Source organism: Macaca nemestrina, chromosome 3 (assembly GCF_043159975.1).
Source record: "Macaca nemestrina isolate mMacNem1 chromosome 3, mMacNem.hap1, whole genome shotgun sequence".
Taxonomy (NCBI): Eukaryota; Metazoa; Chordata; class Mammalia; order Primates; family Cercopithecidae; genus Macaca; species Macaca nemestrina.
The window spans coordinates 69,336,125-69,624,482 of NC_092127.1; the positions used below are offsets into that span (position 1 = coordinate 69,336,125).

A 288,358-nucleotide genomic window follows, 5' to 3' on the forward strand; every position below is an offset into this window, starting at 1 on the left:
TTTTTAAGCAATGTACCCATGTAACAAACCTGCACAGGTACCCTGAATCTATAATAAAAAATTAAAATAAAAAACTATGCTTACCAGGTTCAAAAAAATAAATAGCAAATGAAAGAATCTGTAGAGGAGAAGAAAGTGCAAAAAAGATTTGAAAAATAACTAAATGTTGGAATTAATAATACAATAACTAAAATTAAAAACTTGTTAGCCACATTTGAACATGTATCCACAACAAGAATTGCCAAGCTGGAAGACATATCAGAAGAAATTACCACATATGCAACAAAGGTCAGTCTCACGAAACTTAAGTGGTAAGTGCTCAAGACATTCAAAATTTAAAAATAAAAAGCATAATATTGATCTTATATAATCTCTTCCCAAGAACAGAAGAAGCAAAAACACTGCACAACTCAATATCTGAGGACAAAACAGGAAAGGAACAACTTTAGGATAATCTCATTTATGAACACAGATATAAAAATTCTAGGCCAGGCACAGTGGCTCACTCCTGTAATCCCAGCACTTTGGGAGGCCGAGGCGGGCGGATCACGAGGTCAGGAGATCGAGACCATCCTGACTAACACGGTGAAACCCCGTCTCTCCTAAAATTACAACAACAACAACAACAAAAAAATTAGCCAGGTGTGGTGGTGGGCGCCTGTAGTCCCAGCTACTCGGGAGGCTGAGGCAGGAGAATGGCGTGAACCCGGGAGGCGGAGCTTGCAGTGAGCTGAGATCGCGCCACTGCATTCCAGCCTGGCAGCCTGGGTGACAGAGTGAGACTCTGTCTCAGAAAAAAAAAAAAAAAAAAAAAAAAAAAAAAAAATTCTAAACCAATTACTAATAAACTGAATTTTGCTATATATATAAAATGAATAAAACCATCAATAACTTTATCTCAGGACTACAGAATAAGTTGAACATTGTAAAATCGATGAATATATATAAAATAAACAGAAAAAGAGGTTGGTTAAACAAAACTTTTGCCAAACTGAAAATAAAAGGGAACTTTCTGAATATATGAGTTTTCTAAAATAAGCTATAGCAAATATACATGATGAATAAATGAAAGCTCCTTTTTGATATCATGAACATGATAATGATGTTGCTATCAACCCTTTTATTAAACTTTGCATGTGTTACCTTATCCAACAGGGTAAAATGAGAAATTAGGCATACAATGGGACTGGCAAAGCAGAATTATTCAATAAATTCATACTCGGACAACTGATTCTGCATTGGGAGATTGGATACCTACAAAGCAACTCACACAAAGCTCTTTTCAGATAGGCTAAGGATTTAAAACTTTTAAAACAGAATATAGCAGAAGATTGTTTTAACTATGGGGTAAAGAAAATTTCTTAAACATGGTACAACATAAAAATCATGCGTAAAAATATCTGTAAATTAGACTAGATTAATTTTAAGTACTTTTGATTATCAAAAACTTATAGAAATATATTTCAATAAAGATGGTGGAAAGTCAAGTGATAGCTGAGAGAAAATATTTAGAAAACACATATTACTTATAAAAGATAAGTATTTAGAAAATGTATATTACAGAATGTGTATGAATCAAAAAGAAAAATAAAAACATTAAAAATAGGACAAATGACACGTCTTAAAACACAAACGACCAATAAGCTTGTTAAAATGTTAACTTCATTCGTAACTATGGGAATGCTAATTAAAACCATAAATGATCTATCTTTATAATTCACAATTTTGTCAAAGAATTATGTCTAATACTTTCAAGAGTTGGTGAAGACATGGAACACTTGGAATTCACAAATAGCCACTAGCAACAGAATTGATTTATAAATTAATGTATATTCATATTATGCAGCAGTGAAAATAGACAACTATAGCTATGTAAAGCAATATGGAAAAATATTTAAAAATAATTATGAATGAAAAAAATACCAAGCCACCAATGAAAACTTGTAGTAGGATTTCCTTTACATAAAGGCAAAAAGAGTCAATGCTGAAAAGTGTATTGTTTAGAAATACAATTGCATGACATAAATTATAACATAAAGTTCAGAGAGTAGTTACTTTGGGGTGGGAGGTTAGTAAGAGACTTTAGAGCTATTCATTTCACAGGAAAGTGAGAGGATTTTATGAGCCCAGACTGAAAGTTTCATGAGAGCAGAGACCAACATTTTCTCTTCTCCATTTTATTTCCTGAGCCTAGAAAAATACATGACACATTGTATTTGGTCAACAAACATTAGGTTAAATGGAAGAATAAATGCCCTTTGTAAACTGTAAAGCTATGGAAATCATGACATTTTTATTATTATTTACTGTAGTTTATTTGATATAATCAAATAGAAGGTAATTAGTTTTAACATTCAGGGAACATTATTGAAAGTTTTATGTTAACCCAGAACACTTTGGCAAAATAAATTAAGTTTTTAGTTTCTAAATTTGTGACAATTCTAATTATGTTTAAATTGCCACATGAGGATGAAATAAATATGAAATTTGACTTCAGGTGAGCATAATTTGAGAAGCAAAGAAAAAAAAAAGATAAAAATTTCATTTAGTCAGATCTGCAAGTTCTACTATATAAGGTTTTTTTTAAGAAAATATTTCACAAGTTGAAAGTTTGTGAAATGTGGTTAACATGGAAGTAACTGAACGTGTTTGTGAACTCAAATGCCCCTCTACCAATGTGTCTCCAATTAGAAAAAGGCATCAGATGAATTAAACGTTAATTATATTTGAAGTGTGGAATGAAGCCATAGTAATCCATTGTACATTTGCCAGTTTTCTGATTTTTTGGCTCCATTATCCAATTGTCCTGCTGAAATGTCTGTATATTGTATGTGAAAAATATGTATTTGCATGTCCATTAGGCAAAGTCATATAATCCACACGATATATTGCTCCCGGCTGTGTTTAATGGAATCTATCCAATGAGTGAGCAAAGTCTTCAAGTTACAAACAATATTCAAAGAAGACTTTTATCTCAACCAGACACTATGTTTTGGTCATGTTATTCACCCAGGATATTTTTATATACATATAATTTGAGACAGATCACCAATAACAGAGATTTGTTTAGAGGAAGAATTGCATGTTTTGAAGGTCAAGCTTATTATTTTATTTAGTTTTTTTCCACCTATTGGCTTGTCACATCTCTGGAATTATGTCCAACTAAACTTGAAAATATTGTAAAATGTCATGAAAGAAATATGTTGAAGAAACGTGGTTTATTCATGAAAGAAATATGTTGAAGAAACGTGGGCAGCCTACACATATTAATAGGATTTCTTTGCACCCACCTCGGCAACTAATTCTGAATATATCTCCTTAATATATTTAAGAGACAAGGTGATAAAAGATTAGAGAACTGTTTTCTTTCAGAAGCTGGCTCATCTAAGAAAGCACCAGTATTTGAAGAAAGTTCTCTTTTCAAAGTTTGGGTTTCCATCTGTATACACACAGAATAGTGTATTATGCAAAAACTTTTGGTTTTTAAAATGGCAGCCAAAGTTGCTATCTGTCTGGATCTATTTTGGACCATTGTATATTCAATATAACATAAAAAATAGACCTTTTAATGTTGTAAGTAATCTAAAATTGGTGTGTCCAAACAAATTTTACAAATTACTGTAGGGTTCAGCAAACTGTGTATATAATGACACTAATATCTCTACTTTTTGATATCCAAATTCTTTCTTGGAAGAGACTGGTTTCTTGAAAAATGCCTGCACAAATTCAGGCTTATTTTATCATATGGCAAAATAAAATAAAGAAATGGGTACTCTGCCATACAACATGAATGCTGGCACTGAATACAATGTAAAATATTTTGATCAAAATTATTTAGACAGTAGATTTAAATAACTTCTTGATTTTTAACTATAATGATAGACACACTTTCACAAAGATTTCATAAATGAAACCTATTAATATCATGTTTTAGTTTTCAGTAATATGTATGATATCAAATATCCGTATTGAATGGATATTCATCAATAATTTGGTGTTTTTAAATATCTAGATGTCTGGTTTTAATCAGAGGAAGTCTGGGGATAGTTTACTAAATTTGTTTCCTTTTTTCTATGCCCTGTTCAAAATCTTCCAGCCTATCTCAACATTGATTGAGGATGGGTAAAGAAATCAACTTTTTTTCAAATCTCATAGGCCTATTAAATTGTTTAATAAAAAGATTTTCTGTCTTTCATTTTATTTACAGAGATTTAGGTCTAGTCTAATCTGTTCAACCTGTTAATCATTGTCAGGTGCCAGATTCTAATTTGTTCTCAACATGCCTGTTTGACTTTTCATTCCATATTCTTTCAGTTAAATTTCGATTACTTATTTGAATGTTATTTAATACAGCTCCTACATTTAAAATAAAACCAGCAGGTAAAATGAATTCTGGCTTAGTATAAAGAAGTTGTTACCAAATTAGTGTTACATATACAGATGGATGTGGCTTAACAACAATGATTTAGACAAAAGAAACAATGACTTGAACTGACATGTATGGCTGTGACTCAGCCTCTAACGAGCTTGTGAATAAATCCAGATTTCAGCACATTGATCCAGTTGCTTTCAGTACCTCTAGAAGGCGGTATATCAAGAATCCCCATGCTACTGTTTGAGAAAACAGATTCTGCTGCTACCTAAGAAATCAACTGCAAGGCATTTTTGTAACCTTACACCACATAAGGAAAAGCTGAAAAGCAGTACTAATACATGCAAACTATATCACTTGGAGAAAGATGACCTAGAATATCACTTTTAATATTTGAGTATTTAAATTTTTAGTAAAATACTATTGGCCTAAAGAAGAGGAAAAACATCTTTAAAAACAACAGCAAAAATCTCACACAAAAAAATCTAACATCCACTAATACATACATATTCATCTTTGTGTTGGGAAAATCTAAAGTAGAACATTTTGGTGGACTTCCCACATCCTATTTTAACAATATAGGCATGCTGATTACACTATCTAGATTTAATTTGAGTTAAACATATCCACATGATAAAAATATTGCTTTGTACTATTAGAGTGGTAAATCTAAGTGGCATCCCTAGTCCTTAAACAAACATAGATGGCAATCCAATCTCCTAGTTCCCCTAAACTGTGCCCTCATTAAGGCTCAAAGATGGATTGAAAGGGAGCAATCCTGGAGCAAGGGAAACAAGAGGGAGAGATAGGATGGTTAGTTCCAAGGCTCGGGGATTGCCTGGAGGCCCCCAGTATGAGGATGTCAACAATGACACTTACTGGGTAATTACACACAAAAAAAAGTGAAAAACACCATGGCTTGAATTTGGGGATAAGGAATCTCTGGGATCAAAAACAGTTGTGTCAAAAGGAATGAGTCAGAATGACATGTATCAAGTCAGTGGTTCCCAACTTTTCGGCACCAAGAACTGATTTCCTGGAAGACTATTTTTCCATGGATGGTGAGTAAGGGGCTGGGGATAGTTTCTGGATGAAACTGTTCCACCTCAAATCATCAGGCATTAGACTCTCATAAAAAACTTGCATCCTGGATCCCTCGCATGCACAGTTCACAATAGGGTGCATGCTCCTATGAGAATTTATGGCCCCACTGATTGACAGGAGACGGAGCTCAGGCGGTAATGCTGCTTGCCTGCCACTAACCTCCTGCTATGCAGCCCAGGTCCTAATAGGCCACAGGTACCAGTCTGCTGCCCGGGGTTGAGAACCCCTGGTGGAAGGATTATTAAAAGGAATGTTTAGAAGCACATTAGTGTTAGTTTCAAATGTTATTATAGTAGCAACATCCTTTTCGGTAATGTCAGCTTCCCTAAACTGTCCATGCCCTGAGAATCTGAGATAGTGCCTAACACATAGTAGGCAATGAATTCTTAATTTTAAAAAATTTGCTGTGATTTTGTGCATTTTGTTGAAATCTGTTTCATGTGTAAATCTCATCTAAAGGCAGTACCCAGTACGTCTTTCCCTTACTCTCTTCTGGGGTTCCCTATTTCCTGACACCAAACTTAATTTGAATTCCAGCCATTTTGAAAACCCCCAGATGTAATAATAAAAAGAGAGCAGAAATGAAGCCAAGTTACTCCAAAGGTCCGAATCTAATATATAGAACAAAGAAACCCAAAACTCCACAAGCTAAACAACAGTGAGTTTTAAATTCAACCTAAATTAAAAGGTAGTAGGCAAAACTATTTGCAAAAATTAATCAAGAAACAATGAAAACCCGTACATCTGTTACTCCAGGAGAAATAGTGAAATTCTCATTGTGACTTTTTTTTTCCATTAAACCAAATGGAAATATTTAATTCAGTTTAATATCTGTACAGATACCCCATTTCATTACTCTTCACTTTACTTCATGCTGCAGATACTACATTTTTCACAAATTGAAGGTTTGTAGCAGCCCTTTGTCAAGCAAGTCCATTGGTGCCATTTTTTTCCAACAGCATTTGTTCACTTTGTATCTCTTCCACATTTTGATACTTCTCAGGATATTTCAAACTTTTTCATTATTATATATGTTATGGCGATCTGTGAAGAGTTATCTTTGATGTTACTATTGTATTGGTTTGGTGTGCAATGAACTATACCCATATACTACATCAAAGTTAATTGATAAATGTGTGTGTTCTGACTGCTTGACATATTTAAGAAAGGATAAGTACATCAAATATGACAAAATATACCAACCTAATCATAATAAAATACCTTTGAAATATGAATGATTTTATTCTTATTCTCAAGTGTTTAATATATTTAGACAAAGATTTAAGGGAAAACTACTCATAGCTACCATGCAGAAGTCAAGACAGCCCTGGGTGGGGGTGGAAATAGTATTTATTAATAATGAAAATTGAAGCTCCAAGGTTGTAAAATAATTTCTCCTGGTCACACAGCTACTGACCCAAATAAAGCTCAAATGTGTTTGTCAAACTCTAAAATTATGCTTTTCCCAAGGTGGACAATGTTGAAGTGACAGTTAAATTTGGCTCTCAGAGCTAGTGGTTGGGAATACATCAAGAGAAGTACTGTCATCCTTCCCTTTGTATTCTCTAACATAAACATTTACTTCTCTGATATGTCAATAGTCACATTTTTAACATAGCCATCTTATAATTAAGTCTACTTAAAACACTGTTAAATTGGAAATTTAAATGGTCACAAAATTACTTGTCATGAAAGCATGCATCTTTCTCAAGTTTCAGCTCCACATTATACTTCCTATCCATTCAAAAATTTTTTGAGAAATTGACATAGTCAAATAAATTTATCATATTGAATGTTTTATTTATATTTAAAACTATTTCTATTTCAGTTTTCTGTTATATTTACTTATGATCAAATCTGAATTCCCAAACAGAGTAAAAACTAAAGTATTTTTTCAGAGGTCCAAGGGACTTAAGCTTACTAGTATCGAATACTCTCTGGTAAAACCAACAGACAAATAAAAACTCATCTATTATCAATAATATTTTAATAGTTTTATGCCTAAGCACCTAAGCATCAGGGACAGGACTCTGAATGATATTCAATGCATATTTAAATCGACATGGTAGAAAATGATCATCAGAGTCAAACAATTGATGGGTAGGGCAACATAATACTCAATAAAACCATTCAAGGTTTTTTTTGCCAAACAAGAAGGTCTTGTAAGACCATGTGCTGCTAATGTAAAGTGTTTCCTTTCTCTAACTTTAGTTTTTATTCTCAACCTTGCAACTGCCACACACTCACATACGGATAATCAACTCCTCCTTCTGGAAGGAAACGTTTCTTCTTTTATTTTATGACGTCTGTTCCTTATTCCTGTGATGGTGCTGTTGAAGCACACCCCTTCTTCACTAGATTACATGGGTGAATTTGAATAGACGGACACTGGAGGGGACCAGCCCAGCACACTCACTTGAATTGTCCCTTAGCTTTTCAGGCAGTTCGAGTGCCTTTGAAAAGAGTGGGAATAAAGTGACTGCTGATTAAGCAAAGGGTTTGACATGGGAATAGGTTTGTCAATTGTTTGAAAGTCACACTGCCTAGACTACAACTTTTAAAATGTAAATGCATGACACAAATACTGCCCAACAAAATAGGATGGAATTGATTGAGAGGGCCACAAAGGAGAGCCAAAGCTGTATTCCAGCAATAAAGAAAAATATAATCTGGTGTCAGAGAAAGATAATGAAGTACTTGATAGATGTTATCTTCAAATTAATAATCCAAAATTATGTTTAGTTTTAGTTTCTATAAAAGTTATTTCTTAAACATTTTCAATTTCCAGAAAAATTTTCCAGATGCCTGATTTGTCAGATTGGATTCCCTGAATAATTTTAAATAGGCTAGAGTAAAATACTACTTACCAAAAAATCAACTTTTCTGGTAATACATCAGTTTAATTTCCAGGCCAAAAAATAGTTAAATTTTACAAAATTCCATGCTGATCAATTTTATCGGAAGCTTCTTCCATCCAACTTAGAGAGCTGACACAAAGATATAGCTTTCATGTTGTGTAGGATAGGGAAGGATTGGGTGCTACATAATTGTTTCACTGATCAAGGTTGATTTTGGTCACTATTTTGTCACTAATAATGTTAATGGAGAAACAAATAAGAGCCTCGATGTTAGATACATTAAAAAAGAACACTCATTTCTTCAATCCCCAAGAATAATAACCAAAAAAGGCATCAAAATGAAGTTAACACAATCATAATTTACATATTAATATTAAAATACTTCTAGGAATAAAAAAGGGAAAGGAAAAGAAAGACAAATATAAAAATAAATGAAAGAAAAGGGCATGTATTATTCATAATCACTAATTCATGGAATCACCTAAGTGCCACCAACAGATGAGTAGACAAAGAAAATGTAGCATATGTATGCAGTGGAACACTATTACAGCCCCTGAACCATTCTGTCCCTGTGTCCATACATGTTATATCTGTTTTTTTTTTATTTTTAATTTTTGCAGGTACATGGTAGGTGTATATATTTATGAGGTACATGAGACACTTTGACACAGGCATGCAAGCAATGCATAGTAATCATATCATGGTAAATGAAACATCCATCCCATCAAACATTTGTCCTTTGTATTACAAACAATCCTATTATACTCTTTTAGTTATTTTTAAACGTACACTTTAATTATTGACTATAGTTCCCCTACTGTGCTATTAAATACTAGGTCTTATTCTTTCTAACCATATTTTTAATTCCAGCAACCATCCCAAATTCTTCCCCACCCCCACTACCCTTCCTCCCCACCCCCACTACCCTTCCCAGCCTCTAGTACATGTTATGTCTGTTTTAGAAGCAAATTAAATCAGAAATATAATTTGTTTATTTAAAACACTTAAGCATGAACAAGCACACTTTTTTCCACAATGCATGCCTCACTAACAAAACCTTCAAACTTTTGCATTAGACATTTCTGTTTTTCAAAGTTCCATCATGGCAGAAAAAATAGTTTTTTTTTTGTTGTTGTTTTTTTTTACTCTTCCCACGCTATATCTGTATAGCAGCACTTCCTCCCTCTCTCATATTTCTTGCAGGAAGTTCAGATCCCTTGTTGTCTAGGTGCCCTGCACAGACTACTCGCCCACCTAAAGCCATAACTGGTCTCAATGAAAGAAGATGCCTTCTAGATCAATGAACCCAAACTCTGAGAAGGCATTTAAATAATCTTCTGTTACTTGCCTATGCCCTTTAGTCTTATCTCTCTCTTCAGCCAACTTCTAGATAAAACTATTCAAATACAAAGTTCTCAACAAAAGGAATGGCTTTTCCACATCCACCTTCCCACCGTGTTACAAAAGTTTGCAAGCAGACTTTACCACTTCCAAATCGGTTGTAAAATATAACTGTAAAGATTATGGCCAGAGACTGGGCGTGGTTGCTCACACCTGTAATCCCAGCATTTTAAGATGCCAAGGCGGGTGGATCACTTAAGGTCAGGAGTTCAAGACCAGACTGGCCAACATAGTGAAAATCCACCTCTACTAAAACCATGAAAATTATCCAGGTGTGGTGGCAGGCACCTGTAATTCCAGCTACTCGGGAGGCTGAGGCACAGGAATCGCTTGTTCCTGGGAGGTGGAGGTTGGAGTGAGCCGAGATCGCACAGCTGCACTCCAGCCTGGGCAACAGAGCAAGATTCCATGTTTAAAAGAAAAAAAAAAAAAAAAAAGATTATGGCCAAAAACTCATCATTTAAATAAGTATTTTATTTGCTTGAAAAACTCAGATCAATAAAGACATCTAAAGCAAAATGGACTCAAATGTGTCTTCCCTACATCTCTTACCTTAATAAATACATTATTCTCTTCTCAGTTTTGATTCATCAGGATACTGAATCATATCGTGAAGAATGTTGCTGCTATACTGAAAAACCCTGAAGTCACAGAGGCTTAACAAAGTAGTATAATTCCGGCTCACATCAACATCTTTTTTTTTTTCTTTTTTTTTCTGGTTCAGAGGACTTCACGGTGATCTGTCAGGAAACAGATCTCTCTTTATCTTCTGGCTGCCTACTCTTTCTTCAGCCAGTGAATAAAACAGAGATTGAGAGAAGACACATTTGCTTCTTATCCACACATCACTTCCACTCATCACTCTACATTGGAGAATTATTCACATGCCCTCCCAACCCCCATATTCAAGGTGGGGAGAGCTGAGAAAAGTAGGTCCCTGGCTGGACAGCCACTTCTCAGCAATAAAACTATACAATAGAATAAATGTATTAATCTTTGGTGGAAAGCTAGCATTTTTCCTGCAAAATAATCATATGCAGTAACAGTAAAATGCTTGTGGAAAAAAAGAAAAAAAGGTTCATTTTGGCCGGGCGCCGTGGCTCATGCCTGTAATTTCAACACTTTGGGAGGCTGAGGCAGGTGGATCACCTGAGGTCGGGAGTTCAAGACCAGCCTGACCAACACGGAGAAACCCCATCTCTACTAAAAATACAAAATTAGCCAGTTGTGGTGGTGCATACCTGTAATCCCAGCTACTGGGGAGGCTGAGGCAGGAGAATGGCTTGAACCTGGGAGGTGGAGGTTGTGGTGAGCCAAGATTGCTCCATTGCATTCTAGCCTGGGCAACAAGAGCAAAAACTCTGTCTCAAAATAAATACATAAACAAAATAAAAATTTAAAAATGGTTCATTTTGTTGATATCCATTGAGCTCAGGTAATATTTGACTAAAAGCTGACAAACAATAGAATAAAAAGAACATTGCTTGAAATAAGAATGTTAATAAAGCTACTCTGATGATAGAAGTAAAAATATTGTGACCTTATAGTCTTATCTATAGTTGTACAACACTGAATGCTACTTTTCACTAAAAATTGTATGTCATATAAGTATTCAATTTTCATCACCCCCTTTAACTGTTTCAATGCCTTTTCTACCTCTTATTAGTGGAAAACAGGCCAGCTATTGCCAAGAAAACACGTGATGATACTGCTACTTTAATGATGATGAAGAAGAACACTTATTTGGGTGACTCCTTTTTTTTTGATAGAGTCTCACTCTGCCACCCAGTTTGGAGTGGAGTGCAGTGGCACGATCTCGGCTCACTGCAATTTCCGCCTCTGGGGTTCAAGCAATTCTCCTGCCTCAGCCTCTTGAGTAGCTGGGATTACATGCATGTGCCACCACCCCTGGCTAATTTTTGTATTTTTAGTAGAGACAGGGTTTCACCATGTTGGCCAGGCTTGTCTCAAACTCCTGACCCCAGGTGATCTGCCTGCCTCGACCTCCCAAAGTGTTGGGATTACAGATGTGAGCCATCGCGCCTGGCTGAGTGATTCTTATATCCCAAATACTGTTTTTGTTTGTTTTTGTTTTTGACTCTTACTTTAGGTACAAGGGAAACATGTGCAGGTTGGTTACATGGGTAAATTCTGCGTTGCCGAGGTTTGGTATATGAATGATCTGCCACCCAGGTGGTGAGCACAATACCTGATGGGTAGTTTTTCAAACCTTGCCCCTCTTCCTCCTTCCCCTTCTAGTAGTTCCCAGTGTGTATTGTTCCCATCTTTGCAGACACTGTTGTTTGCATATTACATACAAACTCTTTTAATCCTACTATGATCCCATAAGGTATAAATTGTTACATTCACTCTCTTAGCAAATGAGGAAACTGAAATTTAAATTACCTACATAATGTAATCCACAAGTGGCAGAGCGGACATTTTGAACTCAGGGAGTTTGGCTCCAGAGCCCAAGCTTTTAAACAATATGCCATACACTCTATTTTAAATAAACTGTTCTTTTCCCCAAAGAGCCCCAGCTCCATCAGAACACATGAGAACAGAATCTGCAAGAACTTTTATACCTATGGTATCTACACCTCCTCAAAGATCCCTAATCTTTCTCTGTGTGTCAAAAACTATTTTAATGAAACTTCACTTTCTTTCAATTCTTAATAATAAATTGATGAGTGTATGAAAACAAAAAGGTTGTCATTATAGGTTTGTATCCAAGAAAGAAATAAGTGTTGTAGAAGAGTAAGTAATGCTCTTAGGCTATAATGAAGGTCTGTTTGCTAGAACTTAGAATGGGAAGGAAAATGATTTCTAGGCACCTCCATTAGCAACCTCTAATTTTCATAAAGTACAATGGAAAGCAGTTTCAGTGGAATTTTACCATGATATCCATCATAGCAAAATTCTTCTCAACATAGGACTAGAAGGAAGGTTCCTTAAGCTGATAGAGTATCTACAAAATCATACAATAAACATTAGACTTAATGGTAAATTATTTAAATGGTGAATTATGGCCATTTCTGTTCAACATTTAGCTGAGTTCCTAGCTAGTACAAGAAAACAAGTAAACGAAATAATACTTATATGAATGAAAAAAGAGAACTAAATCTGTAATTATTAGCTAAGTTTTTAAAATGATTTTTTATGTAGAAACTTCGAAAAGTACTCAGAAAACAGCAACAAAAAGTAAGCTTAACAAGATTTTTGACTATGACAAATTAAAATAAATTATATTTACACATACCTATAAATTTAAAAATAGAAAATGGATTATTTTGCAAGATAATACTTTGAATAACATTAAAAAGCATAGAGCTAATAAAATGTATGCCAGAGTTTTACCCTGAAAATTAAAAAACATGAAAACATTAAAGATGACCTAATAAAATGAAAGGATAAATCATGTTCTTAGATTAAAAGGTCCAATAATGTGAATTTTTCAGTTATGCTCCAAATGGTATATAAATTTAACGCAATCTCAATTAAATCCCAGCAGTCTGTTTGGAAATTGACAAGTTCATGTTAAAATTTAAATCTAAATGCAAAAGGTTACCTATTTAAAGCAATCTGTGGAAGGAAGTATCTGGAGGATTTACATTATCAAATATCAAGTCCCATTATAAGCTATATTAGTTAAAAAGTGTGATTTGTGACAAGAATAGATGAACAAACCAATAGAGAAGAACAGGGAGTTCTGAAGGAGACCCACATATACAAGAAAAGGTGGATTTATATTGTATCATAACTAAACTAGAATTACGTTTCTTAACATTCCCTTTCCTGTGTATTTCCTAATCAGTGTGGAACAAAAGAGACATTTGGCATCAGATTTGGAGCCTGGAGGTGAAGCAGCAGGCACATTTTGAAAAACATATTCCCAAAGTTTGCACAGAATACAGGTGCTGTTGTGGCTCATTCATACTGTCACTTACCTGGCGCCTCGCCCATTGGTGCAGGGCAGCAGCTGGATCTGCAGCTCCAGCAGTTCCTCCTTCAGTTTTCCTGAGCCCTGGACTAGATGTGTTAGCTCCATAGGAAGCATCCACTTTTGCAGATCCATCACTGCAGGTGGGGTTTTGGAGGTAATGAGACTGACCTGATTTTCAGTTTATCTGTTCAGGTTCTAGCTCATCCTCACAGGGTCCGGTTGACAATACTTTCCCCACTGGATAACCATATTTCTTTTCTGTGTGACTACCCGGAACCAGACACAGAAGCAATAACCTCATCTAGGCTGTTCAACCAGCCTCCACAATTGCACATGGACAAATCCATTTAATAAACCTTTATGCATTTGCTTATCTTCCAGCGATGGTGCTTCTCTGATTGAATCCTGATTGATATCCTTTGATTTATGATAATAATAATACTGTAGTACAGTGAGAGGAAATTTTTTTCAAAAACCTGTACTAGGTCATGTGAATACCCTTATTGGGGGAAAAAAAAATTTTGACTATTACAAATCAACTCCAGAGGGGTTCCAGATTTAAATTTGTGTGTGCGCACACACACATGCACACACACACACACATATATATAACATAACAATTGATTAATTGGGCTACTTTAAAACTGAATACTTCATTTCATTAAAATACACCGTAAAGAGAGTCTAAAGTCAAATCATGTAGTAAGAGAAGATAAGATAACTGCAATCTATACATCAAAGGATCTGTATTCAGAATTTATAATGAAGTCCTACACAGCAATTTAAAAAGGCATCACGGTGCCTACTGAAAATATGGGCAAAAAATTGATAAGCTCTTCAAAGAAGAATGTTCAAATGTCAAATAAGTATATGAAAAGGTGCTCAACATTTTTAAAAAGACATCTGAAAAATGAGAATTCAAACCATAGAGAAACCTTTACACATTTACCAAATTGTCAAAACTGGAAAAGTCAAACAAAATCAAATGTTGGCAAAGATGTGGAGTAACTAGAACTCTCATTGATTGCTGGTGAGATTTAAAGTAGTTTAACCATTCTGGAAAACTGATAAAATCTAAATATGTGCATTCCTTATGATTCAGTAATTCCACTTCTAAGTATATATTTGACAGAAATGCATAGACAAATGAACCAAATGACATATATAAGAACGTTCATAGCAGTACCATTTGTGGTAGCTAAAAAACTGGAAACAACCATTTATCAAAGTAGAATACATAACAATTTCTGGTATATGCATACGTGAAATTATATACAGCAATGAAAATAAACAAACTACAAGTCCACATAACAAAATGAACAACCACACATGAACTGTTTAAAAGATGTTAGCTAAGGCACAGCATAGATATTCCTCGACTTATGATGGGGTTACATCCTAATAAATTCATCATAAGTTGGAAATATCACAAGTTGAAACTGCAATTAATATACCTAACCTACTGAACATCATAGCTTAGCTTAGCTTACTTTAAACATGCTCAGAACACTTACAGTAGCCTATAGATTGCCAAAAGCATCTAATACAAAGCCTATTTTATAACAGACTTTTGAATATCTCATGTAATATATTTAATATTATACTTAAAGGGAAAAACAGGATAGTAGTGTGGGTTCTCACCATTAACGAACACAGCCGAAAGCTCACTGTGCCTGAAGAATGTTTGAAACATTGAACTAAAATTAATTGCTGGATGATGAGAAAGCTGCAGAGACAGTGTCATCAATCTCCCTTCTGAGGAGACTCAAGAACAGCTGGTGGAAGGCACCGGAGCATCCTACACTTGACAGTTTAGCAGGCGTGATGTTTGGGAGGAAGTCAAGTATCTGTTTACCCTATTCATGTGGCTGACTTGAAACTGCAGCTTATTGCCACTGCCCAGTATTGCAAAGGAATATTATACCACGTATCACTAGCCTGAGAAAATATCAAAATTCAAAATGTCAAGTACAGCTTCTACTGAATGTATATCACTTTTGCACCAACATAAAGTAGAAAAGTCATAAGTCAAACCATGGTAAGTCAGGGACTGTGTGTACATATTTTATGATTCCATTTATATAAAGTTCACAACGAGAAAACTAAAGGACTTATTACTGGAAGAGGACATGAGGAAGCTTCTGGGGGGCTGATACTCTACTTCATTATCTGATTACTGGTTACATGCATGTATTCAATTTGTAAAAATGTGTCAAGGTGTTCACTTAGGATCTATGTACTTTTCTGTATGTATACTGTACCTAAATTAAAAGTTATATTTTAAAATGATATCATTTATTGAACATAATTTAGATCATTGTTTTGTCTAAGGACAGACATTCAGCACTGACAGAGCCAGGATAACCGCAGTAGTCTGAGTCCACTGTCCACATTCTCAAAACACTATGGTATTCTTGTATCTTAGTCTGCTTTCACTGCTACTACAAAATGCCATAAACTGAATAGCTTATAAACAACCGATATTTATTTCTCACAGTTCAAGAGGCTAGGAAGTCCAAGATCAAGGCACCAGCCAATTTGGAATCTGGCAAGGATCCATTTCCTGATTCATGGACAGCTGTCTTCTGACTGCATCCTCACATGGTGGAAGAGGTAAGGGTCTCTGTGGGACCTCTTCTATAAGGGCACTAATCCCATTCATAACAGGTCAGCCCCCATGACCTAATCACCACCCACAGGCTTCACCCCCTAGTCCATCACCTTGGGGTTTGTGATTTCAACATATGAATTCTGAGGAGACACAAACATTCAGACCGTAGCACCTATTAATTACCATATTATTAATAAGCAAAGAATTTTTTTTCACTGGGTAGGGATACTCAATATTCATTATAAGATACAATTTCTTTGGAAATATCTGCACCAGGTTCCAAGAAATCAATGTAAAATAGAACTTAGAGTAATATTTGATCTTAAGTTAGGAACCACCAGCTTTAATATTTAATAAAGTTAAATATTGAATTACTGTTTAGAGCAATATGATAGTAATAACAGAAAATACTATGAAGAAACAAAATACACATTTAGACCATAAAAATTTGAAGGAGCCTCCTATGACATTGTCACAAGTTTCCAATTCTTTGAGACTTATCCAAGTAAGAAATCTGTCTTATACACTCTATGACGGAAACCTCTAGGGATTTAATTCCAAATGCCTGGTAAAGCTGTAAGCTAAGTGATTGCACACCAGATCAGCATTCCAAGAGATTTTGGAAGTTAATGTAATAATTAAGAATGCCAAGAGTGTTTTAGATTAAAAGAGATCACAGTTACTAATGTGTTGAAAGGTTTATTTGAGGATTTTAGAAGGTTTTGAGCCAAGCCTATTTTTTGAGAATGTGTCTAAAGACTTCCATTCCTCTAGAATTCTGCTGAATTTTGTAAAAGCATAACCATCACTCAACTGAAAAATAAATTTGTCAGCATGAAACAACTTTTATTTCCTTCATTCATCCAATCATTTATTCAGCCATCCCTCAACCCCCTTCTCAGTGCCAGGTATTCCGTTAAAAACTGGACACAAAGGGATAAATAAAACATAACCCTTGCCTTAAAGCACCTTTCAATCTGAGAAGATTAATAATCTGATGTAGTATCAAGAGTTACAGCCGAAAATCCCAAACTGTTGAACACCGCGATCTAAGTTATAATTTCTTGAGAGTCATATTGCCACAGTAGCTAACATTTATGGAGTGCTTATTGTGTCTTCCTATAGAGTGAGCCAAATACTCATTATCACAAAGCTAGTAATTCCAGCCTCTGTGTGTGTGTGTGTGTGTGTGTGTGTGTGTGTGTGTGTGTACAGAGTCCTCATTCTAGACTGTCACACAAAATTAACCCTGAGACCCATGGAAACATGGAATAGGGTGGCTAAAGAAACGATACTGTCGATGTAACTGCTAGAGATCCTAACACAGGAGTGTATCTCAGTGTGAAAATTACACTGTAGTTTTCACTATGAAGAAATGTGCTTTCTGTGAAATAGATATGTAGCCTTCATATTCTCATTCAGTTCTCAGAGGACTATTCTACCTATGTACATACTGACACACTCTCTCTTTCTCTCTCTCTCTCTCTCTCTCTCTCTCTCTCTATATATATATATAAATACATCAGTTCTAAGGGTGAAATGACTAACTTATTTCAATGTGTTACCTTTAAAAAGAAAATGTTTCTTCCATCGTACCCTGACTTGTGCAATGAAACTGCCTCCTGTTTCCAGCACTTGGAACTGTGGGTGTGCACAATGGTTTCCTGTCAGCCCCAGGTCATGGATGTGGGGAAAGGAGATTGTTCCCCTTCTCCTGTGGCCCACCCACCCCCATTCTGGGCCCTCGAGTGCTCCCATTTACAAGTTTGAATACCCAACAACAGAACCTTGTTACCACAGATGCAGACCTTCACAAGGGGGCATGGGTCACATTAGCTCTTTTGTTCTGCCCATTTTCTAAAACATGCAGTCTCTTTCAATTTCCACATCTTCCTCCTTGGCTTGCCCTCCCTCTTCCTTCTGCAATTCCACCCTTTTCTGCCTTGATGCACTTCCCCTATTATGTTGCTTTCCTTGCAAAACAAAACTTAGCAAGGAGGCACATAGTAAAAATTCGAATGGGTATTTGAGATGGTTGTGATGTTGTGTGAGGCAGATGGAAAATTAGCAACTGCATCTTGCTAAGAAGGACACAGACATCTCTTCCAGTGTCCTGACAGACACAGCAGACCTTGCTAAGATCTCTGGGTACTGGAAAGACTGCTGCAGAGGGACACTGGCAAGATTTTTCACAAGCCTATGGGATACCTACCTTCATGAAGAATGGGGGTACACACCATTGGCACTATGTGGAGATGTTAGTACAGCAGCATCTACATCCTCCATGTTCTCCATACTGCTGCCTCCAGATGCATGGGTAGGATCAGTGAGAGTTAAGTTAATGGATGTTGGTGCTATCAGCAGCCATAGTAGAATTTAAACATGGCTTGTTTCCTACCCAGGATTTTCCCACCTCACTTGGACTCACCTATATTCAACACAGTCTTTTCTGATAGTAACAATGGTATCTATGCTTGCTGGGTATAGACATTTATGCACCCTACCCTGAACTCAATGACATTAACAGCAATCGTCACTGGCCCACCCTGTGAAATCTCCAAATCACACTTCAGGAAAGGCCTCCAGCAAATGGAAAAGTACTAAACACGCTCTAAAAATATATCAGAAAGGTGAAACTATGTTTAAATAAAACTATCATGTCATATGTGTTTATACGCACTAGCATTTCCTGCTAAAGTCAAAATTCCTGAGTAGCAGAACATTATATAAATAGGAAAATAGATCCACTTAATATAGTAGCTGAGTCTGGGCTGAGTAGTCTGGGCCCTGAGATACAGAAAATGGAGCAAATGTCTAAAACATGTGATCAGACAGCACAATTACTTCTGTTATTCATCCAGCATCTACTCTTGCATAGCTACTGAATGTTCCCCATAACTCCAATCTCCTTAGTGAAACATAAAGACAAATGAAGTGAATTATTAGATGAAAAAGAAGAGATTTTAATAAGCTATTTTATTATTGTTTCTTTGCATTATTAGTTGTTTGGTATTCAGTGATTTTCCTACTTAAGAGAAATAAATGAACAAAAATCTTCCCAATCTTGTACTAATTATTTTAAAGAAAGAAAGGAAGAATGTGAAACATTTTAAATATTCTTTTAAAAATACAGAATGCACTCCAAATAAAAGTCTGCCTTTGTTATTTTCTCCCATCCCCAAATTCATGTTCCAAATGTCATTTTACAACTTGGTGCATTTACATTTAAAATATTTGAAACTATGGTTAAAAGTCATTGTAATAGGCATCAGCAAGTGGTCTTTATAAAGACAATTTGAAAGAAACACCTCATAATGTTCTCTTGTTCATATAATACTTTCAGAGTTTGTACTAAACAAGTGAAAGCAGAATACACTGACAGGGAGAAAGCCTCTAAGTAGTTACAATATACAGAGTGATCGTGGCATTTGTAATAGAAGTTGACCTATTAAGGAGCAGAAGCTTTTTATAATGAATTAGTTTCCTTCAAATGGCAAACTTCATGTGTATACTTTTGTTTTTCACATAGAGCAAATAATAATTTCCCATATTTCTGAGCTGATCTTGAATATATATGCAAAGTTTATGTATTATAATGAGACAAATTTCCTGCTAAATCAAGTTTCTCTTCCTACTTTTTGATGTTGGGTTGCTTTGATTGGATAAAAAAAAAATCAGGAGCTGTCAATCTGTTTTCTTTTCAGGTCTTTTCTGTTCCTTTTGAAATTAGTTACAGCCTGCTTTCTGTAGCATTGTAACCAGCCTGACCTAATTTAATTACCATGACTTGTGTGGTTTAAAGATAAATACTGTTATTCAGTTTGTCTACTTTGTGTATGTTTCCCTCCCTTTCATACAATCCCCTATATTTTAGCATTCAAAACCCTTGTTATTTCTTTCTTTATTGGGCTAACACAGAGCTGGTTTTTTTGGTGGTGTCTATATTCAGAAGTTTTCTTTGATGCTACATTTGCTTTCTCCCTTTTCTGTATCTGTTTGTGTGCTGAGAATTGTGGGCCTCTGTGGGATCCAGACTAAACATTCTTTGACTTGAACCACAGAGCATCACTACTGTACGTGTCTCTGTGCAGACCCAACTACTCTAATTTAGAAATAGAAGGGGAAAAGGGAGACTGAAAGAAACATGGCAGAGCCTTGGGGCTTAGAAACACTGTATTTAAAAATTCCAGTCCACCGAATGTACCACCAGGCCCAGGAAAAGATTAGACATTCACTTCAGCTATTTAAAATGGAAAACCTATTTCTGTTATTCCAGATTCACTGTGAGTCTTGTAAAGGGAATACATACCATTTTACTGCTGCTTTCTTCCTGAGAAAAGAAGGCATGCAGAAAGATTTTACTCTCTGGCTATTGAGCTATATGCTCTAATAAAATGAACATCATCATAGCAAGGGTAGTGAATAACCAGCATTAAGGTCTCACGAGGGAGTGTTTAGATTGATTGGAGTTAATCTATTAACCTCCTTGACCTCACTTGATATGTACCATTTGAGGGAGCCCTTTATTTTTCACAGAAAAGAACATATGCTGAATACTTATGGGGAATAAAACGAAGTGTAAAATCAGATCTGAGTCCTGAACAGATTGTGTCTTGCTACAGGTGTTGTATAGCCCTTTGCCTGCCCCTATAGACCCTCCTCTTAAAAAAGGTTCTCACCGCATGGTGCCTTTGCAAATTGTCCCACAGAAAATGTGAATGGGGTCTATTCTGCCACATGCAATGCCATCTGAAATGGCACAAAAACCTGCCGTTCCACAAAACAGACCATTCTATTTTTTTAAAAGTAGGAGAAAAAGAAATTCAAGAATGCTGTTGCCTTTCACAAACTTTGGTTTGCTTGGGCACATGAAAAGAGATTTTTATCTTGCAAATGAAGTAAAAAATAAATAATTACAAAGACATAATTAAAAGTTCCATTTGAACTGTACAAATAATATCGTACCTTAAACAAACAGAAGGAGGCTTTTTATAAATGCCAAAAGCCAAATCCCTACAGATTAGGGTGAAACAGTTTCATTACCTCTATTCTTACAATGCATCAAAATTGCCAAGAAAACCGTTTTCTGCCACATTGGTCTTAAGATAGTGACAAATCCCTTTAAACTAATCATTAGCCAGAGAATACTGAGCATAAACATAATGAAACAATGTCAAGAATCCTGCCACAAGAGGTCACAGTTTATACTCAATTAATTAGTGTGCTCATGTTATATTTAATTTGGAGAAGCAGATATCTCTGCCTCTTATTCATGGTTAATACTGAATACTTTTTTCTTCAACCTTCTATATGCTATAGCTCTTTTGTTCACTAGAGCAAATTAAAAATGTAGAGAACTTGATTTCTGAGTTAATAACACTGACGTTAATCACAGAAAGTACTGCAGGAGCCTGGTCGGTACCAACCACAGGTAGCCAATGTTACCACCAAAGCAGGAGCAAGTTTTTGATTCTATAAATCCTTGAATATGTAAGGAACAGGGACTATTTTTTGAAATTCAAAAAATTACTGAAACAAGCTCGTATTTTAATAGTAGCTACATAAATTTTATAATATGAATTTTGAACTGTACACAGTTTAAGATAAAAGTATGTGATATTCAATGATGTCTACTAAGTTCTAATTTAATGATATAATTTAGCCAAAATTTAACTATTCATATGTCACTTTTAATTCATTTATTCTTCCAGTTTATGGTCAACTGCAGAAGTTCTATCTACTTGCTTATTTTAAGATAACATATGAGCAAGTTAGTATCAGTACTACAAAAAATGAAAAACAAATAGAATTCAGATTAAGATAACAATATATTGATATTGTTAGAACAATATCAAGAATAAGCTATAACTCTCTCAACAAGAGAGATGGGCATGGTGGCTTACGCCTGTAATCCCAGCACTTTGGGAGGCTGCGGTGGGCTGATCACTGGAGGTCAAGAGCTCAAGACCAGCCTGGTCAACATGGTGAAACCCTGTCTCTACTAAAAATACAAAAATTAGCCAGCCATGGTGGCTGGTGCCTCTAATCCCAGCTACTTAGGAGGCTGAGGCAGCAGAATCATTGAACCTAGGAGGCAGAGGTTGCAGTGAGCTGAGATCGCACCACCGCACACCAGTCTTGGCGACAGAGTGGGTCTCAAAAAAAAAAAAAAAAAAAAAAGAAAGAAAGAAAAATTTCTCTGGAAATTTATGTGAAATACTACATATTTAGAATTAGGAGTATTCTAAAGTAAATATGTTAAGAAAAATTTTGAACTACTGAATATTAAAACATAATTTAAAGCCAGTGCAATGAAGGTGTATTGATTTGGAAATAAGTGGACCAAAAAGTGGAACAAAATAAAGATATTCAAAATAGAATTTTATATATATACAAAATTTGGCTTATAAAAATTGGTAATATTTCAAACAGTAGAAAAAAATAGATTATTCAATAAATAGTGTTGTGATAATTGGCTAATCTTTGGGAGAAAAATAAGTTGAATCATTACCTCAATCTCTTAACATTAATTCCAGATGGATAAAGAACTTACAGGCTAAAGAAAAAAAGACAGAAAGTAGCCCTTAAAACCCAGGGAGAAAAATATGCATTTAAAAAATAATGTTGTCCTTGGGAAACCCTTTTTAAGCAAGACTAAAAACCAAAAACAATGAGTAACAATATTGATAAATTTGACCATGCAATTGTGAAGTATGCCATAAACTTAAACCACATATTTAAAAGTTTTAGAGTAAATGTTAGCAAAATAAATGGCAGGAAAGAGAGATTTTATATTTGAAACATGCAAGAAAAAAATAGATGCACTATATTATTGAATTAATGTCTAAAATGTGCATGTGCTGTTATCTTAGTTTTGCAGGTAAGAATACTGAAGCTCAGAAAGCCACATGTCTTAACAGACACAATTAAAGGGTAGCAAGAGCAGGGATGTGTTTTTTCTGACTCAAATACTTCCCATAAATAAAGAAATGTTAAAGTCTGATACTTGCTTCTCAATGTGAGTTCCAAGGAGCAGCAGCACTGGCTCACACAGGAACTTACTAGAAATGCAGACCCTGGCCAGGCACCGTGGCTCACACCTGTAATCCCTGAACTTTGGGAGGCCGAGGCGGGCAGATCATGAGCTCAGGAGTTTGAGACCAGCCTGGCCAACATAGTGAAACCCTGTCTCTACTAAAAATACAAAAATTAGCCAGGTATGGTGGTGCATGCTTGTAGTCCTAGCTACTCAGGAGGTTGAGGCAGGAGAATCTCTTAAATCCAAGAGGAGGAGATTGTGGTGAGCTGAGATTGCACCACTGCACTCTAGCCTGGGCAACAGAGTGAGACTCTGTCTCGAAAATAAAATAAAATGAAATAAAATAAAAATGTAGAAATAAAAATGTAGAACCTAAGCCCTCATTGATTCTTATGCATATTAAATTGTGATAGGCAAAAATCTAATGCAAATCTGAAAATATGTTCAACCTGTAACAATAGAGTACTTAAAGTAATTAATTAAAACAACACTGAAAAATTACTTTTCACTGGTATAGATGAAAAAGATTGTGATAGTCAACCATGTCATAGGTAAGGCTGGAAGAAGTGGAGGTTAAAAGGGAAGAGGCTACTCTGTGAAGGTATAGTTAGAAACTTTTGGAGGGGTTCTGTGGAATTTTGAGGATGTTCAACAAATTTAAAATGTGTTTGACTTTACAATCTCACTCCTGAGATTTTACCTTAATTGGACAGAGTTCAAAGAGACACACTGCATTGTTTCCTTTGCCTGCTGTGACATCACCACAAATTTAGTGGCTTAAAACAATGCAAATTTATTCTTACAGTGTGACATCACCACAAATTTAGTGGCTTAAAACAATGCAAATGTATTCTTACAGTTCTGGAGGTCAGAAGTCTCAAAATGGGTTTATGGAGCTAACATCAAGGTGTCAGCAGGGCTGCCTTATTTCTGGAGGCTCTAAACAAGAAGTTATGTCTTTGCCTTTTCCAGCATGTAGAGGATGCCCGAATTTCTTGGCTTAGGCCTCTCCCTCTGTCTCTCACTTTCTGCTTCCATAGTCAAATCTTTTTCTCTGGCACTGCCCCCTCTCTCTCCCTCTTATAAGAATCTTTGTGATTACATTGAGCGCACCCAGATAATCCAGATGATCCCTCCTTCTCAAGGTCCTTAACTCAATCACACTGGCAAAGTCCCTTCTGCCATAGAATGTGACATAATCACAGGTTCTAGGGATTAGGATGTGGAGATATTTGGGGCCATTATTCTGTCTAGCACACACACTAAAAGTGTTTTCTAATCACAGTGGTGTTTTGATAGTAAACAATTGAGATCAATAAATGTCCACTCAGGGGATTTTGGCATTTCCAGATAATGCAATATTTTGTGGCCATCAAAGCATTGAGATAAATATCTCTTTTTATTAAGGGAAATATTTTACGTTTTGATGCCGAGTAAAAACTATTTACAAAACAGTTCACATGTACCCACAAAATCAAAGAGGCAGATCTAGAGAGAGACAAAGATAGAGACAGAGAAAGAGAAAAATGAAACAGGAAGTTTCACCAATATATTAACAGTGTTTATCTCTAAATAAAGACATTTGTGGTGATTTTTACTTTATTACTTATACTTGTCTGCCTTTTTCATTTCCTTACAATGAGCATATATTATTTTGTGATCAAATAAAAATGAGAAACATGTGTATTTACCACACACATTTTACCAGAAACCTATATATTTATAAATGCCTTTTTTTCCAGACCAATTATTGGTAAGTTGCCTTCGAGGCAATGGGTAGCCTAAAAAAGTACAACGTGTGTGTCTGATTTGGTATTTCAATCTTAGTTTGTATGCTGCACAAAATGCCAGAATATCAGAAGGAAGAGAAAGGGATTTAGCAGGCCAGGTGTGGTGGCTCACGCCTATAATCCTAGCACTTTGGGAGGCCGAGGCAGGTGGATTGCCTGAGCTCAGGAGTTTGAGGCCAGCCTGGGCAACACAGTGAAACCCTCTCTCTACTAAAATACAAAAGAAATTAGCCAGGGATGGCGGCATGCACCTGTAGTCCCAGCTATTTGGGAGGCTGAGGCAGGAGAATTGCTTGAACCCAGGAGGCGGAGGTTGCAGTGAGTCAAGATTGCGCAACTGCACAAGACTCTGTCTAAAAAAAAAAAAAGGAACGATTTAGCAATTTAGCCTGAATATACGTAACTATGTAAATAAAACCTAACAATATTTTATTTAACTTTTCACAACCAAGTTATAACCTCATCAAATATGCTCACCTTCTTACCTCTTGGATCATAATCGCCCTTAGGCCTAACTCATTTTTCTGTGTAATATTCAAGATTGGCTAGACACTCTTTGACTCCTGGGGCATGGAATCATAAACAGAACAATGATTTGATTTCTCTAGTAAGAAGCCTATAACCAGTGTAATATTAAGCCAAAGGGTCCAGATATATTAGAAAACAAGATTAGTCTGGCAGAAAAGCCTTGAGCAAATCTAGTCTATGTAAAACATCTAACACATAAGACATTTTAGAATGAATTTGAAGCCCTCAAGAAAAGTTTAGAATCAACCTAGACACCTAATGGTCACCAGACACCCTAGTTTACACTAGGCCTGGACATAGTGGAAAACAGCTCATGGGATCATCGTGAATTGGGATACTATACTCTCATTCGGAAAACTGATTTAACATAAAATATCAAATAAGTTTCTTGCAGATTAATTGAGATACAGGATGTAATGCACTTGGTATGGTGCATGGTACATAACAGATATTCATTAAATATTAGTTTTATTTTCTCATCCACCATTTGAAATGTATAGAGGACCACGTTCATTGAGTTACTACTCATCGGGAAAATAATACCTTTGAATTAGAGGTCTATTAACATTGGCTATATAGAATCAAAATTTTACATAGGATTAGGAGACATAAAAATATTTACACCTGAGGTTTACTAGAAGTCAGTTGTTGAGCCAGTAAATTATATTAATATTGTTATTGTTGCAAGCCAAATGTTTGCTATTCCTTTACCTCTGGCACCTGCACTTCAATGTCTGTAGGCAGATGGTATGGGGGATTGGGGATTCTCTCACTGGCCCAACAGCTAAAAACAACTTTCCCTCTCCCTTATGAATATGAACTCTTCACCACAAGAGAATTTTGATAAAGCAAGAGAATATCAATTTTAAATGGAGACTCTTAGCACATAAAAAGAACTTGGGTATATTAATGAAATCAAGAGTCTCTATTCAACTAAATATTTAGTAATGCCAGAGCACTACTGCTCTCAAGATGTAGTGGGGGTATCACATGTGAGAAATAGGAAAGTGCCTCCCACAAGCACTTAATAATAATATTAGTCAATAACTGGTTACTTTCCATGGGCCAGGCTCGTTGCTCAGCCTTTTACTCACAATATTTCATTTGATGGGCACATGGACCCCATGAGGTACATACTATTATTAACTGAACTTTACAAATGAGAAAACTGAGAACAAGAGGGGTTATGGGACTTGCTGAAATTCACACAGCTATTAACTATCACAGGAAGGATTCAAACCTAGAAAATTAGACTCCAGAGTTTTATGGTGAACCATGATTCCATACTGCCTCCCTTGCTGTTCACATTTCTGGGCCAATACCCAAAAGAGCTCTTCATAGCAAAGCTCAATAATACATTTTGAAATAAATCCAGTCTATTGGGCCAAGGACTTTTTTTTAGCTACCAAAAAATTATATTATGGAAACTGAGATAGCTTAGTAAAAGTCAAACTGGTATTTGGGACAGTTTCATCTAGGTCTAAGTCTGCTACATACTAATATAATACTGCCAATACATTTTATGCCACCTGAAAGTATTTATACCATGCACAACAAGGTCCTAGGCAGAGTAAACAGATCTAATCCAATCCTGAAGTAAAAAGTGAAATAGGGTTTCTCCTCAGTCACCCCTTGAATCATTTAGAAGCCCATACTGCACACATTGAAAGGCATGTATTGGCAAGTCATGATTTTCTGGAAAAGCATCAGAGCTGGACCCAGCTCAGTGACCAGGTGCATCTGTACTACCACTGCTGAAGGTTTTACCTCTCTTCATTTTCCTCAGCTCTGCTGTATCTACTCTTTCCTGAAGCTTCTCCCTATTGTTTTCAACCCAGTTGTAAGTTTTTTCACTTGCCTGATTTGTGTTCCTCAGAAGCTCAACTGCCATAATAAGACTGAAAAAGAGGGTGGGTCCACACAGCAGTCCCTGACCTTGTCCTCTTCCCTTCTCTGTTACACAACTGTTTACTGACTCCAGGCTGATCTTCAGTAGCCTTTTCGGACTCTGTCTTACTCATTTATCCCAGCAAAGATATTCTGCTCCTGACGTCACAGCCACATCACACCTACTGGAAGCCAGGTTGTCCACATGGAGCCTAAGCATCCAGTAAATGTGGATGAACTTGTTTTAACATTTGTTCACTCTTGAAAAGGACAAACATTGTAAAGGGAAGGGAAAGGAATTCCAGAATATTTAGATGTATCAGCAGAGGAAACTGATATTTTAAACAGGAACCAAAAGTGACAAGGAAGTAATAGTATATGTATGTTGGAATAACCAGGATTCACAGGTCCAAATGAAACCAAGGCATAAAGTCGTGTCAGTGGCTTCATAGGCCTAAGCCATGAGTTTTATCAGAAGTTATTAAAGCAGGGAGACTGGATTTCTTCAGATTTCCAGATAGAAAGTTAAAGAAAAGTTGTTATGATTGGTTAAAAAAAAAATAGGGCTTGCACGTGGCTCATGCCTGTAATCCCAGCACTTTGTGAGGCTGAGACTGGTGGATCACTTGAGCTCAGGAGCTCAAGACCAGCCTGAGCAACATGGAGAACCATCTTTACAGGAAACAAAAACAAAAACAAACAGAAAACAACAACAACAACAACAACAACACACACACACACACACACACACACACACACACACACACACACACAAACTGCCAGGCATGGTGGTGCATGACTGTAGTCCCAGCTACTCAGTAGGCTGATTTAGGAGGATTACTTGAACCCGGGAGCAGAGGTTGCAGTGAGCTGACACAGTGCCACTGCACTCCAGCCTGGGCCACAGAAAAAAATCTGGCCTACAAAAAGGAAGATCCAGAAACAAGAGGAGTGGGGAGATGCAAATTAGTTTTTCACTGTAATTTGAAGTAAGGCTATTTTGCATCTCATTTAGCCAGCTGGATGACTTACATATCAGCATAGGCTGATGAACAAAGTATAAAGTTTTATGGCTTATAGATAACATTGTGCACAGAATTAGAGAAGTGTTTTTGAATAAATAAATAAATAATAGCCTGAATGTGGGTCACAAGTTTACCTCTTTTATTTTTTAATTTTTATTAACCTAAAATTATTCTGGTACTTAACTTTCTTTTTGTATTTTAGATTAATACTCCCTTTTATATATTTTTTATCATTGTTTATAAACGCTCTTTTTAAAAGACCAATGTCTCAAAGTTAACATTTGGTTTAGATGCCTCTTTTTTAAAATAATTGGTGTTACTGGCTTTCATATGGACAGAATTTTCCATTTCTCATGAAGTCAATATCCATAGACAAGTCTATTCTTGAAAATCCTAACTATGTTTTCTCTGGATCTCTTAAAGAATATTTTCCAGAAGTTGATATTATATACTAGATTGTCAATATTTTTCTTCATAATTGTCCTTTAGACTACTGAATTCAATCAAATAACTGACATAATATGTAGGATAAATTTTACTACAATACGCTGAGGCTGGGTCTGGCCAAGGTGTGTTGTTCTCTAATGAGTCAGTACATTGCCATGAATTTAGCAGAGTAACGCAATATCCCTTTATTATCTCACAATTATGTAGATGAGAAGTCTGGCCATAGTGAGACTGGGTTCCCTGCTCCGGGTACCCCAAAGCTAAAATCGAGATGTCGGCTGGGCTTTGTTCTCTTCAGGAGCTTGGAGTCCTCTTCCTGCCCACCTGGTTTTGTCAAAATTCCATGTCTTGAAGTCACACGATTGAGGTCGTCATTTCCTTTCTGGCTGTCAGCCAGAGAACGCTATTAATACTTTCAGGGTCCAGCAGTTCCCGGCTACGTGGCTCCCTCCATCTTCAAAGTTAGTAGTAGGACACTGAATCTTTCTGGAGCTTGAAATCTTTTTTACAAGAAAGAATCCCCACTCTTTTTAAGGGCTCACCTAATTAGGCGAGACCCAAAGATAAACTCTCTATTTAAAATCAGCTGCTTAATATAGCATAACATAACCGCTGTATCCACACATCACTTCAAACTCAAGGGCCTGAGATGTACAAGGGAGTGGGTCACTGGAGATTATCTTAGAATTCTGATGACCACGGAAGGCATTCAAGGTTTAGGGAAAATTACTAAGAACTGCCCAAGTCAAGCATATTTGAAATATTTCTGAAGCTATGCTAGGAGATAGGGAGGGATTCTCTCTCATACATTGTTAGCACCTTGAAAGAAAGAACTGAGGCTGTATGGCTCAGCGCTGCTATTGTAGTGTCTGGCACAACAGGGAGTCAATAATAGTTATTGAATAACCAGATGATGAGTGAACGAATAAATAAGAAATATTCCTGTGGTAGAACATGAACTTCAGAGAATAAACCAGGACACAATTATTGACAAATTAATATCAAGACCAACTATTTATTTAAATGATATAAACCAGGACTGGAAATCTGTAACAACTTACATGACCAGAAGTTCAGCTGAAGGAGAAACCAAGGGGCAACCTTTAGTATTCTGGACAAATTGGTGATGTAAGGGGGTGGGGGGGGGAAACGTATTACTATTTGCATCTACAATCTTTACATTACAAAATTACATTTTGAGTTGAATGACATTTGGAATGAGTTAATTCCTTTGTATTTCAATTTATTCCTCTACAAAGCCATGATTCAATTATTAAATAAATATCTACCTGGTTACGTTCTGTGTTACAGGCTAAGCAGTTTAGCCATAGCAATGTTTAAGAAAAATTTGCCTGTGAAGTCTAGTTACGGATGTTCAAACATTTAACTCCAGAAAATGTAATCATTGTTTGAGGCATTGGAGCATGTGTTATAATCTGGAAAGAAAATAAGCACGCTAAATAAATGTTAATTTTTTTTGTCTGTAAGGTTATTAAACAATTTGAACTTTGGAAAGTAAAAATCTGTAACTCTTTCATACTTACTCTATTCATAAAAGGAAAATCTAACTTTTAGACAATATAATTCCATTTTTAATCTTTTTACATGTAAAAAAATTTATGACAGGATTGATATAAGTAGTGAAAATGAGCTATGTTTTATCTTATGAGGTTTATTAAGATAATTATACATCAAGGCATATACAAACTTTAAATAGATTCCTTTTTCAATAACACCAAATGATCCAAAACAGTATTAACATTTAATGAAAGATGAGAATGAGGTTCCTCTTTAAATTATTACGTTAATTACAATTAAGAGAAAAATCTGAACTTTTCTAAAATATATACAAGATCTTTTCATCTATAAAGAACTTATAAATCTACAAGTCAAAGCATCTTCACAAGCTTAAGCTGAGACTTGTAAACTGTTTTAATTACATTAATTAAAATTTGTACCATTTAAAATTAATTGATACAATTTAGCTTGTACTGCTCTGCAAAGTGCAAACACTAATGAGACAGAGGTTCCCCATCACCATCTTTAATTGAAAAAGAACAAGATAAAACTTTTAAAGTATAAAATGGCATATTTTGAAATTGTTAACAAAGGAAATTATTCCTGTTAAATCTAATATAATACACATTTTTAGAACAGAAAAAACAACAACTGTGAAACCTAAAATAAAAAGCAGTAAAAAAGTGTTTTGTGAGTCTATGTGAAATATCTGGTTACACTGAAATAGAAAGACAATGGCTGCTGGAAGAGCTGCAGTTGGTCTTAGAGGAATAATTTCTCCAGCTGATTTGTAAAATAATATTCCTGAATTCATTCTTTCTGCTCCTTTTCTTCATCATTATCTTCTTAACAGTTATTCCTTACTGCACACCTACTCTTCTCCATTTAATAAAGCAGCCAAATGTCTCCTCTGACCCTACATATATAGCCAGCAGACAAACACAAAATATGGTTTATATTCTTATATAAAATAATATGGTCTGGCTAAAGTTGATGTTTAATTAAAACCATTTTAAGAGGTAAATTCAAATTATTACTAAAACAATACATGTTTATTACAGTAGTACTTGAACATAAATACATAAGCCTAAAAATTATCCATATTTATACCTGTCCACCACCCAGAAATAACACCAAAAACACTGTACATAACTCTCTCTCTCTCACACACACACACACACACACACACACGCATACAAATTTTTAGATAGGTGTATTTTTAATACACATACACACCATATATTCATAGAAACATTTTCTGAAATTGGGTTATAACATATATGCTGTTTTGAAATCTGCTTTTTTCCTTAAAAATGTAATATGAAAATGTTTCACCACCAATATTTTTCTTGTACTTAACAATGGATAAAGCGTTTTTTTTTTTTGTTTTGTTTTGTTTTTTTTTTTAAAAAAACAATGGCTAACCAGGGTTAATGAGGGTTAAGGTAAGCTGGCACTCTCGTTAAAATTGTAAATTGGTTCAACCTTTCTGGAGTGAAGTTTGCAATGTATTTCAAGAGCTTTAAATATAATTTAACCATTAGAAAATTTGAATGCCTTTTCACTTCACATTGAGATGTGTATAAATTTCCATTACTAGAGTACTTGTTATAATTCACTTTATAATTTCCAAAACTAGCAGAAGACCAAAATGTATAACAAGAAGTATCTGCTTTAAAAAATACAACATATTCATTGCACGTAAAAGTATTTTACCTTAAAATTATGCGAATCATGGAGAATGTGAAAATGCTTCAAAGTTTAATTCACATATGGGCCTCCACAATTTTTACACAGGTTTGTAAAATATTACAATCTAAGTACACATTCTTATCCATAGTAATACAGAATTGGCATAAATTATATTATATGCCAATATATAATATATATATTTCATTTAAGTATATATATACTTTCATTTAAGTATAATCCTTTTACTCAGAATGCTATAAGATGCAAACTATTGTGTAGTGAGAGAAAGAAAATTAGTTATCACCAGAGATGGTTGAGGTAGGGGAGCAGTGGAGTAAGGAGTCACAAAAAAGAAATTTTTGAGGTGATGAATATGTATTCTCTCTCGGTGGTTCCACAGGTCACCTATGTCAAAATATATCAAACTGTACAATTTAATATGTGCAGTTTATTACCTGTCAATGATATGGTTTGGATCTGTGTCCCCAGCCAAATCTCATGTTGAATTGTGATCCTGAGTGTTGGAGGTGGGGCCTGGTGGGAGGTGATTGAATCACAAAGGTAGACTTCCCCCTTGCTGTTCTTCTGGTAGAGTTCTCAGGAGATCTGGTTGTTTAAAAGTGTGTAGCACCTATTCCCAACTCCCTCTCTCTCTTGCTGGCCATATGAAGACATGCCTTGCTTCCCTTTCACCTTCCGCCATGAGTGTAAGTTTCCTGAGGCCTCCCCAGCCGTGCTTCCTGTATAGCCTATGGAACTGTGAGTCAATTAAACTTTTTTTCTTCATACATTACCCAGTCTCAGGTAGTTCTTTACAGCAGTGTGAGAACTGATTAAGAGAGTAAAGATTGCCTCGATAAAGCCATTAAAAAATTAGAAAGACTGATAGTACTAGGTGTTTGTGAGGAAATGGGGCACCTGGAACTCTTGTGTATTTTTGGTGGAATGGTTAATACAGCTTCAGTGGAAACTAAGCTTGCAATACCTTATAAAGTTAAACACACACTTATCATATGACCCAGCAATCCTACTTCTAAACATTTACTTGAGAGAGATAAAAGGCATATGCCAACAAAAATGTCTCTACTGATTAACAATTTTGAATTTTTTAAATTAAAATATATATATATATTTGAGATGGGAGTCTCACTGTGTCGCCCAGGCTGGAGTGCAGTTGCAAAATTTCAGCTTACTGCAACCTCTGCCTCCTGGGTTCAAGAGATTCTGGTGCCTCAGCCTCCTGAGTAGCTGGAATTTCAGGCACATGCCATCACACCTGGCTAATGTTTTGTGTTTTTAGTACAGACGGGTTTTCACCATGTTGGCTAGGCTGTTCTGGAACTCCTGACCTCCAGTGATCCACCCACCTCAGACTCCCAAAATGCTAGGATTACAGGCGTGAGCCACCATGCCTGACCCAAATTTTAAAAATATTTTAAATCCTGCTCTTACTGATTCCTCAGTCACTACATACTTCTGCACACTCACTTCTTTCAGCACTCTTTTCTTTATCCTTCCTGAACCATGTTCTCTTGGTTTTCTTCCGACATATTTGGCACTTCCTTCTCCTTTGCCGTCGGTATCTCATCCTCCTTAATCCAGTCATTAAATGTTGCCATCTTGGCTTATTCTTACTTGCCATCTCTTCCCACACTATGCTCTTTCCGTAGGCTAATTTCAGCCATTTCCATAGTTTCACTAATTTAATACTTTACAATTAACTCTTTCCTAAATTCCAGGCTATTATCTTTGGCCACATATAAAATATTCCATGTGCATTCCTCAGAGGTTCTGCAGTCAGTACATCCTACACTAAAGTATGCTCTTATCCTCACAAACCTTCTTACAGTATTCAGTATCTAAGTGAACAGCCACATCATCCATCCAATTGCTCCACTCCCAACCTGGAAATCAAAGATGAATGACACCTCCCAATCCATCACCTCTCACATCAAAGAAATTACCAAATTCAGGCAACTTACATGCTAATCATTTCTAAATTTAATTAACTTCTCTATCTACACTGCCTTTGTTCTAATCAATTTATGTTCACCTTTCACCTAGATTTCTGTAGTAACTGGCCTCCCAAAATTTATTCTAGTCCCTGACCAACCTGTTCTCTATGGTAAGCTACCTCTTTCAAAAACGTAAATCTGATCTTATCACATCTCTAATTCTTCTCCCATTTCACAGCCCAATTATAACATTTTAAAAATTATTATTATGTTGCTCTTAAAATAATGGCCCATATCTTTGGCATGGTCTGTGAGGAGCTATTACATGATCTGGTCTTTGCTAACCTCTCTAGCTTTATTCCCAATCTATTTTCACTTTCCTCTCTCCTCTCCAACCACCCTGGCCATCTTTCTGGGTTTCCTCCCTCCAAGGAATGTTGTACTTCCCTCCCCATCTAGGAATCTCTTCCTGCTCCCTTATCACTGGTTAACTCCTGCTCAATCCTCTGATCTCAGGGGAAGTATCTTTTCTTTTACTTCCATATACTACATCAGGTTTGTCTGTGATATTCTCTTCCAGAATTTACTTATTTTCTTTGAACTTATCACATTTTAATTTATACAATCATTAATTTGATTTGTTGCATAATATAAGCTTCCCCTATAAAGTGTAACTTGCAGAAAAAATGTTTTAGTTCAACTTTGTTTCTACACGGATAAATTTCACATACAGGTAGTATTTCTCATAAAGAAGCTATGTCTCTGGAAAACAGATGTCATCATGACTCTCTTTAAGTATTAATACTATAATGATTTAAAAAAATATTTAAATGTCCTGAAGGATAATTGGTTACTATCCTTTTTAATACAAAATGTGTTTGTGAATGTTTATTTTATGTGGATCACAAATTCACTAAAAGCTTTCCTTGAAGTAGGTGTCATTATCAAAGCACTTGAAGACCAGATTCCAGATTGTTATTTTCCTGTTTTACTTTTTAAAGATGGCCTGTTGTCCTTTGATCTTGCTCTGACACCTGCACCAACCTACTTCTCTCTTCTTAAGGGGTCCCTGTAGGATCCGAGATCATGTGGATAAAATTAAAATGGAGATCATGTGATTGAAACTATTCTTCACAACTTCTCCCAAAACACACAGACAAATATTCACATAAACATTTGGATTCGATTTTCAAAGGGTCCAATTTGGGTTTCAAATTTCATATCTCTACTGGACAAATTTTCTTACACCAACTACTAAATAGAAAGTGCTTAAAATTAGTAGTTTTGTGTTGAAAAATTAATAATTTTACAGTGCATGATCATTTCCCTTTCACTGACATTCTAATATTTCTCTACTTCTTTAATACATTTCAAATAAACCACTTTTTTCATTTTATTCCAAGTTGCTTTTCTGAAAGCCTGCATTGCCCACCAATATGAAGTAATCACATGCATACTACAATTGCTTAATATTTCCTCTGCAAAATGTGAACAAACAAAGGTAGGGAGTAGGGTATTCTTTGGGGATTCAGCTAAGAATTGTGGAATTACCTTTCATCTGTTTCCTTCTTAGTAATATGTCTTTTGTTTTCAGTAAAGCCAAAAGACAAAAAGAAGAAGAAGAATTACATTACATTTTGGACAGTATTTTAAAGCAATATTAATTTGTAGAATTTACATAACTATTGCAACAGATGTAAATGAACAAAAATTGAGTCATTTTATTGTAAAATATAAACTTTAATCCCTACTTCTAGGGAGAAGTCAAAAATAAACTATTTTCCTATAGTATATAGCTTAAAACAACTATATGGGTTTCAAAAAGCATAATTATTCTATTTCAAATTATTTTTCATGAAAAAAGTAACTTGAGAAAAAGGATAAAATTTTTCCAACATGTATCTCTGCTTCTGGAGTCAATGGTCTTATAGTTCTAATAGACATTCTGATGATGAGGTACTCTGACTCACCATTTAATGCTAAGTACTTCAACAATAACTCAGTAATAAATAGTCTCTGAAGGCAGGATAAGAAATTGTAAAAATTAATTCTATATCCCACCTCACTCTTCCCTCCTAGGTTCAAAATAACGTTAATATATTCTTGAACAGTTTCCAAAATGACTCAATTAAGCATGCCCCAGATATCTACCTTTTTCTTACTTTTTATCAGGGTAATATCTCTGATACAGCTCTGCCAAGTAGGAAATTTGGGGTTAATTTAGAGTATCACTTGCTTTTTTTACAGCTTGAAGAAAAGATAAAGGTCAGCAGCCGCTTAAGGAGAAGGACAGAAGTCACAAGTTAGAAATAAACAAAGGAAGTTCCTTTGCAGTACAGCTATTTAAAACATATGCCAATAAAATGTTCAAAGGATTTCTACAGAGCTCTGAAGATAAACATATTTTTTTTTGTCTTGAAAAAGTTCACTTACCTGAAGCTTTAAACTAAAATATGTAACATGACTCTGTAGAAAAAAATATTAAAGACAGTGATTTGGCATTTTATTCATTTACTAGGGCTTAAGTGCACTTGACCATGAAGGTTTACATCCCAACTCCACCTTCTATTAGCTGTGGGGCTTGGGGCAAATCCTTTAATATTCTCTTGTCCCAGTTACCTTATTTGAAAAAAGAAAATAATTATTCATACCTTATGGAAGTGTTAAATGATTTAAAACACACAAAATATTAAAATAGTGTCAGCCATGCAGTAAATCCTCATTAAATGCCTGTTATCCTTACCAATGTTATCATCATCATCATCATCATTTTAATGATGATGGGTCATTGAAAGGTGTATTAGCCAGAGTTTCCCAGAGAAACCGACCCAATAGGATGTGTGTGTATATACAGAGAGAGATTTGTTTTAATGAATTGGCTCATATGATTATGGAGACTGGCAAATTCAAAATTTGTAGTTCAAGTCTGACGGCTATCAGCCAGAGACCCAGAAAGAACAGATGTTGCAGTTCAAGTCTGGAGCCCATCTGCTGCAGAATTTCTTCTTCATCAGTCGGGTCAGTCTTTTGTTCTATTCAAACCTTTGCCTGATTAGATGAGACCCACCCACATTATGAAGGGCAATTTTGCTATTTTCCAATACTAAATTTTAAACTATTATGAAAATATTGTCTTGACTCCTATTCATCTTAATTTTGAAATTTCTTCTTTAAACCTAAATGATGTTTCTGATAGACCATTATACATCTAAGACAAATAAATCCATTTATTTATTCAGGAATCATTTATTAAAGGGCTACTATATTCCAGGCTTTGTTCTAGGCATTTGGGACCCAAAAGTGAACAACAATAACTAAAAATAAGACACCAATACATCTTTGCTTCATAGAGCTTGCATTGTGGCAGAGGAAGACAATAAACAAGAAATATGAAAGCTAATTTGGTTTTGTAATATGTTAAAAGGTGTTGTGCGCTATAGCAAGAAGTAGAAGGTGACCTAGGAGACCTGAAGTGGTAGTCCTGGCAGGACCAGGCAGTATAAAATAGGATGGTCAGATAGGCCCTGGTGGTAATGCTGTGAGGCATCCGAATCCGAATTCCAGGGTCAGAGAGTTTTCAGCACAGCAAGAGCCAGAAAGCAAAGACTTCCCTGAATGAAGTAAAATGGTAGGCATGGGAAGGTCTGGGAGAAATATTCCAGGCAGGAAAATAGTAAGCACAAACCCCTGAGGACAGAAGAAACTAGCCAGTGTGGCTAGAGAGGAAGGGATGAAGTCAGAGGAATGCAAACTCCAGATCACAGAGGCTTTGCAAGCCACACGGAAGACTCTGGACTCTAGAGGAAGTGGTCAGTAGAGATCAGTTGAGAGTTATATTTCTAAGACAGAGTGAACAGGACTTGACGGACTGAATGTTGGATTTGAATGAAGGAAACAAATCAAGGATGGCTCCTAGGTTTTCACCTAAACAACTGAGAAAGTTGTGGTAATACTTACTGGCCAGTCCTTACTTGTCTTGCAACATAATTTACATCATAATTTTTTTCGGATGCAAGCTTAACAGCTGCCTTAAAAATATGATTGAAATAACAGTTACATTTTGCCCATCATATCGAAATAAAAATCCAGCTTGAATCAATATATGCATGTTTTTATTTAATATTTCTGTTCTTCCTATATTATATGTAAGTACTAACTAAAAATTTAATGGATATTATCTATAAATGTACTGAGGAAAAGGAAAGAAAAATCTGGAGACTAGTTTCCAATCATCTACATGTTGCCATACTTTCTACTTAATGAGAGTGAAAATGAGGTAACCAACACTACACATCTGCTATTAAACTTAAGAAAGGCCATTTTATAGGCATTAAACTCCTGTGGTCTGCCAAATGTTCCTGCTCACTCACCTATTGGGAGGGTAATTACTATTCTAAGATTGCTAAAGCAATAGAATATGCCTTTATCTATTTTCCTTCAGGCTGAAAATTTTAAAATGTTTTTAAAAGTTCACATTCTGGATTCCTTGTTTGATTTATGAGAATTAAGGTGACATTACCACATCACCTCAATCAACTCTGATAATGCATTCCTTAACTAATAAAAATTTCCCCATAATAATAATAAGTTTATTTTTCTGTGAGGCATTTTTAATTGCATAGGGCATGGCTGTAATTGAAATATATTCATTTTGGGTTGACATTTTAATTATCCCATTAGCCAGAATATAGACTCTGAACAGCGAAGTTTAGCTCATGTTATGAACTTTGAAAAACATTCTTTGGTAGTTTAGAATTAATGTTTTTAGCCATTCTTATAAACATTCAATTAGTTTTCTTCTCCTGAAATCCTTTAAATGTGGGAGATGTTTCTTTAAATTCTACCTTTTCTCCCTTAATGCATTTAATGCTTTCCCCTAAATTATTAACTTTCCTCTTACATATCTCAAGGAAAATTAAATCTTATTGCACCTCTTACCCTTCAACTGTCATTTTGAAAACTTTCTTTGCCCTTATTTTTAAACAAGGGTATTTGCTCAGCATAATTTATAGAACTTTTAAACTTTTAAAGCTCATAGTATTTGATCTTGACTCTGTGGCTGTGAAAAAATGCATGAGAATTTTTATTATTATTTTGTAAAAAATAATTATAATTATTTCATCAGGTCACAAGTTCCAACCAGATTTCTGGGAAAGTAAAAGAAATGGTCAGTTAATCCTTGGACCTAAATGCAATGGTATTTCAGGAGTTTCACCTAGGAGATAAGAATAGCCCAGTAATTGTCAGGGAGTAGTAAGCCTTAAGTAAAGTTAATACAAAAATGTTTAATGCCCAGCAAGAGAGCAATCAGACAGGGAAAGACAAAACCTATCAATGTAAAAAATCTTAATTACTTCAAAGAGAACTGGCTGTATTGGGGGATGACTTGGGAATAATGTCCTCTTTGAGAAATGTTAGCATAACTCCTCTTATGCTATGCTGTAGTTATGTAAGATTGAGAACAAATGAATGTTCCTAGGTATCAAAGATAGGAGGAAAGGAATCATTATAGCTATTTCACAAATGTATGCTTTGTAATATACTTTGAACTTTTACATACAGAAAAAAAAATGGACATGAACTAGTTTATATGTGGTTTTAATCCCTGTGGACCAGCTGGTGAGTATAGAAGGCCAAAAGGACAATAAGTTAGCTCATTGAGGTGGCTGAAGCATTGATTACTATCTTACTCTCCTTCATGATTCTGTCAATCTTAAGTCTTCAACTCCTCTCAATCTTTAATCTTTCCTTCTTTCTCTATCCTCCTCGTGATCTTAATCTAATCTCATATGTAATACCAAAGACTTTCGATTGTGAGATACATCAGCAAAGAAATATAACCCAATATTAAAATGCACTCCAAATTTAAAAACACAAAAATGTGAATTACGGGTTGACTTTCAATCAGGAAACATAATTTTAACCTGTCATCAAAATTTTAACCTGTCATCAAACCTTGTCATGTGTTTTAAATATGTTCCTTCCTTTTCTACCTAAATTCTAGACCTTTTCATTTCAAGTCTGGAGGACTTAAAAACAGAGTCTCAGTTGATATCCTTGCTTCTAGGATTAAAGGAAGGAAAGTAACATCTTGGTAAGAGCTCTAAGCTCAAACTTTCTGATTTTATCTTATGGGCTCACCACTTAGTATATGTGACTTTGGGCAAACGATTCTCACCTCCTTGTGGTTCTTTCCCTCATCTATAGATCCAATATAAAAATGGTAATTTTCTCATGAAATTGTTACAAAGCTTACATAAAGGAATACCTGAAAAGGGCTACTACAACATCTGTAAATCTAACAAGCACTAAAAATATAATAGCTATGAATATGGTTTGATTATTTTTGTTCCCTCCAAAATTCATGTTAAAATTTAATCCCCAATGCAACAGTATTGGGAGGTGTGGACTTTGAAAGCTGATTAAGTCAGAGCCCTCATGAATGGGATTATGCAACTTTTATAAAGGGCTTGATGGAGAGAGTTTGTCCCTTTTGGCCCTTCTGTGCCTCTGCTATGTGAGCATGCAGTGTTCCTCCCATGCAAAGGATACCAAAGCTCCATCTTGGAAACAGAAAGCAGTCCTGTCCAGACAGTTGAGCCTGCTGGTGCCCTGATCTTGGACTTCCCAGTCTCCTGAACTGTGATAAATAAATTTCTGTTCTTTATAAATTGCGTACTCTCTGGTATTTTTTGTTATAGCAGCACAAAACAAGCTAAGACGGTTATTGTTATGGGCTGAATTATGTCTCCACAGAATTTCTGTGTTGAAGTCTTAATTCCTAGTAGCTCAAAATGTGACTATATTTGGAGATAGAGCATTTAAAGAGGTGATTAAGTCAAAATGAAGCCTTTAGGGTAGGCATAATCAAATCTGATTGTGTCCTTATATGAAGAAGAAATTGAACACACAGAGAGACGCCAGTTGTGCATATGCAATGGGAAGTAACCATGAAAGCAAGAAGGTGGCCACCATCAAGAAGGAGAGACATCTCAGAGAAATGAAACCTACTGATACATCAGTCTTAGCCTTTCAACCTCCAGGACAGTGAGAAAATACATTTCGTTTGCTCAAACCACCTTATCTATAGGATTTTGTTATGGCAGTCCTAGAAAACTAATATAGCTATTAAGACACTACATTCCAATTCATTCAGTATGAATGTATTAGTATTGGGTTTCCTAAAATATTAACTAATTCAGCCATTAAAAATATATACTTAGCTGAGTGAGGTGGCTCATGCCTGTAATCCCAGCACTTTGGGAAGCAGAAGCAGGCAGATCACTGGAGGTCAGGCGTTTGAGACCAGCCTGGCCAACACAGTGAGACTCCATTTTTACAAATATTATAAAAATTAGCCAGGCATGGTGGTGCATGCCATTAGTCGCAGCTATTCGGGAGGCTGAGGCAGGAGAACTGCTTGAGGCCAAGAGACGGAGTTTGCAGTAAGCTGAGATCGTGCCACTGCACTCCAGCCTGGGCGACAGAGTGAGACTCTATCTAAAAATAAATACAATAAATATATAATATATAAATATATATATATATGTAGAGAGAGAGATAAAGCAATTGAATGTCTATATGTATTAGCTGTTATTCTAACCACTAAGAATACAGTGACAAGTAAAATCAGCAAATTCACTGGACAAACAGATGTGGGCAGAGGAGGAGACAGACAACAAGTAAAACAAGTCTATAAACAAGATGACTTATATTGTAATAATTGCTATGACACTATGAGTCAGATAAAACCAGGTGATATGACAGGCATGAAGGTGATGGTTACATTAGATTGGGGGTAGAAGGAATCACAGAAGAGATTACAAGTGTCTTTTTAAGAATGTGATACATGGCCGGGCATGGTGGCTCACACCTGTAATCCCAGCACTTTGGGAGGCCGAGGCAGGTGGATCACCTGAGGTCAGCAGTTCAAGATCAGCCTGGCCAACATGGCAAAACCCCATCTCTACTAAAAATACCAAAATTAGCCAGGTGCAGTGGCACATGCCTGTAATCCCAGCTACTTAGAGGCTGAGACAGGAGAATCGCTTGAACCCAGGAGGCAGAGGTTGCAGTCAGCCGAGGTCACATAACTGCACTCCAGCCTGGGCAATAGACCGAGACTCTGTCTCAAAAAGAAGAAAAATAAGACAAAAAAAAAGAATGTCATACAAGATGAGGCTGGCTTCTTTCACCCTGCATGCAGCCTTTGAGATTCGCCTAAGTTGTTATATTTTTTATTTCAACCATCGGACATATTTTAAAGAACAGGACCAATCTATTATATTTACACAGATATATACCATTTCTGTTCTTCCTTTGTCTTGATGGTCTAAATTTTCTTCTGGTACAGATCCAGTTTCAACTCTTTTTATTAATAATTAGCCATCCAATTGTCCCAACATCATTTATTAAACGGTAACATTTTTCCTCTGATTGAAGATGTTACTTTCACAAAAAACTAAATTTCCATATGAAGTTGAGATGACTTCTGGAGTTTCTTTCTGCACCACTGATCAAACTGCCTATTTGTGTGACAATACCACACAGTGTGAATTTTAAAAGATCCTTAACTTTTTAATATATATCTGGTATGGCTAGATGCCCAATTTTTAAAAAGACTTTTTATGGAAACTATTTTTTGTAATTTTATTTTCATATGAACATTACAATTAAATTAGCTATGGCTACAGCTAAGGTTACCATTAATGTGAGGATTAGTTTTGGTGTAAGAGTTGCCATATTTTTTATGCTCCATCCTTCATGTCTTTTGTAGTTAGGATTTTCTTAGATTGCAAGTAATGAGAAATTAAACCAACCTGACTTTCAAATTAAGGGACTCTTTTTCTCACAAAACAAGAATGCTAAAAGTTAGCACCCATTGTTATTAATTCCACTGTTCAAAAATACAAGGATGGATTTCCCAGTTCTCTGGTTTTCTCCTTGTTGTCTCAAGATGGCTACAGCTCCAAGCATCAAGTCTTCACAGTGTATTTGAAGACAAGGCACAGGACTTTCCACAGTTCTTCTACTAATTCACCAGGTTATATCCATCATTATTTTCCTTATACTCCCAAATACCCATGCCTTTCTTTCTTTCTAAGTTAACTGTCTGGAAAACACAAGACACAGAGGAAACAAATCTCTTCCTTCCCACTACTACTATGCACTGAGACCCTAATTGTATATGAAAAGAAACAGACCGCCACATTGACTCCCAAATTAGCGGCTGTAGTTTGGACCTCTCAGGTGAACTCCATATTCATAGAGTCACAAAATACTTAACATCTATACCTGGATGTATAATAGACATCTTCATGTGTTTTCATGTCCAAAATGAAACTCTGCACATTTCCGTCTGAATGCTATACTTCCACTGACTTCTCTTTAATTTGCGTTGTTAATATTTTTACCCTTAATATTCCTGGTTGTTTTTTTTAATGCCCTAGATGAATGTTTCTTATTCTCTGTGTTTTCCTTCTTTAAACATGTTAACATAGTTGTTGCATACTCTGACTTAATCATTTCAATACTTGAAACCTTGGCAGTCTTTTCCTGATATCTGTGCTTCTGCTGAGGCTTGCTTTTTTTTTATGTGTTTGGGTATATTTGTATATCACTCATTACCCTATTCTGACATTACACATGAAGGCAAACCAGCTGGATATAATGGAGCATTGGCTGATCTTGTCTCTTTAGCGGTTTCTAATCTTTAATCTTTAGGAAATTAGAGTGAGTCCCATGCATCTATTTTCCTTTATTACAGTATTTGCAATTAGATCAATAATTTATTTATCAATGATTTGGTAGAGCACATTTATTTCTTAATGTTTTGTTCTATGTGGCTTTACCACACAGTATTTAAAGGATTATCTATAAAAGCTTACTTTGTAGTAGGATTTTGCTGAAAAACACACCGGCAGGAATAAAATATATTTAATATATTTAGTTTGAAATTTCTCCTCTCATCATTTTGTTTATGCCAAATCAAAATAAAAGACAGCATATGGTTAGCTTCATTTTTATTCAGAATATACTTAAAGACTTAAGTATGTTTTCTAAATCTTACTGATACTTTTAATAAAATGTTCAGTGTCAAGAATTATGATACTTGAATAACCAAAAAGACTAATAATGTTCCTGGTTGAGAAAATTCAACATTGTAATTGTAAACCTGTAAATTTTTTAAAGTGTACCTGCAAATTTAATGTATTACCAATTGAAATACTATGAAATAATATTTTGGAGATTGACAATTGACTCTAAAATTTATGTTAAAGAATCACTAATAAAAAGAAATGCTGAAAAAGAATAAAATTAAGGAAAGTTTTCCAACTAGAGGTTAATATATATTCCTGACTCAGGAATAAATAAATCAATGAAGAACATAAAAGATTCAGAGACAAACTTAGTATATAAGATCATATATCTATAGTGAAAATAACTATTTAACTATTGGTATTTGGACAAGCGTTTAACCACTTGAAAAAATTAAATAGCAAAATACTCACTATACATTAATATAGTTTCCAGATAGAGTAATAGTTGAAAGCAATGAATATGGTATTATGAGAATCAAGCCCTACTAAGTTTTGTAATGTAGAATCCTGAGAATAACAGATTTCAAAATTACTAAAAAAAAATGGGTAAATAGTCATATAATCTTAGGGATTACATGCCGAAAGCAAAGATCATGAAGGAAAATAAATGGTTTTCTACATAAATTTTAAACCATTAGATAATTTTTAAAAACCACAAAAAATATTTCAATATTTTAAAAACCACAAAAAATATTAACACATTGAAAGATAAATGACATACTGGAAAAAATACATTTTCAAAAAATTATTTAGTCTCATTATTACTAGATAAATGCTGAATATAATATTTTTCAATTATAAATTTGATAAGTATAAAATATTTATATTTAATACTAAAATTGGTGACCTTTTCAAGAAAATAGGTAATTTTATAAACTATTGTTGAATAAATTGTGCTAATTTTTCTGAACACTTTAAAAATGTTTTATCTTTAACCCATCAATTTTACATCTAGGAATTTTTTTTTAATATGGAGAAAACATTTTACTTATATTTCACATTTATAATAGCAAATCATTTTTTAAAGCCGGAAATACACAGTAGATAATTGCCAAATAACATTTATTGGATCCATGTATGGATATAATAAATCTTGTATATTATTTTATTATTAAGAATGTATTTAATTATTATCAAGTAAAAATACACAGATTGTAGGACAGTATTTACAGTTTATTTTTATATATACTCATGTAAAATTAGTTTTATGGGTAGGGTAGAGTTGGGTAGTAGGGGAGTCTAATAAATATGGTAGCAAATCTGAAGGGCCATTTACTAGCTATATGAACATATTCTATAACTCTAAAACTCCATTTCTTTATATTATAATGCACATGTGTGTCTGGATATATATACAAGAATGTTCATAGCAGCATTATTCATAGTGGCTCCACCTGTAATAAAATGGATTTTTTTAAATGAAGCATATTCACAAAGCAATGAAAGTAAATTGAATGTATATAGGATATAGCTACACACAGTGTGGCTCTCGTAAATATAATGTTGAGCCAAATAAACCATAATTCAGGCATACAGTATGATTCTATTTATATAGCTTACAATTGTATTAAAACAAAACCACATTATTTATGGCAAACAAGTATATGTGGCAAAATTATGAAGAAAAGCAGAGGAACCATTATCACATAAGGATAGAAGTTACTTCCAGAGGCAGGTTATTATGATCAATGATCCTATGGCTTCTGGGGTACTAGTCATATTCTAGCTCCTAATTGCTGAAGAAAAAGGAAGGAATTCCATGAGAGTTCACATTATAATTATTCACTAATTCACACATTTTTGTTTTTACTCCTTATATATGCTATGGATTACAATAAAATAAAGATTTTTAAAAGTTGGCATTATCAAGTCCTTTAATCATCTGATTAATGAGCTATCACATATTGCTATGGTTTGAATGTTTGTCTCCTCCAAATTTCTTGTTGAAATTCAATTGCCATTGTAATAGTATTAAGAGGGGCCTCTTTCAGAGGGGATTAGGGGATTAGGGCTCCACCTTGATGAGTAAATAATGCTCTTATTGCAGGAGTAGATTCCTTGTAAAAGGGTGAGTTTGACCCCGTTATCTTTCTCTCTCTCTCTCTCTTCCTCTCTGCCTCTGTTTGCCTTGTCATGTGATGTCTTCTGCCATGTACTGATGCTACAAGAAGGTCCTTGCAAGATGCCAGTACCTTGATATTGGACTTCCCAACCTCCAGAACGATACACCAATATGTTCTTTTCATTATAAATTACCTAGGCTCAGGTGTTCTGCTATAGCAGCCCAAAATTAACTAAGACATACACAATGAGTTAGGAAGGAATGGGTTGATCCTCTTCAGTGTCTATCGTTCTGAACCACTGTTCGTGTCTATATGTCTCATGCTGTAGGGAATATACATGAGTTTTTCCAGTAGTGGGGTACATTTTGCTGCACTGTTCCTACCCTTAACCCTATTGCCACTGGAATTAACATGAAATATTCACAAAGCAGGTGGCCAGGTTTGCATGCCATGACTTTTATATGCTCATATGTAGTTTGAACTTATGACCTCATTAGTACCTACTGTAAAAAACTGAAATAACTACCTCAAGCTAGTCCTAAAAGGAACAGTAAGTAGATAACAAAACATAAGAAAAAATAGGAATGTCCTTTACAGTAATTAATTAAAACAACTCTTAGTTCTATGATGAAAACTTAGAGAAACTGATTAATAATGTCAAGGCAGGTAATTTTTATATGGTGTTAGGCTGTAATATTGAGATGTATCTTTTATTTGGAGCAAAAGACACAAAAAGAAAAATGAAAACAGGTTAAGCACCATCTTGTGTGTGATGTACAGTCCATTTTTTATAATTACTCTATATGAGACACATAGCTAAATATAAAGAATGAAATTTTAATTATTTTCTAATATCTAGAGAAGGAAATAAAATTGGGATATTGATAATTATAAGTTATTCTTTAGAGAATAACTATTGATAAACAGAATCTAAATTACATATTTATATATTTTTAAGGTAATAGTTCAAAATTCAAGAAGGAAATACATGCAGAAGGAGATAAAGAATATATTAAATATTCCATATCAACTATTATTTATCCAAATAATACTGTAATTAAATTTGAGATAAGCATTATAATTGCCTCAATCACTCAAGATTTAAAATAAACTCTATCTGGAAAGCATGCTTGTTTATATAGGATATTAGAATCATTTTTACTTTTAGTTTTATTAAATAAAATTATGACTAAGCATCTTGAAGAAATTTTCTTAAAAGGAAAAATTAAAAATTTAAAACAAATGACTGCTTCTTATACTGATCTGATCATTTCTTCTCCGGTTTTCATAGACCATTGACCAAATATTTATCCATTTCTCCCAATTTAAAAATGCTTAGTTTCTTTTAGATTTGCAGATTGTTATGAAAATAGATAATTTTTTTCTGATTTTGAAATTATTTAAACATATGTTTGTTTTAGTGTTAGCCTTAGCTTACCCTTTAGTTCCCCCCTCCTGCTTTGATGTAGAAATGATGAAAGGTAAAATGAATCTTGAGGAGCCCATTTATGTAAGTCTGAAATATTCAGGAGTGGACAATGTTCCTTTTCAAGGCAATGACCCTTCCTGATTTATTAGCTTCTCCTTCTGGATTTATCCATGTGGGAAAACATTGCCAAAGCTCATTTGTCTTTTCCTGCATGTATCCTTATGCCATGACATTGAGGCACTTTGTTCTGAAAAAGTATTTTTAAAAGGTGACAAGCCTTTCCCTGTGGAACATTTAAATAATAATAAAAACCAGTTTTAATTAGGATCTGGAATGACTTCTAAGAAGGAAGTAGGAATGGAGCACAGCTCTCCACAGTTCTTACATGTGATTCATTTTATGTTTCTTGAGTTATCCTTGTCTACACTTGAATGTATCTCTGGTATATTTAAGATGTTTTTCTTCGGGAAAAATCCAGCTCTCTCTCCTCTCTCTCTCTCTCCCTCTCTCTCTCTCTCTCTCTCTCTCTTTCTTCTTGGTAGGGTAAACATTCTCTTATGCAGGGCTGTGAAGATCACATTTCATTACTCCCGAAACTACTCCCCAAGATAATTAAAAACATTTCCACTTTAGTTCTCAAAATCATAGTTGCTCTCAATATTCAATTCAGAATATCAAGAAAACTAGATAGCCTAGATATTTTTCACCATTCTAATATTTGAAGCAATGTCTTCTTACAGGTATAGTTAAACATTTACAATATTTTTGTTGGGCAACATATTAACAATATTAACAAAATAGTAACAAGATAGTATATTTTACCCATTTTATGGAATACAAAGCCAAGAACAAGAAACACAGAGTGGAAAATTTGTTATAAACAATGTTAAATCTCTTGCTTTCCATTATAGTGCACCCATTTGATGAGTATAATAATTTAAGACTTCGCTTCAGAAAAATTAAAGATAGACAAAAGAACTTGGAAATAAGAAAATTCAGGAAATTCAGAAAAAAAAAACATAATAAAATTTTGGCCTTATCTATACAACAGTTTTATGAAGAACATTACTCAGAAATTTGCTTTTTCTTTATAAATGAATTTTTTTTCACACACATAAAAATAAGGTTTCTTACTTCTTACTCTCACCACTTGCATACATCTGATATCCCAAGCACAGACAATTGTCCTCTCATACACCTACCTGATGAAGAGTTACTCATTCTTTAGGAGGGAATGCAAATGATGCCTCATCTATGAAGTCTTCCCAGACACCCCAGTTTGTTCTCCCATTACACTTTGTACTTCCATCTGCTCATATTGTACTAATATATTTCAGTCTTTTCTATCAAAACGTGAGATTCTCCCAGGGAAGGGAACATATCAGGGAAGGGAACATATCATTAATTTTTCTATCTATGGTGACAGCATTATAGTAGTCATTCAATTAATATTTGCTAAGTGAATCAATACATAAATTATTGCTTTGTGTTAATTTCCCTGAGGTATTCTTGAGTCTCTCACATATAATTTTTGTTTTATTTTTCCAAAAGTGTTCTCAGTGTTAATAGATCCACCTACCTAGGTTTCAGAACAATAAACCATCTATTTTCCATCCCCCTTCTCCCCTGCATATAACCATAATCTCAGCCTCCAAGGAGGATTATTATAAGGTATTCACATAGTAATTACATGTTAGCAAACTATGGAATTTCAAATAGAGATATATTTAGGTTTACCACTCCCTTTATTATGTTGTCAAATTATTTCCAGTATGCTTCAAAGCCTAATACAATGCATTAATTAATATTCTGATGGTTTAAAAGGATTAATATAACCCCCAAAAGTTTAATGTACTACAAGGGAATAACAAAGGTCCAAAGTAAAAACATATAGAATCATTATTAACAATAATACTAATAAGATATTTTATTTAGTTGGGGTTTCACAACTTAGAGATATGAAGAATTTAGAAAGGTTACAAAAAAAAAAAGAATTATGATACCAAAAGATAAGAAATTAAAAACTAAAGAAGAGAACTGTAAAACAAATAATAGAGAGAAGCATGCCTAGGTATTTTTCTTTTACCACTGAGTATAGAACTAAAGAATATGATACCAACAAGAATTATTTTAGCTATACAGAAGTTACCAGTAAGATTATGAGAGCAGAGGTGTTAACTCCTTCCTTGTTAATTTATGCACCTTTTAAAATATCAATAAACATTTGTTACTTTTTATAATTATATGAAAATAAAATAAATAACTAGAGAAATTGTTCAGTACTCGTGGTTCTTAAGCATTGAAACATTTTACTAAAAAATTTTCTGAAATATCCATCCCTGGAGATTATTAGAAATAGGATAGAGACAGATTAGTTTGGAACAGGTCAAGTAAAACTTATTTAAATAGTGACCTCTACATCTGCCTTCCATTTCATAATGTCTATGATTGACTCTAAGTGTTGTTTAAAACAGTAAAATTGCTATTAAAAAAATGTAATCTACCATGCAACAGAAATAGATTTTTGTTTTGGGAACAAGTAAGATCCATAAATGCATACCTTACTGCATTATCAAATAAATCTTTTTTTTCTTGTTTTTTGAGATTTTCCTAAATTTCAGATTGTCTTTTGCTTTTCTCCCTTTCAATAGATATTTCCTTTGAGAAAATTCAGGACAAATCATACATAATGATAATAGATTATTTAATGCAAATCCCTATAAGGTACAACTATTGCCATAAAATGGATAAATGGTCTCAGCCACAAGTTAACTTAAATTTACAAAATGCTGTACATGAAAAATATCATGAGCCAAAGAAGTCAAAGATTTCCCAATACTCCCAAACTACTATGCAATGGAAATACAAAAAGAAAAAATTAAGCTCTGATACACATAAAAGTTGAATATTTTGAAATTGTTGGAACTTGGTTGCTCTGACTTAAACAAAAGTCATGTAATTTTTCATGTAATTCAACATAAGGCATGGCCCTTTCAAAAATAATTATTATACAATATTATATTTACCAAAATAAATAGCATTAAGATAAATACTATTCAGATGTGAAATAGGAAATTTTTGTTTAACTCTTTTTAGCTTTTTTCATTTAGAAATTTTGTTTTATCTTTTCTCTTAGCATTTTAACCAAAAACAGCTTTCTGATAAATCCTTTAAAAATAAGTAATAAAGAGAAAATACACGATTTAATAATTTCATATGTATTAAAAATTAAATAAATTAAATAAACCAGGCAAAATTTAGTTATTATAAATAGATAACATGCACTTCCTATGGCATATTTTAGTTTTCAAATCCCAAATGAATCTCGGTTAAGTTTCACTTTTCTGGCTATTTTCAGGTCTCTGATACTACTACTGCCAATGATACATACATGCATGAGAATTTGTGTAAGGATTTTATCTAAATTTTTTTCTGCATTTCTTTATTTCACATGTATATAATCTTAAAATTTTAAAATTTACAAAAGACATTCTAAATGAAAATTCTTAAAAAACAATGTAAAAATATATTAATTCATTAAAATCTAATGTATTTTAAATATGCAATACAATACCCCCTACATGGCAAGCAATATTCATAAGTAATGTTATTTTATCTTCAATTCATAAGGAAATAAATACTATGCTTGACTTTGAAATAAATTAAAATTCTTCAGCTAGAGTAAGAGGCTAGAAGACTCAGCTCTTGTAAATTCACATATTGAGAGCATCTTGCTTTATTTATAGAGAGGATACTTCTGCCTCATCTATCAAAATGGAGTCTGATTTCGATTATACATGATCAGGCTCCTGTATCAAATGTTATTTCTGACAAAAAGAGGAAGTATCCCAGAATATCTTGGCAAAATTCATACACCATATCAGCTCCTGCCAGTACTTCTCAAACTGAAAGCATAAAGCTGTTTGTTGACATTTAAATCTCCAAAAACTCAGGACAGGATAGGACAGTCACATATTTGAACATGGAAAACTACTACCTGAGGGCAACTCTTCAACTTGTATTCATATAAAAAGGCAATGTCACACTAAAGGCATTTATTCTAACATAAACTTTTTCTAAGATTTGTGTTTTTCTTTAGTATTTCTATGTGTTATTTTTGAAGTGTACTGTTTAGTGCAGGAATATTGTTACTAATAATCCTCTCTTGATTAAAAAAACAAAAGAAAGAAGTCCCTCACTGGGTTGGTTTTATAATGGAAAAATGATGTCACTGGCATCTCTTTTAGCATCTCTGATCTCAATATGTAACGGAAATCAAATTACTGAAAACAAAAGCCATGAAAGGGATGATAAATTAATTTTCTCTGCACTTAAATAAGCAGCAAGAGAAAAATTTGTCCTGTGATTAAAAATGACATCATGCTATTTTGTACAAAATAATATCCCCCAAGGTAATTATATTTTTAAAAAATTTTATTTAGTCCTTTATTATTTAAACTACAATAGATTATTTCAAAAGATTTTTCATATTTTAAATGAAGTTAAATATTACATATTACATCATCTGGTGCCCAAAGTTGGAGAAATTAATGGGTTATTTGACTTTCTGCTATATTATTTCAAGCTTAAAGAAAATCACCTTATCTGTAATTAATTCCTTCGGTTAAAGAAAAAACTAGTAGAAAAGAGTGTTAAAAGCCTTATACAAAACAAAATGAGCAGAGTTTGAGCAAAGAATGATTTATAAATTGGGCAGCCCTCAGAACTGGGAGTTTACTGAGCTCCACTAAGCACTGTGGGCAGGTGGTATTTATAAACAGAGAATGGAAACGACATTCAGAAACAGCCAATGACATTCAGAAACACCACTGTGTGGTGTTTACCTTATTTGTGCATGGCGTGATGAGATATTTGCCTTATATGGACATGGTCTGATTAGGAGTTACCGTTACAATAATATACTCTTAAGCTAGGTTGCAGTTGGCTATGTAGGAACTAAAAGTATGGGGACAGCCTCAGACCAAATTTAGTTTAACAAGTGGCAAGCAAGTATTTAGCAAATATATACCTTCATCGGTTTACACTCAGTCTTCCACTTCTGTTGATTGAAGAAATTACACATACCATTCCTGTTACACGAATTTGAAGAAAGTTAAAAATTCCACAATGCTCTCACTATAGTCTCTAATCATTTGCAACGTATGAAGTTTGTGATTAAGACTCTGTGTGTGTGTGTGTCTGTGAGTGTGTGTGTGTGTGTGTGAGACAGAGAGAGAGAGAGAGAGAGAGAGATCATGGTGGGAACAAAGCAAGCAGGGAGGGGAGAGAGAAGTGAGTTGGAAAGGAGAAAGAAACAGATCTCTTTTCTCAAAGGAAGAAACTATTTAAAATCTGTACACTGAAAGTACTATCGTCTCCTCATTCTATATGTGTTCAAAATCAAACTCTTGAATATAATTAAGGACGGACAATAGTGATATCCTAGAGTCATCCCATATGCTTGAAGACAAGGAAGAGGATCATGTGCATAGAAACTTCTCATGTTTTATCAGGGGAGCCACTCCCTGTGCTCTGCAGTGTTTCCACAGATGGAGCATATATCACCTGCCTCCCCACAACACACACACACACACACACACACACACACACACGCATGCATGCAAACAAAGTACACAAACTGGCAAACAGTTATTCTAAGATCAATCGATAATTTTCTTCTTGGATTATTCCAGTGTTAGAGTCTGTGAAACTTTCTGCTCTGGCTAAATATTTGGGAACACCTAATTTTACCCAGAGGCAGGTGAACTTAGAAAGGAGTTCCAGAAAGGCTAAAAATTTACCACTATCTCAAACCAATAAGCTATCTTCAGAAGCAATTTAACGCTAGCCACAGACCTATATACCTCAGATATATAGTAAAGAGAAAATGCAGATGCTAACTGGACCCACATGCCTTGTGAGGCAATTAAGTTGTAAGCTGATTGTTTATTGTTATTGCTGCAAGGTTTGAAGTTGTCTCAACCTTCCTTCATCCCTTCAACAATCCCAAGCCCCTTTTTGAACTGTTCCTTCCAACACATCCCATGTTGGAAGGTAAATGTGTGATTTCTATCCCATGGTGGAAGGTAAATGTGTGATTTCCATTTTCAAATGTGCCTTCAATGCTGCATTAATCATATTGTATTTATTTCCTTAATCTATTCACTATCTCTCCCATTCATTCAAGACAGATAATTACTGTGGCCTTTATGGAGCTTATATTCTAGCATAGGAAGACAAATTAAAAATAACTAAATTATATAATATTCCAGAAAGATTTAAGTACTATAAAAACATTAAGTAAGGACGTGGAAATGAAATATATGTTTGTTTGGAGGAAACTATTTCCAAATTTAATAGTTAGATCAGGCACCTAGTTATGTCCACATCTGTGGGAAGTGCTTTTAGGCAGTGGGTCAGTGTAAAGGCCCTAAGGAAGAAACACATTATACATGTTCCAAAACATTAAGTGTCCAGTCAGCAAGGGGGACAGTAATCAGGGGTGATGTCTTACAGGGAGCAGGGGCTGAAACCATGGAGGTCCCTGTAAGCCCATTGCAAAGATTTGGTTCATGCTCTGAGTATGAAGGGAAAGCATTGGAGGCTTTGAACACAGGAATGATTTGATCTGACATATGCTTAAATGCTCTATTTGGTTTGTTTTATCAATAAGCAATAGAGGGACCAATTGTGAAAGCAAGGACACCAAGTAGGAGGCTATTGGAATAATCCAGGAGAAGAATGATGTAGCTTGAACCAGTGAGGTCGTGGTATATGTGGGTAAAAAAATGGTTGGATTTTAAGTGTATTTTGGCTCAGAATTTCATGAAGAACTGAAAATCTGAGTGAAGAGGAGTCAAAAATGCCTCCAATGTCCTTGGCCTGAGTGCTGGCTGTCTTCAAACCCAAACAACCCCAATCCACTCTCATTCTTTGTTGATGACCTTACCTTCTATTTCACTGAAAATTTAGAGCAGAACTAGCTTAAATTCTCACCAAATGTATGTCACTGCCTTTATCTGTGCTCATATTTCTCTGCCTTTCCTCCTGTTACTGTGGATAAACTATCTGTGCTCCTAAGGTCAAACTTTGCATTGGCACAGGACGTCCCATTGCTTCTTGCCTACCTAAAAACACTGCTCCAGGTAATCTCTTCTTTCTCTCTCATCATTTTTTCCCATTTTTACATGATCTATCTCTTTCACATTCTTTTACCATTTTGATCCCCTCTCTCCCACCAGAGCCTCATTGCTTCCCTCTAGAAACCTATTTATTTACTCTCTTCAGCACTCTTCTAAAATGTTGTGCACATTCATTGTTGGATTCTTCCTTTCTCTCACCATTTCATGAACCCACTTCAACTATGTTTCCTCTCTAACACTCCATTGAAATTACTTCTATCGAGGTCCCCAGTTTCTTCCATTTCACTAAGTCCAAGGTCAACTTTCAGTCCATATTCTCTGATGTTAAGTAAGCATTTCATAATTGGTAACTTCCTCCTTATTGGACCACTGCCTTCAACTGAATTATAACACCATACTCTCCTGATTTTCAAGCTGCTTGATGTCACGATGAATCCTTTCATTATCTGTTGGCACAATGACCCAAAGTTAAAACTATAGTTTTGATTTTTTTGTTGTTGTTGTTGTTGTTGTTGTTTTTTTTTTGAGACAGTCTCGCTCTGTAACCCAGGCTGGAGTGCAATAGCGTGATCTGGGCTCACTGCAAGCTCTGTCTCCCGGGTTCATGCCATTCTCCTGCCTCAGTTTCCTGAGCAGCTGGGACTACAGGTGCCTGCCACCACACCCGGCTAATTTTTGTATTTTGTTTAGTAGAGACAGGGTTTCACTGTGCCAGCCAGGATGGTCTCGATCTCCTGACCTCGTGATCCACCCATCTCGGCCTCCCAAAGTGCTGGGATTACACTCGTGAACCACTGCGCCTGGTTTATAGTTTTGATTTTTATTGGGACTTTTATTTTGCCTCCTGGTAAGAGTAGGGAACAAAAACTTCTAAACCCATGGAGCTTAAAGTTGTACAGAAGGATACATAAATTCCTCCCCAGTGAGTCACTGAGGGTGATGTGAGCAAAACGACTCCTATTTTCATGTTTTAGTTGCATCCAGGACAGCTCCTCTCCTTCCTAACGTGTTGACTCCAACTGTGCTACTCAGCAATTCCTCCAAGATGTTGATTTATAATTTATTTGGCTTCTGGGTGGTACAGGAGATCATCGGACCATTGCAAATCATGATCCTCCACTTTTTTAGTCTACTTGTTCCACTTTTGCTTTTTGGTATCTTAATATTAAGGCATCTTTGAGATTCTTCTCAGTCCTTAGATCTCTTTATCTACACCCTAGTCATTATAACCAGTCTCATGGCTTTGCATACTATATTCTCTTCCGAATTCACATCTCAAGCTTAGACCTTTGCACTTAAATGTATATATCCAGGCTTGGATATATCTAAAGGCATCTGAAATTTAATATGTAAAATACTGAGTATAGCTGTTCCCTACCACCACCAACAAAACCACAACAGAAACAACCTGCTTTAAAAAAATACTCTCAGTTGACAATCACCACATCCTTCCAAGTTCCTCACGACAAAAATCTGAGCCCTTCACTCCTCTTTCTCTCACATACTATATTTAATGTATTAGCAAATCCATGTAGATCTATCCCAAAAAATATATCTATAATCTGTCCAGTTCCTTTCAAGCTCACTACTACTCCTCCTTAGATCCAAGTCACTGTCCTCTGCCACATGGATTAGATAACTTTCCAACTAATCTTTCAACTTCCACCTTCTTCCTCTTCAGTCTATTCTCAACATAGCAGCCAGAATGGATTTGCTTTTATTTATTTATTTTTTTGAGACGGAGTCTCACTCTGTCGCCCAGGCTGGAGTGCAGTGACACGATCTTGGCTCACTTCAAGCTCTGCCTCTTGGGTTCATGCCATTCTCCTGCCTCAGCCCCCCGAGTAGCTGGGACTACAGGCACCCGCCACCACACCCAGCTAATTTTTTGTATTATTAGTAGAGATAGGGTTTCTCCATGTTAGCCAGGACGGTCTCGGTCTCCTGACCTCATGATCCTCCCACCTCAGCTTCCCAGAGTGCTGGGATTACAGGCGTGAGCCACCACGCTCGGCCGAGAACGGATTTGTAACTCAGCTCATTTTTCTCTGTTCAGAGTAAAATTCAAAGTCTTTACATTCAGTGCACAAGTCAAATTAGCCCCTTTTACTCTTCCATTAATGATGCCTGGTATGCTTCCTATCTCAGAGCCTACCTTTCTGACATTTTCTAAGCCTGATCACTCCTCTCTCAGTTATCCTCATCACTAGCTCCCTCAGATCCTCAGATGTTTACTGAAATGTTGTCTTCTCAGTGAGGCTTTCCCTGACCACCATACTTAAAATTACCTGCTTTCTCCCCACAAATTCCCAATCCTACTCTATTGGTTTATCTTTCTCTATAGCACTTATTGCCAACATTCTACATATTTTACTATATTTTTACACTCTACATATTTTTCTTTTTAAACTAGGATGTAAGTTTCCTGAGGGCAGGCTATTTGCCTATTTTGTTCCTTTCTGCATCTTTTATTCCTAGAAGAGAGACTGTGTAGTAACTGTTCAATATATGTTTCTTTAATGGATAAATATTGTTTTTTCAGTTGATAAATAAAAAAATACTCTCCCTGAGAAATTAAATGAGGGTTTAGCTTTCTTAAACCATCAACCACTATTTTCCCTGATATCTTCCTCCAACTGAGTAATATTAAGCATATCATTAACTAAATAATTATTACTAACATTATTGTGACTATCTTAAGACCATACACTACAGAGACAAGCAGTGCACTATGACTGTGTTTCCCTTTTTGTTCAATACTTGAATTTTTGCTGGAGTAAATTACTAATTGCTTTTTCAATTTTCTTACTTATAAAAATATACTTCTACCAATTTGTTAACTTCTCCAATGTATCTGTCAAGCACCTATCCACATCATCATCTGAATGCTCACATAAATCAACGATCTACCATTGCTTTTTTTCTTTTTCATTTCCCTACGATCTGCTCCCCAAAGTCTTATCTTCCTGCTCCAATGTGAACAGAGTATTTCCTGACCCTGTTGTTCAGCTGTCATTCTAGAATTGCCTACAGTCTTCATCTTAGTTTTAGTTTACCACTTTGTGGTTTGGAATCTCTTGTTATCCTGATAACCTATCTTCTTCCATCTTTGTGAACTTTATCATTTTGCTGGAGTCAATCCTTCAATAATTTCCTATGCTAACATTCAATGGGAGGTTTAATCCTTGCATGCAATTGTTCTATTCTTATACTTGATCGAGAGTTTGGCTGGGTAAAGAATTATAAGATGAAAATACTTTTCTCTCCAAATTATGACATCATAACTCACTCTCTTCTGTCTTCTCAATGATGCCATTAATGACATTATAATTCCCTATTCTTTGTATGCTTACCTGACTGTTTACTTTGGAAATGTTCAGTAGATACTTTAGTCTGTATTCTAAAATTTCACAATTATGTGCTTTGGTGTCACTTATTATTTATTTATTTACATAATGAGGCTTTCCACGGACTCTTTAATCTGAAAAGTCGAGCCCTTCATTTCTGAAAGTATTTTTCTATTTCCTGTTTGAATAATTTTTTCTCATCTGTTTTCTTTGATCTTCCTTACTAAAATTTTTATCACACCATTAGATTTCTTGGTGTTTTGTGTTGTTTTATGAGATGGTCAGTCAAGAGAAGACAGAGAAGAGGTTCAGGAAAACAAAGTTTATTATACCTAGAGGTCTTAAATACAAGAGGCGCAACATGAGAAATACACCAGTGCAGCCAGATGGAAGAAGACAGGAACAAGGGGGAGGTTTAGGCCCGAGTCTTTATTATGGTTTCATTGGGAAATGCAAGGCAGGGTGAGCAATTTAGGATTGGATAGTGAGATAATGCAGGGAACCCTACTTAAGGGAATGCAGCTCCCCTCCCCGCCACAAAGCATGGAAATAAAAGAAAATCGTGAGTTCTTTCAAGGAAAATTCTAGGCACCTAGCTAGCCCTGAGAAGCAAATAAGCAACTTGATAAACTAGAAGATAATAGTAGCCTAAAACAGTAGCCAAGGAAGCTAGAATTGTTAGCGTAGATAGTCAGACATAAGCAGGACAGGGGAGAGGCTCTGACTCTCCCCATCTTGCCCCCACCAATAGGAATAGGAATGTCAGGCAACCATCAGGTAATGATCAGGCAGTTGTTAAATTGTCTCTCTAAAATTGTCTCTCTAAAATAGTAATTGGTTGCAGCCAGCACCAGGGAAAGGCAGTCTCCCAGTATATTAAAAAAAAAAAAAAAAAAAAAAAAAAAACAAACCTGAAACTGGTGATTTTTGAGTGGAGTTGGGTGATTGGGCTCAAGCATGCACACTAAGATGTAAAATGGCAGAGTTTATCTGGTATATGGCCTTCCTCCAGGAATACTTGACTGGTAAAGGAAAAACAACTCAAGTGAGCATGCGTAAAAGTCCAGTAAACACACTGTGCATACAGCCCCTCCCAAGTGCTGGTAGGCCACTGTTCATGCGACAGCCCACCTCAAGGGAAGAATCAGGGAAGAAGTAATGCAAGACCCCAGAAGCACACCAATGCATAAAGCCAAAGGTCAAACAGCGCACTTGAATCTCTTAAGTCGCCTGCTTGACCCACTTCCAAGTATACTTCCCTTCCTTTCGTTCCACTAAAACTTTTTAATAAATGTTTACTCCTGCTCTAAAACTTGCCTCAGTCTCTCATTCTGCCTTATGCCCCTTGGTTGAATTCTTTCTTCTGAGGAGGCAAGAAATCAGGATGCTGCATACCTGTAAGGATTCGCCACTGCTAACAAATCAGCAGATGTTTGGTTTCCCTATATAAAGTAAAGATAACATCTTCAAGTATGTCTCTGAGTTGTTTTCAGAAACCCCAACCTCCGTTAAACAGATCTAATGGCACATGGTCCTAGTTAAGGGGGAATGGGGGACTGAACTCTGATCAACATTCTTTATTTTAAATTTCCTCCTGAGGTGCCTAGAGAAAGTCACACCCATGAGCCAGGCTAACATCCGTTTCTGTTGACCCTAAATTTTTAAACAAAGCTTTTCTTCCTTAACAAATTGAAAATCAGAAAATATTTGAATCTACCTACGACCTGTAAGCCCCAGCTTCAAGATATTCCACTCTTTTAGGCCAAAAACAATGTGTAACTTCCATGTTTTGATTTACAATTGTGCTTGTAACTTCTGCTTTCTGAAACTTACCCTTGCCTTTAAAAACCCTTACCTTAAGCCATCAGAGAAGCCAGGACTTAACCATTAGCTGCTAGATCCTCCTTGTTAGGCACCCTACAAAGAAGCATTTTCCTTTATCTGGCTGCAAACCTCAGTGTGACTATCTGGTCTTACTGCGCTGGGCGAATGAATCCCAGTTCAGTTCCATACCTAGAGTATGAATCATTTCTGTGATCTCTAAACTATAGAGGTGGTCCTAGTTGCCTGGTATCTGTTCCTGGGATTATTAAAGGGGAGGAATATTGACTTCTGAGGGTCTCAGGCCAAATAGAGGAGGTGTGGCTCTGGATTGGTTAGTCTGCATAACAAAGACATGTTCCTGGTTGAGCCCTTTGCTGTCTCTAATTGGCTAGCCCCAGGAAAGGCAGTATCTCCCAGGCAGAAAGGTTGGGGTTTTCTTTGGAGGGGGGCAAGGTTTTTTTAAGATGTCAAAATATAATATAGAAAAAAAATATATATATATATATATATATATATATATATATATATATATATATAATCTATCTATCTATGTACCTACCTACCTATCTATCTATCTATACATGGTCTGATCTTTTAGTGTTCTTACATTCTCTCATCTGTTTTCTGCCTCTTTTTCTTTTCCATTTCTCTTTCTGGGGGAATATCTGACATTATTTTCCAAAATTTCTGGGACTCAATTTTAATTTTCAAAGTGTTTTTATTGGTTATTTTTTATTTTCATGGCTTCAGATCTTGATTTATGGATAAAATACATTATTTTATGTGCACGGGGATAGTAATTCAAGTTTTCCTTATTTATCCCAGATTTCCTCTTCTATTCATTTGTTTTGATCTCTTTGTATCAGTGGAGGCTCTCCTAGAATATATGGTTAGCTCTGTTTGCTCGTTCATATTTAAAAGTAAAGCATTAAGAACCTAGTGGAAGTTCCGTATTTGGAGTATTTGGAGGTGGTGATTATTTTCACTTGGGGCTTCACTGTAAGATCTTAATGTGAAGGCATTTTTTTTTCTTTATTTCAGGGGTCCTTATATGTCAGCATTTAAAGGCTGTTTTTTTCTGTGATTGTTAAAAGAAGAAGCCTACTCTTTCTTTCCTTGGGGGACATAGACCTTATTGACAGCTGATATTTTGAAATTTTATTAGTAAGAAAAAAGGGCTGATGTTCCCACTTTCAGACGGGCTCTTAATTCCCATTTTTAGAGATGTCATTTGGCCCTGCAGGATCTACTGTGGTTAATGTTTCTTCACCAACCATTCTGGATGAAGCCACTCAATCACTATAAACTTTCCTCTTAATACCGCTTTTGCTGTATCCCAGAGGTTTTGGTATGTTGTATTTCCATTATCATTTGTTTCAAGAATGTTTCAATTTCCTTCTTAATTTCTTCATTCACCTACTGTTTGCTCATTCATGAGCAAACTGCTTAATTTTTGTGTGTTTGTATAGTTTCCAAAGTTCCTCTTGTCACTGATTTCTAGTTTTATTCTCTTGTGGTCAGAAAAGATATTTGATGTTATTTCCATTTTCTTTTTTTTTTTTTTTTGAATGTTTTAAGACTTGTTTTGTGACCTAACATGTGATCTGTCCTTGACAATGATCCATGTACTAAGGAGAAAATGTGTATTCTGAAGCTGTTAGATGAAGTGTACTGTACATTTCTATTAGGTTCATTTGTTTTATAGTGCAGATTAAGTCTGATGTTTCTTTGTTGATTTTCTGTCTGGGAGATCTGTCTGATACTGAAAGTCGGGTATTGAAGTCTCCAACTATTATTGTATTGGAATCTATTTCTCTCTTTAGCTCTAACAATATTTGTTTTATATGTCTGGATGCTCAATTGTTGGGTGCATATATATTTAAAATTGTTATGTCCCTTTGCTTAATTTTGACCCCTTTATCATTATATAATGACCTACTTTGTCTCTTATAGTTTTGGTCTTAAAATCTATTTTGTCTGATGTAAGTATAGCTGTACCTGCTCTTTGTTTGTATTGGCCTGGAATGTCTTTTTCCATGCCTTTATTTTTAGTTTATGTGCCTCTTTATAGGTGAAGTGTGTTTCTTGTAAGCAATAAATCATTGAATCATGTTTATGCATCTATTCAGCCACTCTATGTCTTTTGATTGGAGATTTTAGACCATTTACATTCAACATTATTATTGAAAGACAGGGACTTACTCCTGTTATTTTGTTATTCGTTTTCTGGTTGTTTTGTGGTCTTCTCTCTCTTCTTTTCTTCCTTCCTACTTCCTAGCTTCCTTTTAGTAAAGGCGATTTTCTCTGGTGGTAGGCTTTAATTTCTTGCTTTTTATTTTTTGTGTAATAAAAACTCTACATTTTGACTCCATCTCCCCCACTTTTTAACTGTTTGTTGTTTCTCCTTGTGTCTTATCGTACTGTCTATCTCTTCAAAAGTTGTTGTAGTTATTATTTTTGATTGGTTCATCATTTAGTCTTTCTACTTACATTGAGACGTTTACATACTGAAATTACAGTGTTACACTATTCTTGTTTCCTGTGTGCTTACTATTTCCAGTAAGTTTTGTACCTTCATATGATTTCTTATTGTTCAACTTTTTCTTTCAGATTGAAGAACTCCATTTAGCATTTTTTGTAGAACATGTCTGGTGTTGATGAAATCCATGTTTTGTTTGTCTGAGATCTTTATTTCTTTCATGCTTAAAGGATATTTTCACCAGATATACTATTGTAGGGAAAAGTTTCTTTTTTTCGGCAATTTAAATACATCATGCCACCCTCTCTTGACCTGTAAGATTTCTACTGAAAACTCTGTGGCCATATGTATTAGAGCTCTGTTGTATGTTGTTTCTTTTTTCCTCCTGCTTTAAAAATCCTTCTTTATCCTTGACTTTTGGGAGTTTGATTATTAAATGCCTTGAGGTAGTCTTCTTTGTCTTAAATCTGTGTGGTGTTTTGAAACCTTCTTCTATTTGAAGTTGGTATCTTTTTGTAGGTTTGGGAAGTTCTCTGACATTATCCCTTTGAATAAACTTTTTACCCTTATATCTTTCTCTTTCTTCTCTTTAAGGTCAAAAACTCTTAGAATTGCCCTTTTGAGGCTATTTTCTAGGTCTTGCAGGTGTGCTTCATTGTTTTTGGTTTTTTCTTTCTTTTTTTTTTTTTTTTTTTGGTCTCCTCTGACTGTGTATTCCCAAATATCCTGTGTTCAAGGTCACTAATTCTTTCTTCTGCTGAATCAATTCTGCTACTAAAAGACTTTGATGTATTCTTCAGCATGGCACTTGCATTTTTCAACTCTAGAATCTCTGCTTGATAGTTCTGAATTCTTTCAGTCACTTTGTTAAGTTTATCTGATAGAATTCTGAATTGTTTTCTCTGTGTTATCTTGAATTTCTTTCAGTTTCCTCAAAACGCTATTTTGAATTCTCTCTCCAAATGGTCTAAACAAATTATGTTTCTCCAAGATTGGCCTCTCAGTGCCATATTTAGTTCGTTGAGTGAGGTCATGTTTTCCTGGATGGTGTTGATGGTTGTAGATGTTCTTTGGTGTCTGGGCATTTAAGAGTTAGGTATTTACTGCAGTCTTCACAGTCTGGGCTTGTTTGTGCCTGTCCTTCTTGGGAAGGCTTTCCAGGTATTGAAGGGACTTGGGCCCCAAGCCCAAGAACACTGTGTTTTTTGCAGACTCATAGAGATACCATTTGGTGGTCTTGGATAAGATCCAAGAAAATTCTCTGGATTACCAGACAGAGATTCTTGTTCTTCTCCTTTACTTTCTCCCAAACATACAGAGTCTCTGCGTGCTGAGCCACCTGGCACTGGGGGTGTAGTGATGCAATCACCCCTGTGTGGTCCCCACCACTGGAACTTCACTGGATCAGACCTGAAGCCAGCACAGCACTGGGCCTTGTCCAAGGCCCTCCCCTTCAGGGTGGCAGGCTCCTCCAGGCACTTTAGGCATGTCCAGAAATGCTGTCTGGGAGCTGGACATTCAAGTCAAAACCCTTAGCAATTTACCTGATGTTCTGTTCTACTGAGGCTAAGATGGCATGGAAACCACAATATAAAGTACTTCCTGCTCTTCCATCTTCATTCCACAGGCAGAAGGGCATCGTCCTGTGGTCACAACCATCCCCAGTGCATGGGGGTGGGGGGTTCTGGCAGGCCATCACCAATGTTTGCTTAAAGGCCAAGAGCTCCTCTGTCAGCTTGTGGTGAATGTTGAGAGACCTTGGACTCACCCTTCAAGGTAGTGGGATGCCCTCCGACCCAGAAAAGATCCAGTAATGTATCCAAGCTCCTAGTCTGTACACAGTGCCCCCAAGAGCCTGGTTGTTCCTCTACCCTACTATGGCTGTGCTGGTACCTAGGATGAAAAACGAAGTCCCCTTTACTTTTCCTTCTGCTTTTCTCAAACAGAAGAAGTCTTTTGCCATAGCCACCAGAGCTGGGAATGTGCTGGGGCTCCCTTGAAGCCAGTATATCTCAGAACTTGAGGCTCAAGGCATGCTCCCTGGCTATTGCTGGTGGTTATCCAAGGCCTATGAGCCCTTTAGTAAGCACTTCATCTATTCTGCCAGTACCAGGTCTTTCTCTTCAAGGCAGTGGATTCCCTTTTGGCCCAGGGTGTGTCTAGAAATGCCATTCAGGAGCTATGGACTGGAATGGGGTCCTCATGACTATGCCCAGTGCCCTATTCTACTGTGGCTGAGCGGGTATCCAACAGGCAAGACAAAATTTCTCTATTCTTCACTCTTCCCTCCTTAAGCAGATAGAATAAATTCACTTTTGTTGCTACATGCTGCACTGCCTGGGGTTGGGGGAGGAATGACACAAGCCCTCCCTTAGCCATGCCAGCTGGTGTCTCTCTAGGTCATGTGCTACTCTAGTTCACTAGCTCTAAGCCCAGTCTAGCACTAGGAGTTGCCTAGGAATTACAGTCCTTTTATCCTAGACTGCCTTTCAAGTTTACCTAGGACCCCAGAGCACTTCAGCCCACAATGACAAGGCCTCCCATGAAACTCAGGTTTCGACCACTGGGATGAGCAATTTACTTCTGGCTAGGGTTGGTCCAAATGATCCCTCCATGTGCAGGTACTGGCTGAGCACAGCATAGCTTTATTCTCCACTATAACATGGCAGCACTGAGTTCAGTGTAAAATCCCCCAGCGCCTGTACTCTCTCTCCTCAAAGTGCACAGATTCTCTCTCCACGCTGCAGGCCCACTGCCAAGAGATTAGGAAGGAATATGTTGGTGCTTCAAGACTGTCTCTCATGTTTTTCTGAATGCTTCTTTCCACAATGTGAAGTTAAAACTAGGTACTGTGATTGCTCACCTGATTTTTGTTTCTTGTGACAGTGCTTTTCTGTGTATAGTCGGTTGTTAAAATTTGGTCTCCCAGTGGCAAGGATGAGTGGTGTAGGCTTCTATTCTGCCATCTTTGCTTTGCCTTTCCTTAGATTTGATTCAAAACAGGCATGGGTTTTTAAACTGTTAGATTTGTTCATTTGTGGGAACCAACAACCAAAGAAAATTAGCCCTATATTTTCTAAACAGATCAATACTATCATTTCCACTATTACGCACCATTGCACCATTAGTTCCTCAAAGAAAGTCTTATTTGAATGATTTCCAAGAGTTCAAAAATGGGCCTGAGATGGCAATGTCAAGTATTTCATAATAGTGAATTAATTCTCATCTTAAAAAATACAGAATCTAGTATTTTATTCCAAAATTGGAAGCAGAAGTCAAGGTTGCTCCAGGGTACCACAGGGATTCATATCAGTACATCAGGTTGTCAACAGTCTCACACTTTGTCTATCATATTTGGGGGAAAGTCCTCAGGTTTAAAATTCCCTTGTTGAAGAAGGTAATTTTCCTGCAGTGAAGAGTCTGGATGGTGTATTTGTCAGGGTTCTTCACGGGGGGGGTCAGAACAAATAGGATATATGTCCACATAAAAGGGAGTTTATTAGGAGGAATTGATTCACATGATTACAAGGCAAAGTCCCACAATAGGCTGTCTGCAAGCTGAGGGAGAGAGAAGTTGGTAGTGGCTTAGTCCAAGTCTGAAAGCTTCAACACCAGGGAAGTTGACAGTTCCCTGTGAAGCTGACAGTGCAGCCTTCAGTCTGTGGCCAAAGGCCCAAGAGACTCCTGGAAGCCATTGGTGCAAGTCCCAGAGTCCAAAGACAGAAGAACCTGGAGTCTGATGTCTAAGAGCAAGAGGAGTGGAAGCAAGCATCCAGTATGGGAAGAAGAAAGAGAGCCAGAAAGAGCCACACTTATCCCTCTTCTTCCCTCTGTTTTGTTGTAGCTGCACTGGCAGCCTTTGGAAGGTGATCTGAGGTTGGGTATTTCTCTCCCAGTCCACAGACTCAAATGTCAGTCTCCTCTGGCAACAGCCTCACAGACACACCCAGTTCTTTACCAGCCACCTATGCATCCCTCACCCCAATCAAGTTGACACCTCATGTTAACCATCACAGACAGTCATATGTTTACTATGTGAAATGAGTATACAAAATAGATCCAAGAAAGAAAAAATTGCCTTTGATTAGGAAAGCTTTAGATAGGGCTCTTATTTTCTTTGTCTTTGTTTATTATTTATCATTTCACAAGAAATAAATGGATGAGTAAAATTGAGATGTAAACTTATTCAAGGAAGTCTCTGTTTTTAGCTATTTGCCTGTGTTTAAATTATTAATGAATGTTTTAAACTAACAGAGACATTTTTGTGGTGATTATTTCCAGAATTTCTCCTGAATTACAGAACAACCTTGCTTAGACCTTGACTTGAAGACATCAATGTGTAACTTGCCTTCAATATGTGAGGTTCATACTTTGCCTATTTCATTAGTACATGATAATGCTATTCTTTTGTGAGACAGATATCTTGAGTTCATTACAAGATACATGCTTAATAAATTAATAATAGGATCACTTGGGAATCATACTCAATGCTGAAGCCTTATATTTTAATAATGTAAATCATGTACTTGGCATGCTTTCATATAATCAGGCCTTAATCAGGCATGAAAATAATAAATACCTAATTCGAAGGCTGATTTTTGAGCCATAGATGTATTTGTGTAATGCTCACAGCCTGATTTAAAAACCTACCTATGAAATGACAGAGAATCATTGAAGTAGATTTCTTTGTTTCGCCTTGAAGTTTTTCAGAATGTACAACTTTGACAATCATAAGAGAAAAAGAAACTGCATTTGATTTGTGATTTTTATGTTATGGTTAAATAGAAACATGGTTCTTGAGTTCACTGGGGACTTGCAGGCCACTCCATCACTTTCTCATGCTGTCTGACATCTTAAAGGAAAGACAAAGTGTAGATGAAAGAAAGTACATGAACCGAGAAATCCAAGGAGAGTACCAAACGATGCTGACTTTCAAGGAAGGTGAAATATTATTTCTATGTAGATTCTTCTGATAAAATTCTGCCTTTCTAGTCACTCAGCACTTGATCGAGTAATCTGTCATTGTGCCCCCACAGTGATATTTTACCCAAATGCAGTGTATCGTAAGAAAAACTAATTAACTTTGACTTCTCTGCATCTATCCCCAGAAGACTCAGGTCTCTTGTTGTTTGCATGGAATAATTAAAGAAAAATAAAATTTCCCCAAAGAGAAGAACTTTTGATTCTGTTACTGTGAAACACAGAAATAAAGTAATTTGTTACCTTGGAAAGAAATGAACTGCAAACTCTTTCCATCTGTTTATTTAGGAGGGAAGGCAGGTTACTTCATCCTCACTGCCATACATGATTAGCTTTTTTGCTCTGGCTTCTGCAGCATGGAGAACTATTCTTCTGTCAACAGCTTCACATACCAGGCCTGGCTATGCCTATCCTTACTACAGGACGGGCAAGTCATGTAGGATGCCCAAAGTTGTAGACAATACTGAGGTAATGTCAGCTAACCAGGCAAATTTGTTACATGTTAGCTGCAGCTCAGAGAGAGACATGAAAATTTAAACCTCCTAGGCAAGAGGCAATCACTGAATCTCCAGCCCAAAGCCTGACATGTCATCCCCAATCAATCAGTTGTGAGGGATCACAGAAAATTTTCTAAGCTTTTATTCTGGAAGAGGTTAGAGATCGAGTATTACTTGAAGAAACCAGAGCTTATCACGCATTCCATCAACATCACTTTTGCAAGTAAGATAACAAATGAGTAAACTTTGTCACGGGTGGCCAGAGTCTCATTAATTGGACAGAGGACTTAGATGTTGGGTAAAAGATAAATAATTCTTCAAATTAGAAGCAGTTTCATAAAATTAAAGTTGACTTTGTAAAAAACAAACCTTTGGAAAGCTCTAATCCATTTTCACCAAGTGTCATGAATTGCAGGACTTTCTGGAATTGTTAATATAAGATAATCGCAGCACTTTGGGAGGCCGAGGCAGGTGGATCACAAGGTCAGGAGATCGAGACCATCCTGGCTAACACAGTGAAACCCTGTCTCTACTAAAAATACAAAAAATTAGTCAGGCATGGTGGTGGGCACCCGTAATCACAGATACTCAGGAGGCTGAGGCAGGAGAATCATTTGAACCCGGGAGGTGGAGCTTGCAGTGAGCCGAGATCAAGCCACTGCACTCTAGCCTGGCAACAGAGTAAGATTCTGTCTCAAAAAAAAAAAAAACAAAAAACACACACAAAGATAATAGGAAACGTTTATGAAACTGATGTCTTTGATTTACTTTTTATGCTATAAGTAAAATGTGTACAAAACAAACTTATCACCCACATTCAGAATGACTGGCAAGAGTAAATACAGAAGGATTAAAAATAAAATTACCCTGCATATTTCGAAAGCATAAAAAGAATTTTTAAAACATATTAAGCATTCTTATTGAGACTGGCAATGACTTGGGATAATCAGTTTTGACTTGAAAACAGATAGCAGGTTAGCAATTTTTTGTCTTCACATTCTGAAACTCAAAGAGAAATGTGAGATCTCTGAATGACAAAGTTTTGTCATTTCAGTCAAATCATATTTGAGAACAAATATAGTGCTTTTGATATTGCTCTGAACAACTGAATTACAGGAAAGTTTGGTATTAAAATTCTCTTTCTGCTATATGTCACTTTTCCTTCATAGCTTAAACATGAAATAAGTTTCCAGACCTTCAAATAATTGAACAAAAACATCTTATGTCTTGCTTAGTGGACAATGTTTTCGGTTTTTCTGTTCTTAATTTTAGCAGCATTTTATCAGGTGGGGCCTCATACCTATGGAACCTCATTCTTTTGCTTTTAGTCACAGAACTGAGGACCTACTAAATGACTGTAGAAGACAAAATAGAAATTGATATTGGCATATATAAACTAAGCCCAGTTACAGGATATGTTAACTTCCAAAGACAAAAAATTGAAGAAAAGCCATGAGAATTTTTGGCTATCTGCCTCTTTGGGAGATATGACAGGGAATATAACACATTCTACATATATTCTTTTGTTTTGGGATTTAACATTAAATTCTGTACTCTTTTTTTTTTTTTTTTTTTTTTTTTCCGATAAGGAGTCTCGCTCTATCGCCCAGACTGGATGGAGAACAAGGATGCGATCTTGGCTCACTGCAACCACTGCCTCCTGGGTTCAAGCGATTCTCCTGCCTAAGCCTCTCGAGTAGCTGTAATTACAGGCACCCACCATTTTTGTATTTTTAGTAAAGATGGGGTTTCACCATATTGGCCAGGCTGGTTTCAAACCCCTGATCTCAGGTGATCTGCCTGCCTCAGCCTCCCAAAGTGCTGGGATTACAGGTGTGAGCCACTGTGCCCACCCTTAAATTCTGTACTCTTAAGTAAAATATTTCCAAGGCATTTTCTTGTGGAATTTAAAGTGGGCTTCAACTCACCATAAGCTGAGTGTACAACCATTCAACAAGGTACAGGGGCAGATACAGCTGTGCTATGTTAAGGTAATATACTTAGCTGAGGGATTATTTGTGGTCCCATTACTTTTTAATCCATTCACAAATAAGAGAAGGCCCAGTCTAGCTCCAGGATAGAATTTTTAAAACATTGTGTGGAGAGGAAGAAAAAAATAGAGCCTGTTTTGTTTCTGCCTTTCAAAATTGATATTGGAAACACACAATGGGACAATTATGTTAAAGATAAAGTTTTCAAATCTCAGAAGGCTAGATGCTGAGGAAATCAAAGCATAAAATTAATGTCAAAAGAACATATTTGGAAGAATTTACAAAATATAAGAGCAAGTTTTTACTATTCCAGTGATGAAAAAAAAAATCCTCTGAACAGAAAGTGAAGCATCAGTGAGGAAAACAGTCATGTTTTCCTCATGTGTGAGGGGGTGCTGTGGGCTCTGAGAAGAGGTTAGAGTGGGCAGCAGATCCCTTTCCAGGTTTAAGGTCCAAAAGTCGAGGACCCCTCGTGATCCCTGGAGATGGCAGCCCTGCAAGACTCCACCCACTAGTGTGCAAGCTTCAGCATAAAGATGGCTGCATGCATGACAGTGCTAGAGAGTTTCTCATAATCCCAGTGGGGTATAATAGAGCAAGTAAATATTCACAAACCCCCCAAACAGAGTGGAATTTAGATAAGAAAGAGTTGGTGAGCTTGGAGAGGCCTCATAGTACAGACAACAGGTCTGTAGAAACAAACACAACATCACCAAAGATGAAACAGGGAACTGAAGTCCACCACATCATCATGGTGAGTCAACAGTGACTGTGGACTAGAGGAGACATTTCAGCAGATGCAAGCATGGAGCAGTGCCACACAAGGCCCACAGCGCTCTATTTTGATGCTATGTTATCCTCCACAATTTATATATAACCTGGGACAAGGGGAAGAGTGAAAGTCTTGAACTACTCAAGATAAAGGAAGTGTAAAGAGTTCTATGGAAAGGATTTTAAAATATGAAGAAAGTTCAGTCATAGAGAATATATTTCTCCTGAAACTGAAGTTTTGGCACACATGTGTTTGTGTCCCAAAATTTCACACCACTTTATATATGAAAGGCTAACTTTAGTAAGATTAATTGCTGTCTAACTAGATACAGGAAGCAGTTCCTTAAGTTTCAAAATTATAGGGATACAGGAAAAGGCTGACATCTGAGGAAGAAAATTGTGCTATTTCTTTTATATAAAGTCTTGTGGTTACTTAACATATTTGCTCATCTAACCCACAGTTTAGCAATCTATGGCCCCTGGACCAAATCTGGCCCACAAGTTGCCTATTTCATTATAATTAACCAGCTAAGAATTAGTTGAGTATGTTTAAAGGATTAAAAACAAACCAAAAGAAGAATTATATTCTGTGATATTTGAAAATTATATGAAATTCAAAATTTCAATGCCCCCAAATAAAGTTTTATTGGAACATGGCCAAATCTATGTGTTTATATAAAGTAACAGTTTGCTATAATAGCAAAGTTAAGTAGTTGCGACAGACTGTATGATCCACACAATCCCAAATACTTGCTACCTATCCATTTATAGAATTAATTTGAAAACCCATGGACTAGTAGCAAACTTCCTGGTTGAACAGCATCAGAGGACCCGAAATGCACCAAACAACTCTTAAAATACATTTCTTAGAACTCCCTAGTGGTTGCATATTAAATTAATTAAACCCATGCTTCCTTGAGTGAGTTACTGTGTGGAAAGGCTTTAGGTGAAGAATCTAAGTGAAACATAGTGGTCTTCTCATTTGTGATTTTGCATAACCTGAAATTAGACCTCTAGGTGCTGCTAGTATTTACTTCTATGGGTTCAATACTAATATTTTATTTTTTATTAAAGTAAAATATTTATTCTATTTTATTCAATGTGTTTACCAAAGTTAAAAAGTCATACCACTTTATAAGTAAAACCAGTACATTGTAATTATGCCTTGTTTGCCACTGAAATAAAGACCCACATTATTTTTTAAATGCCAGTATTTCTCCATGATCAGTAGTAGATAAATGCTTTCAATTTTTTGTTTCCAATAAAATAATAGAAGTAATAATTAGCATTTATTGCATTCCTTCCATATGTTAAGCATTTTAAATGCATATTTTCACTTAATTCTTATCACCACAGGCTACTGCCATACCCACTATATAAATGAGAAAATTTGAGCTCAGGGAGAAAAGGGAACTCACTCATGATTGTCAGTCATAAGTGGTAGATCCCACACCCAAATATTAGTCGTCTCTGCTTTCTCCACTGAAGCATATCATTTTTCTTTATAATTTCCAGTGTATTTCTAATTTCTTCACGTATCATTCACTGTCTCCTATTCAGTCTTCTTTTTGACCAAAACTTCACATTTACAAGCTGGTTAAGGAGAGCCAATTGGCGACCAGCAAATTTAATTCTCCGAGCGAAGACCCTGGGTAGGACCTGAGCTCACAGCCTTGCTGCTTTCACACCATGTTTGTAAGAACTGCTTCCTTGGGCAGCAGCAGCAGTTTGTGTTGCCCGTTGATTCCTGTGATGACAGTTTGGAATATGGCAAATAAGTACTTACTGTGCTTTGTTTTGTGACAGCTACACAAAATTTTCTTGACCTTTGCTCGCAGAGATGGTGCCACCATCATTCTTTCAAAAAGGATAATTTGACTGAAAAAAATTAATGAATGTGCATGTCTTTTGACTTTAAAGATGAATTCTGGCTTCTCTTTGCTGAACATTTTGGTTTTTATAAACCCATTTCTTTGATCCCCAGTCACCATATTCCAGGCATGACAGGCGTCAATGTTCTTTTTAAAAATTCACTACTTCAAAATGAAGACAACACAATAATTATTACCTAATTTTCAAAGTTAGCCAACTTATTAGCCCATCTGGAAAAAAAAAAAAAAACTCAACTGATAATTATTTTCTTCCTCACTCATACCTCCAAAAATTGAATTTGCCAGTCTCTGTTGGTGCATTTGAGACCTTTCTCTCTGCCAAACTGAGATTTTAAAAATGTGTTAATAACTATTTCCATATTTGAGGCTTTATAACATCTCACATATTATTGACGCTTAAAACTAAATATTTCTTGGCATCCTCTGAATACTTTTATGATCATCCCAAACATGTTTAAATAAACAATTGGATTCAGTTCAGAAAAAAGTTGAACAATGAGTAAATTTTGTGTGCACAGCAGGTACAAAATGAAGAGGATATCATTTCCATCCTGCAGGAGCTTTGCTAGTCAGAGTGGTAGTAAGGTAAAGATGAAAAATGATGCAATGCTTACTCTCAAGTATGCTGGCTATTACTTGAATTTTGTCCCCTCCAAAACACACAGTGAGGTCCTAACCCCTCGGTACCTGTGAATGTGGCCTTATTTGAAAAACAGGATCTTTGCAGATGTAATCACATTAAGATGAAGGCATTGTAGTGGGTCCTAATCCAATATAACTAGTACACTTTTAAAAGGGTGAAGTTTGGACACAGACACATAAGGGGAATGCCATGTGAAGTCAGAGACATACAGAGAGAACACTAAGTAAAGACAGAGATTGGAGTCATACTGTCACAAGTCAAGGAACACCTGGGCACTTCCAAAAGCTGAAAGAGGCAAGAAGGGATTTTCCCCTGGGGACTTCAGAGGGAAAGTGGCCCATCCAGTCCCTTGACTTTGGACTTCTTGCTTCCAGAACTGTGAGAGAATGCATTTCTTTTTTATTTTTCACTTTTATTTTAGGCTCTGGAGTACATGGGCAGGTTTGTTATATGGGTAGACTTGTGCCATGGGGGCTTATTGTACAGATTATTTTATCACCCAGGTACTAAGCCTAGTACCCAGTTGTTTTTTTCTGTTCCTCACCCTCCTCTCACTCTTCGCTCTCAAATAGGTCCCCATGTCTGTTGTTCCTTTCTGTGCTCATATGTTCTCATCATTTAGCTCCCACTTATAAGTGATGACATGCAGTATTTGGTTTTCTGTTCCTGCATTACTTTGCTAAGGATGTTGGCCTCCAGCTCATCCATATTCCTGCAAACAATATGATCTCATTCTTTTTTTATGGCTATGTAGCATTCCACAGTGTATATATACCACCTTTTCTTTATCCAGTTTACCACTGATGGGCATTTAGCTTGATTCCATGTTTTTACTATCGTGAACAGTGCTGTAATGAGCAAACACGTACATGTGTTTTTATGGTAGAACAACTTATATTCCTTTGGGTATATATCCAGTAATGGGATTGCTGGGTCAAATGGTATTACTGTTTTTAGCTCTTTGAGGAATTGCCACACTGCCTTCCACAATGATTGAACTAATGTACACTCCCACCAACAGTGTATAAGCATTCCCTTTTCTCTACAACCTCGCCAGCATCTGTTATTTTTTGACTTTTTAATAATAGCCATTCTGACTGGTGTGAGATGATATCTCATGGGGCTTTTGACTTCAATTAAGAGAACAAGTTTCTGTAGTTTCAACATGCCCAGTTTATGATACTTTATTACAGCAGCCCTAAGGACCAATATTGTGGAATATACAAGTCTTCAGACATAAATGACTATGGTAAAAAGTGAGTGTTCAAGATTCTAAAGGTGGTATAAAAAATGTGAGGAAGGCTCAGAATTGAGAATCAGAAAAAGGTTTCTGGGGCAGAGACACAAGATCTAGACATACAGGAATGATAAAATTCCTGATCTAGACATCTGGAAATAGGGTGCAGGGCATTCTAGATAGAGGGAAGAGGATGTGCATTTGCTTAGATGGTTGATAGCAAAGAGGGGAAGCATAGTGTGGTAATGGAAAAGGAGAACTGAACAGGTAAGCAAGAAGGAATGTGGGACTAGATGACAGGTGTAGAGTTTCAATGTTAGGCTGAGGATTTTGGTCTTAGGGAAATAATCATTGAAGGCTTTGAAGAGATTAGTGGCAACACCAATACTCTGTTTTAATAAAAATATGTAATGACTTTTATATAGATAGGTTGAACAAGGGAGAGATTTGGAGGCAAGAACACCAGTTAATAAGCTACCACCATAGTCCAGAATACAGGCAATGAGAAAATTGACTAGGGTAGTCAATAATTCAACAATAATTGAAAGGGAATGAAGTGTGAATGAGAATAGCACAGAGATATCATAGCTATCACTGAACAACTAATTGGACTTGGGAGATGAAATATAGACAGATAGGTGTTACATCTGTTATCCCTTTCCATAATAATCCGATGTAACACAAATTACAAAACTTTGGTGACATACAACAATAAGAATTTATTTTTGCTCATGTGTCTATGGGTTGGCTGGATAAGTCAGCTCCCTGAGTTGGGCTGTGGAAACGAGGTGCTCACTCAGGAATCTGCTTATCTTGGAGGGGCTCTAGACTATGTATGGAGCCCTATCTGGGACAGCAGGACTGACTCCGCTCTTTCTAGTCTCTCATCCTCCAGCAGGCTGATGCAGACATATCCTAGTAGTGAGGGCAAAAAAGCAGGAGTGTGAGCAGAAAGGCACAGAGTGCTTCTAATTATATGTAGCATATTTGGTCTCATTAGTCAAAGCAAATTATGGGATGAAGCTCTGGGTCAGAGTGGGAAGGGACTACAAAGTGAAGGAGTCAAGGATGATTTCAAAATTTTGTGTCTTCCTTCAAAACTCAGTTCAAGAATCACTTCTGTAAAATCATGCCCACAGCTCATCTGGGGTCTCACTGTTTCTTTTGCATGTTTGCAATATATAAATGATCATATATTACACTTGTCCATTTGTGTGTCACAGAGCAGAGACCATACTGCTCTGCAGTCCAAAGGTCTAGGTTCAAATGCCAGCTCTACCCCTTACTAGGTATATGATTAGTTCTTCTTGTGTCTCTATCTGTAGAAGGGACATAAAAGCACTGCCAACCACATGGGTCATTGTGTGCATAACACAAAGTAATGTGTGAAAAGCCTAAGGAATATGGATGATTATTATGATTATATGTTTTTATTTTCATTGATACATACTTTGTGCAGTGCCTAACACATAAAAGTCATTTTTTAAAATACTTGAAGAAATGAATAGAGGAATAGGCAGATGAAATGTATGGGATGAAGCAGGTGATACTGAACATGAAACACAGCAGAGGGATATTTGATTGGATGGGCACTAAACAGGCAGAAGGAGATGGAATTAAGAGAATCAGAGAAAAGGCTGGCCTTGAGTGAGGAAGAACATTTTTGCCTGAGCTAGCATGTTTATTTTGAAAACCTCTTTGAATATCCAGCATTTTAATTAATCGCAGTTATATTTTTGGTTTTTGATTTTTTTTCACTGTTTTAATATGGTTTATGGTATAGAGTGTACATCAACTGGTACTTTCTCTGGGTCAGTTACGATCAAGGAAACCCAATCTATCCCACCAGATAACATGTTGTTTTAATTTCTAAATGTAATGAGCTGCAGGAGATATTTATCAAGTTCACTTAATGCTTCTTAATAAACATGCCTAATTTAAAATGTAAAGAAAATAATTTCTTTTTCCAAGATATTAAAATATTTCAGCCTTCTAAATCTGTACAGCAGATTTCACAAAACACAATGCAATAATTGCTTTGCTTGATTTGTTGAAACAGCCATTTTCTTGACTTGACCATTGGGGCATAAGTATATTTATTCCCCATATAATGAGGCCACAATGCTTATAACTAGGTGAGAAGTTAATTAAGAGCAATACTCCTGATAATGGTCTGCTAGGAGCAATAAAATAAAATAAATATTTTAAATAAAATATTTTAAAAATAAAATAAAAACACAGCACATAACAGTTGAGGTACATGTATTAAAACACAGTATCTAAGAGGAAAAAAACCTACTACCTATTATCCAGGAAAGGAGCACTAAGTGAATGGGAAGCCATGTTGAACTTTCACCAGCTTCCTATTTTAGAAAAGGATTCCTATTAGAGTCAAATGTGTGATATTTGACAATCACGGAATAAAAGAAGTTACAGTTGGATAGGAACGTAAAGTGTCCCATCATTTCTCTGATAGTGTTAGGGCAGCCAGGCAATTTTTCCCAAGGACATGAAGAGAAAAAGCCAAGTAGGATTGTGCTAGTTGACTGTTGTAGGGTCAGCACCCCAACACTACCTTGTGCTCAGTAAGTATTCAGAAAAAAGTAAATAATTGACAAAAACCTATGTGTTAAAATCAAATATTAATATTAAAATGTATTTCTATTGAAAAATTGAAGAGTTATAAAGAATATGTAATATGCCATCTTTTAATCAAGAAGAGATATTATTTCTCTAACTCAATATTTATCTCAATGATGCTTTAGGAAATAAGCTAAAATAGGAAAAGTGCAAAAGTGAATTTAAGGAGAATTAGTTTGCCTCCAACGAAAGATCATTTTAAGTTCACAAACAGTGGAGATGAAGAATTTTATATTACATAGTGAAAAGAAATCAACAAGCCCTTAGCCTTGAAAATTGAAACTAAGAATTATGAAAATGAGTTGATTTAGATCATATCTCTACAATCATGTTATAATAGAAATTTTGCAATAGTTTTTAGAACAAATCAGAAATGAATCATTGATTTGTGGAAGGAATATTTTTCTAAGAAAATTGTGTTATAGCACATTATTCCCTTCAAATTTGAACTTCATATCACAGATGCCAACAAGCTCATTTTTGTTTCCTAGACTCATCTCTTCATCTTATCATTCTTAAATCGTTGTCTATTTTTTATAGGATGTATCAGTCATTTAATTTTATTTTACTATTTTTTGTGGGTACATAGTAGGTATATATACTTATGGGTTACATAAGATATTTTGATACAGGCATACAATGCATACTAATCACATCAGGGTAAATGGGTATCCATCACGTCAAGCATTTATCTCTTCTTTGTGTTACAAACAATCCAATTATACTATTTTAGTTACTTTTAAATGTACAATAAATTATTATTGACTGCAGTCATCTTGTGCTATTAAATACTAGATGTTATTCATTCTACTTAACTATATTTTTGTAACCATTAACCATCCACATCACACCTCCCCAACTACCCTTCTACTCTCTATCTCTATGAATTCAATTGTTTTAATTATTAGATCCAACAAAAAAGTGAGAACATACAAAGTTTGTCTTTCTGTGCTGGGCTTATTTCACTTAACTTAATGACCTCCAGTTGCATCATGTTGTTGCAAATGACAGGATCTCATTCTTTTTTTATGGCTGAATAGTCCTTGATTTTGTATATGTACCATATTTTCTTTATCCATTTGTCTGTTGATGGACATATAAGTTGCTTTCAAATCTTGCCTATTGTGAATAGTGCTGAAATAAACATGGGAGTGCACATACCTGTTTGATATACTGATTTTCCTTCTTTTGGTTATATACCTAGCATTGGGATTGCTGGATCATATGGTAATTCTATTTTCAGTTTTTAGTGGAACCTCCAAACTGTTCTCCACGTGGTTATATTAATCTACATTCCCACCAACAGTGTACAAGGGGTCCCTTTTCTCCACATCCTTGCCAGCATTTGTTACTAACTGTCTTTGGATAAAAGTCATATTAACTCAGGTGTGATGATACCTCATTGTAGTTTTGATTTGCATTTCTCATCTAATGATCAATGATGATGAGAACCTTTTCATATATGTTTGCCACTTGTATGTCTTCTTTTGAGAAATATCTGTTCAGATCTTTTGTCCATTTTTAAATCAAATTATTAGATTTTTTTTCTGTAGAGATGTATATATTCTAGTTATGAACCCTTTGTCAAATGGATAGTTTGCAAATATTTTCTCCCATTCTGTAGGTTGTCTTTTCACTTTGTTGATTGCTTCCTTTGCTGTGCAGAAGCTTTTTAACTTGATGTAATCTCATCAGTGTTGTATAATTTTCATTGTAGAAATATTTCACTTCTTTGGTTAATTCCTAGCTATATTACTTAATTTGTAGATATTGCAAATGAGATTGCTCTCTTGATTTGATTGTCATATTGTTCACTATTGACATATAGAAATGCTACTGATTTTTGTGTGTTAATTTTGTATCTTGCAACTTTACTGAATTTATCAGTTCTAACAGTTTTTTGGTGGAGTCTTTATGTTGTTTCAAATAAATATAAAATCATATCATATGCAAACAAGGATGATTTGTCTTTCTTTCCAATTTGTATACTTTTTACTTCTTTCTCTAATTGCTGTAGCTAGGACTTCCACTACCATGTTAAATAACAGTGGTGAAAGTGGCCATCCTTGTCATGTTCTACATCTTAAAGGAAAGGCTTTCACTTGGTCCCCATTTAATATGATACTAGTTGTGGGTCTGTCATATATAGTTTTTATTATATTGGGGAATATCCTTTCTATATCTATTTTTAGGGTTTTTAACATGAAGGGATGTTAAATTTTATCAAATGCTTGTGTAGCATTAATTGAAATGATCATATGGTTTTGCCCTTCATTCTGTTATGATGTATCATATTGATTGATTTGTGTATGTTGAAACACTCTTGCATCTCTAGAATAAAAGAATGATCTTCTTAATGTTCTGTTAAATTCAGTTTGCTAGTATTTGTTAAGGATTGTTGTATCCATATACATCAGGGATGTTGGACTGTAGTTTCTCTTTGTTTATGTGTCTTTGTCTGGTTTTAGTGTCAGTGTAATACTAGCCTGATAGAATAACATTGTAAGTACTCACTCCTCTTCTATTTTTTTATTTGAATAGTTTTGAGTAAAGTTAGAATTAGTTCTTCTATAGATATTTGGTAAAATTCAGCAGTGAAGCCATCAGGTCCTGGACTTTTCTTTGCTGAGAGACATTTTATTATGGTTTTGCTCTCATTACTCGCTATTGATAGGTTCAGGTTTTGGACTTCTTCATGGTTCAGTCATGGTAGGTTATATGTGTCTAGGAATTTGTCTATTTTTTTCTGGGTTTTCCCATTTATTGGCATATAGTTGCTCATAGTATCCTTTAATGATCCTTCAAATTTCTGCCATAAAGATTATAATGTCTATCTTTTCATCTTGGATTTTATTTACTTGGGTCTTCTCTTTTCTTAGTTACTCTGGCTAAAGGTTTGTTCATTTTATCTTTTTTAAAAAAACAGCTTTTCATTTCATTCACCTGTTATATTGTTTACTTTGTTTCCATTTAATTTATTTCTGCTCTGCTCTCTATGATTTCTTTTCTTCTGCTTATTTTGGGTTTGGTTTGTTCTTGCTTTTCTAGTTCATTAAGTTGAATCCTTGGGTTTTTTATCTGAAGGTTTTCCACTTTTTGCTTGTAGGTTTTTATAGCTACTAACTTTCCTTTTAGGACTGCTTTCCCTGTATCCCATTGGTTTGGGTATGTTATGTTTCCGTTATCATTTGTTTCAAGGAATTTTTTGCTTTCCTTCTTAATTGTTTTATTGGCCCACTGGTCATGCAGGAACATATTGTTTAATTTCCATGTGTTTGTACAGTTTCAAAAAATCCTTTTGTTATTGATTTCCAGTTTTATTCCATTGAGGTCAGAGAGTATACTTGATATAATATCAAGGTTTTTGAATTTTTTAGGTTATTTAGTGGCCTAAAATATGGCATATTCTTGAAAGTGATCCACGTGCTGAGAAGAAGAAGGTGTATTCTGTAGCCACTGGATGAAATGTTCAGTAAATATCTATTAGGTCAATTTTGTGTATAGTGCAGAATAAGTCCAATTTTTTATTAATTTTCTGTCTGGATGATTTGTCTAATGTTGATAGTGTGGTGCTAAAATCTCTTGCTATTTGTATATTGGTATCTATTTCTTTCTTTAGCTGTAATAATATTTCATTTATATGTCTGGATGTCTATACATTTACCATTGTTATATCCTCTTGCTGAGCTGACCCCTTTATTATTGTATGATGATCTTCTTTGTCTCTTCTGACAGTTTTTGTCATGAAATCTTTTTTTGTCTGATATAAGTATAGGAACTCCTCTGTTCTTTCTTTGGTTTCCATTTGCACAGAATATCTTTCTCCATCCCTTTATTTTTAGTCTATGTGTGTCTTTATTGGTGAAGTGTTTTTCCTGTAGGTGACAGATCATTGGGTCTTTTATTTTTCTCTCCATTCAGCCACACTGTGTTTTGACTGTGAGTTTAGTCCATTAATGAGGGCTTACTCCTAGCATTTCATTATTTGTTTTGTGGTTGTTTTGTGACCTTCTCTTTCTTCTTTCCTTCCTTCCTATCTTCGTTTTAGTGATGGTGATTTTGTCTGATGGTGTATTTTGATTTCTTGTTATTTTGGGGCATCAATTGTATATTTTATTGATTTGCGGTTACCATGAGGCTTGCCAATGATATTTTATTTTTTTATTTTTTATTTTTTTGAGCACAGTCCTGCTCTGTCACTCCACCCAGGCTGGAATGCAGTGTCATGATCTCGGCTCACTGCAACCTCTGCCTCCCAGATTCAAGCAGTTATCCTGCCTCAGTCTCCTGGGTAGCTGCGATTACAGGCATGTGCCACCACTCCCAGCTAATTTTTGTATTTTTAGTAGAGATGGGGTTTCACTATGTTGGCCAGGCTGGTCTTGAACTCCTAACCTCAAGTGATTCGCCTGCCTCAGCCTCCCAAAGTGCTGGAATTACAGGTGTGAGCCACTGTGCCCAGTGCAAATGATATTCTATAACCAATTATTTTAAACTGATGACAGTTTAACACTGATTGCATGAGTAACAAACAAGCAAAGAGAAAACTATTAAAAACTACACTTTGTCTTCATTCTACTATTTTTAAACTTTTTGTTGTTTTTAGTTATAGTAATAAGACATATGTCTTGAAAAGTTGTTGTAGTTATTATTTTTTGACCTTTAGTCTTTCTACTCAACATATGAGTAGCTTGCAAGCCACAATTACAGTGTTACAATATTCTGTGTATTTACTATTACCAGTGAGTTTTGGACATTCAGATGATATCTTATTGCTTATTAACATCCTTTTCCTTCAGACTGAGGTACTTACTCCCTTCAGCATTTCTTGTAGGACAAGTCCGGTGTTGATGAAATCCCTCAGCTTTCATTTGTCTGGGAAGGTATTTCTCCTTCATATTTGAAGGATATTTTTACTGGATATACTATTCTAGGATAAAAGGTTTTTTCCTTCAGCACTTTTTGTCATGCAACTCTCTCTTGGCCTGTACGGTTTCTACTGAGAAATCTGCTGCTAGATGTATTGGGGCTCCATTGTGTGTTATTTATTTCTTTTCTCTTGCTGTTTTTAGGATCCTTTCTTTATCCTTCAGCTTTGGGAGTTTGATTATTAAATGTCTTGAGGTAGTCTGATTGGGTTAGATCTGCTTGGTGTTCTATAATTTTCTGGTACTTAAATATTGATATCTGTCTCTAGGTTTGGGAAGTCCTCTGTTATAATCCTTTTCAGTGAACTTTCTACCCCTTTCTGTGTCTCTACCTCTTCTTTAAGGCCAACAACTTAGATTTTCCTTTTTGAGGCTATCTTCTAGATGGCACTGCCATCTAGGCATGCTTCATTCTTTTTTATTCTTTTATCTTTTGCTTCCTCTGACTGTATTTTCAAATAGGTATCTTTAAGATTACTAATTCTTTATTCTGCTTGATCAGTTCTGCTGGTATGAGATTCTGATGCATTCTTCAATATGTCAATTACATTTTTCAACTCCAGAATTCCTGCTTGATTCTTTTCACTAAATTCAATCTCTTTGTTAAATGGATCTGATAGAATCCTGAGTTCTTTCTCTGTGTTAACTTGAATTTTGTTGAGTTTCCTCAAAAGAGATATTTGAATTCTCTCTCTGAAAGGTCACATATCTCTGTCTCTCCACAATTTGTCATTGGTGCCTTATTTAGTTGGTTTGGATAGGTCACGTTTTCCTGGATGAACTGATGCTTGTGTAAGTTCATGTCTGTGTATTGTTGAGTTAGGTATTTATTGTAGTCTCTGAAGTCTGGGCTTGTTTGTACCCATCCTTCTTAGGAAGGCTTTCCAGGAATTCAGAGACTTGGGTGTTGTGATCTAAGTTTCTGGTCACTGCAGCTGTATCTGCATTAGGGGCACACCAAGCCCAGTAATGCTGTGGTTCTTATTGACTCATAGAGGTACCAACTTGGTGGTCTCGGATAAGAGCTGGAAGAATTCTCTGGATTACCAGGTAGAGACTCCTGTTCTCTTCTCTTACTTTTTCCCAAAGAAACTGAGTCTCTTTCTCTGTGCTGAGCTGCCTGGAGCTGGGAGAGGAGTGACAGAAGCACCTCTGTGGGCACCATCATTGAGCCTGCTATAGGTCAGACATGAAGCCAGCACAGCATTGGGTCTTGCCCAAGGCTCACAGTAATCACTTCCTGATTATCACCTATTTTCACTCAAGATGCTAGGGCTCTATAATCAGCAGGTGGCAAAGACAGCCAGGCTTGTGCCCTTCCTTTTATGATAATGAGTTCCCCCTTGGTCCCTGATGGGTTCAGAGATGCCATCCAAGAGTCAGGGTCTGCAGTTGGAAACCTTAATTTTTGACTACCAGAGTCAAAATCTACCTGATGCTCCATTCTACTGCAGCTGAGCTGGGACCCAGGCCACCAGACAAATTCCTTCCTACACTTCCCCTCCCTTTCCACAAGCAGAGGAATCTCTTCCCATGGCCACCACCAGCCCAGGCCCATGGTGAGTATTGCCTGGCTACCGCTAATGTTCACTCCAGGCCCAAGAGCTCTTCAGTCAGCTTGTGGTGAATGCTGCCAGGCCTGGGACTCTCCCATCAGGGCAGTGTGTTCCCCTCTGGCTCAGGGCAGGTCCAGAAATGCCATCCAAAAGCCAAGCCCTGGAATCAGGGCCTCCAAGAGCCCACTGTGGCAGAGCTGGTACCTAAGCTGCAAAACAGAGTCCCCTTTAGTCTTCCCTCTCCTTTTCTTAAGCAGAAAGAGGCCTAAATTATTATCTATTGAAAGCCCCTCACATATAAATCTTGTTGCTTTTCTCCTCTGACCTAAGCTTCCACAGCCTCATGTTTGTTTTATTGGCTGTGGATGAGATTCAAACAGTTCTCTCAGGTCACTTTATAAATCTTGACTCTTTTGTACTTTTAGTCATTAATCAAACTGAATTACATAATTGAACAGCATAAGCAACTGATAATCTTCAAAGCACTGATTGACAAAGATGTTGCCTGACACCACTATTGGTACTACAAAAGAAGGGATGTTTGAATGGGCATGAATTTTATGGTGCTTAGTTACTAATTAATACTTTTTTATTTATATAGTTTGTGTTCCTAAACCAAACATAGCTGTCTATCTTCAGGCAATCAATATAATAGATGAATAATATTATTCATTTTGAGTACTTTATCTGAATAGCAGTTAGGGGATTCATTGGCTGTGTACAAAATATCAGTAGGCATAAGATTCAAATGGGATTTTCTGAGAAATATTACTGTTTGAATTATCTTAAAACGCCTAATTTCAGCTTACCTGCTCCTCTAAGAGCCTCCATTCAACATATATAAGTACAACTCTCTAAAGCCTGTTATCCCTACCACACCTGACTTCATCAGATTCACTCATCAAAATAGTCTTTTATGAAAAGTCATCACTGTTTCATTTAAACCAAGTGTGAAGGCCATGGGAAAAAAGAGAAGTTAAAGTATGTGATATTTCTTCCATCAGACTAAAATTAAGGCCTTTTCCACCTATCTTCAGTTCAGTTCTTATTTCATTTTCTAGAAGTTGGAAAGAACTCAGGAAGAGATATATATTCACTGAGACTACTTTTTAGGGCTAGCTAAAAGTTAAATGCATAGTTACTGCTGAATATAGAAAATTATGCAAATTAACTTCCTACCCAAAGCCATAGTTAAAAAATGACAGCTTAATTGCTTAATGGTAGAAATTATAAGCCTTCAACTATCGTAAATGACTACCTACAAATATTATGACTTAATTTATTATATCCAAAACAAGCATAGACTACAAGTTAAATGAAATAACCTTTCCCTCTTCCTTACATAACTTATGTGGTTATATATCATACAGAGAATGATAACATTAGAAGAATGTTATCAATGTATTCAAACTCTAAGAACCATAATTCTAACAGCCAGAAAGGCAAAGTCCTGTGATTCTTCTATATTCAGTAGGGCAAAAATATTTTCTGATCAGTTTATTTTATAACAATTTTGATAGTACAGTTTCATTTGTTTTCTAACATAAATCTTCTGAAAGTCTTACAAAATTAGTATCCATACTGTAAAATTGTTGACTCTACACATAACATTTTTATTTATAGCAATACTATTTATAGCCATTCTTGTCAGTATGAAAAACGAGTCTCTTAATTCAACTTAATTTGCTGCAATCCAAAAGTACTTATTGAGCAACCGACCCCAGGGTAGCAATTGTGAAGATTCAGGTTTATTTGCTCCTTTAATTAGATTATAATCTTGTGGCACAGATAACATTTACCAATATGAAAATATCTCAGACTGAAGAAATAAATTAAAGTTGTTTCAAAATTGTGTGACTTCCATAGACAGCTACTTGAGTGTTCCCAACTTTTTGGAACTCCCTTTCCTTTAATATTTAATATATAGCATTGCTTCAGTCTCATGTACTATAAAAAAACAAATAACCACTCCAATACCTGAGAATTATTGGTGAGGCATTTCTCCTAGTTTCCTCTTGCTACATTTTCTGATTCTGTTCTTTCACTGTTCACACGCGGCATCTCACCTCTGCAGCCACTGCCTGTGGTTGGCAAACCTGTGCTCCCATTGGCCACAACTGATTCCTTCACTACTCCAGAATACCAAAGACACAGGGCAGCTGTGTGTAATGGAATTTCACTGAGGATTTGAGATAGTAGAAGGTGGGGTTACAACATAGGACAGCCTTGAATTCAAAACTAAATGTTTATACTCTTCAGTTAGTCCTAAGCATGAGTAACTTCTCATTGTCCACTCTTCCCTAAAACTATTGAATTAGCTACATTTTCTCAAACTCTCTCTCACCTCTTCTTCTCCAGTTCCTACAAGTTTTCTACTCTCTCTTATCCAGGACATCAGATAATCTCAATTTCTACCCTTTAACTTTGAAGATCAATTTGGCATTCTTGTAAATTCATCTCCCAAGGAATCCTTATTTTCCTAAAAAAAACAAGAATCATCTCTCCTAATGTAATAATGCCACTTGCCTAGTATGTGAAAGTGGTTGTAGTCAGTTCGTGTTTTATATAGAATTTTTTAAATGATCATATTACATGAACAAGTGAGAATCAGTAAGAGAGAGCTCTCTGCAGGTTGGACTTGTCAATCAGGCTTCATGAACAATAATGGTAATTAGGGCAGACCAAAGGGTCCTTAGTATTTCAACAGATTGAAAAGAAACAGGAAGATATTACATAATAGCAAAACAGAAAAAAGAAGGGTTGGGATGTGGAATTGTGCCTGATTATGTAGGAGAAGGAGAGAAGAGTTGCTTGACTAGAATTGCAACATGGTGAGTAGTACAATAGGACCTCAGAGAAATGGTTTGTAACCAATTATAGGATAACTAGAGAGGACAAAAGGAGTTTAGATTTGGAACAATAGAAAACAAGAAATAGATGCTTTTCAGGATTCTTTAACAGAAGTGAGAAATGGTAAAAGAAATATTTGGAGAAGATTAATCTGGTGATATAATAGGAAATATGTTGATGAAAAAAAAGGCTGGAGGCAGAGAAATTAGTTTATATGATTTGACAGTAACTGGGAAGGGCACTGAGGAAGTGAGTGAGCCTTATGACACAGGAAGGGAGGACGGTGGTAGGAACTGAGAACAAATGCAAAGGACCCACCATGTTCAGGCTCAAGGCTGCTGATCATCAACGTGACCCCCGACATATTTAGTGATATCTGGGACTCAGAGGTGAATAGGGGAGGAGAAGAAATCTTCCTTCTGCACGGCTGAGGTCATGCCATGAGCTAGATTTAGTGGTAATTTTCCACCTCATCGGTTTTTGAGACATCATTTGTACCTATCAAGACTTATGTACTACTGTTTACTAATATAGTTATGAAAAATTTTTAAATATTTAAATATCTTTATCTTTTACAAATTATTTTTATTGCTTTTTATAACAAAGGTAACCAATGTTTAAAAGGAATAAATGGTAAAAAGGATATAGGATAAAAACATCAATCATCTACTATCCACAAATATACCCTGCTAACATTCTTCAGTTAAATGTACTGTATTTTAACAAATTAACATAAAACATATTAAAGTCAGTTTTGTCTTGTGCCTAGTCCATATCACGTTTCATATTATGTTTTCTATAAAGGTTTTAAAAATAGAACAGTTATTAAGTTTTCTGCATGTTTTCTCCCATTTAAAATAATAAAGAAAATGAACACTTGGTATTAGTATTGACAGGGTAGAATGGTTAAAATAAAGAAGCTGATAAAATAATGCACGTTTCTCAAAAAGAGCCCCATTAACAGAAATGTGTCTCAGGTTTCGATTCCATTCATTTTGGACCATGACATTAGCTGTCTCAGAAACGTCATATTTGCAAATCACTCATGTTTAATAAAGACAGGCATTGTGCAAGTACTGAAGCTGAGGAAGATATCTTGCATTCTGAGTTTACACTGGCCCCAAGATCTACAACGTATTTGCTTTTTAGGCACTAGCCATTTGAAGAGTGGTTTTCTTTCTGCCACTTATGGCAGCCAAGAATGAAAAAATATAGTAAAATACATTATTTGAAGCCAAAGACAAAGCAGAATGCTCTCAGATGCCATTTATTTTACTTAATAACTCTAGCCATAGAAAACTCAGCAAATCCTATAGAGAGCTATTTTTTTTACAATTGAGAACTATTTTCTGTCCATAAATGATGACATATGTATAAAGAAGAAAAAATGACTTGCCATTATCTCCTTAGGGCTCTAAACATAGCTAGAAGTAAATTTTAAACTCTGTTATAAGTTTGCAATGTTTTTGATACATAGCAGTTTAGCCATAGCTTTTCTGGGCTTACATCTGACAACAAAATATATTTCCTATTTAGTAGGAAAGTTTTGTAGACCTTCACTACTCCCTGGAAAATAAGATGTCTAGGAAGAAAGAATGAGCTAACCTGGTACAATTATGTGGGGTTTGGAGATGAGATCTGGTCCATATTTGTCAATGACCAGTGTGTTGACCTTGGGAAGGTTATTTAATCTCTCTATATTTGAACTTGATGCTAATATACTTTCAAGCATCCTTCACATTAGCCAAGTCATTACTTAATATGGAATACTAGAAGAAAGCAAACCAATAATGATTATTTAAGCAGAGAGTGTTGAAAAGACTGTTTACATATTAAGCAAAATTATACACCTATCACAGAGCGGGGAGCCAAGCTGCCCAATCATTCCATAGGATCACTTCATTTTGCACATTTGCAAATAGATTCCCAGTGATCAAGCAACAAAACAGAACAGTACACACCTTTGACATTTTCAGTAGCCAAAAATGCTTAGAAGCAATTTTAACTAGAAATAGTATGAATAAATTGTTTCAAGGACAATGTCATATTAGAAGAGAGGTCAAAGTAATGTACATATAGTTCTACATGACTATCTATTGATGCTTTAACATTAAAAAGAACTTTCAAGGCATTATCCTCAGCCTTCTGTTTCCTCCTTACCTTCCCTTGAAGGGTTTATGACTCTAACATGTTGGGCTATTGCAGTACTTTTATTTCTATGGGTTGAAGAAAGCAATAGTCCTAGAACATATTAAAAACGGGGAAAGCAGAGGATAGGAAGAAAGAAGCAATCATAGATTTGTCATTAAAGTTTCCTAAATAACCAGAGAAATGACCAGAGAAATAATTTCCAGAATTTGAAAATAGTCTAGTGACCCAAATAGGTAGGTCTGGCTGCCCTTTCCAAGTTCTGTGACTTCTAGTGTAGTTCTTATAAGTTCAAGTTGCTACTCTCAGACAATACCACTATCCTGAGTTGTACCAAATAAATGTAAACGTTGAAAAGAAGCCTCCTTGGTTGTTCATACCTTCTGAAAGAAAACAAAAATTAGGTCATCAGAGAGAGATATGTCTTCTACTCTTGCTTTATCTTTAGATAAGCAACACATATTTGTGGAGCACCCATTAGATACCTAGTGCTGTGCTTGGCACTGCTGGGGAAAAAAACGAAGATATGTCAGGTCTCTTTCTTTAAGAGATTTCATTTAATTCAAGATGAAAGATAAAAATACATCACAGAGCCTGCCTATCAAAGTGAAGTTCAGTGGGCCAGCAGCACTGGAATCATCTGAGGTTGTTAGAAATGTGGAATTCCAGACCTTACTCCAACCCTAATGAAGTGGAATCTGCATTTTAACAACCATCCCCAGGTGATACATATGCACATTAAAGTTTGAGAAGCAATGACAAATACAGCAATATTTTCTCCCTCTACAAATCTATGTCCCACAATTATATATGGTCACGGGCCCAACTACATGCCAAGACTATTAATGTGCATGTTTATGGAAGACAGGGAATCACTTAAATAAAATTTGCTCAAATGTATCTAATATACATTAGACAATCTTAGCAAAGAGGCTGTTGTTTATTTTTTAATGCTACTGTAGTACAAAAAAAAAAAAAAGACTATTTTATTTAGTGTGCTATTTGTAGACTTCCAAAAGGTAACAATGATTTTGTTAAAGGGGGACAATAACTACTATCTGAAATATCTTTAGTTTACAAGGCTATGAAGATAACACCAGAGGTTATCCAACTCTATTTATTAAAGATTTCGTGATTTGGTGATTAAAGATTCTTGTCTCTTTATCCTTTTTCTGGAACTAGAATATCTCTAAGATATGTCAACAAAAAGAGATACCAGCTAATGAAGGATTTTACTCAAAATTTGACGTTTAAGTTTGTGTGTAAGAATAAAAAAGTAGCGGGCTGAACTGTAGAAGGTTAAAGCATGTAGGTTAAGTATATCGTAAGTAATATAATATCAAAGCATTTTTATATTTAAAAGTTATTTGAAATCAATGACAGATCATTTCTGTACTCAATAAAGAATAAACTTGAAATCAGTTTAAAAGTGATGAGTGATATGAGTATAAAATGTACATTTGCTTTGTATCACTGAACCATGAAGCAAATACCTAAGAATTCTTAATGATGACTAAATTGCTCTTCACCGTACTGATTACACGTTGTACTATATTGTGCAATTAGGTTGATGTATAATTACACATTACATTCATATCACTATTTTTATACATTTATTCTTTATTCTTTTAGACCCCTTAAAGAATCAATGACATTCCTTGAAGTTAAAATAGATTTCATTTACATTAATGAAGATTTTGATTAGTTAATGGGAAATAATTCTATGCAAGTTCTTGTATTGAATTACCCTTTACAATTTTTTCACATGACTTTCCATTCTTTGTTTGATATTAGCAATTGTGGTGTGAAATGCAGTATGAAAGAAGAAGAAAGGTGTTCTTACTTTCTTTTTTCTAACTCCTTTTAAATCAAAGTTATAATTTCTGAACATCACACTGGGGTCAGGCTCAGTGGTTCACACCTATAATCCCAGCACTTTAGAAGGCCAAGGCAGGAGGATCACTTGAGCCATGGAGTTCAAGACCAGCCTGGGCAACATGGTGAAACTCCATCTCTACTAAAAATATTTTTAAAAAAAATAGTGGAGCATGGTGGCATACACCTCATCCTAGCTACCTGGGAGGCTGAGGTGGGAGGATCACTTGAACCCAGTAGGTGGAGGCTGCAGTGAGCCATGATCATGCCACTGCACTTCAGCCTGGGTGACAGAGCAAGATCCTGTCTCAAAAATAAAATAAAACCATGTTTTGTCATTGAAGAATGATTTTTTTTCCTACTTTACGGACATCAGTTCCCAATAGTGATGAAATCTTACCATTAACTATGAGAAATAAATATAGCTATGATCCTAAAATAAACTTAAAGTACACTTACATCCCTCTAGATCTGTAAAAATGGGAATATACATTTGTGAGAACACTGCAAAGGCATGTGCTTCCATCCAAGGTGTTTGTCTTGCTTATTCTGATGCTCTAGGATACAGGTTAAGAGATTGAAAAGGTAAGAATATAAATAGCCAATGCATTCTCAGACTAGAGGATTTGTGCTGTTGTTCTCTTTGTTTGGTTTTGTTTTTATAATAAGAAAATTGTCACTACCTCTAAAGTATTAGGTGGTTCTAAAATGCAAACACTTTGGAAAATAAATATAAATATGTAAGTATATTATAAGGAGAAGTACAAAATACATATAAAAATGTGTTTAAATTTTTATCACTTAAAATGCCAAAACATTAGGAATATTTGTTCCAGAATATGAAAGTTCTGATTTGCCATATACCTTAATTAGATACAAAACTCTTTTCCCTAAAACAAACACATTTGTTATAAAAATATTATTTCAATTTCACTTCTAGTAGGAATCTCTTATAATTTGAGACACATAAAAAATAATTTTACTCATATGCATGAAAGAATCAATATCCCATCTTTTTCAGTATGAGGTAGCCAGTTTTGTGGGACAGCCCCATAAAGACTTATGGAGATGATTTTTCAAGTTTTATACTGAAATGTATACATTGGACAATGCCAATTCTATTAGAATGAAATAAAATAAAAAATTGGAAAGGAAAGACAAAAACTATTCCAACAGCCCTCTGCAATGAGGCCAGGATCAGGATAGAAGAAAATTCTTAGAATTACAGGTTTCATATTAAAGTTTCTCTGTTCAGTTTCTTAATGTTTATTCAGCAATCATAGCCAAGATTTTCCCTTACATAATGTTTTGTGAGTGGATATCTGAATCATCATGGAATGGTTACATATTTTTTAAAACAGTGCCCTGCCATTAAAGACTTCTATAATGATGGGTAAGGAAAATGGCATTATGAAAACATAATGATTACCCATGTGCAGCCACAAGATGCTTCACCTGCTTTACAGAGCTCGGAGTAAATTTTCTGCAAAACTATCGCAATGTCACAGACAGAATTTTGCTAAAATCTGATTATGTTAGTTAAATGTCATGTTTGTGTTCCAATCCACTCAAACATGTGATAAGTGGTATGTGATACCCCCTTGTCTTATAGTGTGTTGTATGAAAGGATCTTTCCTGGAATAAAAACTAAATGGTATTGCCTTCTTCATAATTCTGTTAATTTCAGAGTATATTATTAAATATACACAAGTGCCTACTACGTGAGTGTTAGGTTCTACAAGGGAAGGGGATAGAACAAGACAAATTGGGACACAAACGGACAAGAAAATTGCAATCTAATAAAGAAGAAGAACAAGCAGCTAATATTAGTTACTCTAATAAATTCTCTCCCCCCCAAAAAAAGTGTCATGAGAAAGGTTTAAACAAGGAGCAGACATGTAAAGAAGACAATTTCTTCATAGAGAACACTGAAGGAGGAGACATGTGATCCCATGATCCATACAGCAGTTGTAATGTTTTCTTTTTTTTTTTTTTTTTTTTTGAGACAGAGTCTCGCTCTGTCCCCCAGGCTGGAGTTCAGTGGCGTGATCTCGACTCACTGCAAGCTCCGCCTCCCGGGTTCATGTCTCAGCCTCCTGAGTAGCTGGGTCTACAGGTGCCCACCACCACGCCCGGTTAATTTTTTGTATTTTTTATAGAGAGAGGTTTCACCATGTTAGCCAGGATGGTCTCGATCTCCTGACCTCGTGATCCTCCTGCCTCGGCCTCCCAAAGTGCTGGGATTACAGGCGTGAGCCACCACGCCCGGCCTGTAATGTTTTCAAGCTACACATTCAGGTTCACATTAAAAAATTATTACCATGTTAGTTCCATGATTTTCGATCATCAGATAATGCCTCCTTGGGATCATGTAGGATGTGCAAAATTCTCCCACAGTCTACATCATCGGTTTTGTGTTCAGTCTTCTCTCATCCTTACTCCCAGGACTCTTTCATAGCCCCTCCATGCTATGGAAGACTCTGGCACTGTTACAGCCCCTCTCTTCTTAGGCACACTGAGCTGCTCTGGGGATTCCTAATGAGAAGTTGGAAATTCCTCCTTTAAACTTCTCCCTCTAATTTCTGGGGTCCCATAAATATTTCTGTAGTTATTATCACCTCTCTTCTAAGGATGAAACAACTTTGAGGTGGAGAGATTTGGTGGCAGAGATCCTCACGAGTGTGCCCAAATGTATAGCTTCTTGAGAAATGGCTAAGATTTTGCCATACTGAGATGACAGAATGAAGCACACCCGGGAGATGGCAAATAGGTAACTTTAGAGGTCAGCAAGGCATCCAACTTTCCTGGGTTTGTGAGAAGTAGCAGAAGGTGACTCAGTCAATTACTCCACTCACAGTAAAATCAGAGTACAGTACAGTAAAACAGTCATTCTTTCATTCTGTTTTACATGAACCCAGTATATCTATCTTATACTTTGTCCAATCACACGTCTCTTTGCGGTCATGCCTGATTATAACCACCCTCAGCATCTATCTGAGTACCTGGCCTAATCTAGGCTTATAATTGATTAATTAATAGTACCTATAAAGGGACTTTGGGGGCTTATATTAAATGGTGGTACTAAGTATTAAATCACTGGATACTTGGAAGGAAAGGTTAAAGAAAGATTATACAGCTCTGATAATGTTGCTTATATACTATCTACTTCATTTCAACCCCCTCACCAGTTTTGCTGAGAAGCTCTCACCCTGAATAAGCACAGAAAACAGCGGACACCGCTGTCATTGACCCTGCACCTTAAAAAGTGTAAAAGCCAGATTGTGACAATATATCCATATGAATCAGCAATCAATGCAGCATACATTTAAATATATAATGCTCTTGCAGAGTTAACTGGATTATTAAAACATTCCCTTATAATAGGGTATACCTCAAGTACATCTAGAGGTACACTGAACAACTACTTTTTAAATAGAACCTAATCATTGATAAATTTATGCAATCATCTACATAGAAATGATATATAATTCCCCTCTATTTACCAGATGACATATCTGAATTACCAGTGAAGAATTTAAAGACCACTGATTTACAATATGGCCTTGACTTTTCCACTATTCCTGTACAAACACATTTTTTACCAAAACAAGGGTATTTTGCACATTGCACTATTCTACCTCTATACATTTATCCATGGCTCTCCTCTGCTCTCTTTTCTCTATTACTGAAACTGAAATACTCCATACCCTTCAATGCCCAGTGCAGAGACGATCTCCTTCAGGATGTTTTTGAGGTTTACGCCTCCTTTTAACCCCAAGCACTTGTTAGCATTAATGATTATTTGGCATTCAGTAACCACTTGCCTGTTTTCCGGCCTGTGTGTATGTACATGCATGTGTGGTTTCCGTATTTAAGTTCACATATATTTTATTTATCTAAGATCAAAAATAATAATAATTATGTTTATTGTGTCCTTTCCATATGCTATGAAGAGTCCTATGCATTTACATGATTTAATACATTGAATTATCACAAACTTTCACTTATTGCATATTGTGAATCCCATTTTATGGATGTAGAAAATGAAGCTTACAAATTTGGTAACCTACTAGAGCAAAACTGAGTTACGTGAAAATATAATTATGTTACATACCCTTAAAATTAAGCCCAATATTATTATTTAGGTTGTCAAAATAATATTTTAAAAATTAGAGACATCATAGCCTAATACTTCTCCTTCACATACATAGTACTCATTTGTACTTTTGCCAGAGAGCACCATGCAGTGACTATGACAAGGTGACCCTGGCCTCAGTTCCTCACCGTAAGCATGTAAAACCTCTGGGCATCCCAGTCTGGAATGAGAAAAACATATTACTGTGTTTCCTAATTCACTGGTTTTTTATATTTTTATTTTTATAGATTCAGTTAGTATAAGTGCATTTTTGTTACATGGAAATATTGTGTAATAGTGAGGTCAGGGCTTTTAATGGAACTGTCACCTAAATAGTGTACATTGTACCCAATAGGAAGTTTCTCTTTCCACACCTGCCTCCCACCCTCCCATCTTTTCAAGTCTCCAGTGTCCACTACTCCACTCTGTATGTCCACGTGTCCACATTGTTACACTCCTACTGAGAATGTGCAGTATTTGACTTTCTGAGTGATGTAACCTAAAAAAAAAAAAAAATGGTTCCCAGTCCCATCCATGTTACTGCAAAAGACATGATTTCATTATTTTTTATAAATGGATAGTATTATATGGTGTGTGTGTGAGTGTATGTGTATAATACCGTGTGTGTGTGTGTGTGTATATATATATTTCTCCAAGAATGTATACACATTTTCTTCATCCAATCATCTGCTAATGGACACATATTGATTCCATATCTTTGCTATTGTGAATAGTGCTGTGATAAACATACAAGCACAAGTGTCTTTTTAATATACTAATTCTTTTCCTTTGGGCAAATACCCAGTAGTGGAACTGCTGTATCAAATGGTAGTTTGACTTTTAGCTATTTAAGAAAGAGTCACAGTATTTTCCATAGAGGTTGTACTAATTTACACTCCCACCAACAGTATATAAGCATTCTCTTTTCTCCTCATCCTCACCAATATCTGTGTTTTCTTGACTTTTTAATGAAAGCCTTTCTGACTGGTGAAAGGTGCTATCTCATTGTGGTTTTAATTTGCATTTCGCTGATGATTAGCAATACTGAACATTTTTTCACGTTTGTTGCTGCCTGTGTGTATTATTTTGAAAAATGCTCATGTCCTTTGCCCACTTTTCAATGGGGTTATTTGTATTTTTCTTGTTGAGTTGTTTTAATTACTTGTAAATTCTAGGTATTAGCCTTTCATCAGATACATAGTTGGCAAATATTTTTCTTCCTTTTGATAGGTTGTCTGTTTGCTGATTATTTCTTTTGCTGTGGAAAAGCTTTTCGGTTTGAGTCTCATTTGTCTATTTTTCTTTGTTGCATTTGCTTTTGAGATCTGAGTTATAAATTCTTTGCCTAGGCCAACTACTTCGTTGCATTTGCATGCGAGAGAAAAAAACAGATGAGAAGGGTTTCATGAGCTATCAAAGATCATACAAATTTAAATGGTATTCTAATATTTTCCTCACACTACTGTGCATTAAGCATGGACTTAATTGTGAACATTGTACAAAGGAGGCAAATAGGTTCAGTGAGGCTAAGAGACTCTTCACGGGCCAAGGAAAGCACCAACAGCTGCAGTGAGGCTGGACCTCAGTGATCTGAGTTTCCTTCCAGTGCCCTTCTACAGCACCATGCCTCCGCTCCGCAGATGGAGATTTTGGTAGAGTTTCACATTACCATGATCAACCTTCACCTTCAAAATCAAGAGTAAAAGAGACTGAAACTTTGTGATCTAACTTAAAGGTCTCAATGTTGGATGAATAACTGAATAAAAATGACAGCCTGCACTGTCAACTTGTGTTATTTTTCCATTAAGCAAAAGTACCACTAACCACCACTTTGCAAGTTTTCACATGCTACCATGATGATCAGCTTCAGACCTCTCTGCCAAGTGGGAATAGATTTAAAGCTTTGTGCTAATTTAATCATTTTCTTCTCTCTTGAGAGAGGCAACAAGGCCACCAGTTGGCATCCTTTTGCTTTAGCATTTAAAATAGTTCATGATAACAGTGGAAAGATCCTGTTGTCATTTTTACAAGGTTAGTTTTATTGGTGGCTTTTTTTCTAGCTCCAGTCTTTTACACATTGTGTCCCTACCATAAAGCAGTGAACCCACTGCACAGACTGATTTGATAGATGAAGGAAAATATGTAAGTGCCTCCGACATGTCCTGGGGCCACCTGAGTCAGGTTCCCCTTTTGGAAAATAAAGATGAATACATTATGTGCAATTAGATTTACCACACAAATATGTTTACATTTTTCACTCTCTCATACAAAAACAGAACATATTTAAATTTTTCACTGACAAAGCCAATAAGAGCAAAAGAATATGCCTGCTAAGTGTGTTTGCTTTGTCACCTTCCTTGAAAAGCCTGGAGTATACTTCCTTTCTGGTACATCATGTGGTATCAATTTTGCTTACTCGAATTAGGATCTAGTTTCAACTGTTCAGTTCCTGTACAGTTTGGGCTCCATCATACAATGTTATTAAAAACAAGAAACGGTATTAGCAGTGAGGGTGATGCATCCCATTTCCATCTCCCCCAGGGAAATAATGGAAGTGCTGTTTCCCAGAGGTGGCAAGTGGGCTCTGGATTTTCATACCCTGCTCTGTACTAACTGTAGAGCCATTTTGGCCAAGTCTTTGAACATCTCTGGATCTGAATTGTTTAGCTTTAAAACAGGAGGATAAGTTAACATCTTAGACCTCCTCCACTTTTAAATCTTCTGTGAGCCTATGAAATATTGAAAAATCTACTATACACATAACATATGGTGGGGAATACAAAGATGTCATCATTGTCCTCAGAGAGTTAGTGGTAAATGTGGAAAAGATGTAAGAAACTGAGGATAGAGATATTGCAAGTGAAAAAGCTTAGCTTTTCTATTAGTTATCTGAGGCTGCCATAACAAAATACTACAGACTGGGTGAGTAAACAATAGAAATTCATTTTCTCAAAGTTTTAAAGAATGGAGGAATTCCAAGATAGAAGTCCAAGATGGAAATGACATCAGGGTTGATTTCAGGTAAAGCCTCTTTCCCTGGCTCATAGTTGGCTGCCTTCTCACTGTGTCCTCACAAGGCCTTTCCTCTGGTCACATGCAGAGAGAGAGTGGGAGAGAGAAAAAGAGAGAGGGAGATGCATACTCTGGTGTCTCTTCTTATAAGAACACAAGTGTTATCAGATTAGGGTCCCACACTTAGGACCTCATTTGACATTATTACCCTCCTGAAGACCCTATCTCTAACTCAATACAGTCATATTGGGGGTTAGGGCTTCGACATATAAATTTGTGGTGGGGAGGACACAATTCAGTTTATAACAGCTCTTTTTTCAGCACCATCACATATAGCTGAATGGCTAAGACCAATTATTTAACCAGAGATCTTATTTTCTTCCGGGACAAAAGAATAATCATACATTCTTCAGAAAGAGGTTATAAGGACTGGCTAGAATAAAAGATTGTAAGATGCTATATTAATTATAAAATGCTAAAGAAATCACATTCAATATGATTATAAAAACTATTAGTGCTGAGAATATTAAATGCACTAGGAGTTGAAAAAATTAGCAAAATTTGTGGATTGGAATTGTCAAAAAAGAAGGTATTGGGACCAAAACACAAATATAGAATCTTAGTTACAAGTATTGATTTTTAAATCACAAAGCCCAGAGTCCAAATTCTGTTCCTGATTTACTTCTTCTGTGAATTTGGGCAAGTTTTAAAAACTTTTAAGATTTAATTTTCTCTCAAAATGAAAATAACATTCTGCCATAAGAGAGACAGTATTACGACTGAACAGATTACTAACAAATAAATATTAGTTGTCATCAATAGGATCTTAACAGGATTTATGGAAAAATGGAAAAGTTGTGTCAATAGGAATGGAAAAGCATATTTAGAAAACAGAGAAGAGACAAGAAATAATGGGCTATGTTAGGCAGAAAAAAAATGATGTATTTGAAAACATAAGATGGACCTAAGGTAATAGAGGTTAACTATCAGTCAGCTGCTGCTGTATAACAAATCACTCCAAAAAATTGATGGTCTAACACAAAAATTATTTATTCTTACTGGGTTTGCTAGGCTTTGGCTGATGTATGCTGAGCGCAGATCAGTAGTTCTGCTTCAAGTTGTAGGTCCACCTGTGCCTGACTCCTCACATTGTGTTGGGCTTATGTATGCTCTATATTTCTCTCATCCTTCTCAAACCAGCAGTCTAGCTAAGCGATGTGCCTCTCACAGGAATGGCAGAGTACAGTCAAGCAAGCCCAATAAACTATATGCATTTCATGGTCCTGCTTGTGTCAAGTCTGCTAAAAGTCTATTGCCAAGGCAAGATACATAGATGAGTCCAAATTAAGGGGTTTAGAAATATACCCTGTTTATCATGAAGTCAAAGCAAGTCTCAGGACCAAGCCCAGTATCAAATGGACAGGAAGTATCCTCCCATGGAGGAGGAGGAGAGGGAGTAATAGTTTTGAATGGGAATCCAATATACCACTCTAAGAAATACAAGGTTTTATCTTGAAGGTAAATGAAAACAACTCTAGAGTTTTTTGAGCACTTGAACTATATGGCGTCCACGTATTTCAGAGAAAAATCAGCTTCTATAGGTGTACAATGGAGACTAAAAGAAAAGAATCAGTGATACTGGTTAAAAGACTAAGCAATACAGCCATGTGGGAGGCAATACTCTCTGTTAAATTTGGGGTAACATGGCAATTAAATTTCAAAGGAGCAGATACCAAAATCACTTCAAAGTAAGAAGGCATGAAACTTAATTCTTCATATATGGTCATGTGATGCAGAATGATGTTTTGGTCAATGATAGACCACCTATATGATGGGGGACCCATAAATTTATAATGAGTTGAAAAACTCCGATCGCCTGTGATGTCTTGATGATCCTGACCCTGGGAATGCCTAGGCTAATGTGTGTGTAGATGTCTTCATTTATAACAAAAAGTTTAAGAAGAAAAAATAAAAATTTTAAATATAGAAAATAGCTTATAGAATAAGGATATAAAGAAATCAAATACTATTGTACAGCTGTACAATCTGTTTGTGTTTTTATCTAAGTGTTATTACAAGAGTCCAAAAGTTTTTTTTTAAGTGTACAAAGTAGAAAACTTACAGTAAGCAGTTTATTTATTATTGAAGAAAAAATCTGTATAAATTTAGTGAAGCCTGTGTACCTTGTTTATAAAGTCTACAGTAGTGTATAGGAACCTCCTAGGCCGCCTTATTCACTCATCATTCCCTGACTCACCCACAGCAACTTCCAGTCCTGCAAACTCATCTGTGGTAAGTGTCCTATACAGGTGTACCATCTTTTAATCTTTCATACCATATTATACTCTACCTTTTCTATATCTGGATATATTTAGATACACAGACACTTAACCATTGTGTTACAACTGTCCCCAGTATTTAGTACAGTAACATGTCATGTAGGTTTGTAGCCTAGAAGCAATAGTCTATGCCATATAGCCTAGGTGTGTAGTAGGCTATAGCATCTAGGTTTGTGTAAAGGCACTCTACAATGTTCACAGAACAAAGCTGCACAATACATTTCTCAGAATATATCGCTGTTGTTAAGCAATGCATGACTGTATAATAAATGAAGTGGCTGTTGGAGGAGTGCTAGAATAGCTACCTACTGCTGCGTAAGCTACTACCCCAAAACTTTGTGGCATAAAGTAACAATATTATCTCATAGACTTTCTGTAAACTTGGAATTCAAGAAAAATTTATCTTGGTGACTCTGGCTTAGAATCTCTCATGTGGTTACTGTCAGATGTCAACCAGGATTATCACCTAAAGGAATGACTAAAACTACAAGATCCACTTGCAAGCTGGCTCACATAGCTGGCCTGCAAGTTGGGGGGCCCATGATGGAAAGGCCTTAGTTGCTGTCCGCATGGACATCTCTGTAGGGTTGCTTGACTATTCTTATGATATGGTGGCTTGTTTCTTCCAGAGTGAGAGACCTAAGAGGAAGCAAGGCAGAAGAGGCAAAGTTTTGGCAAAGTTTTTTTTTTTTTTTTTTTTTAACCATGTAGCCTCAGAAGTCACACATGGCCAGTTCTGTCACATTCTATTCATAAGAAAGGATTATTAAAGTTGGCACACCTTCAAGAAGAGGAGAGTTAGGCTCTACTTTTTCTTTTCTTTTCTTTCTTTTTTTTTTCTTTTTTCTTTTTTTTTTTTTTTTTTTTTTGAGGCAGAGTCTCACTCTGTTGCCCAATCTAGAGTGTAGTGGCACAGTCTCAGCTCACTGTAACCTCTGCCTCCCAGGTTCAAGCGATTCTCCTGCCTCAGCCTCTCGAGTAGCTAGGATTACAGGCCCATGCCAACACGCGCAGCTAATTTTTGTATGTTTACTAGAGACGGGGTTTCGCCATGTTGGCCAAACTGGTCTCGAACTCCTGACCTCAGGTGATCCGTTCACCTTGGCTTCCCAAAGTGGTGGGATTACAGGCGTGAACCACCACGCCTGGCCCGGCTCTACTTTTTCAAGAGGATCATGTCAAATAATTTTTGAACACATTTAAAAACTACCACAAGAAAATCTTTTGTAGTACCTAGTTTCAGACTTACCAAGATTTGTGATAAGTATAATAACCAATAGAAATACCAAATAAACAACTTAACTCTTGGAGTAGAATTGGGGTAAAATTATCATTTTTGGAATTACCTACATTGAGGTATTGGGTGAAGACCTAAAGGCACTGAAAAACATGAAAACGGGGAATTTAGAAAGAGAAGAATGCAATTGTATGTACTATTTGAGAGCAGTTAGAAGAGAAGAGAGATAGCAGAAAAGAAAATAAGAAAATAGAGAAGGGCCAGTAATACCAAATTTTATGTAAAAATCAAGGAGAGTGAAGCCACCAATGTTCTCTTCAGGGGCACTGACATTTCTTTGTCAATAGTACCAAATAAAGATGGGATCTAGAGATCAGAATAGCTTCTTTTGTCAGATGGACTCTTATCTTCTTTCTTAGAAGCTAAGAATTAGGAAGATAGGTAATTGGAGGAGAATCAGGAAACTATTCAGAGCTCTGATCAAAGCAATTAAAATATTACTAACCCAGCGCCACCTATATTGAAGACAATTTTATACCCTGTAAGTCATTCTTGAGGTAACCATAAAAAGATATTCAAGCAGAAATATGTTTGTATTGCATAGAAAAAGAAAATTAATGGCAAAATCTAAAAGCAAATCAGTATGTGAGTTAAAATGAAGTAGGGTTAAAATGGGCATTTAAGAACACAATACCTTGTAGTGGCATGGAAAAATATGTCACTATATTGTAAGTAAACTGTGAAGAAGAAATACCGCTAATGTTGACATTTGCAGTTATAGCATTCTCAAAAGATGTTTGCAAATGTGCAGTAGTAGAAAAGGGCAGTAATATCAAAACATGGCCTTCTTTTTATCTTGTTTCTTTGGAGGGTTGCAATTAACAAAATCAACTACATTCTAAAAAATAAGGGAAAACGTTAACTTTTAAAATTCCCCTCAGGAAGACCAAAGCATTGCTAGACAAAAAAAATAATGAAATCTTTTTTTTTCCAAATAACTCTTCAGCAAAATTATGAAAGGCTCTGTGTGACAAGAACTCCATTTCAAGGACAAGAACTGAAAGTCATCAAGGCAGCTTGGCCAGGTAGAAAATGACATCACCTTATAAAATCTCTTTGATATCCACAGCCTGGTTTTCAAATAACCATTACACGCTTAGGTTAGCTTCTCAATAGCTAAAAGAACTATTTATTGTATACTTTTTCCCCAGGAAAAAGGGTTCTAAGTATTTTGCTTAAGAATTTTGGTTTACTTTGGTTCTTTAAGGAACCATAGTGCAGATCCCAACTCCATGAAACACACTAAGACAAGCTTCACCATTCCTAAGAAGCTGCCTTGCCACAAAGTGGCCATGTGGTGTCTGTCTGTCTGGGTTCTGTGCAGGTTCAATCGCTTCATTTAAAACATAATAAAACTATGGAGAATGGAACTTGGTGACCCTGTTTCACAGTTTTCCAAAGCACAAAAAAGGAATCGAGGGCATTGAAAAGTGAGTCCAAACGTTTATGGGTTTTCTTTCCCCCAGACCTCAGACAACAGCATTGTCATGAAGCAGCAGTATTCCTAAAGGAGAGTCTGGGTATTGATATGCAAATGTAGACTACAAACATCCCATTTGGCCTCAGAATTCCTGTGTCTAGCACTGTCACACAAATAGGTTTTGAATCTGTGCAGTTTATTCAGGACCATAAATATGTGTTTCACCCTGTGAACAAATTCTGTTTGCTCACAGAGTTCACAGCAGTGAAATACAAGGTAGACTACAAAACAGCCTCTATTTGATGTGATGCGCCTCACAGTAAAGTTACTTTTAAATGGTCCAGATATATATTTACTACCCAAGATTTCAGTGCAAATGTAGCAGAACCCAGATGGTAAGGGTTTTCTTGTTTTGTTGTTTTTGTTTATTTTTGATTCTCTGTATCAAAATTATTTACTCGCTTTTTAAAAATAGAAATGTAAAAACAACTTTAGTTTACATTGTTGGTAAAATCATAAAAGTCATACTATTAATTCTGAATAGATCTGTGATAGTGGTAAGAAGAAAATTAATTTTGAGACACCTAAGGAGCAGATGGAATGAGGGGTAGATGTTTGCTAGGTCTCTCTCTCTCTCTCTCTCTTTCTTTTTGTCTGTCTGTCTCTCTCTCTCCCATCCCTCTCTCATTTTAAAAAATAATAAAAACTTATCCCTGGAAAAAATGTAAATTAATTTTCAAAGTAGTTTGGATAAGCATTCCAACCACCAGAATTCTATTTAGTCCACAAAATTTGTATAGCCTCTACCCACATTTCCTGATGCTATTTCCAGCTTTTCCTGGCCATCCCCACTTCTTTCATAACTGCTCCACCTCTAGGAAACTGCTAGCGTGGAGCAGACACACTGAATTCTCACCATACTTTCCCCCTGAACATGCATAGAAGAGTGTAAGGCAGAGGGTGGGAAAGTTCTCTTTTTCTATTATTTCATCCTGATTCTCTAAAGTACTGGACCTACCAACCATGTGTCTATTTTCATAACAAACTAAAGCTGAAACAATTAACAAAAAAGCAAATGATTTCAGAGGAAAATATAAAGCATTTGCCTATATGGATAAGCCAATGACAGCAAATACTATCAGAATAGAGACTAAACTGCCTTAAAATACCTATTGCCGATATGTCTTATCACATCTTCCGTATGTGAAAGTCCAACAAATCAATTATTCTTCAGATGACTATAAAATAATTAAAGAAATCTAGAGTCTGTAACTACATGTTCTACACTGGTGACCACATAAACTCACAGTATACTTTTTGTTGTTGTTTTGTTTTGTTTTCTCTCTCTCTTTGGTTTTATAACGTAGTATATTTTTATTTAATTTTCAATATGAGATTGTATGGTACCTTGTCCTCTCCTAAGGCACACATTCTTGATTTTTATTCCTTCTATTTTTTATTTGCTCAAGATAATGACAACAGACATGAAGTAAAACTAGATGAGTCACTGAGTTAGAGAGGTTGAGGAGAAAAAGAGATAGGGAAGTCACAATAGGCCCCTCCCACTTTTGAGACTAGATGGTTCTATTCCTTTCTTTGAACATTATTATTAAATTACAGAATTTTAAAAAATCAACAAATTAAAGCCTTATGTTTTTACATATTAATCCTTAAGAATCCTTAATAGTTATTTAATGCTTAATAATCTTTAATAATTATTTCACCAAAAGCATGATTGAATGATAAAATCTCTCTATATAAATAGCTTCTAGAGTATTTCTTAAATTTCTTAAGTAGAGGTGCTGTATTAAAGATCCAGTTAAGGGCAAATAAATGTTGTTTCCATGCTTCCACCAAATCATTACTTTGATCTTATTGAGAAAAGTGAGAATAGTTATTACATTAATACTATCAAACTACTCTGAGGAAGAAACAGGATATTATAAAACTCTGTTTCTTTTAAATGAGTTGTTAATTTCAATCAGCTAATAATATTCATTAGGTTTGAAAAAATAGATTAAATGAAAGGGTGAACATATCAAATTTAAAAGTTACAAATAGTTAACAACTAATATAGCCTAACTGCATATAATAAGAAAGGCAGTAAAGATTTTTACTAATAAAAAAATGACATTTTAAGATTTTGTGAGTAAACATTTGTTCATTTCAGATTTTAAAAGAAAAGGAAAACTGTTGATTGCTTGATTGGGAAAAGAACATAACAATATTCAAGAAGGAGGATGTTATTATGAATCAAGGCTTTCAATGCCAAAAAATCTTTCTGAAAAACAATAATTTTTTCAAGTTAAGCTTTAGAAGTATTGGCCTATTCTTGCTTTTATTCTATAATTTTCAACAGTATCTCATGCATGTCTCTTTCATAATTGTATACAATTGGTAGGGTACTAAAATACAACGAAGACAAGAGACAGCTTAGAAAAAGAAGAAATTGAATAGTTTTTATTCCTTTTTGTGATTATTTTTCATAAATTTTGCAGAGAAGATATGGCCAAAAAGCATCTTGGAGCATGTCCTGACCTTGGAGGAACTTTTTCTTCTGGAATATTTCCCCAGTTTGTGTTTGTTTTCTCCCCTTTGTAGTCTTTTATTTTTCTAGAGTAATTGCGATGAATTAAAACATAAAATTCAGAGAATTTTTTTAAAGATAAATACTTATTCAGCAATTTCATGTTTCATTTAACTATACAGATCTGAATATGTGTGTGATATTCTCTTGGATTTTTATAACATCAGCTTAGTTTTAAGGTATGCATTATCTTACATTTTCTTCAAACTGGAGTTTTAGTTGAGGCACTAGTGCCATCTGCTGGACACAATAAAATTAAAGACTCGTGAACACAGTTTCATATGTGAAAAGTCCAACCAAGTAGAGCCCTTGTTCCTTAAAATTTAACCTTTATGAAACACTTACTATTCTTTTCAATGTACTCAGAAACGTAGGTTCAGACCTGTTTCCGTTGGTCATTCCAGGAAACTTAATGAAAAGTCTTTTACTTGCCATCACAAATACAGTTTAAAAGTACATTCAACATTCAACAAAATTTGCACTGAGCATTCTGGGTACATAAAAACGAAGACGATTCAGAAACCAACTTCAAGATGCTCGCAATCCCATGGATTGATAGACTGAAAAAAGTAATTACAATTGTGAAATTAAAATGCTACAATAGAATAATACCTCACTCAAACAACATGGTAAAATTGGTGTAAAGATATACTTAGTCCTAAAATAACAAATATAATAGCTCTGGGAGAGATTTTAGATGACTGCCTACTTTTGTATTTGAGAAATCTCTGGGAGAGATTTTAGATGACTGCCTACTTTTGTATTTGAGAAAAATGAGAGTAAAGTGTTCATATCTTATTCAAATCATATTGTTAGTTAGTGTCAAAGTTGAAACCAGAAGCTAGATCAACTAATGCTCTTTTCATGGTTTCCCTTTCTGCCCAATCATTTCTTACCGATTATTTTACATATAACAAAGTGAATATAACAAAGTCAATTTTAATAAAAGCTTAAACATTTAATATGTCATAAAGATAATATTGAAAGCATAAAAAAGCAACAAGAAAGACCATTTCAAAATCTTCTCACATTATAAATCTATACACTTGTTTTGTTGCTCATTGATTTAATGTGTCTTTTGCCACAAGATTTTAAGATTCCGTAACAGAGCTTAGCAGAATGCTTGGCATTTCACAACAGGTACACGATGAATGCATGAATGAATGAATGAATGAATGAATGAATGAATGAATGAATGAATTCTAGACTTGTTTATGTTCTCTTTTTTTTTTTTTTTTTTTTTTTTGAGACGGAGTCTCGCTCTGTCGCCCAGGCTGGAGTGCTGTGGCCGGATCTCAGCTCACTGCAAGCTCCGCCTCCCGGGTTCCCGCCATTCTCCTGCCTCAGCCTCCCGAGTAGCTGGGACTACAGGCGCCCGCCACCTCGCCCGGCTAGTTTTTTGTATTTTTTAGTAGAGACAGGGTTTCACCATGTTAGCCAGGATGGTCTTGATCTCCTGACCTTGTGATCCGCCCGTCTCGGCCTCCCAAAGTGCTGGGATTACAGGCTTGAGCCACCGCGCCCGGCCTGTTTATGTTCTCTTAATGTAGTGAGAAAGGAAGGACTAAATTAAGCATGACAGATTGCTGAAAAAAAAGGAAAATTGATGCAAATGAATGCAATGAATAAGACTTTGTAGATTTATGAAAATGTTTAGAGCTTGCTCTTACTTCTTTCAGGTACATATTGAAATCCCTGTGGTAATACAGCTATATCTGAATTATTTGATAACTAAATATCAAAGGATTAACACTAAATGTTGACTTGATCAACATAAAAGGTATTCCCTACTTTTCTATCTTTAAGACAAATAAATATTAATTTGGATAAGACACTGAATACCAGGGATAGAGAGAGGAGCCCCAGATAGAAAAAAAATGTATTGACCTTGCCATAAAATTGACTATTTCTAGTGCTAAGAATGGATATAATTGCAAATCATGTATTAATTTATTTAACCCTCAAAACACAGCTCGAGATATATTATTGTTAATTCCATTTTGGAGGAGGAAACACCGTAGCATAAGAAATCTAATAACCTGTCCAATATTACAGAACTAGGAGTGGAGAAGCTGATCTACACAAACAGGCAGTGGGCATCAAAGCCTAAGCTCTTAACCTCTATGTGAGTGGTTCTTAAGGTGTGTTCCAAGGACCTGATTCTCTAATGCACAGAACCTATCAACCATGTGTCTATTTTCATAACAAACTAAAGCTGAAACAATGAACCAAAAAAACCAGATGATTTCAAAGGAAAATATAAAGCATTTGCCTATATGGATAAGCCCATGAGAGCACATACTGTCCGAGTAGACTAAACTTTCTTAAAACACTTACCGCCTATATGTCTTATCACGTTTACATTTTATCTGATTTACATTTTTTCCAGGAGGTGCCTGAGATATTTTGAGGGGGTCCACAAACTCAAAACCATATTCATTGTAATATTCAGAAGTTATTTGCTTTTTACATTCTCCTTCTTTCACAAATACATAGTGGAGTTTTTCCAAAGGCTATGTGATGAACTGGATACAGAAATAGCTATGAGGATTCAGCTATATTCTGTTAAGCAAAATACTGAAGAGATTTGAAAAAAAAAAAAAATTCACTTTCCTCACAAATATTTTAAGAAAATGTATGTATGTGTTTATTTATTATTTTTTTTGATGCAGGGTCTCAATCTGTCACCCAGGCTGGAGTGCAGTGGCATGATCTCGGCTCACTGCAACCTCTGCCTCCCAGGTTCAAGTTATTCTCCTGCCTCAGCCTCCTGAATAGCTGGGATTACAGGAGCCTGCCACCACGCCTGGCTAAATTTTTATATTTTTAGTAGAGATGGGTTTCACCATGTTGGCCAGATTAGTCTCTAACTCCTGACCTCAAGTGATCTGCCTGCCTCAGCCTCTCAAGATGCTGGGATTACAGGTGTAAGCCACTGTGCCCAGACTAAGAAAATGTTTAATTTTGATGAAATTATGCACTCATGTTAACATATAATGAGTTTATTACTTTTGATTTAAATTAATTAGTAGTTTAAATAGATAAAATACTCTAAATAAATTAATAGTTCTTGGTTTTAATTTCTAATAGAGTAAATATCTATAGATATAACCTACTTCAACGAAAGCTCCTTGGAGGCCTCAATAATTTATTTATTTCAAAATTGCCTTTCTCTTATTAAGAGTTTTTGTTTGTTTTTTGTTTGCTTTTTTTTTTTTTTTTTTTTGAGATAGGGTCTTGCTCTGTTACCCAAGCTGGAGTGCAGTGGTGCTATCTCGACTCACTGTAGCCTCCATCTCCTGGGTTCCAGGGATTCTCCTGCCTCAGGCCAAGTAGCTGGGACTACAGGCACATGCCACCATGCCCAGCTAATTTGTGTTATTTTTAGTAGAGATGGGGTTTCACCATGTTGTCCAGGCTGGTCTCGAACTCCTGGACTCAAGCAATCCTTCCGTCTCAGCCTCCCAAAGTGCTGGGATTACAGACATGAGCCACTGCACCAATAACTGCAAATGTCAGCATTAGCAGTATTTCCTCTTCACAGTTTTACTTGTGATATAACCTAATAGAGTAAATATCTATAGATATAACACACTTAAACAAAAGCTCCTTGGAGGGCTCAATAATTTTTAAGAGTGTAAAGAAGTCCTGAGACCAAAATGTTTGAAACTCCTTCCACAAGACTTGTGTATAGTGGGTACACTATAATTTGAGTGCTGTTTTCACATTCACATCAGCTTGTAATTCTTACAATACAAAGAGTGCCTCAATAATGACTGGAGTCCATGGACCTTTGGGCATACTTATTCAATATCAACATCTCAAATATTAAGGTCACAACTTCTTAAGGCCATCCTAGTTCAGGCTGAAGCTCAATTATGTATAAGACATACATATGAGTTGAAAAAATTAAGGTTGCAATTGTAGGTTGGATTGTATCACTTAAGGTTTTGGATGCCAGGCTAAGGATGTATTTTTCCATGCTGTAGAAAGTCAATTAAGATTTTGAATATGTAATAGTGGGAAACAGAATTTGAAAGAAGTGAGTAAAATCAAGTGGAGATACAAATATCGAGGGCAGAGGAGAATGGAAACACAAGTTCTAATGGAATAAAAATTACTACAAGAAAGTAATGTATGTTTTATTTTTAAAAAATTAAAGACATTTGGAAAGAGGAAATTATTTTTAAATGCTTTAAGTATATATAGAGTATTCTGTGAAAAGTATAACTTACTTTCTGTTGTAATGCATGAGTTCTTTTATGGAGAAATGAACTTAAATTTTGGTCAAGTAACTTGGTTAAATTTTAGGTTAAATTGTTGATCAATGAGGATGATTATACACTGGAATAGATTCTAAACAGAATTTCAACAACATCTCTCTCTGAAGATATTATAGAGATTAGAGGTCCATATGATTATAAGCGACAGCAGATCTCTAATCAAGAGGCAATACAATGAAAAGTACAGTGAAACACAGCTGAGAATATCTGAATTCTAGCCTGATTATGACATACATTAACTTTTTCATCAGTAACATAGACATATTCTGGGTATCTTTTTTCATATCTTATATGTTATTTATAAGGGCCATCTTGTACATGAAGGTACATGTTGAATATAAAATACTATTCACCAATCGATAACTTATGATGATGAGATCAGGGACACTAAAAAGCCTTTCTATTACTATGACTTTATGAAAATCTAGAATTCATTCTTCTTTTACACATATGTTTCATTCCAGGGACTGAAAAAATAGCAGTGAGTAAACAGGTAGGATACTTGATGCTCTCAAACTAACAACAGAAACACAAGTTTTTAATAAAAATACTTGGGTTTATACTGGAAATCAGTGTTCCCAGATCTTATAACAAACATAAGTATAAAAGTTATACGAAGTCCTGCTAAATGATATTTTCTTGATTCTTTTGGTGATTTTGTAAAAAGTTTAACAAAAGGATAATTCAAAAATGTGGAAGTTGCAGAAGTTTGCAATTTGTTGATGAGTATGTTCCAAAAGGTACAGTATGCAGCCTGAATTTTATCCAGACAAAAATCACAAAAGAATTCATTAAAAATAAACAAAATCAAACAAAGTTGGTAATTTAATCAAGTTTTGTGGTTTGCTTTTCTAAAATTGACTCAAATACGTTAAAAGATAATCCCCTTTGAGAGGATTTCCTAGATTTGCATTCTATCCTGTAATGAAAAGAGGTAAGTGTATTGTATACACAGACATAAACAAAACTTCTGCTTATACACAAATACATATGCTATATATACATGTTTTTAAAGACAGGGATTTATTTAGGTGAAATATATTATAGTCTTTTGAAAAATGCCTTTAAAATTTTTCTTTACCATAATGAAATACAGTAGAAAATAAGATCATCTTATGAGAGAGTTTCATTGTTGCCATCTTTATATTTGAATAGAAACAAAAAGTTAATCTTATGACAAGCCAGGCTTTGATAAACGACTGTTTGCATACTCACAGCACATGTAGCAATAGATAATAAGATTGCCACTATTCAGTTGAGTAAGCACATCAATTGACAGTAAGATCAATAACAGAGATATTAATAAGCATTTCCCCAAATACACACCACACACAAACACACACAAACACACAGAGCTATTCCACAAAGCTTTAAACTTAAGTCATTTGACATCAATTCCCTAATAATCAACTACTTTGCAAGAGGAAGGGAAAACCATTGGCTTAAGTTGGTAACTTTGTGACAATAGTCCAACGGCAGGTATATGTCACATTACACACACCAAGAAAGGAAACCTATTTGTTTCCTCAGGTGCCAAAGACAGAAAGATAAAGTTGCATATTGAATGTTCACGGTGATATTAGTAATATTTTAATATCATTAGACATAGACAATGTTTATATCATAACATATTAATATTATTAAACATGGACAACGTTTACAACAGCAGACATTGGAAAAGTATTCCAACCTTGTCTACATTTGGGAAAGTTTCTCCAGCTACATATTCATAACAGGTCTTCAGGGGAAAAATATAAGACTGGTTTAGAAAAGCTCTATATACTCCAGAGATTTTCTTTGAAAAATCAGCAATTATTAAAATTATTATTTTATAATATTCACCTTCTCAAGCATGTTTCTATTATATATAATAAATTTACAGATCAAATTTAAATTCTCCAAACCAAGATTTAAAAAATTTTTAAACTGACTTCATTGAAGATAGAAAGTGCACAGTTTGAAAGTGATATTCGAAATCTTCACCAAAAAACTTAAAGACATTATTGGCCTTCACTGAGAAAACAAAGTAAATAACATACATGGCAATATTCAATAAATTGAGAACTTACCTCTTAATGATAGAGAAGAAACTGTTCAAAGCCGATGAAACCATTGAACCACTGCCAATAATTGTGAAATGATGCACACCTATAGAAAACAAGCAAACATTTTAACAGAAGAATTAAAAAGCAGTTGCTCTTATTAAAGGCAAATGGTTTCCCATGGGGGAAAAGTAATTGTTCACATTAATTGATCAAAAACTCTACTGGCCAAGAGAAAACTCAATAAATTAAGAAAAGAAAATACAAATGACAGAAAAAAATTCAATGGGGTAGAGCTTACATTTAATTCCTTAAATTTCAAAGAGCTCCTTTTATCCCTGATGCTTAAAACAAGGCATATATCAAAAGTCGGAGAGGACCACCACGTTATATTCTGGATTATCAGTCCACCAAGAAAGCAGTAGCGTTAAGTTGTGATAGTTGAAGGACTGAGTGTTTGAATGCATCCAAAATGTTACCTCAATGGATCTAGAATCATAGGAAAATGGTTCCTCCATCAAGTTACTATATTTTCCAACAATTTCTCCACAGAAGCCTTATGCAATTTATCCTGCTGTCTAGCTTGGCATACTCTCTTTAGACCAGCAGAAACCAAAATTTACTGTCTTTTGTTAACCCTTAAGATTGGGCATCTTCAGACGTTGAATCCAGTAGAAATGACCCAAAGGATGATCTCAACAACTTATGTACACCTAATTCAGGTCCAATCTTTCTTCCTCGGCCTCCTCCCGCAGTCAGAAGTCACATGGGAAAGAAGAGCTCCAGGGGGCAGTTCATAGGAAGAGAACTTTTTTTTCTACCTCTCCATTCTACGCAAGATAACACGGGCATCCCAAAGAAGACTCATCATTGAGAGATACTCCTGGCCTAACATATTTTCCATTAGCAAAGAGAAATGTCTTCATACCCAAGCACTGGGTATTCCCCCATTCCCCCACTCTGTAGAAGAATCCAGCCCTTCAATGAGCCTACTTTGGAAGATTCTGAAGCACAGCAAAATTCTATTGTTTCTTTTCTAAAGAAATGTTGTGTTTTTCTTTTAGTTTCATTACTATTAAGTGATTAGACCATTATTCAGATATAGCTTGATAGAATTCCAATTCAAATATTTTACAAATGCAGGATATTTAAATGTGAGCCTTAAGAGTAAATTGCTTCCATTTTAAATTTATTTTGTCTGTCTTTTGAAATAATTTTGGAAATTTTCCCTTTTAATTTTACTGCTGTTAGGTGAATACTCAATTGCTTATATTGAAGCCTGATAGAATTATATATTTTGAGACAGAGTCTCACTCTGTCACCCAGGCTGGAGGGCAGTGGTGTAATCTCAGCTCACTGCAACCTCAACCTCCTGAGTTCAAGTGATTCTCCTGACTTAGCCTCCCCAGTAGCTGGAATTACAGGCACATACCACCACACCCAGGTAATTTTTGTATTTTTAGTAGAGATGGGGTTTCACCATGTTGGTCAGGCTGGTCTTGAACTCCTGACCTCAGGTGATCCACCTACCTCAGCATCCCAAAGTGTTGGATTACAGGCGTGAGCCACTGCACCCGACAGAATTATAATTCTTAAAATATTATTTTTAAAACATGGATTATTTAAATATGACATTAATAAATTTATATTTTACTCTATTAATAGCTAGTACAAATAAAGCATTTTGGTTTTAGTTTTTAATAAATCCCCTATACAATAAACTATAGTGAGAGTTTTACATGAACCGTTCAACAAATGACGATATTTGAAACTCAAAGGCCATGTCTATATAACCAAGGGCTACATTTAGTCCAATTACAAGACAAAAGGAAGTAGCTTGATATCTACCCGAGTAAATGTTAATTCATTTTTAAAAACAAGTACTGATGGCCCCACCTTTGTGTCTAATTCTTTGTTATGTCCTGTGATTTATATATACATATTATACACACACACACACACACACACACATATATACATATATGTAAAGGGAAGTATATACTCTTAGGGAGTTAACAATAAAAAGTAACCATTTCAAGTTTTCTAGTTAAAATAAAATTAAACAACTTTAAAATTTTACAAATCACTATCTCCAAGAGCATATATTTAGCATCCTTCTTCTCATATCTGAATGCTATAAGGTTTTCCTGACTAAACATCCTTTGTAGGCAGGGACAATGTTGCAGTACAGTATCTTTGAACGCAGTTGCCCAGTAAATATTATAAATATATTGATATTATGATATTACCCTAACAAGCATTTAAAAAGCACTTTCTTTGTGCAAGACTTAGTCCTAAATACTTTTAAATAACTCATTTAACTTCATAACATTTGTGAGTTAAGTAGTATTACAACCCCTTATTTAAATATGGGAAAACTGAGTACTAGGGAGAATAAGTAAATGACCTAAGGACACATGGCTGTAAGATGGCTCTGCTAGAATTCAAGCCCGGATGACCTGGGTTTAAAGTCTACCCACTTAAACACTATGCTATGTTGTTTAGATGAAGAAAAATAGCATCTAATGATTGAAGCTACTATCAGCAACGATTATTATGTCATTGCCATTAAAACTCGTACATGCCCCAGTCTGAATTCTTTTTGATCCAGGTAATTTCTTTTACTCTCTGAGACTCTAGTTTTTGCCCAATTGTTTGTACACTTGACGTGTAAGTTTTCTAACAATTCGCTGTTTATTATTTGAAAAGGAGTGATATGACATGTTCCCTCTGATGTGTATGGGTTCATTTATGTAGTGCCCTTCTACTTGGAAGAAACATCCTTTTTCTGCCACACTCTTTAGAGGTATGATCAAATGGTTGGCCTTTCTAGTAAAATCATTCCTCAGAGATACTTTCTGACTTCCCAAAAATCAACTAAATATCTCAAGGTAAGACAGAGTCCCTGAGAAGGAGAGAAATTATCCTAAAAGAAAAAGAATACACAATATTCTAAAACAACAATAGCATTTAATAAATCTAAGAAACCTTGGCACTTTCCATACCATAAAATGCTAAGGTTACCACTGATAAATTACCAAATGCTTTTCTCTGTCAATGGGACAAAACTGCCTACTTGGAACTAAGCCAAAGACTGAGGCCTTCCAAAGAAAGAAACTAACCAACATTCAAATGTGTAAGTTATCCTCAGCTAGCATTTGGGTCCTGGTTCACAGGACAAGGGCTCTTGCCTTCCCCTTTGATACTTGTTGGTGTGTAAATCCACAGCACTTTGGAAAATATTATATAACTCTGTCAATACTTAACGATAGACTTCAAGGTGACCAGGAAGATCCCAGCCTGTGGGTCAGAGATTCTGTTCCTAGGGAGAATTGGAAAGCAAACATAAGAAGATTTTCTCATCTGCTGTTCAGTATCATTTGGATACCAAAGCTGAATCAATAATTGGTCTCTTTGGAAGATGTAGTTGAATCAGCTCTTAGTCCCAGGGGAAAAAAAAAAAAGTGTAGTAACAGCCATATAAAGCCATGTAACATAGTGATTCCACTAATGATTTTAAAACAGTGTCAATAATACCTGTATGGAACAAAAAAAATTATACTTCCTGAATTTGGTTTAAGAATAAGACCAATTAAAACAAAGTCAGAAGTCAAAGAATAAGAAAGTTTAACTGCTATAATAATATCACTATTCCTGAAATTACAGTGAACACATTTACTCAAGAAACCAAAAAGAAAAATAAAATGTAGAGTCCAAAGACATTTTTCAGTGAAACTAAGAAAAAAAAAAAAAAAAAAAAAAACCTGTTTTTCTTGTTTTCTTCCTGTTTATTAAGAAGAAAAGCCTTTCTTAAAAAAAAAAAAAAAAGAGCTGGGGATCATGTAAGATTCTCTAGACCTAGACTAAAGAAGGCAAATCTTTAGATAAATAAATAAATAACTTCTAAGGGAAAGGATAAGAGTAACTAATAACTAATTGGAATGGGTAACGTTTGGCTAGTAACTACTACCCTGGATGTTCCAGCACAAAACTTACAGATTAATGAGCTAGTCACTTTGATAGCATTAAAGAAAAAAATATATATATGCATATCTGAAGTTGGAGACAATGTATGTACAGAAGAAAACACGTGAATTTTGGAGTTAGAAGGACCTTTATTTAAATCTAACTTCTGCCTATAACATTTGCAATTAACAAAGTTACTTTGATAATTAACAAAGTAATAATACTTTGGAATTTTTAAAATTCTTAACTCAAATGATATTTTCAAATTCCATATGGAACACTGGCGTAATAGTGGTATGGGTAAGTTTTATGTTGGTTTTGAGAAAAGGTCCCTTCTGATTGAATTCCTAGCTATGTCTGTATAAAATCAGATAATGTTTTAAGTGAGTGGTGCTTTAACAAATTGTTGTTGGCCAAAAGCCATTTGATTCATTGATAAAACTTCTAACATTTATGACATTCATGTACAGCATTCAAAAGCATTCCAATGGAACCTCTCTCATCATCCATCAGTTACTTTGAAAACAGGCAGAGCCCTTGAGTGAGACATCTGGCTAGACTCCTGCTCACCTTTGATCTCGTTATCTGGGACTCATCCACTGCAGCAATCACAGCCCTCCATGGCTTTCTAAGTTAATATCTTAGTATGTTTGAAACAATCCATATTTTGTATATCTTCAAATACGTTGTTAATTTAATGCTTTTATTATCTTGGGACAGTGGGAAGAAGGGAGAGATTAGGTGGTCTAGGTAAGTTACATCCTTTTTCTCTCCAGTTTGTACGCACAGAACTTCTAGAAAGTTCATTTTACTCCTTTACATATAAGACAGAATCAGTGTGTTGAAGTGGGATTTAGGAGTGAGATGAAGCAACATTTACTGAGCAACTATGATATGCCAGGCACAGTATTCTGTAAATTTAAATATTATGTATTAAGTATCATATATAGTATGTAGAGATAAGTCTGTGTATATATTCATATGTATACATTCTTTGTGTGTGTGATTTAATTTAATAAAGATATAATTCCACTCTGCCTTCCAAGCTCAACCTTACTGTTTAGTTACCATGCGGTCTGAGGCAAATTATCTAATTACTCTGATTTTCAATTTCTTCTATTAAATGAATATATCTACTTAACAAGATTGTTCTGAGGAGTGAATGGAATAAAACATTAAAAAGTATTTAACATACTTCTCAGAACCCAATAGGCACTCAATAAAATCATAATGTCTATTATGTAAATACTTACCATTTAATATGTATCAGGCACTGTTTTAAGTGCTTTTTAAATATTGACTTTTAAAATGTTCATTATAATCTTTAGGTCACCCACTATTATTATCCATCCTTTACTGATAAACTGAGTACTTGAGAGGTTAAATGACTTGCCTGGGGTCACACAATTAATGGAGACAGAACTAAAATTAAAACCCAACCATTTTCATCCCAGAGTATCTGCACCTAATCTAACCATTACGTTCTACTGTCAAAGTTGACCCTGAACTCTCTAGCAAAAAAAAAAAAAAAAAAAGAAAGAAAAAGAAAAAATAAGTTTTCTTTAGGAAATTTAAAACAAAATAATATTTATCCAGTTAAATAAATTATCAAGGTAACTGCAAATCATATTAGTGTTATACAGACATATTCCAAATAACCAACTACTCACTCACAAAGAAGATAAACAATACATAGGAAATGACTGGTACACTCAATTAGGATAATTCAAAGAGGATTTAATTGAAACAATTATTTTTTTTAAAAGTATGAGCTGATCATAGAGAAGAGTGCAATATCTCAGGCTAGCAGTATTGAGGTTGTGTCCATCAGAAAGGACAAAGAGTGGGTATTACTGGAACCCAGAAAGGGCAAGTCATGTGGGGAGAGGCAACCAACCTGAAGCAACTGGGCAGGGAAAGAGGCAGGGCATTTAGACCCTGACTTCACAGTTGCCCCCTGGGGATCTCCTACCAGGCCCCTCACTAGCAGGTAGAAATCAAGGAAACCAGCCAATGTCATCCATACAGGCCAGCCTGCTGGGGCCAGGACCAAGAGGGGAAGACTGTCAGAGGCATTTTTCCAGATTTATAAAATGTTAACATTTTAAGTACCAAAACATAATTTTTTCTTTCTCTTATTGGATATCTTTTTTTAAATTTCTGTCATTACCTTGGCTTCTAACATAAATTACATAGTCCGCTGATTTTTTCTGAACTAGCTCTAAAATAGTAGAGCCTTCAAGCACATCAAAGATGTACAACTGCTGGCCCTACACCAGCATTCAGAAGTGTACTTTTGTCTTTCTCAAAATACAGCCTCCAAGCACATTTTCAGGTGTTATATAAAAAAGGTTTTCTGATCAAAAGACAACATGGGACAAAACCAAACTAAACAGATTTCTTAACTGAGGGATAGCTCCAGAGCTAGTTGCATGGCAAAAATGACAGATTGGAATACAATATGAAGTGTATACATAACTAACTAGACACACAATTTTTTATTTTTTTCTTAAAAACAGATTTGGGCCTACTGTTGCAAGGAACATTCTTTGAGAAATGATTTTTCTTCATACCAAAAGGCCTCAGCATTCTGCAGTTTTCTAACACGTATTCATTTGTTAATCTTGTCAACAAAGACGTGTTCTCCTGAGTGCTGGGTGTTCAGTGGCGTACAGGTCAGATGAGGTCCCTGCTGTCGTGGATGTGCTCTGGTGTTGTGCTTTGTTTTGTTGGTGGAGTCTCTGTCTTTCCCCTGCACTGTCACTACCACTTGTCCCTTGAGTGCTTACTTCTAGCAACGTCTTTGTCCCCAGTCCTCTAACTTGACATTTTAAAACCTTGCCTGTGTTTGGATAATCAGAAAATTAAGCCTACAGGAATGATGGGATAAGAGACTGTTCTTTTTATGTAAAACATGAGCCATTTTAAATGAATGCATACAGCTATCAGGGCCTTTCTTGCATTCTTCCTTATCAGAGGCTTCTAACAAATAGTTACAATTTCCAAGAAGGCAGCTTCCAGTTAAATAAGATGGGAGAGCAGAGTGGTCAAACACAGAATATTTGCCTTCTAACAGGCAGGCCTGCCTTCCAGGCCCAATCCTGCCCCCTCCTTCTGTTTAACCCATGCAAGTTCCAGTTTCCTCACCTGTAGAATGATGGTAGTAATTATGCCCACTCACTGGGATTATTACAGGGATTAAATAAGGCTATGTACTCAGAGCTCACAGGAGCCACTAATATCAACTATCATTTTTATAGAGCCTAGCACATAGTAGACATTCAACATATAGTTAGAAATAGGAGTTATGGGCCAAATGATGTGAATGACTTCCTTAATTTTTTTCTTTTTAAAAAATACATATTTTTTGTTTCCAGTGGGGTTGGAAGCTTTCTCAATTTCTTGAGCCAAGATATTATAGACAATTTTATTATGTTCTTAGAAGCACAGATAAAGCTTGGGCCCAAGTATGCTTATAGAGCTTTCTAAAATGCAGAACTGATGAGATTCCTAAAGATCAGGTATTATGGTGAAGTAGATGCAGTGACTCATGCACCACACATTTAGAGGACAACAAAGCAACACTGTGGCCCCACATAAGTGATGAGAGAAGTTCCTGGAATATTCACTTTCAGTATTGGATTTTCCTTTCTTCCCTGCACCTCAAGGCTGCTCGCTGAATACACAGTGGTATTTCCATTTCCTACAGGAGCTTTGGGTCTTTCAAGATGTCAAAGAAGTTTTACAAACTGGGCTTTTACAGGGAAAGTCCCTGAGGTGAACAGAGGACAAGTTGTACGCCATAGTAAAGGCTGCAGAAAAAATGGAGGTAAAGGCAGATACCCTGCCAGTTGAATCTGGTGAGGTGGACAGAACAGGTGAGGCCTGGCCTTGGAGGGCAGGGGCCCAGGAAAGGCAGGATGAAATCTGCAAGGAGAGGAGAGATACCTTGTAATGTGCCGGGAGAGCCCCTGAGATGGCTAGCCAAAGGGCCCTGTAGAACAAAGCCCTAGGCCAGTGCTAACATGCACAGCTCCTCATCTATAGAAGGGAGCAGCCCTGAAGCCCATCTGTGGATTATTCAGCAAAGGAGCCAGCCTGTAGTGTCAACTGTGCAAGGCCCCATGGGAATTGCCCCCCTGGATTACAGGTTCCCTGCCAATCACCCAAAAACAAGTGGTCCTTGATAGCCCCACATCCCTCACAGTGATAGTGCTGGTACGGAAGGAAGCATTTCGGTCACTAATTGAGTTAGAACGATTGATGCGTATATCACTCATTTTGGGCAAACCCTTTAAATTTAGATAAATTACTGCTGAAAGACAATGACTTTAGTTTTTAAAAATAACAGTAATAATGTGAAATAGAAAAGGCAATAGAGGTCAAAAAGAGCATAAACAAGAACAATGTAATATTAATCATAAACTATGAGCTAGAAACTTATAGACTCCAAAAGCAAACTTACAAAATAGGGATTTATAGGCATTTTACACACGGTAAATGACAACTCAGAAAAATTAAGTGTCTTGCCCAAGGGTAGCAAGTCAGTTAACAGTGGTCATGAAAACAGCCAAATACTGAGTAATTTATGCCAAGTAATTTTAAGTAACTCTATCTATAATTAGTTATAATACCAAGTATATAATACCAATAATTACCAATTTTACATATTTTCTCTCATGTATAACTCATGCCATTCCTAGAAGGAAGGATTATTATTATTATTCCCACTATACAGATGGGAAAACCAAGGTAGGAAATATTAAGTGACTTCCTCAAGGTCATATTTAATTAGTAGTAAACCAAGGCTGTTTGACTTGGAACCTGTGTTCTTGGCCACATCCTTTCCATCCTCCTGTTCTGTAAACAAATTTCTTGATCATCAGAAATCACACTGAAATGGGAGAGTTCCCTGACCCCCACTGCAGGACATGTGACAGGGGTGTGGCTCATCTGTTGGGTCATTGCCACTGCTCAAACTCCTTACTGGAGGGGGAGCACACAGATGGACAGGTGCAGGAGCCCAAGTGGGCGTGTGCTACAGTGCACTCTTTTAGCCTGTAGACTAAAACAGTACACAGCTTAAGTGTTGATATGGTTTGGCTGTGTCAACACCCAAATCTCATCCTGAATTGTAGCTCCCATAATTCCCATGTTGTGGCAGGGACCCAGTGGGAGATAATTGAATCATGGGGACAGGCCTTTCCCATGCTATTTTCATAATAGTGAATAAGTCTCACAAGATATGATAGTTTTATAAAGGGTAGTTTTCCTGGTCAAGCTCTCTTGTCTGCCACCATGTGAAACATGCCTTTCACCTTCCACCATGATTGTGAGGCCTTCCTAGTCGTGTGGAACTGTGAATCCATTAAACCTCTTTATTTTGTAAATTGCCCAGTCTCACGTATGTCTTTATCAGCAGTGTGAGAACAGACTAATACAAGTGTAACCAGCTCAGCTCAGTGGACCTTTCTGCAAGGGCAGAGGACCAGTATGACAGCTTTTTGTATCCTGAGCTCTTGTCCAGCATTCCAAAAGAATGGAGTCACACATGGACTTAAAGAATGGTGAAAGTGGGGGTTTTGTTGAGTGGTGAAGGTGGCTCTCAATGGGATGGATGGAGAGCTGGAAGAGGGATGGAGTGGGAAAATAATCTTCCCCTGGGGTTTGGCCACCCAGCGGTCAATCTCCTCACCAACTGTCCCCAGTTGAATTCCTCTTGGTGTTCAGATGCTCCTTCTCTTTTCTCTGCCACACCACTCTGCTGTCATTCTGCTCTTCTGTTTGTTTTTTCATCTCTCTCTGGGGCTGGGGGTTTGGGGTTTATATGGATCTAGGATAGGGGGGCGTGGTGGGCCAAAATGTAACTTTTGGGTGCTAAAACAGAAATGCCTATTTCCATTTAAGGCCATGAGTATCCAGGCTTAAGGGTGGGACCTTTGCCAGGGAATCACCCCCTTCTACCCAATATTTCCCTGTCTTCTGTCTGTATCAACCCCTAGGTAGCTTATGTACTGTAGGAACACCAGAAACGTATTTTATAATTAGCCAAAAGTAAAGGATTCTTTTATATCATATCTGCTTAGTTACATTTGTAACTAATGTCATTGAAAATATTATGCACAGATTATGGAATCAGCATGTTATCCCCATTTTACAGATGGATAAATACATTGAGTCACAAAGAGTTAGTAGTTTATTATTTTAAAAATAATATATTAAGGTAGAATCCATCTCAGAATTAAATATCTTTTTATTATCACTCTTTATTTTTCATACGATAGATTTTTTTCTTAAAGTTGTTACCATTAACCTTGCTAGAACTACAGTGCATCTGTAAACATGTGCTTGTCTCCCAGCGGGAAGGCCATAAAACGGTTAACAACTGTGTTCAAATACATAGACAGTTTTTAGAGAGAAAAATGACTGTTTTTCATTTGTTTCAACAGCAACATAAAAGGAATATCAAGTTCAAGGAAAGATTTAGACTAGAAATCACACACACACACACACACACACACAAACACACACACACTTAGCTACTAGCTAATAGAATAAGTTTTGTAGGGGTAGTAAGAATTTTTTTTTCCTGGAATTTTTAGAGATTTCACAGATAATTATGGCAATAGTCATTACCTAAAATTAAATTCATAATGCCACTGAAAAATAGGATTTGGATACTTCAGGTAATTTTAGTTTGTGCTTTCTACCCAGTCCACAAAAATATTTGAAGACTGTCTACCGGCCTAGCATTATTATACAGTGATACATTTTGTCAGACAATATATTTATTGTCTGACAGTATATTATTCAGAGGGTGCAATCCCTCTGAAGCCTTGGCAGCTTCCACATGGTGTTGAGTCTGTGGGTGCACAGAAGTCAAGAAATAGTGTTTGGGAACCTTCGCCTAGATTTCAGAAGATGTATAGGAATGCCTGGACGCCCAGGCAGAAGTTTGCTGCAGGGGCAGCATCCTCATGGAGAACCTCTGCTAGGGCAGTGCAGAAGGCAAATGTGGGGTTGGAGCCCCCACACAGAGTCCCTCCTGGGGCACCAGCTAGTGGAGGTGTGAGAAGAGGGCCACCATCCTCCAGACCCCTAACTGATAGCTTGCACCGTGCACCTGGAAAAGCCACAGACACTCAATGCCAGCCCATGATAGCAGTCAAAAGGGAGGCTGTGCCCTGCAGAGCCACAGAGGCAGAGCTGTCCAAGACCATGGGAACTCACCTCTTGTATCAATGTGGCGTGGATATGAGACATAGAGTCAAAGGAGATCATTTTGGAGCTTTAAGATTTCATTGCCCCACTGGATTTTGGACTTGCATGGGCCCTGTAGCCCCTCTGTTTGGGTCAATGTCTCCCATTTGGATTGGCTGTATTTACCCAATGTCTGTACCTCCATTGTATCTAGGAAATAACTAGCTTGCTTTTGATTTTACAGCTCCTAGGCAGAAGGGACTTGCCTTGTCTCAGATGAGATTTTGGATGGTGCACTTTTGAGTTAACACTGAAATGAGTTGAGACTTTGGGAAATGTTGGGAAGGCATGACTGGTTTTGAAATGTGAGGACATGACATTTGACAGGGGCCATGGGTGAAATGATATGATTTACCTCTGTGTCCCCACCAAAATCTCATTCTGAATTGTACTCCCATACCTCCCAGGTGTTGTGGGAGGGATCCAGTGGAAGATAATTGAATTGTGGGTACAGTTTCCCCTATACTGTTCTCGTGGTAGTGAAGAAGTCTCACGAGATCTAATGGTTTTATCAGGGGTTTCTACTTTTGCGTCTTCCTCATTCTCTGCCTGCTGCCATCCATGTAAGATGGGACTTGCTCCTCCTTGCCTTCTGCCGTGATTGTGAGGCCTCCTCAGCCACATGCAGTTAAGTCCAATTAAACCTCTTTCTTTTGCAAATTGCCCAGACTTTGGTATGTCTTTATCAGGAGCATGAAAACAGACTAATACAGGGGCATAAATAAGAAAACGCATTTTTCCTACCATTTATTGTGTTCCAACAACGTGTGAAACACAGTAAGTACTTTTATATACAATACAATACCTTATTTAATCATCTTTTCAAATCATAAGTTAGCTATTCTTTTTATTTTTACTTTTTTTGAGAAAGAGTCCTGCTCTGTCACGCTGGCTAGAGTGCAGTGGCACAATCTCGGCTCACTACAACCTCTGCCTGCCGCGTTCAAGTGATTCGCCTGCCTTGGTCTCCTGAGTAGTTGGGACTACAGCCGCCCACCACCACACCTGGCTAATTTCTGTATTTTCAGTAGAGACAGGGTTTTGCCAAGTTGGCCAGGTTGGTCTCGAACTCCTGACCTCAGGTGATTCACCCACCTCGGCCTCCCAAAGTGCTGGGATTACAGGTGTGAGCCACCGTGCCCAGGCTAGTTATTCTTATTATTCTTTTTCAGATGAAGAAATTGAGGCTTAGAGAAGTTAAGAAAATTACCTAACCTGGTAAATGATAGAGCTAGTAGTCCAAACCCTATCTATCAATACCCAAAGCTTAAGCTATTCAACATCATGCCACAAAGTGACAAACTGTATTAGCATATTTTAGGCAGTTGTAGATATTCTTGATCCCTGCAAAGGCTTCAATAAATCAATAGGAGTTCTTACTCAAAATTCAGGTCCATACAGCCAGTGGCATCTAGCTTTTTGTGGCTGTTTATTATAAGAAGGTGTACTAGTGGTAGGAAACAACCATATCTGTGAAAGGCTCAAAATAGTGAGTCCAATTCCAGAAAATATATTTTCTTATAAGAAACAAGAAAGCGTTTTCATGAAAAAAAAAATTGTAATAGAAATTAAATTTCTGGATAATGTAAACTTTTCTGTTTTTTCTTAATTAGGCATGTCATATAATGTACATGCTTTATGTTGATTGAAATAAATGCCAAAAGTAATCATAATTATTATCTTTTTCTAAGATCCAAAAAATAATTTAACCTTTATGCCAGATGAATCGAAGTTATGTAAGACTTTTAGAAATCTTTTTATGACGTCATTCATGAGTTGATCTCATGATCAAATTACCACCACACAAATTTTTCACATCTGTAATTCTAAAAAGCCAGATTTCCAAGAAAATCCCCAATTTCCCAGAAAATAATACTTGAAACTCTAAATATTTCCCTTCAAATGACAACAGATAAGTGATAACTTTTTTGGCATTACCACCTTCAGCATTTAACCTCTGATAAGCCTGAACATAGACAAATATTACAGAGATCTTCATTCAACGCAGAGCAGTAAAAATTTCACTAAATCCTGCCTTGGGATATGAATGTCTTTTTACTGAGTCTTTGAAATCTATATATATTTTCTTTGAGAAATATATTTTTATGACCATGGAAATGTTTTCTTCTATGAATTATTGAAAAATATGCTATCTGTTCCTCCACATTAATAAAGTATCCATAATTATATAACAACTTTAGGTCATTCATAGTATTTAAACTGTTTGACTATTACATTGATAGTGTCATTTTTCTGAATAAAACAAGGTCTTATTTTTCTTTTCTTTTTGTTTTTCTTTTTGTCATTTCTTTTCTTTGCAGACCCCAAATAAAGATTTTATTTATTTCTCATTGACTACCCACTGTATTACTGTATCCCATACTAATTTCTTCCCATGGTTTTCCTGGTGTATCTACCAAGTAGAAAGTCCAGAAATTTTGAAGGAAGCAAAAAAGAAAATAGCAGCAGTTTGCAGAGATTCTAGATCGATTTCATCATGACATTCTGTCAAATGGAATTCTTATACCTCTCACTATAACTCAGTAAGGACTGGCTCCTGGAGACATGAACAGTTTTAGATAGTCTGACATTTAATGTCAACCAATGTATTGAGGACAGCCATTGTAACCATAAAATTGTATTTTTACCCTTAAAAACAATGTTTCATCATTATAGGCTGTCATTATTATTCGCTAGTACAATTAAGGTGTTTTTCTTTCTCAGTCTTTGTATGACTGCCTTTAAAAATCACATAATCATGACTTACACTAAACATGACTGAACCGTCTTAAATAGATATTTATGTCTGGTTTATAAGTCTGCATGTCTATGAAACAGGAAGATATTTTTAACTGTTAAAATCTCCCTGTAACATGACTTAAATATTCTCATATATTTCCTCTATTACCAGCTTTATTACTTGCTAACTGTTAATTCATCTATAATTGTTGCTTTAAATTAATATAAAATTTTCTATATACACACATATAGATAGGCCCACCTGTAATTAATTATAAACCCACCTTTTAATATGGGTTTGTTTTAATAGTAGAGCCTTTTCCCCCTATGGAACACTCAGGGAAAACAAATTATTTTTCCTCCCCAAATATTTTCTATCATACAATTATGAAACCCAAAACAGCATGATGTCAAAAATTATCAACACTTACAGGACTTTTAAGGAAATAAAAATTCACCTAAATTTCCATTGATTTGTACAAATTAAATTTTATATTTAAAAACATGAAGATAAGAGAATATGCAAGCTTCTAAAAAGAAGCCATGAATGTCTATATGGGTACTCTTACAAGTGCTTTAGGTTTATAATCAAGATTGAATTCATGAAGCTAAACACATCAATCCTGAAAAATCCCTAATTTCTTAAGTGCGGTATCAGTCAGTTTTGCTGCATAACAATTAATCCAAAATCTCAGTGGCCTATGAAATAAACATTTAATTTTTTCTGATTTTACACATCACTGGCTCAGAGATAGCTTCCTGGCTCTGGTTGTCTCTGCTTTATGTGTCTCCCCATTCCTGCTTCCAGGCTAAAGAAGCAGCCCTTTCTAAGACATTCTCATAAATACTTGAAAAGAAGAAAAGCAAGAGGCCTCGTTTAAAGAAGACATTGCATTTAAAGCTTTTGTTTATATGTGGCATACATTATATTTCACTGGACACAGTAAGCCACATAGCCAAGGCCAAATTATGCAATCAGCAGTGATAGGTAATTCTCCTGCTTAGAAGGAGGAAGTGAGTAACTGTAAATACAATCCACCTCGGTTGCCTTTGTTGGTCACAGATACTCACTTTGTTCACTGTACACACAAAATTTACTTACAGCCACATGGAAGACATCCTAAAAGTTTCAACCAATTCAAACTTCAGCCTTGAAAGTTCATGATCTCATCGCCATCAGATCCAAATGGCAAATCTTGATCTGGACACATGAACTAAGTAAACAAATTATCTTCTTCACAAGCACCCAACACAAAATGGTACAGAAGAGGCAGAATAAACACATAAACATTCCAATTTGAATGTGAAATTTTAAAAAAAAAAAAAGGAAAACAGAAAACTCAAAGTAGGTAGCAGTTCTGAAATCCCACTGGGCAAACATGCTGGCCTTGGGGATAGAGGAAACTATTTTGATTAAGTCTTTGATTAGGGGTCTGAAACTTGAATTAACTTTCCAGAGAATATTCTCCAGGGTTACAGGCATCAGCCTCTTTCTTCCTTGTTCTTTACCCTCTGTTGCCAAATCTGAAAAAGAGTTATAAAATATTCCTTTCTTGGGGTGAGCAGCTTTTTTGGCCATCTTATCCTCAGAAAGTTGAGTGTAGGCAAGACATTTTAAGCTATAAAAAGCCACACAATCTTCTATTTTTGGCAATACTCTTGGCATTAAAACTTTTTTAAGTTTTAACTTTTCTCCTTTTTAATGTCCATTTAATCTATTCTCCTCTATGTGCTAATAGACTCACTCTCTATTCTTTTACAAATCTGTCTCTCTGTCTAAACTTCATTACAGGTATTTGAGCTCATCAGACTTCATGAGATTATTCCATTGGTTTTCTTTCCCCACCCAAGACATTTTGTCCAACTGAAATGATTTACTGAGAGATGCCTTAATCCAATCAGGTTTTGTGCAAAGGCATTAACTTGGCCTTTGTCCTTAAAACAAGTCCTATTTTGAGTCTTAATTAGCCTCTGTGGCTCAAAATATTTATCTTTTCACCAGTTAGAGATGAGAAACAGTTTGATTTTCCAGGCCTGCAAATCCCGGAGTTTCTCAGCTCTTTAGTCTCCTTTTCATCTCCTGTGTCAAACAAGTCACTTACTTTTGCACTCATTCTTTTTCTTGTATTATCAAATGCAGTTTCTGACGACTAATTCACATTAGTAACATTTCAAATCCTCTTTACTGGAAGCCTTCAGTATATGATATATGTGTTGCCCAAAATATTTTGTCAAATATTTTGCTGCTGCATAAAATGTGTCGCCCATTTTCTAGCCTTTAATAAGTTTTCTCACTGCTAGCTGTCTCTGGCCCCCAAAATCAATGCCATATATTTCAAGTTTTTTATTTTGATAACACTCCACTTCTAAGTATCAAATTCTATACTGCTCAGCCTTCTACACAACAACCTTTAAATCCCATGGGCTTACAAAAACAAGCATTTTGTTCTTATTTATGTTTCATATAGGCAGTTATTAGATGGATGTAACTATGGGGGCTCTGCTTAACTCAGCTCTATAGGTTTTTTCACTCATGTAAGCTGAAGTGCGGAATATACCCATTTATGGAGCTGAGAAGAAAACCACAATACTAAGCTATTCCTTAGAATTTCATTTAAAGCCTCTAATTTCAGGTAGCATAGTTATAGCTGTTCACATTCCAATGGCCAGAGAAATTGCGTAGTTAAATTCAAAATCAGTGGCAAAGGAGGGGAAACATACACCTTCCACACCAGGAAGCAGGGAAGTGCTGTGGCAATAAGCTGGGAGGGATAAACTGTATATAAGAAAAAGGCATCATGTATAATTGTGAACAGTAATACCACCTGCCAGAAGTGTAGTTTAACAATGTTTTCAAATGCTCTGTGATGCAAACATCCCCCGTAAAAAATGGTGAAAATAAGACTGTACACTCGTAACACTTTCCCAGAAAAGCAAATGATTTATTCAGCTTCAAAAATAACCTATAATTTCAAAAATGGCATTGGGTCTTGTCTTAAATTTCTATCATTAGTTGGCATCATTTTAGAAGCCATTTCTCTGCATAAGAAAACCTCCTATTCTATCTTAATCAGACCAGCTCAGAGCAGCTGTGACTATAATTACCCTTATTTGCAATAATCTCTGACACACACCTGGAAGACTAGGGCCACTCAGCAAGAAAGAGAAAGAAACTCAGAAGCCAAATATCTGTCATTCCTGTTCATTTGTGTGTCTATGGCTATCGCTGTCATTACCAATATGGGCACTGCAGTAAGACACGCCAAGACCTCCGAGGCCAGCCAGTGGCTAGGATATAACAGGCATCTGTAACTACACCCTGTTGAATTAGCTAACGTTATCAGGGCACTGGGATAGAATCTTTAAATGGACTTCACCATAATGCCAATCTGAAGTTTGGAGTAGATAAGCCACATAGTTCCACACATGGCCCTTACTCAGCACTCCGTTTCTCTCTCAAACCATTGCCTGAAAACCAAATTACAAAGTGATGTTGTTTACTTTCTAAAATAATTCACTCTAAGATAGACTTGATTTGATCCTTTTAAGGGATGTTTCATTTTAAAGGAGGAAATATTTTTATCCAAAAATATTTTTCTGGTGGATGGCAATATTTTTTTGTGAAAGAAAGCTGCTTTTTCCTCCCCAATTTCAGAGTTCTGATCCATCAGCTTACTACCACAGTAGTGTAGTTTTCTGTCTCAAAGACATGGTACATGAGGTTTTTCTCTCTGGAACAGTCTCTTCCACACACCATACACTAAACTTCCTCCTGTAGTTAATTCTTCATTGTCTTTTAAAGCTGAGTCCAAGGAAGATTTCATGGCCCTCTAGATCTGTTTATGACCTTCTGATAGAGACTTTTATAGAAACATTAACTTCTTTATAACACTGACAACATTTGAAAATGTAAAATTATCCCTGTAATTTGTTACTGGTCGATTGCCTTGCCAACTAGCATTTTAGCTCCATGAGAGCAGAGACCATATCTAACTTCTTCACATCTCTATCTCTAGTGCTTAGCCTATTACATATTGAATATGTATCATACATATTTGTTGACTATATGCATGTATGTATGACCAAATAAAAAAATAGGAATTTGAAGCTCTCATTATGTAATCCCTCTTTTTAAAGACAGTGGCGACTTTCTATGTAGTCTCTCAAAGGAGTAAAGAATGCAGAAAAGCTCCTAGGTGCTTTCTTACTGCCTTTCTGAATTCGTCTGCTCTGCCATCTCTTGGTGGATTCTTCCCATTGGCCTGGCATAGTATATTCCCAGAGTATTTTTTAAAGCCTTTAGCACTTTATGACCACAAACAACTATATATGTCCTGAGAAATTCCTCTAGTCATATGATTTCATGTTACCTTGTGTGTTTGTGTGTGTGTGATTTAGAAATTATGTCCTGATTCATTTAGGACATGATTATTTAAGAGAAACAAATAGAAGATGAGGGTTTTTTTTTTTTAATTTTATGATCTAGGAGGTATTGAAAATGTCGTCATTCCCTAATGATCTCATTCATGATGGGATTGTGACGTGGATTATGACAATGAAAACATTTCTGGGAGACCTTCCAAAGCCATCTGGCAAGCATAGAGCCTATATTTTTAAAAGTGATAGCTTAGTTTCTAAATATAATGGGCCAGGATTTGATGTCAAATCAGTGGGAAAGTAAACATAAAAGACAGCAAACATAAATGATTGGTATAGACCCAAAGCAAGAGAATATTTTATATTTTGTAATCTGGTTATCAAAGTTTTAATATATTAATATCATGAATGCACATTTACCAAGGTAGTGAATTATTCTACTCTGACAACTTTTAACGGATTTTTTCCAGATAATGCAATTTTTAATTAGCTTTATTAAGGTATAAATTATATGCAGTAAAATTCACCAATTTTAAATGTACATTTCAGTGACTCGTAATGTAACTTGACATATTTTTTTCTCCAAACTGGGTTTGCAAATTTCATGAAAAAGAAAAATTATATGATACAAAATGGCATTATATTTATAATTATTTATGTGTGTGCTTATATGTATACATTTTTATTTCATCTTACCCTGGAATTTTCAAGCAAAACTAAGAGTAGGAATTATCACATATCAAAAATTCTTTTTCAAAGTGAACTTTCTGTATGTAATTTCTAAGCAATGAATGTGATATTATTCATTATTCAAGTATTATTTTTATATCAGCTTGAGAAAAAACAGTTTATGAAGTTCATATCATCCATTTTATCAAACTTGACCCCTCATCCACTTGACTTCTCAGGTGGGAGTCAGACCCCAGTCTGCTTTTCCCAGAGAATACTTGACACTCCAAATGGTCTTTTCAAGGCCCATTTCTCTTGAATGAGTGTAAAGGCACAAATTTCACCACCCTGCCCACCATGTGTTAGAAGGGTTATAGCATATAAATATTTCCCTACCAAAAATCTTCTGTTTAATCTTCAATTCTCCTAAATGTTATATATTTTTGAGTGAGTTAAAGAGCTTAAAAATAACAAAAAATAGTTTTTGACATCTCCTTTGACAATTTTGCATCAATATTTTTCTCATCTCACTTTAAAGTCCAGCATATATTATCTTAGTGCACTAGCCAAAATTCCAACCTAATATTGTTTTTATACAGGTGCATTAGAACATTTCACTAAGACCTAGTCGCTTATCCTCTGAGAACTTAACTAAAAGTTTGCTTAATTAATAATCCCAGACTATTCTTGGGATGGTTGTAGTAAACTGTTAACTGTAGTGAACACTAGGATGTGGGAATAGAGAGGATCAGATAATTTTGACTTCCTTATCATGTATATGTATAACTTTACACATTTTATACTTTTTGAATTTGCCTTCAGAAGCATATACTATTTATGTAATTTAAAACATGTTGAAGATTTAAAATATAAATAAAACACAGCCATTAAAAGTTTAAGAATAAAATAATTTATTAAAGGAGAAAGTGAAAATTTTCCTGTAAGGTATGGAATAGGAATAAAATAAGTAAAAGGGATATCTTTTGAAAATAAAATTTGAAATTTTTATATTTGTATGGAATCATGCTGATACAGTCTCATCAAAACTGCTCTGTGAAGTTCTTCTCAGTCAAAACGACTGTATGAAAATGAAATTTTAAAATGGCTTCATCAAAGTGTCCTGTTTCCCTCACTATAGAGCCATCACTTGTCAACAAAAACAAGTGGGCGCAGCCATAAAAAAGAATGAAATCATGCAACATAGATGTAGCCGGAGGCCCTTATTCTAGGCAAATTAATGCAGGAACAAAACACCAAATACTACATGTTCTCACTTACACGTGGGAGCTAAACACTGGTTACTCATGGACATAAAGATGGCAACAATAGGCACTGGGGACAACTAGAGGTGGGACAGAGAGAGGGGAGAAAGGGTTGAAAAACTTACTATTGGGTACTATGCTCACTACCTGGGTGATAGAATCAGTTGTACCCCAAACCTCAGCATCACGCAATATGCCCATGTAACAAACCTGAACTTGTACTCTTTGAATCTAAAATAAAAGTTGAAATTATTTTAAAAAGCATAATGTACTAGCACAGTCATACACATTTTTTAATTCAGAAAGGAATACAAAAAAGAAAAATAAGCAAAGAACAGATCATAGAGAGAAAGAGGCACAGTAAACAACATAGAACTGATAGTAAATACAAGAAAAGAATATGAAAAAGTTAGGAGCAAATGGTCATGATAGTAAACATAAACATACTTATCTATTAAAAGAAAGAGGTTTCCAAGTTGGCTCAATGAGTAAAAGCCAATGGCATGGTGAATATAAAAGACATCTAAAATGAATTGCTTCAAAATGCTGAAAAAGGGATAGGCAAATTATATTAGGCAAAAGGAAACAATCAGAAATAAAGGTTATGATCCTGACATAAGACAAAGTAAAATTAAGACCAGGGGTCTGGAATAGGAAGTGCAGAACAGCCCAAGTACATATGGAAGCTTAATGTATAACAAAGCCGGCATCTCAAATCACTGAGGAAAAGATGGAATTTTTGACAAATGGCATTAGGACAATCGAAATACCTTTGAGAAAATGATAAATGTGGCTTCTTTCTGTATATTCAGTAGAATGAACTCCAAATACATAAGAAATTCAATGTAAATGATGGAACCATATAGGTACTACCTGTGGGGAAAGGCTTTGTAACTATACTTGGAGATACAGCTACAATTAAGAAAAACAATGATTATTTAGCTACATTAAAATAAACCTTAATATGGCAAAAACACCCAAGTAAAGTCAAAAGATGAGTGTGCGGCAAAGCAAGCAGTGCTCAAAAATGGATGGAAGCATGACAAAAAGGCCCAGAAGTCAGCGTAAAAGGTTTGTATTGGCCAAATTTGAAATAATTTGAGTCGTAAAATTAATAAGGGAAAGTGATTGCCTAGAATTAGTATAGTGCCTAACTAGGAAGGAACTTGAGGAAACTTTCTGGGGTGTTGGAAATATTCCATATTCCATATCTTGATAAGGGTGTGAATTATCTGCATGTGTATGCTTGTCCAAACTCATCTGAAATATATCTAGTATCTGTACACTGCACTATATGCAAATTATAATTCCATTTTTAAAAAGAATAATGATAGTAATAGATTGTAACATACTGAACTAGAATCAAGAATCTATGAGTCTGTAATGATACTAAAAAAACAAAGTTGGGGAAAGAAAAGGTCTTTTTTACAGAAGAATGAGGGCTAGTAAATGTAAAAGAATTATAAAGTTAGAAAATCTCCAGGTTTCAACCACCAATATAATAATTGATTCAGAGAAGAAAAATCAATGGATGATAAGATATTAAGTGAATGGGAATGAATTTTTAAAATCAGGATATTAAAATAATCTCAAAATATCACCCAACAGGTAAGGGGAAAGGTGCCTTTGCAATGAAGAACTCTGGAAGACACCAACTCAACCTAATGATTAAACTTCATTGGTAATGGGACACACTGACGTTACATGATTCAGCCATGGCACTCTGAGTACAATGCAGCCCCACCTATATATTATGCCCACCAAAAATGCTAACCTTAATCTCATCACGAAGAAGCATTCAGACAAATCCAAATCATCAGGCATTTTTCAAAGTAAGTGATCTAGATTCTTCAAAAGGTCAATGTCATAAAAGACCAACAGAGAAAGGAAACTTCCAAATTAAAGAAGATTGAAAAGATATAAACTAAATGTAATTCCTGACCACTGACTGAATACTGAAAAAATATAGCCATAAAATACACTGTAGGAACAGTAATGGAAATTTCAGCATGGGTTACAAATTAAGACACAACTATGACATCTTTGTTAAATGTCTTAAATGTGATCATTATAATGTGGTTATATAGAAGAACATATATATACACATAAATATATATATATTTTGTTGTTGTGGTGGTTGTTTTTGTTTTTTTGAGATGGAGTTTTTCTCTTGTTGCCCAGGCTGGAGTGCAATGGTGGATCTTGGCTCACGGCAACCTCCACCTCCCAAGTTCAAGTGATTCTCCTGCCTCAGCCTCCTGAGTAGCTGGGATTACAGGCATGTGCCACCACGCCAGGCTAATTTTGTATTTTTAGTAGAGACAGGGTTTCTCCATGTTGGTCAGGCTGGTCTCAAATTCCCAACCTCAGGTGATCTGCCCTCCTCGGCCTCCCAAAGTGCTGGGATTACAGGTGTGAGCCACTGCGCCTGGCCAGAAGAAAATATTTTTTCAACAAAGAGAAAGAAAGAAACAGGGCCTCCAAAATTGTTAATGATTGGTGAATTCATGTGAAGAGAATACGGGTATTCCTTGAACTATTTTTTTTCCAATGGTCGGTTTAAAAATTTTCTAAATAAATTATTAGGGAATACCCTAATTCGAGAGCTCCCTTTAGTTAACCATAGAAATGTCTATACCACAAACTGCTGTCTAAGCTACAGTGTAAGGATCTAGAGGGAATCTATCTTCTTTTACGTTTTTTAAGACTTAGGGCTGTTGGGCAGAAAGTGATTAAGTGTCCAGGAGAACAAGTTGTGTTTCCTTATTGCAATTGCAAGTTGCTTTTTTAACACTGATAATATTGATGTAGTGAGTCATGAGTTAAATTAGATTTGAACTTTATCTCATCCACATTGATTCCACTGTGATTACTACTGAAGCCAGTTGGTACACATATGATACAGTTTGGCTCTGTGTCCCCACTCAAGTCTCATCTTGTAGCTCCCATAGTTCCCATATGTTGTGGGAGGGACCCAGTGGGACATGACTGACTCTTGGGGGCAGGTCTTTCCCATGCTGTTCTCATGATAGTGAATGGGTCTCATGAGATCTGATGGTTTTAAAAATGGGAGTTTCCCTACATAAGCTCTGTTGCCTGCTGCCATCCATATAAAATGTGACTTACTCCTCTTTGCCTTCTGCCATGATTGTGAGACCTCCCCAGCAATGTGGAACTGTAAGTCCATTAAACCTCTTCCTTTTCTAAATTGCCCAGTCTCGAGTATGTCTTCATCAGCAGTGTAAGAACAGTAAATTTGTACCAGTAGAGTGGGGCATTGCTGAAAAGATACCCGAAAATGTGGCAGCAACTTTGGAACTGGGTAACAGGCAAAGGTTGGAATGGTTTGGAATGCTCAGAAAAAGACAGGATAATGTGGGAAAGTTTGGAACTCCCTAAAGACTTGATGAATGGCTTTGACTAAAATGGTGATAATGATATGCACAATGAAATCCAGGCTGAGGTGGTCTCAGATGGAGAAGAGGAACTTGTTGGGAATTGGAGCAAAGGTAACACCTGCTATGTTTTAGCAGAGATTGGCAGCATTTTGCCCCTGTCTTAAAGATTTGTGGAACTTTTAACTTGAGAGAGATGACTTAGGGTATCTGGTGGAAGAAATTTCTAAGCGGCAAAGCATGCAAGAGGTGAGTTGAGTGCTGTTAAAGGCATTCAGTTTTAAAAAGGAACAGAGTGTAAAAGTTTGAAAAACTTGTAGCCTGACAAGATAGAAATGAAAAAAAATCCCATTTTCTGAGGACAAATTCAAACCAGTTGCAGAAATTGCATAAGTAACCAGGAGCCCAATGTTAATCCCCAAGACAATGGGGCAAATGTCTCTGGGGCATGTCAGAGGTCTTCATGGCAGCCCCTCCCATCACAGGTCCAGAGGCCCAGGAGGAAAAACTGGTTTTGTGGGCTGGGCCCAGGATCTCCATGCTGTGTGCAGCCTAGGGACTCGATGCCCTGCATCCCAGCCACTACAGCCATGGCTGAAAGGGGTCAACATAGAGTTCAGGCTGTAACTTTAGAGGGCGCAAGCCCCCAGCCTTGGCAGCTTCCATGTGGTGTTGAGCCTGCAAGTGCACAGAAGTCAAAAATTGGGGTTTGGGAACCTCTGACTAGATTTCAGAAGATGTATGGAAAGGTGAGGATGCCCAGGCAGAAGTTTGCTGTAGGGGCGGGGTTCTCATGGAGAACCTCTGCTGGAGCAGTGCAGAAGGCATATGTGGGGTTGATGCACCCACATGGAGTCCCTACTGGGGCACCACCCAGTGGAACTGTGAGAAGAAGGCCACCATCCTCCAGACCCCAGAATGGTAGATCCACTGACAGCTTGCACTGTGCACCTGGAAGAGGCGCAGACACTCAATGTCAGCCTGTGAACACAGCCGAGAGGAAGCTGTTCCCTGCAAAGCCACAGGGGCAGAACTGCCCAAGACCATGGGAACCCACCTCTTGCATTAGAGTGACCCGGGTATGAGACATAGAGTCAAAGGAGATCATTTTGGAGCTTTAAGATTTGATTGCCCCACTGGATTTTGGACTTGCATGAGCCTTGTGGCCCTTTGTTTTGGCCAATGTCTCCCATTTGGATTGGTTGTATTTACCCAATGTCTGTACCCCCATTGTATCTAGGAAGTAACTAGCTTGTTTTTGATTTTACAGGCTCATAGGTGGAAGGGGCTTACTTTGTCTTGGATGTGACTTTGGACTGTGGACTTTTGAGTTAATGCCGAAATGAGTTGAGACTTTGGAAGACTGTTGGGAAGGCATGATTGGTTTTGAAATGTGAAGATATGAGATTTGGGAGGGGCCAAAGGTGTAATGATATTGCTTGGCTCTGTGTCCCCACCCACATCTCATCTTGTAGTTCCCATAATTCCTCCCATATGTTGTGGGAGGGGCCCAGTGGGAGATGATTGAATCATGGGGGCGGGCCTTTCCCATGCTGTTCTCATGATAGTGAATGGGTCTCATGAGATCTGATGGTTTTTAAAATGGAAATTTCCCTGCACAAGCTCTCTTTTTTGTCTGCTGACACCCATGTAAGATGTGTCTTGCTCCTCCTTCTTCCATGATTGTGAGGCCTCCCCAGCCATGTGGAACTGTAAGTCCAACAAGTCTCTTTCTTTTCTAAATTACCCAGTCTTGAGTATGTCGTTATCAGCAGTGTGATAATGGAGTAATACAACATACAAGTACACACATTGCCCATCAGATTTCTTGTTGAATGCTGAAGAAACTTATTTGTACTGAACCTTATTTGTGCTGAACAAAAAAAATCAGAACTGAACAAAACAATCAGTCTTCATCCATGTGCAGGAGTGAGCAGAGACTAATAAAAGGAAAACTTTGAGGTCATTTATGGAGCTGACTTAATTGTGGCCGTCCGCCAGAATCCTGAATGTGCTCTTAATTTTCTCAAGCAAGGCTGGGCACGGTGACTCATGACTGTAATCCCAGCACTTTGGGAGGCCAAGGTGGGTGGATCATTTGAGGTCAGGAATTCGAGACCAGCCTGGCCAACATGGTGAAAACTCACCTCTACTAAAAATACAAAAATTAGCTGGGTATGGGGGCAGGCACCTGTATTCCCAGCTACTCGGGAGGCTGAGGCAGGAGAATTGCTTGAACCTGGGAGGTAGAGGTTGCAGTGAGCTGAGATCATGCCATTGCACTTCAGACTGGGTGACCAAGCAAAAGTCTGTTTAAAAAAAAAAAAAATTCTCAGGCATTTAAAGTACTATATATAAGAAGTGTTAAACTTTGTGTCTTAAGAAATCCTGCTGCTTCTGGAAAATAATTAACCCAGGCTCTTCAGGCTGAGTTTTACCAAACAGGCTAAAGACATCCTCCAGGATTTTGAACCTAGATGGATCTACTTGGCAGAGTTTTTGTTGTTGTTGTTGTTGTTGTTGTTGTTTTGTTACCCCTAATTATATCAATCTATATATCTTCCATGACTCTTTTGATATAGTATTTAAACAGATATGAAAGAATTTTATTTTCTGAGACAGGGTCTCGTTGTGTCACTCAAGCTGGAATGCAGTGGCACTATCACAGCTCACTGCAGCCTCGACCTCCTGGGCTCAAGGCCTCCCACCTCAGCCTCCCATGTAGCTGGGACTACAAGCATGCACCACCACACCAGGCTAATTTTTGTATTTTTATAGAGATGGGGTTTTACCATGTTGCCCAGGCTGGTTGCAAACTCCTGAGCTCAAGTGATCCGCCCACCTCAACCTCCCAAAGTGCTGGAATTACAGGCATGAGCCATCGTGCCTGGCTACCTTTAAGATTTTAACAGATTTCTTTGTGGTGTTAGGTCTATATAGCAAAAAGAATATCTAGAAAATGAAACTATTGCTGGTTCAGTTAACTTAATGGATGTATTTGTTATTATAAAGTTATATCATTTCTTCTAATTTATAGCTGCAGTTGTGCTTTACAGGAGCCTAGTGAAAGTGTCAAATTTTAAGGGTAGTATTTGAAATAGGTTTTAAATGGACTTTTCCTTTTAAAAGCGAGCTAACAGTGAGACAACATTTTTATTTACAAATATGTTACATACATAATTCTGAGGCAGTCTATTTTTGCTACTACTTTATTGTTCAATTATGTACATAAAATAAAAATATGAAAGTTTTGAGAAAATAATGATATGAAAGTCTAATAATTTTTAGTTTGTAATCTATAATCTCACACATGACATTCATTATATGGTTATGAAAAATTATTCTTGTCAAATTATGCCAGTAAAGCAGATAAGAAAATTCTTGCATTTTGAGCAATAAGTTGATATAATGAATTTTTGAAATTTTATTCCATGCCTCTTCAGTAATTTTTTGCTTTGCAAGCCATATGTGTGATTTAAGTCCATATGTGTTGCTGTTAGTCCAATAAACCTCTTTTCTAAATTACTATGGTTAACATTTATTTTAATTATTATTAATTTTTTAACAAAAATCCAATTATCTTAGAGTGAGATCCCATTCTGTGCACTATAGGAAGTCCACATCTACTAAGATTTTTTAACCTTTGTGTTTTTACGAATTCCCAGGGAAGGATTACATTGTCTTACAAATATGTCTTGGCTATAGCTTCTCACCTCTGGTTCCAGACATTCCTCTTTTGTCACTTGGGACATCTCACAGGAGCTTCCCTACTAGCGGAACACCCACTAAGTTCTGAGTTTGCCTCCATGTATCAAAAGCATCTCATCTTCTACAGAAGGCAATCCTGTTTGTTCATTTAATTCTGCCTACAGTCTGGGCTCCCACTAACTCTTTAGGACTCCAGAAAGGAAATTATCCTGTTTCTCACATTTCACATCTTATTCACTGCCCAGTGATAGGATGGTTGACCAAATGCCAAGTGTGTTTAAGCAACTGAAATTAATTCCCTAAATCTGGTTTATCTAATCTATCATAACCTTAGTAGTGGAATACCAGCAGTTCAGCCCAGATTTCACTGTGCCAAGCCTAATCAAGTCCATTCCCTTTTCAGTCTCATTTCTACTATAAAATAAAGAGAAATTCACATAGCTATTTCCCTGCTAGTTTGGTCTAGTCTTACAGTTCTATGAGCGCAAAAACTTATAGTGAAATAATGCACATGTTCCCAAAAAATTAATCCTTTTTAATCTGCAGTGCCTTAAATTTTGATTTCGGAAGTCTTCAAGCAAATTCAATTCAGACTTAGAAATAAAAAATAAAAAATAACTGTATAGGAGCAATGTTACTGAAATGACACTCAACTTATTTTATTAAACAGAACATTTAATTTCTCAGCCTGAAAAATGATTTTAGAATGCTTTTTTTTTTTTTTTTTTTTCTGCAGGTGATGAAGGCCCCTTACAGGGAGTTTTAAAAGAATATTTTATGTGGTGAAAGAGTTCTCCAAAGATAAGATCAAATTTCATTTTCTACTCTTAAATTTTAGGAAAAAATTTTAAACCTTTAAAATGGAAGTTTGAGTCTATGTTTTAGCCATTAAGTTTTTATAAATACTGGGATTATTCTCAGAGTATCCTGCTACTATAAAATAATTCCTATAAAATTTCTGGAAATGGAGTGTAACAGTTGTTTACACCTTATGTATGGACTCAAGTTTCCCTCCTGAATCCAAAAGGCTCAGGTCCAATACATTTCTTGTGAGTTCAACAAAAAGGGACAGTACTCTGAATGTTGCCAGTGCTATAGCTCAGTTGCTGTGATCCCAGGGTAGAAATATAAAGAAAATGAAGCTGGAAATGTATTATTTTAGATTCAATGTTGTCAACTGTGGCCACTCTACTGACCTTCTTCAGGTCCATCCTTGACAATTTCGCCAGTTTGCTGCTTCACAAGAACATAGATGCAGTAGACTGTCATAGTGGCATGATACTTTATCTTAGGTCTATCCAGACATTTTAACCCAATAAGAACACTCAAGAACTTGAGAGTGCTGCTTTAGTAACAAACCTTAGATATACATAGAGTCAGGTGAAAAATAAAAATTTTTATTCACAAAATTGCTATTATATGAGTATAACATTGCAATATCTCTAGTGAAACTTAACCACTGTTGCCTTTAATTTGTAGGTCCAAAATAAGATGAGGATAATGATGACAATGCGGTAGCTTAGTCAAGCATCTGACACTTCATCTGCTGCAAGTCAATGTTTAATTTTCAACCTTTATAGCCTACTGTATTTATCTGAAAATAGAGGCCGGGTTAATGGGGGAAAATGCACAAACCTCAGGTGCATATATTTGTTTGATGTGATGCAGGTGTTTGATTTTTCCTCTGGAAGATCCACAGCAGCATGAGGAGATAACCTTAGGCTAGCAGCGACCCACTGGGGCCTTTTTTATATTTGGTCAGCCATTTATCTTGTTGGCACATGGCACCACACGTACGACTTTTACTGCTTTGTTTTTTATTTTCTCTAGATAGCCTCATTACTTGAGAAAGTGTAATAAAACCTTTGTTTTCCTGAGATCAGTCTTATCCTTCACTTTCAATAGCACCTGAGGGTTCTGCAAACATTCTAAAGGAAAACTTACAGCCCAATAGCTTTCTCAGCTCACACATTGCAGCAACACACAGTGGCCACATAAGACATGTATTTCCTGGTATGAATTAGACCCAACAATTCAGTTACAACAGTATGCCTCATGAGACAAAGAGGTCAACATGGACAAAGAAAGCCCCCTCCACAAGATGTCAGAAACATAGTTCTATACAATAATCCCTCTATATAATCCACTGAGACCATATGAGTAGAATAACATCCTGCTCCTTTATCCCAAAGAAAACAAAGCTGAAATATTAAATTCTAGAAATTTCATACAAATGAAAAGTCAGTCATCATAACAGGAAGAGTAAACCAAATAGAGGAGCTTAAAGGGATATTATAGCATTCAATTTTTTTAATCAGTTAAAATTGGAAGGAGTTCCCATATAAATGACTGAATGTATGCCTTTAAGGACCCTCTTTGAAATAAGAACCTTCAATTGATCCTGATTTGAGCTACAGGCTAAAAGCAATAATGTAAGATTGAAACTGAAATAACATACATAGTTTACATAATTTACTCATTATCTCAAATGCTGCATAAAGAAAAGAGGGAAGAAATAAGAAAAAAGTAGCATGACTAAATAAATACTAATAAAAATGAGACAAAATATTTTACTATAGTTGGCCAAGCTTTTGGGCTTAGGGTTTCAGGGTTTTTTAAGCTAATATTCAGCATCAGTCTAAAAAGTCTGTATATTACCATTTCCTAAACTCACAGGAAATCATAAACTGGTTGCCTTCAGCATCAATAGCCCCTTTACCTTCCACACATGCACACACGTAGGCATGCATACTCCAGTTTACCCTCTACCATCATTAACCAGCAATGTGTAGGTCCTTACCTTGCTTCCCCTGTCCTTACAGATACCTAGGCAGCAAAGCTGTAAATTGGAGGGGAACATGGAAGATCTTGAGGCACAGATAGGCAACACTCTAGCTAGTCAGTCATCCAAAAAGTTCTAGAGATCATGGAGTGAAAAATATTCACTGGACATCAATTTGAAAAACATCCAGCCTATTTAGTCCCTGAGCACAAGAACTGGACACTATTTGGACATTAGAGTATTGCGTAAGGAGATAATCAGAAATGCAGGCAAAGAATTATGTACCAAGATGTTCACAGAAGCAGTATTTAAAATTGCTGAAGAAGCAAAAAAAAAAAAAAAAAAAAAAATTGGACTGAACCCAAATAACCTCACATAGGATATACTTAAATAAGATAGACTATTAAACAGACATTAAATAGCATGTTTTCAGAATATATTTAATTAGATAAAAAATACATGATACACTATAAAGTTTAAAAACATACACAGATATATATATATGTATGTATACATATACACAAACACACACACACACAGAGAAGTATGTTTTAAATCAGTGTTAAAAGTGCTACATTCAAGATGAGCTGAGACTTGTGAAAGACAATTAGGATAATAAAAAGTATTTTTCCATCATATTTGAAGCAATAAGAAAAGACAGGAAAGGAAGAAGCTTACTAACTTGGGGAAAGGGGTAATTTGCTAACAAAAAATAGAATCTATTTTTCTTTTATAAGCAAAAAGACTTTCAAATTCTAAAAATAGAATATACAATAAAAGTGTATGAATTTCAACCCAAAGTAATAAGAAGGGCTAGTCTATAAGCTCTGTAAGGGCAAAATCATCTGTTTCTGTGTCTATAACACCTGGCACACCTATGCATAATAGTATTTCAATTAAAATTGTGAAAAACACATGAATATAGAAATGAATACACAATCAGAAGAATTGAGGGCTTTGAAAGGATTCAGTAACGTCTCAAGTTGCTGAAGAAATGTATAGTATTTGTAGGTAAGTATTCATAGTATGTGTAGATAAGCTATGAAAGGTCAATGGATCTCAAGTGGTTTCTAAAGAGTATATAAAGCAGATTTTCCAAGTAATGATTTATCCTGGAAATAGAAGAGTGCTACATTTGATCCTGATTCCCAAGGATATTTTACAGCAGGTTGCTAATCAGATGATTTGTAGGAAAGGACTGTGGTGCTCAATGCCAGAATACTTCCATATCCTTTCATCCATATGTGACCCAACGGAAGTTGGTATTGGGCCTCTGCTGGTAATTGCGTTTTATTATTTGGTAAAAGATAATTTTAAAAGAAAAAAAAAAACAGGGAATTTCTAAGATATTTGAACAAGAAAGTGGCAATCGCAGCTGTGCCATGAGCAGGGTAATCTGTCAGTTGTGCTGAACACACCGAAAGAAACTGAAGAGACTGGAGACCTAGTCAACATTCATAAGGCAAATGAAAATGTTCCAGGCAATGGCAATGGTAAGTCTTTTCTTTTTAACAGAGTAGAGAGAGTAGAGATATAAACAGGTAAGCAGAGGTACAACTGACAGACCTAGCTGGTAGGTTGAACATGGAGAAAAATCACAGATTCTGCCAAGATTTCAAATTTGGACAGTTAAAACAGAAGCTGTGCCATGAGTATAAAGAAGACAGTGAGGAGGAGAAGCAACATGAGGCAATGCTTAATCCAAGCATCGGTCAGAATACATTTGAACTCTCTGCAGCAAGATTACAGAACTGATGCACATTTGAGAGTCCTGTGCCTGAGGTGGTAATGGAATCCAGAGGCAGAAAACCCCCAGTGTTTGCTATAACTGATACTCAGAATGCGTCCATGTCTTCAAGAGAAGGCAAAAGTTCATTTATTTTGAGTGCAGTCCATTTCCACTGACTGCTTCCACTTATTTTACTACCCATTCTGTACCAAAGATGCATCAACAAATGAAGCTGTTTCTCTCTTGAAACTGCCACATAAGACAAAATTTTAGTTCCAATTTTCAGTATGCTACATCTAAGAATAACAGCAAGGTGTGTTACAGAAATATTTCTATCAGAAATGTAAAGAAAAAAAGTTTAAGGTTTGGAATTTACATTTCTATCCTTCAATTATCCAAGAGATATACTGATACACAACAAATTTTCGGCAATGCTGGGAAAATGAAGTGTTACTGTATTCACTTAGCAATATTAAATTATAGATTACATATAGACAGTGAAGTGATTTAGAGGTAATTTTGGGTTCCTCTTTCAAAAGAGGGATCAGAGGGATTTTCTAAAGATAATAATCATCAAATACAGTAATGGCAAACACTCTAAAAATATTGAATGTTGCTAGGCACTTATTATGTCTATTACACCTCAGGAAAAACTATCAGTCAATATTTCAATCTTAAATATAAACTTACAGAATGCTAAATCCTCTTCCAAAATAAACTTCAAAACCCTCCAAAATGATTGTCTATAATAAACAGACAAAGTGTTTACTTATGGCCCAAAGTCAGACTTTGAAGTTCACTTTTAAAGAACATTATTTGGAAGTAGTCCTCAAAAAGAATGTCATTTATGGAATGAAAGGATATTTTAAATCCTTTTAAAATTTTCCAGTCTCTCCTAAACATGCTTTAATGCCTCCTTTGATATGGTATGACTCATATCACCCCTTTAAAAAACATAACGACAAACATTTTGCTAAAATTAGCAATTTAAGAATTCTGTATTCCCACAATCTGTGTGTGTATCAGAATCACGGTACGGTACTGGTTGTGAGGATGCTATTATTTTATGTACCATGGGGGGAAAATACTGCTAAAGAAGTTATAGTACAATGTTTTCTATAACCCAGAATTTTCACTTCATACTTATTGAAAAGGTTCTTTTTCTTTTTAGTACTTATTGAACTTTAGGTTATCTTATATCATTCCTAGGCCTTTGTAAAAATTATAATATAAGCAAAACAAATTGGTTAAGGTCTTCCTGAAGTTTACCCACATTTTGGGTTTAGTCTTCCCAAGTATTTTTAATTCAAATTTGTTTACCACACAATACTGTTCTCTAGGCAGTAAGAGTGCTGTTGATGCAGTGCTGTTCCTGGAATTTCTCTCCAAGCTGCTGACATTCATTCTGCAAGTTTTTGATGCACATGGACAGGCAGTGATGAAATCAGGTCCCCCACAACACACAACCTTGTTCCAGAGATGTTAAAATGTGCAAAAAAGAATATTCATGTTATATATCTTGAGAGTTTTGAGATATTATAAAGACACATGGGCTACAATTTTGTTTTCTATAGGTATCTTGGAATTTCTTCACTGTTCATCTGAGCCTTTACACCTGGAATTTGAAAAAGTGTTAACTTTAAAGAGTAACACAGAGCTTTAAAAGAGAAGATGGCAGCCTTTCTACTGCTCCTTTTCCACAGTGATAATGTCAGCACCTTCATCAAAATGGAACCAGCAGCAGACATCTTTACCAGCAGCAGAAAACCAGAAATGTGTTTGTAGTTACTTTTTCAGGGCTATTAATTTGCCATAGAATTGCATTCATCCTATTCCCACATTTTCCAAATTAAAAAAAAGGGGGAGAGACCTTGCTTCTAAGAGATTATAATTACTATATACCTGGGAGAGATGACATTTTTTTTTAAACAAAAATATTTTCATCTCCTTAAGTTTATAGACTGATTTCTGGAAATAAGGTTCAAACATTCTGGGGTTATAAACATTGAGTCAAACATATAATCTTAAAGTAAACATTCTACGAGTTAGACTCCTAGTATGATATATCTGATTGAGATATTGCTATGCCTGCTTTTAGAAGTTTATACTTAAACCAGAGAAAATCAGCTAAAAGAAGAATCTAAACAAATATGCTTCAATATGTTATCCACAGTGAAATTTTAGTTTTTTCAGTTTTCATAGCAGTAGTAACTCAGATCAGCTTTGAGATTTTTTAACTTATCAAAAATCTCACAGGATAGAAAACACAGAAATAGCTAAATGTTTTCTAAAACTTATATGTAAATGTTTTTAAATGCTAAATTCTGATCCATGTGCCACTGACAAAATCATGTAAATCTGCAACTTGATCTTCAGATAGGAAGATTGGGAAAAAAGAAAAGAGCAAGTGATGTATTTCACTAGACAGTTTTCTTACATATATTTATTGTTTCTTTAAGACATTTCATTACTATCAATCTTTGATTGACAGCAAGCAAAGCAACCCGAGGTGGGTCAACTGTAAGTAAAAAATGAAGTACCTACCAAAAAAACTAAAACTCATCATACATTAATGCATGCCTTTATTTTAACTAAGAAATAGATATAGCCAGAGATGATATTCAAAATATGTAATAACTGCTGGGTGTGGGTACCAATCAGTCAGGATGGGCACTGCTGTCAGCAGCCAACAGCCTCTTGGCTATCAACGGGATACCAACTCCACTGTCAGCATGATGCGCTCCACAAAATTGCTCAGCATCCTAATATGTAAAATACATTAATGAAATATTTCACTTATTATTTCTTTGTTTACTTACTAGAATATTTTTGTATTTCCTTGGACTAATCAGTTAATGTGAAAAACCTGTTTTTTTTTTTGTTTAGAAAAAAATGTCTACTTTTTCCACTGGTGGGTCAAGGGGTGACTGAGATATAGCAGCCAGTTAGTTGAATCCTAGAAATGAGAGAAGTATCTGATAGAGGGAGAATAATACATTCAGAAAAATGACAACCAAGGAAAGAGATGGCCAGTGAGAAATTCCTACTAGTCAGCATGGCCAGAGGACTTTTAAAAACTACTGTTCTAAGTTGAGTTTTTGTTCTTTCTGTGTTTAAACTCCCTATGTTATCCATCAAACCCAAGACAGTTACATGGGTAAACTTGTTGCATTATAACTTTGGGGAACTGGAAAACCACATCTGGGTCCTATACTTGAGAAAGAAGCAGAGCACAAGGTCAGAACCTAAAGAAAATAACAATTGAGGATTGAGACATCTATAGGAACAGGAGTTTAGAACAGACTAAAAATTATGCCACTTCAAACCAAGAATCAATAGAAATAATGGACAGAGTCATATGCCTCTCACAATGCTTGAGATAGGGTTTAGTTTAATACATCTGGATATATGTCCCCCCAAAAGATAAAAAGTAATGCCAGAAAGCAAAAGTACTTGGGACATCTTTATGATATAACACTTTACTATATAATAATGCTTGTCATTAGTGTTTTATGTTTTAGTGTCAAAGAATCTAAAAAGCCACTGGAAAACAGGTACAAATTTATGCCCAGCTAGTACATATGTTGCTTTCCTTATTTTTCTTTCGAAATGTAGATTTTCTAAGGATTTTACATCTTTTAATTTTTGTGGGTACATGGTAGGTATATGTATTTATGGAGTATATGGTATAGTTTGATACAGGTGTATTTTAAATTGCTCATATCTTTGATTCACTGTTTTCTACCATATTTCATCATTTAAAAATATTAAATATTTCCATCAAATAAAACAAAAAAAAAAAAAACCTCATCACTTATCCTAAAAGATACAGTCAAATCAGCATTATTCTCACTCAAATACATGGATAGGCTGCCATGTATTTATGAACCATTTGGATGCAAATACAGAAAAGGAACATTCTTGAAGTCAGTTAAGCATAATAGCCCATATGGACCATAATTGACACTGAAATAATTGTTTCATGAATGGTTTTTTATGAATATAGGAGATGGCTTGGAAATAGGCCAACCCTCTTTAAGGCCCACCTGTGTCAAATCAGACCCTGGGAACTGTTCTAGTGGTAGGAATTATGGGATGCAGATAAAATTTTTATTTACTTCTTGGAATTCTATTCTATGTCTAAATACCTGACATAAAAATTCCTAGAATGTTGCTGGTTAGAATATGTGAGTGAAGTAAACAAGTCAAACAAAACAAAAGGTTGAAGAACATTATGAATCTCCACAATGAATAACAATCCTTGATTTTTGCGAAGTAATACATTTGTGGATAAAACAGTCTGGAATGCAAGAATTAGATGAAACAAATAAAGAACAGATATAAAATGGAAAAAAAGTTGAAATGTGGCAGAATCCTAAGAATAATTCCAATCACTGCTATTTCAGAAGACAGGCTATAAAGACTCTCGATAAAGAAAACAAAGTAGATTTCAGTCTTTGTGTTGCCATTACCAATCTGACATTCATAAAAAAAGTGATGCATTCTCACTGGGAGATACTTGACATTCAAAGGGATGTTTCTCCCCTTTGGTTGATCCTAAACCTAGTTTAACAAAAATTCCACTAATAGAGGCCATTTTTTCTATTTTACATATACACAAAAGTATTATGACAAACATAAATTGGTTGGGTAGAGTTAGATAGGATGACAATGAATCAGAATCGGTGAACTAATCTTGACATCTAATTTGAAGGGAAAAGAAGCACAAGTACGTGTAGCAAACTCAAGTCATTGGTATGGTCTACCTTCCCTTCCCTATAGTTTTCGTGTTTATGACAGTAAAGAAAGCTCTGTAACAATTTGCATTTCTTTATCTAGAGTGAATACTAACTGGTGATATCCTTTTGTCAGATTATTTGGTTATTGCTATTTGGAGACTGTTTCTATTGGTTAGATAGCAAAAAATGAAGTTATTTGCTTTCCCCATCTTTGATAGGCAGGATCTTTGAAAAAGTGACACAACAGTATCTAAAGATAGTAATTGCGGTATGGTCAGAGGCCTCAATAACATGGTGGTTAACACAGTGGGAGCTCTAAAATCAAAAATTAAAGGTTCAAAGATCTCTTCTTTACCAGCTACTTCATCTTATGTAAGCTACTTATCCTTTTTGTGATCCAGTTTCATCATCTGTAAAAAGGGCATACTCTATCACATAGGGTTGTTTTGAGCATTGGAGGAGGTAACAGGCATAAAACATGTAGAACGATGCTGGACATACAGTCAGTGCCCAGTAAGTGTGATCTATTTTATTTATCTCAGGCAGCATCCCAGACACCAACACGTTAGAAACACAGATGCCAATGGAATCTTTCCAATACGTAATGACTGGAGTTCCACCTTGTAGTGCAGCAGAGGTCTTCAGGAGGCTATTAAGAAGACAGAAACCTCAAAATAATTTGGAGGCTTAAGTTCATTAATAGCCTTGCATTTCCTACCTCCCTACAGAAAGATCTGTGTAGTTATTCTAGAATTGGGAATATGAGGGTGATGGAAACACCATGAAAATGAGAAAGCATTTTGAAAAGGAGGATATGTGCTCCTACAACACACACATTAGGCCTAATCATTCTTGACCCATCTTTATTATCTTGCTAAAAAGGCAAAAGACACTGGAGAGTAAAACATTCTTACTCTCAGATCCCATTGACTAATATAAGGCTGTTAATTTTTCTATTGTACCATAGTAACTGTAGTTCATAGGTAGACTTGATATTCATTGCCCCTTTCCACTGTCTCAGGGAGAAACCATTACAAATGGGATTTTAGAAAATTTCCTATACAATGACTACATAAGGCCTTGATTACTGAGGAAATTGGGAATTAGTATCTATAAAAATTGATTATTTAATAACAAACAAGTATAGTTATATGTACTCTGAAAAAGTAAGGTTCACAAGATAGAATTTAGTGTAGAACAAAACCAATTTAAAAAGCTTGTGTCTATGTTACAAAGAATGACTACTAAAAAAACAGACTACATCTCATGTGTGGATTTTTTTTTTTTTTTTTTTTTTATACTTTAAGTTGTAGGGTACATGTGCATAACGTGCAGGTTTGTTACATATGTATACATGTGCCATGTTGGTGTGCTGCACCCATCAACTCATCATTTACATCAGGTATAACTCCCAATGCAATCCCTCCCCCCTCCCCCCTCCCCATGATAGGCCCCTGTGTGTGATGTTCGCCTTCCTGAGTCCAAGTGATCTTATTGTTCAGTTCCCACCTATGAGTGAGAACATGCAGTGTTTGGTTTTCTGTTCTTGTGATAGTTTGCTAAGAATGATGGTTTCCAGCTACATCCATGTCCCTACAAAGGACGCAAACTCATCCTTTTTCATGGCTGCATAGTATTCCATGGTGTATATGTGCCACATTTTCTTAATCCAATCTGTCACTGATGGACATTTGGGTTGATTCCAAGTCTTTTCTATTGTGAATAGTGCTGCAATAAACATACGTGTGCATGTGTCTTTATAGCAGCATGATTTATAATCCTTTGGGTATATACCCAGTAATGGGATGGCTGGGTCATATGGTACATCTAGTTCTAGATCCTTGAGGAATCGCCATACTGTTTTCCATAATGGTTGAACTAGTTTACAATCCCACCAACAGTGTAAAAGTGTTCCTATTTCTCCACATCCTCTCCAGCACCTGTTGTTTCCTGACTTTTTAATGATCGCCATTCTAACTGGTGTGAGATGGTATCTCATTGTGGTTTTGATTTGCATTTCTCTGATGGCCAGTGATGATGAGCATTTTTTCATGTGTCTGTTGGCTGTATGAATGCCTTCTTTTGAGAAATGTCTGTTCATATCCTTTGCCCACTTTTTGATGGGGTGGTTTGTTTTTTTCTTGTAAATTTGTTTGAGTTCTTTGTAGGTTCTGGATATTAGCCCTTTGTCAGACGAGTAGATTGCAAAAATTTTCTCCCATTCTGTAGGTTGCCTGTTCACTCTGATGGTAGTTTCTTTTGCTGTGCAGAAGCTCTTTAATTTAATGAGATCCCATTTGTCAATTTTGGCTTTTGCTGCCGTTGCTTTTGGTGTTTTAGACATGAAGTCTTTGCCCATGCCTATGTCCTGAATGGTACTACCTAGGTTTTCCTCTAGGATTTTTTGGTATTAGGTCTAACATTTAAGTCTCTAATCCATCTTGAATTAATTTTCGTATAAGGAGTAAGTAAAGGATCCAGTTTCAGCTTTCTACTTATGGCTAGCCAATTTTCCCAGCACCATTTATTAAATAGGGAATCCTTTCCCCATTTCTTGTTTCTCTCAGGTTTGTCAAAGATCAGATGGCTGTAGATGTGTGGTATTATTTCTGAGGACTCTGTTCTGTTCCATTGGTCTATATCTCTGTTTTGGTACCAGTACCATGCTGTTTTGGTTACTGTAGCCTTGTAGTATAGTTTGAAGTCAGGTAGCGTGATGCCTCCAGCTTTGTTCTTTTGACTTAGGATTGTCTTGGAGATGCGGGCTCTTTTTTGGTTCCATATGAACTTTAAAGCAGTTTTTTCCAATTCTGTGAAGAAACTCATTGGTAGCTTGATGGGGTTCAGCAACACATCAAAAAGCTTATCCACCATGATCAAGTGGGCTTCATCCCTGGGATGCAAGGCTGGTTCAACATTCGCAAATCAATAAACATAATCTAGCATATAAACAGAACCAAAGACAAGAACCACATGATTATCTCAATAGATGCAGAAAAGGCTTTTGACAAAATTCAACAGCCCTTCATGCTAAAAACGCTCAATAAATTCGGTATTGATGGAACGTACCTCAAAATAATAACAGCTATTTATGACAAACCCACAGCCAATATCATAATGAATGGGCAAAAACTGGAAAAATTCCCCTTGAAAACTGGCACAAGACAGGGATGCCCTCTCTCACCACTCCTATTCAACATAGTGTTGGAAGTTCTGGCTAGGGCAATTAGGCAAGAGAAAGAAATCAAGGGTATTCAGTTAGGAAAAGAAGAAGTCAAACTGTCCCTGTTTGCAGATGACATGATTGTATATTTAGAAAACCCCATTGTCTCAGCCCAAAATCTCCTTAAGCTGATAAGCAACTTCAGCAAAGTCTCAGGATACAAAATCAGTGTGCAAAAATCACAAGCATTCTTATACACCAGTAACAGACAAACAGAGAGCCAAATCAGGAATGAACTTCCATTCACAATTGCTTCAAAGAGAATAAAATACCTAGGAATCCAACTTACAAGGGATGTAAAGGACCTCTTCAAGGAGAACTACAAACCACTGCTCAGTGAAATAAAAGAGGACACAAACAAATGGAAGAACATACCATGCTCATGGATAGGAAGAATCAATATCGTGAAAATGGCCATACTGCCCAAGGTAATTTATAGATTCATGTGTGGACTTTTAACTTGACACATTGAGTTGAAGACAATCTCTAAGTGACACTGAGCAGACTGGATGCAGCAATAGTAAATGGGAAACAAAGAGGATGAAGAAAATGGAAACTAGAAGTAAGAAAATAACAAAAAGTAAGAGATGCAAGAGTAGAAACTACAACATGATGAAATCAGTAAGACAGTGGTACAAAAGGATTGGTAGACAAGCACTAATTTTCCATTTGACCTTCAAGCTGACACTTCATATTTCATATTCAAACTCTGCTTGGCCTGACTTCCCCTTTCATCTCTTTCTGGCAGTATCTTGTGAGAGTTTACATATGTACATCAGTCATGAATTTATGAATAAAAGGTACTTTAAATCACACTTCCACCTAACATAAAAAGCAGTTGATTAATATACAGACCTCATACACACATTGACATCTTCTCACAATTATCCCAGAAACTTACCAGCAAACTTCTAGAAAATAATAAAAATAATAATGTTTCTACAAATCTTCACAGTTTAAGAACTTAAGATGAAGAATATGAGGATTAGAGAAGATACATCCATCAACAAATATTAAAATAAGAGCTATTTTAATTTATACTAGCCATACCAAATGCATCATCAATAGTTTGAGGACTTTGCAAGTGATATCTGAAATCTGCCGTACTATGTAGTGTAATAAATATTAGATAGTAATGAAATCATTTCAAAATTAATGAACAGTCAAGTTTATACAATCTATATTTAAATACTTTCGAAGGTAATAAAGTAGAATACTGTTTTATTGAAGAAAACTACTATAAATAATTACCAAAACAAACTATAAATAATTACATAGGGTCTTAGTAACTCTTTTAGAATAATTGCATAACATTTAATAAAACTCCAATTAAGTGAAACTTGACTGAATCATAATGAAATAGTTAACAACTGGTACAGACCACATTTATTATAAGCAGAAAGTGGCCTTAAAGTAAGGTTGTAGTCACTCATATCCCACAATAAAGATCAAGCTTTTATTGAGTATTTATGCTATATCAATGCTTTCTGGGTCAGTTAACAGAGATACTTTTAATCTAATTTAGCAATTTTAATCTAATTGAGATTGTAAAATCATGAAAACATGAAAAATTAACAAATAAACAAGACTATCATTGAGGCAGTAATTTTATTATTCAAACAATTTATTCTTATGATCATTTATTTATTCTTAAGTTAAATATTTATTAATCCCTGCTATGTTTCTAGCCGTTCTTTAATCTTTCTATTGTTTAAAGCACACAGTCTGAACAAAATAGAGACCCTTTACTCTACGGTTTTATAATCCAGACCAAAGAAGCAGACAAATAAATATGATTCAATGATAGATTTTAAACAGATTTACTGAGGCATGAGATATAATAAACTGCAAATATTTCAAGTGTACTATTTGGCAAATGCTTACATTTCAATGAGCACACGAAACCACCATAATCAAGCTAGTGAACATACTCATCACCCTTGAACGTTTTCTCCTGCCCCTTGGCAATCCCTCCTAAACCTCCACATGCACCATTCCCCAAGACTATCCCAAACAACCACTCATTAGCTTTCTGTAACAATAGCTTAGTTTGCAATTTCTAAAAGGTTGTATAAATGGAATCAGAATATATTTTTTGTCTGCATTTTTTCAGTCAGCATAATTATTCTGAGATCCATTCTTGGGTGTATTATAATTCTTTTATATTGTTCAGTAGTATTTCATTGTAGGGATGCATGGTAATTTGTTTATCCATTCACCTGTTTATGGACATTTGCGCTGTTTCTAGTTTTTGGCTATTATAAGTAAAGTTGCTATGAACATTCATTTATAAGTCTTTGTGTAGATATGTGCTTCCATTTCTCTTGGGCATATACTTGGGAGTGATATGGCTGGGACATATAGTAGGTTTAGATCTAACTTTTAAAAAAACTATCAGACTGTTTTTCAAAATTGTTACAGCATTTTACATTCCCACCGTGTATGAAAGTTCCAATTTTTCCACACCCTTGCCAACAGTTCATACTGTTAGTCATTTAAATTTTAGCGATTCTATGAGTATGCAATGTTATCTTACTGTAGTGTTGATGTGCAATTTCCCTAATGACTAATGATGTTAAAATCATTGTGTGTGTGTTTTTTGTGACCCACATATCTTCCTTGGTGAACTGTCTGTTCAAATTTGTTTGTCCTTTTTAAAAGTGAGTTGTGTGTCTTCTTAATGAGTTTGATAATTCTTTATATATTCTAGCTACATCTTCTTGTCATATACACATTTTGAAAATGTGGTCTGTGATCCGTTTCAAGTTAATTTTTCGCTGAGGTAAGAGTCAAAATTAACTTTTTGTGCATAGATTCTAATTTTTTAGCATCATTTGTTGAAACCAATTATCCCTTCCTCATTGAAGTGACATGGCACCTGTCTAAAACATCAACAGGCCATGTATGTGTGAGATATTTGCTGGACTATCCAATCTGTTTCACTGACCTCTCTATCCTTAAGCCAGTGCCACATCATCTTGATGACCATTGTTGCATAATATGCCTTGAAATCAGACAGTGTAAATCTTCTAATCTTTTCTTAATTTTCAAAGTTATTTTAGTTATCCTAAGGCTTTTCCATTTCTGTAAATTTTAGAAGCACCTGTCAATTTCTACCAAATTGTTTGGGATACTAATTGTGATTGTGTTGAATCTGTAGTTCAATTTCAGAAAAACTGCCGTCTTAAAAATATTGAGTTTTCCAATCTATGAAGACCGTCCTAGTTTGTTTGGGCCATTATAACAAAATACCACAGACTTATAAACAACATAAATTTATTTTTCACCATTGTGAAAGTTGGGGGATTGAGAGACACCAGCAGATTCTGTGTCAAGTGAAGACTCATTTCCTCACTGTTGGCCCTCTTCTCACTTCAACCTCACATGGCCAAAGGGTGAGGGATTTTTCCAGGGAGCCTCTACAATAAGGGTACCAATCCCATTCATGAGGGCTCTGCCTTTATATCTCCTCCCAAAGATCTCACCTTCTAATACTGTCATGTTAGGTTAGGATTTCAATATATGAATTTTGGGGAGACAGAAACATGTATTCCACTGCAATGATGCATTCTATTTAGGTTTTCTTTAATTTCTCTCAATAATGTTTTGTAGTTTCCAGCATACAGGTCTTCCATATCTCTTGTGAAATTTATTCCCAAATATGCTACATTTTTATTCTACTGAAAATGGTATTTTTAAAAATTCAATTTCCAATGGTTTATTGTTAGTATATAGAATTAAAGCACACTTTTTGAATATTGATTTTGTGTATTGCAAATTTACAAATCTAGATTAGCCGTGGTAGGTTTTGTAGATTCTACTGAAGACAATCTTGCCACCTATGAATAGACAGTTTTACTTCTTCCTTTCCAATCTCCAACATTGCTCTTTTTTTCTCCCTTTATTGCACTGGCCAGAACCTACAATATTGACTAGAACTGGTAAGAGCAGACAACTTTCAATGATCTTAAGGAGAAAAACATTCCGTATTTCATGGAGTATAATTTTAATTGTAGATTTTACATAACTATTAGATTAAGGAATTTTCCTTTTATTCCTAGTTTTCTAAAAGGTTTTGGTCAGGAATGGATATTGGAATTTGTCAAATGCTTTTTCTCACATATTAAGCTAATCGTGATGTATTAAATTGATAAATTTTCAAATGTTTAACTTTGCATTGCTGGGTTAATCCTGGTCATGATGTGTTATCACTTCTATATAGTGTTGTATTACTGACACTCTAAAATTTTGTTAAGAATTTTTGCATCTATGTTTATTATAGATATTGGTCTGTAGTTTTCTTTTTTATGTAATGTCTTTGATTGGGTATCAAGTAATGCTGGCTTCATAGAACAGGTTGGGAAGCATTCCTTCTCTTCAAATTTTGGAAGAATTTACACAATATTGGTATGATTTCTTCCTCAAATGCTTGGTAGAATTCACCAGAGAAGCCTCTGGAAATGATGTTTTCTTTGTGGGAAAGTTTTTAACTATAGATTCAATTCCTTTAATAAATTTAATAGATACAGAACTATTCTGGTTATCTATTTCTTTTTGAAGGAATTTTGACAATTTGTATCTTTCAGGGAATTTGCCCATATTATTTAAGTTATTATAATTATTAGCACAAAATTATACATAACATTATTATCTGTATAATATCTGTACAATCTGTATTGATATTGCCGCTCTCATTCCTGATATTGGCATATGTATCTTCTCTTTTTAATGTCTGATTAGTCTTATTAGAGTGTTATCAATTTCATTGGTATTCTCAATGAATCAATTTGGGTTTTTATTAATTTTCTGCTTTTTTTAATTCATTGATTTGTGCTATTATTTCCTTATTTCCATTATGTTCTTTCTTCTACTAAATTTAGCTTTAATTTGCTACTTTAATAGTTTTTTTTTAATAGTTTGTTAAGGTTAAAGCTTAAGTCATTGATGACATTTCTTCTTTCTTAAAATATGTGATTAGTGGCTGAGTGCAGTGGCTCACACCTGTAATCCTAGCACTTTGGGAGGGACAGCCAGGCAGATCACTTGAGCACAGGAGTTCAAGACCTGTCTGGATAACATGACAAAATCCTGTCTCTACAAAAATTACAAAAATTAGCCAGGCATGGTGGCATGCACCTGTAGTCCCAGCCACTTGGGAGGCTGAGGTGCAAGGATGGCTTGAGTCCAGGAGATCAAGGCTGCAGTGAGCCATGATTGCACCCCAGGTACATACACACACATGTGTGTGTATTCCATCCCGGGTGACAAACAGACACACGTGTGTGTGTGTGTGTGTGTGCACGTGTGTGTGTGTGTGTTTAGTGCTATAAATTTCTCTCTACACACTCTGGTTACATCCTATAAATTTTAACTGCTGTGTTTTAATTTCATTCAGTCCAAAATATTAATCACCCTTTTGATTTCTGTGACCCATGGTTTAGTTAAAGTATGTTCTTTAGATTCCAAATATTAAGAAATTTATCTCAATACCTTTCTATTATTGATTTCTAATTTAACTCCTTTGTGGTCAGAGAACATACTTAATTTTAATCGCTATACATTTTACTGCTCAGCATATAATGTCTCTTAAAGACTCCTTGTGCTCTAGAGAAGACTATGAATTCTGTGGTTGTTAGATGCAGTGTGCTATAAATGTCAATTAGGTTAAGTTGGTTGATGATTATTAAATCTATAAACTTTCTTATATTCTGTCTTTCTATTAATTATTGAGAACAGGTATTGAAATCTTTATAATTGTGGACATATGTGGTTCTCCTTACAGTTCTATCAGTTCCGTTTCATGCATTTGGAAGTTCTGTTATTGGGCACGTCGACATTTAGAATTGTTTTGTCCCAGTAGTACCAATAAGTGGGCTGATGCTGCGAAAAATACCTAAAAATGTGGAAGTGGCTTTAAAACTGGGTAGTGGGTAAAGGCTAAAGGAGTTTTGAGGTGCATGCTAGAAATATGGACATAAAAAGCGATTCTGATGAGGGGCCAGAAAGAAAAAAGAAGAGCTATAGAGACAGTGTCCATCTTCTTAGATAATACATAAATAATCATGAAGAAAAAAGAAGAGCTATAGAGACAGTGTCCATCTTCTTAGATAATACATAAATAATCATGAACACAATGTTGGCAAAAATATGGATTATAAAGGCCATTCTGGTGATGTTTCAGATAGAAATGAGGACTATATTATTAGAAACTGGAGGAAAGGTCATCCTTGATATAAAATGGCAAGGAAATTGGTTGAATTGTGTTCATGTCCCAGTTTTTTGCAAAAGGTAGAACTCGGAAGCAATAAAATTGAATATTTAGCCAAGAATATTTCTAGGTGAAGTTTTTAAGCAACGGCTTTGTTCCTCCTGGCTGTTTATAATAAAATGTGGCAGGAGAGAAATAAATTGAAGATGTAGTTGTTAAGAAAAAAGGAACCAGAACTTGAAGACCTGGAAAACTCTCAGCCTATTTCTATTATAAAACATGAGAGAGTTTGTTCAGAAGAGACTATTAAGGGTGTGGCTGAGTAACCATTTGATAAAAAGATCATGAATGTGGCTCATAAATTTATTCAGCCATTTCAGCAGAGGCCAGGAATACAGATGGAATTATACCAGTAAAGACATTGCCCGTTTGAATGAAAGGGGACACAAAAAGTGGGAGGGAATAAAAGAGGTCTGCTCGGTTTTTCTGATTCTACAAACGGGACCACAGAGCTATTCAGCCATGAACATGTACCATCCTTCAAGAAAAGGAAGAAGGACAACAAACGCTATTTAGATATCATCAGGAATGCCACTATGACCACAGGCCAGAGTGTACAGGCCCAGGGAGCAAGAGTACCTCCATGTCAGTTTCAAAGGGAAAACTGCAGTCCTGCAGAGAGCTGCAGTGTGGGTGGGCCCCTGCAGAGAGCTGTAGCTCCACCTACCAAAAAAGGCATGGCCATACTACCCAGCCATGGGGTGATGCTGCCACCCCAGTGGGCCCACAGGACACAGCATCAAACCAAAGAGGATTATTAATAGTCACACCTTACTATTAATGTTTAGTGAAATTTGCCTTCCTAGATTTTGGACTTCCTTGGGACCTATTACCCCTTGCTTCTTCCTATATCTCCCCTTTGGAATGGAAATGTCTGTCCCGTGCATAGTTCACCATTGTATTTTAGAAATGCATAATTTGTCTGATTTCACAGGTTCATAGCTGGAGAAAAATTCTGCATCAGAATGAATCATACTTAGAGTTTCACTCATATATGATTTAGATAATACTTAGATGAGACTTTGGACATTAGAGTTGATGCTGGAATGAATTAAGCATCATCTTATTAGGGGATGCAATGACTGTATTTTGCATGCGAAAAGGACATACATTTTGAGGGGCCAGGGTGGAATGTTATGGACTACATACTTGAGTTCACCCTTCAAGTTTATACATTAAAACCCTAATCCCCAATGTGATTGTATTAGGAGGTAAGGTCTTTGGGAGGTAATTAAGTTTAAATGAGTTCACAAGAGTAGAGCCCCCAAAGTGGGATGAATATCCTTCTAAGAAGAGGAGACACCAGAGAGTTTTCTTTGCCATGGGAAGACACAGCAAGGAGATGGCACATCTTCAGGCAGAAAGAGGGCCTTCGCCAGGAACTGAATTATCTGTCACCTTGATCTTGGATGACCAAGCCTCCAGAACTGTAAGAAATAATGTTTGTATTGCTTAAGCCTCCCAGTATATGGTATTTTGTTGGCAGCATGAGCAGTCTAATTCACTCAGTAAAATGTATAGTATTTTTTGTAACTTACAAAATTCAGAGGTTGGAGCTTATTACAAAAAAAAAAAAAAATACTCTTCTCTAGTACCTTTCAAAGTGCCTGAGTAGATTCTAAATAAACCTGTTACATAGAAAAATGTAGATGAAAAATTCCACAGGAAGGTAAGGTAAGCAAATATTAAATGGATAAGAAGAGGTCTAGTGTTAGAAAAAGGTTACTTTGTGCTGAAATAAACAAGGGAGATGTGCATGGCTGCCCTGGATCTTATAGAATTTTCATAAGTAGAAAGAAGAAAGAGTAATCCAGGAAAAGACAAATTTTTAGAAAAAGAATGGAAAATGGAGAGCATAAGGTGCACAAGAATAGTGTATAAATAAGTTGCTTACAAGAGTAAGTCCATGTAGAGAACTGTAAAAGATAACACATTGAGGGCGCACCCAAGATGGCCAAATAGGAACAGCTCCAGCCTACAGCTCCCAGCATGAGCAACACAGAAGAAGGGTGATTTCTGCATTTTCAACTGAGGTATCGGGTTCATCTCACTGGGGCGTGTCAGACAGTTGGCACTGGTCCGCGGGTGCAGCCTGACCAGCGAGAGCTAAAGCAAGGCGAGGCATCACTTCACCTGGGAAGCGCAAGGGGGAAGGGAATTCCTTTTCCTAGCCAAAGGAAATTGGAACACACAACACCCGGAAAATCAGGTAACTCCCACCCTAACACTGTGCTTTACCAAGGGTCTTAGCAAATGGCACACCAGGAGATTATATCCCACACCTGGCCCAGAGGGTCCCACGCCCACGGAACCTCCCTCATTGCTAGCACAGCAGTCTGAGGTCTAACTGCAAGGAGGCAGTGAGGCTGGGGGAGGGCCGCCTGCCATTGCTGAGGCTTAAGTAGGTAAATAAAGCCCCTGGGAAGCTCAAATTGGGTGGAGCCCACCACAGCTCAAGGAGGCCGGCCTGCCTCTGTAGACTCCTCCTCTAGGGACAGGGCATAGCTAAACAAAAAGCAGCAGAAACCTTGACAGAGGTAAATGCCCATGTCTGACGGCTTTGAAAAGAGCAGTGGATCTCCCAGCACAGAGGTTGAGATCTGAGAATGGACAGACTGCCTGCTCAAGGGGATCCCTGACCCCTGAGTAGCCTAACTGGGAGACATCCCCCACTAGGTGTAGACGATGCCTCACACCTCACACGGTAGGGTACACCCCTGAGATGAAGCTTCCAGAGCAAGAATCAGAGAGCAACACTCACTGTTCAGCAATATTCTATCTTCTGCAGCCTCTATGCTGATACCCAGGCAAACAGGATCTGGAGTGGACCTCAAGCAAACTCCAACAGACCTACAGCTGAGGGTCCTGATTGTTAGAAGGAAAACTAACTAACAGAAAGGACACCCACACCAAAACCCCATCAGTACGTCACCATCATCAAAGACCAAAGGTAGATAAAACCACAAAGATGGGGAAAAAGCAGGGCAGAAAAGCTGGAAATTCAAAATATCAGAGCGCATCTCCCCCTCCGAAGGAACGTAGCTCATTGCCAGTAACAGAACAAAGCTGGACAGAGAATGACTTTGACGAGTTGAGAGAAGAAGGCTTGAGTCGATCAAACTTCTAAGAGCTAAAGGAGGAACTACGTAACCAGGGCAAAGAAACTGAAAACCTTGAAAAAAGAATGGATTAATGGATAAAGAGAATAATCAATGCAGAGAAGACCTTAAAAGAACTTAACAGAGATGAAAACCATAACACGAGAACTACATGACACATGCACAAGCTTCAGTAACCAACTTGATCAACTGGGAGAAAGAGTATCAGCGATTGAAGATCAAATGAATGAAATGAAGCAGGAAGAGAAGTGTAGAGAAAAAAAAGAGTAAAAAGAAATGAACAAAGCCTCCAAGAAATATGGGATTATGTGAAAACAGCAAATCTACATCTGATTGGTATGCCTGAAAGTTACGGGGAAAATGGAACCAAGTTGGAAAACACGCTGCAGGATATCATCCAGGAGAACTTCCCCAACATAGTAAGGCAGGCCAACATTCAAATTCAGGAAATACAGAGAACGCCACAAAGATACTCCGCGAGAAGAGCAACTCCAAGACATGTAATTGTCAGATTCACCAAAGTTGAATGAAGGAAAAACTGTTAAGGGCAGCCAGAGAGAAAGGTCGGGATACTCACAAAGGGAAGCCCATCAGACTAACAGCAGATCTCTCGGCAGAAACTCTACAAGCCAGAAGAGAGTGAGGGCCAATATTCAACATTCTTAAAGAAAAGAATTTTCAACCCAGAATTTCATATCCAGCCAAACTAAGTTTCGTAAGTGAAGGAGAAATAAAATCCTTTACAGACAAGAAAATGCTTAGAGATTTTGTAACCACCAGGCCTGCCCTGCAAGAGATCCTGAAGGAAGCACTAAAAATGGAAAGGAACAACAGGTACCAGCTATTGCAAAAACATGTCAAAATGTAAAGTCCATTGATGCTAGGAAAAAACTGCATCAACTAGTGAGCAAAATAAGCAGCTAATATCATAATGACTGGATCAAGTACACATATAACAATATTAACCTTGAATGTAAATGTACTAAACGGTCCAATTAAAAGACACAGACTGGCAAACTGGATAAAGAGTCAAGATCGATCAGTTTGCTGTATTCAGGAGACCCAACTCACATGCAAGACACACATAGGCTCAAAATAAAGGGATGGAGGAAGATCTACCAAGCAAATGGAGAACAAAAAAAAGCAGGGGTTGTAATCCTAGTCTCTGATAAAACAGACTTTAAACCATCAAAGATCAAAAGAGACAAAGGCCATCACATAATGGTAAAGGAATCAATTCATCAGGAAGAGCTAACTATCCTGAATATATATGCATCCAATACAGGAGCATCCAGATTCATAAAGCAAGTCCTTAGAGACTTACAAAGAGACTTAGACTCCCATACAATAATAATGGGAGCCTTTAACACCCCACTGTCAACATTAGACAAGTTAACAAGCATATCCAGGTATTGAACTCAACTCTGAACCAAGCAAACCTAATAGACATCTACAGAACTCTCCACCCCAAATCAACAGAATATACGTTCTTCTCAGCACCACATCGCACTTATTCCAAAATTGACCACATAGTTGGAAGTAAAGCACTCCTCAGCAAATGTAAAAGAACAGAAATTATAACAAACTGTCTCTCAGACCACAGTGCAATCAAACTAGAACTCAGGACTAAGAAACTCAATCAAAACCGCTCAACTGCATGGAAACTGAACAACCTGCTCCAGAATGACTACTGGGTACAGAACGAAATGAAGGCAGAAATAAAGATGTTTGTTGAAATTATAAGAACAAAGATACAACATACCAGAATCTCTGGGACACATTTAAACCAGTGTGTAGAGGGAAATTTATAGCACTAAATGTCCACAAGAGAAAGCAGAAAAGATCTAAAATTAACACTCTAACATCACAATTAAAAGAACTAGAGAAGCAAGAGCAAACACATTCAAAAGCTAGCAGAAGGCAAGAAATAACTAAGATCAGAGTGGAACTGAAGGAGATAGAGACACAAAATACCCTCCAAAAAATCAATGAATCCAGGAGTTGGTTTTTTGAAAAGATTAACAAAATCGATAGACTGCTAGCAAGACTAATAAAGAAGAAAAGAGAGAAGAATCAAATAGATGCAATAAAAAATGATAAAGGGGATATCACCACCGACCCCACAGAAATACAAACTACCATCAGAGGATATTATAAACACCTCTATGCAAATAAACTAAAAAACCTAGAAGAAATGGATAATTTCCTGGACACTTACACTCTCCCAAGACTAAACCAGGAAGAAGCTGAATCCCTGAATAGACCAATAGCAGGCTCTGAAATTGAGGCAATAATTAATAGCCTACCAACCAAAAAAAGTCCAGGACCAGATGGATTCCCAGCTGAATTCTACCAGAGGTACAAGGAGGAGCTGGTACCATTCCTTCTGAAACTATTCCAATCAATAGAAAAAGAGGGAATCCTCCCTAACTCATTTTGTGAGGCCAACATCATCCTGATACCAAAGCCTGGCAGAGACACAACAAAGAAAGAGAATTTTAGACCAATATCCCTGATGAACATCGATGCAAAAATCCTCAATAAAATACTGGCAAACTGGATCCAACAGCACATCAAAAAGCTTATCCACCATGATGAAGTGGGTTTCATCCCTGGGATGCAAGGCTGGTTCAACATAGGCAAATCAATAAATGTAATCCAGCATATAAACAAAACCAAAGACAAAAACCACATGATTATCTCAATAGATGCAGAAAAGGCCTTTGACAAAATTCAACAGCCCTTCATGATAAAAACTCTCAATAAATTCGGTATCGATGGAACGTATCTCAAAATCATAAGAGCTATTTATGACAAACTCACAGCCAATATCACACTGAATGGGCAAAAACTGAAAGCATTCCCTTTGAAAACTGGCACAAGACAGGGATGCCCTCTCTCACCACTCCTATTCAACATAGTGTTGGAAGTTCTGGCTAGGGCAATCAGGCAAGAGAAAGAAATCAAGTGTATTCAGTTAGGAAAAGAAGAAGTCAAATTGTCCCTGTTTGCAGATGGCATGATTGTATATTTAGAAAACCCCATTGCCTCAGCCCAAAATCTCCCTAAGCTGATAAGCAACCTCAGCAAAGTCTCAGGATACAAAATCAATGTGCAAAAGTCACTAGCATTCTTATACACCAGTAACAGACAAACAGAGAGCCAAATCATGAGTGAACTCCCATTCACAATAGCTTCAAAGAGAATAAAATACCTAGGAATCCAACTTACAAGGGATGTGAAGGACCTCTTCAAGGAGAACTACAAACCACTGCTCAGTGAAATAAAAGAGGACACAAATAAATGGAAGAACATACCATGCTCATGGATTGGAAGAATCAATATTGTGAAAATGTCCATACTGCCCAAGGTAATTTATAGATGCAATGTCATCCCCATTAAGCTACCAATGACTTTCTTCACAGAATTGGAAAAAACTGCTTTAAAGTTCATATGGAACCAAAAAAGACCCCGCACTGCCAAGACAATCCTAAGCCAAAAGAACAAAGCTGGAGGCATCATGCTACCTGACTTCAAACTATACTACAAGGCTACAGTAACCAAAACAGCATGGTACTGGAACCAAAACAGAGATATAGACCAACGGAACAGAACAGAGCCCTCAGAAATAATACCACACATCTACAGCCATCTGATCTTCGACAAACCTGAGAAAAACAAGAAATGGGTAAAGGATTCCCTATCTAATAAATGGTGCTGGGAAAACTGGCTAGCCATAAATAGAAAGCTGAAACTGGATCCTTTCCTTACTCCTTATATGAAAATTAATTCAAGATGGATTAGAGACTTAAATGTTAGACCTAAAACCATAAAAACCCTAGAAGAAAACCTAGGTAGCACCATTCAGGACATAGGCAAGGGCAAGGACTTCATGTCTAAAACACCAAAAGCAATGGCAACAAAAGCCAAAATTGACAAATGGGATCTAATTAAACTAAAGAGCTTCTGCACAGCAAAAGAAACTACCATCAGAGTGAACAGGCAACCTACAGAATGGGAGAAAATTTTTGCAATCTACTCATCTGACAAAGGGCTAATATCCAGAACCTATAAAGAACTCAATCAAATTTACAAGAAAAAAACAAACAACCCCATCAAAAAGTGGGCAAAGGATATGAACAGACACTTCTCAAAAGAAGACATGCATACAGCCAACAGACACATGAAAAAATGCTCATCATCACTCGTCATCAGAGAAACGCAAATCAAAACCATAATGAGATACAATCTCACACCATTTAGAATGGCAATCATTAAAAAATCAGGAAACAACAGGTGCTGGAGAAGATGTGGAGAAATAGGAATGCTTTTACACTGTTGGTGGGACTGTAAACTAGTTCCACCATTGTGGAAAACAGTGTGGCAATTCCTCAAGGATCTAGAACTAGAAATACCACTTGACCCAGCCAACCCATTACTGGGGATATACCCAAAGGATTATAAATCATGCTGCTATAAAGACACATGCACACGTATATTTACTGCGGCACTATTCACAATAGGAAAGACTTGGAATCAACTCAAATGTCCATCAGTGACAGACTGGATTAAGAAAATGTGGCACATATACACCATGGAATACTATGCAGCCATAAAAAAGGATGAGTTCATGTCCTTTGTAGCGACATGGATGCAGCTGGAAACCATCATTCTCAGCAAAGTTTCGCAAGAACAGAAAACCAAATACCGCATGTTCTCACTCATAGGTGGGAATTGAACAATGAGATCATTGGACACAGGAAGGGGATCATCACACACCGGGTCCTGTTGTGGGGAGGGGGTCAGGGGGAGAGATAGCATTAGGAGATACACCTAATGTAAATGACGAGTTAATGGGTGCAGCACACCAACATGGCACATGTATACATATGTAACAAACCTGCACGTTGTGCACATGTACCCTAGAACTTAAAGTATAATAAATTTAAAAAAAAAAGATAACACATTACAGAGCCATTTGATTAATATTGTGCAGAGACTTGCATCACAGGCCACTGTATTAGAACTTTATCATAAAGAACACTGGAGAGCTTTCAAGAGGAGACAGACACTTATGAAACATCTGCTATACCCTGCTTCATTTTCCATGCTTCTTCCCCTGAGCTGAATTAACTACTGCAGGTTCCGCCCCATAGTAGTTTACAACTTCACTGCCACTATCAGACTGGCCTCTCCAGGTCTGATGATCCAGCACTGACAGATGGACTACCATTACCTCAAGCCTACAGCCTCTTTCATCACCAACATACCTAGGGTCCAGTGAACTAGGTATAAGCTTGGGGTGATCATACAGCCATACCTTGTTGTTCTAAACCATCAGACTGAGCTTCTGGCTCCTGGCTCTAGTCTCCCTCTTTACTTTCTGCCATGTTACCTGGCCTAAAATCCCAGCCTCCGCATTCAGTTTATCCTACTCTATCCCATATACAAACTATAGAACTGAGATCCGCCCTGAACCTCCATAAGTAACTAGGGGTTCCTAGTCCTCTTTCTCTTTCATAAGCCCTTTTCTTTAACTGATTATTGTACACTCAACTTGTCCCCCAATGGCAAGGGACCTGCTAAATGGGAAGACTTTGTGACATGCACTATGACCCTGCCCTCTGACTTCCATGATTGCTATATATTTTTATTGCTGTTCCCCAGGAGAAAGAATGATTCCTGCTACTATAATTGCCTATTTACTACCTGAGCTTGTGAGCTTCTTATGGACCAGACTATACATGTGGGCCAGAATTCCAAGGCTCAGTTTTATCTGTAGAATTTTCTTCTCCCTTTCCTCACTTGCTATCACTATTGTCCCAGGATGTCACATACCTCTGCCTATCAAAATTTAACAAGGCTATCATCCATACCATTTTAAAAAGTCATTCAGTAACTTAAAATATATACTGAGTAAGTAAAGTCCAAATGACTTGATCCAAATTTAGGTTTCTCAACAATCTGGTCACAAGCTTCCTTTTCAATTATCTATTACTATCCAACAAAACTGATGACTGAGCTGTCCCCAGAATATTCCTAACATTCTCTCTATTCTTGGGCTTCCACTGGCAATTATTTTTTAACTAAGCATAAGCAACTAACTCCCCTCCTCATACTAAAATAATATTCCCATTACAAGACCCAATTTAAATTCCCTCTTCCCTCCAAAGTGATTGATTTTAGGGTACCCTCTCTGGGCTGAAGTAGGACTAAGTGATGGGTAATAAAAGCTAAACTTGAAGAAGTTCCACAAAGGAAGGCACTCACAGTAGACTCTAAGGCCTCTTGAAAGCCAAGACATAGAGAGCATATCCTTAGCCTTTGTCCAATAGACTTTTCTCCTTCATTATCAGACCAAAAAAAAAGCTTCTAGTATAGCCAGAGTATTGTTTATATTACCTAAATTATCTTTTTAATTAGAAATAGCAAGATCAGAAGCAGTGCAATGAAAATGGCAGCAAAACAAAGCCTATCACTTTTAGAAGTGTAAATGAATGCTCTGTGGATTTTTTTTTTCCCAGTTTCATGAGAGGAGACAAGGAAATGTCTCCATAAAACTGTCACTTCTCAGGGAAACGTGTTAATGCTATGTAAATTAAAATGTGAAAGTCTACTTAACTGAAATCAGCAACACCAAGAGTTCTGCGTATGGAAAAGCACAATTCATCAGGCTAAGAACGAAGCCATCCCGCCTGCTGATAGACAGTCATATCTCTAGCTTCGCCATTTTAGGGAAAGCACTACTCACTTTATGTTACAATGTAAGCAAGGAGTCTAATTGGCTTCAAGGAGATTTTCCCTGGTTGGGAACTGGGAGGGTTAAGAAAGAGGAAACAAACATCATTTCTCTCCCTGAGAAAATTTAATAAAAGCTAAAGGATTCTTATGAAATAGAAGTTAACTGCACATGGATCCCCTGAAGAAACTTTTGGTCCAATGTGACTCATAAATTACTCTGTAAGATAAATATAATATTTAAAAAGCATGAAATGAACTTTTAAAAAATGTGGCTATAAATATTAAAATATAAATTAAGTCGCATAACTATTCTTCTTTTTACATTCTTTAAATGTTAAAAAAAAATTCAATTTCCATTTTATCCCTCATTTCTTAACAGCTTCAGGCAAACATTCTTTAACCATGTTACTCTCCGGGAGCACTGTTAAAAGAAATGATTACTCACAGTGTGTATAATCTTTATCAGTTTTAGCTTTGTATTAGCTAGGAAAAGACTGAGGCTTTCTGACCTGGAAAAGAAATATGATTGACTTGCTAATGAATGTAATACACTGACTTACTAATGAATGTAAAATTGGTTTAGATGACCAGCTACAATGACTGAAGAGAATTTAAGGAGTGCTTTACATTTAAAAAAATGCCAAATCAATAAATTAAGCTGAAAAACCCCACAATTTTCTATTTGCTGAAATAACATTTGCTGTACAGAGTGATTTGCCATTTTCAGAAATACACAACACAGCTTTATTTATTCATTTATTTATTTGTGTAAGGAGCTGTGCAACTTGCTGAAAAAAACAAAGACACAAAACTTGACCTCAAGGAGCACTGTCCTCTAAGGAAGACCAACAATCTAAAAATTAGCAGCGGTACAAAATGACACACTGTAATACAAGCTATTTACCAAATACTACGAGGAAGGGAGAAAGCAAACATGTGGGAAGCTTTAGTGGTAAATTAAATGTGTTTGGAGAAAATTTCATAGAGAAGATGACCTTTGAGTTAGATAAGTCTCGAAAATGAGAATGATTTCATTAAGCAGAGAAATGAGGAAAGGTCATTTCAGACAGTGAGATCAGATTAATTAGAAGAGTAAAAGTTACAGGGACACAAAACAATCTTGCAAGAACTTTAAGTACTTAGTGCTATGCTTCTCTAAGTGTGGTCCAGAGAGCAGAAACATCTGTAGGAGCTTGTTAGAAATGCAGAACCTCAGGCCTCATCCAGATCTTTTGAATCAGAGTCTGCATTTTAACAAGATGCCCTGGTGAGCTGCAGGCACATTAACGTTTGAGAAGCACTACTCCAGTGCATACAGTAGATGGGAGAAGAATGATGTGGGAAGTGAAGATGCAAAGACAGATGGATGGATATCTTTGCTGTATGCCATGAAGTTTATACTGATCAGAAGAAATTAAGTGGTTTCTTAAGCAAAGAAGTGATGTAATCTGTGACTTATAAAGATAGTTCTGGTGACAATGCAGCAATATTTTATGGTGTAGAGACAGAAATGGACCATACAGAGATCAGTTTGGGCCTACAATAACATGTTAAGAATGATAGCTACCATTTACTGAGTGCTTAATGCATGCCAGACATTATGGGACAAACCTTATATTTTATATGTTATTTTAATCTTCCCATAATCCCCATTCTGCAAATGAGAAACAAAGTAGGAAAGGTTTTAAAAAATGTTCAAAGTCATATAAGTAGTTTGCAGATAAATGCTAGCCCAAATCTGATTTCAAAATTTGAGTTCTACTTCCAAAATACACTCCAATCTATTTATTTCACTTCATTTCCACCCAAGTTCACAATACCATCATCTTCAGAATCACCACAATAGCCTACTGTCAGCATCCACTCTTGCTTGCTACAATCCATCTTTTATGCAGCAGCCTAAGTCATCTTTTTAAAACAGAAATTCATCTATTTAGCATCACACAGAACAAAATCTAATTTTTCACCACAGCCCACAAGTCCCTAATAATTTGGACCCGACCACATCTGAGAGCTCATCTTGTAACACATGGCCCCATCACTGTATTCTGTCACACTGTACACTGAATGACATTAAGCTCTTTTCCCTCTCTAGATTTTGGATTTGTAGTAAGCTTCACCTAGATCGCTCTTGTCCCAGCTCTATACATGATGGCTGGTTCCCAAACCAAGATAACTTACTGATCTGAGCCAGTAGGGCTCATCTCTCATCCTGTCTCCACTGCATAACTGTTTACATATTAGCTGATAACACCTTTCCTCCTCTTTTAAGGGCATTAGAGTATCCTGTTAGTTCTATTCAGTGGCTCTTTTCACAGTTGAGTAAAAATTATCAGCATAATTTTTCATTTCCCCTTTTTGAGAAAAAATGGGAGAGTAAGTAGGGAAAAGTGGGACAATGATAATGAATATTAAAACTCCCCTGTTAACTATGATAATGCTCATTTTGGATTAAACCTGAAGATCAACCATTACCTGGCCATTTGTTTTTGTAAGCTGGTAGAAGAGTTCTTGCCTGGGTAAAACTCAGTAATCTGTATTGGTCTAGGATGCAAGGATGAAAGATCAAGAAAAATGTGCACTAAATTAAAATTAAAACTCTCTTTTGCATGCCACCCTGTGATTTGAAGCCTGTTTGTATACCTTTTATCTAATTTGATTGCACACTGACCCTAAAAATTAAGCATGGAGCAACCAAAATTTTCTACTGGGATGATCTCATCATTATATATTCTCTTATTTCCCGTATATTTAAAAAATCTAAATTCTTCTCTGAAACTCACTTCTTTCCAGATATTACCACATTATGTGCTACCCTCTGTACCAAAACTCTTCAAAAAACCTCTTAAATTCCTTTGGTCGGGCTTTTGCCTTCAGCACTCCATAGAAACAATCTTGGCAATTTAGACAAAATTGACTAATTCTTTAGAAGATGCAAAATATCAAATCTAAAAAGGAAAAAGATGACCTGAATAGTCTTATATCTATTAAAGAAATTGAATTTGTCATTAAAAAAATAAAGTTAACTCTAGTTCCAGAGTTTTTCACGGTTAACATTTACCCAAGCATTAATAAAAAAATATATAAATTCTATACAGCTTGTTCCAGAAACTAGAAGAGGAGAAAACACTTCTCAATTATTTTTGTGAAGGTAGTATTACCCCGACACCAAAACCAGATAAGGCACTACGAGAAAGGAACAGGCCAATATCCTATATGAACACAGATGCAAAAATTTTCAACAAACTCTTAACAAAACCAGTCCAGCAATATATAAAAAGGGCAACATATCATGACCAAGTGGGGTTTCTACTGGAATATAAGCTTTGTGCAACACTTGAAAATTGATCAATGGGACTTCCACTACCATTCAAGACTGAATAATAGGGGCTACATTTACATTCCATCTTGAAAAAAATGAAAAAACAGACAAAATACATGAAACAATAACACTCAAAACAATAAATATCAGGCAGTGAAGGACAGTGATCCCCCAAAAGATGGAAAAAACTAGAGGCGAGTCTTTTGATTACCCATCTTACTGTCTGAAGAAAGTTTCTAGGGTATGGCACAAGGAAGGAAAACCCAGATAGAACCCAGACATCTCCCTGAGTTGAGGAGGCAGAGCTGACAGTTCACAGAAGTAGAAGTGGCTAGACTTCACATCAGAGAGTACTGGGACAAAGTTTTACAAAGAGAAAAATGTTGAAATATGCAGAAGGCTCAGTGAGTATTCAGTCAAGTACTAATCAATGCATACAAATGAAACTACCCGAGGTCAGGTAAAGAATCACTTGAAAATATTAGAGAAAACAGTATCCAGGGGTCAAAGAGTCAGAAATAATGCCTATCTCAACAGCCAGAGGGTAAGACCTCATAATCAAGGTCATAGTCAACGAACTAACAATTACTTCAGTATTGAGGGAAACTTAACTCTAGATTAAATGCAGCTCTAGTGCTGCTAACAAAACTTAAAAGCAAGACCCACAAAGAATCAAATAGTTCCCAATTCACTCTGTCCAAAAACAAAGCTTAAAAATATTTTAGACTACAAAAACATAAAGCACCCAAGGTAAAATTCACAATGTCTCATGTTAAAATATGATCAGGAATACAAAGAAGCAGGGAAATATAATCTATAATGAGAAAAAAATAAATAAATCAAAATTGACACAGAAATGACACAGATAATAGAATGGGTAGTCAAATATATTAAACCTAAAATACATAAAACATAATATGGTTCTTATAATTGTATTCCATTTGTTGAAGCAGTTAAGAAAAGATTGAACATGTTAAGTAAAGATATAGAGGCCGGGCCTGGTGGCTCACGCCTATAATCCCAGCACTTCTGGAGGCTGAGGCGGGTGGATCATGAGGTCAAAAGTTCAAGACCAGCCTGGCCAACATAGTGAAACCCCATCTCTACTAAAAATACAAAAAATAAAAAATAAAAAAAATTAGCTGAGTGTGGTGGCGGGTGCCTATAATCCCAGCTACTCGGGAGGCTGAGGCAGAAGAATCCCGTGAACCTGGGAGGCGGAGGTTGCAGTGAGCCAAGATTGCGCCATTGCACTCCAACCCGGATGATAACACAAGACTCCGTCTCAAAAAAAAAAAAAAAAAAGACATAAACAAAATTTAAAATGACCCAAATGAAACTTCCAGAGGTTAAAATTACAACATCAAAGAGGGCAAATACATAGAATGAAATTAATAATAGACAACACATCAAACAGAGAAAGATCAGTGAACTTGAAAACATATGCAAAGCTCTAAACTATCACTTGGGGGTAGACTGTAATAAGTTAAAGCTGTATACTGTGAACTCTAAAATAACCACTAAATACAGCAAATAATTACAACTAATAAGCCAACTAAGGAGAAAAGTTGAATCTTTTTAAGTATATAATTAAACCATAAGAAGGTAAAAAATGGGAGGGAAGAAACCAGGAACAAATATGGTACAAAAAGGAAACAAACAGAAAAATAATTTTTTTTTTTTTTTTTTTTTTAAGATGGAGTCTCGCTCTGTCGCCAGGCTGGAGTGCAGTGGCACAATCTCGGCTCACAGCAACATCTGCTTCCCGGGTTCAAGCCATTATCCTGGCTCAGCCTCCCAAGTAGCTAGGACTACATGCATGCACTACCATACCCAGCTATTTTTTGTATTTTTAGTAGAGTGTTTCACTGTGTTAGCCAGGATCGTCTCGATCTCTTGACCTCGTGATCTGCCTGCCTTGGCCTCCCAAAGTGCTGGGATTACATTGTGAGCCACCACGCCTGGCCAGCACAATAATTTTTTACTGTGGAATTTTTATTAAATTCTGGAGACAATATAAAATCAATAAGCATTTAAAGAGAGGGGTAAAAAGTACGAGCCACGTAAGTTTTTTAGATTCCTAATTATTAAAAATAATGATTTTTCTTTTTGAATTATCTTCTGGCAATAAAATCACATATTAATGTGATAATGTGTAATCTATTTATTCCAGTAAGAAATATGTTTATATCTTGTATAACCCAAATTAATACTGGAATTCAAAATATTAGTTTTTTTTGTTTTTTTTTTTTTTGAGACAAGAGTCTCGCTCTGTCCCCCAGGCCAGAGCGCAGTGGTGCGATCTCGGCTCACTGGAAGCTCCATCTCCCGGGTTCATGCCATTCTCCTGCCTCAGCCTCCCGAGTAGCTGGTACTACAGGCGTCTGCCACCACGCCTGGCTAATTTTTGTATTTTTAGTAGAGACAGGGTTTCATCGTGTTAGCCAGGATGGTCTCGATCTCCTGACCTCGTGATCCGCCCACCTCGGCCTCCCAAAGTCCTGGAATTGCAGGCGTGAGCCACTGCACCCGGCCTAGTTTTTTCTTAATGTACTGACTGTATTTACGGTAATATAATTTCCCTCTACTTGCTATGTAATAATCACTTTGAATATTATAGTCAAGTATTGAAAAATACTTTTCTTATGATATATTTTAAATTACAATATTTGCTTGCAAACCTAATCAAAGATTATTTGTTATGTGCTCTAATCCTCAAATTATAATCTCTATAAAATATTTTAAAATATAAGGGCAATATGTCAATGAATCAAAAAAGAAATGAAATATATCCTTAAAACTACATGTAGATGCCATGTAATTTGGCAGAAACATTCTTTAGTGGCATGAAGGATGCTAACAACTGACTGCTCCTATTTCCTTTTGTGTAATTCAAACTGGGAGAAGAAACAAAAATCAAATTGCAGCAAATTCCATTTGATCTTTCTAACCAAGCCTTCTGCTATCTAAATTTGAACTTCTTCACTGACTACTAGGTTATCTATGTACCCGTATTAGTTATCATTTTTAGTTCAGGGACAATACTAGATGTTCTTCTGGAACTTTCCCCTGAGGATTGTTCCATCCTCTTAGTGAAGTGCCTCCATGCTACATACATCATACTTGAGATTTGGGGGCTATATTTGCCTTTCACTTATTAACAGATATATTATATTAGAGATATATGTCCACTGGGAAGGCACCTCTGTTTACTTGCATCAGGTTTTCCTGAGGAAGCACATCCACTTGGGTAACCTCTCTGGCTTTGGTCCCAACCAAAAGGGAGTGACTTACCTGACTGGAAAGTCTGAGAAAATTAACCTGCCTCTACAATGTAGGCCATTTCTCTTTCAGTGGCACCCTGACCTTGGGAGGCTTGCACTGGGGTCAGCTCTCTATCCTGGAGTAAGAGAACCCTCCCAAGAGGGTTTGAGTTCTTTGTAGGTTCTGGATATTAGCGCTTTGTCAGATGAGTAGATTGCAAAAATTTTCTCCCATTCTGTAGGTTGCCTGTTCACTCTGATGGTAGTTTCTTTTGCTGTGCAGAAGCTCTTTAGTTTAATTAGATCCCATTTGTCAATTTTGGCTTTTGTTGCCGTTGCTTTTGGTGTTTTAGACATGAAGTCCTTGCACATGCCTATGTCCTGAATGGTATTACCTAGGTTTTCCTCTAGGGTTTCTATGGTATTAGATCTAACATTTAAGTCTCTAATGCATCTTGAATTAATTTTCGTATAAGGAGTAAGGAAAGGATCCAGTTTCAGCTTTCTACTTATGGCTAGCCAATTTTCCAGGCACCATTTATTAAATAGGGAATCCTTTCCCCATTTCTTGTTCTTCTCAGGTTTGTCGAAGATCAGATGGCTGTAGATGTGTGGTATTATTTCTGAGGGCTCTGTTCTGTTCCATTGGTCTATATCTCTGTTTTGGTACCAGTAATGCTGTTTTGGTTACTGTAGCCTTGTAGTATAGTTTGAAGTCAGGTAGCATGATGCCTCCAGCTTTGTTCTTTTGGCTTAGGATTATCTTGGCAATGCGGGGTCTTTTTTGGTTCCATATGAACTTTAAAGCAGTTTTTTCCAATTCTGTGAAGAAACTCATTGGTAGCTTGATGGGGATAGCATTGAATCTATAAATTACCTTGGGAAGTATGGCCATTTTCACGATATTGATTCTTCCTATCCATGAGCATGGTATGTTCTTCCATTTGTTTGTGTCCTCTTTTATTTCACTGAGCAGTGGTTTGTAGCTCTCTTTGAAGAGGTCCTTTACATCCCTTGTAAGTTGGATTCCTAGGTATTTTATTCTCTTTGAAGCAATTGTGAATGGAAGTTCATTCATGATTTGGCTCTCTGTTTGTCTGTTACTGGTGTATAAGAATGCTTGTGATTTTTGCACATTAATTTTGTATCCTGAGACTTTGCTGAAGTTGCTTATCAGCTTAGGGAGATTTTGGGCTGAGACAATGGGGTTTTCTAAATATACAATCATGTCATCTGTAAATAGGGACAATTTGACTTCTTCTTTTCCTAACTGAATACCTTTGATTTCTTTCTCTTGCCCGATTGCCCTAGCCAGAAATTCCAACACTATGTTGAATAGGAGTGGTGAGGGAGGGCATCCTTGTCTTGTGCCAGTTTTCAAAGGGAATGCTTCCAGTTTTTGCCCATTCAGTATGATATTGGCTGTGGGTTTGTCATAAATAACTCTTATGGTTTTGAGATACATTCCATCGATACCGAATTTATTGAGAGTTTTTAGCATGAAGGGCTGTTGAATTTTGTCAAAGGCCTTTTCTGCATCTATTGAGATAATCACGTGGTTTTTGTCTTTGGTTCTGTTTATATGCTGGATTACATTTATTGATTTGCATATGTTGAACCAGCCTTGCATCCCAGGGATAAAGCCCACTTGATCATGGTGGATAAGCTTTTTGATGTGCTGCAGAATTCAGTTTGCCAGTATTTTATTGAGGATTTTTGCATCGATGTTCATCAGGGATATTGGTCTAAAATTCTCTTTCTTTGTTGTGTCTCTGCCAGGCTTAGGTATCAGGATGATGTTGGCCTCGCAAAATGAGTTAGGGAGGATTCCCTCTTTTTCTATTGATTGGAATAGTTTCAGAAGGAATGGTACCAGCTCCTCCTTGTACCTCTGGTAGAATTCAGCTGGGAATCCATCTGGTCCTGGACTTTTTTTGGTTGGTAGGCTATTAATTATTGCCTCAATTTCAGAGCCTGCTATTGGTCTATTCAGGGATTCAGCTTCTTCCTGGTTTAGTCTTGGGAGAGTGTAAGTGTCCAGGAAATTATCCATTTCTTCTAGGTTTTTTAGTTTATTTGCATACAAGTGTTTATACTATTCTCTGATGGTAGTTTGTATTTCTGTGGTGCCGGTAGTGATATCCCCTTTATCATTTTTTATTGCGTCTATTTGATTCTTCTCTCTTTTCTTCTTTATTAGTCTTGCTAGTGGTCTATCGATTTTGTTGATCTTTTCAAAAAACCAACTCCTGGATTCATTGATTTTTTTGGAGGGTATTTTGTGTCTCTATCTCCTTCAGTTCTGCTCTGATCTTAGTTATTTCTTGCCTTCTGCTAGCTTTTGAATGTGTTTGCTCTTGCTTCTCTAGTTCTTTTAATTGTGATGTTAGGGTGTCAATTTTACATCTTTCCTGCTTTCTCTTGTGGGCATTTAATGCTATAAATCTCCCTCTACACATTGCTTTACATGTGTCCCCAGAGATTCCGGTATGTTGTATTTTTGTTCTCATTGGTTTCAAAGAACATCTTTATTTCTGCCTTCATTTCGTTCTGTACCCAGTAGTCATTCAGGAGTAGGTTGTTCAGTTTCCATGCAGTTGAGCGGTTTTGATTGAGTTTCTTAGTCCTGAGTTCTAGTTTGATTGCACTGTGGTCTGAGAGACAGTTTGTTATAATTTCTGGTCTTTTACATGTGCTGAGGAGGGTTTTACTTCCAACTATGTGGTCAATCTTGGAATAAGTGCGATGTGGTGCTGAGAAGAATGTATATTCTGTTGATTTGGGGTGGAGAGTTCTGTAGATGTCTATTAGGTTCACTTGGTGCAGAGTTGAGTTCAATTCCTGGATACGCTTGTTAACTTTCTGTCTCGTTGATCTGTCTAATGTTGAAAGTGGGGTGTTAAAGTCTCCCATTATTATTGTATGGGAGTCTAAGTCTCTTTGTAAGTCTCTAAGGACTTGCTTTATGAATCTGGATGCTCCTGTATTGGGTGCATATATATTCAGGATAGTTAGCTCTTCCTGTTGAATTGATCCCTTTACTGGCCTTCTTTGTCTCTTTTGATCTTTGATGGTTTAAAGTCTGTTTTATCAGAGACTAGGATTACAACCCCTGCTTTTTTTTTGTTCTCCATTTGCTTGGTAGATCTTCCTCCATCCCTTTATTTTGAGCCTATGTGTGTCTTGCATGTGAGATGGGTCTCCTGAATACAGCAAACTGATGGGTCTTCACTCTTTATCTAGTTTGCCACTCTGTCTTTTAATTGGACCGTTTAGTCTATTTACATTTAAGGTTAATATTGTTATGTGTGAACTTGATCTTGTCATTATGATATTAACTGGTTATTTTGCTTGTTAGTTGATGCGGTTTCTTCCTAGCATTGATGGTCTTTACATTTTGGCATGTTTTTGCAATGGCTGGTACTGGTTGTTCCTTTCCATGTTTAGTGCTTCCTTCAGGGTCTCTTGTAAGGCAGGCCTGGTGGTGACATGATCTCCAAGCATTTGCTTATCTGTAAAGGATTTTATTTCTCCTTCACTTACGAAACTTAGTTTGGCTGGATATGAAATTCTGGGTTGAAAATTCTTTTCTTTAAGAATGTTGAATATTGGCCCTCACTCTCTTCTGGCTTGTAGAGTTTCTGCCGAGAGATCTGCTGTTAGTCTGATGGGCTTCCCTTTGTGCATAACCCGACCTTTCTCTCTGGCTGCCCTTAACAGTTTTTCCTTCATTTCAACTTTGGTGAATCTGACAATTACGTGTCTTGGAGTTGCTCTTCTCGAGGAGTATCTTTGTGGCATTCTCTGTATTTCCTGAATGGAATGGTGGCCTGCCTTACTAGGTTGGGGAAGTTCTCCTGGATGATATCCTGAAGAGTGTTTTCCAACTTGGTTCCATTTTCCCCCTCACTTTCAGGCATCCAATCAGACATAGATTTGGCCTTTTCACATAATCCCATACTTCTTGAAGCTTTGTTCATTTCTTTTTCTCTTTTTTCTTTAGGTTTCTCTTCTCGCTTCATTTCATTCATTTGGTCTTCAATCGCTGATACTCTTTCTTCCAGTTAATCGAGTCAGTTACTGAAGCTTGTGCGTTTGTCACGTATTTCTCGTGTCATGGTTTTTATCTCTGTCAGTTTGTTTATGGCCTTCTCTGCATTGATTATTCTAGATATCCATTCTTCCATACTTTTTTCAAGATTTTTAGTTTCTTTGTGCTGGGTACGTAATTCCTCCTTTAGCCTTGAGAAGTTTGATGGACTGAAGCCTTCTTCTCTCAACTCGTCAAAGTCATTCTCCATCCAGCTTTGATCCATTGCTGGCAATGAGCTGTGTTCCTTTGGAGGGGGAGATGTGCTCTGATTTTTTGAATTTCGAGCTTTTCTGCCCTTCTTTTTCCCCATCTTTGTGGTTTTATCTGCCTCTGGTCTTTGATTATGGTGATGTACTGATGGGGTTTTGGTGTGGGTGTCCTTCTTGTTTGTTAGTTTTCCTTCTAACAGTCAGGACCCTCAGCTGTAGGTCTGTTAGAGATTGCTTGAGGTCCACTTCAGACCCTGTTTGCCTGGGTATCAGCAGCAGAGGCTGCAGAAGATAGAATATTGCTGAACAGCGAGTGTACCTGTCTGATTCTTGCTTTGGAAGCTTCCTCTCAGGGGTGTACTCCACCGTGTGAGGTGTGGGGTGTCAGTCTGCCCCTAGTGGGGGATGTCTCCCAGTTAGGCTACTCAGGGGTCAGGGACCCACTTAAGCAGGCAGTCTGTCCGTTCTCAGATCTCAACCTCCATGTTGGGAGATCCACTGCTCTCTTCGAAGCTGTCAGACAGGGTCGTTTGCATCTGCAGAGGTTTCTGCTGCTTTTGTTTGTTTGTTTGTTTAGCTGTGCCCTGTCCCCAGAGGTGGAGTCTACAGAGACAGGCAGGCCTCCTTCAGCTGCTGTGGGCTCCACCCAGTTCGAGTTTCCCAGCGGCTTTGTTTACCTACTTAAGCCTCAGCAATGGCGGGCGCCCCTCCCTCAGACTTGCTGCTGCCTTGCTGTTAGATTGTAGACTGCTGTGCTAGCAATGAGGGAGGCTCCGCGGGCGTGGGACCCTCGAGGCCAGGTGTGGGATATAATATCCTGGTGTTCCATTTGCTAAGACCCTTGGTAAAGTGCAGTAATGGGGTGGGAGTTACCCAATTTTCCAGGTGTTGTGTGTCTCAGTTCCCCTGGCTAGGAAAAGGGATTCCCTTCCCCCTTGCGCTTCCCAGGTGAGGTGATGCCTCGCCCTGCTTCAGCTCTCGCTGGTTGGGCTGCAGCAGCTGACCAGCACCAGTTGTCTGGCACTCCCTAGTGAGATGAACCCAGTACCTCAGTTAAAATGCAGAAATCATCCGTCTTCTGTGTTGCTGGCGCTGGGAGCTGGAGAAGGGAGCTGTTCCTATTCAGCCATCCAAAATATTTTCTTCTACTGAAATCCTGCATCTGTCTCTGGATTGGTTCAAGGTTTAAGATGGGGAAGAAAGGGATAGATCCCCACTAAACTCCAACATCTTGGTAGATATACAAGGAATCTTGAGAAATAAATAAGAAATTGACCAGGTGGGTAGGTTTTAGGGAGCAAAATCGCATGGGAAATTATAGTATTTTGATCCAGGGCTGAGGGCTTCAGTGTGATAACCTATGTGGGCTTTCAACCCTGAGTGAGGCACGGAATCAGGCAGATAATTTAAGACTTTGGGCTGCTTTGGTTGACCTTGCGGTGTGGCTGAGACAGAGAGTGGGTGTTTCCAGGCATTGCTGGGTGGAATATTTGCAGCTTTCATTGTGTCTCTGAGCCAAGACTTCAGGTTTTTACCACAAAATCCAAAGGCAGAACTGTGGCAAGGCATTAAGATGTGGCTACTAACTGGGCCTTGTCCACTCCTGGGATGTAATGTCACCTGCTCTGTCTGGGACACTCAGGTGTATAGTTGCTGTTTTGTGGGGAAGCCCTACACAGTTGCAGAATGAGTTTGGGAGGGGGACATTTATAGAGGAGAAATATGTGTCTTTTCACAAGGTCCACTCAAATCAAAGAGATTTTCAGTAGCAGATACCAATGTATCCCAGAGGAATTATGTTGTCTACACATTTTTTAAAAAAACGATAAACAAGGTGAGTAAAACAGAGGAAGTTATGAAGTGTTTTGATGATGGCTGTGACAACCTAAAGCATCTGAAAGAACCATCTGGGCCCTCAGTGCTTATTCCCCTCATTCCCAAAAACACATCAGTACATGCAGGAAAAGAGATGAGAAAGAAGAAATTTTGTAATTCCAGGCCCTGAAATTAATTTGCCTTAATCAATGTTTACATCAGAGTTTGAGGAAGACGATAGTTAATGGATTATGGATGAGAAAAAAAAAGTGAAAGCAAGGAATAATGACTGATTTTCAAAGCCTATTTTCAGATGAAGATTATTTATCTGCCTGGGAAAATCTCACAAAGTCATAGAAAGCCACTTTTTTAAGGAAGAGGAAATGTGTTGTCATTTCATAGAGTATAACTTCCTCAGTCCTAAAAATAAATGAGTAGCTGACCCTATAAAAAGAGAAGTTTGAGAACTTTTATGAACAATATGATGATTTTAAGATTGTAGCTCTGGATGATGACAAATTGGAGGGTTTTATTCACATAGACAGAGTGAACTCGAGTTACTTGAGCAATCAGTTACACAAAGTTTTGAATGACTGATACAAAGAAAAGGCAGCAAACTGTGTAACGCTGAATACTCCTTAAGCTTCTCAGGATAAAACTGTCTGCCAGTAAATGAGATTGATGAGTTGGAGGAGGTAGAGATAATTCCCATAGTTCTAAAAGAAGCAAAAGCAAATTGATTAAGAATCCATTTGCAGTGCATGCTCACATTTATATAACCATCTTTAGTTTATTCAGCATCAACCAAAGCCTAACAAATCCAAAAATCTGAAACAGGAATATCTCTCAATGGTTTGCCAAAGGAAGAACTCAATGCAAATCAAATTGAATATGTGGAGGTGATTAATGGCAGGGATCTGCATAGGTATTAAACTCACATTCTAAAAATGAAAGCAAAGAAAATAAAAGAGCAAGAAAGCAAGTTGTAAAAGAGCACAAGAGAATGGAGAAGAAAGCTAACAAATGAACCTTCAAACTAGAGAAAAGAAGGCAGGAAAATGAACTCTGAACCTGAAGAAGAATGTTGAGGGTCTAAAGTTATCACAATGGGACATTTAGAAAAAGGCGCATTCCCCATTAGGAACTCCTCATTATGTTCAATTATGAATCAGAATATTTTTACTGCCATTTTTTACTAATGGGTATTGAAAAAGAAAGTACAGTATTTTAATTAATTCTTTACCAAGGTTTTCCTGCTAATCCTCTTGTATATATTGTCATACTTTTTATTTTAATTTCTGTATTAATGTTATTTTAATGTTTAATTTTCAATGTTGACATTAAAATTAATGTTATAACCTTAATTAGAAGGTAAGCTAAGCTTACATTAGCTCTTAAATAATTTGATTTAATGAAAATAAAATATCTGCACAAATTAATAAAAAATATTTTCAGAACTTGAAAAAAAAATCCAAAGGTAACAGAGCTCCAGAAGGGCGAGAGTACTAACATGTAGAGTGCTAGCTTTACATTCTTAATGCAGGCCCTTGATAAGCAGCGGTAGATCAGCTATTCCAAATCATTTTTCTTCTTATTCTGTTTTAAACCATATTCACAGCCAAAGAAGAATGTGTGAAAGGGCTCACTTCTGGAATCATGTAGCTTTGTCTATGGCTTCAAAAGCTACCCCTTCATCACCATATCACAAGTTGTCTTTGATACACAAATTCTCATAATAGTTTTTGATATTAAAGACCTAAACTTTTATTTCACCAAGAGAATGGTGATATTTTAACAATGAGAAAATAAAAACGGAGAAGGCTCTTATTATAAAGAGAATATATCTTTTTTTTTAAGGTAGAGAAACAACTTTGAAAATAAGGCAACCTAACGTGTAAGAAAGCAATCTAACAGCATTGTTCCTAGACCATTCTGACTCTAGACATCAGGGATACTCTAGAAATTAAGAAGAAATGGGAGAGATTTGAAATTATGCTAGAATATTATTAGCAGAACAGGAGCAGTTTGAAAATAATAACAAAGAAAGGAGGACAGTATCATAAAACAGAGAGTACTAGAAGAACGGTTGAGATCTTAAAAAAACAGATGAGACATAGGTGAAAAGGGAAATTAAATGATCAGAGGCCAGGCTAGATAGATATAAAAGGCAAAAAAGAGATGCACCCAAGTATAACAGCTACTACTCTTAATGAGTTTATTAAATGAAAGCAGTGATGGTTTATCAGTATTATCAGATCAGACAGTGAGATTTATGCCCAAAGACGTCTAATAAAGAGTGGCAATATATTTAAGAGCAGACTGAAATAACTACCTAAGGAATCAAGATGCAAAAAACAATGGAGAAATGTGCTCTTAGTATACCTATCAGTGCTCTATAGATTGTATTCAGAAAGACTGGAAATAGATACTGAGGTACTATAAGAAAGACCACTGTAAGACATTTCAAGTACTGTTCGGTGAGTTACATGGTAACATAGTTACTGTAAGTGGAATTCAGTTCTTATCTGTGTCCTGAGGAAGAGATACACAATATTTATGAAATTAGAATTCTAAGAAAGTATAGGGAAGGTAAGACATTCTAAAACCATATAAATATTAGCTATTATCTTGCTATGACTACTACTACATTACAGTTACTATTACTTCTATTGCTGCTGCTATAAAATGGTGACATGAAAAAAAAATGATAGTCTGGTTCTGTCTGGATGATGAAATAGAACAGGATTTGTATGATACCTTTGGTCAACCTAGAACTATTTTATATCTTTTATTATGAGAAGACTGACAGAACAGAATCTAGAAAAGAATGTTAGAAAAACACATGTCTGGGCCCCAAAGACAAAAACTCAGATTCAGCAAACAGCACTATCTCTGCATGAGATAAAGAAAGAAACAAAATAAACAAGTTACTTCATTAAAAATTCAACTGACCTTCCTAAAAGGATTATAGGAAAATAGAAAGTCAAACATTGGTGGTATAGTCTACTATTCAAGTCCTGGCACATTTAAAAAGTAGTATGTTGAGTCAGAGATAATGATTTTAATATGCCCTAAGGGAATGTCTTCAAAAACCCCTAGAGTAGCTCTGCACTATAAATCAGCTGTGGTAGTCAGCCTCAAACATACCCCATTGATCCCTGTTTTGTGATATTCGCATCTTTGTATAGTCCCCTTCCACAATGCATATGAGTTGGCTGGTGTGACCAACAGAAGATAGCAAAGGTAATGATATGTCACTTTGAAGGCTAGGTCAGAGAAGGCGCTGTGATCTTCTCTTTGCTTTCTCTTGAATCACTTCCCTGGATGGAAGCCAGTTGCCATCTTGTGTGAACTATCAAGGTATCCCGTAAAAAGTCTAATGTGGCAAGGAACTGAAACCTGTCAAAGCCAGTGAGGATCCAACAGGTCCCACTAACAACCATGCCTGTGAGCCATCTTGGAAGTGAAACCCCTGGTCCCTATCAGTCAGATGACTGCAGTCACTCTCACACACACACACATGCAAAGACTAAAGAAAAAGTTTATCTCTGAAGTATTATGACCACAGAAGGTTTTTGTTTTCTCTATAATTTTCTAAAATTAGCATTGTTTTAAAATTTAAGAGAAGGCAGAGAAGAAACAGACACAGAAAGTATACATTGCTGATATGGTTTGGCTGTGTCCCCACACAAATCTCATCTTGAATTCCCACATGTTGTGGGAGATACCAGTGGGAGGTAATTGAAACATGGGGGCAGGTCTTTCCCATACTGTTCTCATGACAGTGAATAAGTCTCATGGGATCTGATGGTTCTATAAGGGGGAGTTTCCCTGCACAAGCTCTCTTTTTGCCTGCTGCTATCCATGTAAGACATGACTTGCTCCTCCTTGACTTCTGCCATTATTGTAAGGGCTCCCAGCCACGTGGAACTGAGAGTCCATTAAAACCTCTTTTTCTTCCCAGTATCAGGTATGTCTTTATCAGCAGCAAGAAAACAGACTAATATAACTGCCAAGAAACTGACTTGAGCAAAGAGTCAGAAATGGAACCATTTTGCAGCTGAGTGAGACTGGAATTGCCCAAAAAGCAGACTTTAATATTAAGACTTGATGCAAGTGGATCCTGGAACGAGCAGTAGAAAAGAGGAGACAAGGAAAGAAGGAAAGGCAACACGGGCTGTGGTAAAGATTTTTTATCAGTGTGTGTAACTGGGATTCAAGTCCACTAGAGACTCCTGGGGGACCCATTCAAGGGAGAAAACAGTTGAGCAATTTCTCATTGGATGAGAGCTATTACCAGTGGTATATACGACACTTAGAGCAATCCTGCAGTCAATGTACATGTGGTAAGAAGTGTATAGGAATGCAGACTACTGGAGAAAGATGGTCACACATACCAACAGACTCTGCTGGTCTGTCACATCAGCAGAGGATATATGTAGGAGACATTGGCCAATGACATTGGAAACACAGACTGGGATTGTTTTGTGTCTCTGAATTCCTAAATAAAGAGCCTGGATTCTATTTTATAAGCACTGAAAGAAATAAATGATTGACTTAATTTTTTATTATGCAGAATTTCAAATGTAAACATATGAGATTGTGAAGAAAAGTATACTGAACTTCCATGTACCCATCATCTAGTCCCAATAAACAACAATTCTGGCCTATCTTACCTTATCTATACTCCTATCCGTATTCTCCCATTCCATATTACTTGAATCAAATTCCAGACTTACATCAATTATTCATAAATATTTCAGTATGTATATATAAAAATAAGGACCTCTTTTTAAATACAATACCACTTTCTTTTTTGGGTTTTTGTTGTTGTTTTGTTTGTTTGTTTGTTTTGAGGTGGAGTCTCACTTACTCTGTTGCCCAGGCTGGAGTGCAGCGGCAAGATCCCGGCTCACTGCAACCTCTGCCTCCTGGGTTCAAGCAATTCTCCTGCCCCAGCCTTCCAAGTAGCTGGGATTACAGGCATGCACCACCATGCCCAGCTAATTTTGTATATTTAGTAGAAACAGGGTTTCACTATGTTAGCCAGGCTGATCTCAAACTCCCGACCTCAAGTGATCCGCCTGCCTTGGCTTCCCAAAGTGCTAGGATTACAGGCATGAGTCACCACACCCAGCCCCATACCACTTTCAAACCTAAAAACATTAGTAATAATTCCTTAATACCATCAAATATCCAAGCAATATTCAAATTATCCATTGACAAAGTTTTAAAGAGAATTGTGTGATTTAAAAAATGATTGAGAAAGGTTACTCTCCCATCATGCATAGGATGGATTAAAGTCAAGAGGGCCAAAATACAGAAGGGGCAGTGTAAAGGCCACAACAACAGGAGAGAAATGAAATGAGACAGCCACGGTGTGAGCTAATGTAACTGGGATGAAGACATGGACCCTGAGAGACATGACAGGCAGGGAAAGCAAATATGAAGGAACACAAAAGTAGGAAGAGCAAAAATTCTGCTGGGACACACAGGCAAGCACAAGGGATTATTGGTTTAGTATGGGAAATGACAAATTTAGTCACGGACCTATTAAGTTTAATAGGATGGACGTCTGGTGGAAGTATATAGGTAATACCTCAAAGATGCAGAACCACAGTTTGAGGGAAAGACTGACATTCAAGATTTCAACTTGAGAATCAGAAAGGTTATGACTAATTGAAAGTTTGTAAAAAAAAAAAAAAAAAAAAAAAATGTAAAGGCAAGACAGAACTTCGTGCTTTCCTTAAAGAACTTGAAATTAAAGCAAAAAAAAAAAGTGAAAGAAGGCAAGAATGAAGTAGTCAAGGAAGTGAGAAAAAATACAACAAGCACTGAGATTTATCAGAGTAGCCAATTTCAAGAAGGATGAAGAAACTCATAAAAGGTGCAGGGAAATATTCTGGAGAATCTAAAGTCCATCAAATGCTCAGTAGTATTCATTTATATTCAGACATTCAGCAACTATTACAGAGTTCCTATTATGTGTGAAACACTGTCCTAGGTCCCAGATAAACGATGGTGAAAAGAGCAGGCTCAAACCCTTCCTTCTTAGAGTTTACAGCGTAATGAGGGAGGCAGACATTAGTCAGTTGATGGTGCAAATAAATAACTATAAACCAAACTGAGTGCAACAAGGGGAAATCCAATGTGGCAGAGATGAGAATGCACAATAGGGGAACTTGATCTCTTCTGGGACAGTAGCAGAAGGCGAAGGATGGTTTCCTTGAGATGTTGAATGTACGAGATAGCCACAGCCTCTAGTACTGCTATTTGACCTGTGAGTAAAGAATGACATCATTGTTTTTGTCATTCAAAAAAGAGGTCTGGTAGAGGAAATAACCAGACCTCAATTCTAAAAGAAAAGGGATTTTTACAAAGTTCTTATAATCAGTTAAATGTTGCAACACTTTGTACAAATGTTTACTAACGAAAGGAAACATCATCAAAGGCAATATGTGAGAACATTCTAAATTATTTTTAACAATGTCTGACATATTATATGAGTGTCATAAAAGAAAATGTGTATTTTGGCTTTAGTTTCTGGTAATATACTGTTACCACTGAAACAAATCTTTTTTTTTTTTTTTTTAATTGAAATCAGTATTTTGGTTCTCAAGTTCAAGCAAAGGTTTTGTTTGGAAATTCGTTTCTTTTGTACTTAACAGGAGGACAGAAATCTAGAATAGTGGACACCATGCCAAAATAAATCACTAATCAAACCTTTATTTTTTCCTATGCTGTTTACATCTGCGTAATTAATATACAAAAACTTACCTCCAGAAAGTCACAAAGCAAAGGTTTTAAGAGCTAGCCCATCTAATAAATAATAAACTTTAAATTCAATTAATCTAAAACTTAAGAAATCAGGATCAGAGACTTAAGCAGTGCTTGAATATTTTATCAAGTAACTTCGATGAAAAGTAAACTCTTAAAATATCCTTCAGAATGTGCTTGAGATTATCTTATTATGATTGAAATATTACAATTTATTTTTTTTAAGCAAAAGTTAGGCACCTTTCAGAAATCTTCCTTAAGAAATAGGCTAGGTTCAAAAGTCTGAAAAGTTGATTTATATAGTTTTAGATTTCACAATGCAACTAATCTGTAACAGACTATCACTGGTTGAGATTCACTGTAATATTAAAGAATATCCACAATCAACTGAAAAAGTTATTAAAATACTCCTTCCTTCTATAATTACATATTTGTGTAAAGCCAGATTTTACTTTAAACAAAATACCATATTGCCTCCAATTGAATGCAGAAGCAGGTAAGAGAATCCAGCTGTCTTCTATTAAGCCTTATATTAAAGGCATTTACAAAAATGTAAAACAGTGCCACTCTTCTCACTATGTGTGTGTGTGTGTGTATATATATACACACACACATATATATACTTCTTTGTTTTGTTTCAGAAAACTATATTACATATGTTAACATGTAATATGTTTTCATGGTTTTTAAATGATTTAGTAAATATTTTAAAAATGTTTCTGTTTCAATTTCTAATATGATAAATACCAATAAAACCTGCATAAACAAAGTTATTTGCAAAGGTCTTCAATAATTGTTAACAGTGTAGAAGGGTCCTAAGATCCTGCAGAGGTATAATTTCTGTTTACCATGTTTGCAGTTCATCTTGGATCATTCCTGGGATCCTTTAAGCATAACATACCCCTTGCAGTTTACAATTATTACACTGTAACTTCCAGAGGGGTTTATATCAACACCATGAACAAATTAGTAATGCCAAGGAAAGAACAGGATATTTGCTCTGGCAGGTTTTTACAGATTCAAGAGGATAGGAAAAAATTATTGTCAACATTTATTATAAAATTTTTGTGAAAACAATATATCACCTATACTGGGATTGTCATATATATGTTTTTGAAAATGTTTTTGAAAATGAAAATGAAAATAGCTGTACTCTACCGAATTATAAAGTAATCATTAAAAATTTAAGCTTGTATAATACAATAAAGAAGGTTCTACAGATCACTCAAGTCTATACACTGTCCAAAACATAGTAATGTATTGGTATGTTTTCTTTAGACTTTTTTTTTTTTCCATATTATTGGGGGGGGGGGGTTGTGTCTGTAAAGAAGAAATAACCCAAGTATAAACTTAGCCACAAGAGCATCATGATAAAACAAATTTCAGTTTGAAAATCTCTGCATTCTGAAAATCACTGATATCTGAGTTAGAAAGCTATCATAAGAGCCTAAGTGTTAATGTTATTAAATTAAATGTAAACTGCCTTACATGCTATACAATTAAATTTGCTATAAAATTAAATTAAGTTTTAAATCTAAAATGTAGCTGAGTAACAGATCTAGACATCAAACTGTTTTCTAGTTAAAAACTTTAAGACTGTAAATATGCTGAAGCCATTCTACTGACCATATTAAAATGCTGTTACAAATTAGAATAAGGAAAAGTGAATTGTCACAGTGCTTTTTGGTATTTTCGTATGACTAAGAATGTCTGTATTTTTCAAATCTTGTATGAACATCTAATTATCTCACTGAATATCTACTTTATCTATCAATTTAGCTTTAAAATCTCACTTAAAAAGTAATGTAATTCTATACACTTACCAATATTTAAGTTGTGTGAAAAGGTAAGAAGTAATTAGCATCAAATGTTTCTTAAATTAGAGATCATCTGTTTTTAATTCTTCCTCAGATGTCTTATCACCCTTCACTATGGAAAATATTAAATTTCCATAGATTCAGCAGATTGAAACTATTTTTAGAAGGAGACAAAAACTGACAGAACTGACCATAGGCAATAAAGTCAAAATGATAAAATCCAAAACATGTGGTGAATGCTTTTTTTCTCACCTACCTTGCAAATGTTTCAACTTGGTGCTTTTGATTATGTAATCAGCTCTCCTAAAAAAGGAAATAGGTATTTATGCAGCCTCCTGAAGTGTTTTATGCATTCAGGTATCACTGACAAGTTCCAGCAATGAGATTTTGAACAACGATTATCTAAAATAATTTATTGAGGCTCAGGGTTTTTGTTTTAAGTTATACTATATTGAAAATTATTTCATTATATTTCAATTTATCTTAGATCAAATGAGTTTTGAGCAAAATAAAGTCAATCTATTATTTTGACTTAATATACATTGTTTATAAAATTTAATTTTATATATTTTTTCCTGGTTTCAGAGTTATCTCACACACTGCCCATTAACACAAATTATAAGTATGAACTGAACAGGCATCAGATAGGAAGAAAGGCACTTATAAACTAATGTAAAAGTAATCCAAATAACAAATATGAGAATCATATTAACTTGTCATATTTTCAGTTCAAACAATGCTACTGTAATAATTAAGTTATTGTTATTAAGGAGCATACTGAATATATATGAAAGCACCTACTCAAAATATATAAATTCATTTTAGATTTTATCAAAAGCATAGTTAATTCAAATGGACATAAATATTTTAGACTGCAAATAGTTCCATTTATATGCATATACATGTTCTCACAGGCTATATGAAGTCCCCACCATGTTCATTTGAAGATAAATATATACAGCATTTACTTCAGTTCACAAAGTGTGGGCATAAAACAATCTACAGAAGCTTTTTATAGGGTTTAAAAGAGTTCTAATCACCCATGCCAACTGCAGTCTTCTCTCAACACAAAACTTCTTTTGAAACCAAGCATTCATTTGCTAAAACAAGGCATCTGCTGTTAAGGAGATTGATTATCCTGGGGCCTGACCTAATTGGGAGATTAGATATGGTTCTCTACGCTGGATGGCATGGCTTACAGAAAAAAAAAATGAGACTGAAAAAAGAGCAAACTTCTTTCAGCCTCCAATGCCCTTTATTTAATTCTAATTTTCTTTAAATAGAAAGAAACAGAATTACAAATGTTAGGTTGGTGAAATTAGTGTGTTTTGAGTTACAAATTCATTGAGCTCACCAGGTCATTTCTTTAGTAACAGATACATATTTGTTCTCATTACATAAGTCAAACATTGCCAAATAAATGACTTTTGTCATATCCCACTGAGTGAAGATGACTACATAATAGGTACACACACACACACACACACACACACACACACACACACACAAATCTGGTCTTTTGCTAATGGCATCATTCCAGTGTTTTCTGTTGCCATTTAGGTATTGGTTCTTTTTCCCTAAACATAGACATCACCTCATTGCTGTGGCTAATTGCATTTTTCTTCCTAGCCTTTGACAACCAGACCTTTGTTAATGCTATTCACCAATATATCAGACTCAGGTCATCCATCCAAAACATGACAAAAGACCCAGATGCTCATGTAAATTGCACTCCCCAAAAGTACTGCCCTCTTCCTCAGGGCAGATACAGATTCATGACCCCCTCCCATTTTTGTTCACTCCCTTTGTTTTCACTTAATCTGTCATGCTTGAAAAAAGTGGTTATTTATAGACTGTAAGAAACATTATGCATTTTTACATTACAAATCAAATAATCAAGTTGATTATGAAGATATAATTTTCTATACAAAATTGTAAAACAGCCTGCTTCAGTTGAACTTCAAAATGAGCCCCTTTTCAGAATGAAGACTTCCTTCTATTCAATTTTTTCACCCTTTCTTGAACTCTTGAGTTAAAACCAAGTTTGATTGCCCTCTTTCACTGAGGAAAAAAGGAAGAAAAAACTTTCAAATAGAAGTGTTCAAGCAGAAGTGCAGGATTGAATCATTAATAAAATATTTCATTTATAATGAAAAAGTCAATTTTACTTGATGCTTATTATTGCCTTCAGTAAAATTTGCATTAAGCATCAATTACTCAGAATTTCTACTTTCTAAAGCCTTAAGCAACTTTTTTAAGTAACGTAAAAATAATTTCAAGATACTTTCAAGAAACTACTATAATAATGCTTTCAAAGGAAGCTTATTATAGATTAAATGGCTTCAGGAACATACTATGTTTGTATAAATATAGCCATATTCCAGAATCAAGATTTCTTTCTATTCATTCTTCATCTTTTATATATTTTCACCTATATATTTTAATATTCACCATTTTTGGAAAGTAAGTCACTACAAGAGATGGCAGAAACAGATAATTAAACAGAAAAACAATTTATCCAGATAGAAACAAGCACTAATATTTTGATATTTTAAGAAAAGCACCAAGATCAAACTAACATATAAATTTCTGACCTTAATTTTAAAGACTTTCAAATTTAATTAAAATTGAGTGAAAACTTAGTAAAATGGTAAGAAACTTACAGGGTTACAAGTGCTACTATCCTTATCTTCCACTCACAAGTACAACCACACTGAATTTAATATGCTCACCTGTTAGTCATAATACCAAAAAAAATCAGAAATATCTTATTGAGCTTATTAATAGGATAGCATAAAACATTAATACGACTAAAGCTTAGCAAATATTATGGAATATATCAGTAACATTAGGAAATGAATGACACACAGCATTATCAGTTTATTGGAATTCTCTATTGTGAAGTTGAAGTGTGCAGGTCTACTCTGAATAAATTCAGAACAGAAAGCAAGAAAGTTCACACAAAAAAAGAGCACAGAAAAACAGAGGAGGTCAAGAAAGGACGGGAGCTAAAGAGAAGACTGAAAATTTGGCAGAATTAAAGGACTAAAAATCATCAGACACGGAAGATACATAAAACGGTGAAACTAATGAATCTATGACAATGAGGCAAAACTAGAGATTTTCCTGGCAATTATAGCACTTTCTGGAGTTTAAATAGTGAAGATAATTAAAATAGTGAAGTCTTAAGTGCCTCCATCTGGACTGTCACTATAGCTTTCCAATCTGTACTTCACCTCTGCTACAGTAATGTTACTAAAACACAACTTTATATTGTCCCCAGGGTAATTCCATAAAAACGTTTAGCATCTCTCTAACGTCTCCTGAGAAAAGTCCAAACTTTTAGCCTGTCACACAAGGCTCTCTAGAAAAAGAACCCAGATACAATCTGATTACGTGAAGACTCTGTCCCAGGGAAAAGTGTGCTAATTTGATGCTTCCACATTTTGTCCCATAGATTTTAAGTTCTGTGCCTGTGACATCCTCTCTCTACACATCTATACCTATAAAGGTATTTATCCCCACCTTTACTTTATTGTCCAGACTGGACTTTAATCATCTCCATTAAACCTTCTCTAATTGCCACCCATCTTTGCCTGCCTAAGTTCTAAGTACTCTTCAAGTTCTAGGTACTCTTCAAAATGTTTATAACATATACTATACCTAACACTGTGGAAAATGTTTATAACTCTTCAAGTTTTACGTCCTCCAAGAAACACTTCTTTTGCTATGTTTGAAATCGTTTGGCAATTACTGCATACATTCACTTGTTTCTCATCCTGTACCTTCTCATGTGCAGCTATTTTTGTGTATTGATTCCCCAACTAGATTCCCAACTAGATTTTTCCTCTTGCATCCATACAGCACCACACTGTAAGATAAATAGTACTCAATAAGTATCTATTTAGGAAAATAAATATCCATTTATTTCTCCTTCATTGACTTCTCATGACACTCCTCAAAGTGGCTGCTTTAAAAATCTTTCCAACTCTTGGCCGGGCGCAGTGGCTCACCCAGCACTTTGGGAGGCCAAGGCGGGCAGATCACGAGGTCAGGAGATGGAGACCAACTTGGCTAATACAGTGAAACCCCATCTCTACTAAAAAATACAAAAAATTAGCCAGGCGTGGTGGTGGGTGCCTGTAGTCCCAGGTACTCAGAAGGCTGAGGCAGGAGAATGGCATGAACCCGGGAGGCGGAACTTGCAGTGAACCGAGATCTCGCCACTACACTCCAGTCTGGGTGACAGAGCAAGACTCTGTCTCAAAAAAAAAAAAAAAAAAAAAAAAAAAATTCCAACTCTTTTCACTTATGTGACATTATCTTTCCCCTCCTCCACTTTCCTATCTCACCTCCTCTTCCTCTGAGAAGCTAAAGATTATCCTTTACATGCATTTCAAGAAAAAATGAGAATTTATCTGCATCCTCACCTCTCCCTTCTTCCTTGTTTTCAATTTCCAAGAGGGAATTGTCTCTTCTAAGGTTTATTCTCTACTTGGGTCCTTGATGCCATTGCTTTCTGTGGCCTCAGATGCCTGGCTCTATTAGTTAGGCCTTTCCAACTTTCAACTTCAGTATTTATATTTCTTCTGGCTCTCTTTACTCTAAATATCCTAAATAAAAAAATTCCCAAGATCCAGCAATTGTTTCTGTGGTTTCTCCACTTTCCATTTCTCTTGCAAACCTTTGACTTCTGTCTTCTTAGCCTTACTTCCAAACTCCTTGTAAACGACTTTTATACCCTACCATGTGAACCAAATTGTCTCCTCTTAGTTCACCAAAAAATCTTTCAAGTACAAAATATGTGACTCTTCCTCAGTCACTCTTATTTGTGCTGAATTATTTACTAAACTACTAAAATAGTACCTTTCTACCTAACCCAAATTTACTAAATAGGTTCTGACATTCCTCTCACAATTTGCCTCCTACTTCTCCATTTCTTCTGAGTTTCCTTCACTGCCTCTTCTTCCTCAATGTGTCATTTTACTAGCTATTACCTCAAAAAAAAAATTTTTTTTTTTTGCCTGGCCTAAAACCACTTGAAGGAAAACTAATCCAATGCCACAAACTTATCTATATCATCTCCACGTATAACAGTTCCACCATGATCCCCCAAAACCCAGGCTGTTCTTCGGAGTACAACCAAACACATCTCAACACATTTTTTAAATGCCTCTCAAATTTGTCATCTTTTTACATTCCTGCTGTATTGCATATTCTCATTTCCTTTTGCCTGAGCTATCAATGTTGGCAAAACAAACAGTAGGCTATTTCAACTGCCATTCTATCCCTTGGCCAAAGCATTTGTTTAATGCCTCCTCTTAGTTCACTGAAGATCTTTTAAGTACAAAATTGACAAGATCTTTTAAGCACAAAATTTTAAAAAAATTTCTGTCTTTGCAGCCCTAATCCGGGTACCCCTTTTGGCCATCCACTCTTAGCCCGATGAGCTAGTATTGTACCCTGGATCCTTCTTGTTGCTTTTCCTCCAGTTTTGGACTCTTTTCCTCAACTTTTAGATTCTTTTCCTTGTTCCAATTCTGTGACTTTCTAGCCATTCATCTCCGTTGGTTTCCATTGCTGAATGGGTCTCAGGAGTTACACAGCAAGGATGGAGGAACGATAAGGACCCGCTATAGTTTGCGGGTCCAAATTAGAGTATCTAAAATATAGTCAGATCTTCTACGCTTCCAGGATTCATATTCTGGTATCGTCTAGATTGCTTGGATTTGACTCCAGTTCTCCTAGCTGGGTGACCTTGGCTAAATCATTCAACTTCCTTCTGTAACTTAGTTTCCTTAGCTATAAAATTCAGGTAATAGTAGTATCTAACTCTTGAGCTAATGAGGGATTAAATAAAATGATTCTTGTAAAGCACATAGAAATGTGCCTGGCAGATAGTATGTGGTTAATAATGTTGGCTATCATTATTGTATCTTATATGTTATAAGAGTTTCTGTCTCAACTGTGCCTTAAGTTGTATTATCTAAAGAATCCTTTAGTTATGCTAAACTAAACATGTACCAACCCAGGAACGGTGCATGGAAAAGTGGGTGAAAAGCTGTCTTATTAACAACAACAGTAACAATAATAATAATACAACAATAACATATTAGCATTAAGCCAAAGTTTCATTTAAATTATCTCATGTAATACTCAGAAAAATTATATGTGACAAGTACCACTGTTACATCCATTTTACAGATAAGGAAAATAACTCCCATATAATTCTTCTTAAATTGTCCAGATAGTCTGCTTCTAAAAAGTTTCTCTGGAACATGCTAGGCTGACATCTTTTTTTTTTTTTTTTGGCATATCTGCATGTGATGTCTGCTGTTGGTAGATTTCTTGGAGATTCCTGCTTCTTTTAGACAAGACCATGACACTCTCTCATTATGCAACTGTAATAAAGTTTTTTTTTTTTTTAATGTGATCTAAGTGTACTTTTATGACAGAATTTGTTGAAACTCTTAAGATGGCTTTTATTCTGTGCCTTGGGCAGTGTTAAATAGATGGGGTTCAAGAGTCTGGAGCACTCCTTCCCAATAAGAATGTATTTTCCTTACAGGATTTTTCTGGTAAAGTCCATTATAAAGAATGATAGCTCAGGCCAGGCACGGCGGCTTACACTTCTAATCCCAGCACTTTGGGAGGCCAACGTGGGTGAATCACTTGAGGCCAGGAGTGCAAGACCAATGAAACCTTGCCTCTACTAAAAAATACAAAAATTAGCTGGGTGTGATGGTGCATGCCTGTAACCCCAGCTACTCAGGAGGCTGAGGAAGAAGGATTACGTGAACCCGAGAGGTGATGGTTGCAGTGAGCCGAGATGGTGCCACTGCACTCCAGTCTGGGTGAAAGAGCGAGACTCTGTCTCAAAAAGAAAAGAAAAGAAAAGAATGATACCTCAAATTTCCACACAGGCATGCATGCAGGTCGGCCATCCTAATGAGGTCTATTCTATATTTACCTAGAAGAGAGGACAAGCACGAAACACTACTATTCCCAACTCAGGTGCCTCATCACTCAATCAATAAGGTTTCTGCAAACATCCTCAAAATCAGTGACTTCCAAAGTGGAATATATGCAAAAAATAATCATTTTGGGGGTACAGGAAAGAATGTTACAACTTCTACTTATCTTTTAACCTCAGAAAATAAGCTTTAATAAAAAAAATGGACTGACATTGCACACTCACACAGTCTCCATGTCGGAAGGTCACGTTCTTATTCATATTTAGAAGTTAAAAAAGTTGATCCCACAGAAGTAAAAAGTACAACAGAGAATACTAGAGGCTGGGAAGGGTGGGGGAAAGAAAGGACAGAGAGATTTGTTAAAGACAACAAAATTACAGTCAGATCGGAGTAAGTTCTAGTGTTCTATAGCACCTGTAGGATACTATAGTTAATAATAGTTTAAAATAGCCTGAATGGTGATATTGAATGTTAGAAACACAAAAAAATTATAAATGTTTAAGATGATAGATATGGTGATTACCCTGATCTGATCACTATATATCGTACAGACCACAACATCACTATGCACCCTAAAAATATGTACAATTATTATTTGCCAATTTTAAAAATTTAGAAAAAAAGGTAGGCATAGGCCATGATTGGTACCCTGAGGAAATGCAAGTTAACTATTCCAGATTTACTGGCTCTTTCTCTTTGCAGTACTGTGCTAACAAGAACTTCAGAAAAAATAACATTTTTTCATTCCGTTTTTAAAAAGTCACTTATACTATGGAAGCAGCATGTTTGAATAAACTTTTTTTTTTTTTTTTGAGACAGAGTCTCACTCCGTCGCCCAGGCTGGAGTGCAGTGGCACCATCTCAGCTCTCTGCAAGCTCCAGCTCCCAAGTTCACGCCATTCTTCTGCCTCAGCCTCCTGAGTAGCTGGGACTACAGGCATCCACCACCATGCCTGGCTAATTTTTTGTATTTTTTTTTTTACGGGGTTTCACTGTTTTAGCCAGGATGGTCTTGATCTCCTGACCTCGTCATCCGCCTGCCTCAGCCTCCCAAAGTGCTGGGATTACAGGCATGGGCAACCATGCCTGGCCTGGTTAAACTATTTTTTAAAGAAATCTTCTCATCTGAACATTTGAAAAGTTTGGAAACAGAGTTCTCTAAACTATAATTTTTCTAAATTACAAATTAGTTCTAAAACTAACTAAAAGGTAAAACAATGCATTTAATTAGTTCCCAAACTAATATGAAGTTATTGTGTTTTGATATTTTAAAAAAATGGGTTAAAAACTGCTTAAACCATTGTTTTTGAACACATTCATTAAAATTATTAAAATATCATACGTCACTTTTTAATCAGCGTGTAAGAACACCTAATTGGTACCATTAAATTGAAATTTAATAATCCCTTTTCAACAAAAACTTTGCATAATTGCTAATACAGGTAAATAAAAAGAATAAGAAGTCAACAATGTACTTTCTTCCATTTCAACCTTCGTATCTTTGTGATGTATCTTTTTTAGCTCTGCTGGCCAAAAAACACAAACTCCCCAAAACAAACAAAAAAACTATTAAAATAAGCTTAATTATTAGACTTGTAAACTACTCTTTCAAAAATAATTAAACCACGATTTTTAAAAGTAATGAAGCATATTCACTGCAAAAATCTTAACATGGTTATTAATATTTTAGTGAAAGTAAAATACATGTTCTAATAATATAAAAAGAATTATTTTTAAAGTATTTCTCATCTTTATTAACTTCTAACAACTGGTATGATTTAAACACATATACTATACCTAACACTGTGGAAAATGTTTATAATTTAGAGATAAATAACCTACATTTACATAGGTATACTCATTACTTTTTCTGTTACTGATAGTACACACTATTTTGGACAACAAGACCTTTGAGAAAGAGAAGAGAAAGGTGCATTCACATTTCCAGAGGGCTTCAAATAATCTCCCTACAAGTTTCAGTCTCCCAGCAGGTACAGGCAAGTGTACTTGGGGCTTAAGTTGAACTATGACCTCCCTTTTCCACACTCCTGATCTTTTTCCTACAGCAGGCAGGCAAGCATTGTAAATGTGCAATGCTATACCTATAATGTCCTGAAGATGTTCATCTTCTATGTTATGAGTACTTTTGGCTGCTCTTGGGAGTTAAGTATTGTAATTTCTTATTATTTGAATGTAGACTAACTCAATAAGAATCTTATTATTCTTAAAATAATAGCTCAAAATTAATGAATCTTAATGTAAAATTCCAAAAACCAAAAGAACCTATCTTATCGTCTAACTATACAATTAATAACCATACCTTACATTTAAACCTCAAAATTCTGTGAATACATTTAAAAATAACTAAATGCTATGATCTATTGTTCCTCATACTACAGTCTACAAGAATATCCTTGGAAATATTCTTAAATAAAACTTCAAATTTTCTTTTATTTTGTTGATGTAACACAGATTAAGAAAAATATATTATGGATCATCTGAAAGATTACCTTAAAACAGAGAATTGCCATCTATTTGAGTGCAAAAAGTTAGAATCCGTATTTACAACCATATTAGGATTAAGCAATCATGAAAGATACCATTTATTTTTAATCCACTTGATCTCCAAGTTTAAACCAAAAGCTCTGAAGTTCAGTAAGCCTTTTAGTTGTTGTTGGCTGATGTTAAAAGTGTACATTATTCAAGAATAAAAAAAAAATTGTCATATTAAATTTATAAATTGAAAAGTTCGGCACAAATAATGGAATTAATATGCATGACTGATCTGAAACCTGATAAATACGGCTTGACTACCTTATTGTTTGAATGAGCTATAAGGCGAGTTCAAGGCAAGTTATGAGAAAACTGTTCCAGTCAAAAAGCTGAGTTTATCTAAATAGAAAAATACAAACAAATATAAATGATATTTCATGCTTTCAGAAAGTTTTGTCAACCTACAAGTGTCTTATAAAATGGTACTGACAAATATTCAAGAAAGACCCAAATTTGTAGTCTATTTATTTTATGTATGGAACTCTTTAAGAAATATTTTCCTATTTACTCAAACAACACCTTAGTTTTATTGAGTTGATAAATTTAGCAGAACTAATTCACCAATATTTACATATTGAATAGTAATAAAAATAATGCCACATACAATGTATTTAGAAGTAACCAGCTAAAATTTACTACAGGCATAAAATGACCAAATTTCATAAGTAATTATAAAATCATTTAACTTATTAAATTTATTTGTATTCATTTTAATAGGACTGTGGTTTATTATTGCTTCACAAACGCTTTGTGTTGCCAGTTTCCATATCTGCAACTATTCTGAGCTGTTCTGAATTTCAATTATATTTTAAAATATTTTGTGCTGTTAAATCCAGTTGATTGTACCCAGGATTCATATATATTTATACATATACACATACACACATATAGTCTATATAATATATATTCCATATTCAACATATATATGGCCCACATCTATGTTCAGTCTCTGAAGATCAAATCTTAATAAATTATCATCTACCTTTCAAATTCTATCTTTCTGTACCTAACTGTGATTGAGATATGAGAAGACTAAGTGACTACATATCACTGACAAAATAAAATTATATCAAAATAAAATCATACTATAACATAATACCACTTTCTGGAAAAAAACTACCTGTAATTTTCATAACAATACATTATGGAATTATGTTTTCATAATATTTAGTATTTAACTACAGCTAAAATCTTAATAGCCTACATATGCAACTGAATCATTAAAAATTATTAATTCTGCCAGTATGGATATATACCTGTTGACTTTATTAAGCCATGTCTTATTGATAAAATGTTATTAATCAAATTTGTTGTGCTATTTTTTTGAGTATGCAAACCCAAATTGAAGAAGCCTTAGGAGAAAAGTATGGGACATGAGGGGACTTTAGGAGATGTAGATTATGCACTTTCTTAGGCCCATGAAAAAAATCTACAAAATAAACCCTAAGTAATCAAAGCAGAAAATTACTGAATTATTGCCCTCACATAAAATGAAAAATAATCTCTATGATACAACAGAATAACCCTAAGTTTTATGACAGATTTGTTAAAAACGTAAATTCTCAAACTGACATAATTAAATGCACATGTGCAAAAATATTTTTTCAAAATTTGTTCTTATTAAAATTATCATAAAAATAAGTATCCCTTACTGTTTTATAAAATTTAAAAGAAACTGCTCTGTTTCAAGATGTTGGCCTCAGGAATAAAATAACTTCCATTTGATTAAAAAAAAAAAAAAACTCTGTAAGTTTATGAGAATAATAACATACTTTAAAAAATGTTTTCTAAGTACGAATAAGCAAATTAAATGGTGTATGTGCACACGCGCACACACACACCACACACATATACATGAATCCTCACACAGCATAAGTACCCTTTATCTGAAATGTTTGGGACCAGAAGTGTTTCAGAGTTTGGATTTTTTCAGATTTGGGAATATCTGCATTATATATACTTACTGATTTAGTATCCAAAATTTGAAATGCTCCAATGTGCATTTCCTATGAGCATTATGTCAGTGCTCAAAACATTTCAGATTTTACAGCATGTCAGATTTCAGATTTACAGATTAGGGATGCTCAACCTGTGTATGTGTGTTTTCAGTATGTGTGCATGTGTGTATGTGTGTATACTAAATGCTTAAGAGGATATTAAATGTTTAAAAGGACATCAGTTCTGGGCCAGGCGCGGTGGCTCACACCTATAATCCCAGCACTTTGGGAAGCCAAGTTGGGCGGATCACGAGGTCAGGAGTTTGAGACCAGCCTGGCCAACACAGTGAAACCCCGTCTCTACTAAAAATACAAAAATTGGCCGGGCAAGGTGGCAAGTGCCTGTAGTCCCAGCTACTTGGGAGGCTGAGGCAGGAGAATAGCTTGAAGCTGGGAGGCAGAGGTTGCAGCAAGTCGAGATCATGCCACTGCACTCCAGCCTCAGCAACAGAACAAGACTCTGTCTCAAAAAAGAAACAAACAAAAAAGGATACCAGTTTTGTAATATATTATGATTCCACATGTCATTCTGAAGTATTCCACACATATTAATACCTTAGAAAATAATAAATTCATTTTTCCTTGAACTAAAGCATGTACTACTGGTTTTAAAAGGTAGTATTTCACATGCATACGGTGCCACCTTGTGGCAGTTGCAAGTCTTTGTGTATCTACATAAAATTATGGTTCGTACAGAAAACCAAACACCGCATGTTCTCACTCATAGGTGGGAACTGAACAATGAGATCACTTGGACTCGGGAAGGGGAACATCACACACCGGGCCCTATTATGGGGAGGGGGGAGGGGGGAGGGATTGCATACTGAGTTTTACCTGATGTAAATGACCAGTTGATGGGTGCTGACGAGTTGATGGGGGCAGCACACCAATATGGGCACAAGTATACATATGTAACAAACCTGTACGTTATGCACACGTACCCTAGAACTTAAAAGTATAATAATAACAAAAAAAATTATGGTTCGTATTAAATAACTGCCATTTTTTTGGACAAGTTATGTGTATAGGTTATTGAGTAAAAATCATTAGCGTAAAATCAGGTTGTTTTTTTTTTTCAAAATAACCTTTGAAAAAGAACATTTTTCAGAATGTCTTCAAATGGATATAATTTAAAAGGAGACTAAGTCAGAAACCCTAGATTGTCTGCTAACTATACCACTATCAAGATACTGAATCTGAGACTAACTGTATAGCCATTCTGGACCTCAGTTTCCATATCTTTAAGGTTGTTCAACTAATCATTAATTAAGTCACTTTCATCCTAAAATTTTATTTGATTTTAGCTTTAGAAAATTATGTTTCTGTTTTTAGCACCTTAATATAAAATATAGGCCTGTTTATGACACACTTTATCTCTTTTATTAATATGAGTTTGTTTGGTTATGCATTCTGCTTGAATTTTCTTCAGAAAAAAGTCTTAATTTATTCTTCTCCCTGTCCAAATAGCCTTCCCCTAAACAATACACATTAAAAAGATTTCATTGAATTATAAAGAAAAGTAAGCTAAAGTAACTGAAAACAAGTTTTGAAACATTCTGTAAAGATAAGTATGCATGTATTTGATAAGATGCGGTCAATGGCAAATAAAGTTCCCAAAAGTTAATGTGGAAGAAGTCCCTCCAAAGCTTTTAGAATCTTGGGTGCTACTCTGATAAATAAGAACTAGCACAAGTTCAGAGTTTGGGCAGCTATTCCTACCATAATGTGGATCAAATACTACCCTGTACTGCAGACGTGGCACCTCAGATTTATCTGAACTACCACTTCATTCTTCCATTATCAATCATCAACTCAGTCCTTGTTTCAAAATATCTTTTCCTAAAGTATCTCTTCTTATTCAACCTCTCTGGCATCCATTTATTTCAGACACTCAACTTCCTAGCCCTGCATGCTAAAATATCCATCACAGTATCTTGTTTTTTAGAGACTGGTCTAAGAGCTTGCATCAGAATCACTTGCAATGCTTGTTAAAACATATCATTCTCTAGACTCCCATACTGTAGACAAATACTGTCCAATAAAAATATATGAGTCACATATATAATTTTAAATGTCATGGTAATCACTCTGAAAATAAACTAAAAAGAAGCCAGTGAAATCATTTTAATAATATATTTTATGTAATCCAATGCATGTAAAATATTCTTTCAAGATGTAATCAATGAGAAAACATATTAACATAATACTTTATATCCATTAGTTTAGATGTCTTTGAAATTTGGTATTTTACACTTGCAGCATGTATCAGTTTGGATCAGCATACTTCAGGTGCTTCAGTGTGGCCTGAACCAGTTCTGGAGAAGGTGGAATAAAAGCCAGGAATTTACAAAACACACAGGTAATTCTTCTACATGATCAAGTTTGAGGTCACTACCCTAGACTGTCCTGTACACAATCCATTCTACAACCATTACTGAATTAACATTTTTTAAAAATGCCCCTTTAATTATGTCAATCCTAAGAACCTAGAAAACCCTGGTACCCCCTATAAAATCAACACAGATGGGTATTCACAGTTCTCTAAAAGTGACCTCATTCATCCATCCAACCTATTCTTCAATTAGAAAATGTTTTGGATTCTTCCATAAAGCTCTCCTAAGCAAATATTCATTCATTCAACAAACATTTATTGAAAATCCACTAAATGCCATCATGGATCTTACAGGTGTTAAAAATAAATAAATAAAATAAACATGGAAGTCACAGTTTAGATATACATCAAGGCCAACTGCCCATAACCACATAACCGAAAGCTTAAGTCATCCTGATTTCCCTGAAATGCTCTAATCATAAACACAAAACACAAGCTTTACATTTTTGTTAGTATGATTCTGTGAAATTAAGCCAATCAACTATAGACAAATCAACTTAAACAGCTGTTTGCCCCCCACAAAAAAATCTTAATGTATAAGAACCAATCATGGAAAAGCTCCAAATGCTTCCTCCTTTATCCTTATAAGCTGTGCCATTATTGCTGAGTGCAAGTTTCTTACCACCCTTCCCACTTGGTTTGAAGTCTCCTAGAGTCTGATCTGTACTTTTTCTATGACAATAAACTTTTAGATTCATCCTAATTTTATTTTTGATACAAGAAAACAGATCAGGTATAACACAAATCATTATACAATTTTTTACAATAAAAGAAATGCTCTGAAGTAGCACTATGAATGCTATGAAAATACTTCAGAGAGGTCCTTATACAGTTCCGAAGGGCCAACGAAAATGTCTTTAAGCAAAGTAACATTTAAGTTAAGAAAGAGTATGAATATAATTAGGAATCTGAGCAGATAAAGTGAAATTTCTGGGTAGAGAAGGAATGTACATTATGGAAAGTACTAAGGTGGAAAAGAACATGGAGGGCCAAGTTATTGAAAGGAGCAGACAGACGAGGAAAGTAATCTAATAGCGGGCTTCCCATGCAGGCAGAAACCAGATAAGGCCAAACTCATGAACTTCGAATTTTCATTAAAAAAAAAAAAAAAGTATAAATATTTAAACCGAAGTAGACTACAAATTCCTCAAAAGACACAGACCATTCCTTCTAAACCTCATGTCTTATGTCTCCTCATAGGGTACAGACATTTAGTACTTCCTCTGTACACAGAAAAATCGTAATTATGCCAGTCTTTTAATTTCTAGAATTTCCAGGTTATACTAAATTATTTGTAGCTTCAGAGAACTTAAAAACTACAATACCATGAAACTCAAGAAAATCTTTCCGGAAGTGCTGATTGTTAATATCAAGTTCCTTAGAAACAAGAGGCAGTTTTTATGTGGAAAAACATGGGCACCATGTTCTACCAGCGTGATGCCAAAATTCTAGCTCTACCCAAGCTTCCAGTGGAAGGCGCGAAGGACATCCAACTCTCTTGCTTCTTACTCCGCACTTTCCCTGACACTGTTCTTCACATCAAGGATTGTGATTTATACACACACAGAGATGAAAGGATTTAAGGAAAATTTACTGGGTCAAGTCAGCCTGCAACCTATCACACCCATCCCTTACTCTTCAAACTGATCAAAACATGATATACAACACTGTACAGGCAGAACTCTAAGCCAGTTCCCCACATTCCTGGCCCCTAGAGAGCACATCTACATAATCCCCTCCCGGAAGTCTGGGTAGGAAAACTACAAATATGAGCAGATATCACTTCTGGGACTAGGTTCATCAAAAGGGAGATGTGACTGGGTCTGACTTAATCAGGTGAGCCTTTAAAAGGGGCTGGGGTCTCCCCGAAATCACAGAGATGGGAAGTGTGAGAAGGCTTGTGGAAGGGCTAGCTGACAAACATAGCTGGCCTCTGGCCAACAGCTGGCGAGACAAAATGGACCTCAGTCCAACAACCCCAAGGAAATTCTGCCAGAGGGCTTAGAAGGACCCCAAACCTCAGATGAGATCCCACTTGCAGACCCTTCGATTTCAACCTTGTGTGACTGAGCAAAGCAGTCAACAATGCCACGTCCAGACTTCTGACCTACAGGACTGAGAAAACGAATAGGTGTTGTTTTGAAGTCACTGATGTGTGGTAATTCGTTATGCAGCAAACGGAAAACTAACAACACTCAAGTATTTCTCTTATAATGTCTGGCAGATATGAGAGTTTTTCAGGCGTCGTTTTACAAATATCTTCCTAGCTGCTTTAAGAATAAACTTCTTTCAAAATGGACATGAACATTAATTGTGCAATATCTCCTTAATAATTCTCACCCTTTTCAATGAAAAGTCATTGAGTTTGGTGAGTCAAGATTCATTGAAAAATTCTTCAATGTTGATGGGCCTCTTTGGTGAGGTGACCTTATTCCTGTCCTGCCCCCTAAGGGTGGGCAGGGTGGACAGAACGCAGCCTGGACTTCCGGATGCAGCCCCCTACCGCCCGACTTGCCTACCCCGCTGGCCTCGGAGGGGTGGCCCTAAGCCCAGGACAGACGTGGACAAAGGGCAGAAAAAAGGATGCAGTTCTCTTTAATCCCTAACCCAATTTCTCGGGAAAAGCCGCGCTCCCACACAGAAGGCGAACCCTCTAAAGCTGTGGGTTGGCTGCCGTGCACGTAGTCGCTTTAGGAATTCCCAAAGCATCTAGCGGAAGTTTAGATCTTTCACTAGGGGTCACATGGGCCAGTACGGGCGCAGCTGGCAAACCGTTCCTTTCAGTTTGAAAGTATCTTTGAAACTCGGAAACTGTGCTCCTTGGTCTTTCAGTTCATAAGCCTAGAGAGCGGCTACTGAAATTGGAATCGACATCTTCTTCCCTCGGCCCCAACTAGTAAACCACGACCAGAAGACACAGCCTAACCTAAACCTACCGGAGTGTCACAACCGGCAAGCGCGAGCAGGTCCACCAACTGCGCCTGCGCAAACCGGCCGTTCCCGCGAGATCGCAGGAAGGCGGAGAGAAAGGGCAGGACCCCACCGCGTGGGGCGGGGCTTAGAGGCTCGTCGCGCCTGCGCAGAGGACCGGACGACGTGCTGCGTCGTTACTTTTGAAACGCTTGGCGGGGAAGTGCTGTGGGAGCCGCTGTGGTTGCTGTCCGCCGAGTGTCAGTGCGTGCCTTTGTTTGTGTCCCTGGCCATGGCGCTGCAGCTCTCCCGGGAGCAGGGAATCACCCTGCGCGGGAGCGCTGAAATCGTGGCCGAGTTCTTCTGTAAGTCCTCGCGCCGGCCATTATATTGGGGGGAACTGAGTCGTGGCGGCTCAGTAGGCCCACAGCTCGGCCTCTGAGACCGGAGAAGTAATCTGGGAGCGGCGGCTGCAGGCTGTTCCTCCTGACGCTTTGCTATAACGTGGAGCTGCAAGCCTGCGTGCTGCTGGGGCCTACCTCGCGGCGTAGCCTCTTCCGGAGCGTTTCTTCCTTTAAGTGCAGATCCGTCCCACCTCCCACCCCTTACTTTCCGATACAGGACACAGCGTGACCGGGGTGGGTCCCAGTGTGGGTGTGTATGTGTGTGTTTTTTTTAACTGCGAGAGCACCCTCACCCTCCCACTCTAAGTGATTATTAGGCATGAGGCTGGCGGTAAACAAGATTTTGGGAACCCTTGTTCTCGAACAGGCCAGCTGCACGTTGTAAAGGAACCTGGCAGGATTTGGGAGGGAAAGGGGAAGATACAGGCTTGTCTGGAGCAAAGTGACTATTCAGTCAGTTGCTGACTCGAATGCAACAGCCTATTTTGACATCCTCTAGCCTCATAATCTGAATTTGGACTTGGATTACAATGAGGTGAAATTTGGCAATAGTAGGTTGATACACTTTGGCTTTTTTTTTCCTTGGCACGTGAAAACAATTATCTTTTTTTACTTAGATACAAGACTTTTAAGGACTTTTAATGCCACTTTGTACCTACTCTGCTTTCAGCAAGATACACGTGTGTTCAGTCATTTATAGCTGTATAGCCTAATGAAAATATAGCCACATCCAAATATATTTTATTTTCCAGAGTTATGCAGTGATAATGAATTTTCTGTAACATTTCTTTTGCTTGCAGCATTCGGCATCAACAGCATTTTATATCAGCGTGGCATATATCCATCTGAAACTTTTACTCGAGTGCAGAAATACGGACTCACCTTGCTTGTAACTACTGATCTTGAGCTCATAAAATACCTAAATAATGTGGTGGAACAACTAAAAGGTATTTAATCATTGGAAATAATTTGAGTCTTGCAGATTTTTTAGCATCTCAAGTGGTCATTTTTCCGCTCTGCAAATAGAAGTGTACTCACATCTCAAATATATTTTAAGTTGAGAGGAAGCAAATAATATATAAAATGGAAGAAATTCACTCTTCCCCCACTACATTGTGAGTGGGCTGAATATTTTGATGTAAGAAATCTGATATGGCTGAAAAATAGTTTTCATCAACTCCCTTAGAAGTGGCTTTCGCAGTTAATGTGGCCAAATGGAACAGGTTGGAATTTTACATAATTATAATGGTGTTCACTATCTGAGAAAATATACACTACATATTCTCAATATAATGTATTTTCTGTAACTAATTAGTTTTCTGTAGTCTAATGTTATCATTAGATTAATATCAAGGAAATTGGATTCAACCAGATAAACTTCAAAAAAAGAAAAAGATTAGCTGCTAAATGACAGAACACTCACAGTTTTTTTGTTTGTTTGTTTTGTTTTTCACATATTTCTGTTTGTCGTTTTCAAAAATTCTGCCGGTGATTCAGTAAGCCTTTTCTGTCTGAATGTTCGTTTTTCTTTAGTTCGAGAAATTGCTGTATTACCTGTCGGGTGAATACTTGTTCTTCATCTATTTCTTTTTCCTTTCTAGAATTCCTGTTAGTTTCTCTTTCATGTTACCCTCCACTTAGGATTCTCATTTCTAATTTTTCAAATGTTTCTCCCATTTGATCTTCTAAAATTTTTGAAAGTACTACAGTGGGCATCTTTTTTTTTTTTTTTTTAGAAATTATTTCTTTTGTTGACCAGAAATGTGTCTTTGTTTTGCCGTTTTTATTGCATTTTTACTAACCCATTTTTAATATGCCCTTCCAATAATGGCCGTGTGAACTTTTTTAGCTTGATAACTCTCTTTCAACCTATACTATCCTCTAGATAAACTGTTAACATTGCCTTGCCTTTTATGTGTACAGGAGTGGAATGCCTCAACAACCTGTGGATGTTACGTCTTAAATTGACAGGCAAGGGAAGATAGCCCTGTTGACATTTTGGCCTGGATATTTCTTTGGTGTGGGTGCTTTTCTGTGTGTTATAGAATGTTTACCAACATCTATGGCCTTTACTAACCAAATGCCAGTAACAAACCACCTTGCTCTGACAACCAAAAGTGTCTCCATAAATTATATTGCCAGATGTGCCCAAAGGGACAAAATTGCCCTTAGTTGAGAACTGCTGCTGTAGTAGATTGGTATTGTCAAAATAGCAAGATGAGACCTCTTTTGGTGTGGGAATAGACCTCTGTTCTCAAGTGTACACAGGAAAGACATTGATAGGAGTGTCCACCTCTCCCAGAGTTGCATCCAAAATTGGGGGTCAGGAATAAATCATCTGTAGTGATTCATAGGGCTGCACTCAGATCATTTGGCCTGGAACCTCTAGGCAACTATGGATGTGTGTTTCCATCTTAATTTGCTAGAGAAGCAAGCATTGCCTAAGCCAATGGTTTTTAGGTTGTCTTCTTTGAGACTGCATTGAAGCCAATGGTTTTTAGGTTGTCTCCTTTGAGACTGCATTGATGACACTTCACATTATGTGTGTCTAGACCTTCCTATTTAACTTCTCCCTTTTAGTTAAAGTGGAAAAATTGCTCTTCCCTAGAGGCAAGTTGTTCTGTTTGTTTTTTGTTTGGAGTCTCACTCTGTCACCCAGGCTGGAGTGCAGTGGCGTGATCTCCACTCACTGCAACCTCTGCCTCCCGAGTAGCTGAGATTATAGGCGCCTGCCACTATGCCCGGCTAATTTTTGTATTTTTACCAGAGACGTGGTTTCACCATTTTGGCCAGGCTAGTCTTGAACTCCTGACCTCGTGATTCACCCACCTCTGTCTCCCAAAGTGCTGGGATTACAGGCGTGAGCCACCACACCCAGCCAGTTGTTTTGTTTTGAATGTCATTTCCTCTAGCCTTTTTTAGGGTCTTGATCCTGTTCTCTGTTATATTTTCTGCTTCTGTGTTTTGATTTTAATTATCCCCATTGTTTTCATCTCTCCAGTTTTAAAGGAAGAACAAATTACCACCCAGTCTCCTCCTTTTCAGAGTGAAACTCATAAAAAGTTGTTGATAAATGCCAGGGATCACAAGGCCCACAGGCTGCATCCAACAGGTGGCCTGTTTTTGCACTGCCCACAAGCTAAGAGTATTTTTACACTTACAGGTTTGTTTAAAAATAAGCAACAGAGACCTTGGTGGCCTATAAGCTTAAAATATTTACTAATTACTCTTTTTTGTAATTTTTCTTTACAAAGTTTCTTTACAAAAACTTCGCTGACTCCTGAATATGCTGTTTCAATTTCCAAGATTACTTCAAGGCTCAATCTGAGCCCCCGTTCTGTCTTTATAATTTCTCTATAGGTGATTTCTGACCTGTGTATAGCTTCACTAGCAACCTCTGTGTAGTCAACTCACAAACTTATATATCTATCCCAAAGCCTCTTTCTCCAGACTCATATATTCAGCAGCTATATCTTTATGTAGCTATCCCAGAGATAACATATACTCAAGCATACTAAAAATTAAATTTAGGATCATATCCAAAACTGATACTCTTTAATTTTCTCTCTGTCAGTGGCTAAACCATCCAAACAGAAATAAAAGAAACTTGGAAGCTGTTCCTGAATCATGCTTCTTCCTTACTACCATGACTAAACCCAATAAATTTTAACCATGAAATCTCTTACATTTACCTACTGCTTCGTCTCTACCAGTTTATCCTCCTACAAGCTTTCATTAACTCTTGCTCGAATTACTGATGGACCAACTAGTGTCTCTAGATCCCCTCTTTAACATCTCCAGTCCACTTTCCATATCACAGCTAGAATGATAGTTTTGAAATACAAGACTAATTGCTTTACATCCTGCTTCACACACAGTAATGACTTGACTGGTCTTGAAGTGCATATTTTTTTAATTTGATCCACCAGGCTTTGCGTGGTCTGGCTTCTATTAATCTTGCAAGGATTGTATTGTTTTATTTTGTTTGTTTGTTTGTTTGTTTCTTGATTCCACTTGTAGTGAGCTGCTTCCAGTCTTCTAGTTATATGCTCTTCCCTTGTGAGTATTTGAGGCCTGTATCTTCTTTCCTATCCTTTTGCATATTTAATGCTGTTTATCCCTAGAGCTAAACTCAAACCTTTTCTGACCTCCGTAAGTGGCTCAAATTTTCCTCCTTTTATGCTCTCATTGCATCTTACATCTCTCTTTCATAGCAGCCATTACAATGATAATTTGTCATTTATTGGTGTGATGAGTAGATGAATGCCCATCTCCTATGCTTTTATCTTGGATTAGGATGAAAGTACCATATGTTCAGTATTCTGTCCTCAGCACCAATTACTGTACCTGGTACAGATACTGAGAATTTGAAAACAGAAGTTAGAGTATTGATGGTGCAAATTTTCTTGCACGTAGGAGGAAGTCCAAGATAGCAGTGGTAGGAATTTGCTGAGGATAGGGAGTAGGACCTGAGAAGAGAGCTACTTTATGATGCAGTGGACCAAGAAAGATGCCTTCATTTTTATGTGTTGCAGATTGGTTATACAAGTGTTCAGTTCAGAAACTGGTTGTAGTTATCTCAAATATTGAAAGTGGTGAGGTCCTGGAAAGATGGCAGTTTGATATTGAGTGTGACAAGACTGCAAAAGATGACAGGTAAGTAGGAATTACATTATTTCTACTTTGATATATTTTTTCAAAACTTGTTTTTATTACCAATTGAGTTCTAATTATATTGAACTAGTTTTATATAAAATATAGTTTGTTTCTAATTTATATTTTCTAAGATATCCTCAGTCACCTGTGGAAAAGAATTGTCGGTTTAACATATCATTGATTTGTATATATATAATTGCCTTTAGTCTAAATCAGCAATTTTCAAACAGTATTTATGGTGGTATATACAAAACTACACATGATATACTAGATGAACCATTTAATGAATTGTTCTAAGATGTTTTTAACTATAAGGAATTATATTAGAGTCACACAATTTATGATGTAGCTCTGCTGTACTTCCTTTAATGCCATCTACTTCCTAAGACACTTGATAAATTTCTGAAAGTTCCAGACTCCCTGGAAGAGAAGTGTCTGTCTTTATACTCTAATGTTTAGCATTGTCCTAGGCATGCTTTTCTATAAACTGGGAACCATTTCTTACAGTGAAATGTAGTTTGCTTCTGAAGGCTTTGGTTTATTTTAGGAAATTTTTAGCTTATAAAATAATTTGATACACAATTTAATGTTTTATTTGAGAAAATAGGAATTTAGACATTTAGGCATTACTAAAAGTGCCAAAATGATTATACCAATTAAATATTTTAGATAGCATTTGTTATTTTATTTCAAGAGATGCTGAAGTTTCCTGAACTTGAAATGATTGGCAGATTTTCTAGTCATCTGATACTAAATGACCTGACACTAAGACCAGCTCTAAAAGATGCCTGGCAGGATAAATGAAGTAATGAGGATGTATGTTGTGCCTACTAGGTTATAGGTCCAAAGGATACTTTCATTCACAGTTTTTACAAAACTCCTTTTTAAAGCACTGCTTATTTGATGTTGAGAGCATTTAATCAAATAAATAATCTTACCACTATGTTTGAAATAACTTAAAACCTAAAATGAATTAATTGATTGGGTGCACTGTTGATTTTTTTTTTTTTTTTTTTGACAGTGCACCCAGAGAAAAGTCTCAGAAAGCTATCCAGGATGAAATCCGTTCAGTGATCAGACAGATAACAGCTACGGTGACATTTCTGCCACTGTTGGAAGTTTCCTGTAAGTATACAACTTCTTGTTGGATTAAATTGATTGGCAAAAAGACTAAGCTACTGCCTTAATCACCCCTTTATTCAATTTTGTCTTGTCAGATTTATGTAATATAAATTGAAGAAAAAAACATTATAAAGCAAAATTAATGTATCATAGTCTCCCTTTCCACAAGGAGACCCACAGTGACTACCTGAAACCATGGATAGTATGAACCCTGTATGATGTTTTTCTTATGCATACATACCTGTGATACAATTTAATATGTAAATTAAGCATCGTAAGAGTTAATAAACTGGAACAATTATAACAATATGCTGGCATCACTATTCTTGTGCTTTGGGACCATTATTTTTATTTATTTATTTATTTATTTTGAGACGGAGTCTCACTCTGTCGCCCAGGCTGGAGTGCAGTAGCGCGATCTCGGCTCACTGCAAGCTCTGCCTCCCAGGTTCACACTATTCTCCCGCCTCAGCATCCCCAGTAGCTGGGACTACAGGCACCCGCCACCATGCCCAGCTAATTTTTTGTATTTTTAGTAGAGACGGGGTTTCACCATGATAACCAGGATGGTCTCGATCTCCTCCTGACCTAGTGATTCGCCCGCCTTGGGCTCCCAAAGTGCTGGGATTACAGGCGTGAGCCACCGCACCCACCCTTGGGACCATTATTAAATAAGATAAGGGTTACTTGAACACAATCACTAAATTGCACAGAAATTAGATACAATATTTTCTTTATTAAGATAAATGTTCATTGACCAAAATAAATTAGTGATTAGAGGCCAAGCCAAATGACCTTTTCCAGCAGTGAGTTGTTCAAAATAGAAGAGAGGCAGCAAGATTAGTTTTACTTTTAGAAAGTAACGTACTTTAATGATCTTATCCCCAATTTAGGTTCATTTGATCTGCTGATTTATACAGACAAAGATTTGGTTGTACCTGAAAAATGGGAAGAGTCGGGACCACAGTTTATTACCAATTCTGAGGAAGTCCGCCTTCGTTCATTTACTACTACAATCCACAAAGTAAATAGCATGGTGGCCTACAAAATTCCTGTCAATGACTGAGGATGACTTGAGGAAAATAATGTAATTGTAATTTTGAAATTTGGTTTTCCTGAAATCAAATCATCTACAGTTAATATGTTTTATTTCATTGGTTAATTTTTACATGGAGAAAACCAAAATGATACTTACTGAACTGTGTGTAATTGTTCCTTTTATTTTTTGGTGCCTATTTGACTTACCATGGAGTTAACATCATGAATTTATTGCACACTGTTCAAAAGGAACCAGGAATTTTTTTTGTCAACGTTGTGATGTATATTCCTTTGAAGATAGTAACTGTAGATGGAAAAACTTGTGCTATAAAGCTAAATGCTTTCCTAAATCAGATGTTTTGGTCAAGTAGCTTGACTCAGTATAGGTAGGGAGATATTTAAGTATAAAATACAGCAAAGGAAGTCTAAATATTCAGAATCTTTGTTGAGGTCCTGAAAGTAAATAATCTATAAACAATGAAATATTGCTGTATTAGCTCCTTTTGACCTTCATTTCATGTATAGTTTTCCCTAATGAATCAGTTTCCAAATTTGACTTTAATTTATGTAACTTGAACCTATGAAGCAATGGATATTTGTACTCTTTAATGTTCTGTGATACAGAACTCTTAAAAATGTTTTTGTGTGTGTGTGTTTTATAAAATCAAGTTTTAAGTGAAAGTGAGGAAATAAAGTTAAGTTTGTTTTAAATTTGTCTTAAAAATTTTGATACTGGTTTGGTGTTGATATAGTTAAATGGTAATTAGAATTGATTCAGCATAACTATTGAATTCTTGTTCCTATGAAGTTACAGAACTTAAAGATACAAAGTTGAGTGAGTCTTGAGGTGTCTTCAATCTAATGGATAAACTTTGATCACATCCTGTTGATCTCATAGCAATAGACAAAGCTATTACTTCATCATTGTGAAAGGATAAATGTCCTTTGGAATTAGTCCAACAATTCCAGTTGAACAAATGTTGATTTTAGTACTTTACTATACTCTTAGCCTTATTATCAGCCTACTTTTCTTTAGGTATTTAAATACTATGCTTATTCCTGTGCTTTCATTAATACCTTCATCTGGTACATGCTTTCTATCCAGTTCTCACCTGTTTTTCCAAGGTCAATTTAAGGCAGATTTGTAAAGTCTTCTCTCATCTCTAATCTAAATCTGACCTCATTTTGTAAAAATTCAGTTTATTAATGCTTATTATTAGACACTCTTAAGTTCTTTATGTGTATGAAGTAATTGCAGATAGTCTGAATGTGTTCATTCAGAAATTACATATTGAGCAAATACTGTGGATCAGTGGCAGTTTCTGGGTTCTCAGTGACAAATTTGTAGACTCTTCATATCTTTATGGAATAAATGGAGCACTGGTGTTACCCAGCTAGATGATATCAAGAAAATGGCAAATAAATGCTTCATTTGTATTTTAACTATTTGAGATGTCAGACTAAATTCTGTGAAATCACTTTTTTTTGCCCCAAGATGGAATCTTACTCTGTCGCCCAGGCTGGAGTGCAGTGACGCAGCTCAGCTCACTACAACCTCCGCATCCCGGATTCCAGCAATTCTGTCTCAGCCTCCCGAGTAGCTGGGATTACAGGCATGTACCACCACGCGTGGCTAATTTTTGTATTTTTAGTACAGAGGAGGTTTCACCATGTTGCCAGGCTAGTCTTGAACTCCTGACCTCATGATCCACCTGCCTTAATGTCACAAACTACTAGGATTATAGGTGTGAGCCACCACGCCCTGCTGAAATCACATTTTTAAAGGTTGTGTGTATATTCTGGTCATTTCAACTCAGCTACCGTTATTAACAGGATTCAATTCTTAGATTTTTGTATCATTTGCATGTTACTGTTTACTCTGAGGTTTCTGGGGAGCTAGTCATGACGAGTCATTTTAACCCTTACAGATTATATAATCAATTAAGAAATACGCATTTTGGGCTGGGTGCGGTGGTTCACGCCTGTAATCCCAGCACTGGGAGGCCGAGGCAGGTGGATCACTAGGTCAGGAGTTTGAGACCAGCCTGGCCAAGATGGTGAAACCCCGTCTCTACAAAACATACAAAAATTAGCTGAGCATGGTGGCGGGCACCTGTAATCCCAGCTACTTGGGAGGCTGAGGCAGGAGAATCGCTTGAACCCGTGAGGCGGAGGTTGCAGTGAGCCAAGATCGTGCCACTGTATTCTAGCCTGGGCAACAGAGCAAGACTATTTCAAAAAATAATAATTAATAATGTATAAAATACACATTTTGGAGCTGAGTGGGAGCCAAACTATGAACTTTATTGAGGTGAAGCTAGACTGGAAAAGCTTTGCCCTGTAGCTCCAAGTGGACTGTCCCATCCTCTTTTTAGACCTTGAGGCTTACCTCAGGAGGAAGACATTTAAACCAACAGCTGAAAGACTTGTGAGTGGTTTCTACACCATGTTAAAGAGAAGGTTCTTCTTAAGACAGCATGATGGGTCTCTAGGCCTGGCCTGGACTCTGGCTCAGTGTTGCTTACCATATGTAGAGGGATGAACAGAGGTTAAGCCCATCATGGTCTGAAGTAGAGCCCAGGAGGAGTGGAAATATATCTGGCTTTCAGGATCCTTTTCCCAGTGTCATCAGAGAAGTCAAACCTCTGTGAGAAGGTTTATGCTGAGGTATAACAGTCTCATGTATTGGTTGACTTTTGCTGCACCTAGCTCATTCTGTTGGAGGGACATTGGTTAGGACTCTGAAAGCCAGCTTTTTCACACTGACCAAAGCAAGTGAAGGCCAAGCCAAACTTCAATGGGATGGGACCAGGAAGTATACTCCTCCCATGGAGGTGGTGGAAAGGGCACCAGGAAGTTTGATGACAGTTATCTAATGGACTAGAGACTGGCAAACTTTCTGTAAATGGCCAGGTAGTAAATAGTTCTGCTTTTGAAGGCATATGGTCTCTTGCACCTACTCAAGAGGCTGAAAACAGCCATAGACAATACATAAATGAATGAGCATGAGTGTGTTCCAATAAGAAAAAAAACATAGCTGTTTGCTTTGACCCTAGGGTTGTAGTTTGCCAGTCCTGTAATAGATCACAGTTTGCTCTTTTGGTCACAAATATTCAAACCCCTCCCTAGTTCAGAGCATTTGATATTGTAATATTTAAAGCTCACTTGTAAAACATAATTTGTTGCCTCCATCCATAGTATCTCAAACAGAATGTCTCTCCCAAATATACCTAAATTCCATATTCTCCAAAGCACAACTAGCTATTTTCTTGACATACATCCTAACACACCCCACAGTTCACAATTTGATCTGAAAACTTGTTAAGGGAGGCTTTTTGGCATGTGATGCCATAAAAAGAGAGGTATGGGCTCTCCTTTAAATAGAGGCATGGACTCTATCCTATTGTGAGTCTCATAAAAAGAGACCCTTTTTATCATTTTTTCACTATATGGACACGCATGCTGAAAAATGCTTTTATTAGTATAATGCACTAACATTTCTTATGTTCATTAACCTATATATTTTAGCATATAGATTCAAAGATTATTAGCACAATAAGGTAGATAACTTCATAGACCATTTCTTCATCTTGTTTTCATTTAGTATGTAAAATTTATTTAAAATTTACGTGAAAGATCAGAATAGCTATATAATGCTACATTGTAACTCTTATATTTTCCACCAGATGTCACTAATGCTGTAATATTCAAATTAAGATGACTGACTTTTGGTTCTAAAGGCTATAAGGTTATTGGAAAAACAATGTTACGCATAACATTGGAATTTCTGGCTGCAAATATATAAATACATGAGGGGAATAAACACAGCGTTTATTATTTACTCATTACGTGAATTTTTATTTAATTCTCATGCTTTTGTGTACAAGTAAAACTGGGGTCAGTGGGCACACAAATTGTGTCGTGGTTTTTGAAGTTTAATGGTCTCTTCTATCCCTGGCCAAGGAAGTATGCAAATTATGTTGTGGTTTTTGAAGTTTAGATGATCTCTTCCTTCTATCCCTGGCCAAGGAAGTTCATCCTGACTCCCCAACAAGCATAACAAAAGGATTGTTTCATCACCTTTTTCCTCTTACCCTTTACATCCTTTTAGCAATAAAGTGTTCAGAACAAACTGGCTTTCCTTTACTGTGCTTTGCAAAACTTGTTCATGTTTTATTGGGTGACTTTGTATTTACACTTTCCTCAGATAGTCTGTTGTCAGATGACTGACCAATGACTGGGAGGAACCAAATACAGAGGATTTTATCCTATGCCTAATCTATATTGTCTACAGAATAAATCAGGTATCAATTTGTGAACAGTGGTGAAACGTAATTTTCCAACTAATCAGAAGAATTGTTTGTTAAGTAACCTTAATTACTCAGTCTTTGGTGAATTGTTTTTGGATAATTTCTTATTCCTTTTTTTAAATGTATGAAATATTTCTAGTTATTTTGTTCAATGTGACTGATAAAAGTTTATGTTGGAATAGCTGTGAAATGGAAACTGTCTACTCAATTTTAAATTTTATTAGTTATATATTTTTTTTAAAATAGATCTTTTAGAGATCTTTCCATTCTTCATAATTATGACTTTTAAAGCCAGCAGTATTCACTAAGGCTTAAAAAAACAAAACAAAACCTAGTTGGGCAAGCTACTTAATCTTCATTAGAGTTGACAATTCTGTTCCAATCTGGCAAAAACATTGTAGCCCTAGCAACAAGACTATTAGAAAAGGCCTAGAGAGAAAAATGTCAGACTTGACCCTCTGATTACACAAGTCGGTTTATGTTACCATGTCACCTATTTTTGTCCTCCACCATGTGATCTATTTTTATACCAGAGAAACATAATATAGTTACATTTATTTGTACAAAGCCCATTTCATCTACATTTATCTGCACCATTTTGCTATGCAAGCTTGTTTACACAAAGGAACTTACATGAGATCAAAGTCTTTTTGTCTTGGGATTTTATCTGTGCTGAAAAAGGCATCCCAAATGTAAGCTGGACCACCCCATAGTCCATTTCCTTGCAAGGGAAAGATTCCAAACACTTAAAAAAGCTTTCTAGATATGGACATACCTAGTGGATGCCTAGACGTGGATATGAATTTCTTTCTGAAATTACAGTCTCACTGACCAAGTACGGATGCTGGTGGTTTTAAAGATTGGGTCTGTGATGTGCAAAGTATTTCATATCTAACATGCAGTTATTGGATCACTGTGTTCATACTCAATAATAGTCAGTATAGCTCTGTAAAAACAGGCTGTAAAGCCTACAGCCTCCAAGTCTAGGAAAGGAAATTCATGGGTATTGATCATCTACTGTGTGCCAGGCACCTTTGAAGTGTTTTACATCTGTTCAGCTGTCTCCTAAATGAATGGAGGTTGGGGTTAGTGGGGAAATGGGAGACTTGGGCCATAAGCTGTGGTCTTAGAAACTGATAATGGGACATGGGGAGAGCCATGAGATAAAGGAAATGAAATCTGAGTTCCAAATGAGGAGTCCTCTGGAGCAAGGAACAGCCCTCAAACCTCAGTTTACGGCTGTGCGGGGAGAAGAGGGTGGGGAGAGAAGGACTGGATCCAAAATGGAAGTTCTACAACTCTGCTGATGCCTCCATGGCCCCAGAGGAGACCCATAAAGCAAAACCATGAAGAAACACTAGGGAGTCCAAATCCTTTATAGAGCATCTTTAGCTCGGTTTGTGGGCAGGGAGGGGATCAGACTTCAAATTCATTCATTAAATGCATTATCTCAATCCTCACAACAGCCCTGTGAGAATTGCTATCGCCACTTCATAGATTTAAGAACTAAGATTCAAGAAGGTTAAGTAATTTGCCCAACTGCAAACATCCATAATCCATGTGCTGGCCCAATTCCCAAACCAATAGGAACCAAATCCTTTTATTATATCTTGTTTCCTCTCAGAGTCTAGGGGACAGAGGAGGGTTCTCCTGCTCCAGACTTAGCCACAAAGAGATTAGAATACCACGCGAATCTCCAAATTGAGGAAGTGAGAACTTGTAGTCACAATATTAGAGTATTGCATTAACTTTTTCATAATACTGCCATTAAATGTTCACACAGGGCATTTTGCTTTAAAACAGGAGTATTCATTTTCTTTCCAGCAACGTTTCTTCTCTAATTCTTCCACTTGTTTTTGTAACCAATGATGTGTTGGAATTTGTGTTTAACATGTAATCCTGATCCTCCTACTTTGTGAGTTTTAACCAACTTGAGACAAGATGCAGGAAACAGAAGGAGATTGAAATTTATTCTATGTATTATTACCAAAATTACAGCACTCTATAGTAAAGCTGGGTTGGAGAATGAGCCTTTGCTACTCCTTCTTAAGTGAACCAAGCAGCCCGTGGAGTCATAGGTGGAAGGACCAGACAACTTCATTCTTCCTTCTCCAGCCCAACTCCAACCTGGGAGGAAGCCTTGCATGCTGAGTTGCCAAGGGCAAAATTAGAAAGTGCTGTACTTGAGCTCCTACAAGCCATAGAAACATTTCTTTGCTGCTTGGGATGGACTGAGAGAAAAGGTGGAGGGAGGGCCCCAGAATATTATTCCAGTGCTGTTTTCTGTCATCAGGATTGGAACAGAAACCCTAAGAGTGGAGTAACAAGCATCCTTCCTGCTATTTGCCAGCTTTTTCGTCTCGGTATATTACAGTGTGTGTTCCACTGGCATTATGTAAGTTGATTTTAGGTAGCATGATGACAGACTTTTTTTTTTTAAGTTTTAGTTATTATATATATATGTTGTAATCAGAAAAATATGTGACATTTTAGCACATTGTTTATCATGAGTAAAAAATTGAGCAAAAGATTTTTAAAGTATATACATTATTTAAAGAAAAATATTATATCAGTATTAGTGTGGGTAATCTGCAGACATGAAGGCCACATACATATGAAGGAAGGTTGGGAAACAATGTCATAATCCACTGGACTTAAGCAGCTTGGAAGTAAGCCAGGGTGGGCTGTTCCTCTCAGCGGGGAAGTTGCTTGCTCACAGGCCCGTTGTGTTCTCACTTTCCTAAACCCTCCTTCTTTCCACACTAATTCCCTCCAGAGCTGCCAATGGGCATTTCGCTTTTTGCCAACAAAAGTCTCTAGCAACATGAGTCAGACAGAACTGTATGCAGCACCCTAAGCAGAAAATGTATTCCCCATTCTATTACTAATTATGCTTAGTCATGTTGTCCAGAATGAATGAATGTATTCATTTTATATTCATGTATACATTCATTAATGTATTCATGAAATGAATGCAAAGACCAGATCAACAACATAAAAATATTCTAAAGTTGAACAATGTGAAACTCTTCTCATTTTTTAACCCTCCAAACTAAATTCCCTTGCAAATGAAAGGCCCATAGAAATTAAAGTCAAATTCCTTCATTCCCAATTCTATACAATTGGCTCATTCTCAGCCAGAGGGTCTTACACTGATCCCTGGGTTCCTATAAGTTCAGCTGTAACCTGGGCCAGCTTTCATAGGAATGGGTACAGCTTCTTCAGTCTCTTCAAAATTAATTCAAATTTCTAACTAGTTCAGCTCTCCAAGGGGTAACTAATCGCAAAAGAAACTGCGGCTCCGCTACACAAGTTATTACAAGCAAAATTATGGTCCCCAAGTTAAGTGAATGGTGTAATTTTTTTGACACAGCTGTTGCCACCCAAAGAGCATGGCAGATAACTTAATGGTACCTGTGTTGTAGACAGAAGGACCTGAAAACAGCTGGGTTTCAGTTCCAGTGAAGGCCAGTCAGCTGCGCCAGTGTCAAGAGTTCACAGGCTGTAAATCTATATACACTAAGCAGAAACTGCCCATCAACAATTGTGCTTCCACATGTTGTGTGTGTCTGTGTGTGTGTGTGTGTGTGTGTGTGTGTGGTGGGGGGGTGGTGGTGGTAGGTGTGGTGGCAATGCTTCTGGCAAAGTCCCCATGTATATTACCTACTTTCTCAGTAACTGACATTTGAGATATTATTCCTTCTTAGAAAATGTAAATATTCTGGTTTCTTCATGTCTAGCTTTCATGCTTTTAGCACTTCAATGCAAGGCTGTGATTAATCTAAATATCTACTCCCAAATATCTTCAGGTGCACTCTCTCCAGGAGCGTGAAGTCTCTCCTTTGTGGAAACATGAGGAATTGAGTAGTGACCATCACTCTACTCCCTTAGCACTATTTTAACTTAATAATATATCACATTTTATTTGTTCAGATAATAGTAATTGTCACCACTATTGCATAGGCTTTTCATTCCTACCTAGGCAGGTCAGGTTGGTCCCAGCTGACCAATAGTTAACCATAGTCAAAATTTAAAAAAAATCAAGGATCACAGAAAGAGCCGGTGAGTCAAGCTTACTCTTCTCAAGAAATAAGAGAATGATGTCAAAGCTTAGCAAAGCTTTAAGGAGATTCTAGATCTGATGGATTGAAATCGTCAAAAATTAGTATTCCAAAGAATTAGGCCCCTGTAAAGACAAAACACAGTAAATTGAAAGAAGACTGCAGACAACGTGAACTTCAGGGCAGGTACTTTTTCTGTTGCCCTTTTATTTCTTCCTGTCTCACTTGGACCTGACCATGAGTGTGAGGAGAATGACTGCAGCTGGGGAAAGAGCGTGCCAAGAGCTGCAGCTGCAGAAAGTTTTGTTTTCATTTTTTTAACTTTTATGGTGTAAAATTAATATACTCATAAGTTAATAAAATGAAACAGTACAGAATGGTACCAAATGAAGTGTAAATTATCCACCTATCCTCATTTCCCCACTCCCCACTTCTAATCTAGCTCCTTATTTTAAAACATGTTTTGTTCTGTTAGTGGTTATCACCATGCCTTTAAGCATATGTTAATATTCCTATTTTTTTGTTTGTTTTTCAACTTTAGGTCACATCTATTGAAAGATGAGAAACTTAGTTCATATTTCTTTATCCATCTACTCCTGAGTTTTTCTAGTCATATTATTTTTGTTCTTCTGGTGGTTATCTTTATAATTTTAAAGAATATGTTCAAACTCTAAATTTTGTTACATCAATGTTAGTATGTTGATTCTTTGCTATAGGAAATATGAGAATTTGTGTCTGACATTGCTGGCCACATCTCTCTGCTACCTTAACATTCAGACTTGTTTTTTTCCATTATCAATTTTAATACTAGTTAGATTCTCTTTTATAGTTATTATTGTCTTCCAGTTGTGTTGATATGTTGACTCAACAAATTGAAATAACATTTTTATTATCCTGATTATTAAATTACCCCTTGTTGATGGATCAAATAGTATGAGTCTAGCTATTAAGGGGAGAAAATGTAATCTAGTTCATTAAAACTGAACATCGAATGTTCCAAGTGTCAAGATCAAAAAGGAGTCCATAAACTCAATCTTCAAGCCTTCTTATTAAATTATTTGGCCAATGTTATATTTAATATCCAAGAAATTAAACAGAAAACATAAACATTTTTGATTGTACTTGATTCTAGCCACCCATTCATTTGCTTCTTGACTATGAAGATGTTAATATTTGTTAAAAGATCAATTTTTCTTCTGTTCTCTTAATTACCTACTTTCCTCAGGAGTCACCTAGTATATCTGTTCCACTTGGACCTTCTCATTTTTGCTGTTTATTTCTCCTAAATTTTGTGAATCTTAAAAATCTATATGAATGATGGAAAAAACTTGATCAATAGTGGTAGCATGGTTTTCTACTGTGATACTAGGACTCTCCCTTTAATAAAAAGACAGATGCCAGGGCTTGTGTACACAGAAGCTAGGAGTACAATTTAGGGTACATTTCGATATTTTGTTCATCATGTATTTTTACAGTTATTTTGACTTTTTAACATATTGCATTAAAATATTATTTATTTGATTTAGTTAGTTAGGGGGTTCACCCTCAAAATTTTGTGTTCCGGACTTCGTTCTTCTCACTGTGGTACCTGCCTTGAGACAGGGCCTGAAAGAGTAACCATCATTTCCAGTTACGGTCAGCAGAGGGCAGCAAAGGGCAGTGGAGTACGTGCTTGCTTTCGGGGCCTCGGTATCCTTCACTTTGTGCAGGCAAAAAACAGGGACTGGGAAGTCGAGGTCCAGATGGCCAGAATCGGAAGGGAAACTACTCACAGTGACAGTGACCCAGGATGGAGACCAAGCTGAGCAGGGAGTGAAAAGGTTTAGTCAAAAGGGAGCCACAATTCGCAGCCCGGTATCTGCCATAGAGACGTGAGCAAGTAGACCTCGGGGGTGAATCATCACTTGAGTTCTTTCGCGGTCCTGACTGCGACTCCCAGCGTCTCTCAAGCCCACGGTGTGGCTCCTTAAAGTCTCAGGCATCTACTATCCACGTGGGAGAGAATGCAAACTTCCTGTCTGAGAGTCGGTAACATACTGCCAAGTGCTTAGGGGTTCCAGAACCAGCCATTTTGGGGAGGAGAGATTGAGTGGAGTATGAGCACCAAATACAAACGCTGAAGGATGATGACGATATTCGCATGTATATGCCAGCTAAATAATTTGGGAGCCTGCCTAAATGCGATGTGCTTTAAAATATAGTCCTGCCTCCTGACCCAACACACATCGGGGAGGAAACATTGTTTCGTTGTGGAAACTGTGTGACTTTGGAAGCAGACACACTGGGCTCTCTGAATTGTTAGGTATGTGGCTCTTGGTTACTTAACTGACCGAGCCTCAGTTTCTCCATCTGTAAAAATGAAAATACTGATTCTTACCTCATAAGGCTACTTCGAGGAAATACAAATGATGTGCATGAACTACCTGGCAAAGAGCTTGGTCACCTGTAGTTGCTCGATTGACTTTACTACCTTTTCTCTGTTCCTTCCCTTTGGTCATGGAAGACGATTAGTAACATTGCTTGCTATTTTGAAATGTAAAGTCTTCCCGTAAGCATAATTGACATTACTGAGAGATTACGGTGTTGGGTACCATACTAAGTTTTCTATGGTACTATTTAAAATTCGTAACAACCCTATGAGGTAACATCATCATCTCTGTCTTGCAGATGAGAACATTGAGGCTTTAATAGTATAACTGGTTTTCCCAGTGTCACATAAGTAGTAAGTAATAATCAGGGATTCAAAACCAGGTAGTAGTTTGATTCCAGAACTCATGCTCTTAACAGTATACAACCTCCTTTTCTCTACAGACATTTCATAATCGATTGAAACATTTAAGAGAAAAAAAAACAGAATTAAGAAAATAGTGTTCTTTGTCAGGCATGGTGCCTCACGCCTGTAATCCCTGCACTTTCAGAGGCCGAGGTGAGAGGATAGTTGAGCTCAGGAGTGTGAAACCAGCCTGGGCAACATAATGAGACCCTGTCGAAAGAAAGAGCGAACGAAAGAAAGAAAGAGAAAGAAAGAGGAGAAGGGGAGAAAGGACGAGGAAGGGAAAGGAAGGAGGGAAAGAGGAAATGGGAGGGAAGGAGGGAGAGAGGAAGGAAGGAAGGAAGGAAGGAAGGAAGGAAGGAAGGAAGGAAGGAAGGAAGGAAGGAAGGAAGGAAGGAAGGAAGGAAGGAGAAAAGGAAAGAAAGAAGAGGGAGAGAAAGGAAAGAAAGAAAGAAAAGAGAGAGAGAGAAAGAAAGAAAGAAAGAGAAAGAAAGAAAAAGAAAGAAAGAAAAGAAAGAAAGAAAAAGAAAGAAAGAAAGAAAAGAAAGAAAGAAAGAAAGAAAGAAAGAAAGAAAGAAAGAAAGAAAGAAAGAAAGAAAGAAAGAAAGAAAAAGAAAGTCTTAGAGAGAAAGAGGAAATAATGTAGTTTGTCTTTGGGATGTGCCTAAATGTTGGTGTTACTGGCATAGCATCACCTTGTACTGTCTCTTCTATGATTTTTAGGGTGAAAATTCAGTGTTTAAAGAAATACATGAGAGACTGCTATGGACTGAATTGTGTCCCCCTAAATTTGTATATGAAGCCCTCACCTCTCTCTCTCCCTGCCATGTAAAAATATAGTGAAAAAGTGGCTGTCTACAAGCCAGAAAGAGAGCTCCTACCAGAAACTGAAAATGCCAACACCTTAATCTTAGACTTCTAGCCTCCTGTGAGAAATAATTTTTTCTGTGAGAAATTTATTTTCACTGTGAGAAGTAAGCTTTTGTTTATTTCTGTGATAAATAAATTTTTGTTGTTCAGCCCAGTCTATGGGATTTTTTCTAGTTTTTAAAATTGTTTTTATATAACATGAAATTTGCCATCATATTATTTTAAGTGTACAATCAGTAGTATTAAATACATTCATTTGGGCAACCATCACCATCATCCATCTCCATAACCTTTTTCATCTTGTAAAATGGAAATTCTGTTACCATTACACAATAATCCCTAATTCTCTCCTCCCTCCAGCCCCTGGTAACCACCATGCTTCTTTTTGTAGTCATAATTTTGTCTGATAGATCTAGCTGATTCATGTGTTATTTAAGTTCACTATTTCCTACCTATTTTTGTCTGGTTGTCCTATTCATTATTGACAATGGGATATTAAAATCTCCAACTATTATTGTAGAACTGATTATCCATTCAATTTTCAGTTTTTGCTTTTTTTTTTTTTTTTGAGACGGAGTCTCGCTCTGTCACCCAGGCTGGAGTGCAGTGGCGCTATCTCGGCTCACTGCAAGCTCCGCCTCCCGGGTTTACGCCATTCTCCTGCCTCAGCCTCCCGAGTAGCTGGGACTACAGGCGCCCGCCACCTCGCCCGGCTAATTTTTTTGTATTTTTAGTAGAGACGGGGTTTCATTGTGTTAGCCAGGATGGTCTCGATCTCCTGACCTCGTGATCCGCCCGTCTCGGCCTCCCAAAGTGCTGGGATTACAGGCTTGAGCCACCGCGCCCGGCCTAGTTTTTGCTTTATATATTTTAATTGACTGTTTTTAGATGCATGCATGTTTATAATTGTTATAACTTCTTGCTGGGTTGAGCCCTCTAAGTGTGCAATGTCCTTCTTTGTCTCCTCCTTTGTCCTTGTTCTTTTTGTCCTTTTGATTTAAAGCTTTTTAAAAAAATATTTGTATAGCCATCTCTTCTCTCTTTTGGTTACTGTTAGCATGGAACATCTTTTTTTCATTCTTTCATATTCCATCTATTTGTGCCTTTGGATCTAAAGTGAATCTCAATGTCAGGCACAGTAGTATATGCCTGTAGTGATAGCAACTTGGGAGTCTGAGGCAGGAGGACCATTTTAGTCCAGGAGTTCGAGTCCAGCCTGGGCAACATAGTGAGATCCCATCTCTTATTTAAAAATTTAAATAAAAAAAAAAAAGTGAGCCTCCTGCACAGAGCATATATTTGGATTATGGTTTTTAATCCATTTGGCCAATCCTTTAATTGGCGCGTTTAATGTGTCTACATTTAAAGTAATTACTAATAACAAAGGCTTACTTCTAACAGTTTGCTACTTGTTTTCTATATGCCTTGTAGTTTTTTGTCAATAATTTTCAGCACATGAAAAGAAGTTCAGCATAATTAAATTCAAGTTAAGTCCACAATAAGATATCACTCCATACCTGTTAGCACAGCTTGCATGAACAGTGACACCAAATACTGGTGTGGATATGGGAAAAGTGGATCACTCGTACAGTGCTGGTGAAAATGTGAAGTGGTACAGACACTCTGGAAAACTGACCGTTTCTTTAAAAATTAAACATGAGACTACCAGCCAGAAATCACATTCCTGGATATTCATTCCAGAGAAATGAAGGCTTACGTTGATTTGAAAACCTGTACACAAATGTTTATAGAGGCTTTATTTATTATAACCCCAACCTGGAAACAAACCAGAAACCCATCAACAGGTGAGTAGTTAAACTGAAGTACAACCACACCATGGAATACTACTAAGTGAGACAAATAGATGAGCTATAAATATCTGCAACAATCTGCATGAATCTCCAGTTATGGTGAATGAAAAAAAAATCTACAAACGTGCCAGTCTTTACACTTGATCTTAGCCAAAAGACCGAGAAGCGATAAACGTGCCAGTCTTTATATAACATTAATGAAAAGACAAAATTATAGACATGGAGAACAGATTAGTGGTTGCCAGGGATTAAACATGGTGGAGATGGAAGGAAGTTGGTGTGGCTGTAAAAGGGAAATATAGAAGATCCTTGTGGTAATGGAAATGTCTAGTATCTTGATTGCATCAATGTTAATATCCTGGTTTTGTTATTGTACTAGAGATTTGGAAGATATTATCATTGAAAGCAACTGGATGAAAGGTTAATGGAATCTTTCTGTATTATTTCTTACAACCACATGTGAATCTATTATACAATGATCTAACAATAAAAAGCTTAGATTTAAAAAGTTAAAGGATGAGCACAATCTGGGAAAGGAATATGTCAATTTGTCAGTTATCGGATGAGCCTTAGAATCTTGACATCATAACGGTGAGTGATCCTGACTACTGAGGAATCCTCAGGCTTCAAAGATTTGCCTGTGCTGCTCTGCGAGGTGCTGCAGACATGACCGATTTTCAGCACCAAGAATAGAAGAATGAAGGATGTTCACATCAATCGAAAAGGTGGTCATTTAAGGCTTCACTGCGCAAGATAATTCTTTTAATGTATAATTTTTGATCATCAAAAAAGTTTTCTGTCTTGTTTCCTCTAAAACATATGAACTGATTCTTAACTTTAGAATGAGTTTCGTGGAGTTAGTCATGTTCATGAGATTTAGTGCTGCTGAGCTCAAGAGAGGTGTCTTTGTAGTCTCAGGGAAGATACTTTCTTGGCTCCATAGAAGACAATTTTCTGTAGGTCTACGAAAATGTCTGCCCTATTTTTAAAAGACTTTTTCTGATGTATTCAATCTAGCTGGTATTACCTATTATGACCACAGAGTATTATTGGAGCTTGATTATAGCTCAACCAAATAATATTTAAGCACTTTGTTCAGTTAAGCAACTTTTCGACATTTCCAGTATTATTTGGTCTTCTTTAGCAGTTTTTCTACCAAAATTTAAATATTTATTTCAATAAGATGGGAGTCAATTTTCCAGGATCCTCAGTTACCTAAATTTTCATGCTGATGAGGAACCAAATTTTAAATACTTGTTTGCAAGTCTCTATATAATTTTGTTTTCTATATGTTGGGAGTCTTGTGTCTGTGTGCTTGTTTTTATTTTTATTAGAATTTAAATGCTTGGTATGCAAAAAATATCAGATCCATCTGAGTCTTTTTTTGTACAGTGCAGCATAGTGGCTTAGGTAGAGTAAATGTTAGGTGCTTCAGTGGAAAGATACTTCTAAAAAGTATAAATTGGTTTAAAACATTAGGGAAACATGATTATATTTTTAAAAATAAAGTGAAACCCTATCTCTAAGGATGACATATCTGTGACTTTTATTCAGAATTAACTAGTAATAAATATTTATGGAGAGCTTTACAGTTTAAGAATGCTTTTCATAGCTTACTTCATTTTAAGTCTCATTATAACCCTATGAAGATACTATTTTTCCAGATTACATGTTCTATTTTATTACTATCATTGACATTTTGCCAGATTAGAGACCTGGTAATTCAAATTGTTTTAATGGTTTTTTGACATATATTACATATGCAAAGCATAGTGTATATTATATTATTAACTTTAAAACTCTCTCCAAGGACACTTCAAACATAATCTTCTGTGGCTCTTGGCTCCACCCTCTAGGCCCTTGGTTTTCTCTCCGGACTTTGGGCACTGCTTTCTGTGTCATGTTTACATTTTCATGAAAACTAGCACATGTTTGCAGCAGAGTAGTTTTATCTTGTCTATTTTCTGCCAAAAGGATTGGTGGGTCTGACAGCCTTCTGTTATTCTGCACTCTTTCTGTCCTTTTCGAGCCAACTTGATGGTGTTTCTGCTAATATAAAATTCTCAAGAACTTTATGGGTCTCCATAGTTAGCATTCCTACTTATTGCCTCATTAGCTAGAAGTTAGGTCTACCAAGTTTTCGGACATAATCCCTTTGTGTTTTTCTCTGCTGCCTAGATGGTTGCAAGACAATGCCCCTAAGCTTTTTGAGTCCTTCTGGTCATATTGAAGGGATCTATGACCCACATCTTTAATCTCTTCAAAGAGCCTTTTCTGTGCCTGAGTACTGTCATCATTTGATCTTTATGAAGGTTTAGTAACAGATTATACAATCACACTCTGTATTTTTCTATGCCACATTTTCTGAAGCATCGTCTTAATTTTGCCATCTTTGGCATCTGGATAGGGTGAGAATCTCCCAACTCCTCAAGTGTGGGTTCTCTTTCATTGAACAAGTTTGGGTTATCTTTTGTTGAACAATTTCTCTTTCAACTTATCTTTCTCTTCTCACGTATTACTATAAGTAGCAAGAAAAAACAAAAAGCCACTTTCTTCAACTATCTGCTTGAAAATCTCTTCACCTAAAGATCCAAGTTCATCATTTAAAAAGTCCATTTTCCACATAACTAGAGGGCACTATTTTACTAAGTTTTTTGCCTGCTTATAACAAGGATCTCCCCTCTCCACTTTTCAATAGCGTATTTCTTCTGAGCCCTCAGCAACAGTGCCTTTAAAATCCATATTTCCACCAACAGTTGTTTGTTTGGGGTGAGGTAAGTATTCTCTAAGGCAAGTTAGATTTTTCCCTATAATACTCCTCAGTATCTTCTGAACCCTCACTAGTAGAGTCTTTAATGTCCATATTTTTTGCTAGCAGTCTGTTCAAGACAATCTAGATAGTTTTTTCCATTATGCTCCTCAAAATTCTTCCAACATCAACTTACTGCTGATTCCAATGTTGCTTCTGCATTTTAAGTGTTTATTACAGTAGCACTTCACTTTCAAGTATCACAATCTGCATTTGTTTTTTAGCCATTATAACCAATTACCATACATTTAGTGGCTTGAAGCAATAAGAATGTATTATGCTGCAGTTGCATACATCAGAAGATAATGTATTCTTGACTGGGTCCTCTGATTGGGGATAAGATTGATCAAGGTGTTGTCAAGGCTGCATTTCTTACTGGAGGCTCTCCAGAAGAAATTGTTTCTGATGAGCTCTTTCAAATTTTGGGGTAAATTCAGTTACTTGAGGTTGTGTATTGAAGTCCCCTTTCCTTGCGAGCTGTCACCCAAGGCTGGGGTTTGTTGCTAGAGCCTAGCAGTATTTCTTCTCATGCTTTCCATGTGGCTCCTACCAGCAGTGATAGATCGACCATAATTTTTAGCATTGTATCACCCTTGAAATTTGGCATAAAACTCTATCATATGTTTGACTACTGACTCTTTGTTTTGTTGTGTTCAATGTCTTGCAGGAAAAGCTCTTTTTCTGAGATGGACACCCACAGTGAGAAGGGTGCCAATTGTACCCTGCTAATCCATGGCTCTGTAGAACTGGAAAGAGGCTGGAGGAGGCACCTCTTTCTGTTTAGCAATTTGTTGCTTGTGTCTAGTAGCAAGTACATGTACCTGACATGCTCTCCCGATTATCGTAAAATGCATTTTTACTAACAAATTGCATTTTCACTAATCCTTACTATATGAAAATATAATTTTTTCTTCTGCTTTTGCAAATGACTTGATCCTTCATTTACTCAACAGGTATTCTTGGAGGCCCTGTTGTGTGCAGCATCCCTGTAGAGAATATAATCAAGAATGTGCCAGGCAGGGTCCCTCTTGCCTGGGGCTTAATGACGGATGATAAAACTAAGAGAGTGGAAATTACACATTGTGAATAGTGATTCTAAGAAGGAGACAGATAGGGTACCATGTGGAGAAGGTGTCACAGGGTTAGAGAGGTATCATCCAAAAGGGCCTCTGTGAGGTGATGACATTTAAACTTGAGCTCTGCGATGAGAAGCACCAGCATTCCTCGACCAGGTGACTGAACCTTCTAGGCTGAGAGGACAACAGGCTTATGGTGGGTGCAGCTTGGTCCTTTGGAGGGAGGGGCTCAGAGAAGGCTGACGTGACTGTATACAAATGCCTGGAGACATGATATCAGATACCAGAGTTGTCACACAGGTCTTCATAGGGCATAGTAAGGGGTTGGAATATTATTCTGAAGGGTCAGTAGGGGAATGACCAAATCTGGTAAATATTTTTAGTATATTGTTCTGGCTGTTGGTAGATAATGGATTGGAGGGCAAGGAAAAGTGGAAGCAGGGAGACTAGTTAGGGAGGCAATAGTTCTGAAAAATGATGACAATGGCTCTATATTGGAAGCAACAATAGAAACAAATGGTGCAGAAGGCAGATTTAGAATCTATGTTGGAGGCAGAACCAACTGCATGTACTTTCCTCTCCACATGCAACACAAATGCAATACTAGAAAAATGATGATTTCTTAACAAATATCTGACATCAGGGAGATGGAAAGAACTGAATGGATGGCCATCTGTTTACCTGCTACGTTTCTGTTTTCAATATTTATAAAATATCATGAAAAACAAAGAATATTTCAACACGTAAAATCACATCACAAAGTTTTGTAATCACCAGGGCAGAAAAAAAAAAAAAGAAAAAAAGAAAGAAAGAAAAAAAACAAACAAACACCTTTTCTCTGCTGCCCTCATCCTGGTTTCCAATTAATCTGTGTCATAGATAAGACATCAAGTGATCAAGTGATAATTTTTTAAATGCCATATTTAACCGGGGTGGCAGTCATGATAGGTATGATTTATCAGGGGCAGATTATGTGTCAGGTTTTATGCTAAGGACTTTATGTGTCCAATCTTGTCTAATCCTTACAGCTGCTCTTGTAAGATTGAGATGGGGCTATTTTCCATATTTTACAGAGGGACTTGAGGCTCAGAGGTCTAATGGCTTCCCTCATGTCACCATGTTATTAGTTAGTGGAGTTCACATTTGAAATTCGATCTGTTTATTTCAAAGCATAGGCTTTTACCCAACATGTAGTGCTCCTGCCTCTATTCTTCATTTCTTTTTTTTTTTTTTTTGGATTTTATAGAAGATTCCACAACTATTTGGTTTTTCTCTTACCAGCAAAATCGACCTTTCCCTTGCAGTGAGAAAAAGACCAACTCGCATCTGCTTGGTATCTAGTAAAAAATGGAGCAGATTGCACAGTGAGTGGAAAAATGAATGAGAAGTCCAGCTATGAAAATAAGTCAGAGACAAAAATGAAGACAATAAAATATATTTTGGATAAGCGCATTGCCTAAATATGTAGCTGTCAAGCTGGTGAGGTCATAAAGAGAACAGTGAGGTCATAAAGAGAACAGAAGATTGTCTAGGTCTGGGCGTGAGGTCCAAGTGAAGTGCCCTGAAAGAGCCACTGATAGAGAATAAGTTACTATTGAGATATATTTTTAGATTAGTTACCATTCTCTGTATTTAACCCAGGTAAGTAAATATAGGAAACTAAAATTTACTGGAGAGACTCACAGGACCATACTAGGAATATCTCTGAGGGCTCATCTAGTTTTCCAAAGTACCTTCCAAGACAAGTATTATCATCTCCAGGTTTTAGATATGAAAATGGAGGCTGAGAAAAGAACAGTAAGTGGCCCAAGATCATACACTGGGAAATTGCAGGAGAGACTGGAGTTCCTTGGACTGGAGTCCAAGGCTGTGCTCTTCCTGCTACCCCTTATTGTAATCAACCGTGCTCAGCCTGAGAGATAAACAAGCAACCGGAGTTCTCATTCTCTGCTTCTTAAGACCTTGGCAACCACTCATGTTTGATTTTTAAGGGACACATGTTTTACTTTACTTCTTTTTTCTTAACTTTTGTAATTATGATAGTATTTAGGGAGAGTAGAACTTAATTTTCTTACCAGAAGCCATTTATGTCCTAGACACTGATAACCCCTTAATGGGTTTTATAGAACCTGTAGTGTTCTGCTAAAGACATTTCCTATAAAGACAATGTTCCCTCTCTGCTAGAAAATTTCATATATTTAAGAGCTGAATTTTTATTTTGCTTGGCTCATTATTACACACACGCGCAACATTTTTCATTTTTTGAATACTGCCTTGAGACCGTTCTTTGTATCCATGCAAATGTTTTCATGATGTGATGAAATATATATAAGGTTATTTAGTAATATCCTTGTTTAAGATAGGCTGTTCCTGAAAGATCATTTTTATATACATTCTACATTCATTGGGATTATTAGAAAGTGTAAGTCATTTAAAACATCTGAATTTGGTTTGTAAGTCCAAGGTCTTTGAGATAGAGAAAACAGATTTTTTGAGAAAGTGGCTATCAGCACTGAATGCTACCACCTTGTACAAGTTTTTACCATAGTATTTAGGAAATTAGCTACAAGTGTTTCTATAGCAAACATTTGGGTACATTCATGATTGTGATTAATATTACAAATTTTTTTGAGAAAGAAAAACTGCTAAAAAGAAATAGCCGCTTGCAGTAACAAACTTACTTCTTCCCTTTCACATCTCATTCTTAGATGGAGGTTATGTTATGCCTTGAATCAATTAATCTGTTAAAATTAATAATCTGAATTTGGTGCCTAGTTTTTCCACTTATCCATAAAAAGGGAGTGGAATCATGTAGGTTTCACTGGGCCTCAGCTCACCTCCGGGCTCTGGTTGGAAGCTCTCTCACTTTTTATGTTGATGCTACAGTAATCAACTCAAGTGGAAAAAACAGTTAATCAATTGCCACATTAGTATTTTGTCAAAATAAGTGAATTTTAGTTTGTGTGTAATAATAAAGAGGATTTAAATGTTTGTTTCTTCACAATGGGTTTTAGTTGGGCTCGATGTTAATAGAAAAAAATTGTTTTGAGATTGTCATTTATTTTATACTACATTAGAAAATTCTGCTCTCAAATATTAAAGTCAGATGAGGCCTTTATGATTACTCTTTATATTCATTAGAATGACAAATAGAAAGTTGTTTTTCCAATAAAATTATGACTTTTATTTTTAAGACAGAATTTGCTTTATAAATATTAAAGTATTAATACTAGTGGAAGTCCATGAAGAATTTACAAAAAGAAAGAGGCTGTACTTAGCTCACACCCTCTTTAGCCACCATTGCCATCTTATTTAGCTTTTAAGAAAATAGAGAATAAAAAATTAATTTTGTTTAGGTCAAAAATGAAGATGACTATTGACTTATTATCAATGGAATTACTAACAGATACTTAGGGAATATGCCACGACCCGTACTCAGAAGGTTCTAAGGGAACATCTCTATCTTAGAACTGTGGAAATATCCTTAGAATCCTGTAAATTTTCATGGTTCACTAGGGTTTCCACTCCAGTATAAAGACAGGTAGATCTCCTCCTCATCCTCCTCCTTCTCCTTTTTCTTCTTTCTCCTCTTTCATCCTACTTCTCCTTCTCTTCTTCCTCCTCCGTTTTCTCCCTCTTCTCTTCCTTCTTCTTCCTCTTTCCCTTCTTCTGCTGCTACCCCTACTCTTCCTCATCTTCCTCCTCCTCCTATGAGCCAGTTTATGTTAGATTCATACTTTCTCATTTCTACTGAAATAGCATTAACAGTGTCAGTGATTGAAGAAACACAGAGGGACCCTATGATAATCCATTTGAACACAAAGCTATGTTGTAATACATTTTAAACATTGGGTAGCTAGCTTTGTTGTTATAATGCCATGAGATTTATCCCCTCATTCTCAAAGAGAAATTCCATCAGGAAACCTGATGACTCTGGGGAAAAGAAGGGTGAGGTTAAGAATGATAAAGGACTGTTCTTCCATGCAAGAGCTTTAGGAGGTGGGTCAACACCTACAGATGCTAAGTAATTTTGAGGATAGGCTTGCAAGTTAGGTCATCTGTGTTATAATGCGGGCAATTTGTTTAAACTCTCCATGAGTTTCTTCATCTTTAAAATGGGGCAAATGGCTACTATTTGATATAACTATTTGAGGAGTAAATAAAATAAAATAATGTGCATAAAATATTTAGAAGACCTATTAGCACATGGTAGATGCTTAATAAATATTGTAGTGGAATGGAAACTATGTTCTGGAATTTAATAACTCTTTGGTTTGGTTTCAAGGAAGTGGGTAATCTTAGCACTTTATTGAACTAAAGGGAAAAGTACTCAAATAAGTTATTCAGGTCAATATATATGGAAGTTTCCATACAGAATCTTAGGTATTTGTACAGATAGATACCTACATTAGAAAATTTAAAAATCTGTAAAAACAAGCAGGTGTGTGTCTGTATTCTGAACAGAACATATATTTTTAGTTGATTAATACCTTTAGAGCTGCTACCGAGAAAAATAATTTTATATGATAATTTTTGTGTTTCATAAAAATCTTCAGATACACAAACATAGGGTAAAAAATGTTGAAAAATATAGAAAGATGCCACCTTTTATCACAAGGCACTTTTCTATCCTATATTCTTATAATCAATGTGCCCTAAGCTTTGCATCTAGATTATTCTTCATGTATGCTTCCAGCAAAGTTATTTCCATTTCGTAAATTCCATTGAAGAGTTTTAACATTAAGTGCCCCATGAATGAATGAAGTCACAGGGAGATTTCCACATGAGATGTCTTTGATCTTGTTGTAGCTTTACTGTTTCCATAAGTACTTCTGACCAGTGGGAAGTCCCCGAGTACTGTGCTCACGGTGCCTGGGAATCCTTCATCAGGCTTATAGCTATTTAAAATGCAATAACTCTTTAAAATTTGTAAATTAACCCAGGAGATATGGTGGTTTCTCTGTTAGAGGTCAAAAGTGGATTAGGCAGAAATGGTCAAAAAGTAATTTCACTGCTGACAAAGTCGATCACCTTCTTACTCTCTATAGATAAATGAGAAGTGTGTCCATCACTTACATAGAAGACCCGCTGGCCCCTGGTCGGGGTTGGTTTGGTTTTGTTTTCTAAGTTAGATTCAGTCTGTAGGCCATAGTGTTTCAGTTTTAACCAGAATCTATTAAAAAAGCAGCATGAAAAAAATCTTAAGAAAGGAAATTTAAAATAACCTATGCTTTAAAGGCTAGAAAGTATTATGAATATCAGAGTTAAAATGTGTTTTACGTCCCTCTAATCCAAGATTATATTTTTTAGTCTCTCTCTTTAAGTACAACTTTTATAAATATTTTTAAAAATCATGCACTTTTAAATTTTTGTTCAGACCCTAAATTTTTTGAAGTAAGCAAGACATAGATAATAAATGAATTAGTGGCTCTGTAAATAAACAGTATCTTTATAAGATGAAGTATGGTCCATAGCTGTTTTCTACCTTCCATAAAGTATGTGGCCAGGCTTCTCTCAGGACACACTTTGTAAATGCCCATCTGGCTATTCCATGTTATGTGTCCAGTAATAGAGATGAATGAGGCATGCTTTGCCCTGGAGCAGGGAGAACTGGTGTCTTCCCATGAGCAGAGCTGCTCCTACAACATTTAAGAAACAAACAGAGATTGTCTTTCTAGGTATAGAATTTTTTGCTTGATTGTCTTTCTAGGTATAGAATTTTTTCTGATAAAAAATAAAATACCTCTGAACAAACTGTGGACAGCTGACTGTGTGGACAAAGTCAGGAAAGGCCACACCCGTGCCAAGAGGTGCCTTTTCTTGGGCTGGCCCATAGTGAATTTCATGGCCACCTTCCAGTAAGACCGCAGCTACTGGTAAGACCCCAACTTGGACCTGTGTTAAAGGAGTTAGCTATGAAAGAACACAGTCAACTTCATAGTGTCTAGGACAGGTAGAAAAATGTAATTAAAATTTTCCCTGAACTTTCTTGAAATGCAAAACATTATAATATGATGTCTATTAAGCCAGTAACTCACTTTTGACCTTCTCCATGACACTTATATGCTTTGTACTTTCCCCAAAGAGGTTTTTATGTGCCAATATATGTAAATGGACGTTAAATTGTGAGAACTATTGGAACAATTTTCTTCGACTTTGATCAGCCGTTTTTCGACAGTGCTCTTTGAGTACTTGGGGAGTGGGTGTTCAGGGGCTGTGGAGAGTGGAGGGAACAAAACTCTAGGCCTCCTTCTCCAACATCCTCCTTCCATTATGCCCAGTCTTATCTGTGGTTTTAAACTTCTAGAATAGACCATTCTTCACCAAGTATTATTCAATAGTCCATTTAAGTTTGAAAAAATGCTTTTATACTCCTAAATTTATTTCCCAAATAAATAGTATTTAAGGATACAAATAGACCTGGTGCAGTGTCTTATGCCTATAATCCTAGCATTTTGGGAGGTGAGGTGGGAAGATCACTTGAAGTGAGGAGTTTGAGACCAGTCTGGGCCATATAGCAAGACCTCATCTTTAAAAAAAAAAAAATGTATATACATACAAATAAAATTAATGATATCACCAAATACCGGGTTGCCTGAATTGTTATGTAGCAGATTATCATATTTGGTATCCATAGAGAGGTAACAATCTAAAAGAATAGTTGGATTAATGGAGCGTAGGCTGGTTTTCCAATATACATTCTTAGTCTGGTATGAGGATGAGTAATGTGGCTTCCTACCCTGGATATCCTTTCGTTGATATCGGGTTCACAGGGATCATGCAACATGTATCTCCTGCTCTGAGCAGCCACACGTCATACTTGTTTTACATGGCAAGGGTTCAACGTATGCACTTAACACTCTTCGTTCCTCCTCACTCCACTCCACCAAAATCTCATGCATCATCATAAAGTTGAAACAACTAAAATATTTCCAAGTTCTTAATTTACTAAATTCTATAATTCACCTATTTACTTAAGGAAAACATTTCCAAAGCTTACTGGAAACAAATACATGTTTGTATCATTCCCTGCATATCTTGTTTTCCATGACAGATTTCCGTAAAGGTGATCAGTTTCTATAGCTTAATGCCTTCGTGTTGCAGGTAAAAGCAAGCAGTTTAAATACCTTTTAATCAAAGAGAAGCCTTTGATTAGAAGGTTTCCAAGAAAGTTTTTTTAATGATGGAGAAATGTGGAAACCAGGTTTACAAGTGTCATATTGGCTATAAAGCCATGTGGATATGTAAAAGGCAATTACAACATTGCCTGGCAACTAGTTCTTTTGCTATTTGCTGTTATTACTCTTCTGCAATTCGGCCTGAGTAATAAGACACTGTATCCATGTAGGTATACAGATTGGGGGCAGCAGGCAGTGGCAATTGGGAGTGGGAGAGCTGTTGCTAGTGGATATATAAAATGTGGCAGACCCTGCGGAAAAGTTTATGGTTCCATAAAAAGTTAAACACAGAATTCCCATTTGACTTGGCAATTTATTCCTTAGTATAGATCTAAGAAAAATTTTTAAAAAAACATACATCTACACAAAACTTTGGCACAAATGTTTATAGCAGTATTGTATTAACATATAATTGCTAAGAAGTGGACACAAACAAATGTTCATCAACTGATGAACAGATAAACAAAATGTGGTACAGGTGCCGAGGGCAGTGGGGAATGAGGGGTGAGTGACTGCTTAACAGGCATAGGGTGTGCTTTAGTGGTAATGAAATTGTTCTGAAACTAGAATGTGTAGCTGGTTTCAAAATATTATGAATGTACTAAATGTCACTCATGGGAAATTGTATGCTATATGAAATTTGCTATTTTTTTAAAAAGCTAGAGGTTTATAAGTCCTTACATGAATGACCCTTAAATTATTCTCAATTTGGATATTGAACACTGCAGTGAAATAGTGGAGAAAATATTAATCATTAGTAAGCAACAGGTGAATTGATCTCAATCAGAGAATCGTAGCAATGAAGAGTAAGTTTTCTAGGAACCAATTAACCTAGTGCAATTTATGTGTCTTGTAAAGAAATAAAATATGGTGGGGTTTTTTTTCTCTAAAAAATGTGTTGTTTCTTGGCCAAGAGTGTTCCTTCTAAATGCCACATTTCTTAAGTCTGATTTAACCTGAAAAATAATATTCTTTATATTTGAATAACACTTCAAGCTATAAGAACACTTGGAGGTTTAATTAACCCACTTTTCAGTTGTGGAAACTGGAGCTCAGAGTAGTTCAGTGACTTGCCTGTGAGGACATAGCTTGCATCACATAGTTACAATTAAGTGTTTAACTTCCAAACCAACCTGTCTTCCACTCTGAGATCTACTTCCCATCACTGTAATACTGCCTGTGAAAGAGCAGGGCCCATCAAGGCCCAGTTATGAGGATGGTACAATTTATACATGTACCCACATCAGTGACAACCAGCTGCTGACATTTTTATCTAGAACGACGGTCTTAATATGTTGTTATAAATATTTTATGTAGTTTAACTTTTTCTCCCATTTTTAAAAATTGTAGTTCTTCTGAACTAAAGGAATGCTGGTGCTCTTTCCTAGAAAGGCATTTTATTTTGTCAGTACATGTATTTTAAATATTTAACTTGTGATTAAAATGCAAATCTCTATTCACAGTCCCCTTTTTTTAAAATAAATTTTTAGACTATCCTCAAACAATTTATCCTGGCTGCCTTGTAAATAATGTTCTCTCATTTACCTGCATATTTTTTTTAATTTTTATTTTTGAGGAAGTACTGATTACCACTCTCATCTTTCCCTTCTCTCCCCACTATAGATGGGAGATAACATTATTCTTTTATTTATTTTTGAGACAGGGTCTCACTCTGTTGCCCAAACTGGAGGGCAATGGCACAACCGTGGCTTGCTGCAGCCTCAACCTCCCTGGGCTCAGGTGATCCTCTCATGTCAGCCTCCAGATTACAGGTGTACAACATTATGCCTAGCTAGTTTTTTGTATCTTTTTGTAGAGGAAGAGTTACACCATCTTGCCAAAGTTGGTGTCAAACTCCTGGGCTCAAGCAACCCACCCGCCTCGGCCTCCCAAAGTGCTGGGATTACAGGTGTGAGCCACCATGCCCAGCCTATTCTTAAGACATATATTAAATTTCCAAGCCAGGAATGGTGGTTTGTGCCTGTAATCCCAGCTACTCCAGAGGCTGAGGCAGGATGAATGCTTTAGACCAGCAGTTCAAGACCAGCCTGGCCAATAGTGAGACCCCCATCTCTACATTAAAATAAAAATTAAAAAATAATGGAAGAAACAAATTTTCATAAATGTAGGTTACTCTACTGAGTGATTCTCAAAGCAGCTGCTACTTTCTACTCTTGAACCCAGAAAGATGGTAGGCCTTCCAATCCAGGCAGGAGTGAATGAGAATGAGATTGGTTCTGCAGCCCAAATATTTTATTACAGAGCAACCTGTTATTTTCTGGAACATGTCTTGTTTTCCTGAAATATTCTGTGTATTTTCCCAACCCACAATTTGATCTTGCTTAGTCTAGTCATACATTTAATAAAACAACATAAATTGTACTAAAAATATTAGCAATGAAGATTCATTCGATCATAAGCTCTTAGCTAATTTATGCCACTCTGTTTGGCGCTATTATTAAATCTAATAATAAATTACATTAGGTACATAAATCTAGCCAAAGAAAAGGACTACCCAAAGAACATTGCCCTTCAGATCTTCACAGAGGACATCAAGAAATGTGCCTCTGTAAGTGGTTTTAAGACCAAACATTAAATTCAAAATTCCTGACTTAGGCAGAATGAAAGGGAGATATAGACAGAGTTGATAGAGCCAGAATGGGGAGGAAACGAAGGAGTGATAAATGGAGGAGAGAAAGAGTATTTTAAAAGTACCATATGGAAAACTGTATTTTTATATATTCATGAATGCTTTTGTATGTATAAAAAGAAAGTGCTAGGCAATATGAAGCAAGAGGAATCCATGTTGACTGCAGTGCTTAAGCTGGAAAGGAATATTGCATATTAAATGTCTGTAAACTTTAGTGGTTTGTTGTAGTAAAGTGATTTTCGCAAGCAGGAATTTCTTGTTGGAATTAAACTTCTTTTTTCCAATTGTCACTACTTACAGAGTAGTTTTGGTTGTTTCCATGTTTTAAAAAATGTTTATTTTATTTTTAAAAATTATTCACTTAGAAATAGTTGTAAACATACAGAAAAATACAAAATAATGCAAAGAACACCCGTATGCTATTTACTCAGATTCACCTATGTCGTAGCAGTTTACCACATTGATTTTCCATTTATTTGCATTCTTTGTCTATCTCTGTCTCTCTCTCTTTTTTCTCCATTTATGTGTATGTGTACACCTGTTTTCGAAGGACAGTTATATACACCATGGCCCTTGATTCTTAAATACCTATGCATTTTCCAAGAATAAGGTTATTCTCTTCATAACCATCATTCAGCTGTCAACTTTAGTAAATTTAACATTGGTCGCATATTTTAATCTCCCATTCACGTTCCAATTTTGTCAGTTGACCCAAATAATGTTCCCTTTCTAGCACAGGTAATGCAGTTAATTGCTATGTCAAATATACGGAGTTTTGAGTCTTTTATTCTGAAGAATGTCAGGATTGAACTGAGCTGAGAGGGACATCACTTTCAAGTGATCGGCATGTGTCTACCTCTTTTTTTTATGCTGTTGGTTTAAAAAAATCAAACTTTTACCTTCAAATATTGTGTAAGTTTTTATATCTGAAGTTGTAGTGCAGTAGTCAGGTTGTTCATAAAGATGACAAGATACTCTTCATATATTTTGATGGCACCTTACTCTTACAGCAGCTCTGATCATACAACATAGTATTTGTAGGAGGAAAAATGATATTTCAAAAACGCTATTTCCTGGCCAATAGCAAAAGTCATGTGAATGTTCTGACCTATTTCCAAATACCAGATGCATTGCTTGAGGGAGCTGAGACTAGAGAGGCCTCCTGTGGGGAAGGACACTCTTGTCTGCCTGCTTTGATTTCATTGTGGCAAATGGTAACATTCAGCATTTTTCATGGAGAATTGCCCTGAAATTTAAAAAACTAAACTTTATTTAGTTATAATTTACATGAAAGAAACATTTCTAATGCTTATGATTCATTTCTGAAGCTCCAAGTTTCCCTTTAATACTGCTTCATTTCATTTTATAGAAATTTTTCTTAACATTTCTTATAGTGTAGGTCTGGTGCCAACAAATTTTCTTAGTTTATTTTTAATTTTAAAAATGTCTTTATCTCATCTTCACTCTGGAAAGATATTCTCATTAGACATAGAATTTTCCTTGCCAATATTTTTATTTCAACACTTTAAATCTACTTCACTGTTTTTTGGTCTCTTTGCTTTCTGATGAGCAGTCTAGCATCAGTAAACATCGATCCTCTGTCTTTGATTTTTCATCTTATTTTTACTGCTTTCAAGATTTTCTGTTTTGTTTTTTTGGCCTTGAGTAGTTTGACTATGATGTGTCAAAGCCCAGTTTTCTTCGAATTTAGTCTAGTTGGCATTTTCTGAAGTTATTGATTTTGTTATTTTTTATGTTTTGCCAAATTTGGGAAAATTTTAGCCATTATTACTTTGAGCATTTTTTTTTCTGTCCCATTTTCTTTCTTCTGTCATTCTGGGATTCCAGTTACATGTAAAACTTTTTTTTTTTTTTTCTCTTGAGACAGGGTCTCGCTCTGTCACCCAGGCTGGAGTGCAGTGGCATGATCTCGGCTCACTGCAACCTCTGCCACCTGAGTTCAAGCAATTCTCCTGCCTCAGCCTCCCAAGTAGCTGTGATTACAGGCACTCACCACCATGTCAAGCAATTTTTGTATTTTTAGTAGAAACAGAGTTTCACCATGTTGGCCAGGCTGGTCTCGAACTCTTGACCTCAAGTGATCTGCCCTCCTCAGCCTCCCAAAGTTCTAGGATTACAGGTGTGAGCTACTGCACCTGTCCCATGTAAAACTTTTTAAAATTTCATTTTTATTTTTAGACACACAATTATACACATTTATGGGGTAAATGATGATGTTTCAATACATACCATGTATAATGGTCAGATCAAGGTAATTAGCATATTCATCATCTCAAATATTTACCTTTTTTTGTGTTGTGAGCATTCAATTTTCTCTCTTCTAGATATTTGAAAATGTATATTATTGTTAACTATAATCATCCTACAGTGTGGTAAAACCCTAGAAGTTATCCTTCCTATCTAGCTGTAATTTTGTATCCTTCAACAAATCTCTCCTTATCTTTCCATTTCCTGTGCCCTTCCCAGCATCTAGTAGCCTCTATTCTCCTTTTTAATTTCCTAAGATCAAGGTTTTTTTTAGCTTTCACATATGAGTGACAAAATGCATTTATTGAAACTGTTGATATTGTCCACAGGTCCCTTAGGCTCTGTTCATTTATTTTTAATCCTTTTTTTAATCCTTCTTCAGATTGGACACTTTCTATGGATTTATTTTCAATTTCACTGATTCTTTGATTTGTTATTTCATGTATTTTTCAGATTTAAAATGTCTGTTTTGAAATATATACTATGTCTATGATGAGATTGTCCATATTTTATTATTTGTGAAATTATTTTTCTTTACATAATTGAGCATAATTATAACAACTGCTTTTTGTTTCATAATTTGAACATCTAGATCATCTTAAAGTTGGCCTCAGTTGGAATTGGCCACATTTTCCTAGATTTTCATATATTAAGAAACACTTCAGCTCATATGAAGAAAATAGCCACATTTCAATTTTTTAGGAAATTATTTAATAGTTTATTTTTAAAAAAATACTTGTTTATAAACAGCACTACCTACTGGAATTTATTTTGTCTACAAGGAGAACAGCATTAGGAAGAAATACACATATCTTTGTAATTATTATTTTGGACTTAATATGTTCCTTATGCCATGAAAACCCATTATCCTACACACCACATAAAGTAAGAGATGCATATTATCATTTCAAAAGAGATTTTTACTTTACCAAAGATTTCATGGTAGAATTTTAAAATTATATGAAAGGACGTTCAGACATTTTTTAAAAATAGCAGAACCTTTCCTTCTAATTAAGTCCCATCCTAGAACCCAGAGCTTGCACCCTCCTAGATACTTTAGCATAAGCAGCCCCTGATATACCTGAGTTTGGGTTCTCTGAGCCCTGCCGTTGGATTCTGAGACATTTTTTCACAATCCTTAGATCTACAAGCAGCACAATTTGAAATTGATGAATATAAGATGACTTTGTTCATAAAAATCCAATTAACAGCTTTCAGGACCATTTGTCATGTCAAGCAGTTAGGCTATCAGGAAGAAAAATACAATGAAAACAATAGCAGTGAATTATAAAAGGGTTTCCTCTAATTTCGTTTTTAACATCATCTTTACGGCACATGGGAGTCCACTTATGTTTTTTTGTCTTCTTTAAGCACTGTTTTATCAGAGAAAGGAGCCCTCATTATGGACGCATATGCATAGTAAATGTTCTTAGTTACATATTGCCTTATTTTAAAATAATGTCTTTTGAAATTCAGAGTGCAGTAGTTGTCATCTTGGAATCCTATTAATCCTTTTGGGTTATTTTCTGCAAATTGTCTTCCTGTTTTTATGGAGCAGTTTCTCAATGTGAAGTGCAGTAGAGAGCTATTATAGATACCCTATTCGTTGACAGAGTTGGGAATGGAACTTAAATTTCTAAAATTTTATTTAATTGCCTCAATAGATTTCAACAATGAAGTTCTTAGTAACCATGATATCCCGCACAGAGAAAATGCTTGCCACACAGGTGTTTTAAAAATGTCTTTTATAGCTAGTTCTTATTCTGATTTTACTAGAACTGCATTTGTGATGTGCAAAGATATAAGCCATATGATAAAAACACAACCCGGGAAGAGAGAAAGGGCCCAGCTCCTCCTTTTAAAACTGTTCTCTCCATTGCCGAAGTGGCCTCCCGAGGCTGAGGGGCAGCCCCTGTGCCCTATGTGAATTCTCAGTCTTTCTCTTTCTTGCCTGTGCTGTTATATCACAAGTGCCACAAGTCCTTTATTTTAAGAGAGATATATATGTTTTACTGAAATTCTTTCTACTGGCTTCATGTTATATAAAGGAATGAAAATAAATTATAATTAAGGATTCACGCTCTACATGTGCTTAACTTTGTCATTACCTGGAAACAAGCTTTGTCTTTGAAATACAGGTAATAATTTGACAATAATTATTTAATCTTATGCATTAAAATTCCAAATTTATAGTAATTTTTCTCATTTCTTTTTTACAGTCTATAACCATAACAATAACAAATTCAGACACAACAAATGACATAATCAATATGTCACTACTAAAGCTAGCAATAACTGTAGGTTATCTATGTTATTTTTGTTAAAAACCAACTTTGATTTTTGAATTTATATATATTCAACTATATATGTCTATATGTATATGACCACACATACACACATGTGTGTTTGTATAATGAACCTCCCATCATAAGACAGCTGATTATTATAGACATCAAAGTCATATTTTATACTCCCACATTTAGGAATGGAAGGCAACAAAGTTATAATATATTTTAAATTTGGCGTGAACTGAAAGGGAAAACATAATGAAATCAGGCTACAATCTTAGAACACCAATAACATATATATTTATACATATATGTTAGTGCTCTAAGATTGTAGCCTGATTTCAATATATAAATATATATTGAAATTTGATGTATATTTAAATATATAATGAAGTATATATTGAAATTTGATATATATATCTACAATTTTAGAGGACTAATATAATTATGCTAGCACTTTGAGTTCGCACCAAATTTAAAATGGAAATACAAGACGTGTACTCATATATAAACTAATATTATATTATACCTTTGTTGTCTTCAATTCCTAAGGGTGGGAGTACAAAATACGACTTTGATATCTATAATAATCAGCTGTCTTATGATGGGTACACATATACAACAAAATTTTGTAAAATTCTTGATAAAAAGTTCCAAACTCCTCGACTGCACTGTTCTTTCCATATCTTCTTTCCTGGTTCCTCTCCTCTCACACTTATTACTCACTCTGATTATCATCCAAGGGCTCAATCTCACCATGATGAGTACTAAAGGATGTATTTTGTTGGAAGTTTGGCACAAAGAACACCTGGTTAGAAACCACATCCCCTGGATTCTGATCCTGAGAATTCGATATCTGATGCTTCTCCTGAATTTATAAAGGAAGAGTGGTGTGTGCACAAGTGCCCACAAATCCATGGCCTCCAGGTTTGCATGACTGTTTTGTTTTCAAGTGTCTGTTTACCAATCAAAAAGGGCCATGCACAGAGAAAATTGGGTAACATAAACTCATGTAGAGTCCTGAAGGAGAAACTCAATTCAGGAGATAAAGTCAACTTGGACAGCGAGTCTGTTGGCGTGGTGGCCTGTCTTTAAGGTAGGTAAAGTTTTTGCATTATTTATGCACAAGATATCTCTGAAGTTTTATGATTGGTTTCTCTCATCATGATTGCCTAAGAACAATAATAGGCATAGTCTTTTAAGAATCTGAAAAACTGAAAAACATTTGACAATGTCAAAATTTAAGAAAATTGATTTCCTCTGTTTTTCAAAACTTTATATGATAGATATGCTGTCCTTTCTCATCACACACCAACCTTTCCATCTTCACTCGTGATCACTCCATGCCAAATAATAACAATGATTAGTAACCCTAATACAATAAATGTTAAAATACACAATTATATATAGAGAATGTTTATAAAATTAAGCATCCTGCATTTGATGACTTCCCACTGCCTAAGACATCTCCACAGCATGCTTTGACCTTGACGTTGAAAGTGGTATAGCAATGCCTCTACTATGGTGCCTTCTTTCACCTTTACCACCCATAGCTCACTTTGGGAATATTTGTTATGCATTACCTACCACCCACAGTTATAGTTACGCAATCAGTAGCTCTCACCATGAGCCTCTTGTAAATCTGACTTTTAATGTGGGTGCAGCAGCCAGAATTAGTTTGGAATTCAGAAAATTCAATTTCTACAAAAATAGATAAGTTTTGAATCGATACAGCAAAATCACAAGTGTCTAGGTACATTTCTACAAGGGAAAATAATAAGGAATTTAATCAGTCCATTTCAGTACGTGTTAACTGCTCTGAAAAAAATTATGATGATGTGGTAATGAGTAAACAGGTTTTTTAAATTGTCTTAGAATCTCAGTTACTTTTGGTCATTTCTTATCCCCATTTATGTTCAGCCGTGTGATAAATAGCAACATTTCTGTAATGATGTATAGTGGACTGCTACTATGCTAGGACCATAGTGATATACACTAGTATGCAAATCACTAGTTGGGTGCTGTCCTCCCTGAGGTACACACATGAAATTGATTTAATATTTCACAAAGACTTAGAGTTATTATCTGCAGATTTTGCAATCTTAGTCTTGATACTATGTCAAATAGCTGGAGAGTTGGTTTAAACCAGAAATGATTACATGATTTGGACTACATTGGGCCTGCCACTGTGCTGTCTATAGACAGAGGTCAAACAGCAAACACCCTTGGCATAGTCTGCTTGGCTCCTGTTCTAGCTTCACCACTCATCTCAATCAATGGACTCTGCAGCGCAGAGTCCAGGAATCCAGAGAAGAGACACATGCTCTGAATGCATGTAAGTGTAGTACACATCAGAAAAAGTTGTTCCTGAACTCAGCCTCCTAGAGTCAGCCAGAGCTGGGGTGTTTCCTTCCTCCTAACATATTGGGACCCTTCCATGGGTCCCATAACTACCAGATATGGGTGTAAAACATAATCACAGTACATAGTGATGGTGTAGGAGGACTGAGACTTCACATTTTTCACTCTTCTGTCCTCAGTCCTCCAAAGCATGCCTAGCACAAACCACAGTTCAATAAATGTTAGACTGAAGGAACAATTACTGGATTTTAATCATGATAGCTGCCTAAAGGTATTTCCTGAACTAGTCACTATTAAGAGGAGTATTGGGCTGTTTAGTGAAACCAGTGGAAACAGGGTGTGCCTTTGAAGCTAGCAAAGTAGTAAGATAACTTCCCCTTTCCCTCATTGTTTTACACACACGCACGCACACACACACACACACACACGCGCACATGAATGAAAACTTCACAAATTTTAATTGGCTCAATTGTATAGTATTAAGACTTGTTCATCAGTCCAATAATGTGAGAAATTTTCATGCACCACTTAGGAAGCTTACATTGGCATGCCTCTAGCACTAATACTCAGAGGACTGAAGTTAAGATATATCTAAATTTTGATTAAGTCTCTCTGTGGAGGGTGTTTCTGTTCCAGCCCAGAGGTTTAAGGAGTAACATGTGGTTACTCATGGGAGATTTCTGTATATATCCAGCAACTTTCTACTTATAAGTAAAGAAGTGACGTATTATACAGTTAAAGAGAGAATGAAGCTATTGAGAGAGCTTTCTCCCCAGGAACACAGATAGCCCAAATCAGAAGGTCCAGTCCTCAGCATGTGTGCATGAGCACATGGGTGTGTGACTTTAGTTCATTTGGTTCTGAAATTTTCTTGCTAGAAATTAAAAATACTGTGTCTAAATAAACAACATTTTAATGTTGATTTCTTTTTAAGAAAATGATAGGATTTAGGGTGCTTTATCACCAGATCCTGTCAGTTTGTACAAGTTTGCTAAAATATACATAAAGAAGTTTCAGACCATAGGAGAAGACTTTTATCTTCTTTCCCACCGCTGCCCACACTCTGCTTGTTTGTATGCTGCTGGTTTTCGCTGGAGAAAATCCAAGCACTTGCTTCTGGGGTGTGCAAGTCAGTGGAGAGTCAGAGCTATGAAGTTGGGTAGCTAGGAAGGAAGTGAGGACTAAGCTGAATTTTTCAATGAAATGTTTTCTTTGTAATTTCTCTGACATACATTTACCATAAAAAATAATTCTCTAATCTATGTAAGGATTTTCTTCGAAACATCCAAGAAAGTATATTTTCATCCCAACTCTTTGATAAGTGACATGGTGTTATTGATCAGGAGAACAAGGAAGAGATAATAACTGCCATCTAGAGGTAAGGAAGCAATAATTACTGTATTCTAGGCACATTTCAAAAAACCAGCTAACATATTCTTTTAAAAAATATTGGTTTATTGTATTTTTCAGTTTTATGCACTAAAAAAATGACCAGTGCCAAAGTGGTTTATGGGGTCATACACATAGAGTCCAGTTTAAAAATAAATGAATACCTTAGTACTGTCATTGAATTCTTGTTTTTCTCCTAATATTATTAATATAGAATGTTTGACCATTGCATATTCTGAATACATAACATTGATAGGAGATGACATTCTTTGGCCCAAGAAAAGTAACAGAGGACCAATCTACCAGTGGTATAATCTTAACTTTGTCAAATAGTCAAATAACCAGAGAAATCAATATCTGCTTCAGGAACTGAATTCAATAAAATATTTTTGTATGCATTCCTGCATGGAATGAGTCTTAGATAACAGATAAGCTTTGGGTACTTATCGTGTTTTTGGGCAGGAGACAGCATTCCTGTATTGCTACTTTAGAAGTGAAGGGAGCCCTTGAAAATGAATTGTTGTTTCACATTATCAGTAAGTTTTTGTTGAACATACTATGAAATGTTACAGGGGTTTTAAATATGCTATTGGATTTTAGTAATGTTTTCCCAAGTTAAAACACACTGTAGTGGTTACAGGGAAATATTTTCTGATATATTTCCTAAGACACATTTTAGTATGAAGACATATTTGAACATATTTCTCTATTCTTTTGTATTTTCACTGAGTCGTGTAAATGCTCTATGAAAAAAAGTACTTGTTTTATTTCTCTGTATTTACAACTTCCTGAGTAAAATTCCTGGCTTTAAGAGTGTGTATTTTTGTGTTTAGGCTTTTAGACCAGCTGCCAAAAGTCAATGTTGTTCTCTTGTGATACCTTTTGGGAGTGTTACATAACATTGAGCAGCATTCCTCAGCCAATCAGATGACAGCTTATAATTTATCCTTATGTATAGCCCCAAGCATTCTTTGCTTGCCAACTCCCTGCAGCTCAGAAGTGGTAAATGAGTTCACCACAAAGGTAATGAGGTCTTTCATTGTTATTCCCTGGGGAGCAGAGTTCCCACTTTGAACCTGAAATTTAGGATATTAACTCTGAGGAACCACTTTTTTTAAGATGCACACTTTAATTACACCTCTGAAGTGGCAGTTTCCTTAATACTATTCTAGGGATGGTAGAAGGTAGAAGGTATATGAGAAGGTAGGTTGTTAAATGGGAAATTGAGAGCAGCAAGTCACTTCCCCTTTCCCATCTAGGAGATAAAACAGTAGATTGACTATACCACAGAGAGATAAGAAAGTGGTGTGACATGATAGAAAAAAAAAATCTGTTCCTTGGAGTTCGACAAGCCAAAATTCAACTCGCAGTCTCATCACTGAGGGATGTGTAACCTGGGGCAAAGATTCCAAGCCACAGTTTCCTCATTTCAACAATGGCAGTGGTGATAACGCCCAGTTCCTCTGGTCATTACTGACACCTTATTGGTGGTTTGAATAATATCAACACTCATTTCTCCACACATATTGCCTTTCTGTCAATCGGGGCTCACAGTTGGCATTCAGGGAACTACTTGGCTACTATTTTGTCTCTGCTGCTGGAATGAGGAAACTAGTAAAACATTCTAGAATATCCTGATGGAGCTACAATATACCTAATAATAAGACCCCAGCTCTCTGCCAAGATCACCCAGAGAGCAATCCTGAGACCAGGCAACCCATGGAGAGGGACTGCAGTTAGATGAGCAGACATTTTCTCTCCAGCTGCCTCCTTCCTTCACGAAAGACCCTCAGAGAATATCTGCTTTCCAAGTTTAAGATACTTAACAAGTGAATTTCACAAGTTTTTATCCATTGGGTGCTTTATACCTTTAATTAGAGAATGTATATCATTACCCCAAACATCATATATGAGTTGCTTGAAAATTATCCTATTTTTAGGGATGTGACAATTGATATAAAATGTTAGCTATTAAGCTAAGCTATAAATTATAACTTTAGCCCACTGATTACAAGTATTTTAAGATACGTGCCCTAAATGCTGTTGAAAAGATTATAGTTGTTTATTAGAGAAAACTGGTTCATATCTTCCTACATCTACTCTGATTTTTTTCTTAAAATTCTGAATTTCATGTTTTTTCCCACTCCAAGATTCATAGTTGAAATATGATTTATAACTATGCCAAATAAAACAGCACCTTATTTTTCCCTTTTGTGTTACAGGTTTCTATTGTACAATTTCTCTTTGAAAACTGCCTCAGCATATTTGGAGAAGACATCACTTCCCTCTTGGAGAAGAGCTCAATGACTTGTGAAAACAGTGATGCTTCAGGTACCTTGAAAAATTCAGCTGGTTTTGATGAGAAACAGTGAGTGGGGCTCCCAGGAGTCATGACAGATGCTTAGACAGTGGCTGTCCTGGAGTCCAGGGCAAGCCCCAGGCACAATGATGCAGGACCCAGGACTCCATCTGCTCATTCTTCATAATATTGGCTCACAGGTCATCTGCTGAGAAGGTCATCTGCTCCTCCTTCACTGTGCTCACTGAATGAGGACATTCCAAGATCCCAGCTCATCCCATTTGAGCTTTCATTTTCCTAATCCCATGCATCTGTGTTCAGGAAAATCTTCCCACGTGATATTCTATCTTCCCACATGATCTTCTATCTTCCCATTTCTTCCATGCTGTATTACTTTTTTATTATTAATAATAAATGCACATATTGTGTACATGTGTATTAGTCTGTTTTGTGTTGCTATAAAACAATACCTGAGGTGTGGTCATTTATAAATAAAAGAAGTTTATTTGACTTGAGGTTGTGCAGATTTTACAAGAAGCATGGCACCAGCGTTTGCTTCTGGTGAGGGACTCCAGAAGCTCTTACACATGGCAGAAAGTGAAGGGGGAGCAGGCAGGTCACATGGTGAGACAGCAAGCAAGAGAGATGGGAGGAAATACCAGCCATTTTAAGCCATCAGTTTTCCTGTGAACTAATAGAGCAAGCCCTCGCTCATTACCTTGGGGAGGGCACCAAGCCATTCATGAGGGATCCACCCCCATGACCCAAACACCTCCCACTTGGCCACACCTACAACATTTCAGATCGTGTATCAAAAAGAGATTTGGAGTGAACAAATATTCAAACTATCTCATTTTGTGATGATTTGATACATTCCTAAAATATAATCAAGGTAGTTGGAATATCCATCATCACTGGGGCTCGCAACTGATATTCAGCATGCTACACCCTGATATTTCTCTCTTCAGGGATATTTTTCTCTTTCATATTGGAAAAGAGATTTTTTGTAATTTGACTGTTGAATGTCTTACTTTTTCCCAGTCATTGCTATTAGTCATCTCGTTCTCAAGCTCAGTTGTTTTTTTCTTTCAGCACTTCGCAAATGTCTTCTCACTCCCTCCTGGACTGTATGGATTCCATTGTCACTCTGTTGCCTGATAAATTGGAGCTCTTTTCTATGTTATTTGCTTCTTTTCTCTTGCTGCTTTTAACATCCTCTTTCATCCTTGACTTTTGAGAGTTTAATTATTGTGTGTCTTGGGGTTGTCTTGTTTGGGTCAAATCTGTTTGGTGTTCTCTCACTTTTCTGTACCTGAATACTCAGATCTTTCTCAAGTTTGGTAAATTTTTTGTTATTTCTTTGATTAAGCCTTTCTACACCTTACTCTTCTTTCACTCTTTCTTGGGCAGCAATATTTCTCAGATTTGGTCTTTTGAGGTAATTTTATCTTGTAGGCAATTTTCATTCCTTTGTATTTGTATTCTGTGTTGTTGTTGTTTTTTTTCTCCTCTGACTGCATAATTTCAAATCATCTGTCTTTGAGCCCACTGATTCTTTTCTTCTCTTGATTTCCACTGTTGAAAGCCTGTGGTGAATTTTTCAGTTCAGCAAATATAAATGTATTTCTCTGTTTCAGGATTTCTCTTTGATTTTTTAAATCATTTCAATATTTTCGTTAAATTTATTGATAAATTTTCAGTTGCATTTTTGTGTTATCTTAGAGATTACTGAGTTTGCTTAAAATTGCTCTTTTGCAACTTTAAAAGCTCACATATCACCATCACATTAGGGTCAGTCACTGGTTCCTTGCTTTGTTCATTTGGGGAGGTCATGATTCCCTGTTTGCTGCTGTTTCTTGTGGATGTGTGTTTGTGCCTTTGCATTGATGGATTGGTTATGTATTCTAGTCTTCTCTGTCTTGCTTGTTTTGGATTATATTCAGTATGCTTGCTTAGAGATTCTTTGTAATTTGACTGTTGAATTTCTCACTTTTCCCCCACAAGATTGTTTCTTTTTTGCACTAGAAGGCACATTAAGCCCAGGTTTGTCTTGGCTCTAGCAAGCAATCAGAGCACTACCTATCCTGAACATGGAAAGTCCTAAAGGGAATAGTAAGGCAGTGTGGACAGGCTGGCTAAGGATTCGTACGCAGGGCTCCTGTGCAACATACATCTTACAATGTGGTGCTGCTGAACCGTGACTCCGATTTAACATCTGCTTTGGTGGAGTCACAAAGCAGAGTTTCTAGGGCTGGGGATAGTAGTCCCACCTCCTCCCTTTGTCTTCAACTGTCCTCAGGGATATTTCTTTCCTCCGGCACCCCTGATGCTTCCTGTGGGGTGAGACAGAGACAGGCCTCCTGCTAGGGAACCCAAGATGGTGAGGAAACTGGTGTTCACCTCAATCTCATGTTTTTCATTACAGAAACCATGATTCAGGGGAAATTTTCTGCATTTTGGTGCCAGATAGATAAGGAGTTGGGGAGGGTCATCACAAACATGAAAATCCAATATTCTTACCATTTGCTCAGATGTTTTTCACTTCTTTGTGGCTCTGAGAACTGATGCATTCTCATATTTGGGTTCTGAGAGTGAAACCAGCTTGAATCTATGATGGTATTTTTAAACCAGGAGTCTCTTGTGCTACATTTTATTGTATTGTATTGTGTATATATTTACTGATGCAATAAAAATTGTTCTGTAACTTGATGGCATAGGCAACCATTTTATCTGTTCATAACTCACATTAGCATTTTGGTGGAGGCTCAACTGGGCAGTTCTTCTAGTCTTACCTGGGTCCTCATGCATCTTCAGTCAGCTCACAGCTCCACTGAGGCTAACTTACGTGTCTATTGGTTAGTATTTGCTCTCATTTGGTCCCCATGTCTTTAATAAGCCATCTCAGCCTTATTTGTGTGGAGGAGGAAGTGTACACAGCAGCAAGAAAGGGTAAATGCTGTCCAAGCTTCTGCTTGCCTCACATTTGCTAATGTCACGTTAGTCAATGTCCACAGTCACATGATCAAGCTTAGAGTCAATGTAGGAGGAGACGGCACAAGAGATGTAAAGACAAAATACAAAGCTTCAAAACAAAGTGTCATTCATTGCTATTGGGAGCTGTTGGTGTAATCTGCCACATATAATAATCACAACTCAAGGCAGCATCACTACTACACACATCCTTTTACTGATCAGTTTATAACCCTCCATTCTTTAGCATTTCCTAAAGAGTATCCCTGAGTGGAAGAAAATATCTTTAAAATAATAACAAACTTTTTTCTCAGGTATTTCTTGCCCCCACCCATCTTCCTTTATGGTAATTGGGCCCTTAGCTAGGTGAAGAGAAGTTATAGCAGAAATATGAGAAGAAAAGAGCTCTTGTGGCTTGTGAGTTTGAAAAATGCAGTCTCCTAAGAAAACAAAATCTATTTGTGGCATAAAGATTTAGGTAAAATCTCATGGGAAAAGCCGAAAACCATTAGGTTTATGAGACATGTGTCCACTTCCTCAACAGGCTTCTAAACAAAGCAAGAAGCCTTCATAGAATAAATAGCTAAATGATACGTCTAAGAAAGATGGAGCTATGCACATTCATACAGTTTCTTGTACCCCATCATAGAACAAATCAGGACAATTATTCCATCAGCCTAAGAATAGTATGGAAGTAAAGAGAGCCAGTGGATTTGAATGAGATATGTCTCAGCAACAGTTGTACAGACCAATTGTTTGGGACCAGGTGGTAGTTAGAACATCTCACAGATGCCAACTTGTGTAGATGACAGAGAGGACCAGAGAAGTGCCACTCCACTATTCTACAACTCTCTAATTCCTTGGCACAATTAGACTCCAGAACACACACTCATGGGGAAAAAGAAGAAATCTTGAGGTTCTACAATATGAGAATAGAGGATCACAGTAGAAATTAAATGAGCTACTTAAAATGTGGAACAGTACATTTCTTACATATCTCAGTTTATAGACTTAGATTGGTACCACCACATATGGGATCCTTGATCCATGCATGGTTTTCCTAGAAAGGGTTCCCTGGTCACATTTGCAAAATCCTATATTTTTGTTTAGGAGAGTCAAAATGTCTATTAACATCTTAAAGTCGTAGAGAAAACTTGCAGTATTTTCTATTTTCCACATGTATTTGATCTTGCAGACACTTCTGTAGTAACCCCATTAATTACTATTCCTAGAACATAGATAAATAAATATTGCTCTAAATTTGTTTCTTAAATCACAGATTTTACCATTTCATTTACCAACTCAAAACCTCTAATGGATCTCTGCTTTTTTTCCCCAGTAAAATGTCCTTTTTACGATCCTCCACAATGCAACCTGCTCTTTTAATCTAATTTTAACTTTGCTATTTCCCAGTGTAGATCCTTTGCTTTCGTAAAGGTCAGATACTTTGCTCTTCCCTAAACAAGACTTACTCTATTTTCTAACTATAATCCTCTAGTCCCCTTGGTCTCTATATATCCATGCACAGGGTAAGCTATTTGGGCTCTTCTCTTCACTATGTTTTCCCTGAGCATTCTAGCTCGAATTAATTGTTCCCATAGTACACACAAGCATCCTAACCAAGTAGGCAATGGTTTACATGCTGCTTTGTACCACTAGGAATATATTAGTATGTTTATACATTGTCCAGCAAAATAAAGTTGTTGTGGTAAATGACTATATCTTGTATTAGTTTTATGTTATTTTTATTTTTTGTTCTAAGAATGTTACTTAAAATATATTAGTTTTAAAGGCTTGCTCAGTGTCTGCTAAAATATATTAACAAATATGTGCACATTTCTAAGAATGTAGAGATTTCACAGGATTAGTAATGTCTGTATACTTTAAAACTGAAGAGGTAGAACATATATAAAATTTCAATGAGTGGTAATACATTCATTTGACTAATTTAATACGCTTTAAAAATGACTTAACCTTTATTTATTCACAGGGACATACTGAAATATAATATATGTATTCAGCTTGCAAAAAAATGGAAATATTGATGTGGTATATTTGGGGAGACTTACGTTTTTGTGAAAATTCTTTTAAATATCTTTGCATTTGTGTGAAAAGAATTTTAGACTATCTTATCCACAATTGCAGAATACAACAGGCAAAAAATATGCTTTGCAATGCGTCTGTGAGTTTTCAAGCTGGGAAGGTATAAAGAATTCTCTGAAATGTGAAAAGGAGATAGAAAAAAAGGAAGTAAAGAAAAGCTGAGATTCCATCAATTTGTCAGTTGCAACTCATCGAGGAGATTCTTGCCATATGGAAATACTGCAGTTAGCAAATGATAGTTTTCCCCTCAGGGTGTTCAAGCACAGTGTCTCCTCGAGAAAGGTAATTTAGTTGTTAATTTTAAAGAAATATCCTAGGGACTGATAAACTGTAAAAGGATCAGACAGTGTAATCTAGAGTGAGTCAAAGGCAATTAGACTGGCTGATATTGGCCTTTACAACAGCTGGGAGTAAGATTGTGTAATCATTAATCAGTCTGTATATACTGTTGTAATTAAGATTAAAGGCTTCCAAAAACAGAGAAAAGGTACATAAAATGGATATCTTATTTTATTCCAGAGAGAAAACACTCATAGGCTACCTGTGTCAGAAAATGAATTTTCATCAATGGTGGGGATTAATTACTATGATATATTTATTGAGTGGAATATATATGCACACACACTCAGTTACATAAAAGCAGCATGTAAGACTTTGGGGGATGGAGTATGCAATAACAAAAAGCCACCTTTTGTTCAGAAAGCACTGGGCATTGACATTCGCTGAGCACTGCCTTTCTACACTTCTTTCCACGTTAGCCAAATGAACCAGTACTCTCAAGATCTGTAGTGGATGGTGATTCCATTTTCCATTTCTGTTTCATACTTTACTTGTCCATAATGTTATTGGTACTAGGAAAACACTGATTTCATTTTGGCCTTGGGCCTCAATGCCAGCATTAATTTGTTGGCTTTTAACCCTTTCAAAGAAGAAAATAGCTTCTTGGACAAGTGAAAGAAAATGCTGGAATATAAAACTGTCACAAGAGAACTATAATTTCCTAAAACAGAAAAAGAGAAACTATATTGTGAGTTATTTTCACAAATGTTAAGTTACAAATCCAGTTGGGAGGTGATTATCAGCATCTTAACAAACATCACCCTATTAGTTCTGCAGCAAAGAGCAAAGCTCCATGGGAGTTCTGAAATAATTTGGATGGTCCACAGTGGGATTTGGGGATCTAGAAAGGACCAAAAAATGAGGAAAAGTATAGAAAATGAAGTTGTGTGGTCTAAATTACAAATGTACTCTATTTTCAATCTTTTTTCAGAAGACTAACAATAGCTGAGAACGTAAGGGAAGGATCTCCAAAAATTTTTGATTAAAAAGCATGAGGTTAAATCTCGGCCCTCTTGATCTTAGTGTCCAATATCACACAACATAAAAGCACCAGTAGTGAAACGTTTGGTTATTGCCCAGTATTTAATTAAATAATACCTAATATAAATGTACAATACTCCTTATTTTATATGTCATTTGTAGATACTATGGCTTCTCTGTGAATAAGACTACTTAGTACTTACTCTTTCAAATATTAGCAAGTTTCGTCCAATTCCTTACCTTTCCCAAAACGCTTGTATAATTGGATGCCTAAAATTAATCAACATGCTATATTTTCTGCTTTGTGATATCAAGATTAGGCCAAGATTAAACCGTGCTTTTTGGCACTCCTAATTTGAAAAATAATTACATATTGAATAATCTAGATAATTGCTCAATTTAAACATTTTATATTATACTGTGCCCAGAAAGGATAAACTAAAAACTTTCTAAAAAAGGTAAATCACCACTTTTCTATGCTATTACTGAGTATTTTGTTTCAGATACCATTCAAAATAAAATATTTTGTTTCCTCAAAATACAGAAAGAACTAGCTGAAAAAGAAAAAAAAACAACAACAATATTGATCTCAGTATAATGGCTACTTCTGTTGGGGGAAAATGCAATATGACAGAAAAGAGACAGAAAAAAAAACTTCAAGCATATACGTATTATTTTCTTACTTTAAAAAATATTTTAAAATTCTAGCATTATGCCACATGGTTTAATTACTAATAAAAAGTTATAGGTAATTTTATTACATGAATATCTACAGCATACATATGTATACATATATATGTATGTATGCACATATATATACATATATAAAACATTTTTCAGTTAGTAACTAAACAAGCAAACTATAGAAATTTTAATCACAACTTTATTTCTTTTCTTAATACATGTTTTTGTGATTTCTCTATATTGCCACATGTGGATATGAGTCACTCAGTCTAGTTGATGTATAACAGTATTCCGTTATATGAATAATGCATTAATCTTTGCATGTATATATATATTTTAATAAAACTTCTTAGAGACTTTCCTAAATTAGTAGCTTTCAAAGGAACAGTTTTAAAAATAATTTTCATGAATGATTTTCTCGGTTATTAAGTTGTGTTTTGTTTTTATAATTATCTTCAACTTTCTTACTGTTCTTTTCAATGCATCTAGCTTCTTGCATTAAATGCTTAACTATTTTATTTGTAATAAAGATACTCAAACTCTTAATAACATCCAGATATTGTTTTAGGTTCATCTCACAAATTTTGATTTGCTTTTTATATTTTTAGTATTTTAGTATTTTTCAGTCATTCAATCATTGTATTTTCTAGTTTTCTTGGGGATTTATTTTTTAAAGCCATTTATTGTTTGGGCTTTGTTTTCTTAGATTTTCTAAACAGTGACCCTTTTATTACTATTTGTAATAGTTAATTTCTAATGTAATTGCCTAGTGGTCAGATAATATGCTTTAAATAATTATGATTGTGACCTAGTATACAGTTAATTTTTTAGGGTATATGTGATAATTTGATACATTCACATATTTGTAAAGATCAAATCAGTGTACTTGGGATATCTATCATGTTAAATATTTTTCTTTTTTTATGCTAGAAATATTCAAATTATTCTTTTCTACATATTTTGAAATGTACAATAATATTGTCAACTGTAGTCACCCTACTGGTCTATCTAACACTAGCTCTTATTTCTTCTATCAAACCATATATTTGTACCCATTAATCAACTCTTCATCATCCCACCTATTACTCTGCTTTGTCAGCTTCTGGTAACAATCTACTCCCTATCTTAGGAAGATTCACTTTTTTGGCTCCCATGTATGAGTGAGAACATATGATTTTTGTCTTTCTGTGCTTTGCTTATTTCAGTAAACCTAATGGTCTCCAGTTTTATTCATGTTGCTGCAAAATGACAGAATTTCATTATTTCATGGTTGAATCATATTTTTTTGTGATAGCCAACATTTTCTTTATCCATTCATTCCTTGATGGACATTTAGGTTGTTTCCATATTTTGGCTGTTTTGAATAGTACTGCAGTCAACACGGGAGTGTAGATATCTCATTGATATATTGATTTCTTTTCTTTTAGATATATATTCCACAGTGAAATTGGCAGGCCATATAGTAGTTCTATTTTTAGTTTTCTGAGGGACCTCCATACTGTTCGCCAGAGTGGCTGCAATAATTCATGTTCCCACCCACAGTGGACAAGAATTCCCCTTTCTCCACATCCTCCCCAGAATCTGTTATTTTTGATCTTTTTAATAAAGGTCATTCTAATCAGGGTAAAAGGATATCTCATTATGTTTTTTATTTGCATTACTCTGATGATTAGTGATGTTGGGCATTATGTCATATGCCTGTTGGCCATTGTATGTCTTTGTAAAAATGCATATTCAGATCTTTTGCCAAATTTTAAATCAGATTATTTGTTTTTGCTATGGAGTTGTTTGAACTCTGAATTTTTTCTGGTTTTTAATACCCTGTCAGATGGGTAGTTTGCATATATTTTCTGTCATTCTGTAGACTGCCTTTTATTTGTTGATTCCTTTACTGTGCCAAATTAGCTTGATATAATCCCATTTGTATATTTTTACTTTGGTTTCCTGTGCTTTAGAGGTGTTAGAAAAAAAAAAAAATCTTTGTGCAGAGCAATGTCCTGGAGTGTTTCCTCAAAGATTCTTCTAGTAGTTTCAGAGTTTCAGGTCTTAGATTTAAGTCTGTAATCCATTTTGATTTGATTTTTGTGTATGGTGAGAGAAAAAGGTCTAGTTTCACTCTTCTACATACAGTTACCCACTTTTCCTAGTACCAATTCTTGAAGAGACAGTCCTTTCCCTATTGTATTCTTTTTGGTGACTTTGTCAAAGATGAGTTGGCTGAAAATGTGTGGATTTATATCTGTGTCCTCTATTCTCTCCTGTTCATCTGTGTGTGTGTTTTCATGCCAGTGCCATGCTAATTTCGTTACTGCAGCTTTGTAGTACATTTTCAAGTCAGGTAAAGTGATGCCTCCAGCTGTGTTGTTTTTACTCAGGCTGACATTAACTATTCAGGCTCTTTTAAATCTTAGGATAATTTCTTTTTCTATTTCTGCGAAAAAAGTAATTGGTATTTTGAATAGAGATTGCATTTCTGTAAATTTTGGGGGTACTATTGTCATTTTAACACTATTCATGGTTTTAATACATGAGCATGGAATATCTTTCCACTTTTTTGTATGTCTTCTTCCATTTCTTTCATGAGTGTTCTATAATTTTCATTGTATAGATCTCTTACATATCGGGTTAAATTGAATCCTAGGTATTTTATATTCTTTGCAGGTATTATCAACACGATTGCTTTCTTCATTTCCTTTTCACATTATTCACTATTGGTGTATATATAAATGCTACTGATTTTTATATGTTGATTTTGTAGCCTGCAACTTTATTAAATTCATTTGTCAGTTCTAACAGTTTTTTTTGTGTAGTCTTCAGAATTTTTTTACATTTGTTTCACTTTAAGTTCTGGGATACATGTGCAGAACATGCAGGTTTGTTACATGAGTATACACGTGTATGGTGGTTTGCTGCACCAACCAATCCATCATCTAGGTTTTAAACCCAGTATGCATTAGGTGTTTGTCCTAATGTTCTCCGACCCCTTCCCCCTGGCCCCTCTTGTCCATGTGTTTAGGACTTTTTAAGTATAAAATCATGTTATCTGTATACAAGGCTAATTTGATTTTTTCTTTCCCAATTTTGATGTCCTTTATTTCTTTCTCTTGTCTAATTGCTCTAGTCAGGACTTCCAGTCCAGTGTTGAATGAACATGGTGAGAGTGGGCACCTGGGTCTTGTTCCAGTCTTAGAGCAAAGGCTTTCAATTTTTTTTCTATTCACTATGATGTTAGCTGTGGTTCTGCCAAAATTGTCCTTATTATTTTAAGATATGTTCCTTCTATACTCAGTTTGATGAGAATTTTTTCATAAAGGGATGTTGAATTTTATCAAATGCTTTTTCAGCATCTATTGAAATAATCATATGGTATTGTTCTTGATTCTATGAATGTGGAGTATTACATTTACTGATTTGGGAATGTAGAGCAATCCTGACATTCCTGGAATGAATTCCACTCGATCATAGTGAATTATAATTTTTAATGTGCTGCTGAATTACATTTGCTAGCATTTTTCAAGAACATTTACATCAATATTCATCAGTGATATTTACCCATGTTTTTGTTTTATTCATGTCTGGTTTTGGTATCATGGTAATGCTTTGCCTCATAGATTGAATTTGGAGTCATTCCCTTTCCTTCAGTTTGTTTTTTTTTTTTTTTTTTGAAGACTTTAAGTAGAATTGGTATTAGCTGTTCTTTAAGTGTTTAGTAGAATTCAGCAGTAATGCCATCAGGTCCTGGATTTTCCTTTTAATAGAAGACTTTTTATTATGGTTATTATCTCGATACTCATCCTTGGTTTGTTGCAGTTTTCTATTTCTTCACATTTCAACCATGGCAGGTTAATGAGTTCAGGACTGTATCTATTTCCTCTAGGTTTTCCAGTTTGTTTTGATATATTGTGCATAATAGTTTCTAATTATTTTTCTATTTTTATGGTCTCAGTTGTCTCCTTTTTGGATCCTGATTTTATTTGGACCATCTCTTTTTTATTCTTAGTCTGGCTAAAGCTTTGTTAATTTGTTTATCTTCTTAATGAACAACTTCTCATTTTATCAATCTTCCGTATTTTTTATCAATTTTATTTATTTCTCCTTTGGCCTTTATTATTATTATGATTTTGCATTAATTTGGGGTTTGGTTTGTTCTACTTCCTTGAAGTACATTGTCTGACTATTTATTTGAAGTATTTCTACTTTTTTATTTCGGCGTTTATTGCCATAAATTTCTTTCTTAGTACTGCTTTTACAGTATCTCATAAATTTTGGTATGTTTTATTCCCATTTTCATTTGTTTCACGAAATTGTTAAACTTCCTTCTCAATTTATTTATTAACTTATTGGTCATTCAGAAGCATGTTGTCTAATTTCCTTGTGTTTGTAGTTTCCAAAGTTCTTCTTTTTATTGATTTATAGTTTTATCCCATTGTAGTCAAGAATAAACAATATAATTTCTACTTTTAAAAAATTATTCAAATTTGTTTTGTGGCCTCAGATACGGTCTGTTCTGGAGACTGTTCCACGTGTTGATGAAAAGAATGTGTATTTTGCAGCAGTTGGGTGGATTAATCTGTAAATGTCAGTTAGGCCTATTTGGTCTAGTGTGTAGTTTAATTCTGATGTTGCTTTGTTGATTTTCCGTCTATGATCTGTCCATTACTGAGGTTGTGGTGTTAACGTCGTCAACAATTACTATATCACAGTCTACTCTCACTTTAGGTCTATTTGTATATTTGGGAGCTCTAATGTTGGGTGTTTAACATGATTTAAAATGTTAGATTTTTTAAATTGTTATATCTTCTTGTAAAAGTAACCCCTTCATCATATAAATGGATTGAACATGATGAGCTATATTGAACTATAAATAGAGTGACCTTTATCTCATTTTTAGAAACTTAAATTGTAATCTGCTTTACTAAGTACACCTATTCCTGTTCTGCTTTTGTTTCTTACTGCCTCCTTTGTGATTGATTTTCTTTGGTAGTATGTTTCCCTCTTTTTTTTTTTTTTTTTGAGATGGAGTCTCACTCTGTTGCCCAGGCTAGGGTGTAGTGACATGATCTCAGCTCACCACAACTCTGCCTCCCTGGTTCAAGCAATTCACCTGCCTCAGCCTCCCTAAGCACCTGCGACTACAGGCATGCACCACCACACCTGGCTAATTTTTTGTATTTTTAATAGGGACAGCGTTTCACCATGTTGGCCAGGCTGGTCTCAAACTTCTGACCTCAGGTGATCTGTCCTCCTTGGCCTCCCAAAGTGCTGTGATTACAGGCATGAGTCACTGCACCTGACTTCATTTTTTTACTTATTATTGTTAGTTTATCTATTATAGGTTTTTTGCATTGCGGTTACCATAAGGCTTATAGAAACATCTGATAGCAAGTTATCTTAAAGAGATGACAACGTCTTAGATCACAAAAAAATAGAACCAACAAAGAAAAAACTAAAAAAAAAAAATTAATAACTTTAATGTCATTCCCCTCACACACACATTTGACATTTAGTTGTCCCAATTGACGTATTTTTATATTACCAATTTCCCTTTTACTTTATATTTGGTTTTTGGTTCTCTGTCTAGGAGTGTGAAGCCAGTTTGCTACTATTCCCCCATTTTGGAACCCAAAGTCCTATGGTTAATTTTATAAATATTTGAAAATGTTGCATTCGTGATTTAGAATACGTATTCTTCTTAGGTTCTCTGTTGATTGCAGGAAAATATCTTTGTTACAGACAGTTAGATAGGCATGAGGAGGGCAGGAGAGGGCTCTCCCCCACCATCCCCCACCTCCCACTAGGAATATCAGGTGAGGGTTCAACAATGATCACACTGCCCCTCTAATAATGATAATCTGACAGGCGCCAGGGCCTCAGGGAGGGATCATCTCCCGATGATCCACAGCTACTAACATTAAAGTGTTAATTGAATACAGTTACCAGGAAAAAGAAACTTCCTGGGCATGCGCACTGAGAGACAAAATGGTGAAGTATGATGTTCTGCGTGCATACCACTGGAAAAGGGAAGAAAGCTTCATATGGGCATGCGTACAATGGCCTAAACACACTATATGTTCAGTTCCCAAGGGTAAGAAGGTCACTGAGCATGCGGGAAGCCCATCCTAAGGGAAGAATCATGGGAAAGAGGCAAGCCTATAAACTCCTAGGATCAAATTCAAACCTGCCTTTTTCTCTTGTTGACCTTCTGGTGCCCACTTGGGTCTCTTCCAAACAAATTTTCCCTTCTTTCTTGTTTTAAAGCCTTTTAAAAATAAACTTCCAGTCCTGCTCTAACACTTGCCTCGGTCTCTTTTTCTACTTTATACTCCTCAGTTTAATTCTTTCTTCTGAGGAGGCAAGGACTGATGTTGCTGCAGACCCGTATGGATACGCCACCAGTAACTTAGGGTAACTCACACACTCCCCCCAGTGAAAAACTAAAAAAAAAAATTTTTTTTCACTTTAACGTCATGACCTTCACACATCTGGACATTTAGTTATCTCAATTCACATATTTTTATACTACCTATCTATATCCTTTTTGTTGTATATTTGGTTTTTAGTTTTTTGTCTGGGGGTGTGAAGCCAGTTTGCTTCTATTTCGCCATTTTGAAACCCAAAGTCCTATGGTTACTTTTATAAATATTTGAAAATGTTGCATGCATGATTTAGAATATGCATTCTTCTTAGGTTCTCTGTTGCAGGAAAATATATACATATATATGTACTACATATAGTACATATCTAGTACATACATATATACTATATGTACTATACATATATGTAATCTATATGTACATGTGTTTATATTAAATATACATATATAGTACATATATGCATGTGTATATACATATAGGTACTATATATGTATGTATTAACTATATATGTATGTACTATATAGTATATAGGTACTATATATGTGTTCATTAATACTATATATAGTGCATACACATATAATACTAATTACATGCATACATATATAGTACCTATGTACATATATGTACGATATATGTACATTATACTATATATATAGCCCAAGATTTGTGTCACTCAAATCTGCTACATATTCTCCAAATATATAGTTTCTGAGAGAGGTCTTAAATGCTTTCATTATAATTGTGAGTTTGTCAATTTATTTTGTAATCTGTGTTTTACAGTTTTTTGATATTTTGAAGTTCATGTTGTTTAAAGATACAGAAATTTATAATTTTTACGGTCTTTTCAAGGATTTTGGTTTATATGTTTTATTCATATTAATGGTTTTCCTTCATTTCCTATTTTGACTGATACTGCTATATAAAGTTTTTTGGTTCATATATGCCAGTATATTTCTTAGTCTTATTAATTTTGAAATTTTCTGGTGTGTGTGTGTGTGTGTGCATGTACGTACAATTGTCTATCATAAGCAGCTCATAACTGATTTTTTTTATACCCAAGCCAATGATTTCAGATTTTTAATAAGGTCATTTAATCCATTTACATTATTGTTACTATAATGTATTTGGAGTTACATGAATCATCTTGGTTCATGTTTTTGTTTCATCAAAGACTTTTCCTGGCTTCTTTTTTCCCCTCTAATTTTTCTTAGATTGGTAAACTAAGGGTTACTGTTTTCCTTATCAATTTTTATTTATATATATATTACAATTTCTTTGTCATCTTTTTGAATATGCTGTTCCAACATTCCTCTATTATCTTTTGCTGGTATCCTATTAAACTATTAAATAAGGTTCTCACGGACTCTCCAGATCTCAGTTCTTTCTTCCATTTTCTTAACTCTTTCCTTACTTTTGTTGATTCTATAGTAATCCTTTCAGTTTTGAGTGTTTTTAGATGCCTATATATTTTCTAGGATTAGTAACTATTTTTCTATTCATATAATTTGTTTTTTGTTTTTTGTTTTTTTAAATAGAGAACATTCCTTCCTTTGCCTCTCTGAGGACTTTAAACACTTATTTTAAACTCGTTTTTGGGTTGCTCCATTTTAACATTTTATCTGGAATTAATTCATCTCCTAAGCAGTTATTTTTGGGCCAGCTATCTTCACATCTCTCATTTTGTTATTTTCGTTTGTTGACTCCTCAAGTGGGAAATTTTTTAAAGCTCCCCCTCTCTGTGCTCTTACCCATTCCATCTAATGTTTTTCAGCTGCTCCCATCTTCCCCACTGAAGCTACTGTTCTCAAGAAAGGTTTTCATATGAGTAGCTTAGAGTTTCATCCAGCACAAATGTTGGGATGTCATGGAGTCAGTCCCAGTGCTTCAAGGCTTAGTCTGCTTCTTGCCTCATAATTCGCTCCCTAGGTAGTATTTTGGTCTTTTTGGCCTCCTTTCACGTTTGTTGATAACATCTTAGGATATTCTGGGCTATATTTAGTAGACCAGACCTATGTGCCGGGTAGCCACAGCTTCTGAATTGCAGTTATCGCATCTATGTGATCGAACCCTATCTTTTTATGTTCTGTATTATGCTGATTTGACACGCAGGGCTTGCTGAGCTTGGAGAGACTGCTCCTCCTAGGATTAGCCAATTCCTAGAGATAATATGCAACTCTCCCTTGAGCACAACTTTCAAATGCAAACCAACCAATCCAGAGCCCATAACTCAGCCACCTCCTTTATCAGGCCCTTGTACTTCAGGTCACTATCCCCCTGTCCTAATACCCCAGGGCCAGATATCAGACAACTAGAGAGAGTGCCTATGCCCCAGAGTCTGCTAAAAGTATTCAAATTAGCCAATTCTAAACCATTTACACTATCTGGCCCATAATTTCCAAAGGAAACCACAGTAAAGACTTCTACCCCCATGTTCTCCCACTCCCTCTGCCTTCTGACCAATCCCCTTGCATGCTCGCCAGCCCCCTGTTTCTAGGGATCTATGAGTATAACAAACTTCCGTCTTCATGACAGCCATTTCTGAGCATGTGTGTCTTACTATACCTAATTAAGGCAAATCCCAGGTATCATTAAAACAGTGATATACTACTTGAATGACAGCAAAATAAAGTGATTTGTAGCACTGGAAAACATGTCTCTGTGCTAGCTTAGTTCTAGTCAATTTAACATCATAATTGTTACAAAGTTTTGAGTTTTGGGGAATATATGATTTTATAATATTATGAACGCAATAGTTTGAATCAGTTTGGGATTGTTTAAAAATGTACTTGCATGAATGGTTTAAATATGAGGCCTATGGGAGAAAATAACCCAAGATACTTTTGAGATTTTTTTTAAAAAAAGAAATTGCCGTCTCACTACCTCCTCTATCAAGCAAAATTTCACTTTATATTTAATTTTAAATGCCCAATGTAGCAAGGACAGTTCTAAATGCTGGATGTACAGAGAAGATCAAACCCTTCAGGTGTTCTGCCCACAATAAGGCTTCTCAATCAATCTAAATTTATCTCAGCTACTTACAACCCAGGCTCTTCATTCTACACTGCTTAGTACCCAGGTTCTTCATTCTACACTGGTCAGTTTCCCAAAATCAATTTCAGTCATTTCTTCTCCAGCACTTCTGCTCATACTGTTGCCGCTCCCAAATGATTCCTCCTCATGTCCTCTTCTCCTGTTACCTTCCCTTTGAAATCCATCTCGATTTGTTCAGTCACATTGTTGCCCTTCTCTTTTGAATCTCTATAGTCTTATGACTTTTTACACATAATATCTATGAAATTTGGTTTTTAAAGCATGCATTTTTAAAAAATTAAAAATTTCTGAAATTGAAGTACGTCTCCCTCTCTACCTCCATGTACATGGGTTTGTATGTGTGTGTGTGTGTACACATATGTATTCACACACACACAGGTTTTTTAGTGATTTTCTTTGCTCCAAATATTTTAAAATAAATAACACACCTTATAGGTGTGTTATTCTTATAATCCATGCATTCTAGGAATTGAGGAAATAGAGAACCTTGACTTTTCGATGATCTTTGGATGGTTTTCCTGGAACTCCAGGAGCAGGGCTTCAGCGGTGGAAAATTGAGATAAACTAGTGGGGGCCTGCTCTGGTCATTCCTATAACCTCGAACAATCAGCTTAACTTTTGGGGTAATTTTTATTTTATTATTTTATTTCCAGATCTAAACAAAAGGTTTGGGAACCTGGGAATATTGACATAAATGCTTAATATTTTAGCTTTGTCTCTCTCATTAGATTACAGCTTCCGCACCCAAAGGGCCTGGCACAGTTATGACTAGATAATTGAGTCAGCTTGTTCCTGATTGGTTTGTGTGCAAACATGCAGACTACATCTACAGTGATCATTTCTCTTAATTTTTCAAACAACTATTTGCTACTCTCTAAATGTTAGTTCCTTTCTGTGTTCTATTTTCTTTTAAAAAATGATGTTTTGGGCCTCCCAGAATGAATGTGAATTACAGTTCTATTATGTCTTTATAGATAGCAAGTTTTAGGTTTCTTTCCAAAGTACACAAATGGATTTTAATGATATTTGTAAATGACTATAATTTAAGATCACAAGGTATTATCTTTGAGATAACATTAGAACTTGGCAGGAAAGAAAACTTTTATTTAGAAACTTGGCTTCTTGAACACAGAATTCTGCTGCTGTAAGATTTCACGTTAGACATTTAGTTGAAATGCAAAAAATAAATGTTGGAGAACTGGAAGTAGATGAGTTTGAAAGGACTATTCAATGAGTGAATTTACAATTGAAACTATTGTCCACTTCTCCACTTCATTTTGTTGGATTATAAAAATAAGTGAAGAAAACGTCTTTTCTTATAACAATCACAGCAGACCTGCATTAGGATTCTCCAGAGAAACAGAATCAACAGAATATACATACACACACATATATGTATACACACTATACATACATATATATACACACATACATATATATACACACACACATATATATATATAGTGGGGGAATGTGTGTGCGTGTGTGTGTGTATATGTGTATATATATGTATATACACATAGATGGAGATACATGTATATATATCCATTATACATCTATCCATTATATATATCCATTATATATCTATCCATTATATCTCTCCATTATATATCTATCCATTATATATCTATCGATTGTATATATCCATTTTATATATATATATATATGGAGAGAGAGAGAAAGAGAAAGGTTTATTGTAAGGAATAGGCTCACTAACTTGTAGGGGCTGAGAAGTACAAAATTTGTAAGGCAAGCTAGCAGGTTAGAAATTCAAGTAAGAGTTGATCATACAGCATGGAGTCCAAATTTCATAGATAGGTAAGAAACTCAGATAAGGTTTTATGTTCCAGTCTTTAGGCCAAATGTCTTCTTCTTTGGAAAACATGTTTTTGCTCTTCAGGCCTTCACCTGATTGGATGAGGCCCATTCACATTATGGAGGATAATATGCTTTATTTAATATCTACTAATTTAAATGTTAATGTCACCTAAAAGTTATCTTCATGGCAACATTTAGACTGGGTGTTTGCTAAAACAACTGGGCACTGTGGCCTAGTCAAGTTGACACATTAAATTTACCATCACAGTGTCTTATTGTTTGTTAGGCTCCTTTTTCTGACATCATCTTCTCAATCAGCTCTGCTCAGTTTCAGCTTACTCCGTGAAATAAAATGCAACATGTTCTCAGACATTTGTTTAAGGGGTCTCCAATTTTCTACAGAACTGAAATCCCTGATTTGTATTTTGGAGAACTCTCCAGATGAGAGCCATTTGGACCAAATCATAGAATAAATTCTAGAGTAGCTTTGTTTGTCAAAGGTTTGGTGAATGAGGTAATGAGCGACAGAGAGGATAGTATTAACACAGATTTGTAATTAAATTGATGTTATTATGGATGGAGTATCCCTTGTGTCATTATTGCTATAAGTAAATTTTCATGAACTTCTTGAGGCAGTCCATTGGTCAGATACATACATCAAGCCTAACAGAGTAATGAGTAAGGGTAGATCTGGATCTGTCCGAATTCCTACCTCTGGAATCTCAGTGGTCCTCTCGACGGATTTGTTTAAAGCAGAACTGAGGCTTTCAGCACTAAATTCAGGCTCTCAAAATGCCAATTGCCCATACAATTGTAAGTGGCCGCACAAAGTGAGCAATAAAAAAATGAAGTTGGCGGGCTATCTCGGAAACTTGGAGCCGGGTTCCTCCCGGGTTCCTACCTACGGCTCCTGGGCTGTTGTTAGTGTCTTGTGAAGATGGCTTGCGCTGCCGCGCGGTCCCCGGCCGACCAGGACAGGTTTATTTGTATCTATCCTGCTTATTTAAACAATAAGAAGACCATCGCAGAGGGAAGGCGAATCCCCATAAGTAAGGCTGTTGAAAATCCTACAGCTACAGAGATTCAAGATGTATGTTCAGCAGTTGGACTTAACGTATTTCTTGAGAAAAATAAAATGCACTCTAGAGAATGGAATCGTGATGTCTAATACAGAGGCAGAGTCGGGGTCCAGCTCAAACAGGAAGATGGCAGCCTCTGCCTTGTGCAGTTCCCATCACGTAAGTCAGTAATGTTGTATGCAGCAGAAACGATACCTAAACTAAAAACAAGGACACAAAAAGCAGGAGGTGCTGACCAAAGTCTTTAACAAGCAGAGGGAAGTAAAAAAGGGAAAGGAAAGAAAAAGAAGTAACCTAGTATCAGCATCAAGTATGTGGTACTACTGTAAGAGACATGAATGGAGACTTCTAATTTGTATCAGAGGGAAACAGAAGCTTTTTGTTTGCATCATTTAACTGAACTGCGAACGCTTGTGCCTCTCATCTTTATCATCGGAGTGACAGTGAAACAAATTTACATCAGAAGTTTGCATCTCGCTTTTATGGTGTATAAAAGATTTTTTTTGTCTTTCAATGCAGTTTTTTTGGAAGAAAGAATATTTTTAAGTGGACCATGGACTGTAAAATAAGTTACTTGAAATGAGTTACTTGTTTCAGATAAATTTCAATTCGATTTAAAATAAACATTTTGTCCACCTTTTAAGTTAATGAAATAAAATTTGAAACTGAAAAAAAAAAAAAATGAAGTTAACCATTGCAGCTCTTTATGAACCCTTGCATGCTGCTTGAGTTCTTTTAGAGCTATGATAATAAAAAGTTTTATTGTAATAAAACTTACACTGTAGAGTTTATTGCAATGTTTAAAAAGCAGCACAGGTGCATTTACATTTGATTCTCCTTTCAAATAATATTATGGACAAAATATTGTTGTTTTACAGATATGAAACTGGGAGTTCAGAACTCAAATTTCACTTGCTAAAGAACAAATAGTAAACATTGGGGTCAGAACAAGAACTACATCATCTGGTCTGTTAAGCATTCATAATTGCTGTTCTGGAGAGCAGAAAACATTATGTTTCTGAAGTAAATTAGTGGCCAGTGGCACTGAACTACTTGTTTTAGAGGTAAAAGTTCTGACAGAAAAAAAAGAAAAAAAAATGTGAAATCACTTTGAAAGGCTTTTATTGTAAGTTGCCAGAGAAAAAGTAAAATTTACATGAAACTACTGATTTTAAATGTAACATTAAAAAAAACTGGAAGAAGAAAGAAATGTTTTTTTTGGTTATGATAATAAAGGAAGCAATTTTCTTTTGTGCCTGGTAATTATACTGAAAACATAACTGCAACTCAAATTTAACTGCATCTTTGAAGAAGGTTTGGGGGATGAAAGACATTCATTTGTGGATTCTGAGGATCAGCTTGATCTTTCCTTCTTCACAGAGATCAAAAGGTTCATTGTTATTTTAGAAAAGCAGGATTCAATTATGGCTGAGATGAAAGACAGTGAGAGCTGAGTAGCTGCCTTGGCAATAGTTGTTAATTGAGTATCCAACTAGAGACTTTTCTAATTGATTCTTCAAAATCTTAATTCCAATAATTATGCCATTTAGACATCAGAGGAATGCTAACAAAGCAACAAAACTCAAAATCATTGCAAATGACTAGAGTGGCTAAGTAATAAAGAAATTAGAAGAACTATTTTCCTGGCCCTCCAAAATTAGTGTGTAATGCCTCAAATCAATTCATTTATCTTCCACAGGTCAAATAATAGGTCTTTGGCATCCCCGAACTTGTTTCTCTTTATCTAAATAACTCCATCCTTTGTCTCAGGTGCGAAAGCAAATTATTCCATCTCAGTTACCCATTCTGTCATCACCTACACCCTGACCTCTGAGCGCTGCCCATTAAGGGACTCTTTTCTGAATTCAGCAATCAGTTCCTGCTTCTATACAGCATATAGAAGGTTCATTGTAATTCAGTTTAAAAGGAGTGGCTTACTATTTCTTATATTGCAGATTTTTAGAAGTTTTGTCAAAAAAAATTTGCTCTAGGAAATTAATTTGTGTAGAAATAAAAATATGGGTAATTTTTAAATTATTAGTTACTTTTCCAAAAGAATGTTAGGGGCTCTAATTATGTGAAAAAATTTTCTCAACTCTCCTAAGTCAAACCCATCAAACATAATAAAATAACTTCTAGAGATTAAACACACACACACACACACACAGCCATGACAAAAGTAGGTGATAAACCTTCAGCTGTATTTTATTTGCATGACATGAACAATTAAATGTTTTCTAAGAGAAGATCAGACATTCTACAGAAAATAACTTCAGAAGGAAGATCTTAAATTTCTTAATCCAGAAGCTTAAAATTAGGGCCATGTATTTAGATATGATTTTAACTGCCATTGTTACACTCACTGTTTGTACCTGCCTGACATAAATAAGCAAGCATATTCTTAACACAGTCTCCATTTTTTCCCGTGTACTAAATATCAATCATATAGGGGCAAGAGTCAGGATGGAAATGAGTATTTCTTGAATACCAGTCACTTTCTTTCATATCAGCTGGTTTTATTTACTTCAGAGCGTTTTATCACACCCGAAGTGACTTTGCTTGTTTATTGAGATGTTCGTAGTTGATTTTCCCTCAAAAGAAGCTAAAAGCAGAACTCTTCTTGGTCATGTGCTCCTCTGTACCCTGAGTACCAAGGAGAGTGACTGGCATATAGTAGGTCTTCATGTTTTTTAATAAATTCCAGGCACAGGAATAGACACGGTGTGATTATTATCTCATAAATTCTCAAAGTGATCTTGAAATGTAAATATTATCATCCCTCTTTGATGATGAAGAATCAAGACTTAAAGGAATTCAGGTATCTTGCCAAAGATCAAACAGTTAAGAAGAGGCGATATAAACTCAGGTCTGATGTGTATTCTGTTTGGGGGTCATGGGATAAGGCATGCTTCCCAATGTGGGTCATGGCTGTAAGCAATGATTAGAGATAGTAAGCAAAATGATACTAAGCAGTGCACGTTAGATCATTTAAAAAGTTACATCCTTTAAAACTTTCTTCCAATTAATCTAATTATGTGAAGGATAAAGTCCCATATTAGTACCAGTGTGTATTTCATGTTTCTCTAATAATTTCTACTCTCTCTCTCTCTCCCCTCAGTTCAGTTAAGGGCAGGTAAGAATATACAGCTAGAATTTTGTTTTCAGTGTGTTGCTTTTGACCAAGACTTATTTAAGGCAAGATATCCACTTGCAAGTGTTCCACAGTTTCCTTGTAGATAGCATTCTAGGTAAGGCTCTGAATTTATTTAAAGAAAATATTACTCAATTAGATAATAGTACAAGTGACTTATTTGGCAAAAATTATGGAAGAGGTATACAATGTCTAGTTTTGAAAATCCTTGTCTGAAGCAATTTATTAAGCCCTGGAAGAAAGAAGGCATTGAGCTATACCTTCAAACAATAGAAGGTATTGCTATGATAGAGAAATTCAGATATGTATCTCAAAATTATTTTAAATGCACTGCACTTCAGGTATCAAATTTAAAGACCACCAACTCCTCAGCATAACTAGGATAAATACCACTGTGGTACAAAAACTAGGACTACAATAAGGTTGCAGTCCTTACCTAATAGTTCCTATAATATAGTTGAGGAAATACATAAATAATCAGTATACAAATTAGGAAACAAAAAAATGTGTAAAAGAAAAAAATATGATATGGGAATTTATGGTTCTACAAAATACTAATTCCTGTTATCATTAAATTTATTAATTATAATTAATAATTCATTATATTATTTCAATAATTATGAACTACAACATACAAATTATATACCTATATAAATGTTAAAAGTTAATTATACATAATTATAATGAAAAATTTTGTCGTGCTTGCTCATAACAATAGTAAATATCCTTGCTAATTCTAATATATAAACATAGAAATGAGAACATAGAGCTGCAACCCTGTTTTGGATGCGTATACAATAGAGAAGTAGTCACACTGGCAAAAGTGAGGAGTACTCTTTCTTATAGTTGCAAGAAAAGCCTTAAGGGGTTGGCAAATATGACCTGCTAAATTGCCAAACATTTAAAAATAATCAAATTCATAACCCCAGTAAAAGTAACATATCTTTAATATGGCACAAAGTTAGTGCTTTACTAAGGTATGGTGCTGCCTGAGAAACTGTCAGCGCTTTGTATACTTTAGGGTAAACTTTTAACAATGGAGCGACTGGTTTTCCTCTTAAATTCTTTATGCTGACATCTGTTTATAGAGAGTATTAGAGTAAATTCACGTGGTTCAAAGACTTGGGTCTCATGTGGGGCCATTTGTCAGTCTCTCACTACTTTCCAGAGCCAACGTTTAAAGGCATAAATTTCCAAGGACATCTGGTGCTTTCTTAAGAAGGGAAGGATGTCTGTGTGGTCACGAGAGCATGGCCCTTAAAAGCACGAGCCCTAGATTCAGATTCCGACTCTCATTTACTGGAGCAAACTGCTTGATTTCGCTAAGCCTCATTTTTTTTCAACCGTAAACTGTAGGAAAGAATAATGCTTATCTCAGGTTATTTTGAAGATTAATTAAAATAAAGCGAGAGAATTGTCAGTGAATTGTCTGGGATGTAATAAGCCCTCAGCGTGACCTGCTGTTGGCCTGTGTTATGAACCACAATGTTCTCTTTTTGGGGCTTTTCCAGAGACCTCAGGTAACATGATCCCTGTAACCTTACAGCACTCTTTAGGGTTGGGACCCACTCCAGTGCTTCAGGCCAGTTGCACATGTGTGAAATTTGGGCTCTTTCCTGAGCTTCTTCAAGCTTTTTTTTTTTTTTTTTTCCTTAGCCGAGGGACGTGCAAAGTCCATGACCCATGACTCAAATCCATCTCCTTTTCTTAGCACAACCAAAGAGAAAGTCTACACTCAAACTTAAACAGGGACTGTTTGATTTCTGCAAACTGAATGCCTCTTCACCGTATCCCTTGCAGATAAGGGTGGAACATCCATCTCATTTGCCATTCTTTAGCTGGATTTTCTTGCTAAGGGTAACATTTAGTACAGGACCTATCTTAATCTTTTTATAGCCACTGACTATAGTTCCCTGGCAACTGTTACATTTTGCCTCTGACAAACATTATGTCAGATATTTTCCCAAACAAAACATAAAGAAAATGTTTGAACTTGGCCTGTGTTATTTTTACACACCTTTTCTTTATAGCCAAGTGTTAGGATAAAGAGGATATATAAGTTCAGTGAGATAAAAAGAAAGCAAGACCTTTAGACTCACTCATTCACCTGTGTATAAAGCAAAATGTTTTAATTCTTTGGAACCTCTATTCAGAGGAAGAAACATGCGTAAAATTCATATTTTCTCATGGATATATTGATCCAGTGCAAAGTAGCCCGCGACTGCTCTAACTTGCTGCTCTTCTCTATGGCCCTGCCAGGCTAGCCAAGGCTGATGGATCCAACAGTGAATTAGATTCCTGAGAATGGAACTGAGAAGACACAAGGCTCTTATTTCTGAAGTCCCTGGAGCTATTGTTATTTTTACTCTTCCTAGGGCTTGATGAAGTATCCCTGGAATTCCACCATACCTGAATATCCTTATTGCAAATTCCCTTTTTTGGTTTAAGAAACCCAAGTGGATATCTGTTGTATGTAACCCAAATTACCCTAATATATGATTTAAATAAAAAATTAAAAATATTAAGCTTATTAGCTCTATTAAATTAGGCTTTTGTATGTGTTTAAGCATATTAAACACAGGACTAAGAAAATAGTACAATTATTTTCATTATAAAATGCATGTTACTTGTTTCAACAGCCAACAGGTAGGGTTGGCTACCTCTTTAAAAAATATCAGTAGAGAAATACACTGTCATTCAGTGAATGTCCAAAATGGTAACACATATTTAAAAAAGAAAAACATACACACACACAGCATTTCAGACTTTTCTATTTTATCTTCACCAAAATTATCTTTTTTAAAATGACCTAAATCTTTTGAATTAAAACAGTAGGAATTTCTTGGGATGTTTAAGCTGTTAGTAATATATGTTGACTCTAGAATGTCAAGTAGTCACATGACATTCTTTTGCAAATGAGTTATCATTTCTTTCAGCAGCAGATTTAAAACAATTTGATGTACTGGTAATTTCGCAGTAGCTATTTTACTCCTTCTAATATCATCCATATCATTCAATTAGCCATGTATATATAGATATGAGACAGGGGTCTTGCTCTGCTGTCCACGCTGGTCTCAAACTCCCAGCTCAAGTGAGAGGGCCACCTCAGCCTCCACAACGGCTGAGGTTATAAGTGCACACCACTGTGCCTGGCTAATTTCTCAGCTTCTTCTTTCGTCACTACACAAACCCTTCAAACATACCATGCACTTTATCTTCAAAACTTTCTTCAAGTTGTTGATGCTATTTAAAATTCAATCTTCACCCCTCCCCAGAAGCTGTTTGCGAGGAAAACTCATATTCATCCTACAAGGTCGTACTTAAATATCACCACATCTGGGGAGTATTTTCTGTGCAACTTCTGTCCACACCTCTTTGAGCAGAATTAATCTTTATATCCAATGTATTTTTCATCATAGTCTTTTGTAAATACTTATGGTACTTCTATGTTCTCATCTATTAGTAGTTCCAGGTCTGTCCTTGAAGTTGTCCATGAATCCCTTTATGGCACAACCCCTGTCTTGTACATAATTGTGTCTTTCCAGCCTGTTAGACTATTCCTCACTAATTATTGACACTCAGTAAATGTTTGTTCTTGTAAATAAAAAATTTCAGTTCAGAAAAATGCGAGGAGGAATTGAGGTGTTTGTGAATTATTAGAACATTCTTAAATGTAATACTGAGATAATCTTTCATTTGGATATATTTCCCAATTTATGAATTTATTAAAATTTGCTAAGAGATTTTCAAAGTGGGTTTTAACAATTTCTCATTCTAGCAGCTCAGCAGTGCGTAAAAGCAGTTGTTCCATATCCCCGCTGACACTTAGTATCTCACATTTTGAAATGTATATATTCCTTGATTTGTTTTGACATTTCATACAGCATTTTTGTTTCTAATATTTGTAAGTAAAATTGACCTACATTAATTTTTGTTCTTAATTTGATCCTTTCCTTCATTCTACTTTCCTCGTGTACACAGTTGCTTTTTTCTATTTTCTTATATTGCATACTTAGGTCACACACTTTCATTCTTTCTTTGTTTCTAATAGATGCATACTATATGCAAAGCATGTTGTAACTCTTTCTCTAGTACTACTTGAGCACCATTGCACAAGTGTTGAGATATGGAATTTTCATCATTTTTTTCTATGTATATTCTTTTTTTTTTTTTTTTTTTTTGAGATGGAGTCTTGCTCTTCGCCCAGGCTGGAGTGCAGTGGCGCGATCTCGGCTCACTGCAAGCTCCGCCTCCCGGGTTCCCTCCATTCTCCTGCCTCAGCCTCCCGAGTGGCTGGTACTACAGGCGCCCGCCACCACTCCCGGCTAATTTTTTGTATTTTTAGCAGAGACGGAGTTTCACTGTGTTAGCCAGGATGGTCTCGATCTCCTGTTTGCTATGTATGTTCTGACTTTTATTATGTATTCTTTCACTTGAGACTGGTTTAGAAGTGTAGTTTTCAGTTTCCCAAATATATATGCTGTGGGGAAATAATTTTATTGCGTTTTGCCAATATGTCACATTTTAATTGTTGACAACTGCTGTAAGAACTGATATGGAAATGAACGTGCTCCCTATCTGTTGGATACTCTACATGCCTGTTCGACCAGGCTTACTGAGTTTTGACTGCTTGATCTAACCTTCCTAATTTCTTTGTCTGCTTTATCTATAAATATTCAAGAAAGGTATATTAAGATCCCTCTCTATAATTGTGGCTTTATCAGTTCATCTTATTTTATACCAGTTTTCTTATTTTATACCAGTTTTCTTTGTAAGCTTCATAGCTATGTTTTAGTTTTACACATATTCAATACTATTTTACATATATTAAAATATTATTAGATATTAAACTGCTTTTTTAAATTGACAATTAAAAATGTTATGTATTTATGTTGTACAACACAATGTTCTGTTACATGTGTATATTGTGAAATGGGTAAATTGAGCTATTTTACATTATATATTACCTCACACACATTTTTTTGTATGTGGCAAGAACACTTAACATCTACTCACTTAGCAATTTTTACGTATACAATTTATTGTTATTAGCTATAGTCTTCATGCTGTACAATAGATCTCTTGAACTTTTTCCTCCTGTCCAGCTGAAAGTTGGTATACTTTGACCAATATTTTCCCAATTCTCCCACCGGTCAACCGCTGGTAATCACCATTTTACTCTTTGTTTAGACTTTTTTAGATTCTACATACAAGTGAAATAACGTGGTGTTTGTCTTGCTGTTCCTGGTTTATTTCACTTAACATAGAGTGTCGCAGGTTCATCTATGTTATTGCAAATGGCATGGCAGAATTTCATTCTTTTTTATAGCTGAATAGTATTTCATTATGTATATATACCACATTTTCTTTATTCATTACCCATTATGGACACTTGGTTGATTTCTATCTCACCTATTGTGAATAATGGTGTAATGAACATGGGAGTGCGGATCTCTTCAGCATACCGATTTCATCTCCTTTAGATATATAACCAGCAGTGGGATTGTGGATCACGTGGATACATTGTTAATGTTTTGGGGAGCATTCATACTGTTTTCTATAATGGCTCTATCAATTTATATTCCCATCAATAGTGTGCACAAGGGTTCCCTACTCTTCACATCCTCATCAACACTTATCTTTTGTCTCTTTGATAATAGTAATTCTGACATGTGTGAGATGATACACCATTGTGGTTTCAATTTCCATTTCGCTGATGACTAGTGATGTTGATCATTTTTTTCATATACCTGTTGCCCATTTGTATGTCTTCTTTTGGAAATTATCTATTCATATTCTTTGCCCTTTTTTTTTTTTTGAGACAGAGTTATGCTCTTGTCACTCAGTCTGGAGCGCAATGGCACGATCTCAGCTCACTGCAACCTCAGCCTCTGGGTTCAATCAATTCTCCTGCCTCAGCTCCCAAGTAGCTGGGATTACAGGCACCCGCCACCAAGCCCAGCTAATTTTTCTATTTTTAGTAGAGATGGGATTTCACCATGTTGGTCGGGCTGGTCAACTCCTGATCTCAAATGATCCACCTGCCTCGGCCTCCCAAAGTACCTAGGATTAGAGAAGTGAAACACCACACCTGGCCCTTTGCCCTTTTTCAATCTGGCTGTTTCTTACTACTGAGTTATTTGAGTTGTTTGATTTATTATATGTTTTGGGTATTAACACCTTATTATATGCATGGTTTGCAAATATTTTCTCCCATTTTGTAGGTTGTCTCTTCTCTATTATTTACTTTGCTGTACAGTTGTTTCAGCAATTATTGTTTCTTTTCCTTTCCTTTCCTTTCCTTTCCTTTCCTTTCCTTTCTGATACATACATACCTCAGGACATGAACCTCATGAATCTATAAACATTTTTTAAAATTTAAAAAATAGATTTTAACTAAATTTAAATATAATTCTGAAAAACCTTTTATTCAACAGTAATTATGTTAAGTGGTAAGTCTGCTTAAACATAATTTCCACATTTTTTAGTTAAGTTTAGGAACCTAGTCTAACATAAATTAATGGATAATCTTTGAATGTTTGGATAATTTCTATGCAAGATAGAATACTGAAATATTAGACCATAATTTTTGCTCATTATTTGCATATGTTATAAAATTTTATTCCTTTTGATTATAATTTTGAACATGTTCATTTTTTCCACTTTAAGAAGGTGTAAAAATGGCGCATACAGCTATAAGTAGTTGTTTTGTGTACTCACTTACTTCCAAACTTTTTGTAAATGAGAAATTAGATATTTTGGCTAAAGATGAACATTGAAGTTATCCTGGGAGCAATGGTTTCAGAAAAGACCAAGTATGTATGCGAAGTATTTGAACGTGTTTTTATTCATCAGTGGGAAAAGAGAGTAGTTTTATCTTAAAACAAAGAGTCTGATTGTTGAGAAAATTAAGGAGGGTAGTGAAAGAAAAAACTTGTATGGACAGAGAAAGTTTAGAAGGTTTATATAAAGCATGCTCGTCCAACTCACGGCCTGCGGGCCACATGCAGCCCAGGATGGCTTTGAAAGCGGCCCAACACAAATTCGTAAACTTTCTTAAAACATTACGAGATTTTGTTTGTGACTTTGTTTTTTATTTCATCAGCTATCGTAGTGTTAGTGTATTTTATGTGTGGCCCGAGAAAATTCTTCTTCTTCCAATGTGGCCCAGGAAAGCTAAAAGATTGGACACCACTTATATAAACTTTATTTGTCTTAATTTATAACAATTCCAAGTGAGTCTGAAGAAAAGCAATGAAAGACATTAAAATTTTGGCAATGTTAACTCAGCTTTTATGAGTTTAATTATAAGATAAAAACAAAAAAGCCCCATGAATTCTGTACTGCTAAAATATTATGTTAACATGGTTTCCTCTATTAAAATGACAAATTGATGTGGGAGTCTTCAGTCTGCTTTTAAGTGATGTAAAATTATTTGTTACTTTTCATGTAAACTACTCAAATAGCTGAGATTCTCTTTCTTAGCAGATTAACATTGTATGTTTATGTTACTTTATGTCCTTGATTACTTAAAAAACAAAAATTTCTTCCTTCCAAAAGAGTTAAGTTTTCTTACAGATGTCCTACTTTCCATTTATGTTTGTTTAAAAATAGTATGTTGTCATTTTGATTAGCAGGAGGTCCAGCTGCCGCCATTCATTGTTCTCAAGCACTTATGCTCCCATCTTAATCAACTGAACTGCTCTTCTAATAATGCTTTGGATATGGTCTCCTTAAGGTCATACGCAGAATTTGAAAAAATAAAATATAAATAAATAAATGAATAAATTCAAGATGTCTTTTTATACTCTATAACATGTTTTGATTTCCTTTTATAATTTTATAAAAGGAACACTAATAGAAATGTTCTTATGGTTTTTTCGTATGCTCTGTATTTTGTACTTTGTACTATACTATTGTAAAAGCTGGAGAAGAATAGTTGTGAAACAGAGAAGTTTCACCTTTACTGGTTGAACTGCATTCAGGTAAGTATATTATCAATCTAAATCATCAATCATTCAGGTAAGATATTATCAATCTAAATATATTTCAGAAATTATATACTTTATAGGAAAGCTCTCACATGCTCATAATATGTTACTACCCTAAAGTTGAGTTGTTTGAGTGCCTTATGTACTCTGGTTATTAATCATTTGTCATATGGACAATTTGCAAATATTTTCTCCCATTCTCTGGGTTGTCTCTTCATTTTTAATGTTTCCTTTGCTGTACCAAAGCTTTTTAGCTTGATGTAATCCCAATTGTTTATTTTTGCCTTGTTTATGCTTTTGAGGTGTTTGAAAAAATACTTGCCCAGATCAGTGGCTTGGAGTTTTTTCCCTAACTTTTCTTCCAGTAGTTTCATAGTTTCAGTCTTAGATTTAAGTCTTTAATCCATTTTTTATTTGATTTTTATGTATGGCAAGAGAAAAGGGTCTAGTTTTATGCATCTGCATATAGTTATTGTTTTCTCAGTACCACTTATGTCCTTTCCCTATTGTATGTTCTTGGTGCCTTTGTCAAAGATGAGTAGGCTGTAAATGTGTGGATTTATATCTGTGTTCCCTGTTCTCTTCCGTTGATCCAGGTGTCTGTCTGCATGCCACAGCCATGCTGATTTGGTACCTAGAGCTTTGTAGTAAATTTTGCAATCAGGTAATGTGATGGCTTCAGCTTTGTTCCTTTTGTTCAGGGTTGACTTGACTCTTTGGGATCTTTTGTGATTCCATATATTTTAGGATCATTTTTATTGTTGTGAAGAATATCATTGGTATTTTCATATAAATATTTATATGAATATTCATATACAAATCTAGAAAGTCTTATATGTTTATATATGAATATTCATATAAATATTTATATCAATTTATATTTCATGTAAATTGTTTGGGGTACTATTGTCATTTTAACAATATTAATTTTTCCAATCCATGAGCATGTAATATCTTTACATTTAATCTGATTTAAAATTGAGCAAAAGATCTGAATAGACAATTTCCCAAAGAAGATATACAGTTGGTCAATAGGCATATGACATAATGCTCAACACTAATCATCAGAGTAATTCAAATAAAAAACGTAGTGAGATGGCTCCTCACCCTTGTTAGAATGGCCTTTATCAAAAAGACTATAAATAACAGATGCTGGCCAGGATGTGGAGAAAGGGGACCCTCGTACACTATTTTTACAACCACTATGGAGAACAGTATGGAGGTTCCTCGGAAAACTAAAGATAGAGCTAGCATATGATCCATCAGTTCCACTACTGAATATGTGTCTTCTCAAAGAGGAAATCAATATATGAAAGACATATCTACACCCCCATGTTGATTGCAGTCCTATTCAAAATAGCCAAAATACGGAAACAGCCTAAATGCCCATAGAGGAATGAATGAACAAAGAAAATGTGGTATATATACACAATAAAATCTTATTTAGCCATAAAAAGAATGAAATCCTGTCATTTGCAGGATTAATAGAACAGGAGATCCTTATATTTAAAGAAATAAGCCAAGCACAGAAAGACAAAAATTGCATGTTCTCACTCATACATGAGAGGTAGAAAGTGAATCTCATGATTGTAGAGTAGATTGGTGGTTACCAGAAGCAGAGAAGGGCAGTAGGAGGTGGGATGACAAGGACTTGATTAATCGGTACAAATGCACTGTTTGATAGAAGAAATAAGAGCTAGTGTTAGACGAGTGGGATGGCTATAGTTTACAATAATCTGTTGTACATTTCTAAGTAGGTGGAAGAGAATAATTTGAATATTTCTAGCATAAGGAAAAGGAAAATATTTAAGGTGATGCATATGCCGGATACACTGATTTGATCTTTACATATTATATGAAGGTATCAAAAAAAGTAACTATGCTGTCAGTCACAAACATAATCATTAAACTGTGTTATCTGATCATGAGGAAACTAAATTAGAAATTAACTTACAAATAGTAATTAAAAGGTCACAGTTTGGAAGATGTATAAAAACAAAGCCCAAAAAATTAATGGCTTAAAAAAAATAAGTCACAAAGAAAACTATAAAATGTAATAGGTGAATGACAGCAAAAATACTAAAATAAGAAAAAAAAAACAAAATCAAAATTTGTGAAGTGCAGCTAAAACAATATCTAGAAGTTATTAATAGCCCCAATATCTTCATTACAAAAAATAAATTAAGCATTTAATCTAAGAAGCTAGCTAGAGAATTGGAAAGAACAGTAAGAAAGTTGAAGATAATTATAAAAACAAAGCACAATTTAATCTAGAAAAAAGTTAATGGAGATGAGTTTTTAAAACCTCCTTCGAAAGCTAACCATCTAGGCAAACCTACAGGAAGTTTGATCAGTATATATATCTATATTGATCTATCTATCTATCTATCCAGAGATTAATGCATTATTCATGTAATGGAATACTATTGTATAGCAACTAGACTGAGTAAATCAGATCCACATGCATCAATATAGAGAAATCACAAAAACATAAGAAAAGAAAGTTGTGATAAAAATTTCCATAGTTTACTTGTTTAGTTATTGAGCAAGGTTTTATATGTTTATACATATACATGTATGTACTTACACACACACATTCATGCATATGCTACAGATATTTATGTGATAAATATCTATTTTTATAGGTAACTGAAGCATATGACATAATGTTAGAATTTTTAAATCTTTTTTTAAACTAATGAAATTGTACACATATGCTTGATGGTTCTTTTTCGGCTTTTCTCTATCCCATTACCTTTTTCCCTCCACAGAGGTAACCGTTATTCTGTCAGTGTTTTTATTGTTATTTCTTTTAAAATTTCCCAGTTAGTTCATTTTTTATTTTGAAGAAACAAAACTTTTTATTTCCCAGTTTTATCTGAAACATAATCATGAGTAATAGCATAGAAAAGTAGAAATTTGCCTTCTTTAGAAAGTTTTTAATTTGTTCTTTGTAGCACACGGTATAAAACGTTTAAATCGGGCAATAATCTAGATTGTTTAACATGTAATTATTTTTCAAATCAGAAGTACTAGAAACATATTTAAATATTGGCCTAATCTTGATATCACAAAGCAGAAAATACAGCATGTTAATTACTTTTAGGCATCCACCTTTACAAGCTCTTTTTGGGAGAGGCAGGGAACTGGACAAAAACGTGCCAATTGAAAGAGCAAGTACTACAGGGGTGTGCCACCATGCCCAGCTAATTTTTATATATTTAGTAGAGATGGGGTTTTGCCATGTTGCCCAGGCTGGTCTTGAACTCCTGGCCTCAAGTGATCCACCCACCTTGGCCTCCCAAAGTGCTGGGATTACAGCCATGAGCCATCGCACCCCACCTAACAGCATTTTTTTTAATCAAAAATCTTTGGAGAGGCCAGGGGTAGTGGCCTCTTCCTAGGTCCTTCTTCCTAGATCTCCCAACATAAATGTGGATAATCCAAATTATTTCCTCCCATGCTGCAGAACTAATAGGGTGATATTTGTTAAGATTCTAATAGTCATGCATTTCCTCCCAACAAAATTTATAACATCTGTGGGAAAAAAAACCTCACAATGTAGTTTCTCTTTTTCTATTTTAGAAAATTATAATTCTTCTTTGACAATTTTATTTTCTAGACTTTTCTTTTACTTGTCCAGGGAACAATTTCATTCTTTGAAAGGACTAAGCCAGAAAAATTAAGATTGACATTGAGGACTACGGAAAAAAAAAAATGAGTGTTTTCCTAGATGCTATGGACAAATAAAACATAGAATAAAAATGGGAAATAGAATTGGCGTTAACTACAGGTCTTTAGAGCATGGGCTCATTTGGCTAATGTGGAAAGAAGTGTAGAAAAACATGAAAGGCAGTGCCCAGTGCTTTCTGAACAAAAGGTGGCTTTTTGCACTAATATATACTCCATCCCCCAAAGTCTTACATGTTGCTTTTGTGGAATAAAAATTGTGTGTGTATATATATTTCACGCAATATATCATAGTAATTAATCCCTACCATCAACAAAAATTAGTTTTCTGACACAGGTAGCCTATGAATTTTTTCCCTCTGGAATATATGTTATCCATCTTATGTACCTTTCCTCTGTTTTTGTAAACTTTTAATATTAAGTGTACCAGTACATGCAGACTGATTAATGATTACACAGTCTTACTCTCAGCTGTGGTAAAGGCCAATATCAGAAAGTCAAATTGCCTTTTACTCACTCGCGATTACACTGTTGGGTCCTTTCACAGTTTATCAGTCCCTAGGATCTTTCTTCAAAATTAAGAAATAAATTGCCTTTCTCAAAGAGATATTGTGCTTGAATATCCTGAGGGGAAAACTATCATTTACTAACTACAGTATTTCCATATGGCAAAAATCTCCTCTATGAGTGGCAATTGACAAATTAATCAAATCTCAGCTTTTCTTTATTTCTTATTTTTTTTTCATGTCGTCTTCGTTTCACATTTGAGAGATTTTGCATCTCTTACTTTCTAGCTCAAAAACTCATAGATGCCTTTAAAGGTGTTTTTATTTTTTGTCCCTTTTATTCTGCAGGTGTAGATAAAATATTTAAAAGAATTTTCACACAAATGCAATTATCCCCAAATATATCACATTAATATTTCACTTTTGGCATGCTGAATAAAAATAGTATATTCCAGTACCTACTTGTGAATAAGTACAAGCTGTGAAGTCATATCTTAAAACTCTATCAAGTATTAGCCTGGGCAAAATAGCAAGATCCAGTATCTGCAAAAAATTAAAGAATTAGCTGGGCACAGTGGCACATACCTGTGTTTCCACCTGCTTGGGAGACTAAGGCTCCCTTAAGCCTGGGAACTAGAGGTTGCAGTGAGCTATGATTACACCACTGAACTCCAGCTTGGGTGACAGAACAAAAACCTGTCTCAAAAAAAATGTACCGAGTTAGTCAAATTGATGTCTTTTTACTATTCATTGAAATTTCATGTGCTCTTCTACCTCTTCAGTTTTGAAGTGTACCATTATTAGCAATTCATGTAAAATCCCTACATTCTTAGAAAACTACACATATTCATTAATACATGCATTTTTACTAGACATTAAGCCAGGCTTTAAAAGTAATATTTTTAAACATTCTTAGACCAAAAAAAAACCAAAGTTATATAAAACTCAAGATATATTCGTTTACCACAACAATTTTATTTTTCTGGACAATACATAAACATGCCAACATATTCTTAGTGGTACAGTGCCTACTGAGGTCGGGTCCTCATGTGTTATATGGGAACAATTAATTTGAGTTGGAATGCTCAGGGGAAACATGGTGAAGAGCAGATCGTAAATGGCTTACCCAGTGTGTGGATATATAGAGACCAAAGGGAAGAGAGGATTATACTTAGAAATTTGAGTAAGTCTTGTTTAGGAAAGAGTAAAGCGTTTGACCTTTATGAAAACCAAAGATCTACACTGGGAAACAGCAAAGATAAAATTAGACTAAAAGAGCAGGTTGCATTGTGGAGGATCTTCAAAAGGACATTTTACTAGAAAAAAAAATAGGCAGAGATTCACTGAATGTTTTTGAGTGGGTAAGTGAAATGGTGAAATCTGTGATTTAAGAAAATAAATGTAGAGCAATGTTTATTCATGTATGTTCTCAGGATTATTAATTAATGGGGTTACTCCAAAAGTGTCTCCAAGGTCAAATACATGTGGAAAATTGTGGGCTTCTTTACTGCAAATTTTCTCTAAGATGCTAGTATGTTAATAGATGTTTTGACCGTCCTAAAGAAAAATACAGGATTTGGCAAGCATGATCATGAAACTCTTTCTAGAAAAATCTGCATGGATCAAGGATTAATGGCAAAAACTGTAATTATTTTCACACCAACATAAGATAAAGAGATAAATATTTAATACGATAAATATTCCAACCAATTACCTTGATTAGATTTATGAATATATCAAGTTATCACCTGGTGATATAGTTTGGATATTTGTCCACTCCAAATCTCTTGTTGATACATGATCCCAAATGTTGTAAGTGCGGCCAAGTGGGAAGGTTTTAGTTTATGGGGGTGGATCCCTCATGAGTGGCTTAGTGTCCTTCCCAAGGTAATGAGCAAGGGCTTGCTCTATTAGTTCACAGGAGAGCTGGTGGATTAAAGAGGCTGGCATCTCCTCCCATCTCTCTTGCTTACTGTCTTGCCATGTGATCCTCCTGCTCCCCTTTACCTTCCCTCATATGTACGAGCTTCCTGAGTCCCTCAACAGAAGCAGATGCTGATGCCATGCTTCTTGTAAATCTGTACAACCCTAAGCCAAATAAACCTCTTTCCTTTATAAGTTACCCCACCTCAAGTATTTTTTTATAGTAACACAAAACAGACTAATATGCATGTACACACCAAAAATATGTGCATTTATTATTATTAATAACAAAGTAATACCACATGGCATAAATGGGAAAATAGAAGATCTATCATGTGGGAAGATTTTCTCAAACACAGATGCATGGGATTAGGAAAAAGAAAGCTCAGATGGGATGAGCTGGCATCTTGGAATGTCCTCATTCAGTGAGCACAGTGAAGATGGAGAAGATGACTTTCTCAGCAGATGACCCGTGAGCCAACCTTATGAAGAATGAGCAGATGGAGTCCTGGGTCCTGCATCACTGGGGTTGGGGCATTCCCTGGAATCCGGGACAGCC

At 36.0% G+C, this 288,358-nt stretch overlaps 2 protein-coding genes, 2 long non-coding RNA genes and 1 pseudogene across 8 annotated transcripts in view; 3 read left to right on the forward strand and 2 right to left on the reverse strand.

Annotated features, from left to right (window-relative positions):
• Positions 1-22,584: 22,584 nt before the first annotated feature.
• On the reverse strand, positions 22,585-205,894 carry LOC139362333 (protein GVQW1-like). Its single transcript, XM_071093094.1, has 4 exons — positions 205,803-205,894; positions 189,207-189,253; positions 111,705-111,783; positions 22,585-25,471 (listed from the first exon to the last, which is right to left on the reverse strand). The coding sequence occupies exons 3-4, from the start codon at positions 111,746-111,748 to the stop codon at positions 25,030-25,032; spliced, it is 486 nt and encodes a 161-aa protein (XP_070949195.1). The 5' UTR covers positions 111,749-111,783; positions 189,207-189,253; positions 205,803-205,894; the 3' UTR covers positions 22,585-25,029.
• Positions 205,895-205,947: 53 nt separating this feature from the next.
• On the forward strand, positions 205,948-213,707 carry LOC105486164 (mitotic arrest deficient 2 like 1). The gene is made up of 5 exons (XM_011748893.3): positions 205,948-206,141; positions 206,981-207,127; positions 210,716-210,836; positions 211,858-211,961; positions 212,852-213,707. The coding sequence occupies exons 1-5, from the start codon at positions 206,069-206,071 to the stop codon at positions 213,022-213,024; spliced, it is 618 nt and encodes a 205-aa protein (XP_011747195.1). The 5' UTR covers positions 205,948-206,068; the 3' UTR covers positions 213,025-213,707.
• A 9,457-nt stretch (positions 213,708-223,164) lies between these two features.
• Positions 223,165-251,563, forward strand: LOC105486169 (uncharacterized). 5 transcript variants are annotated; one of them, XR_011621038.1, is made up of 5 exons: positions 232,143-232,347; positions 236,417-236,582; positions 245,834-248,829; positions 249,674-249,863; positions 251,063-251,563. It is a non-coding gene; the product is annotated as an uncharacterized lncRNA (long non-coding RNA). The 5 variants fall into 5 exon arrangements; XR_011621040.1 differs by lacking the exons at positions 232,143-232,347; positions 236,417-236,582 and adding an exon at positions 223,165-223,669; XR_011621037.1 differs by lacking the exons at positions 232,143-232,347; positions 236,417-236,582 and adding an exon at positions 226,521-227,546.
• Positions 251,564-270,196: 18,633 nt separating this feature from the next.
• LOC105486171 (signal recognition particle 19 kDa protein pseudogene) lies at positions 270,197-270,965 on the forward strand (annotated as a pseudogene).
• Positions 270,966-287,993: 17,028 nt separating this feature from the next.
• The window catches only part of LOC105486173 (uncharacterized), a 25,761-nt gene continuing 25,396 nt past the window's right edge, over positions 287,994-288,358 (reverse strand). Inside the window, exon 4 of the long non-coding RNA XR_011621044.1 lies at positions 287,994-288,358. This exon is cut by the window's right edge and continues 191 nt beyond it. This is a non-coding gene — a long non-coding RNA (uncharacterized lncRNA).

What these genes read in the sequence shown, in the direction of transcription:
- LOC139362333 (XM_071093094.1), bottom strand. Translation starts at nt 111,748, where the DNA reads ATGGTTTCATCGGCTTTGAACAGTTTCTTCTCTATCATTAAGAG. An exon ending in TTCTTCTCTATCATTAAGAG is followed by an intron (nt 25,472 to 111,704) that starts GTAAGTTCTCAA and finishes TTTTTTTTTTAG; the next exon opens with ACAGAGTCTTGTGCAGTTGC.
- LOC105486164 (XM_011748893.3), top strand. Translation starts at nt 206,069, where the DNA reads ATGGCGCTGCAGCTCTCCCGGGAGCAGGGAATCACCCTGCGCGGGAGC. An exon ending in TGTGGTGGAACAACTAAAAG is followed by an intron (nt 207,128 to 210,715) that starts GTATTTAATCAT and finishes TATGTGTTGCAG; the next exon opens with ATTGGTTATACAAGTGTTCA. An exon ending in GCCACTGTTGGAAGTTTCCT is followed by an intron (nt 211,962 to 212,851) that starts GTAAGTATACAA and finishes TCCCCAATTTAG; the next exon opens with GTTCATTTGATCTGCTGATT.